Here is a 238,602-nt window from a genome sequence, read left to right on the forward strand (position 1 = left end):
TCTATTTCTTATTCTTTTATGTCCCTGTGCCCCACTGCCCCAAAGCATTCACATCTCCTCATGCAGATTCAAGCATCACTGCAAATGTATGCACAATCTTTAAAATTATTGTTGGAAGGAGCTGTAATGTTTCACTGCTAAGGCTAATAAAATGGCTTCTCTGTAATGTTCACTGTTGAGGTAATGGTTTCTCTGTAGCAGCAATGTTTGGGTTATGGCTGGAGATAACAGGACTATGGTATGCATGTTAGCCAATCAGGAGATTGTTGCTCTGTCTTGTGAATCTGGAAGGAGATTTTTCAGGGTCTTTTGCCAGGGAGAGATGAGGAGAGAAGACACCAATGGAAAGATTTGGTAGACCACCGGACAGGGTGGACTTGGAGCGAGGGTCCTAAGGGCAGCGACGGTCAGAGGAGGTTAATGCGGGACGCTCGACTTATCAGTGAGCTCCAACTTTGCGCAACAGACTAATTAATAAGAATGGGCCCTTTTTTTTCCTTTTTCTCGTTTCTTTTCTAACCATATAGTCAAAGTAAGAATTATAAAGCTTAATCATTTAATTGCATATTATGTACTATTTGTTATGAGGTTTCTTAAGTTTGGCCGGGCCGGGGGCTATCACCTCCTATATTAAGCTGCTAGCCGAAGCGAGAGTTACATTGTCATCCAGAACAGTTAGGTAGTGCAAAGTTAAAAGTACTCACCAATATTTGTAGGGAATACTACTAGTAGTCATACTCCATTGAAAACTACAGCCACTCACAACTCTTGCTCCATTTGGCTGCAGCATATGCCATCAAAATGCGCTACAATTAGGGAGCAGTTCAAGGCTGTTCTATTAAAGACAGATTGAGATTGGCAATATATCCTTGCATTCCTAACAAAATACAGGTTCAAATTATTAATTATAAAGCACCCTCTAGACCCTCTGGAAAAATAAAATATTTTTAAAATATAGTTAAAATAAATGCTACATGAATGAACATATTTTTGCAGTTGCAGTTATTCATGTTGTGATTTGCTCCTCTAATGCACAACTAAACAAGTGCCTCGTGTTCAGTGTATTTTGAATTGAGAGGTAGAAAATAGTTAGCTTGGTTAAGAAGAATTAGTGCTTGCAAAATCTCATGAGCAGTGGGGCAGTTAAGTGCGGCACCTTTAAGAGTCATCGCCACAGCCGAAAATGTGACATGGGAGGTGGGATTCAAGCCAGGCTGAAGTGCAGAGTTATGAGGCCTCCTCTACCCATCATCTTGTTGGCGAACATGCAGTCACTGGAAAATGAGACTGACGATCTCAGGACAAGGCTGTTTTATCAGAGGCAGGTGAGGCAGATCTCAATTGCTTGCTGCACTGAGACTTGGCTATCAGTGGATGTGCCAGACGCAGCAGTCAGACCAGGCTTTACGATTTTTAGAATGGATCAAACCACAAACTCTGGTAAGGAAAAGGATCTCATGGATGAATTGGAGACTCAAGACTAGACTAGAATCAACGAGTGACGCTTGACAGCAGTGGCAGGGCCTGAATGCCATAACCTTCCACAAGATTAAGTCTAGCGACATGGGGACCAGCAGAGCTTCACTTCCAGGTGAGTTCAATGCCTTCTATGCTCACTTTGACCACCAGAACAGGGAGGAACCATCACACCAACCCTCCCCCTGTCCCCCACCCCTACATCTCCTCATGATCCTTTGGTCTCAGTATCTGAAGATGACGTGAGGGCTGATTTAAGAGGGAGAATCCAAGGAAAGCATCTGGTCCGGACAGAGTACCTAGCCAAGTACTGAAGAGCTGTGCTGACAAACTGGCTAGTCTGTTCACGGATATCTATAACCTCTTGCACTGGCAGTGTGTGGTACCCACCTGCTTCAAGCGGGCTTCAATCATACCATTGCCCCAGAAGAGCCTGGTAACCTCCTCAATGACTATCACCCAGTGGCAAGTACATCCACGGGAATGAATTGCTTTGAGAGGCTGGTGTTGAAGCCTCTCAGCTCTTGTCTGAGCGGCAACGTGGATCTGCTCCAAATTGCCTACTGGAACAACAGAACAACAGCAGATACTATCTCATTGCCTCTTCACACAACCCAGAACACCTGGATAGCAAAGATGCAAATACCTACTTCAGGATGCTGTTTGTTGACTGTAGCTCAGTATTTAACACCAGTATTCCTACAGTCCTGATTGAAAAGCTACAGAAACCTGGGCCTCTGTACCTCCGTCTGCAACTGGATTCTCATCTTCCTAACCAGAAGATCACAATCTGAGGGGATTGGAAATAACATCTCCACCTCGCTGCCAATTAACATTAGCACTCCACAGGGATGTATGCTTAGCCCACTGTTCTACTCTCTCTACACGCATGACAGTGTGGCTAAGCACAACTCAAACAGCATCTATAAATTTGCTGATGATACAACTATTGTTGGCAGAATTTCAGCTGTTGACAAAAGGTCGTGCAGGGGTGAGCTATACCAATTAGTTGAATCGTATCGCAGCAACAACCTTGCACTCAACATCAGCAAGACCGAAGAGCTGATTGTGGACTTCAGAAAGGGTAAGATGAGGGAACATGAACCAATCCTCATAGAGGGATCAGAACTGGAGAGAGTGAGCAATTTCAAGCTCCTGGGTGTCAAGATTTCTGCAGGCCTAACCTGGATGTAACATATTGATGCAGCAATAAAGAAGGCAAGACAGTGGACATATTTAATTTGGAGTTTGAGGAGATTTAGTTTGTCAACTAAAACACTCAAAAACATCTATAAAAGTACAGTAGAGAACATTCTGACTGGCTGCATCACTGCCTGGTGGGGATGGCGGGGGGGGGTGGAAGTTGGGGTGGTGGCTACTGCACAAGATCGAAGTAAGTTGCAGAAACTTTTAAAGTTATTCAGCGTCATCATGGGCACTAACCTCTGTAGTATCCAAGACTTCTTCAAGCAGCGGTGCCTCTAGAAGGTGATGTCTACCATCAAGGATCCCCACCCAGGACATGCTCTCTTCACACTGCTGCCATTGGGAAGGAGGTACAGAAGCTGAAGGCACACAATCAGCAATTCAGGAACAGATTCTTTCCCTCTGTCATTCGATTCCTAAACGGACATTGAACCCATGGACACTACCTCACTACTTCTTTATTTCCGTAATTTTGAATTTAACTTAACTATTTAATAGACATATACTGTATATATTTAATATAACTCAGTTTTTTCTCTATATTTATTTATCATGTATTTCATTGTGTTGTTGCCGTAAAGTTAACAAATTTTGCAACAAGTACCAGTGACATTCAAACTGATTCTGATTCTGCATACATCAGGATGCTCTTTATTGACTACAGCTCAGCATTTAATACCATTATCCCCTCAAAACTAATCGGTAAACACCAAGACCTCAATACCCCCTTGTGCAATTGGATCCTGGATTTCTTCATTTGCAGACCTCAGTCAGTTCAGATTGGCAAAAACATCTCCTTCACAATTTCCATCAGCAGAGGTGCACCACGGGGCTGTGTGCTTAGCTCCCTGCTCTACTCACTTGATCTTATGACTATGTAATTACATACAGCTCCAATGCCCATATTCAAGTTTGCCGATGACACCACTGTTGTGGGCTGTATCGAAGGTGCTCATGAATCAGCATACAGGAGGGAGATTGAATATTTGGCTGAGTGGTGTCATGACAACGACATCTCACTCAATGTCAGGAAGACCGAGGAACTGATTGTTGACTTCAGGAGGGGAAAGCCAGAGGTCCCTGAACCAGTACTCATCAGAGGATCAGAGGTGGAGATGGTCAGTAACTTCAGATTCCTGGGTATCACTATCTCAGAAGATCTGTTCTGGACACATCATATAAATATAATTGCAAAAAAAACACAACAGCACCTTTACTTCCTTAGAAGTCTGCAATGATTCAGGGCTTGACATCTAAAACTTCAACAAACTTCTATAGATGTGCAGTGTAAAGTGCATTGACTGGCTGCATTGTGGCCTGGTATGGGAACACTAATGCCTTTAATGCCTTTGAGCAGAAAATCCTACAAAAAGTAGTGGATTTAGCCCAGGTAACACCCTCCCAATCACTGAGCATGTCTACATGAAATGCTACCATCGGAAGGTAGAATCCATCATCAAAGATCCTCACCGCCAAGGCTATGCTCTTTTCTCACTGCTGTTATCAGGTAGAAGGTACAAAGTGCCTCAGGACACACAGCACCTGTCACAACCACCGATTCGGCAGCACAGCAGATTCGGCACTTGTGCTTGTGATTATGTACATGTCTGCTAATTATTATTTCATTGTGATGGTATTTAACTCCATTCATTCCGTCGTAGTATTTGTCGAGACTTGGGCACAGCTACACTTGGCTGCCTGCTTGCATTCCGCCTTGCCTGAGAAATTGGACTGTTGAGTCAACTGACTCTGAAGACTAACGATATTTGTTTTATTCTTAGTTGTTCTTTTCAGCTGCAGTGTCGGCTTTGTTTTCCATTTGAGGGTTTTAGTTAACGGCCCTGTTTGGCCTAGCATTTATTGTTTTCTTTTCCCTTTAACACTGTTTGCATTAAAGTCTGTGAACTATCGACCTGCTTCAATGATCTCTCACTCCAAACTTGGGCCAAAACCGCACCGGGTGACAGCACCAGGTTCAAGAGTAGATACTACCCCTCAATCATTAGGCTCTTGAACAAAAGAGGATAGTTACACTCATTTATTGAGATGCTCCTACAACCAATGATCCCACTTTAAGGACTCTTTATCTTGTTATTTCATGTTGTCATTATTTATTGCTATTTATTTATTTTGCATTTGCACAGCTTGTTGTCATCTTTGCTCTACTTTCTCTTTCATAGATCCTGTTACTATTCTATAGATTATATAGTTACTATTCTTTAGATTTGCTGAGTATGCCTGCAGGAAAAAGAATCTCAGGGTTGTATGTGGTGACATGTATGTAGTCTGATAATAAATTTTACTTTACTTTGAACAATTGGAAAAATATGAATAGTTGATCCAAATAAAGCTCTCATTAGAAATAAATACCTTAATTGTTATTGGGCTTTTATAACACTGCAGAAGTAGTATCAGAGTAAATATCTAAAAAAAAGAGTATTTTAGATATGTGAAGTGTAAGAGGAAGACAAGGGTAGGCATTAGACACAAGAAACTGATGCTGGAGAAGTAGTAATGGGGAACAAAGAAGTAGTGGAGGAACTGAATCGCATTTTGTGTCAGTCTTTATGGTGTAAAAATAACTTGCCAGAAATCCAAGTAAGTCAGGGGCAGAGGTGAGAGTAGTGGCCATTATTATGGATTAGATGATGTGAAAGTTGAAAAGCCTGAAGATGGAAAAGTCATCTGGACAAGAAAGACTATACTTCAGAGTTCTAAAAGAGGTAGCTGAAGAGATTGCAGACATATTTGTAATCTTTCGAGAATCACTAGAGTCAGGGAGGGTCCCGGAGGACAGGAAGATAATAAATATAACATTCCTGTTTAACAAAGGATGAAGAGTAAGCCTGGCCTCAGTGGTTGGTAAGATATTAGTGCCCATTAGTGAGGGTGAAATTGCAGAATACTTCAAAGTGAATGATTAAATAGGACAAAGTCAGCACAGTTTTGTTAAGTGGCGATTTTGCCTAACAAATCTATTAGTATTCTTTGAGGAATTAACAAGTAGATTAGACAAAAGAGAATCAGTGGATATTATTTGATTAGATTTTCAGAAGGCCTTTAAAAATCATACCACACATGAGGCTGCTAAACAAAATCGGAGACCATGGTATTACGGGAAAGGTGCTAGCATGGATAGAAGATTGACTGACTGGTAGAATGCAGCAAGTGGAGATAAAGGGGTAATTTTCAGAATGTCTGCTGGTAACCAGTGGAGTTCTACGTGAGCCAGTATTAGGACCACAACTTTTCACTATGAAGGAACTGATGGCAGTCTGACCAAGCTGTAGACAATACAAATATAGGTGGAAGGACGGGTAGAGTCACAAAGGCAGGGAGTCTGCAGCAGGAATTGGGTAGGTTACAAGAATGGGTAAAAAAGTGGTAGATACAAATTAGTGAAATAAAATGTGGTGTTATGCACTTTGGTAGACAGAATAAAAGTGTAGACTATCTTTTAAATGAGGAGAGAATTCAGGAATTGAAGGCGGAGAGAGCTTGGGAATCCTATTCAGGATTCTCTTAAAGTTAACTTGCAGGCTAATTTGGTAGTAAGGAAGGCAAATGGAATGCAACAATTTATTTTGAGAGTACTAGATACACTGCGCAGAGTTTTATAAGGCAATGGTCAGATCAGATTTGAAATATTGTGAGCAGATTTGGGTGGCGTATCTAAGAAAAGATTTTTGGCTTTAGAGAAGTTCCAGAGGAAGTTGACAAAAATGATCCCGGGAATGGAAGGCTTTACATATGGGGAATGTTTGATGTCTCTGGAACTGTAAAGAAATGGAATTCAGAAGGATGAGGGGTGATTTCATTGGAACCATAGACCGCTGACAGCAGCTTGCTGAAGTCCATTGTCCTGGTCCAGTCTTTCAAGTTATCTCAACCGTAGCCCATCTTCTCCTTCCTCTCCTAGGGATAAGGTCTTTAGTGCTTCTGTTGGCATTTCTGTACTTAGTGTGCATTATGCAGCTGTTGTTTAGGACAGCAATGAAGGTCCTCCATCTCCATCAGTAGCTTCCTCAATTTTCACTACTGTCAATCATGCAGGTCCCAGGTGGAGATTCAGGAACACCGTCATACTCAGATGTTGAAGGATTCTTCTTTGCTGTTTCCATAACAATTTTGTTTTACCAGTCAGGGTTGCTAAACCCCTGAACCTGGAGGACCGGTGGACCACTTAGTCTCTCCTCTATCCTTTGACCTGTTCAGCATGGGTAACTCTACCAAGAGGTAAAGCATAAAGCCCCGACTCCAACCAACCCATAGCTCACTGGATTATTGAGGCATGTAAGCCTCCAAACCATGACAAGGTTGTGGTCTTCTTCGAGGAGCATGTCTGTAGCACTAGGTTTTATGGGATGGGGTTGCTATCCCCATGCCTAGGCACCCTTCTTTTGAAGCCAAGCTTGGGATCATCCATAGCAGAGTGGCAATAGAAATGATTGGTGGATGTTTTTACTGATTAAGCCCCAATAAATTGCTGGTGGTCACCATTCTGACCAAAACACATGGTTCAGTGGTAGATGGCTGACAGACTGTTAATTTCAGATGGCAGTAAGTCATTGCCTGGACCTAGGGGAATACTCCCTGGCACCAAGCTCCATGAGTAAATAGCAACATAAAAATTATATATCTTGATGAAAGGTTGTCATCCCAAAAGAACTTGTTCACTCTTTCCAGAGATACTTCAACATTTTTGGTTTTATTTCAGGATTTCTGCATTTGCAGGATTTTCCTTTGAGAAATTATGATGTCATTGAGCATATACAATGCACACACAGGCAGCCGATTGACACAGATCAGACACTATTCCCTCAGCAGGGAAGGGAGGTTTTAGGTTTTGTAACTTCAAAACGTTAAACTAGTTCAAAGGAAAAGACAGGGAGTCAGGGAATACAGGTGTAACTTTGTCTTTACTTTAAGTGATGCACGCACATATCACTGGTAGCATGAAGACATATTCAATTCCCATATGTATACCTATAACCCATAATTAATGTTTTAACTAAATAGGAAAGCTTAATCCTATATATACAAGATTACTCAAATATAACTGAAATATAAAATACACAACACTCCCTGCTTAGCTATAAACTCCAACTCAATGGAGAATGCATCTCAACAATATACACAGTGTATGATATGATACAACAGTTATATACAAGCATTCACAGTATACTAAATTTTAAATTGTCCCATTCAGACGTAAACATTTAATCGCTGTGGAGGATTTCTTACCCTTACAGGATAACATCTTTCCTGACAAGGGGGATCACTCTGATTGGCAGGTGAGACTTGTGGCTGTGAAACAATTTCAGGTTCCAGAGCCTCCTCCGTGGCAGTTGTAGGAGTTGCCTCTGAGACAGCAGGGATCAGTTCTGATAGCGGCAGCCAACCTTCCTCTCTATCTATTGACTCTGCTCTCCTCAACTGATTGAAGTGCCGTCTCCAGATGAGATCAGAAGCAATCTCCACTGTGTAGGAGAGTTGTCCAGTTCTGTCCTTAATCTCTCTGAGTATCCACTCTGTAATCCCCCACCAGGACTGCTTGTCCAGGAATGAACCATCAAACCTCCCTGTTTGAGGAGCCTTCAATTTGTCTCAGCTGTTTGTCCTGCATATTCCTTCTGAGATCGGATTTGAGAAGATCCAAGCGTGTATGCAAGGGATGAACCAGAAACAGTACAGCAGGTGAGTTGTTGGTTGTGGAGTGTGTTGCGTTATAATATGCAAGAGGAAGTTTGCAAGCATCTGCTTCAGTGTTAGTGTAATATGTTCTGCCGACACTGCTCACAGAGCATTCTTTAGACTCTGGACAAACGTTTCCACCAAGCCATTTGTAGCTGAGTGGTACACTGCAGATGTAACATGTCTTATTCATTCATTCATTATTAGGAATGATAGAAACCTATTCCCTCACAAATTGTGCCCATGATAGGTTTGGCAAAATCCACAGGAATCCTCTGCCAGGATGATGCAGGCCATTTCCAGGGATAGAGAGGCCCTGTTCTTGGCATCTTCTGGACATCTTGGCATTTCATATAGTGCATGGTAAGCTGCTTGTCCTGTTGATCTATCCCAGGCCACCAGACAAAGATTTGAGCCAATGCTTTTATTTTAATCATGCCTAGACGACCACCATTTAGCTCCTCCAACACTTTAGCCCTCAGCTTGGATGGTACCTCAGCTCTCAATCCCCACATAAGGCAACATTCAACAAGGGCAAATTCATTTCAGTGCTGGTGAAAATGGGGAAACTGGAGTTTCTGTTGTACATTCCTGTTATTTGGGTGCCCATGTAGACCTGAGACAGTGAGAGATCTTTTTTGGTTTCTCTTTGGATCATCTCTGTCGCTACAGGGAGACTTTCAACTTGTGTTAGATAGAATATGTCAAGAGGTGTGTCTTTTTAACTAAATTTTTCTGGCACTTCCTTTTCCAAGGGTAAACAGGACAATTCATCAGCATTTCCATGATTGGTTGTTCTCTTAAATTCCATCTTGTAATTGTGTCCTCCAAGAAACAGAGCCCATCTCTGCATTCTTGCTGCTGCTCTGAGCGGAGCAGCCTTCTGTGGATTGAAAATGGGCACTAATGGTTTATAATCAGTAATGAGGATAATCTCTCTGCCATGCAAATACTGGTTGAAATGTTTTACACCCCAAACCAGACTCCAGGCCTCTCTGTCAATCTGTGCATGATGTATGGTATATGTGAGCCCATGCCACAACAGTAACACAATTTGTTTCACCAGGCTGGGCTTTGTTCAGATGCTGCAACTTTGTTCATGCTCACTTCATTCCTGGCTGTTGTAAATCTAGTTAAGAAGAAAAGAAAAGCTTACAAAAGATTCAGAGAGCTAGGTAATGTTAGAGATCGAGAAGATTATAAGGCTAACAGGAAGAAGCTTAAGAAGGAAATAAGGACAATAGACAATAGACAATAGGTGCAGGAGTAGGCCATTTGGCCCTTTGAGCCAGCACCACCATACACTGTGATCATGGCTGATCATCCACAATCAGACCCCATTCCTGCCTTCTCCCCATATCCCTTGACTCCACTATCTTTAAGAGCTCTATCTAACTCTTTCTTGAAAGAATCCAGCGAATTGGCCTCCACTGCCTTCTGAGGCAGAGCATTCCACAGATCCACAGCTCTCTGGGTGAAAAAGTTTTTCCTCAACTCCGTTCTAAATGACCTACCCCTTATTCTTATTCTCTGGTTTTGGACTCGCCCAACATTGGGAACATGTTTCCTGCCTCTAGCGTGTCCAATCCCTTAATAATCTTATAAGTTTCAATCAGATCCCCTCTCAGCCTTCTAAATTCCAGTGTCTACAAGCCCAGTTGCTCCAATCTTTCAACATATGACAGTCCCGCCATCCTGGGAATTAACCTTGTGAACCTGCGCTGCACTCCCTCAATAGCAAGAATGTCCTTCCTCAAATTTGAAGACCAAAACTGCACGCAATACTCCAGGTGTGGTCTCACCAGGGCCCTGTACAGCTGCAGAAGGACCTCTTTGCTCCTATACTCAACTCCCCTTGTTATGAAGGCCAACATGCCATTAGCTTGCTTCACTGCCTGCTGTACCTGCAGTGACTGATGAACAAGGACACCTAGATCTCGTTGTACTTCCCCTTTTCCTAACTTGACACCATTCAGATAGTAATCTGCCTTCCTGGTCTTGCCACCAAAGTGGATAACCTCACATTTATCCACATTAAACTGCATCTGCCATGCATCTGCCCACTCACCCAACCTGTCCAAGTCACCCTGCATTCTCATAACATCCTCCTCACATTTCACACTGTCACCCAGCTTGGTGTCATCTGCAAAGTTGCTAATGTTACTTTTAATCCTTTCATCTAAATCATTAATGTATATTGTAAATAGCTGCGGTCCCAGCACCGAGCCTTGCGGTACCCCACTAGTCACTGCCTGCCATTCTGAAAAAGAACCCGTTAATCCCTCCTCTTTGTTTCCTGTCTGCCAACCAATTTTCTATCCATGTCAGTACCCTGCCCCCAATACCAGGAGAGCCAGAAGGGGCCATGAGAAGGCCTTGGCGGGCAGGATTAAGGAAAACCCCAAGGCATTCTACAAGTATGTGAAGAGCAAGAGGATTAGACATGAAAGGATAGGACCTATCAAGTGTGACAGTGGGAAAGTGTGTATGGAACTGGAGGAAATAGCAGAGGTACTTAATGAATACTTTACTTCCGTATTCACTATGGAAAAGGATCTTGGTGATTGTAGTGATGACTTGCAGCAGACTGAAAAGCTTGAGCATGTAGATATTAAGAAAGAGGATGTGCTGCAGCTTTTGGAAAGCATTAAATTGGATAAGTCGCCGGGACCAGATGAGATGTACCCCAGGCTATTATGGGAGGCGAGGGAGGAGATTGCTGAGCCTCTGGCGATGATCTTTGCATCATCAAAGGGGACGGGAGAGGTTCCAGAGGATTGGAGGGTTGAGGGTGTTGTTCCCTTATTCAAGAAAGGGAGTAGAGATAGCCCAGGAAATTATAGAGCAGTGAATCTTACTTCAGTGGTTGGTAAGTTGATGGAGAAGATCCTGAGAAGCAGGATCTATGAACATTTGGAGAGGTATAATATGATTAGTAATAGTCAGCATAGCTTTGTCAAGAGCAGATCGTGCCTTACGAGCCTGATTGAATTTTTTAAGGATGTGGCAAAACACATTGATGAAGGAAGAGCAGTAGATGTGGTGTATATGGATTTCAGCAAGGCATTTGATAAGGTACCCCATGTAAGGCTTATTGAGAAAGTAAGGAGGCATGTGATCCAAGGGGACATTGCTTTGTGGATCCAGACTTGCTTGCCCACAGAAGGCAAAGAGTGTTTGTAGATGCAACACACATCAAAGTTGCTGGTGAACGCAGCAGGCCAGGCAGCATCTCTACAGTTGATGTTTCAGGCCGAGACCCTTCGTCAGGACTGTACCTCTTCCTAGAGATGCTGCCTGGCCTGCTGCGTTCACCAGCAACTTTGATGTGTGTTGCTTGAATTTCCAGCATCTGCAGAATTCCTGTTGTTAGTGTTTGTAGATGGGTCATTTTCTGCATGGAGGCCTGTGACCAGTAGTGTTCCTCAGGGATCTGTACTGGGAACCTTACCCTTCGTGATTTTTATAAATGACCTGGATGAGGAAGTGGAGGGATGAGTTAGTAAGTTTGCTGATCACACAAAGGTTGGAGGTGTTGTGGACAGAGTGGAGTAGTCAGAGGTTACAGCAGGATATAGATAGGATGCAAAACTGGGCTGAGAAGTGGCAGATGGAGTTCAACCCAGGTAAGTGTGAAGTGGTTCATTTTGGTAGGTCAAATATGATGGCAGAACATAGTATTAATGGTAAGACTCTTGGCAGTGTGGAGGATCAGAGGGATCTTGGGGTCTGAGTCCATAGGACGCTCAAAGCAACTGCACAGGTTGGCTCTGTGGTTAAGAAGGCATACGGTGTATTGGCCTTCATCAATCGTGGAATTGAATTTAGGAGCTGAGAGGTAATGTTGCAGCTATGTAGGACCCTGATCAGACCCCACTTGAGGTATTGTGCTCAGTTCTGGTCGCCTCACTACAGGAAGGATGTGGAAACCATAGAAAGGGTGCAGAGGAGATTTACAAGGATGTTGCCTGGATTGGGGAGCATGGCTTATGAAAACAGGTTAAGTGAACTCGGCCTTTTTTCCTTGGAGTAATGGAGGATGAGAAGTGACCTGATAGAGGTGTAGAAGATGATGAGAGGCATTGATCGTGTGGATAGTCAGAGGCTTTTTCCCAGGGCTGAAATGGCTGCCGCAAGAGGGAACAGGTTTAAGGTGCTGGGGAGTAGGTACAGAGGAGATGTCAGGGATAAATTTTTTTTACGCCGAGGGTGGTGAGTGCATGGAATGGGCTGCCAGCAACAGTGGTGGAGGCGGATACAATAGGGTCTTTTAAGAGACTTTTGGATAGGTGCATGGAGCTTAGAAAAATTACTGGGTAACCCTAGTAATTTCTATGGTAAGGACATGTTTGGCGCAACTTTGTGAGCCGAAGGACCTGTATTGTGCTGTAGGTTTTCTATGTTTCTATGTAAGTATCTTGGGGCCCAGGTACCTACTGTCAGAAAGTGACAGGGTGATAATGAGAGCCTGAGGCATACTAGTTTCAATGGTCAAGGCACTGGGTATAAAATTCAGCAAGTCATATTGCAGCTGTACAAATATTTGGTTTGGAATATAGTGTGTGTTTCTGTTTGTCCCATTTTGAGAAGGATGTGGACGCTATAGAGAGAGTGCAGAAGAAGTTCACCATCGATTGGAGGGTATTTGTTGTAAGGAGAGGTTGGATACACTTGGATTGCTTTCTCTGAAGTGTCTGAGACTGAGGAGATACTTGATAGAGGTGTATGAAAGCATGAGAAGCATAATTAGGGTAGATAGTCAGAGGCTTTTCCTCAGGGCAGAAATGTCAGATATCAAATGCTGGTGGACATAGCTCGAAGGTGAAAGACACAAAGTTCAAAGGAGATATGTAGGGTATGGTTTTACATAAAGATCGCTAGATGCCTGGAACACACGACCAAGGATGGTGGTGATAGCTGACGTGACAGTGGTATGTAATAAACATTTAGACAGGCACATGTACATACAGGAAATGGACGGATATGAATCACATGCTGGCTGATAGGTTTAGTTTCATTCATCACCTTGTACAGCATAGTTACATGTGGTGAAGGCCTGTTCCTTTGTTGTAATGTTCTATGTTCTTTCATGATTTAAGTATGCTTTCACTGGCAAATAAAGTAGGACATAAGACTTAATTTATGTAAATAGATCTTGAAAGCAAATTGATTCTTTGTACACTTAGCAGTCCATGATTCCTGTCCAAAATCAGAAGACTTAAGTTGGGAAACTCTTGAGGACTGCTTATACTCCACTTAGACAACTTGAGTGGTTATTTTGAAAGTTTAAAAAGTATGTTAAAAACTCCCACCTCATGCATGAACCGGTGTAAAATAGGTGAAAATGATCTCAACAAATAATTTTCATTGGAAGTAAAATTTCCTAGAGTATGAAATATGTTGCAATTTGTTATCACCAGTTTTATACCATCAGGCTGAGACAAAATTCCCTCCTATTTATGACTACTGAATCACAGATATGATGTGTAAGTGTATATCAGAAATCTGAATGAACAATCTTACACATTTATTTAAAGAAGGCAACAATAAGTGATTTGAAATTAGCATATGTATGTTTTGTTCTTCAGCTATAAACTTAGTGAAATATTAAGTTCATTGGTAAACATGATGGAACATTAAATGTTAAATACATTGAATTAACACATTGTATTCTTTATAATTGTTGATCATGGGAATATTTTAAAATTGGTTTTCCTAGAAATCTGCAGGTATTACTTGATGATGTTTACAGAAAAAATAGACAAGAAGCAAGATGGTAGTTATTGCATGTTGTGTAGCTTTAGGCAGCCTGCCTAGAAATATGTTTTGACTTACTCATTTTTGTGATGTAGACCTCACTATTTATTTTACATCCCTACCCTGTTGGGAAGATGATAGTGAATCACCTCTTGAACAATGACACCCTGTGAGTAGAAGGAACATCCACAATCCTATTAGGTAAAGAAATGAAGAATTTTGTTCTCCCAGTAATGAAGGAGGGGAAATAAGGTTCTGAGTCAGGACAACATAATTCTTTCTGTGGGGTGGTTGCAGATGTTGCTACATGCCTGATGCTTACATTTTTCCAAGCAGTGGAAATTTCAGGCTCAGTAGATCCAACAAGGGACAGTTGCTCCAGTGTATTTTGTAAATAGTATACAAAACAGTCATAATTCATTTCTGGCAGTGACTGGATGGTTAAGGTGTTAAATGGAATCCCAGTCAAGCAGGGTCCATCCTGTATTTTGCCGGCCAGCTAATGGTCAATCATATTACTAGTGTCTCAATTAACATATTGTCTGGCCTACACAGGCAGGCACCTCCCAGTATCCACCTATTCATGCTAACAGGCGTCACCTGCCACTGGGTTCCTATTCATCACTTGCGGTCTATTTAAAGCCAGCTGACTGGAGATCTGATAGGGGTGTATAAGATTATGAGAGGCATATATAGAGTAGACAGACATCTATTTTTTCCAGGGTTGAAATGGCTAATACCAAAGGACATGCATTTAAGGTGAGAAGGGGTAAGTTCAAAGGAGATGTAAGGGGTAAGTTTTTACACAGAGAGTGGTAGGTGCCTGGAATGTATTGCCTGGGCTGGTGGTAGAGGCAAATACATTAGAGACTTTTAAGAGATGTTTAAATAGGAACATGAATGTGAGAGAAATTGAAGAATGTGGACATTATGTTGGCGGAAAGGATTAGTTTAGTTGTGCATTTGATTACTAATTTAATTGGTTTAGCACAACATTGTGTGTTGAAGGGACTGTTCCTGTGTTGTTTTGTTCTTTGTTCTAATAGAAACACATACGTAGCTTGTTTAATTTTCAGTCTTATTTTTAAAAAGTGTATGACATAATGAAATTGATAATGACCTAATGACACAACTTCTTAAATATTTAACACAATAATCTTTTCATATTTTTAGATAGGTGTTCCTAGAAACTACAGTTCCTCCTCTAGGTGCTTGTCATTGGAATCCCCCAATTGTCTAAGACTCTCAAACATTATTTCCATTAATTGATTCCATCCTCTTTGAGTGACAAAGTGTCAGCTTTTCTTCATAATTATTAAATCACAAAGTAACCATGGGAATAAGTGGTTTTGAAACTTGTGATTACTGAGATACAATTTTCTTTTAAGTACAGTAGTTATCATGAAGAGACATGGCCATTTTTTTCATTAAAATTAGAGTTTCATATCAATTAAGTGATAATCAATTATCTTCCAGTGCAATGTCAGGAAGTGGAATGACTCACAATGTAATCACTAGTTTTTGTCACTGGACAAACTCTTCACGGAATAATTAAGATTCATGACAAAGTTCAATAAAAATACAATGTGTTGGGATACCCTGCTCCACAGTAACACCCATCTAAAAAATCTTGCTTTGTTTGTAGGAATTATTTTATTTTTCTTCTCCCCAGTCAGATCTTTGCAAACCAAATTAGAAAATTGTGAATTTGGTAACTAATATGAGAAGATCCTTTGACATTTTATGTATTTTAATACAAATTGATTAATCCTGTAGAGCTCCTTGATCACTGGGAATTGATTTCTTGATATTGAATCATGATTTTCAAAAAAAAACAAACTTTGAAATTCTACAGCTTGTTAAGCAATTGAATTTTATGAAAAGACATTTGCGAGAGCACTTCTAAAAATTATAGCTGGTCTTTTATGTGCATGTCTCTCATACACACTAAAGTCATTGTCAAGCACAGCAATGTCAAATGGATGTTTTGACACAAAATACTTCAACACATAGGAGGCACACTTCTGCTGATCAACTGGCTGTGAGGTGAGATCTTTAATGTGGTATCCACCTGCTTCAAGCAGGCTTCAATTATACTGGTGCCTAAGAAGAGCCTGGTGACCTGCCACAATGATTATTGCCTAATAGGACTTAGATCCACAGTAACGAAGTGTTTTGGGATGTTGCTGATGAAACATATCATTTCCTGTCCGAGAAGTGACTTGGATCCACTGCAATTTGCCTACCAGAGCAACAGACCCACAGCAGTTACCATCTCATTGGCTCTTCCCTCAACCCTGGAACATCTGGACAGCAAAGATGCACACATCAGAATGCTCCTTACTGACTACAGCTCTGCATTCAATACCATCATCCCCTCAAAAGTAATCAATAAGCTCCAAGATCTTGGCCTTAATACCTCCTTATGCAATTGGATACTCAATTTCCTCACACAGACCCCAGTCAGTTCAGATTGGCAATAACATCTCTTCCACGAACTCCCTCAGCACAGGTGCACCACAGGGTGTCTGCTTAACCCCTGCTCTACTCTTTACGACTGTGTCACAGCTCCAATGCCATTTTTATGGTTACTAATGACACCACTGTTGTAGATTTAATCAAAGGTGGTGACAAATCAGCATATAGAACATAGAATAGTACAGCACAGTACAGGCCCTTCGGCCCACAATGTTGTGCCGCCCCTCAAACCCTGCCTCCCATATAAGCCCCCACCTTAAATTCCTCCATATACCTGACAATATAGTAGTCTCTTAAACTTCACTAGTGTATCTGCCTCCACCACTGACTCAGGCAGTGTTTTCCATGCACCAACCACTTTCTGAGTGAAAAACCCTCCTCTCCCACCCTTGAACTTCCCACCCCTTACCTTAAAGCCATGTCCTCTTGTATTGAGCAGTGGTGCCCTGGGGAAGAGGCGCTGGCTATCCACTCTATCTATTCCTCTTATTATCTTGTACACCTCTATCATGTCTCCTCTCACCCTCCTTCTCTCCAAAGAGTAAAGCCCTAGCTCCCTTAATCTCCGATCATAATGCATACTTTCTAAGCCAGGCAGCATCCTGATAAATCTCCTCTGTACCCTTTCCAATGCTTCCACATCCTTCCTATAGTGAGGTGATCAGAACTGAACACAGTACTCCAAGTGTGGCTGAACCAGAGATTTATAGAGCTGCATCATTACATCGCGACTCTTAAACTATATCCCTCGACTTATGAAAGCTAACACCCCATAAGCTTTCTTAACTGCCCTATCCACCTGTGAGGCAACTTTCATATACCCCAAGATCCCTCTGCTCCTCCACACCACCAAGTATCCTGCCATTTACTTTGTACTCTGCCTTGGAGTTTGACCTTCCAAAGTGCACCACCTCACACTTCTCCGGGTTGAACTCTATCTGCCACTTCTCAGCCCACTTCTGCATCCTATCAATGTTTCTCTGCAATCTTTGACAATCCTCTACACTATCTACAACACCACCAACCTTTGTGTCGTCTGCAAACTTGCCAACCCACCCTTCTACCCCCACATCCAGGTCGTTAATAAAAATCACGAAAAGTAGAGGTCCCAGAACAGATCCTTGTGGGACACCACTAGTCACAATCCTCCAATCTGAATGTATTCCCTCCACCACCACCCTCTGCCTTCTGCAGGCAAGCCAATTCTGAATCCACCTGGCCAAACTTCCCTGGATCCTATGCCTTCTAACTTTCTGAATAAGCCCACCGTGTGGAACCTTGTCAAATGCCTTACTAAAATCCATATAGATCACATCCACTGCATTACCCTCATCTATATGCCTGGTCACCTCCTCAAAGAACTCTATCAGGCTTGTTAGACATGATCTGCCCTTCACAAATCCCTGATCAGACCATGATTCTCTAAATGCCTATAGATCCTATCTCTAAGAATCTTTTCCAACAGCTTTCCCACCACAGACATAAGGCTCACTGGTCTATAATTACCCAGACTATCCCTGCTACCTTTTTTGAACAAGGGGACAACATTTGCCTCCCTCCAATCCTCTGGTACCATTCCTGTGGACAACGAGGACATAAAGATCCTAGCCAGAGGCTCAGCAATCGCTTCTCTTGCCTCGTGGAGCAGCCTGGGGGATATTCCATCAGGCTCCGGGGACTTATCTGTCCTAATGTATTTTAACAACTCCAACACCTTCTCTCCCTTAATATCAACATGCTCCAGAACATCAACCTCACTCATATATAGGAGGGAGATTGAAAATCTGGCTGAGTGGTGCCATAACAACAACTTTTTACTGAATGTCAGCAAGACAAAGGGGCTGATTATTGAACTCAGGAGGAGGAAACCAGTGGTCCATCAGCCAGTCCTTCTTGGGATAATCAAAGGCTGAGAGGGTCAGCAAATTCCTCAGTGTTACTAGTTCGGAGGACCTGTTCTGGGCCCGGCACATAAGTGCAATTATAAAGAAAGCACGCCAATCCCTCTACTTCCTTAGGAGTTTGGGAAGATTTGGCATAACATCTAAAACTTTGACAAACTTCTATAGCTGTGTAGAGGAGAGTATATTGACTGGCTGCACCACAGACTGGTATGATAAATCAATGCCCTTGAGCAGAAGATCACACAGAAAGTAGTGGATACAGCCCAGTCCATCACAGGTAAAGACCTTTCAACCATTGAGTACATCTACACAAAGTGCTGGCACAGGAAAGCAGCATCCATTACCCAGGACCTCGCCACCCAGGACATGCTCTCTTCTCACTGCTGTCATCAGGAAGAAGGTACAGGACTTTCAGGAGTCACACTACCAAGTTCAGAAACAGTTATCAACCTTCAAACAACAGACTCTTGAACCAACAGGGATAATTCACTGCCCCATCACTGAAATGTTCGCACAACAAATGGACTCACTTTCAAGGACTCTGGTGTTCTTGATATTTATTGCTTACTTATTTGTTATTATAGTTTCTTTCTTTTTGTATTTGCACAGTTTGTTGTCTTCTGCAATCAGGTTGAAGGCCCAAGTTGGGTGGTCTTTCATTGATTCTGGTATGGTTATTATTCTATCAATTTATTGAGTATGGCTGCAAAAAGTGAATCTCAGGGATGTATATGGTGACATACATGTACATCACTAACAAACTTACTTTGAACTTTAAACATTAATGAGCCCTCACACACCGAATAAAATTTTGAGAGAAAGTCTGAGAGATCCTTAAGAATTATTTAAAGGCAGCAGATCTGACCTGATAACACAGATAAAAAAAATGCTGGTGAACGCAGCAGGCCAGGCAGCATCTATAGGAAGAGGTACAGTCGACATTTCGGGCTGAGACCCTTCGTCAGGACTAACTGAAAGAAGAGATAGTAAGAGATTTGAAAGTGGGAGGGGGAGGGGAAGATCCAAAATGATAGGAGAAGACAGGAGGGGGAGGGATGGAGCCAAGAGCTGGACAGGTGATTGACAAAAGGGATATGAGAGGATCATAGGACAGGAGGCCTAGGAAGAAAGAAAAGTGGGGCGGGGGGGACCCCAGAGGATGGGCAAGGGGTATAGTGAGAGGGACAGAGGGAGAAAAAGGAGAGAGAGGAAAAAAAATATTAATAATAAAAGATAAATAAATAACAGATGGGGTACAAAGGGGAGGTGGGGCATTAACAGAAGTTAGAGAAGTCAATATTCATGCCATCAGGTTGGAGGCTACCCAGACGGAATATAAGGTGTTGTTCCTCCAACCTGAGTGTAGCTTCAAAAAATTCATCTTGACAGTAGAGGAGGCCATGGATAGACATATCAAAATGGGAATGGGACGTGGAATTAAAATGTGTGGCCACTGGGAGATCCTGTTTTCTCTGGCAGACAGAGCGTAGATGTTCAGCAAAGCGGTCTCCCAGTCTGCGTCGGGTCTCGCCAATATATAGAAGGCCACATCGGGAGCATCGGACGCAGTATATCACCCCAGCCGACTCACAGGTGAAGTGTTGCCTCACCTGGAAGGACTGTCTGGGGCCCTGAATGGTGGTGAGGGAGGAAGTGTAAGGGCATGTGTAGCACTTGTTCCGCTAACAAGGATAAGTGCCGGGAGGAGACCGGTGAGAAGGAATGGGGGGGAAGAATGGACAAGGGAGTCGCATAGGGAGCGATCCCTGTGGAAAGCAAAAGCGGGGGGGAGGGAAAGGTGTGCTTAGTGATGGGATCCTGTTGGAGGTGGCGGAAGTTACGGAGAATAATATGTTGGATCTGGAGGCTGGTGTTGTGGTAGGTGAGGACAAGTTGAACCCTATTCCTAGTGGGGTGGCAGGAGGAGGGGGTGAGAGCAGATGTGCGTGAAATGGGAGAGATGCGTTTGAGAGCAGAGTTGATAGTGGAGGAAGGGAAGCCCCTTTCTTTGAAAAAGGAGGACATCTCCTTCGCCCCGGAATGAAAAGCCTCATCCTGAGAGCAGATGCGGCGGAGACGGAGGAATTGCGAGAAGGGGATGGCATTTTTGCAAGAGACAGGGTGAGAAAAGGAATAGTCCAGATAGCTGTGAGAGTCAGTAGGCTTATAGTAGACATCAGTAGATAAGCTGTCTCCAGAGATAGAGACAGAAAGGTCAAGAAGGGGGAGGGAGTTATCAGAAACGGACCAGGTAAACTTGAGGGTAGGGTGAAAGTTGGAGGCAAAGTTAATGAAGTCAACGAGCTCAGCATGTGTGCAGGAAGCAGCACCAATGCAGTCATCGATGTAGCGAAGGAAAAGTGGGGGTATAGGCTTGGAACATGGATTGTTCCACAAAGCCAACAAAAAGGCTGGCATAGCTGGGACCCATATGGGTGCCCATGGCTACACCTTTAGTTTGGAGGAAGTGGGAGGAACCAAAGGAGAAATTATTAAGGTCTTCTGCTAGACAGTGCCAGGTATTTGATATCTTCCAGGTGATTTCCTTGGAGTTTGCTTCTTCTGTACCTCATTGTTAATGACCTCAGCGACCCCAAGTAGTTCACCACTCTTGGTCCAATCATCTTTGTGTTTTAGAACAGCACAACTTGAGAGAATTCAACATCTGAACTATTTGAGTTCTCATCAAGGGTCTTAAATATACAATGTTAATTCTGTTTATCTTTCACAGATCTTACCTGATGTTGAATATATGCTATACTTTCTTATTTCATGTCACCTTTTTAACTGACTTCTGATCACCTCTCTCCCTATCTGATGATCATCTCATCATTTGACTTCAATCCAATGGCCCAATCTCTGTCGATATCTGAGTTGAATACGTCTGATGGCTTGAAAACACGGTCCTCTGACTTTAGCCCAAAAGAGCCTCTATCCTTTGCCATCTCATTGCAGAAACAGTGGATATAAGGACTATTGCATCTCAATACCTTAGTACTCATGTACCTGACTGGTGCCTACATATCAGCACCTGAATTTTTGGATTTTTTTTTCTAATTCCAACCCTTGAACCTTCCATCTCAAGTGAGTTCCACTTGATAGGACTACGCAAACGTGCAGTTGTGGTTTTTGAACCTATCTTTATTGAGTCTCTCTTCATCTGCCTGATTTAATGAGTTCAGGCTGCCAAACAGTGCTAGGTCACTTCTTTGTAATCAATGAAACAAACACAAGGTTTATGGATACAGGCCTTGTCTAGAAACTTAAAAGCAAGACATTAGTTACATTTTTAGGTCTTTTTCCGGTCTTGTTTTTTTGGGCACAATATGATGGAATTTTTTTCCCATTGTAAAACATAGAATTAGACAGAACAATACAGTACAGGCCCTTCAGACTTACCTTTTAGACAACTCCAAGATCAATTTAACCCTTCATTCTCCCATAGCCATCTCTTTCATCCATTTGCCTTATCTATTTGTCTATTAAATATCCCTAATGTACCTGCCTCTGCCACCACCCTGCCAGTGAGTTCCACAAACTTACCACTCTGTGCAAAAACCTTCCTCTGACTTCCCCTCCACCCCCAAACTTACCTCCAAATTAAAATTTTAATCTTAAAATTCTGCCCTCTCATATTAGCCATTGCCGGGCTGAGTAAAAGGCGACAGCTGTCCACTTGATCAATCCCTCTTATCATCATAGACACTTCTATTAAATTACTTGTCATTCTCCTTCACTCCAAAGAGAAAAGCTCTAGCTCAGTCAAACTCGTCTCATTAGACATGCTCTCTAACTCAGACAGGTTCCTGGTAAAGCTCCTCTGCATTCTCTCTAAATCTTCCACATTCTTCCTACTATGAGGCAACCAGAAATGAACACAATACTCCAAGTGCAGTCTAACCAGAGTTTTATAGAACTGCATCATTAACTTGTGGTCTTGAACTCAATCCCTTTTCTAAAGAAGACCACACAAACAAACACCTTCATAATCACCCCATCAACTTGTGCTGCAATTTTGAGGGATCAATGACCTTCGACTGCAAGATCCCTCTGTTTCTGCACACTACTAAGAATCTATTCATAGAAACATAGAAAACCTACAGCACAATACAGGCCCTTCGGCCCACGAAGCTGTGCCAAACATGTCCCTACCTTAGAAATACCTAGGCTTTACCCACAACTCTCTATTTTTCTAAGCTCCATGTACCCATCCAGGAGTCTCTTAAAAGACCCTGTCGTATCCGCCTCCACCACCGCCACCGGCAGCCCATTCCACACACTCACCACTCTCAATGTAAAAAACTTACCCCTGACATCTCCTCTGTACCTACTTCCAATCCCCTTAAAACTATGCCCTCTCATGCTAGCCATTTCAGCCCTGGGGAAAAGCCTCTGACTATCCACACAATCAATGCCTCTTATTATCTTGTACCCCTCTATCAGGTCATCTCTCATCCTTTGTTGCTCCAAGGAGAAAAGGCTGAGTTCGCTCAACCTATTCTCATAAGGCATGCTCCTCAATCCAGGCAACATCCTTGTAAGTCTCCTCTGTACCTTTTCTATGGTTTCCACGTCCTTCCTGTAGTGAAGTGACCAGAATTGATCACAGTACTCCAAGTGGGGTCTGACCAGGGTCCTATATAGCTGCAACATTACCTCTTGGCTCTTAAGATCAATCCCACGACTGATGAAGGCCAATGCACCGTATGCCTTCTTAACCACAGAGTCAACCTATGTAGCAGCTTTGAGTGTCCTATGGACTCAGACCCCAAGATCCCTCTGATCCTCCACACTGCCAAGTGTCTTACCATTAATGCTATATTCTGCCATCATACTTGACTACCAAAATGAACCACCTCAAACTTATCTGGGTTGAACTTCATCTGCCATTAACTTTATACTCAGCCTTCAAGTTCAACCTTCCAAAGTGTATCACTTCATATTTCTCTGTCCACCTCTACATCCTATCAATGTTCCATTGTAACCTATGACAACCTTCCAATCTATGCACAACACCACCAAACAACAGGAATTCTGCAGATGCTGGAAATTCAAGCAACACACATCAAAGTTGCTGGTGAACGCAGCGGGCCAAGCAGCATCTATAGGAAGAGGCGCAGTCGACGTTTCAGGCCGAGACCCTTCGTCAGGACTAACTGAAGGAAGAGTGAGTAAGGGATTTGAAAGCTGGAGGGGGAGGGGGAGATGCAAAATGATAGGAGAAGACAGGAGGGGGAGGGATAGAGCCGAGAGCTGGACAGGTGATAGGCAAAAGGGGATACGAGAGGATCATGGGACAGGCGGTCCTGGAAGAAAGGGGGGGGGTGACCCAGAGGATGGGCAAGAGGTATATTCAGAGGGACAGAGGGAGAAAAAGGAGAGTGAGAGAAAGAATGTGTGCATAAAAATGAGTTACGAGGGGGAGGTGGGGCCTAGCGGAAGTTAGAGAAGTCAATGTTCATGCCATCAGGTTGGAGGCTACCCAGACGGAATATAAGGTGTTGTTCCTCCAACCTGAGTGTGGCTTCATCTTTACAGTAGAGGAGGCCGTGGATAGACATGTCAGAATGGGAATGGGATGTGGAATTAAAATGTGTGGCCACTGGGAGATCCTGGGACAACACCACCAATCTTCTTGTCACCTGCAAGCTTAATAACCCACCCTTCCACTTCTTCATCTAAGTCATTTATGAAAATCATAAAGATCAGGGGTCCTAGAACAGTTTCTTGCAGAACACCACTAGTCACAAAGCAGAATACACTCCATCTATTATCCCATTCTGCCTTCTGTGGACAACCCAATTCTAAATCCATAGCAAAGTCTCCTTGCCTCCTGACTTTCTAAATGAGCCTACCAGGGGAAATCTTGTCGAATCTCTTACTAAAATCCATATACATACTGTACACCACATCTCTACCTTCATTAATCTGCTTTGTCATTTCTTCGAAGAATTCAGTCAGGCTTGCACAACCTGCCCCTCACAAAGCCATGCTGATTATCCCTTATCAGATTATCCTCATAAATTCTGTCCCTAAGATCCTCTCTAATAGTTTGTCCAGCACTGATGTAAGATTCAGTGGTCCATAATTTGATATTGTGAAATTAGTACCTTTTTATTAAACAAGCAATAGAAATTATAGGGTTTTAAAATAGAAAAGCTTAAAATTATAGAGTCATTGAGTCATAAAAAAGTACAGCACAGAATCCGGGCCTTCAGCCCATCTAGTCTGTGCTGAGCTATTTAAACTGCCTACTCTCATCAACCTGCACCAGGGCCATAGCTCTCCATATCCCTAACATCTATGTACCTATCCAAGCTTTGCTTAAACATTGAAATTGAGCTCGCATGCACCACTTGCGCTAGCAGCTTGTTCCACACTCTCGTGACCCTCTGAGTGAAGAAGATACCCCCATATTCCCCTTAAACTTTTCACCTTTTGCCCTTAACCCATGATCTTTAGTTGTAGTCCCACCCAACCTCAGTGGAAAAAGCCTGCTTGCTTTTACCTTATCTATACCCCTCATAATTTTGTATACTTCTCTCATATCTCCTCTCAATCTTCTACGTTCCGGTGGAATAAAGTTCTAACCTATTCAGTCTTTCCATATAACTCAGTCCTCCAGACCCTGCAACATCCTTGTAAATTTTCTCTGTACTCTTTCAACCTTATTTGCATCTTTCCTGTAGGTAGGTGACAAAACTGCACACAAAGCTACAATTTTGGCCTCGCCAATATTTTATACAACTTCAACATAACAACTCACCTCCTGTACTTTGATTTATGAAAGCCAATATGCCAAAAGCTTTCTTTATGACCCTATCAACCTGTGACACCACTTTCAATGGATTATAGACCTGCATTCACAGATATCTTTGTTCTACCACACTCCTCCTAGAAGATGGGATACTGCAGACAAGCAAACTTTATAGCAGTTGAGACATCAAGAACAAGGGGCCATTGATGCAATATTAATGTCTGCATTGTTTAGAAATGAGAGGAAAACAATGAGTGTTCAGTTTGAGAAATTCACTTCAAAGGTTTGAAGGGAATCAAACACAAATGCTTTGAGTTTCCAAAAGCTGTAATACTCTAAAACTGCAATTTTGCATGTTATGTGAAATCCCCTCCACTTATGCAAAAGTTTCACACAAATCTGGACAGCAAAATGGGAGCATCTCAAATGATATTCTTAACTGTTGTAAATACTCGGGATTAGATGAGATAGGCGGGAAAAGGATAAGGGACAATTTCGACAATCCATTTGACCTTAAGTGGAACTTCTGACCACAACATATTGCATCACTAAGTCTCATCTATTACCACCTCTGTTACAGCTGTTGCATGCCCTCACCTCTTATCCACGTGCTTGCTCTCTAGACTTTGAACACTTATAATCTGTCAGTAAACCACCCCAATACTTCTATCCCTTTCTTTAAGATACTTAGCTGATCAATTTCTTTGACCACCAATCCTAATTTTGAATACATAATATGTGTGAGGAAACTGCAATCCTAATCTGTCTACTCACGAATTGTGGTGAATAATTAAACCATTAATGGTCAAAGGATGCACCATCCGCAGTTCCACCCTCTATGGCAGGTGAACCCGGCACATAACAGGTGTGGTTCGCTGCCTGAGCACTCCAGCAGTCCAGGTTCAATATTCTGGCTGGAAGTTTATTGCTCTATTAATTCCTCATGAAATTAAAATGCAGTTGTGCTCGGTAAGTGTAAATAAATGCAATGGGAATGGTGAAGACTTGTGCTCCAGAAATAGCCTTTAGCTTTTAATCACAAGCCAAGATGTTTCACCATAACTGCAGCACTGATATTTATCTGAATAAATGGAAAATAGCCCATTTAGAATCAGTTCGTATAAAGGCAAACAAACCCAAAATTGCCAGCTTGTACCTCTTCCACTCCCCCCACCTTCTTATTCTGGCCTTTGACCCCTTCCCTTCCAGTCCTGTTGAAGGGTCTTGGCCCAAAATGTTGACTGTTTATTCCTCTCCATAGGCACTGCCATACTTGTTGAGTTCCTCCAGCATTTTGTGTGTGTTGCTCAAGATTACCGGCAATTGCCGAATCTCTTGTGTTTATACTCAATTCTGACAATTATCGGTTCATTTAAGTCATCAAAGAAGTTACGCATGCTATGACAAACAATACTAACAAGTAACACCTATCTGTCCATAACCTGTTCCCTGATGTTCCATTTGAGCTTTGTTTTGATCACTGGACTCCATTCCTCAGTATGGGTTAAAACATACACAAATTCCAGAGCTGAGTTGTGAGTAACAGTAGTAGAGTTAGCCCAACAAAGCATCATTTGATTGAGCATGGCAACAAGGAACCCTCAGAAGGTTTAGTTCAATAAAATTTATTGAAATCTGAATAAATGGAATCCCATACTTAGCACAAATATTGCCATTGTTGAAGATAATTATCACAATCCCAGGTTCATTGCTGTAGGACATTGGCCAAGGACCAACTATCTTTAAACACTTCCTTCACAAATTCTCCCCAACATTAGCTCAGATGGTAATCTTGGTCAGCATGGACCAGTTGGTCTGAAGGGGTTGCTTCTGTGCTGTGTTACTCTATGACTCTCTTAGATCCAATGTGGAAAATTCCCTGATGATTGAATAGTGTTCATTTCCACGTAGGCTAGGATTAAATTGGGGGATTGCTGGGTGCTGTGGCTTGAAGGGCCAGCAGTACCTACTCCACACTGCACATCAATAAATAAATAAACGTCTTAACCCTCTTATCCCCAGGATCATACTTACAACCCTCTGGACCTTCTCCAATGCCAACACATCCTTCTTTAGATAAGGGGCCCAAAACTGCTCCTCGTAGTCTAAATGTGGTCTGACCATTCTAGTCTTCTCAAGATGAGTGCCAACATTGCATCTGGCCTCCTTACTCCACCTGCAGTTAACCCTTAGGGAATTATGCACTAGGGAACAGCGATTACACTCACTTCTGCCTCTGATTCTCTCAAATTTCTGGCATGTAGCTGGTGACCACAGTGAAGATTAACACAGAACACTTAATCAGTTCATCTGCTATTCATTTGTTCCCTACTACAATCTCTCCAGCATCATTTTCCAATTGTTCAATGTCCAGTCTTGTCCCTCTTTTACTCTTTATGTATCTGAAAGATCTTTTGGTATCTCCTGTTATATTATTGGCTGGCTTACCTTCATTTTCTCTCTCCTTATTCCGTTCTTAGCTGCCTTCTATTAGTTTTTAAAAGCTTCCTGGTCCTCTAACTTCCTACTAAACTTTGCTAGATTAAATGCCCTTTCTTTTGCTTTTACCGGCTGTCATTGACTTCCCTAGTCTGCCATGGTTGCCTCATCCTCCATTTAGAATACTTCTTATTTGGGATGTATCTATCCGGCACCTTCCAAGTTGCTCCCAGATACTCCAGCCATTGGTGTTCTGCCATACTCCCCGCTAGGATACCCTTCCAATCAACCTTTGATCAGCTTCTCTCTTGTACCTCTGTAGTTTCCTTTACTCAACTGTAACATTGATACCTCTGTTTTTAGCTTCTCTGTCTCAAAATGCAGGGTGAATTTTATCACAATTTATGATCACTGCCTCCTAAGGGTTCCTTTACATTAAGCTTCTTCATCAAATCTGGCTTATTACGCAACATAAATCCATATTTGTCTTTTCCCTAGTGTACTTGACCAGAAGCTGCTCAAAAAGGTTATCTCATGGGAATTCTACAATTTTCTTCCCTTGAAATCCCAGCCTTATCTTCCCAGTCTGTATGCAGTTTGAAGTCCCCCATGATTACTGTAACAGAGAAATAGCAATTAAAATTGTTGTCACTTAAAATTATCTGTGCAACTGAAGAAACATCCAACAGCACTTCAGGAAACTAAGAACACTCTTTTGAGCCCACCTTTTAACTTGCTGGCTGTAAGCAAATAATGATGGGCAATCTTATAATGAGTGCATAGCGACTGTTGTAGAGAAATCTAGCATGGCAGGAGTCCATTTGGCTCATTGTGCCTGTACCAGCTCTACATGAGACCAGGCTAGCAGATCTCCTTCCTCTGCTATCTCCCCTTAGGCCTGAAAGGTCTTTCCTTTCAGATACATACTTAAAGTGCTACAATTACATCTGCTTTCATTTCCACTTAGCCATGCATCCCAGATAGCGACACATTGCTCTTGGCAGTTTTTGTTCTCTGGCTCATCATTTTCATTCTCCCTTGACCCCTTTGGCATTAGGAGTAGCTTCTCTCTATTTTTCAATACCTTTCCGGATTTTAAATAGCTCTATCATTCCCCCTTACAATATTCCATTCCAAGAAAGCCAGTCTAAGCTTCTCCAATCTATTGACATGACTAGAATATTCTCAGTAAACCTCGTCTGCACCTTCTCCCTAATCTTCACATCTTTCCTAAAGAATGACACTCAGAAATTGATGCAATATTCTAGTTGTAATGATAAACTATTCATTTTACAGAGGTTCAACGGGGTTTTATTGCTTCTGTGCCGTGTACCATTATACTTAAAAGTCCAGCATCTTATTTAAGTTGCTTTCACAAGCTGCTCTGCCATCTTCAACAAATTATGTGCATTTATCCACAGATCTTTTCTTTTGCATCTCTTAAAGAATTATGCTTATTACTTTATGTTAGACTGAACTTCCTGTAAAAAGAAATAATTTTCTACAGAAGTGGTTCTATATTTTGCCTGATATTCCACTCATTTAGAATGTAAAATGCACTACAGTGCTTGCATCTAGCATGGTATTTTAAACTAAACAGAGCTGATCTGCTGACTCACTTTCCTCATTGGAGGGAGAGTAAAAGAACAGATTCTACCAATTGAACCCAGGGCTCAGATTAGAGAGGGAATATTGCGTTATTAATCTTTGCTTTCAATTTCTTGTTCCACTCCTGTGAACCTCTTGGGTATGGAAAGCTGCAGTCTCACAGAGAATATGGACGTCAGCCAGTTAGAATAGCCAGAAGAGTTTAAAAGGAGACAGCTTTATAGAGCTGGCGTCAGAGGAGTGGGTGACGGAGTAGAGGGAGTCGGTGTAGAAGGGCTTTGGCTCAACGTGGCTTAGGCAATAGCAGGTCGGGGCGAGGTAGTTTGCCTGTGTAGAGTACAGACAGGAAGTATGTGAGTGAGGCCGGTGTTCTGTGCTCGGCGTCAGATGTGGGAAGTCATGGAGTCTCCCAGCCTCCCGGATGGCCATATCTGCACCCGGTGTGTCGAGCTGCAGCTCCTAAGGGACCGTGTTAGAGAAATGGAGATACAGCTCAATGACCTTCATCTGGTCAGGGAGAGTGAGGAGGTGATAGAGAGGAGCTATAGGCAGGTAGTCACACCGGGGCCTCGAGAGACAGATAAGTGAGTAAAATTCAGGAGAAGGAAGGGCGAAAGTCAGATGCTAGAGTGTGTCCCTGTGGCTGTCCCCCTTAACAATAAGTACTCCTGTTTGAGTACTGTTGCGGGGGGGTGGTGACCTACCTGGGGGAAGCAACAGTGGCCACGCCTCTGGCACAGAGTCTGGCCCTGTGGCTCAGAAAGGTAGGGAAAGGAAGAGGATGGCAGCAGTGATAGGGACCTCTATAGTTAGGGGTCAGACAGGCGATTCTGTGGACGCAGGAAAGAAACACGGATGGTAGTTTGCCTCCCTGGTGCCAGGGTCTGGGATGTTTCTGATTGCATTCACGATATCCTGAAGTGGGAAGGACAGCAACCAGAGGTCATGGTACATATTGGTACCAATGACGTAGGTGGGAAAAGGGAGGAGGTCCTAAAAACAGACAAGGAGGTTGGAAGGAAGTTCAGAAGCAGGACCTCAAAGGTAGTAATCTCGGAATTACTGCCTGTGCCATGTGACAGTGAGTATAAGAATAGAATGAGGTGGAGAATAAATGCTTGGCAGAGGGATTGGAGCAGGGGGCAGGGATTCAGCTTTCTGGATCATTGGGACCTCTTTTCGGGCAGGTGTACAAAAAGGACAGGTAGTACTTGAATCTCTGGGGGACCAATATCCTGGCGGGGAGGTTTGCTAAGGTTATTGGGGAGAGTTTAAACTAGAATTGCTGGGGGGTGGGAACAGAACTGAAGAGATGGAGGAAGAGGCGGTTGGCTCACAACTAGAGAAATCTTGTAAACAGTGTGAGAGGGAGGATAGGTAGGTGATAGAGAAGGGACGCGATCAGACCAATGGTTTGAAATATGTCTATTTTAATGCAAGGAGTATTATGAACAAAGCGGATGAGCTTAGAGCGCTGATCAGTACTTGGAGCTATGATGTTGTGGCTGTTATAGAGACTTGGATGGCTCAGGGGCAGGAATGGTTACTTCGAGTACTAGGCTTTAGTTGTTTCAGAAAGGACAGGAAGGGAGGCAAAAGAGGTGGGGGCATGGCACTGCTGATCAGAGATAGTGTCACGGCTGCAAAAAAGGAGGAAGTCATGGAAGGATTGTCTACGGAGTCTCTGTGAGTGGAAGTTAGGAACAGGAAGGGGTCAATAACTCTACTGGGTGTTTATTATAGACTTCCCAATAGTAACAGGGACATCAAAGAGCAGATCGGGAGACAGATTCTGGAAAGGCGTAATAATAACTGGGTTGTCGTGGTGGGAGATTTTAATTTCCCAAATATTGATTGGCATCTCCCTAGAGCAAGGGGTTTAGATGGGGTGGAGTTTGTTAGGTGTGTTCAGGAAGGTTTCTTGACACAATATGTGGATATGCCTACAAGAGGAGAGGCTGTACTTGATCTGGTATTGGGAAATGAACCTGCAGGTGTCAGGTCTCTCAGTGGGAGAGCATTTTGGAGATAGTGATCACAATGCTATCTCCTTTACCATAACATTGGAGAGGGATAGGAACAGACAAGTTAGGAAAGAATTTAATTGGAGTAAGGGGAAATATGAGGCTATCAGGCAGGAACTTGGAAGCATGAATTGGGAACAGATGTTCTCAGGGAAATGTACAGAAGAAATGTGGCAAATGTTCAGGGGATATTTGCATGGAGTTCTGCATAGGTACGTTCCAATGAGTCAGAGAAAGAATAGTAGGGTACAGGAACCATGGTGTACAAAGGCTGTTGTAAATCTAGTCAAGAAGAAAAGAAAAGCTTTCAAAAGGTTCAAAACATTAGGTAATGATAGAGATCTAGAAGATTATAAGGCTAGCAGGAAGGAGCTTAAGGATGAAATTAGGAGAGCCAGTAGGGGCCATGAGAAGGCCTCAGCAGACAGGATTAAGGAAAACCCTAAGGCATTCTACAAGTACTCAAAGCTGCTGTGTAGGTTGATTCTGTGGTTAAGAAGGCATACAGTGCATTGGCCTTCATAATCATGGGATTGTGTTTAGGAGTTGAGAGGTAATGTTGCAGCTATATAGGACCCTGGTCAGACCCCACTTGGAGTACTGTGCTCATTTCTGGTCAGCTTACTACAGAAAGGATGTGGAAAACATAGAAATGGTGCAGAGGAGATTTACAAGGATGTTTCCTGGATTGGGGAGCATGCCTTGTGAGGATAAGTTGAGTGAACTCGGCCTTTTCTCCTTGGAGTGACGGAGGATGAGAGGTGACCAGATAGAGGTGTATAATATGATGAGAGGCATGGATCGTGTGGATAGTTAGGGGCTTTTTCCCAGGGCTGAAATGGCTAACACAAGAGGGCACGGTTTTAAGGTGCTTGGAAGCAGGTACAGAGGAGATGTCAGGGGTAAGGTTTTTACGCAGAATGATGAGTGTGTGGAATGGGTTGCCAGCAATGGTGGTGGAGGCGGATACGATAGGGTCCTTTAAGAGACTCCTGGACAGCTACATGGAGCTTAGAAAAATAGAGGGCTATGGGTAACCCCAGATAATTTCTAAGGTAGGGACACGTTTGCACGGCTTTTTGGGCCGAAGGGCCTGTATTGTGCTGCAGGTTTTCTATGTTTCTATGTATAGCACAAGAACAGGCCCTTCAGCTGAAAATGCTGTGCCAAAGTAATTAAATTAGTAATCAAATACCCAAATAAACTAATCCCGACACAATGTCCGTATCGTTCCATTTCCTACACATTTATGTGCCTATCTAATAGCCTGTTGAACATCTCTGTTGTATTTCCCTCCACCACTACCTCAGGCAACCCTGGCACCCACACACTTCATGTAAAATAACAACTTCTTCTTTGAACTTACACCTTATATGCATGCCCTCTGATATTAGACATCCTGACCCTAGGAAAAAGATTCTGTCTGTCTACTCCATCTCTGTCTCCCATAATCTTACAAACCTCTGTCAGGTCTCTGTTCAGTCTCTGCTGTTCCAGAGGAAACAATCCAGGTTTATCCAACCGCTCCTTACAGTACATGCCCTCCAATCCAGACAGCACCCTGATAAACCTCTTCTGTAACCTCTTGAAAGCCTCCACATCCTTCCTGTAATGGGGCAAACAGAAATACATACAATACTCCAATTCTTGCGCTCAGTTCCTCAACTAATAAAGGCAAACATACCATCTGCTTTTAACCACCCCATCAACCTTGGTAGCACCCTCAGAGAGTTGTGGACATTCCCTCTGGGCATCAAAATACTAAGGGTCTTGCAATTAACAGTGTACTGTTCATTTACATTTGATCTCCCAAAGTGCAACAGTTCATAGTTATCTGGGTTACACTCCATCTACCATTCTCTGCCCATACCTACAACTGATCTGTATCCCACTATCTACTTGGGTAGTCTTCTACAGTGTCCACAGAACAACCAATCTTCATAACATCTGAAAACCTACTAACCTGCCCCTCAATGCTTTCAGCCGGGTCATTTATATATTTATATCAAAGTTCAAAATGCAGGTCGATGGTAGTAGACGGTTTTAAATGTTTGGCGCAGACTAGATGGGCTGAAGGGCTTGTTTCTTTGCTGTACTCATCTATTCCTCTATGACTTTAAATTCATGATCAAACTATATGTATATACTACCCCGAGATTCATTTTTGTGCAGGCAGTCGCCAGAGAAGTACAATAGAATCAATGAAAAAATACACACAACGACTGACAAATGTGCAAAAAGAAGACAAGTCTGGACAAATAATAAAAATATGAGTATGCAAATAAATAATATTGAGAACATGAGTCGCAGAATCCTGGAAGGTGAGTCCATAGGATGTGGAGTGAGTTCAGAGTTGAGGTGAGTGAAGTTATATGCGCTGGTTCAGGAGCCTGATGGTTGAAGGGTAATAATAGTTCCTGAACCTTACAAATCATATATGTATTTATATATTATACAGCATTGTATTATATATTATGTACAGTATTTATAAATATATATATTTCGAACACCAAAGGTCCTAGTTCAGATTACTGTAGAAGACCACTACTAATGGACTTCCAGCCAGAAGTCCCATCAACTACTACCTCTTCCTTCTATGAGCAAGCCAATTCTGAATCCAAATGGCCAATTCACCATGGATCCCATGCATCTTAACCCTTTGAATCAATTCCCATGAGGGACCTTGTCAAACATCTTACTAAAATCCATGTAGACAATACCTTCTTCGGTCACCTTTGTCATCTCCTCAAAAATCTCAGTCAAGTTAGTAAGCCACTTGCCCAACACAAGGCCCAGCATCCGCATCACTCAATAACCTGGGGTATATCCCATTAGGACCTGGTGATATCCACCTTAATATTCTTTAAGGGAACAAACATTACCCCTTTCTTTATTTTGTAATGCCCTAACAAATTAGTATGATCCAGATGGATCTGTCTATTGGTCACATCCTTCTCTTTGGTAAATACGGATGCAAAGTATTTATTTAGGAACAACAGGAATTCTGCAGATGCTGGAAATTCAAGCAACACACATCAAAATTGCTGGTAAACGCAGCAGGCCAGGCAGCATCTCTAGGAGGAGGTACAGTCGACGTTTCAGTGACAAAGGGTCTCGGCCTGAAACGTCGACTGTACCTCCTCCTAGAGATGCTGCCTGGCCTGCTGCGTTTACCAGCAATTTTGATATGTGTTGCTATTCATTTAGGACCTTGTCTATATTCTCCTTCCTTTATTCTTGGTTTAAACACATGCTCCCTCCTTTATCCTTAGGTGGACCTACCCACTCCCTAGTTATCCTCATGCTCTTGATGTATGTATGGAATGCATTCTCACTGTCGGATGGTCTGGATTCAATCCTGATCTCCAGTGCTACCCCTGTGGAGTTTGACTGTGTGAGTTGCCTACAGGTGTTCAGGGTTTTTTTTTCCCACTTTCCAAGCAATTATGGATCAATAGTTTATTGGCTGTTAAATTGCCCTTAGGGTAAGTAGGAGGGTAGTAGAATCTGAGGGAATTGAGGTAAATGTGAAGAGAATAAAGTTAGTATTTGATGCTCACAAAGCATGCTGGAAATCTAGAGTAACACACACAAAATGCTGGAGGAAGCAGCAGGTCAGGCAGTACCTAAGGAGACCCTTCATCAGGACTGGAAAGGCTGGTTTCTTCTCCCTTTCTTTCCAGTCCTGATGAAGAGTTTTAACCTAAAAGGTCAACTCTATTATTTTCCATTGATGCTGCCTAACCTGCCTGCTGAGGTTCTCTACTAGTATTTTATGCGTGGACTTGATGCTCATCGCTGTGGTTAAGTGAAGCCTGTTTCTGTTCTGTAAAACTCCATTATTTTACGTGTGACCGTGACCTAAAGTATACCAGCTAGTGACAGACAGCCTCCGGTGCAGAGCCTCACAATCCCAGAATGCAGATTTTTTAAAAAACATAATTAGGTGCATTTTCCAGAATTTTAGTGAATTTATTTGTCTGCTTGCTCTTCAGCGACGCTAGCTTTCTATCATGCCTTGATTTCACAACTCTTACCGTTTCAAAATGCACGGCTGGAAGGATAGGGAGATGAAGGCAGGTACGTCGATAAGAAAACAAGACAAGGCAGAAACAAGATAAGCAGAAAGAGAGAACGTATATTAAAGATAATCTTAATTCTAGATAAGATCCTAAACATATCCAATAAATTAATGAGCAATTCGGATTTGCCTATTGATGCGTTGAGACTCGGAAGAATTGGTGGCATTAATATGTAGTGATCCCACAGTTCACTTTGATTGGTACTGTTGACAAGAAATGAAATCTAATAGGTCAGGCACCATCTGTGCAGGGAAAATCAGATCCCTGTAACTCTGCTTCTCTTTCCATGGATGCTAACTGATCTACTGAGTACAGAATTTTGTGTTTTCTTTTAGATTCCCAACTTCCTTGTTTTTGTTTTGGATAAGAAAAGTCTTACCTGGTCATGGTGAGAGAGGGAAAATGGAAGGCGTATATAATAAACCTGTTGGGCTTTATTGCATGTTTGTGTACATTACAATGTTAACGCCTGGTAGAAGAGCCCTGCGCACAGTGCACGTTTCTGATCAAATAATAAACCATGAAAATCTGCTGTAATACGCTGATGATTAGAATGGTTTTGGTGTTTTGCGGAGAACAGCCGGTGATTTAGGTGAGGCAGCTATTTTGCTTCCCAATACTCCAGTTCCATTCAGCATTAATAACGACCAATGATCAAAAGGCGCTGCCAGGCAACCGGTCGGCAGCACCTTGTCCCTGTATTTTTTGATATGAGATTTCTAAATCCAAACAAATAGCAATTCCTCTGTTGGAGACGCTGGCCATTGGTCACTGAGAACTTCAATCTGATTAACCCCTAATTAACTGATTTAAAAGAAAATTAAAATGCATCCTTCCCGGCCTCCTGTACAATGCCGCGTTCATTTCCACACTGCCGTTTTACGCCAGAATGTGTTTAGAAATAAAATGTTGATAAATCATTATTGATTGATCGCCCAGCTGTTGCAATATTGACATATAGCTGAGGCTCGAATAGGTAATGTGTTCACTGGGCAGATACGGAAAGGCTCCTTGGGTATGTACCGTGATGTTGTTCGCTTCTGCTGAAGACTAAGGGGAGGTGGGAGGAACAGCTTTCTCTGGATATGGCGAATTCGCAGGCAATAACGCTCTCTCTTGTCCGATTTCTCCATCGACGCATTATTGCCGGACGATCTAGCTTTCCCGTGGTGCCGTCGCCACTCTAAAATATTTTCTTTAAAAAGGAAAGATACCTTTCGGGAGTGGTACCCCGTGTTCATTGACACAGACGGGTAAACGTAAAGAAAAATCCATAAGCTTAAGCCAATTCATGTAGTGAGCGCTTTCGCCGAGTAATACAGTGTCGACCAAACCAGAGGTGAGTGCAGAATTAGACTCCTTTTTCCTGAACTATTTTTGGCATCGTTTATTGTATGAACTTATATTAATTTTTAATATTTAAGAAACTGCTACCAATAATATAGGATCTGCCAGTGATTTTGTATTTCATGGTTTATACAATGATTAGGTCTGACTCGTTATTTGATTTGATATTTGTTTGCTGTTCTATATGGGATTGCAACTCCTATGATGTTAACTTTATAGCATGAATTGTGCGTATATTTTCTTATTAATGGGGAAAAAAAGAGTCATACACAGACTGACACAATAGACAGCAGGTTAGTATATTGGCTAGAGGGTCCCAGGCTAGGTTTTGCGGTATCTTGCAACAGCGGACAGCGGTGGGGATGGGGGGGGGGTGAGGGTTCCATCTCGGCCAACTCAAGAAAGAGAAGTGTGTTATTTGTGTTTCTAGTTATTTTTATTCCGCCAAGGGAACATCCGGTTATTTTAGGTTCATTATTTTTGTCATGGCAATCGCCTTCGGAGTCCCCCTCATCGTCCATTTTAAGACTGCCAAGTGCTCACCTTCTCTCTAATGCCGTGGACCACTTGCCTCTAATTTCAATTACAAGTCCTCTGATATCTGGTAGTGCTGTCATGATTTCTCAGTTTCGATTTGACAAATGAGTGAAAGGTTGTCATCAAATTAAAAATCCTGCAGTAAAAGGCAGACACCAGGCGCCTGCTCTGTTTTGTGTAATGCTGCGGAGCTCTCCGTAGAAAATGGCAGGGAGGATCCAGTGAAGCAGTTATTTTGATTTTGGGGAGGAAGCAACATAAAACAAAACGTGACAATAGAACGGGATCTCGCCGCACAAACCAAACTGTGCGATAGGTTTCGGCTGTTACCAGGTTCTAAATATAAATAATCACAATTTATTCGATTCTGTCCACAGTTAAGCATCTCCCCTTAGACAGCTGTTTAAATATGAACAGATCGTTTAATAATAAACTAGGCTCTTCGTTTTCAAATACAGTTGGTCTTTGAGATTCAATGCATGTTTGTTTATGCTTGTGTGAAAGCTGATTTCATCTGGCAATAGATCGGGAAGAACTTGATGAAAATTGCTGCTTCAAGTTTCCACATAGCGCCTGACTTCAAAATATCTGCACTGACATCTCAAAGATGCATTGTACACTGTTGGGAATCTAAGGAGAATTGGGCATAACTTAAGAGAGATGCAATGTGCGGCTTCCAGGAGCATGTCACGGGGAGCCCACTACTGCGAGGATCCCCGAGTGCAGTTGGAGCAATGTGTATTGGGCGCTATGGCATTCACGGTTCATTTGTCATTTTATTCCCTGACTCGATAGCCGGTTTTACAGAGAGCCAGTTAGGTTTGCGGAAACATTCCGCGTTTTAGTTTACAAGCTGTGGCTTGCATTGCCACAACAAGCAAAAAATGCGTGAAGAAGGAAGAAATAAAATCTCGAAAACGGATTTTGGACCATAAGGGGATTTTTACTGTAAAATCCCAGCGTTTTTATCAGTAACCAGCCGCACGCATGCGCAGGCGTTGCCAGTGAGCGGCCCTGGGTGAGGATCCCACTGGAATCGGCTGGGAGGGTGGTGGAGATCGTCTGCGGCTCACCAGATTGATGCTCGGACCGTAAGTACCTCCTGCACTGCCCGCACACACCACACAAACCGGGGATACCACTAAAAGCCGCGCCTTGTATATCTGAAGATTGAGTGTGAGGGGAGGAGAGGGTGGGGACCGCGCGGAATCCTTTTCGACTCTGGGCTCCCCTGGACGCTGCCCAGCCTGGGAAGAGGAGGAGGCAACGGGGCAGCATCTCTCTCTCCATATTACAACGGAGGGGGGCACGGAGACAAAGTCTGTGCCGTTCCCTTGTCCTTGGGGACCCCCTGAGTTCAGGCATCAGTGGGGTGCAGTCTACAGCGTGGGGCTCCCACACTGCATGTGGCACCGCTGAACTTGGTGAAAGATGATCCCCAGTTTTATTGATGCTGATCCTGATGCTTGTTAACGAATGTGTGCTCAACTGGGAATATTGGAGTCACTCAGGCGGGGTTTTTCCTTGTTGCATTGGAGGGAAAGCCCCTTTTTAGAGCATCTGTCCACCAAGTAATATCAATGGCCTCTCCAGCCTTGGGTGGCGAGCAGCAATTTCCCGTTTTAGGGAGAAAAAAACGAGGCGCAGTTTCCTCGGATCTGTGAATTCAAGTGGTTACATCATCTCAACCCTGTCCCCCTCCTCTCCTGCTGCAATATTACAAGTATTCTAAACGCTCTCTTGCATTAGGTACTTTACACTTGCGGAGGGGAAGCGTATCTGTGGGAAACGAGGGAACACTGATATCCCCTGTTCTTCGGTTAGCGCACCTTGTCGAATAGAACAATTTTATCATTTCGGACGTAGCTTAACTTCTCATTTAATTGTAGTTGCGGCCAATTCGTACAGGGAATCTGCACCCACCGAAAATGTAACTTCAATTGCGGTAAAAATCCCAGCAGTTTATACCGGGGAGGAGTATTTTGTGATTGCTCATGCGAGCCTTCATATCGCCCATTCATTATAACATTGTTATGTGTCCAGTGTGCGCATTTAAAGCATTTGATTCGAGTGCTGAAATGGCATAATGTAACGCAGAACAAAACGTTACATGTGGCTCTTGCATTTGGTCCCTCGAAGTAATCTGGAGATTGTGTACAATGCTAAAGTCACACGCCGTGAAACCGGGGCTGAGACTTGACGGGCAACTTTCCGAGGATTGGGAGGCCGTTGTCAGGTAGAATTGTAGCCTGTAGTTTAGAAAGGTTATGGTATCTTTTCGGCGACACTAGAATATTGGAAAAGACGAAACAATCCTATTATCATTTCTTCTTTGACATAATTAAAACTAGAACATTGGTAAATTAGCACAACAGACAAAATTAAACAATGAACAAGAGAAAATCCAAGCAACAGACTGAATCCATGTATGTAGGAATGTATAAATGTGCCTTTTCTCCCAAAATTGAAGTTTTCTTTGTACTTTAGCGCCTATACATAAATCGGTTTCCAAATGTGTTGCCACAGTAATCAGTAAGCTAAAACAGTTAAGTAGAATCGGTTGAAACATAGGATTGCTTTGACCATCAGAAAGGGTTATGGATTTCGTGGAAGAGATTATTGCACAAGGTAATACCGTGCAGCCTATAATTCCCTCACTCAGGGGTTGGAAAATATTTTCTTTTAATTAACTCTATCAAACGATAAAATAAAATTCATAAGAATTGTAATTTTTAAATTATAATTGAATAACAATTTTACTAATGAACTCATTTTAATCTGGCCCATTTAGTACCTCATTCTAAAGCAGTCAACTATCGCTAAAGTATCAAGGGAAATGGGGATTATGTAATTAATATGCTGTGAATTTTACAATATATTCATGCCCTGTAGGCTACAAGAGCATTCATATAATCATAACCTAATAAATAATGAATTGTACTTCACCCATTTGACATTATATTTATAAATGTAGGTGAAATATATTATTAATTTTAAAGGTGTGACTGATGAAGAAGAACAGCCATCTTCACACCATTTTTTGTTTGCCTGTTTCATTTTCAGAGATCTCTGGCCCATTGATCTTTGTCAGCAGAATACTAAGAGAGTGCATTTTTAGCTAACCAGTTTAATGTGTTGGGTTGGGATAATTTTTTTTAAATAAAGAAAATAAGGTAAGATAAAGTTGCTGTTACAGATGGATGTAACAGAAAGGCAGAAAATGCTGGCAAGATGCAACTGGTCAGGCAGCTCCTGTGGAAAAAGGAGCAGAGTTAACATTTCAGGTTGATGAAGTGTCTTTGAACTGAAATACTAACTACTTTTCCTTTTCTACAGGAGTTGCCATCAAAAGTGTTTCCATCATTTTCTGCTTTTATTTCACATTTTCATCACTTGCGGCTATTTGATTTTCTAGAAAGGCAATTAGTTTGGTAGGTGAAAAATATATATATTATTAGCTACCATGTTACCATGTTTTGAACCACTGTTGACTTTGCCACATATTTAATATCAAATTGGCATTTACAGACTAATCTACCTGCTGCACAGTTAAAAGGATAGTGAAATTACAGTGCAATTGCAATTAAAAAGTCTCGGAGATAAATTATTGACATTCTGCAATATTGATTATAGGCTATAGCAATCTTTAGCCTAATCGGCTAAGTGAGGTGCCTATACAGCTATGCGCATCTTACACTGTGAGTAAAATTAGGCGATCACTTTCAGCGGTGGTGAGAATAAAAGGACTGACTTGCTGCCGCAGGGAGGAGAAGGTGTCAGCTTTATTGAATATGATAGTGGAAAGCTCTCAACAAATGAAATGTACTGACAGGGTGGTGAAAGAATGTATTAAATGGGAGGGAAATTGGGGAGAAACTGCAGGGAAAAAAACATGAAGGGACTAGTCAAAAGTGGATGGAGGGTTCAAAGTTCTGTGAATGTGAGATAAGATGAGAGAAATTAAACGATGGCTGGAGGATAGAAAAAGGCAAGAAAGTCCGGGGTTTGAAATCAGAGCTGCTGCCAGCAGAAAGACTGGATGTGCCACCTTCACAGTTGTTTTGGGTAGACTGTTAATTACATTGGTAACTGTACTTGGGGAAATCGTATCAATGTAGAAAGATAGAAAATAACTGAAGGATTCAGGCTCTTACATAACAGCTTAAACCACCTCCAGGAAAATGGTTTATTTATTTTCCTCACTTCATACTTAATAGATAGAATGTCAGTGCTGGCAGTGTGTTTTGAATTTTCATTATTTCATTGTCTAATGGAAGTAATGATGCTCAGTTAAGCTGCAAAGCTCCTGGACACGGACCTCTTTAAGATTTGGAATTGCTTTGCTTCATTCTGTTGTTAGACGGTTACTTTGAACATTGCACCTTATTTGAATGGATTCTTCTGGCAGTCTCAATTAGATCTATCAGCAAATTGATGAATCTGGTCATTTCCACACAAACAACTATAACACTAATAATTAGTGAGGGAAAAGGTCCCAATGGGTGTACGAGGTTTCGTCGACTTGGAAGAAATGGTGATGGTGAAGCTCTGCGTGGAAAGGTCAGCGATCTGAGAGAACAGTCGCTTTTCACAGATGCTGAGAGCACAGGCAATGGTGCAGGAAAGAGTGTGGAAGAATTTTAACACACAAATTAGTTAGCAATTTTCAAAAGTACTCACGCAGGCATCAGAAAGCAAATCTTGATGACTGAAAACAGCAGGCTCGTCAGAAAATCTTGAAGGCACGCAAAATAGGCAGAATAAATTCTCAAAACATGGATCAGGTAGAAAGAGTTCAGAAGATTGGAAACAAAGTTATTTTTCAAGATAATTATGGCGGCATGTTCTACTCCAATTATTTGAATATTGAAATATAATTAGTTATCTGAAAAAATTTGAATTTCTCGGTAGATCATTATTCAGATTGTTTTCTAGTAATGTGCTATTCGTGATTTAAGTAAATCTGGTTCATCATTGTTCCAGTATCTTTGTAATAAATTCAGACAGAAAATACATTGCCGTTTCCTTTTATCTGAGTGATGTAAATTGCATGGTGCAGAAATGGATTCTTGTGCCGTAGCTCTTGCTAATGGATCGTGATAAATCCATTTCTTCCATTGAACTATACAGTCATATACACTACAGTACAGAAACAGGATCTGCAACCCATCTAGTCCATGCTGGACTAATAATCTGCTGAGACCCATCGACCTGCAGCCTGACCATAGCCCTCCACAGCTCTCCCATCCATGTACCTATCTAAATTTCTCTTAACTGTTGAAATCCAACCAACGTCCATCCCTTCCACACTCTCATCACCCTCTGAGTGAAGAAGTTTCCCCATCATGTTTCCCTTAAGCATTTCACCTTTTACCCTTAACCTATGATCTCTAGTTCTCGTCTCAGCCAACCTCACTGGAGAATGCCTGCTTGCATTTACCCTATCTATACCAAGCTACCTTCAGATGAAATACAGTAAACAGCAAACATAAATGACTGCTGAAAAGAAAATGGGCAGTTCAGTCTTTTAGGTTTTTTCCTGTTACCCAGAAGGGGCAATCTTTATGTAAAAAATTTATGAAGATTGTTATTCAAGTGTAAATTATTATCTAAGCTGTATATTCTTAATTGCTTGACCTTCTATAACGTAAATCCATGTGCCCACTGCATTTACAAAAGTGTTATATTCTGCGTAGCATTTTGAAAACCTGGAACCTCATTCATTTTCCCAACAGATTGTTTCAATACATTTGCTTTATCCCCCCACTATTTCAGAATCAGAATCAGGTTTAATATCACTGGCATATGTCATGAATTTTGTTAACTTTGTGGCAGCAGTGCAGTGCAGTACATCTTCACAGAGAGAAAAACTGGTGAATTACAGTAAGTATACAGTATATATAAAATATTAAATAGTTAAATAAGTAGTGCGAAGATAGGAATAAAAAAGTAGTGAGGTGGTGTTCATGGGTTCAATGTCCATTCAGAAATCAGATGCAGAGAAGAAAAAACTATTCCTGAATTGCTGAGTGTGTGCCTTCAGGATTATGAACGTCCCTCCTGAGGGCAGCAATGAGAAGAGGGCATGTCCCGGGTGGTGGGCAGTCCTTAATGATGAATGCCGCCTTTCTGAGAAACCGCACCTTAAAGATGCAAACAAGAGAAAATCTGCAGATGCTGGAAATCTGAGCAACACACACAAAAAGCTGGAGGAACTCAACAGGCCAGGCAGCATCTATGGAAAAAAGTACAGTCAAAGTTTCAGGCCAAGACCTTTCGGCAGGTCAGGAGAAAAAAAGATGAGTACATTTTAAAAGTAGGGGAGGGGAGAGGGAAACGCAAGGTGATAGGTGAAACCGGGTTGAAGTGAAGAGATGGGAAGTTGATTGGTGAAAGAGATACAAGGCTGGAGAAGGGAGAGTCTGATTGATGGGAGAGGACAGAAGGCTATGGAAGAAAGAAAAGTGGGGGGAAGAGCACAACAGGGAGGCAGGAGATCAGGGTTTCGGCCTGAAACATCGGAAGTACTTTTTTCCATAGATGCTTGAATTTCCAGCATCTGCAGAACTTCTCGTGTTTACATTTTTATCCCTTTTGCCAATCACCTGTCCAGCTCTTGGCTCCATCCTTCCCCCTCCTGCCTTCTCCTATCATTTTGGATCTCCCCCTCCCCCTTCCACTTTCAAATCTCTTACTAGCTCTTTCTTCAGTTAGTCCTGATGAAGAGTCTCGGCCCGAAACGTGGACCGTACCTCTTCCTAGAGATGCTGCCTGGCCTGCTGTGTTCACCAGCAACTTTGTTGTGTGTTGCTTGAATTTCCAGCATCTGCAGAATTGCTCGTGTTTATGTTTTTCCATGGATGCTGCCTGGCCTGCTGAGTTCCTCCAGCATTTTGTGTGTGTTGCTGCTTGAAGATGTCCTGGATTCTATGGCGGCCAGTGCCCATGACGGAGCTGACCAAGTTTACAACTCTTTGCAGCTTCCTTCAATCCTGTGCAGTATCCCCCACCCTCATGCCAGACAGTGTGCAGCCTGTTAGAAGGCTCTCCAAGGTACATATGTAGAAATTTGTGGGTGTTTTTGGTAAATACTAAATCTCCTCAAACTCCAGATAAAATATAGCAGTTTTCGTGCTTTCTTTATAGCTGCATCGATATGCAGCATCTGGTTCAACTATTTTTTTTAAAAATACACAGCCATAATTTTGTTATGGATGTCGTAACTTAGTAACTTTCATCTTATGTATCACATTTCTGGCATTCAGCAACTTTTATCCCTCTTCACTACTACTTCTGATTTTCTCTCTCATTCCATTTACCATCTCCTCCGTTACCGCTTTCTTTCAGGGGGCACCTCCACCACTCTTATCCCAGTCATCCCTGTCTTCCACATGATCACAAACCTTCACATATAGGGGGAAAAGACCTGTTGAGTGTTTCCAACTTCTACTGTTTTTAAATGTTCAGCCCTATCCAACATCCAACAGCATATTGCCAGGTGAGAAGTTGTAAATAAGCTCAGCAGGTTGACAGGAAAGCATATTTATAAAACAGTGTCCATCATTTGAGAAATTTTGTGAGGCGGTAAATGGAAAAATCCTGTTGCTCAAGGAGGAATCATCTCATAGAAATGCCTAGACTTCAATCATTAGGAAATGAAAGAAATCAATAATCTGGAGCAAATAGCTGTAGGAAACACCCTAATTGACAGTCATAAATAAAGGATGAAATACTTGGTAGCTTTGACAGCATCTGTGGAGATAGAAACAGAGTTAATGTTCAGATTGATGAGCAGAAAACCAGGCAGCTGACTTGGATTCTGACTAATTTTACCGGCCATTGTTCAAGAAAGAACGTAGAAATAGGAGCAAGAGTAGTCCATCCGGCCCATCAAGCCTGCCCTGCCATTCAATAAGATCATGGCTGATCTGTCCATAAACTCAGCTCCGTCTACCTGTCTTTACCCATAACCCAAAGGGTCTCGGCCTGAAACGTTGACTGTACCTCTTCCTAGAGATGCTGCCTGGCCTGCTACGTTCACCAGCAACGTTGATGTGTGTTGCTTGAATTTCCAGCGTCTGCAGTATTCCTGTTGTTTGTGTAACTGTTTCTTAAATATATTTAGTGAAGAAGCCTCAACTGCTTCTCTGGGCAGGGAATTCCACAGATTCACCACTCTCTGGGAAAAACTTTTTTCTCATCTCTGTCTTAAATCTTCTCCCCTGAATCTTGAGGCAATGTCCCCTAGTTCTAGTCTCACCTACCAATGGAATCAACTTTCCTACTTCTATCTTATCTATCCCTTTCAAAATTTTGTATGTTTCTATAAGATCCCCTCTCATTCTTCTGAACTCCAGAGAGTGTAGTCCCAGGCAACTCAATCTCTCCTCATAGGTTAACCGCTTCATCCCTGGAATCAACCTGGTGAACCTCCTCTGCTCTGCTTCCAAAGCCAGTATATCCTTCCTCGAGTACGGAGACCAGAACTGCACACAGTACTCCAGGTGTGGCCGCACCAGTACCCTGTATAGTTGCAGCATGACCTCGCTGGTCTTGAATTCAATCCCTCTAGCAATGAAGGTCAACATTCTGTTTGCCTCCTTAATAACCTGTTGTACCTGCAAGCTAACTTTTCGCAATTCATGAACAAGCACTCCCAAGTCCCTCTGCACGAAAGCATGCTGCAACCTTTCACCATTTAAATAATAATCTGCTCTTCTATTATTCCTTCCAAAAGTGGATGATCTCGCATTTATCAAAGTTGTATTCCATCTGCCGGACCTTGGCCCACTCACTTAACCTATATATATCCCTCTGCAGACTCTCCACATCCTCTGTACAATTTGCTTTTCCACTCAGTTTAGTGTCATCAGCAAATTTTGCTATGCTACATTTAGTCCCCTCTTCCAAATCATCAATGTAAATGGTAAACAGCTGCGGGCCCAACACCGACCCCTGCGGCACTCCACTCACCACCGACTGCCAACCGGAGAAACACCCATTTATACCAACCCTGCCTTCTATTGGTTAACCAATACACTATCCATGCCAATACACTTCCTCCGACTCTCTGCATCCGTATCTTGTAAGTCTATTGTGTGGCACCTTATTGAATGGCTTCTGGAAATCCAGGTATACGACCCACCTGTTCCCATCTATCCACTGCAACATTTAAATTGATTCCTAGAAGACATGCGACAAAATATTCTTAGGAATTTCAAAAAGTTTTCATTGAAATCCACACAATCCTGTTGAAGGGCCTGAAAAATTAAGTTTATTCCTCTCCATGGATGCTGCCTGATCTGCTGAGGTCCTCCAGCATTTTATGTGTGTTACCAACAAAGGTGAGCCATTGAATGACTGGTAGAAAGAAATGAGTCGGAAAACAGTTGCTAGTGGATTCAGATTGAACTGAATCAAGTGAATGAATGGTGTGGCTCCTCATCATTTTTTTCTTAATTCACTTATTTATTTGGGATTTGCTTGATATATTTGCAGATGGTGCAAATCCATAATGAACTGTAATCTCAGAGGTATCTCAGTAATGAATCAAATCATTCATATTTCATCCTTGTAACAATAAGAGTGTGTGGACTCTAAGTTTTCCCATGTCAATGTACACTAAGTATGATTAGTATAATTCTGGATCAAGTCCTCATATGATCATAACATCTTGATAAGGATTTGTAAATAGTGGGTGAGATCCAGTGAATCTGATTAAATTATTTTTTTAAATGAATAAATGAATTTAATTAGGTGCCAAGCAAATGAATTTCTGAAAGGTATTCACTAACATCCCCAAGAACAGATTTTTAACAATGCAGTTAAAGTTAAAGAAACCACAGGTTAATTATTTGCCTCTCTGAAAATTTTTATCAGTTGTAGGATTGAGAAGATACAGATATTAGTTGTGAGTTCTCTAAATAACAGGAGGTGATTCATTAAGACATCCCACAGAGATCTGTTTGGGGATTTCAATCATTCACTGGAGTTATTAACAACTTGGATATCAAAATGAAGAGCTATTGCTTATAAATTTGCTGATAGGTGTCATTGTTAAGATGTGATTAGATCACTGTTTTCAAGATTTTAAGGGGAACTGATAAGTCAGTCTTCTTATTAGTTGACAAATCTGGAATAAAAGTTTATAACCTACAAATTAGAACCAAGCTTCTCAGGGAAAGAAATTGAAAAAGACATCCACATGAAGGTTGGCAGTTGGATCATTTTAATTTTATAATTGGTAGTTTTCTTTTTATGAAAGATATAATGGGAAGGAAAGGAAGGGATGGTGTACAGATCAGTCATAATCCTATTGAAGGACAAGAATGAGGAGCACTGTATCTAAATTCCTATTGTCCTGGTTAGAAATAATTATGAGGAAAATGGAAAATGAGCTGGCCAGAGTTTACTTATGTATCCAAATAATATGATCCAGTTATAAATAAAACAAACACAGTGGACTGCATTTCCAGATGATATAATCCAAGTTTTCACAGTGCTCTGCTAAGATCCCAACTCGATTGTAGTCAGGTTCTGGATACAGCGGCATGCATAAGGGAACAATAAGCTCTTCATGTTGATATAGGAGAGAGTAATATGTCTGACCTGTGAAAAATATGCAGTAAATAGTCTCTCCAGTGTTAAAAGTAGATATTTTGGGAAGAATTTAATAGGGTATGTATTACAGAGCTATGAAATTTTTAAAGAAATTGCTTTTTTAAAAATTGTTTCTGGTTTGGTTAATTGTTGCCTACTTTAAACCAAGAGATTAGTCTATTTTTATACTTTTATACTTTACACTTTATTGTTGCCAAACAATTGATACCAGAGCGTACAATCATCACAGCGATATTTGATTCTGCTCTTCATGTTCCCTGGAGTACAAATCGATAGTAAATATTAAAAATTTAAATTATAAATCATAAATAGAAAATAGAAAAGGGAAAGTAAGGTAGTGCAAAAAAACTGAGAGGCAGGATACTTGGAGGGTACGGCCCAGATCCGTGTCAGGATTTGTTCAGCAGTCTTATCACAGTTGGAAAGAAACTGTTCCCAAATCTGTCCGTACGCGTCTTGAAGCTCCTGAGCCTTCTCCTGAAGGGAAGAGGGATGAAAAGTGTGTTGGCTGGGCGGGTCATGTCCTTGAAATAATTTTGGTGGATAATGTAATCATGCTTTTTTAATTAATTCTTTATTTGGCATGAGTAGCAGCCATCTAATTGTACAACTTTACATCTTGTACAGTATATCTTTTAATGTACATCTCTGATCTCTGATTATGTTTGTGAAGTGCTCATGAGCTACCTCTTGGAGTTCTTGTATCACTACTGGTAAATGTGTTCCCTCATGACCAATGGACAAGGAGTTCCAGAAGTTAGGTTCCGTGGTGATGAACAGCAATACATAGTTATTTTGGATTTGTGTGACTTGTTGAGATCTGATGACAGTCTAAAGCATGTCGCTGTCATCCTGATTAATTCGGGAGTTGCTGTCGGGGTAGCATAGATATGTGACTGCTGTATATTTTGTAGAATGGTGCACTGTAGCCATGGCATGTTACAAATGGAGTAAATAAATGTTGAGTGGTATAAATGGAGTATCAATTAATCAGGCTGCTTTGTCCTGGCTAATGTTCAGTGTCTTGAGTGTTGTTGGGGCGGGTGAGTGGAGAGAATTCTCGCAGAATCATGACGTTGGATGGATATCGAGCCTTTTAATTTATCTTTTGAAAAGCAATTTAATTTCCTAGCAGAAACAGGAATGCAGTTTTTTATAGTTGCAGGAAGAAGGAAACTTTTCAGTTAGTAATCAGCAGGTTATGGTGGAAGCACAATGACTATATGGTCTAATTCCGTTCCTATGTCTTATGGTCTTATTGACTAAGTTTATAATGTGATCCTTAATAAATTATATCAGGGAATGTTATATTTATTTTTGATTAATTCTAAATGGGTAGTATTCCTAGTAAACTCCATATTAAAACAAAAGATTGCTCACTGGACCATCATTATCTGTGAATAGGTTTTAGAATTTTGGGCTCTTTTATGTAAATATCTTGAAGGAAAATAAGTGAATTATTGCAACCAAAATATCTTAGAGCAAATTCTCAGCCTCTGGCTTATCTCAGCATGATCATGCATTTTTAATAGGTGATGATCCATTCTGATCATTTATAATAGCATTATTCTCAATATTTGCCAATTCTGTTGAGATCAGAATAGAGTTCAGTAATATTAACTGCCTTCATGAGAAGGGCTTCAGTGTCTATTTTATGTGACACGAACACTTTCTTTTCTTTGTTATTGCTTTTAGCAGATCATTATCATCTGTCAATGTTAAGTTGTATGAGCTAACACGACTTAAAATTCTGAATGATCATAGTTATCTTCCATAAATAGTTAAAGCTAGAATCTTGTTTTGCCATAACGAATGTATCAGGCATATGACTTAGAAGTCAGTGCAAGTGAAATAGGCAAACAACAGGAATCCTGCAGACGCTGGAAATTCAAGCAACACACATCAAAGTTGCTGGTGAACGCAGCAGGCCTGAAGGGTCTCGGCCTGAAACGTCGACTGTACCTCTTCCTAGAGATGCTGCCTGGCCTGCTGCGTTCACCAGCAACTTTGATGTGTGTTGCAAGTGAAATAGGAATAGTCTTGCCCATCCCTTGATCATTCTGCTGACAGAATCACTCTTAGCTGTCCCCATCGTCATCGCTGTTCCAATCCCAGTTTCCAAATCTGATGTCCTATAATTTACCGGTGCTTTCGGCCTTCGAGCCTTTTGGTCTGCTGATGCCACTCTTCTGCAGTCTCCAAATCCATGCTTGCTTGTAACCCTCTCCACTACAACCCCTAATATGTGCCTCCATCCCACCTTCCCTCCTGATTTCAGTGACAATGTCCTTCTCCCCATCCTTATCCCTTTATATTTTCCAACTGATCTCACTGTGACCTCCTGTTCACCTTCCACCATCTCCTCTTGCCAAGCAATAGCATATCAACAATAAAGTCCTGCCAGAGATTCTAGTTCATTCAGATCTCTTCATCCTCAAGATTTCCTGGTGCCTGTTGTACCAAATGCCACCAATCACATCGTCCCATTCTCTCTCCCCTGAATTTCACTAGGTTACAGAAACATGAAGTAGTGAAGGTGTCAATGGAACAGGTCTCGTCCTGACGAAGGGTCTCGGCCCGAAACGTTGACTGTACCTCTTCCTAAAGATGCTGCCTGGCCTGCTGCGTTCACCAGCAACTTTGATGTGTTTCAATGGAACTGGTGCTGACTTTCAACAGGGTCCTTGGCTTTTACACTTTGGTTCTCTTGATGAAATGTGTTGTGTATGATTATTTCAGTGAGAAGTGCAATCTTTATTGTAATTTGTACTACTCTGATGACACATATTGACAATTATTCAGTCAATTGCATGCTGCAGAATAAGTCCAATATAATTCAGTTTCAGAAAGCAATTTCCTGTGCTGATGCTTTGGTAAAAGTGAATATCAAATACAAACTTAATGGGAAACAAGCAACAAATTATATTGTTGTTTAATAAAGTGGTACAAATATGGAATGCATCAATCCCTCGGCACACCAGAGACTCTTTTTTACTCATTGCCATATCATATTTAGACTTGTTGTTCTGCCAAACTTCATGGCGAAGGCTTTTTATTTGGTATTACTTAATTGTCCTGTGGGAATACTACAGCCCATTATTATCTATATGGAAAAATTCAATAATAATTTACCTGAATGAAGTTACATTCAGCAGCATATGAAATTTTTCCTTCATGTAAAATTACCCTTGGGAGTCAAAAAAATATGTCGCAGTGAGATGATAGTTATACATGAAATCAATTTATCAAGTACAGTTCTATTGCACCTCAAATTCACCTGTGTTCCTGGGAGATCAATTTATTGAAATACAAAACAGAACTTCATGTATGTATATTTATATTCAATTTTGGCTAACATAATTAATCTTTATCAAGTATTATTTACTGATAATAAATAATTTTCTGACACTATAAAACATACATGCTTGATTAGTATTCTATTTAATTTGTTAAATTTTTAAAATGAAATTAAAATCAACTACTGCCAGACTGAAGAAGTGGATATTTGAAACCTGAAAAATCACAATTTTCGTGCTTTTTAAGAGATAAAAGTAGTTTGAAAAAATACAGGTATTTTGGGTAGTAAATCTGAGGCATAATTCCATGAGTAAATGTCATGACTAGGAAAATTAAGGACTTAATTAAAGACAAATGATCTTTGAAAAATATTCTTAGAAAAGTTGTTAATTTGAATTATAAGCAAGAGGTTTCAACAGGTACATTTAATATCAGAGAAATGTATACAATATACATACTGAAATTCTTTTTCTTCGCAAACATCCATGAAAACAGAGGAATGCCCAAAGAATGAATGACAGTTAAATGTTAGAACCCCAAATGCACCCCCCAGCTCTCCCCTCCCTCGTACAAGCAGCAGCAAGGCAATAATCCCCCCTCCCCCACCAGCAAAAAAGTATCAGCGCCCCCCACCGAGCACTCAAGCGTGCAGCAAAACATCAATAAAGACGCAGACTTGCAGTACCCCAAAAACTATTCGTTCACCCGGTAATTTGATATACCACAGGCTCTCTCTCTCTCTCCCTAATAAGGTGTTCCCGTTTAGACCATAAGACAAAGGAGCAGAAGTCGACCATTTGGCCCATCGAGTCTGCTCCGCCATTTTATTATGAGCTGATCCATTCTCCCATTTAGTCCCACTCCCCTGCCTTCTCACCGTAACCTTTGATAGCGATAGGGGAGACATAAAAAACTCACTGACTTTTGATGTTAAAAGTCTGTTGCGTCGCTCTTTCTGAGCTCTGTGCCCAGAGAGTAGGCCCCAAGGCTCAGGTCTCTGGACACACAGCCCACGGCAGCTAACTCGCTGCCCCCGATATTCCATGTTCTCCCGAGACGCCTCAGTCAGGGGCACCGGCCTTGAATCAGCCCGTCTCCAGAGCCATGAAAATCTAGCACCCTGAAGGCGTGTTAGTCTTCCAGGCTGTATCCTTGGAATATCAAAAAGCTGCTGGTTCTGAGGCCCTGCGAGCAGGTCCCATTCCCATAAAGAGCTGAAGTCAGAGTGTAACTCCAGGTCAGGGTCTTCAAAAGAACCTTGAAAAGGGAAAAAAGAGATATCAAAGATAGAAACTGAGCCGTTTCCGGAGATGCAAACAAAGAAGTCACTGTTTAGCGCTATCATCACTTCGCTCTACCCCTCTGATATAAAATAATAAAAGAGGTCTGTTTCCAAATAAGAAGTTTAGATTTAAAAAAAACACTGAAAATCTCTGGTTCAAAACAAAGCCACTGCTATGCACCCATTGGAGAGCAAGGAAATCAACAAGACAATACATTTAGCACACTTCAGTGTTGATTGATCTCTGTCTATTTGTGGTCCCACTGGATTTCCAATCATATTTGGGATTGATGATGAGAGATGCCATCAAAAGAAAAGGTTTCACTGGGACAGACAAAGGTGGTGGGACATACTACTCTCCAAATGCAAACGCTCTTAAGGACAGCTGGTACCCGGTATCCTGTGGTTTGACGAGTTCCATTGTAGTTGCTGCATAGTTGATTGAATGGGACAATTGGTAATAATTATGTCAGTTCTTCAGGTTGGAGGAAGAAAACTCCAGGAGAGAAATGCCAGGCATGCTAGGCTGTCTATTAGCTGTTCTGTACCTTCCTAATGGGATCCACAAATCCACATTTGTAAACTGAAATAATATAACCTTGATTGAAAAACAAGTGGAGGCTTTATATATCAAGAAAATTGCAGATGCTTGAAATCCAAAATAACACAGAAAATATTGAAAATTCTTAGCAGGCCCCACCTTAACTACATTTTACAGGAGCACCATTGAGATCTACCTGACAAATTAAATCTCTGTCTCGTATGGGAACAGCTAAGCATTGGACCGGAAGTCTGTGCAAAGGACTTTGAGAATGGCTGAGAGGATCATAGGGGTCTCCCTTACCATCCATCGGGGAAATTTATCAGGAGCGTTGCGTACGCAGGGCCCTTGGGACTATTAAGGATCCTACCCATCCATCCAGCAACCTCTTTGACTTTTTAACATCAGGCAGGAGACTCCGATGCAGGAACAGTCAGGATGGAAAACAATTTCTTTGCTCAGGCCATTAGGCTTCTGAACTCCCTGTCGCATCACATTCAAAATGTCACTGATTAATCTGTACTGTACTTTACCGTATTTAATTTATGCACTTTAGGTTGTTTACTTACGTGTAATCCATCTGTAGATTTCATCCTTACTTTCATAAGTTATTATGTGTTATGTATAATATAGTGCTTTACACCCTGGTTCAGAGAAGCATCTCGTTTGATGGTATACATGTATATAATTAAATGACAATAAACTTCACTTGACTTGTGCTATGTGGGAAGAAAAACGGACTTAATGTTCCAGATTGAAGACCCTTCATCAGCGGAGGTTGTTCTAATCAAAGGTGCTATGACAAAAACTCCTGAATGTGTTTTAGATTTAGTGAAAATCTCAGTACCTATCACATATATTATCATACTGTATACTGTATATGATATCAGAGTACCTATCATATTTAGAACATTTCAGAAGCACCCTGGCCCTTTTATATCATGGGTTAGGTGGTGGTGCATGTGAACGACATGTTTAGAGGTCAGTTTTGTCAGATTAACCATATACAGCAGGATTTCACTTTTGGTTACTTCAGACAATGCTTATTACCATTTGTCTTCTTGAGATTTGAATGAACAGGGAAGCAGGTGAACAGTTGTGCCATTGTCAGAAAGCTTATCTGCAGCTCCATGCAGTAAAAGTCAGCAGAAGGTTGAAAGTCTCCTTTCAATTGTCTACATTCTAAAGAATATAGTTCTAATATATTCCATTTTTCCATATAACTCAGGTCATCCAGACCCGGCAACATCCTTGTGAATTTTCTCTGTACTCATTCAACCTTAATGGCATCTTTCCTGGAAGGAGGTGACAACAGCTGCACACAATCCAAAGCAGGCCCCATCAACGTCATATACAACTTCAACATAACATCCCATCTCCTGTACTCAGTACATTGATTTATGAAGGCCAAAGTGCTAAAAGCTTTCTTTATGACCCTATCTAGCTGTGACGCCACGGTCAACAAGTATGGATCTGTGTTCCCAGATCTCTTTGTTCTACCACACTCCTCAGTGCCCTGCTGTACCCTGGTTGGTCCTAATGAAGTGTAAAACCAATACACTTACCCGCATTAAATTTCATCTGCCATTTTTCAGCCCATTTTCCAACTGATGCAGATCCCTCTGCAAGCCATGATAACATACCTCACTTTCCACTACACCCGCAATCTTGGTGTCATCTGCATATTTCCTGATCCAGTTTACCACATTATCATCCAGATTATTAATATAGATGACAAACAAGAAAGGACCCAGCACTGATCCCTGCAGCACTCCACTAGTCACAGTCCTCCAGTCAGAGAGGCAACCCTCTATCACAAAACCAATGTCTAATCTAATTTACTACATCATCCTGAGTGCCGAGTGACTGAACCTCCTTGACCAGCCTCCTGTGCAGGATCTTGTCAAAGAGCATACTTAGCATCCATGTCGACAGCAGATATTGCCTTGCCTTCATCAAATTTCCTGGTAACTTCCTTGAAAAACTCTATAAGTGGTTAGATATGACCTATCACGCATGAAGCTATGCTGACTGTCCTTAATCAGTCACGTCTATCCAAATACTTACATATTCGGTCCTTTTACCTTCCCATAACTTTCCCACAACTGACATCAGACTCACTGGCCCATAATTTACTGGTTTATGTTTAGAGCCTTTTTTAAACAGTGGAACAACAATGACTGTCCTCCAATCCTCTGGTACCTCCCCTGATGACTGCAATTTTGCCCTATCAACAGCCTCTCCTCACTGCACATTGCCTCTGTTTGTAAACCAGCTACCTCTTCTTCTGCTGTATTATCTGTCTTTTCTACACTACTTCTTTCATTGAAATATACGCAGCTCAGGACACAAGTTGCACCATGCTCAACCTTTTGATTTCTAAATTTGTCTGAGGCCTTATGAACATCTGCCTCCACAACCTCTCCACTGACTATTCTGGCACTCTGGTTCCCACCTCACTGAAACTCTAGTTTAAACCCCACCGTGCAGCATTGACAAACCTTCTTGCTAGGATATTAGTCCCCCTCCAGTTCAGGTACAAACTGTCCTTTCTGTACAGGTCCTATCTTCCCTCAGAGAGAGCCCAATGATACAAAAACCTTACGCCCTTCCTCGTACACCAACTCCTTAGCCATGCATTGAACTTTATCATCTTCCTAGTTCTAGCCTCACCAGTACTTGACATGTGTAGCAATCCTGAGATCACAACCCTGGAGGTCTTTCCCTTTAACTTAGCATCTAAGGAAGCTAGGACTTTACTCTTTGGAGAGAAGGAGGATGAGAGGGGACATGATAGAGGTGTACAAGATAATAAGAGGAATAGATAGAGTGGATAGCCAGCGCCTCTTCCCCAGGGCACCACTGCTCAGAGCAAGAGGACATGGCTTTAAGGTAAGGGGTGGGAGGTTCAAGGGGGATATTAGAGGAAGGTTTTTTACTCAGAGAGTGGTTGGAGCATGGAATGCACTGCCTGAGTCAGTGGTGGAGGCAGATACACTAGTGAAGTTTAAGAGACTACTAGACAGGTATACGGAGGAATTTAAGGTGGGGGCTTATATGGGAGACAGGGTTTGAGGGTCAGCAGAACATTGTGGGCCGAAGGGCCTGTACTGTGCTGTACTATTCTATGTTCTATGTTCTAATTCCCTGAACTCCCTGTGCAGAACTTCCTCACTCATCGTACCCGTGTCACTGTTACATATATGGACCATGACTTCTGACTACTCCCCCTCCCACTTAAAAATGCTGAGGACTCAAACTGAGATACCCTGGACCCTGGCACCATACCATCTAGGAATCTCGTACTCGCCCACAGAGCCTTCTGTCCATCCCCCTAACTAATGAATCCCCTATCATCACAGCGTGTCTCTTCTCCTCTCTTCCCTTCTGAGTCTCAGAGGCAGACTGAGTGCCAGACAGCCGACCACTGTGACTCTCCTCTGTTAGGTCATCCCCCTTGACAGTACACTTTCGTTGAGGGGGATGGACACGGGGGTACTCTGCACTAGCTAGTCCACCCTCTATGAATTCAAATCTCAGTCAATTCAAAACAAATTGTTGGAGAAACACAGGTCAACATGATTTATCAATTATTTTCCCTTTTCAGATGCCACTTAACTTGTTGAGTTAATTCAGCATTGTTTTTTTCTGTAGACTCTAGCATCTGCAAACTTGTTTCTCAGTCTATTAAAATTAACTTCGTCCCAATTTAGAACAATTATACCTTGTCTATTTCAATGTTTTTCATAACCATGTTAGATCAAACTAAATTATGATTAGAACCAGAGGCACCAACACACTTGACCACTGTTATACTGTCATCAAGAACGCTTAATATGACATCCCGCACCCACACTTTGGGAAGTCCAGTCACCTGGCTGTGCTTCCACTCCCGGTGTACAGGCAGAGACTGAAGATTGCAGCAGCAGTGGTGAGGACCCAGAAGATATGGTCAAGGGAGGCAGAGGAGCACCCCCCCCCGCCCTAAGATTGCTTTAAGTCGATGGACTGGACAATATTCAGGGATTCATCTTAAAATCTGAATGAATTAACCATAGTTGTCATTGACTTCAAGATCTGTGTGGATGAGTATGTGCCTTCAAGAACATACCAGACATAACCAAACCAGAAGCAGGAGAGTTAAAGTCTGCTGAGGGCTAGATCTGTTGCATTCCAGACTGGTGATCCAGACCTATTCAACAAGTTCAGGTATGACCTACGTAAGGGTATTTTAAGATTGAAAAGATAATTCCGATTGAAGCAAGAGACAGAATCAGGTGCATATTTGCTCTGGCAGGGTTTGCAAGCCATTACTTCCTACAAGGTGAAACCTAACATCATGAATGGCTGTGATGATTCACTCCCAGATGAGCTCAATGCCTTTCATGCAGTTTGAAAGGCAGAACTGTATATAATAGAACTAATATACAGACATCCGTGGCGTACTAAATTTTAAATCATCCCATTCAGATCTAAAGATTTAGTTGCTGTGGAGGCTTTCTTACTCTTGTGCAATAATGTATTTCCTGACAAGGAGAATCACTTGGCTTGGCAGGTGGGACTTGTGGCTGTGGAACACTCACCGTATCTGGAGCCGCCTCCATGGTGGTAGGAGTTGACTCTGGGACTGCAGGAAGTGATTCTGACACCTCTGGACACCTTTCTTCTCTAACAATTGACTCTTGCATCCTCAACTGAACCATGTGTCATCTGCAGATGATATCAGACGCAACCTCGACTGTGTAGGGACCGAGACTGATACTGAATACTCACCGGGGCTCCTTGAGTCCTCAATATGTCTCAGCTGTTTGTTTTCCTTCTGAGAATGGGTTTGAGAAGATGCAAGCATGAACACAAAGGATGACCCAGGAACATCATGGCTGGAAAGTTGTTGGTTGTGGAGTGTGCTGCATTGCAATATGCAAGGAGGAAATTGGTGAGATTCTGATTCAGTGTCAGTGCCGCGTGTTCTGTTGACATTACTCGCAGTGCAGTCTTTAGATTCTGAGCAAACCTTTCCACCAAGCCACCTGTAACTGGGTGGTACGGTGCAGACGTAATATATCTTATTCCATTCATTTTCAGGAGTGACTGAAACTATTTCACAACAAACCGTGATCCATTGTCACTGACTAAGGCTGCGTCCACACTAGACCGGATAATTTTGAAAACGCCAGTTTTGCATAAAAACGATAGGCGTCCACACCAGGCGTTTTTAAAAATATCTCTGTCCACATTAGAATGGATATTTGGGCAAATCTCCTCCTATTGGGCATGCACAGGACACACAGAAAACAAGTGAAGAGGAAACGGTATACTTGGTGCGCGTTTGTCCAGTTACAGACTAGAAAAACTTAAAAGGAATTGCTGTTGGCTCTCACACAGGAGGACTTAAAACTTAAAAAAAACAAATACTGGAGCATATGGAGGCAACTGACAGGGAGTTCATGGACAGTATGACCCGGCTGACGACGAACATTGAAAAACTGACTAACTCTGTTGCATTAATAAAGCACCTTGTTAAATGTATAAAACATGTCTGCGTCAGTGTTGTCTTGTATTTCTATACAATGTTATGTTAGGCTGTTACACATCTATTGTCAGAGAAGTACTTGCATAAATAGGTAAACCATCTTCATACAAGCAAGGACAGAAAAAAGGGCAAAGTGAGTATACTTATTTATTCAGTAAGCTATGGGTCAAAGTATTTAGTGAGTACATTTCTAACTTCTGGCTTCAGTCTCGTTGCTGTCTGTTCTGAAATTGTTAGGTTGTGTGGGGGTTGCGTTCAAGAAAACAATGAAATGCCGCGCTGCGGCCATCTGTTCCGGTACGTCATGACAGCATTTAAAAAAATATCCATTTACCCCATCCACACTGCTCTGCACAATCGGCGTTTTCAAATTTACACACTCTGGAGGGCGTTTTAGAAAATCTCAGTTTTCGAGGGAGGAAAGTGCTGTTTCCGTGTGGACAGAGGGTCAAAATAAAGAGAAAAAACTTCGGTTACGGATTTATCCGGTCTAGTGTGAACGTAGCCTAAGTGTTCTTGAACACCAGTGCTTGCAAAGAAGCTTCTTCACACAGCAACCATGTGTGAGGCTGTTGTGGGGGCTATTAGGAACACTTCTGGCCACTTTGTAGCTGCATCCACTACTAACAAGAAATATGTACACATGAATGGTCGGGCAAAATCACATGAATCCTCTGCCAGGGCAATGTAGGCCATTCCCAGGGATGGAGAGGCACTGCTCTTGGCATCTTCTGGATATGTTGGCATCCTAAACAGTGCTTTGCAAACTCTTCGATCTGCTGATCTATCCCACCACCAGACAAACCTTCAGGCCAGCTCTTTCAATTTGGCCATGCTTAGATGACAGGCATGTAGCTCCTTTAACACTTTAGCTCTCAGCTTGGATGGTGTAACATCTCTCAATCCCCATATAAAGCAATTCAAGGGCAAGTTCATCGCGACAGTGGTAAGAATGGGGGAACCGGAATTTCTGCTGCACATTCCAGTCATTTTGAGCTGCCATGTAGACCTACGACAGTATGGGATCTTTTCTGATTTCCCTTTGGTTCATCTCTGCCACAATAAGGAAACTTTCAATTTGCATTAGGGAGAATACATCCAGAGGGATGTCCTCTTTTGTAAATTCTTTCGGTATTTTCTATTCCAAGGAAAAATGGAACAATCCATCAGCATTTCCATGATTAACCGTCCTTGTGAATTCAATCTTGTTATTGTGTCCTTCAAGAAAAAGAGCCCATCTCTTCATTCTGCTGCTGCTGTTAGTGGGGTACCCTTCTATGGATTGAAAATGGACACTAGTGGTTGATAAGGGTAAACTGTCTTCCGTACAAGTACTGGTTGAAATATTTTACACCTCAAACCTGCAACTGTAACGAAAACCAATTTCCCCCGGGATCAATAAAGTATGACTATGACTATAAACCAGACTCGAGGCCCCTCTATCAATATGTGCATGATTTTTCTCAGCAGCGGCAAGGGAACTTGATGCTAAGGCATTCAATTCCATCACTCATAACGTGACATGAGTGTACCTATACCATAAAGTGAGGCATCACGGTGAAGCCTCGCTGGACAATGTGAATCATAATGTGTGAATACAGTGTCTGCCATCACCATTTCCTTTAGCTTTTTCAAAGCCACCTCACACTGTTCTATCCATTGCCATTTCTTCCCAATCTGTAGTAATGAGTACAAGGGATGGAGCACAGTAGCCAGGTTTGGCAGGGCCATGTTATAGTAATTGACAAATCTTAAGAATTACCACAACTGTGATGTGTCCTTTGGTCCTGGGGCATCTACCAGTGTTTAAATTTTCTCCGCACACTTGTGTCATGCTTGTGCATCAATGGTGTGATACTTGGTTTAAATAATCCATACTCCTTTCATACTCTAAACCCATGATCTTCTAATCTTTTTAAGACTGTTTTGAGATTTTGGAGATGTTCCTTGTCATCCTCACCAGTAACAATGATGTCATTCAGGTAACACTGAGTGCCTGGACAGTCTTTTAGCACCTGGTCCATAACTTTCTGCCAGAGTGCATGTGCAGATGCTACACCAAAAAATGAGCCTATTATCGTGTAAGACCCTTTGTGAGTATTTATGGTGAGAAACACTTTGAACTCTTCTTCCATCTCCATCTGTATGTATGCCTCAGCCAAGTCCGCTTTGCTGAAGTGCTTTCCTGCAGAAAGGTTCGCAAAGATATCCTCTATCTTGGGCAGGAGGTATTGATCTGTTCAGTATTGGGTTGATGGTTACGTCGAAATCACCACAGATCCTGACAAACCCATTCTTCTTGGCTACTGGAACCATGGGGTGGACTCAAACTTGGACAGAATTCCTTCAGCCTCCATGCGATCCAGCTCACTAGCTAATTTATCACAGATGATATAAGGAAACAAATGGGCTTTGTAAAACTTAATTGTAGCATTTTCATTAAACACTATTTTACCCATGATATGTTTGACTTTTCCAGTGCCATCCTTGAACACTACTGTGGCATCAACCAGTACCTTTCTTAATTTGCTTTCAGTTAACTCTGTTGCAGGGGATGTGGCATGGAAATGGTCTCCAATCAAGTTGTATTTGTCTCAGTCAATCATGACTGCACAATACTAGCCCTCCTGTTTTTACCACATACAAGCCTAATCTGGCTTGTTGGTTGTTGTATTTCATTGTTACAAATGTTATTCCCACAGGAGTTATCTTTTCTTCAATGTAAGTTCTTAGTTGTGTGACCCTCAGGCTCGCCCAGCTTGTGTTCATCAAGGGGAAAACAGCCTCTGGCCCTGCCAGACTGAGAGATCACTTTTGTGTGGATGCTGTATAATGTACTGCCCAGTTACAAACCCACAACACAAAATATCAGACAGAACACCAGATGCAATTAAATGATTGAACTTTATGAATCTTAATCTGAAACTAGGGTTAGTAATGAAATTAAAAAAAGGGCCCAGTTCAAGGAAAAGTCAAAAGTGCACATTGGAGCTCACTCAGTAGTCATTCTTCCATCATCGGTCTCCTCCAAGCATTGCCGACCTTCGGCCCCTCAGATCCCAGTCCACTCCGTCCGGTGGTCTACCAGCTGTCTCCACACGTGTCTTCCCTCTTCATCTCTCCTTGACCAAAGAGCATGAGAAATATCCTTCCAGATTCACAAGACAGAGCAACAATCTCTGACTGGCTAACATGCGTACCACAGTCCTGTTATCTCCAGCCATAACCCAGACACTGCTGCTACAGAGAAACCCTTACCTCAGCAGTGAACTTTACAGAAAAGTCATTACATTAGCCTTAGCAGTGAAACATTAATGAAACATTACAAAGAAGCCATTACATTAGCAGTAAATCCTTACAGCGCATTACAATTGGATACCTCTAGGCTTCAGTTAAGTAAAATTGAAATACTGTTCAAACTCATTTTGTGGAATAACTGAAACTGCCGAGCCAGTGTCCAATTCCGTTTTAATTAATTTGCTGTTCACTTGTGGTGTAAGCCTAATTGCTTGCCTCTTGTTAGTTTTTAAATTGTAAATCTCAAGGCAAAAGTGTCCTGTGTCACTCTCATCACTACATGATTGTTCATCAACAGCATGTTGATTACTGCTCATCTGTTTTCTGCCATTTTTTGTTAACTCGCCCGTCTCTGTCCCTTACTGAAGCAGTACATGCTGTGCTGTTTATTAGTTGCCTGTGCTCAGTGTGCTTTTTTTTAACTTGAACATCTCACTACATTTCAACAGTCAGGTAGTCATATTTGTTAGTTTAAAACTTCCTCTTTGCTACCGTTACGTTTTGTAACTCCAAAACACAAAACTAATTGAAAGCAAAAACACAGGACTGGGAATGCACGTCAGCATCGGACTCAACATGTGCTGCTTAGCAGTATGCTAATCGTGAAATAAGCAAAGATCTATCACGACAAACTGAAATTTGAAGATAATTGTGAATATTCAGCAGGTTGATTGCAGAAGTTTAAGAAAAGGCATGGCATTCCATTTTTAAGCATCTTCGATAACCATAAGATATATGAGTAGAATTAGGCCATTTGGCCCATTGAGTCTGCTCCGCCATTTCATTATGGCTGATCCAATTTTCCTCTCAGCCCCAATCTCCTTCCTTCTCCTCTTATGTCTTCATGCCCTGACCAATCAAGAATCCATCAGCCTCTGCAGACGTGGCCTCCACAGCTGCCTGTAGCAAAGAATTCCACAGATTCCCCACCCTCTGGCTAAAGAAATTCCTCCTCATCTCTGTTCTAAAAGGATACCCCTCTATTCTGAGCCTGTATCCTCTGGTCTTAGACTCTCCCACCGTAGGAAACATCCTCTCCACATCCACTCTATCAAGTCCTTTCACCATTCAATAGGTTTCAATAAGGTCACCCCTCATTCTTCTGAATTCTAGTTAAGGCAGGTCCAGAGCCATTAGACGCTCTTCAGATGACAAGCCATTCAATCCTGGAATCATTTACATGAACATCCTTTGAACCCTTTCCAGATTCAGCATATCTTTTCCAAGATAAGCGGCCCAAACTGCTCAGAAAACTCCAAGTGAGGTCTCACCAGTGCTTTATAAAGTTTCAACATTACATTGTTGCTTTTATATTCTAGTCCTCGTGAAATAAATGCTAACGTTGCATTTGCCTTTCTCAACACAGACTCAACCTGCAAATTTACCTTTAAGGAATCCTGCACAAGGACTCCCAAGTCCCTTTGTGTCTCAGTTTTTTGTATTTTCTCTCCATTTAGAAAATAGTCATCCTTTCATTTCTTAGAACGTAGAACATAGCAAACCTACAGCACAATACAGGCCCTTCGGCCCACAAAGTTGTGCCAAACATGTCCCTGCCTTAGAAATTACCAAGTTTACCTATAGCCCTCTATTTTACTAAGCTCCATGTACCTATCTAAATGTCTCTTAAAAGACCCTATCATATCCACCTCCACCATCATTGCCGGCAGCCCATTTCACGCACTCACCATTCTCTGAGTAAAAAACTTACCCCTGACATCTCTGTACCTACTCCCCAGCACCTTAAACCTGTGTCCTCTTGTGGCAACCATCTCAGCCCTGGGAAAAAGCTTCTGACTATCCACACGATCAATCCCTCTCATCATCTTATCTCTTATACGGAAGTGCATGACCATATGCTTCCCAACACTGTATTTCTTTGCCCATTCTTAGTCTGTCTAAATCCAAATCATTGACATTTAAGGTAAAAAGAATCGGTCCCAATACAGACCCCTGTGGAACACCATTAGTCACAGGCAGCCAGTCAGAAAAGGCTCCCTTTATTCCCACTCTTTGTCTCCTGCCAATCAGCCAAAGAAAGTAAAGCTAGAATCTTTCCTGTACAAATATCTAGCACCAGAACAAAGCCACTGCACCCTCTCTACCCAGCTTTCTGTACTTTCGATACAATGTGTGCACTTCGATTTTAAGCTCCCTGTTGTGATTTCTTTCACTATGAAGAAATTTACCTGCATCCAAATGTTCCTTGTTATGGGACTGTGACTCAGTTTGTGAACTCCCCAGCTAAAGGAAACGTTCTTCCTGCATCATACTTGTCAGGCATATCCAAGTTTTGTAACTTTCATAAAGATTTCCTCTTACTTTTTTCCTAAATTTTAGCTAATCCTGGCTTGGTTTTCTCAATCACTCTGCATTTGTAAAACCCACTGTCTTGGAATCTTTGTCACATTTCCTCATGGGCAAATGCATTGTTTTTAAGGTAAAGAGACCAAAACTCTACACAATACTGCAAAAGAAGTCTCATTAGGACATTAATTAAATTGCTGTAAAATATCCTTATTCCTCTTTTCAAATCCTCTTGCACAAAAGACAAGCATACCATTTGCTTGGCGAACTCTAGTTATTTGTGTAGATGTACATCTAGGTAACCTTGAACTTCAGCACTGCCCAAATTGATGTCAGTCTCAGGGTTTACTCTACCATGTTCTTACCCACTTACTTAGTCTGTCTACACTTGATATCTTTCTCTCCTTATAATTCTTCCTAAAATGCAAAATAAAGAAACCTGCACTGAAACCCCTTAGTTCTGGCCAAAAGAGCAGATTAAAAGGCAGGAGTGGGTCGCAGCAGCGTAATAGAGGTTTGACCAGCTTTCGGGATTGATTAGTAAGAGCAAATTAAAGGAAGGCAGAGGCAAGTGCAGCAGCCGTTGTCTGGGAGGTCATAGTCAGAATGGTGATCTTAAGGCTTCAGTGAAGAGAGGCTTCAATCAGAGAAAGCAAAGAAAGCAAAGTTTTCAAATTTTTATTCCTTCTCTTCTTTATACCTGCTCAGCTAGGATGGTAGCTATGTCAGACAGGATAGTGAAATGCTCCTCTTGCAGGATGTGAGAGAGACCTCCAGGGTCCCTGACAACTACAATTGCGAGAATGCATCCAGCTGCAGCTTCTAACAATCCACGTTAAGGAGTTGGAGCTGGAACTGGATGAACTTTGGATCATTTGGGAGGCTGAAGGGGTGATAGATAGGCCATATAGAGAGGTAGTTACACCCAAGGTGCAGAACACAGGAAACTGTGACAGTCAGGAAGGGGAAAGGGATTGAGGAGCCAGTACAGAGTACCCCTGTGGCCATCCCCCTCAACAACAGGTGTATCACTTTGGATACTGTCAGTGGGGATGTCCTTACAGAGGAAAGTCTCAGTGGCTGGGTCTCTGGCACTTGAGTTTGGCTCTGTGACGAAGAAGGAAAGAGGGAGAAGAGGCGAGCTGAGGTGATAGGGATTTGTCAGTTCGGAGAAATGGACAGGAAGTTCTGCGGGCAATAATGAGATTCCCAGATGGAATGTTGCCTCCCAGGTGCCAGGTTCCAGGATATCTCAGATCGAGTCTTCATCACTCTTAAGTGAACAGCCAGAAGACATGGTCCATGTAGGTACTAATGACATGGGTAGGATGACTGACAAGGTTCTGCATAGGGAGTTCAGGGAATTAGGTGCTAAATTAAAGGGCAGGACCGTCAGGGTTGTGATCTCAGGGCTGGTACCCATACAATGTGCTAGTGAGGCCAGAAATAGGAAGATTATACAGTTTAATACATGGTTTAGGAGTTGATGTAGGAAGAAGTGCGTAAGATTTCTGTATCATTGGGCTTTCTTCCAGGGAAGGTTGAACCTGTACAAAAGGGATAGTTTGTACCTGAACTGGAATGGGACTAATATCCCAGCAGGAAGATTTGTTGATGCTGCTCAGTGGGTTCAAACTAGATTTGCAGGGGAATGGGAACCAGAGTGCCCAAACAGTTAGTGGAGAGGCTGTGGAGGCAGATGTTGGTAAGGCCTCAGACAAAGTTAAGAATCAAAAGGTTGAGCATGCCTGCAGTTAGGAAAGAATCACTCTCTTGAATTTTAAAGGTAAATATTCTTGGCTTTGCAATATTTTGGGTGTTGGACCATCTGCTTATTACAACAAATAAAACTTAATCCAAGTTCCAGGCACAAATCTAGAAATCATTGGCTGAGTGACATTGGAAAGATTGAGGCTTAGAAAATGCAGAATCCCCTTTGTTCAGCATTAAGTCAGCGCTGTGGGTCATCCTAGTAAAGTTTTCCTGTCCGATAGTGGCTGAAGATAACATTGTTACTTTTAGAATAATGTTTTCTAATGAAATGTGGCATTGTATAAGATGGCATATATGATCTTTGCAACCAGTCTTAAAGGAAAATACCATACTCAAAGGCCATTTTATTAGATACCCCCTTTTTGAAATAAGGTGGCCACAGAGTGTCACTTAGATCACATTTCTTCCCCATTCTAATGTTTTGTCTGAACAACAACTGAACATCTTGACCATGTCTGCATGCTTTTATGCGATGAGTTGTTGCCACATGCTATAATTGACTGAAGAGGAGGTGTATAGGTATACCTAATAAAGTGGTCACAGAGTGTACAAACAATACCGTCCAGCTATTGAAGACTATTGCCACTGATGAATTAACTCAGTGGTAAGTAATTGGGGGTTGGGTCATTGAGAGAGTTTATTCCAGTGGTTCAGGAGGATCTGGACAAGATAATGAAGAACAGCCCTCACAAGAGACACATTTTTTGCTCAGGGACTCATTGAGATATATACACAAAAATTTGCTTCTGTCATGGGTGTTTAATGAAATTCTCTGCAACACGAGTGCAATTCAGAAAGCATGTTATGTGGGCCTTCTCGCATTCAGTATCGAGTTTAGTGACCTCCCTAATGCAGCAGAAATCAGCACACTGAGATGTGGCAGAGATTAGCAAGAGTGGCCCGAAGTAATTTTGAGGCTAAGAAGTTGAGAGTCAAGGTGCACATGAGATTATGCTTGAGTTTAAGGGTGATCACAGATCTCAGTGAGAGTAAACAACGAGAAGCTAAAGACAAAATTTAAGCTAAATATTGGGAACATGGAGTCTCGTAATTCATACACATGCCAAATAACTTATAATTTTGGAATTTGCTTTAAACTTTGAACTTTAGTATGAAGAGAATAATTTAGAGATGGTAACTACAGGAAAGAGAATGGAGATTGCTGGGTTTGCTTTGTGAGTTTCAACAGGTTTAAATGTGCATATTAATGAACAAAACAAAGACAGAGTCTTAAGCAGAGAGATCTTAAACCTCTGCATTATGAAATTATTACTGTATTACTTAAGCAAATAAAGGTTGATTTTTAAAATTTCATGTAGAAATATTGCAAAATTCAGTTGGAGGCACTTGTAAGAGGAAGTATTCCATTAAAGATACACCACAATTCTCCGGTTTATTTTTCCAGTGATGTATATTGGCCATTTTCATTTTCAACAAGTAACACTAAATGAACCACAGCCATAAATCCAGACTAAATGTTTATTTGGAGTCTTCCCCATAAGCGGCAATTACGAAGAAAGCACGGCAACACCTCTACTTCCTGAGGAACTTGTGAAGATATGGCATGACATCTAAAAGTTTGACAAACTTCTATAGATGCGTAGCGGAAAGTATATTGACTGGCTGCATCACAGCCTGGTATGGAAACATCAACACCCTTGAATGGAAAATCCTACAAAAAGTAGAGGAAACAACCTAGCCCATCACAGGTAAAGCCCTCCTCCCCATTGAGCACATCTACATGAAGTGTTGTTGCAGGAGAGCAGCATCCATCACCAGAGCACCACCACCACCCAGAACACGCTCTCTTCTCGCTGCTGCCATCAAGAAGAAGGTCCAGAAGCCTCAGGACACCCACCATCAAGCTCTTGAACCAAACAGGATAACTTCATAACTTCACTTGCCTCATCATTGAAATTCTCCCACAACTTATGGACTCACTTTCAAGAATTCTTCATCTTTGATTCTCTATATTTATTGCTTATTCGTTTATTACTATTATTTCTTCTTTTTATATTTGCATAGTTTGTTATGTTCTGCACACTGATTGAATATCCTAGTTGGTTGCTCTTTCATTGATTCTGATATGGTTACTATTCCATAGATTTATTGAGTATGTCCGCAGGAAAATGAACCCCAGGGTTGTATATGGTGACATATATGTACTTTGATAATATATTTACTTTAGAAACATAGAAAACCTACAGCACAATACAGGCCCTTCGGCCCACAAAGCTGTGCTGAACATGCCCTTACCTTAGAAATTACCTAGGGTTACCCATAGCCCTTTATTTCTCTAAGCTCCATGTACCTGTCCAGGATCGTCACCAGCAGCCCATTCCACACACTCGCCACTCTCTGCATAAAAAAATCAACTTACCCCTGACATCTCCTCTGTACCTACTTCAAATCACCTTAAAACTGTGCCCTCTCATGCTAGCCATTCCAGCCCTGGGATAAAGCCTTTGACTATCCGCATGATCAATGCCTCTCATCATCTTATAGACCCCTATCAGGTCACCTCTCATCCTCCATCGCTCCAAGGAGAAAAGGCCGAGTTCACTCAACCTATTTTCATAAGGCTTGCTCCCCAATCCAGGCAACTTCCTTGTAAATCTCCTCTGCACCCTTTCTATGGTTTCCACATCCTTCCTGTAGTGAGGCAACCAGAACTGAGCACAGTACTCCAAGTGGGGTCTGACCAGGGTCCCATATATCTGCAACATTACCTCTTGGCTCTTAAACTCAATCACACGATTGATGAAGGCCAATGCACCTTATGCTTTCTTAACCACAGAGTCAACCTGCACAGCACTTTGAGTGTCCTGTGGACTTGGACCCCAAGATCCCTCTGATCCTCCACACTGCCAAGTCTTAACATTAATGCTATACTCTGCCATCATATTTGACCTACCAAAATGAACCACCTGATACTTATCTGGGCTGAAATCCATTTGCCACTTCTCAGCCCAGTTTTGCATCCTATCAATGTCCCGCTATAACCTCTGACTGCCCTCCACACTATCCACAACAGCCCCAACCTTTGTGTCATCAGCAAATTTACTAACCCTTCATTCCACTTCTTCATCCAGATCATTTATAAAAATCACGAGGAGCAGGGGTCCCAGAACAGATCCCTGAGGCACACCACTGGTGACCAACCTCCATGTCGAATATGACCCATCTACAACCACTCTTTGCCTTTTGTGGGCAAGCCAGTTCTGGATCCAGAAAGCAATATCCCCTTGGATCACATGCCTCCTTACCTTCTCAATAAAGCTTGCATGGGGTACCTTGTCAAATGCCTTGCTAAAATCCATATACACTACACTACTTTACTTCGAACTTTCCTGATATCCTTATAGCTCTGCTTCTTTACCAAACCAACTTAAATTTGATACTTAACTTCCCAAATCTGCACTGGAACCAGCTTGGAAACAATTACGTAATTGATTGGTTCACCCACCAGAGTTCATTCATCTTTTGATCCACCTCAGGTTTTGTCACCAGCTTCAACAAATTATCTCTTGATCCACAAAACTTTAATATAGTTCCTCTCTCCTACTCCCATCTCCTCGTAAGTGAGTTAAGAACATAATGCACTGATTTCAATTGAAAGTGCATTAATTCTGATTAATATTACATCGATATTTTTTACCCAACTGCTTTTGCTCAATTCTAGAAGCCAAATATAATTTAATTAGGCACAAGAATATTTTAAATCTGTTGCTCTGTACATCAGTAAGAAGTTATCCAAACAATATATTCTCAGGAGTTCAGTGCAACATCATGTGCTGTACTTTTCCATATTCTATATACTCGATAAACAATGTCTCATGTCAGGCATTGTATTCCTGTAAGGCTTGTTTCTTGAAAGTGCCTTTAACTATTTTGACTGACTTCTCAGCTGCTACATTTGAAGGATATGATGGATAGAATATGTTTGTTACCATTCCATTTCATAAAGTTGGCAAACAGAGTAGATCAAAGTTGAAAGTCATTGTAAAAAACAAATTCTTCAAGTCGCTCATGACAAGCACAAAAAGACCTCAACTTATCTATGCATAGTTGTGGTCCACGTATTTCTCTTCAATCCACTGTCAATGACTATTGATCAGTAACAGGAAGTTGTAATTCCCTTTATTACAGAGGTCTATATGTACTTGCTAGTAGGCCGTAACCATGAATGCAAGGGAGTTTTTGATGGCTTGTTCCTGTACTGTTAGCAAATATTATATTTGTTACTGATGATTCAAGGTCACTGAACAGACAAGACCAGTAAACAAAAAGCTTCTTATAATTGGTTTCAGGGTCATGTGTTTTTATAGCAAGGAAGAGCAGTAACTACTTTGACCCCATTTGACACATTTGCTCACATGACACCTCACTCTAAGAATTATACTCTGGTCAAATTCTGTCAGTTTTTTGAACATCTGTAAATAGGCCATTTTCTGCATGAGTCTCTTCGTGTCTTTGATTTCTGACTCAATCACTGGACTGCTATCATCCTGTATTTAATGTGAAATGCATTTTACCTCCCAATATCATATTTCTTGTGCAGAAGCCAAGACAGGATGTTCTCAGTGACCTCCTGTGTGGAAGCTTGCACTCAGTTTTGCAAAATTTGCAATGTTGATGTCACCAGGGAAGATATTGGATGGCACGATAGCGTAGTGGTTAGCACAACATTGAACAGTATGGGTTTATTTCCTGTCACTGCCTGTAAGGAATTTGTACCTTCTCCTCATGACCATGTGGGTTTCCTCCAGTGTCCGGTTTCCTTCCACATTCCAAAGACATAACAGTTGGTAGGATAATTGGTCAATGTAAATTGTCACATGATTAGGATAGAGTTAAATTGGGGGTTGCTGGATAGTACAGCTTGAAGGACTGGAAGGGCCAATTCTGTGCTGTACACCAATAAATAAATAAATATCACAGACTTGAGACCACTAGTACTTAGAACTCTAAACCTACCACTAGCAGGTTTACACTCCTAGAGCATTACAGCATGGATACATGTCCTTCCGCCCAATGAGTTCATGCCAACCATGGTGCCCACCCAGCTAGTCCCAATTTCCTGTATTTGGCTCATATCTCCAGGCACCACCCCTGCATGAACCTATTCCAAGTGCTTCTTAAATTATATTATTGTACCTGCCTCAACTACTTGGTCTGAGAGCTCATAATATACAGTATACTCTACTCAGGTTCCTTTTAAACCTTTCCCCTCTCACTCTAAATCTATGCCTCCTAGTTTTGGTGTCTACTACTAAAGATTTATCTAATTAAAAACTGATTCAAAACAGTATTTTAACTTTTTCCTTCTCAATTTGTGCACAGCTGCACTTACACAATGCAAGTGACTGCCTCTTCCTCTTTGCCTATCATCTGGCCTAGTACTGCACCAGCACCAGCACCAGCACATGCTAATTTTTGAGAGTGATTTTTGGTTTTATCACATTTATAGTAAACAAACGACTTTGGCCACCAGTCTTCAGGTCTGAGTGGATTTAATTTGGAGTGCAGCTCCGAGCAATGAGTTCCTAAAAGCTGTGAATCCCAGACCAGACAATGATGGTTAAAATTCACTTGGGTGTCTGTGGCATGGGTGCAAATCAGGAGGTGTGAGGTTTGTGTGTAGTTTCAAAGAAAACATTGTTGATGCATTGTAAATATGGAATAATCCTTTGATGTTTAGCACATAAATATCGAGCCCCATGTTGGGCCAGCCAGATTTTTTGACTGAAAACATCTCCATATGATGCCTGCTATACCATGTTTTGTTGAATAAAGAAGCTGCTTTGTATCTACCAGTACTTTCCTCCAGTGACTTCATTCATGCAACAACACTGATGTCCGCTCGTGTGTGTTATTGCAATGCTAAAGGAGATCTTCACTTACAAATATTTTTGTGTATTTATCATATCCATTTTGTTAATTGGTTAAGTGACTGGTTTATTAGAAGCCTTGGGTTCTTCAGGCAACTGTCATATTTGACTGTGCTAAACTAAATGGGTTGTTGAGTGTGATGGCATTCACAACAAAGTCAATGGATTGAACTGTTTAAAAATGCAAGAGCTTCTGCAGATGCTGAAAATCTGGAGCAAGACACACAAATTTCTGGAGGAACTCATCTGGTCAGGCAACCTCCATGGAGAGGAATAAGCAGACAACGTTACAGGCTAAGAAGTCCTGAGGAAAGGTCTCTGCCTGAAACATCCACTGTTTATTTTTCTTCATAGACTCTGCCTGATCTGCTAAGTTCCTACAGCATTTCGTGCTGATTGATCTGTTTTTAGCAGTATGATCAGCATTGGTTTTGCAGCCTGGTTCTTTGCTATGGCTCCCTGACTATGGATCCAGTTGTACTGGTGGCTGGTCATGAAGGATGCTCTCTAGCTTTCTTGAATTCCATTTTGTTCAATGCATCGTCCAACAATATTATTGAAATTGCAAGTGTCATAAAACACAGAGAATAGAAGGACTATACTTAAAGATACACTACATCTTCAGTTTAAGGTGTATGTGTGTCTGTTCATGTCTGATAGATGTAAGAGTTGCAATGAAGGCATTGTGTGTGACGTGCAGTTCCCTTCATCCTCAACATGGGTGCTTCCCAGGGCTGTGAGCTGAGTCCTTTACTGTACACTGCTCACACATGATTGCACGTCCAAATACCTGAACAATCACATCGTCAAGTTCACTGATGATTTGGTTAGTGCTGCGGCTCATCACCAACAACGATGAGATGGTCTACAGAGAGGAGGAGGAAGAGCTCTAGGTCTGGTGCCAGGCAGATAACCTCTTCCTAAAGCCAACAAGACAAAGGAGATGGTGATTGATTTCAGGAGAACTCACATCACTCACACCATCCTTTACATCAGTGGGAACTGCGAGAAGTTTTAAACTCCTCGCATGGTGGCATGGTGCGAAGACAATAACCTATCCCTTAACGTCAGCAAGACGAAGGAATTGGTTGTTGACTTTAGAAGGAGTAGTGCACCGCACGACCCAATTTATATCGGTGGTGCGCAAGTGGAACAGGTCAAAAGCTTTAAGTTCCTCTGGGATCAATATCACAAATGACCTGACTTGGTCCAACCAAGCAGAGTTCACTGCCAAGAAGGCCCACCAGCGCCTTTACTTCCTGAGAAAACTAAAGAAATTTGGCTTCTCCCCTAAAACCCTCACTAATTTTTGTAGATGAACCGTAGAAAGCATTCTTCTAGGGTGCATCACAACCTGGTATGGAAGTTGTCCTGTCCAAGACCGAAAGAAGCTTCAGAAGATCGTGAACACGGCGCAGCACATCACACGAACCAATCTTACGTCCGTGGACTCACTTTACACCACACGCTGTCAGAGCAGTGCTGCCAGGATAATCAAGGACACGACCCACCCAGCCAACAGACTTTTCGTCCCTCTTCCCTCCGGGAGAAGGTTCAGAAGCTTGAAGACTTGTATGGCCAGATTTGGGAACAGCTTCTTTCCAACTGTGATAAGACTGCTGAACGGATCCTGACCCAGATCTGGGCCGTACCCTCCAAATATACGGACCTGCCTCTCGGTTTTTTTGCACTACCTTACTTCCCATTTTTCTATTTTATGATTTATAATTTAGATTTTTAATATTTACTAATTTTAACTATTTTTATTATCTTTAATATTTAATATTTGTAATCCAGGGAGTGTGAAGCACAGAATCAAATATCGCTGTGATGATTGTACGTTCTAGTACCAATTGTTTGGCGACAATAAATAAAGTAAAGTATAACTCCTGGGTGTGCACATCACACACTTATCTCTCATGGTCCCAGAACACTTCCTTTATAGTCAAGGAAGCCACCCATGCCTCTACTTTCTGAGGAGGCTGAGAGAGTTGGGCTTTGCACATCAATACTCACGTCATTCTACAGAACGTGCAGTACAGAGCATCCTAACAAGCTACATCAGTGCTTGTTTTTGAGACTGCACTGCAACAGACAGGAAAGCTCTGTACCGGGTGGTCAAATTGGGCAACGTATCACTGGCACCTGCTTACCCACCATTAAGGACATATATACAGAAATGTGCTAGAAAAGAGCCAGTAACATCATGAAGGATCCCCCACACCCTGCTCGGGGACTGTTTGTCCCACTCCCATCAGGGAGGAGGCTACGTAGCATTCACACCAGGACCACAAGACTCAAAATCAGTTACCTTTTCCAAGCAGTAAGGCTGATCAAAACCTCCACCCATTAATTCAACCTCTATCATTTCCTGTCAGTCACCTTATGTACAGACAACCTAGCATCATTTTATGGACAGACATCAAATTTATATATAAACTATCTTATGTATTTATATCTATTGTAACACACACAAAATACTGGAGGAATTCAGCAGGGCAGGCAGCATCTATGGTAATAAATAGTTTAATTTTCAGGCCAAGACCCTTAATCAGGGATGGATTTTCAGCATCTGCAGAATCTTATGTTTTTATATTTATTATTTTTTTCATGCTTGCAATCTTTATCTTTTGTGTTTTTTGTGTTGTATCAAATCCAGAGTTACAATTATTTCATTCTCCTTTATGCTTGTGCGTAGGAAATGTCATTAAACAATCTTGAATCTTGAGAACTTACACCTTGATATATCTTGTCAGGTCATGAATTTATTAAGCATTACTTTCAGCTTTAGGGGAATTCATTCCAGAAGGGAACTCCAGTTACTTGCTCTGACCACCTAATGAGTGATCTGGATAGTTTCCTGACATTCCTGATGTGAAAATCATACTGCTTCACAAGGATATTGTGGTTATGATCTTTGAAAGTGGGGAACATCCAGAGTCTCTCTTGTAGCCACTAGTATTGGAAAAAATAACTGGAAAACAACATTTTCAGCAGTGTTTATTTTAGTGGTGTATACCTTTTATGAGCTTGGGTACTTGTGCCAATTAATGCAAATAATCTGACTAATGCAATGATCTGGAATGGTTATTGGCAGAACCTAGAGACTCCAAATGAACCTGTTTATTTTCATGTTATATATCAATGATCTACATGGTGGATTTGGTGGTTTTGTGGTCAAATTTGCAGACGGTACAAAGATAAGTGGAGGGGGAGACTGTTGAGTAAGCAGGAAGTCTGCAAAGAAATGAGACAGATTTGGAGAATGAACAAAGAAGTAGCAGATGGAATACAATGTAGAAAATTGCAAGATAGGTGGAGGGGCAGGTCGTGCTGTGGAAGGAGGGAGTCTGCTGAATTGTGGAGATGTGTATCATTATGCTCTTTGGTAGAAGGAACAAAGGTTTAGACTTTTTCTGAATTGGGAGCAAATTCAGAAATCAGAGGTGCAACAGTACTTGTGAGTTGCGGTGCAGGATTCCCTTAAAGGTTTACTTGCAGGCTGAGTCATTAGTAAGGAAAGCGATCACAATGTTAGCATTCATTTCACAAGAACTCTAAATAACCTGTTTATTTTCATGGGTATTATATTCCAAGATGCAGCAGTATAAATAGATTCACAATAACTATGCCGTCCAAGATTAGTAATGAAAATCAGGAACTATCTGATGTCTTGGCAAAGGTTTCCAATTTAGTCTCAATTAGGAAATTAGACTAAAATTGCTTGTGAAGTTATATTGGTTAGATTAGAGATCAAGTTTCAGTAAAATATAATTTGATATCTACAGATGCAACATTATTCACATTCAAGAATGTTTTAGAGACAGAATTGTTTGTTTTCCCATTAAAGAATATTCCTTTTCATATCTGAGAATGACAACCTGATATAGTTTTATTAGTGCATCCGGAAGTGAGTCAATCTCATAAAATAAACACCTTAATGAATATTTTTCCTCTTCTTCTCAGTCACCTAATTTTAAATCACTGAAAATCCTATTTAAAATATCAGTTCTGAATTTATATCTGCAGTCTAGTAAGCATTTAGTAAAAGGTGTATAAAATGCTTTGTAAAAGTGTTCAGCCACCAATACTTTGTTCACATTATTGAGTATTACAAGCAGGGATTTTGATCAATTTAACTGAGAATTTTTATTTCTGAATCACATGCTCCTTTTTTTTCACAGTAGAGCCTAAAAAACAGGGAAAATTGTAAAGCATGAAAACTAAAAATTCAAAAACTGAAAAGTCAGCAGTTCAAAAGTATTCACCCCCTCTCCGCGCCCCCCCCCCTTGCTCAGTATTTAGTTGAACCACCTCTTACAGCTATTCTAGCCAGCTGTCTTTTTGGATACGTCTCCTTGAACTTCGCACAAGGCGACTGAGCAAGATTTGCCCATTCCTCCTTGCAAAGTTGCTCAAGCTAATGCCAGGTTAGTTGGGGAGCGGCAGTGGACAGCAATCTTGAGGTCTTGCCAGAGATGTTTGATCAGGTTAAGGCCAGGAATCTGACTGGGCCACTCAAGGGTATCAATTTTCTTCATTTGAAACCATTCCATGATTGCTCTGGCAGTGTGTGTTGGGTCATTGTTCTGCTGAAAGATGACATTCCTCCCAGTTTAAGCTTTCTGGCAGAGGCTAGCAGGTTTTTATCCAGGATCTCTCTGTAGTTAAAAACATTCATCTTCCCATCAATCCTGACCAGGTTTCCAGTCCTTGCTGTGGAGAATCATCCCCATAGCATGATGCTACCTCCACCATACTTTACAGTAGGGATGGTGTTACTTGGCTGATGTGCACTATTAGATATATGCCACATGCACCACTTAGTGTTGAGGCCAGAAATTTCCACTTCAGTCTCATCTGACCGCAAGACCTTCTTCCACATCTTTACAGTATCTTCTAAGTGATGTTTTGCGAAGTCTTTACTGGCAGGGTATTTTTTTTAAGCCGGAGCTTCTTCCTTGCCACTCTTTCATATATACCCTTTTTGTGCAAGGCCTTAGAGATTGTGGAGCCATGAACTTCATCGCTAGTTGTAGCCACTGATTTCTGCAGCTCATTCAGAGTGACTGTTGGTGTCACAGTAGCCTGTCTTTGTAGTACCAATCTTGTTCAGCAACTAAGTTTGGAGGGGCGGCTGGACCTAGGCAGTATGGCTGTTTCCTATTTCACTGGACAGCCAATTTTTTCAGAAGTGTTTCTTCCTCAGATTTTTTGTGGTTTTGATGTACTGCTTGAAGCTGAAAACAAATATAATTTCAGACTACTTGTATCTCAAAGGAATTTAGAGAAACAGTAAATTAACTTTTATTGTATATAATGCATTTAATTACATAACAGTGCTGATGCTTTGCAATAGCTTAATAAGCTAAGAAAGTTTTGTTGATGATTTTCATTTGTACGCAGTGTCTGAGGCTTCTTGCTTAAGTGTCCAACAATAATCAACCAGCATTTATGGATTCCTGTTGCCCTGAGACCGTTTCTCCATGACTGCAATGTCCTGGTGAAACCTTTCACCATGCTTGTCAGTGACAGCACTAAGATTTGCAGGGAAGAAGTTTAAATGGAATGTAGAAAATGAATCTTTAGTGACATGTTGCACTTCATGGTTTTGTATGCTTGAAGCATGTTGTCAACCAGCTGCATGTAGGTTGGTGCTCTGTAGTTGACAAAAAAGTTTTCAGCAACATCCTTGAATGCCTTCCATGTGATTTTCTCCGGTCCCACTAGAAGTTCTATGAATTGCCTGTCATTGATGACTTGTTTGATTTGTGGACCAACAAAAGTGCCTTCCTTAATCTTGGCATCAGTTAATTTGGGAAATGTAGCTCAAATATTGCAAAGTTTCTTGGAATTTTTTTTGCGTGGTAACAGCAGATTCCATCTTGAACCCAGTAATTCTGCTCATAGGCTTACTTAATAAGAGGAGACATGCTCTGTCTTTGAGGTTTAAGTGTATACTTGCCACAAATATAACAGAAAGTATTGTGGCTGTTGCAACATTGGCCAGACATTTTGTAATCACAAATTCTCCTGAAAATACAATTACTTTATGAGTGCACACAATATACGATGCACGTAGAGCACGTGCATCAACATGATCACAAACCAATATACATGTAAATGCAATGCATAGAACAGTGTGTGTGTGTGTGATGTTTTTATACAACCTGTCCTGCCATGCAGTATCCGCTGTGCCTAAGCATGGCCAGGCATATCTGGACGAGATAGAAAACTGTTCAGCTTACATTGTGGGGAACATTGTAATTGATTTGAATTATGAATTGAAATAACAAATACAGACAATTTCAAATAAATGGTGTGTGATATGGAAATTTTGTGGTGATTTTCATGATCAGCAGTCCAAAATCCATAAGATACAACCAAAGGTATTCAGGAAGCAAAATTTTTGTTGGTCAGTGCTTTTTATTATGGTCTGCTTTGAGTTCTGAGGTACTGTTTGTTCAGTGGCTTTGAGGTGATATTGTACCCTTCTCCAGATTTGTACACCTCTATGATCATTGCCCGGCCTTGCCATAAATGCTCTTTTGTCTTCATTTTGATTTAGTCTGTCAAAAATCTACCATACTGTTGGACCTTACAGAGAGAGGGGGTACATATTTCAGATGATCCTCCAATTTTCTACATCAATAAATTGGGTGAGTTGGTAAAGTAATTTACAGGATTGTACCTGAGGGAAGTTAGCGTAGTAATTACAAAGGGGACGAATACTTTTTCAGCCTCACAATTTTGATTTTTAATTTTTAGTAAATTGTTGACAGGTTTAGGAAAGTTTCTTCTGATCTGACACGATGCATTATGTTTTGAAGATTGCTCAAAAAAACCTACTTCAATATATTTTAAATTGAGAAAATAAGACCATAAAATGTGAAAGTAGTTGTGGGAACTGAATACTTTTTCAAAGCACTGTACCATTTGTACCATTTTGCTTTGCAGGATATAAAATGTTTCTAATATTTTTTGTGGTGTTGTCAAAGAAAAAGTTGCTTTTAGAGATTTGGATCCCTAAATTCTTCATTATTCTCATTCTTCTATACATGTGGTGTATATTTATATTTATTGTTTTTCATCCAAAATATACTGCCTCACATCTATAGCTTTAAATTGTATAGGCTACTTATTTATTATCTTCCTTATTTTTTTTAGTATCTTCTGTGATTTTTGTCAAGGTTGTATTTCTATTACAAACAAGATCAATCAAAATACAAGCCAGCACTGACATCAAGATGCACCTCTTTATGTATCAGAGCTAATAGACTTATCCATAAAGACTACTGGCTGTAATAACTGTGAGAGGTGGTTCAACTAAGTACTGAGAAAAGGGGGATGAATACTTTTGAATTGCTGACTTTTCAGTTTTTTCCATTTTTAGTTTCTCATGCTTTACAATTTTCCATGTTTTTTTTTGGCTCTGCTGTGGAAAAAAGAGCATGTGATTCACAAATAAAAGGTCTTAGTTAAATTAATCAAAATCCCTGGTTGTAAAACTCACTTATGTGAACAAAGTGTTTGGGGCTGAATACTTTTACAACACACTGAATGCTGTATTAAACACACAATTTTAGCATAAAAAATATCAGAAGCTAATGAAACCAAGAAAAAAAACTAAAGCAGCAACTAAAAGCTTGGTGAAGGTGGATTTTAAACTGCTGCTTGAAATAGGTGCAGGAAATAGATTGATGTCTGTAGGAGATGATACTGTAACTCAGTGGACCTCGGAGATCCTGTATTCAGACTTTCTTCAAGGAAAGAGATATATCCGATTGCAATTGGATATGCTAGTTCCAGATGTAAACTCCAAAATGAGTACAGGAAGCAGAATTGATCATTATACTGTACATGGTCTTTTTTCGCCACAGACTAATTCTACCAATCAGGATTGTCTATGGAGCACCTTTCTCAAATTTTGCCTCCTCAAAGAATTTGTCTACAGTTTACATCTGCATCATCTTGGCAGCCAAACCATGATTTTAACTAATCCGTAACAGACTCAATCTCAATGCAGGTTAGTGTCAGCTAATCAGGGACGTCATTATGCTTACAATTTTCCTCAATTTTTTCTTCCCCGAGTGCTATACCTCACCTAATGAAACTCCCTGCCGGAGCAGAGGAAACTGCAGGAGCTGAAAAGGGAAACATTTCAACCTGTATCACTCCTCTCTATTTAAATTGTGGAAGAGACTTCAATTACATACTGTCATGGTTCTTTCCAGAAATGCTTCAAAACATAAGTAGTCACTAGTTATCTCCAATGGAATTCACTTACCTTCTACTAAATCTCTCTTTGCCCTATCCTGCTAAATTCCACCCTCTGCTCTTTCACACTCTCCATGTCTTATTTTAATAAATCCCTCTCTACCTGAGGCCACTGTCGGTCAGAGTTGACCATGGATATTGTGTCCTAGCTGTCTAGATACACGAGCCTGGGCAGTACGATATGGAGAGTAAGCTGTCGCCCATGTAGCAAGCTCCCCCTCTCCATGCATCTGATGAACCCAAAGGAATGGCAGAGACTAATACAGTTCGGTACTAACAGCATCGCAGGAGTTACCAGGCAACATTGAACTCATTGTAGGACTGCTGTAGGGACTTCAACTTGGGATTGTTCCCTCGGGGTTTACTCCTGAAGCTTTCCCCATGAGTGGGTATAGCTGCAAGGCAGCGGAGGTTTGAGATCAGAGTTTTCCTTCTCCTAGATGAGCTGCCAAACACGGCTGACAAGCCCCATCTGTCTGAAGTGACTGGTTTTAAGGTGCCAGTAACCCACCTTTGCCCCTCCTCCAGTCAATAAAAACTGTTATGCTGGGCTTAGTAGCTAAGCCACACGTGAAGACTAGGATCTGGACTTGGTTGTCAGGTGCACACCGTTGGGAGCATTTAATAGGTAGTGGGAGCTTGTCCCCATTACCACCCCGCACTATAACAACCTTAAGGAAATCCCTCTCTAAGATCATCCATTATCCCCAAAGGATGGCGCCGAGAACTGAATACATTACTCCAGCTGAAAGGGAACCAGTGATTTGTAAAGATTTGACTCAAGACATTCTGGAGATGCTGGAAATCTTGAGCAGCACACAATGATTGCTGAAGGAACTCAACAGGTCAGACAGCATCTATAGATGGGAATTAACGTTTTAGGCCGAGACCCTCCATCAGGATAAAGAGACCTGACGAAGGCTGTCAGCTTGAAACATCTGTTTATTTCTCTCTATAGATGGTGCCTGAGCTGTCGAGTTCCTCCAGCATTTTATGTGTGTTTATAAATGTTTACCATACTTCCTTTGCCCTTTCTGTTTCTACTTAGAAATCTAAGGCCATTGCATACATTTTAGTTAGTCTGTCAGCTTATCCTTTTACCTTCAAAAAATCGTATACAAGAAATCCAGGTGTCCTTGTCGCGTACCCTATTTGAAATGGTAATTCCTTAGTTTTACTTTCTGAAATTCATTCCTTCACTCTTTTCTATGTGAAGTTACTTCAGGTGTTTAGCTGATGCACTGGTCTAAGACTGCAGTAGTCTAAAACACTGCTTATTTTATTCCCATGTTTTACATCAGCTGTAAATCTTGAATTTAAGTCCTTGGACTTACTTTAGGTGATGACTATCCTGTATTTCAAATAAACAATGGTCCCAATACTGTGTGTTGGAGGGCACAATTATATACTGCTGTCTAGAATGAAAAGTCAAATTCTCTGTCCCCGTTGAAACTGTTCCTTTGCTCCTGCTGGGCTCAGTTCTATCAGTTTGTCATTTGTGTAGCACTTTATAAAATTTTGAGGAAGTAGCAATCCAACTTAATGAAGATAGAGTATAGGATATGGTGTAGCTAGATTTTAGTGAGTTGTCTGATAAGGCTCCCCATTCAGAAAGTCAGGAGACGCAGGATCCAGGGAAACTTGGCTACATGAATTCAGAATTGGCTTGCTTACAGAAGGCAGAGTGATAGTGGACGGGAGCATATTCCATCTGGAGATCTGTGATTAGTGGTGTTCCACAAGGATCTGTTCTAAAACCCCTGCTCTGTGTGACTTAGATGAGGAAATGGGAGGGAAAGTCTGCAGATGACATAGAGGTTACTGCTGGTGTAGGTAGTGTAGAAAATTCTCATAGGTTACAACAGGACTTTTGCAGAGAAGGGATGAGAAGTGACAGCTGGAATTCAACCCAGAGAAGGGTATACTTTGTAACGTAGAACTTGATGGTAGAGTACAAAGTTAATGGCAGGATTCTCAGCAGTATGGAGGAACACAGGGATCTTGAGTCAAGGTCCATAGATCCCTCAAAGTTGTCACATGTTGATAGGATGGTTGAGAAGGCATATAGTGAGTAGGACTTTATTAGTCGAGGGATTGAGTTCAAGAGCCATGAGGTAATGTTGCAGCTCTATAAAACATTTAGAGTATTGTGTTCCGTTATGGTTGTCTCTTTATAGGAAGGATGTGGAAGCTTTAGTGAGAATTTAGAGGAGGTTTAACAAGCTATTAGCTGTAATAGAGACCATGTCTTGTGGAGATTGGTGAGCAAACTAGGGCTTTTCTATTTGGAGTGAAGGAAGATGAAGGGAGACTTAATAGAGCTGTATATTGTGATAAGAGGCTTTTTTCTTAGGTGGCAATGGCTAATATGAAAGGACATACTTTAAGGTAGTTGGAGGAAAGTATAGAGGAGATGTCTGAGGTAGACATTTTACCCAGTGAGTGGTGGGTGGATGGAATGTCCTTCTAGGGTGGTAGAGGCTGATACTTTGGGACATTTAAGAGACTCTTAGATAGACACATGAGTGGAAGAAAAATAGAGGACTAAGCAGGAGCGAAGGGTTAAATTCATCTTGGAGTAGGTTAAAAGGTCACACAACATCGTGGGCCAAAGAGCCCGTACTATGTTGTACTTTTCTATGTTCTATGTCTTTTGAAAGTCTGTGTAGCTAATGGAAGGTTTTCAACCAGCAAGGTCCAAGCTGGCCTCCTACAACAGTATCAAGCATTTGCAATGTTTTTCTTCTCTTTTGGTGTTCAGTATTTTACCTCCATTCAGTTAAATCACCTTGAATCATGATGCCTTTGGCAGTCATAGATCACACAAATACAGCCTAAGCCTGTGTACAGAAATGCAGCTCGTAACTAAGTGCTTTGCAAAATCAAATTGTCATCAGTAGGTCAAAAGATGCTGCTTGTCTTTATCCCATGGCACTTTATGATTGTTGGAAAAAGCAATCAGCTTATCTCATGGATAAGCTTTGCAGAATCATATTCTGATAATGCTTAATGGTTCTCCATCATATCAAACAATAACAGGAGGCCTGTGTGGGGAGATTTTTATAGTGGAAAAACTGTTGCACTGAGGCCTTAACACCCTCTCAACCTCAGAGCTCCGTGCCCAGTGGTATGAGTAGTAGTCACAGATTGTGACTTCTTTGGTTGCATTGCATGTCTGTGTGCTTTCTGTACCTTGTCATGCTCTTCGCTCTGCACAAAGCATTGCAGAGCCGTCTTCCTCGTCATTGGATCTCACTGTTGATCTCATCCACCCAGTCCGCCAGAGCTAACTTCACATGCTACAGCAGGCATGACCTAGCTCTCTGGGGTATGAGACCCGCCAGCTACCCTCACTTGGTTTAGCCCACCTGTTGAAGTGGTGTAGTTAGGTGTGGCTGCTGTTGCGTGCTGCTTGGAGCGACAGATGAGAACTGAGAGTACGTTTGGACCCAAAGATGAGTGCGCTGCCCCAGAATGGACACAAGAAGCCCTCCTCACTGGAGGTGCTACCCATCCCTGGAAACCTCATACACCTCTGATAAACCTTATGATAGAAGCAAATATAGTAATTTTTTTCAGATTCTGTGCATGCATATGTACTTCATATTAGAAGCAGTACTTCACCATCCCTTAGCAGCTCTCACACTGTCTATCATTTTCTTGGCTTGTTTCAACGAGATTCTGCAGATGACGCCAATTTTCTCAGCAATCTTGTCTGAGATGCTTGAATAAGACTTCTTCAGGGAGGTGACTCAAAGTGAATTGTTCTCGTTTCCCACATGGTTTATCAGACCAACCCTTGGCAGCTCTTACTTAGCCTGTTATTTTATTTCTATTCGATCGCACATTGAAGTGACACACTTGGCTGCTTTTACCTGTGCGGATTTAAATGCCTGTTTAAGTACTTGAAGATGTTTAATGTTCGATAATCCTAACAATGAGTTGGTTAGTCCCAGTAAAAAGATGGCAAAATTCCAAATATTACCCACATTTTACTGTAGCCAGTGATTAACTGGCACCATAGTTTCTTAGATTTCCCTGAGCTTAATATATGTATGAATGTATTTCCTCAAAATACTAATTATTGCAAAAGAAAAACATGATTGTGGCATGAAGATAAGAAAATACAGAAAAATACTTCTCTCTGTCCTGGTCTTTCCTGCAGGTTATGTAAACTTTTACTCTATTGACTTCGCAGAATGTTTCCATAAAACTTGTAGATTTTTTAAATAATAGCTTACAAATCTAACATAGCAATCTATAATATTCTACTTAGACAATTCCCTAGTTTTAACTGCAGCAAAAATTCTTCTGTCAAGCAGATTATTTTATTAACTAATCCTTTCAACCTTCGGTGCCCACTAATCGCATTCTCAAATAGTTCAATGTTTAACAAGCAACACACACAAAATGCTGGTGGAACGCAGCAGGCCAGGCAGCATCTATAGGAAGAGGTACAGTCGACGTTTCAGGCCTGACGAAGGGTCTCAGCCCGAAACGTCGACTGTACCTCTTCCTATAGATGCTGCCTGGCCTGCAGCGTTCCACCAGCATTTTGTGTGTGTTGCTTGGATTTCCAGAATCTGCAGATTTCCTCGTGTCAATGTTTAACAAGTCACTTTACTGGCAAGCAATGCCTCCTGCTGATTACTGTATTCTGTGACTTTAAGCATTAGAATAAAATAATTTTCATTAAATAAACATGCCTCATATATAAGAGCCTGAGGCAAAGGTATCCTTCATTAAAAGCTATGGTCTGTAATTATTCTTTACAAAAAATATTTGATCGGAAAACATCCGTAAAACAGCCTTTAAATATTTTGTTTTGAATCTCTTCTGTTTCATAATTGGAATAATGAATAATAATTAGACCTGATCAGGAAAGGTTTTCAAAGACTGAATTGAGTGTACTTCCCTTCTGCATGTATATTAGGGATAATAAATAGGTATATGGTCCCTAATGAACTGTCATTCTCTTGCTGCTCATGATGTACACAGAGAACCACTGATGTTTTAATCTTGGTTGTTTTATATTGGATACAAATATCAACAATGTTTGACATCAATATTATTCTTATTCCCCTCCCAAAAAAAATTAAAGAAGAACATCTCTTGCTGAATCACTGTTAGTTGGTGTGTTTGGTGATATTTTATATTAACTTTGCCCGTTGGTCATTGATCATTTTACAATGGGATCTTTGACTGTAATATTGGATTAATAATATATTGTATAGATTTATGTGAATCATGTGTGGCATTTAGCCTTACGAAAAACAAAAATAATGTTTTATTTCCCCTAAACGTTCTAATTAGTGAAGCATTTGCCTTTTAACCTTTTTGATAAATGTGTGCAGTTTTTGCTTTGCAATTTAGAAAGAAAATGGGTATATTTTATCCATGAGAGAAAACTGAGAATATCAGCATTTCAGCATTTGAATCTTTGCAAAAGAAATAAGAGCTTATCAAATCAATTCAATCAAATGAAAATGATAGCTGTAAATAATAGATACAAATCAAAATTTCGATGTTGCCATAAGGCAGTCCTGTAGCTTGGTACCAATGGGTGGATACCATCAAAAGTATGATTTGTTTCCTTGTCTTTCGTAGCAGGCTGAAATATTCAAATTAAACAAAATCTCACTTTCAATGTAACCTAATATAACCTGAATTCTGGCAGCTAGTGTTAACTCAAGCTGGAGTCTTTTATTCTTGGAGTATCCAAAACACCTTGACATTATTACCAAAACTAAAAGTTAATATTAAATAATTATTGTCTTTCTCCTCCTCAACTAACAGAGTTTTTTTTCCGTTAAGGATTTAAGAAATTCTACTTTTAAGAGTCATTTGATTTTAAAGATTAGCTTTATTTGTCACATATACGTTGAAGCATACAGTGAACCGCATCGTTTGCATTTATTTACTTGTTTGATTTTTATCACAGAGTGAACTTGATTTAGGTGTACAGTCCTGAAGGAAGATCCCAGGCTGAAATGCTGATTTTTTTTCCATAGCTGCTGCCTGACCTGCTGAGTTCCTCCAGCATTTTGTGTGTGTTGCTTTGTACCTTTTAAGTTCACACAGGTTTATTTATTTTGTCTCAAGGCTTTGCTAATTAACTACAGGACAGGAAAACACGGAAAGGCAAAGTTCAAAGTAATTTTATTGTCAAAGTACATACATGTCACCTTCTACAAACCTGAGATTCATTTCTTTGAAGGCATACTCAGTAAATTCAATAACCATAATAGAATGAATAAGAGGCCGCATCAACGGGGCGGACAGCCGGTGTGCAAAAGACAACAAACTGCAAATACAAAAAGGGAGAAAAAAAATAAACAATAATAAATAAATAAGCAATAAATATTGAGAATATGAACTGAAGAGTCCTTGAAAGTGAGTCCATAGGTTGAGGGAACAGTTCAGTGATGGGGCAAGTGAAGTTGAGTGAAGTAATCCAATCTGGTTCAACAGCTTGATGATTGACTGATATTAAATGTTGCTGAACCCACTGGTGTGACTCCTGAGGTTCCTGTACCTTCTTCCTGATGGCAGCAGTGAGAAGAGCTTCACAGTTTAAGAATTAAAAGATGGAGAGCGGCAGAATGCCTGTTTGAACCTGTTCTGCCTCTCTGTCAGATCATTGCTAAAACCTGACCTATATGGCCCCAGTTCCCTTCATCATCATCATCAGGTGCCATGCCTAGTTTGAGCTTTGACTGCCACGGCCCACACACTCCTGTTTCGGGTCAAGTGGATCAGTTCATTGGTATTCATTTCCAGTTCTCTGGCTGCTGTCCCCATCATCATTTGTCTTTGTCTTCCTCTTGCTTTCTTCCCTTCAATCTTTCCCATAATTACCATGCATTCTAACTCCTTTCCTAATCTCATGTCCAATGAAGTTACGTTGCCTTTTCATGATCTCATATATTATTTCTCTTTTTGTGTTTGCTCTGTTCATGACGTCCCCGTTAGATATTTGTTTCGTCCATGATCTTCTTTGCATCTTCCTCAAAAACCACATCTCTGCTGCTTCAATTTGTTTCCTCATGTTACTAGATATTGTCCAACATTCTGAGCCATATAACATAACTGGATAAACGTAGCATTTCAGTGCTCTGAGGCAGGTTGTCATGCCTAGTTTAGTGTTGGTCAATATACTCTTCATTCTCGTAAAGGTGTCTTTTGCCATTCCCATTCTTCTTTTGATGTCCATGTTGCACCCGCCATCTGATGTCACCCAGCTTCCTAAGTACAAAAGTCTGTACTTGTTTTATGTCTTCCCCATTTATTCTCAGCCTGCATATAGGATTCTCCTTCTTTTTGGATATCACCATACATTCTGTCTTTTTGCAATTGATAGATAGACCCATTTTTGCACTTTCTTCAACAACTATATCAATTAAGTTTTGTAGTTCTTCCTCCGTACTTGCAATTAACACAGTGTCATCTGCATATCTGAAATTATTAATGTTTTCACCGCCAACGTTGTTACCCAAGATGTCTCTTATTTTTTGTAATATTGTTTCACTGTACACATTAAACAAATTTAGGGGAGAAAACACACCCTTGTCTAACGCCTCTCTTGATTTTCATAAACTGACTCACTTCTCCATCTATTCTTACAGCGGCAGTTTGTTCCCAGTGCAGATTTCTGATTAGGCGGAGGTCTTTCGCATCTAGATCTAGAGTTTCCTGTAATATTTCGAATAACTTATTGTGTTTCACTTTAGCAAGTTCTTTTGTGTAGTCGATAAAACAAACAAACAAATCTTTTTGCACTTGACTAGCTCGTTCTGATAGTATCCTTAACATCAATATCACGTTTCTTGTACCTTTGTCTTTCACAAACCCACATTGTTCTTTGCCTATTTCAGCTTGTATCTTACTTTTAGCTCTTGTCATCAAAATTCTTAGAAGTATCTTAGTGATATGACTCATTAAACTTATGGTCCTATGTAATTCACATTCTATTGCTCCAGGTTTCTTAGGAAGAGTGATAAATACTGTATTGTTCATCTCTTCTGGTATTATTCCAGGCTCATAAATGTCATTGAGTTTTTCAATTATGTCAGTAAGTTTTTCAATTCCATAATCTTCAAGGGCGATAATTTGTTCTGTTACTAATTCATCAGGACCTGCTGCCTTTCCTTTCTTCATCTTATTTATTGCATTATGAACATTAGATTTTAAAATACTTGGACCTTCAATGTTCTTCTTAATTTCTGGTTTTTTGCCTTGATCGTCTTCAAACGATTCCTGAATATACTGAATCCATCTGTTCATAATCTCATCATTTTCCATGATAATGGTACCGTCCTTTGCTTTCAAACATCCGCCTGAAGAACAGGGGAGCTTTTTACTAGTGACATTCTTGAACTGTTGGTGTAACCTTTTTGGATCAGTAATAGGGATTCTTTCTAGTTACTCACATTCCTGGTTTAACCATTCTTCTTTGGCTTTTTGAAATAAGCTTTTAACTTTTTTTATCTAAGGACTTGTTTTCTATAGCATTTGCTTTCTTCCGTCTCCTTTCTTCCATTAGATTTTTGATTTCATCTGTCATCCATTTATTCTTTGTGCTTTTTTCTTTCTTAGGAATCACTGACAAGGAACACTCTTTCTGATATTGCCCAATGTCCTAAAACACATTTTGCCATGTTTTCATCCATAAGAATTCCTACTCCATTAGTATGGGATGCTCCACAAGAATAAACTAGTGTTTTATTTCTAATCTGACATGTTCCAGCACCTATCCAACGAACTTCGCCAATTACCATGATGTTAATCTGTAGTCTTTCCATTTCATTTATCACATTGTCCAATCTTCCTGCTTGATATAGGGTTCTTACATTCCAAGTGGCAATAATTTTCTTTTGTGTTACTTGAATTTTATGAGCAGTAGCTTGATGATGGTCGGGGATCCCCTGCTGACCAGAATCAACCCTACCGAGCGAAGCATCTTCAGAATTGTCTTGAAGATCCTCTTGACGTTGTTGTTGTGCAATACATTTTGTGAGTTTGACCATGGTTTTCTTAGCAAATAGATTCTAGGAAACCTAGTATCTAGCAACGGTGGTTTGCTAATGCCTTCCGTTGGGCGAACTAAAGAAGTTGCCATTTCTCTTCCCAAATGTTCATCCGCCTGTACTATAGCCATTGACATTTGAGGTCCTAGCTCATCCACCTTCTCCGTCATAAGTTCAGTTACTGAACCTGCCGGATCTGCCGTTGGCCTTCGCTCGTATCCTGAGCAGGAACCCTTGCAGGTGCTAGCATTCTGGGTCAGAGCGTCCCTGGGAGCAATGAATGACTAAGGGGTAGCTCTACTTTCCTCAAAGTTTTGAAACTCCCCAATCAGAGCCTCATCACCGGTTTCAGTTCAGAGTCATACCCAGGACTTCCAGTTCCCTTACCACCCAAAAATATAAAAAGCTCATTCTTAGACCTTGATGGTTGCAAGGCCACTACCCATTGGAGGTGGAGAAGTGCAGTTTCTTAACCTTTACTGAAAAACCTTTCTAGCTAACTTTCTTTCTTAGAACGTGGGTTTCCCCATTTCTGGTGCACTAAACCTGTGTTGCATTTGGTGTTTTGCTCACTTGTTTGGAAGTTGAGGAACAATGTAAGAATGGCCTCTATAGAGACAACAGCCCAGGGCAGGTGTCTTTCCAGACTATCTTGCCCATCACTATGGCTTTCCAGAGGCCTGAGACCATGAAACTATTACTCATCCAATGTAAAGTATGGTATGTCTGAAAAGGCTGCAGGGTTAATTTGCCACTGTAAATAACCCACATTTTATCGGTGGGAGGGAGAATCTGAGGCAAATTGATGGAGATATTAAGATAAGCATAGGATTGGTGTAAATATGTTCTTGATTAGTTAACGTAGACTCAATGGGCTGTAGAGACTGTTTCTATGCTCTATGATTCCATGACAATGACTTTTTGAGACTAGGCTAGTTATACCTGGGCAGCCCTCTGCCTTTTATAGCATGGACCCCAGTCTACCTTGCCTGGTCATCGGCTGCAGAAGTGATGGAGTGTTGCCAGCAAATGGAGGTCCAGGTTCCTAATTACTGGAGAAAACATCCATTATTAATTATAGCTGAATAGGTGGCCTTTGGAAGTTCCTTGAGCATTCTGAAATCAGTTCTAAGTTACGAGGAGAAAGTACTTGTATCTGCAAATGTCCCTTTAATTATCAATAAATGTAACAAACTAGTTTGGTGTACAGTTGTACCAGATTGACAGTTGCATTTTTTCAGCCTCAATTTATGTCAGTAAGGGAGGCGTTACACAGTCGGTGATGTTCAATCTCCCTCCTGTATGCTGATATGTCACCACCTTTGATTTGACCAACAACAATGGTGTCATCAGGAATCTTAAGTAAGGCAGAGCTGGTCTTTGCCTCACAGTCACAGGCATAAACTGAGTAAAGCAGGAGGCTTGTGGTGCAACTGTGCTGATGGAGACTGTGGAGGAGATGGTTTTGCCAATCTGAACTGGTTGAGGTCTCCTACTGAGGTAATCAAGAACCTAATTGCACAAGGGGATATTAAGGCGAAGATCTTGATGCTTATTGATGAGTTTTAAGGATTAGTTATTCCTATTGTTCCAATAAAAGTGAATCACCTAAATTTCCCTGCCTTATGCTCTTTGCCTGTTTACGTATAGTTATTTTGTAAAATTCTATATTTCTTTTTTCCTGTAAGTGCCTGCAAGAAAGTGAATCTCAAGGTAGATAGTACCAGTTAGTTTAGAACTAAATAACAAGAGCCAAAGAGATTACAATGCAGAGGAACTCTGTACTGGTGTGCTGCAGATAACTTTGATATGCTGTTTGTCTAAAGCGTGCTCTGTTCACATTTTGCCTCCCCTGCAGCCCATGGGATCGGAGCGGATGGAGATGCGTAAGCGGCAGACGTCGGTGCAGCAGGAGATGCCGGGTTCTGCACAGCCACAGCAGGGTGCTGGGAACCGGGGCTCCAATGCCTGCTGTTTCTGCTGGTGTTGCTGCTGTAGCTGCTCATGGTACGTTTTTCTGTCTAATTTCCCCCAGCTCCGGAGAGTGATGGAAAGTAAATAACACTATATTCCCATTACTATAGGCAGCAGCTGATAGACTCCCACGAAACATCTGCATAAACAAAATAGGCATAATCAGTCCTTTAATCAAAATGCATTTTGCATTTCTTTAGTCTAAGTGGAAAAGAAAAGCAGAATAGAGTTCAGCACAGTCCTGATGGATAACCGCGACAGACAACATTAGAACTGCTCAGGACTCAAAATTCAATAGGCATCATATTTATTTGTTTCCAAAAGCCATGACTCTAATTTTCTGAGCTAATTTTTCCCATTCCACCCAAAGACAGAATTATGGCACTGTCTGTTCTTTTCACGGTGCTGACCACATGTCCAAGTGAACACAAATATTAGAAGGACTGAGGAAGGGCAGGATGCAAACTAGCTCTTCATGATGAAGGCACAGCATTACATACCCAACCCAACACTTCAGTCCCAGCTTTAAATTAATCAACAAAGAAGTAAGGTAAGTCTCCAAGTACAAACTAAAAAATTGTTCAGTCAATACTGTGTTCCTCATGCAGACATCTGACTCAGGAACCTTACTACTTTGTAGGGTGGGTCTGATTATAGGTAACCTGATGTGCATGTTGCACTGAAACTTACACCCACCCTGTACAAAAGAAACTTTGAACTTTGCAGAAATGTCAAACTGAATGAGAAAAAAATCACTGTTTACTGTCAGTAAATCACATTTAATAATTAATGATACCATTAGTAAACCTACCACAAAGGGACAGATTTCCTCTAAGTACTCTAGGCCAGAGACTGTCAATCAGCCAGGGCCCTCCTTTCCAAAACAAGAAAGATTTTGCTCACCCCAAAGGCTGACTCTGTCTCTGGGCTTCACCAATGAGAATGAAAACTGGACTTCCCCAATGAGAATGAACATTGGACTTCCCCAATGAGAATAGACAGTGGGTTTCCCCAAAGAGAATGGGCATTGGGCTTCCCAGTCAGAACCACAACAAAATAAATGGCTGCCCTCTCCCACTAAATCTACTATCTCAGACAAGATTAATAGAAAGCCAATACATTACATCATAACTGTAATCCCCTCAGCCTCGAGAAAGCTACACACTTTTATGATTTGAATAGATCCTGAGCTTCCCTCCAAACTAGTATGGTAAGTTATTCTTAAGTGTCCCTACCTCAGGCAAGTCTGTTGATTCCTCATTGACCCTCTCTCCCTTTCTTGGGGAGCAGCTTCCCCACAATAAGTGTAATATTGGTGAAGACACTCAGAATGAGAAAGGCTTAGCTTTTAAAGGAATGCAAAGGATCTTAAACACAAGCTCATTCATCACAAATCCACCACAGTTTCTTAACTCCTATCCCACCAAATACACCAATTTATCTGTTGGCCAATGATGACAACAACCATGAAGCAGAACATAGATCAAGAACCAACCTAATGTACTATTGTCAGGACGAAGGGTCTTGGCCTGAAACGTCGACTGTACCTCTTCCTAGAGATGCTGCCTGGCCTGCTGCTTTCACCAGCAACTTTGATGTGTGTTGCTTGAATTTCCAGCATCTGCAGAATTCCTGTTGTCTGATGCACTATTTAATTAGATTATGGCTGATTTGATTGACCCTGCGTCTTTATCTAATCCCCATTACTGCTGATTTCCCTAACAGCCAAAAATACATCTGAGTTTTGAATATTATTAATAACTCTACATAAGACCATAAGATATAGGAGCAGAAGTAGGCCATTTGGCCCATTGAGTCTGCTCCACCATTCAATCATAGGCTGATCCAATTCTTCCAGTTATCCCCACTCCCCTGCTTTCACCTCATACCCTTTGATGCCCTGGCTAATCAAGAACCTATCTATCTCTGCCTTAAATACACACAATGACTTGACCTCAACAGCTGCTTGTGGCAACAAATTCCACAGATTTACCGCCCTCTGACTAAAGTAATTTCTCCGCACCTCTGTTCTAAATGGACGTCCATCAATCCTGAAGTCGTGTCCTCTTGTCCTAGACTCCAGTACCATGGGAAACTTAATCATATTTAATCTGTTCAGGCCTTTTAACATTCAGAATGTTTCTGTGAGATCACCGCTCATTCTCCTGAACTCCAGGGAATACAGCCCAAGAGCTGTCAGACGTTCTTCGTACCCGCTCATTCCTGGAATCATTCTCATGAATCTTCTCTGAACCCTCTTCAATGTCAGAATATCCTTTCTAAAATAAGGAGCCCAAAACTGCACACAATACTCCAAGTGTGATCTCACGAGTGCCTTATAAAGCCTCAACATCACATCTCTGCTCTTATATTCTATACCTCTGGAAATGAATGCCAACATTGCATTCGCCTTCTTCACCACGGACTCAACCTGGAGGTTCACCTTTAGGGTATCTTGCACAAGAACTCCCAAGTCCCTTTGCATCTCTACATTTTGAATTTTTTTCCCCATCTAAATAATAGTCTGCCCATTTATTTCTTCCACCAAAGTGCATTACCATACACTTTCTAACATTGCATTTCACCTCTTTGCCCATTCCCCTAAACTAACTAAGTCTCTCTACAGGCTCCCTGTTTCCTCAGCACTACCCACTCCTCCACCTATCTTTGTATCGTCAGCAAATTTAGCCACAGATCCATTAATCCCATAGTCCAACTCATTGACATACATCGTAAAAAGCAGCAGTCCCAACACCGACCCCTGTGGAACTCCACTGGTAACCGGCAGTCAGCCAGAATAGGATCCCTTTATTCCCACTCTCTGTTTTCTGCCGATCAGCCAATGCTCCACCCATGCTAGTAACTTCCCTGTAATTCCATGGGCTCTTATCTTGCTAAGCAACCTCACATGCAGCACCCTGTCAAAGGTCTTCTGAAAGTACACCACATGCACCGCATCTGCTTTGTCTAACCTGCTTGTAATTTCCTCAAAAAATTGCAGTAGGTTAGTCAGGCAGGATTTTCCTTTCAGTAAACTATGCTGGCTTTGGCCATTTTGTCACGTGCCTCCAGGTGCTCTGTAATCTCATCCCTAACAATTGATTCCAAAAATTTCCCAACCACTGATAGTTTCCTTTCTGCTGCCTCTCACCCTTCTTAAATAGCGGAGTAACATTTGCAATTTTCCAGTCATCCGGTAGAATGCCAGAATCTACTGATCCTTGAAAGGTCATTGTTAATGCCTCTGCAATCTCTCCAAGCTTTCTGGACAGAGGATTTCAAAGATCAATGATTTTTAGATTTAATGTTCTTCCTTATCTCAGTTTTAAATTTCTTATCTATAACCTGAAACCATACCTCCTATACTAATGCAAAAAAAAATTGCTGGAGGATCTCAGTGGGTCTTCCCCTAAAATGTCAACTGTCCATTTCTAGTAGACAATTGATACAGAGTATGTAAGTATGTGGCAAGAGCATCAGCAGAAACAATAGTGGAAATGAAGGGTCGTGACCCAGAAAGTCAGATGTCCGTTGGCTGCTGGGATTATGCATGTGAACGTTGCGTGCTGTCCTCCTTCTCTGCTCCCGCATATTGAAAAAGAGCTACAGAAACTGAAGCTAGGCAATTATTGCCATTAATAAGAATGATATAGAAACGAGCATAGGGATTAAGAGTCAGACTCTGTGGATTAGCTTCAGTTTTAGCATTACACTTCCTTGTTCTGGATTCAACCAATGGAGACAACATTTTCCTGTGTCAAGTCCCCTAAATAATTTTTAAAACTTTGATTAGATCACCATGAAGAAACTATTCTGATTTGTCATTCTCAGATCAAAAGGGGTTAACCTCATAATTCCTTGTATTAATCACCATATGCCTTACTGTTGCTGATTCACTCAGTAGAAATCTGTCCATTTGAAACTTCCTGCTCCCATCTACTTGCCATATCTCTACATTTATTTGATTAGGATTTCAAACTAGGAGTAGTCTCTTTTCCCCTTCAAACGTATTCTGCCGTTTAGTAAGATCATGGCTAATCTCATAGTCATAGTCATAGTCATACTTTATTGATCTCGAGGGAAATTGGTTTTCATTACAGTTGCACCATAAATAATTAAACAGTAATAAAACCATAAATAATTAAATAGTAATATGTAAATTATGCCAGGAAATAAATCCAGAACCAGCCTGTCGGCTCAGGGTGTCTGACCCTCCAAAGGAGGAGTTGTAAAGTTTGATGGCCACAGGCAGGAATGACTTCCTATGACGCTCTGTGTTGCATCTCGGTGGAATGAATCTCTGGCTGAATGTACTCCTGTGCCCAACCAGTACATTATGTAGTGGATGGGAGACACCTGAGTGTAACCTTAACTCTGAATTCTCATTTATCCATGGTTTCCTTTCTTCCATTTGCTTATCAAGCATCTATCTGTCCTTGCTTTACAAATTTCAAATGCTTTTTTGAGGAAGAGAGTTGACTCTCCGAAACAAAACATCCACTCTTACAGTAAATATATTTGCATTGAAAGGATTTCAGTGGTGATGCCTGGTTTTAAACTCTTTAGGAAGCATCCTTACAAACATCCACTCTTAGGATTCAATCAAGTCTCCTCTAATTCATGTAAACTTCACCTGGTATAAGCCTTATCTATTCTGCATTTCTCAGTAAGATAACGTACCCATGCAAGATATTAGTCTTGTAAGCATTCTCTGAAATAAATTGAACATTTTAATACCCTTCCTTAAATAAAGACATATTGTTGGACACATTAGTCTAGATGTGGTCTCATCTGGGTCATTGAAATATATCTTATAAACAGGTTAGGCTGCAGTTCAGCTACTTAGGGGACACCAGTTTTCATTTCCTCCATATCAGAGATGTAATTATTCTTGTGCATCTTTAATTGCTCAATTATTGACTCTTTCACAAGGTTACTTGCTCTGCACTCTCACCTTTCTTACTAATCCTTAACGTAGAGCCAATATTTATTGGCACAGATTTATATGCAATTTTTGTAATCTGTTGCACTAATTTAGATTAGATTAGATTATCTAATTCCATTATTGGAATAGAATCATAGAGCAATAGTGTACTACAGCACATAAATGGGCACTTCAGCCCATCTAATCTGTGTCAAACTGTTTTCTGCCTAATCTCATTGACCCATAACTGCACTATAGCCCTCCATACTCTTCCCGTCCATGTGTGTATCCAGTTTTCTCTTAAATGTTGGAATCAAACCCACATCCAACACTTCCTGTAGCAACTCGTTCCACAATCTTTGAGGTAGCACCGTTAGCATTTACCATGCCACCAATCGGGTCCAATTCCTGCCACTGCCTGTAAAGTGTTTCTAAGTTTGCCCCATGACTGCATCTGGTTTGCTCCTCTGTTCCAAAGATGTATGGATTAGTCATTTAATTGGTCACAAGGGTGTAATTGTGCTTGTTGGGCATGTTACAGGGACTGTAACAGGGCCAATAAATAAAATAAACACTCGCACCACCCCTCTAAGTGAAGAAGTTCCCCCTCAGGTTTCCATTAAATATCTCCCCTTTCACCCTTAACCTACAAACCCTAGTTCTAGTTTCAACCAACCTCAGTGGAAAAAATCTGCTTGAATTAACTCTATCTATACTCCGCAAAATTTTGTATACATCTGTCAAACCTCCCCTCATTCTTCTATGCTCCAGGGAATAAAATCCATCCCTATAATTCAGGTCCTTAAGTCCTGGCAACATGTGTGAAAATTTTCTCTGCGCTCTTTCAATCTTATTGTTTCTTTCCTGTAGGTAGATGTCCAGAATCTCAAAATCTCCTGTACTTAAATTCATGAAGGCCAACGTGCCGAAAGCTCTCTTTACGACAGTATCTACTTGTGATGCCACTTAAATGAATTATTGATCTGAGCTCCAAGATGCCTCTGTTCTGCCATTCCTTCAGTGCCCGACCATTCACTATGCAAGTCCTATCTTGGTTGGTCCTCCCACAGTGCAACACCTCACACTTGTCTGCATTAAATTCCATCTACCATTTTTCAGCCCGTTTCCCCTGCTGGTCCAAAAAATGCTGCAAGCTTTGATAGCCTTTATCGCTGTCCGCTGTACCCCTAGTCTTGGTGTCAGCTGCAAATTTGCTGACCCAGTTTACCACATTGTAATCCAGATCATTAATATTAATAACAAACAACAACAGAACCAACACTGATCCCTACGTCCTAGGCCTCCATCTACTACCACCTTGACTTCTCCTGTGAAGCCAACTATCAAATGCAATTTACTATCCCATCCTGAATGCCAAATGACTAAACCTCTTGACCAGCCTACCACGTGGCTCTTTGGCAAAAGCCTTGCAAAAGTCCATTTAGACAACATCCGTTGACTTTTCTTCATCAACTTTCCTGGTAACCTTCTTGAAAAAACTTTATAAGATTATTTCAGAATCAGGTTGAATATCACTGACATGTGTCATGAAATTTGTTGTTTTAAAGCAGCAATACATTGCAATGCATAATAATAAAAAAACTATAAATTATAGTAAGTATATATAAAATTTTAAATTAAGTAAGGAGTGCAAAAAGAGAGCAAAAAAAAGAGGAAAAAATAGTGAGGTAGTGTGCATGGGTTCATTATCTATTCAGAAATCTGATGGCGGAGGGGAAGAAACTGTTCCTGAAACTTTGAGTTTGTGTCTTCAGAGTCCTGTACCTCCTCTTTGATGGTAGCAGTGAGAAGAGAAGATGTCCTGGATGATAGTTAGCTATAACATGCTTTTCAAAAATTCATGCACTTTCTTTGATCAATTGTTTTAGTCCAAATCATTTGGTGCTACCCCCAGGATTGAAGTGAAACCAACTGATCAGTTTCTACCTGATTTTCTTCTCACATCCTTCTTAAATGATAGTGATAGTTCTAACTTCCTAACCAAAAAAAGAAATCCTGCATCTTAGGGGCTTTGAAAAATTAGGATAATTAATGTATTTGTAATATCCCTGCCATCCTGGGATCATGTTTCAGATTTTGAAGTGTTAAATCTCATTATTTTCATCATTTTTCTTACTGCTGTCATTGCATTTTCCCATAAGCACTGTGTAATTAAAATGTATATCAGCTTTGTAAGTTAATTTTGTGAACTTTTCAATAAAAAGCACTCCTGGCAAATGAAAGTAAATTGGCATTTTATCTACTTCACAAAATTATCTCCTTGATTGCAAAATTGGTTGATCAAGGTATCTGAAATGGATACTCACATACTAAGATATGCAGGTGAAATTAGACAATAACGTTTGTATATTTGGCTCCAAAATCACAAAGCAATTCAACATCAACGGTTACACTCGGATTCTATCTACTCACGATCTCTATTGGTCATCATATGAGGTTTATCTGAACTACCCATCAGTCCAACACATGCTGTGTGCTCTGCTATGGTGACTAGATTGTCCCTTTTGATACTATTTGTAATAAACTGATAATTCTAGTTTAGGTAGATGATCTCCCTTCTGCAGGCAATACAATCTCACTGCAATTGTATTTCCACCAGATAAAGGAATATACCTAATGTATGAGCCAACATTGTTCTTCCAGGCTTCTGAAAGTCCCATGCTGAAGGAAGTCCTGATGTGGAGATTTTGCCCTATCATAATTTCTTCCTCCATGGCTTGGGGTCAAAGTCCCTGTCCAAGGCAAAGCCATTTGGAAACTGCTAGGGAGGACCTCAGCTTGGTTTGCAACACTGTGAAGAAACTGAGTTGGGTTCATACTAGAATTTTAGGCCCAGTAGATACTTTTCATTATTAGCTTTATGAAGTTGGCTGAAAAACAGATAAATCTTGAAAAGACGGAAAAGAGAATTCATGTGCTTGGGTCCAGAGTTCACTTGGAAGGTAAATAACATGGACTAGTTGTGCCATTTTCACATTGTAAGTTCTATCTAATACTGTGCAATTAAAGTTTATAAAATAACATCTATCTCCTGTTAATTTCATTCAGCCTAACTCATTCTGTTGCAAACTAGGAAGGCACACTATTGCTTCATAACAACAACAGCTGCTATCCGCTCATTGCTGTGGTGTAGAGAACTCCCTACATTTTTAATGACAGTGCTTCCCATGAATCTTCTTCACAACCCATGTAACAGGAAATACTGCTGTTCACAAGCTCCTTTTCATGTTTCTGCCTTGGGGTTTACATTGCATTGTGCTTTGCATACATTTATTTTTATTATACAAAACTTATAAGAACTTTTGCACCAACTTAAAATTAGTTTTCTTCACATTGCTTGAATGAATGAATGATTCTTAATTTGAACTTAGAAACTGAATGCGTTCGCCATCCTTGAGTCAATGTGCTTAAGGAGAATGCTAATGAGTGGTAGAGATAAGGTATACTGCAGGGAAAACTCTCGCAGTAAACAAGTCAGGAGGATTACACATATTAGAAGTCAACAAGTCAGTAGGATGACACCTGTTTGAGAAATGGTGGAAGAAATTCAAGAGGAATACGGGAGGCATCGTTTTCACCCAAAGGGTAGTAAGGTGGTAAAAACATCACTAAAAATACCTTTTCTGAGAAAAATTGTGTTAAATTATTGCCACAAACAGTGAAGAAGCAAGCGATGATGAGGCTAGCTCGGGGGATAAGTTGATGCAGATGGAGGTTTGATGCTGGTACAGCTGTCCTGGAGATGAGGTTGGATTGGTCTGGGTGCCGAAAGAATTCGGGGCCCAGGCAGACAAGTTCTGATGCTTGTTCAACTGGCCTGGGTGCGAGGTTGGATCACTCTGGGCGCTGAGCTGATTTGAAGAGCTTGAGCACGGCTTCAGGCTGGGCGACGAAATCTGGGCCCGGAGCGAGTCGCTGGGCAGTGTGATCTGGGCCTAGGATCTTTCACAGCAGCGGTGCCTAGACCTAGTGCAAGGTGCCTTTCGCAGAAGTGGTGCCCAGGTCCTCGTGGAGGTACAATGCACTGTTTAGACAAATTAAACGCTGTCCCAGATTGAAGACAAAAGTTGATTTGGCCCACTCTCTGCGATCTTCACTCCTCTCTCTAGGGCACCGAAGCCTTTTGTTGTTCTGTTGTTGGGTCAATTTAAACACCAGCCCAGCTAGACTGAAAGGATGTGTGTCGGTCGGGATGAATGCTGATTTCACTCATTCTCCTCAATGGCACTGAGGCAATAAAGACTGCCCCGGCTGCTGTACTCCGTGCCTGCTAATATGGTGAATTGATAAGCGAAGCTTTGGGCCTACTCTGGGCTGCTCCGAGGTTCAGATCTGAGGACTCACTTTTAGTTCAGAATGCTGTTGTTTGCTTCAATTGTTTGCATGATTTGTTTTCTTTTTCTTTCTCTTGCACATCGAGTGTTGGTCTTTTATTTTTTTTAATTGGGTTCTTTTGGGTTTCTTGCTTTATGGCTACCGGTGAGCAAGCAAATCTCAAGGTTGTATAATACATATATTCTTTGATAATAAAGGCACTTGAACTTGAACTTGAAGTACTTGGAGTTCACTGCCCAGAAGAGGGTTTAAAGAAGGGTACAACGTCTCTAGATAAGCACTTTAAGTGCTTAGGCACATGAGCCGAGTTCTGGGGAATGTGACTGGTGCAGACTGTTGCCCAGTGGTTGGTGTGAATGTGGTGGGCCATATGGTCAATGGCTATGCTTTACGTCTCTATGACTCCATAACTTTAATCGCCTGAACTTCCAGACTCAGAGATTTGCAGATCTTCTTATGACCATTACAGTTTTCAATGTAAAAGCATAGAAAAGGCTTGGAACACTAGAATGCTTCCTAAAGAAACCTTCCTCCCACATTCCAAAGGTGTACTGGTTAGTAGGTTAATTGTTCATTGTAAATTGTCCTGTGATTAAGCTAGGGGTAAACAGCTGGGTTGCTGGATGATGTGGCTCATTAGGGCCGGAACGGCATGCTCTGTGCTGTATCTCTAAATAAATAACTGCTACTTGTCTTGTGTAGTATGAATGAAAAATCCTACTGCTTGCTTTGCCAATTTGTAATATTAAATAGAGCGAAAAATCAAACTTGCTCAAAGTCACACGGTTGTAAATGTGCAAGCTATGCTAACTATATTAATAGAAATATATCTTTATGCTTATCTATTTTTAGTGACTGCAGTCTAAATGTTTTTTGAAAAATCTAAAAATTTTTAATACACCTACTAGTCTGAAAAATCAAGGTTTACCGTTTTGGACTGCAAGGAATAGATAAATGCAGTTCCATCACAGTAGTGAGAAGGCCTTATTTCTTGTTTTCTACTAGTTCCATTATATTTGTCAGTATTTTGTTGGACATTGTTTTCAGTTAAATACTTTGATTTATATTTTGTTATTACTATTTGAAAATTGATTGTAGAGGGAGATTGCTGCACATAAAGTGAACAGGACATGTCAGGCCTGAAATAAATTTGATGAAGTCTGGAGTAAAAGAAGCAAAACTGAGAGTAAAAGGAAGAAAGGTACTGCACAACATTATAACAAAAAAAACGAAGCTTTGCCATAATCTCTAAAGAAACTGAGGATTGATAGCTCACTCCCATGTGGGTGTTAAATAACGAGAATCATCAATAGTTCTGTCTTCTATTTTCTAAAAGATACCTAAAAGCCACCCAAGGATAAAATACATACCTAAACAAATTCTGTTAAGTTCCGTGCGCTGTACTCCAATGAATGGATGCCATATGCAGTTGGAAATTCCAAATATCATATCTTAACAATATTTCAACCAACAAACTATTCTGTGGTAGTAAATTTAGAAGGAATTGTTAAGTTTTTCTATCCAGTTTTTCCATTTCAGCTTGCTCCCTGTATATTGGAATCAAGTCACCATAGTGGGTCGAAGGTTAGTATTACTTAGGAGAAATGTATCTAAGTATAATATCCATAAATTTCATTACTAAATGCTAAACCGAAGAAAATAACTGCAATAAAAAGTGAATATACTCTTGTACACCTTGTGCCTTTAAAGTAATGTGTATAAATAGAATAGAATTGTAAATATATTATTATTAAATTTCTGCTAATAATAGCAATGCTAGATATATATAGAAATATATTAAAATATATATAGAACTAACAAGATTGGGAAAAGGAACTCAATTTGACTTTTATGACGGAGGATTGGATGTGGATTCTGAAGCTGGTTAACTCTTCTTCGATCTGTGCTAGTCATTCACCAATTCAATTTTGCTTACTTCGATGTACTCGTGTTATTTTTTGAATAATAATAATAATAAAAAGATTTGAAAAGATATATATATATAGAAATATAGAAACATAGAAAACCTACAGCACAATATAGGCCCTTTGGCCCACAAAGTTGTGCCGAACATGTCCCTACCTTAGAAATTACTAGGCTTACCCATAGCCCTCTATTTTTCTAAGCTCCACGTACCTATCCAAAAGTCTCTTAAAAGACCCTGTCGTATCCACCTCCACCACCATTGCCGGCAGCCCATTCCACGCACTCACCACTCTCTGTGTAAAAAACTTACCCCTGACATCTCCTCTGTACCTACTCTCCAGCACCTTAAACCTGTGTCCTCTTGTGGCAATCATTTCAGCCCTGGGAAAAAGCCTCTGACTATCCACACGATCAATGCCTCTCATCATCTTATACACCTCTATCAGGTCACCTCTCATCCTCCTCCGCTCCAAGGAGAAAAGGCCGAGTTCAGTCAACCTGTTTTCATAAGGCATGCTTCCCAAACCAGGCAACATCCTTGTAAATCTCCTCTGCATCCTTTCTATGGCTTCCATATCCTTCCTGTAGTGAGGCGACCAGAACTGAACACAGTACTCCAAGTGGGGTCTGACCAGGGTCCTATATAGCTGCAACATTACCCCTCAGCTTTTAAACTCAGTCCACGATTGATGAAGGCCAATGCACCGTATGCCTTCTTAACCACAGAGTCAACCTGCGCAGCTGCTTTCAGTGTCCTGTGGTCTCGGATCCCAAGATCCGTCTGATCTTCCACACTGCCAAGAGTCTTACCATTAATTCTACAGTGGCATGCAAATGTTTGGGCACCCCTGGTCAAAATTTCTGTTACTGTGAATAGCTAAGCAAGTAAAAGATGAACTGATTTCCAAAAGGCATAAAATTAAAGATGACACATTTCTTTAATATTTTAAGCAAAAAACTTTTTTTTTATTTCCATCTTTTACAGTTTCAAAATAAAAAAGGAAAAGAGCCCGATGCAAAAGTTTGGGCACTCTGCATGGCAGTACTTAGTAACACCCCCTTTGGCAAGTATCACAGCTTGTAAACGCTTTTTGTAGCTAGCTAAAAGTCTTTCAATTCTTGCTTGGGGGATTTTTACCCATTCGTCCTTGCAAAAGGCTTCACGTTCTGTGAGGTTCTTGGCCGTCTTGCATGCACTGCTCTTTTGAGGTCTATCCACAGATTCTCAATGATGTTTAGGTCGGTGGACTGTGAGGACCGTGGCAAAACCTTCAGCTTGCACCTCTTGAGGTAGTCCATTGTGGATTTTGAGGTGTGCTTCGGATCATTATCCTGTTGTAGAAGCCATCCTTTTTTCATCTTCGGCTTTTTTACAGACAGTGTAATGTTTGCTTCCAGGATTTGCTGGTATTTAATTGAATTCATTCTTCCCTCTACCAGTAAATGTTCCCCATGTTCATACCTTTGCCCAAAGCATGATTGATCCACCCCTGTGCTTAACAGTTGGAGAGGTGTTCGTTTCATGAAATTCTGCACCTTTTTTTCTCCAAACATACCTTTGCTCATTGCGGCCAAAAAGTTCTATTCAAAAAGTTCAAAGGAACATATCAACAAGCCTGATGCATTTTGGAAACAAGTCCTGTGGACTGATGAAGTTAAAATAGAACTTTTTGGCCACAATGAGCAAAGGTATGTTTGGAGAAAAAAGCGTAAGTAGATGATTGGAAGGGAGGTTTCCACCAGAAATAGCGAAATGTTAATTGGCTGAAGCATCATTTGTGTTCAGTCCACCAACAAAACTTCTCTATCTGCCCAGTGGAAGTTTCTGCCGACAAAGATTTTGAAAGATGGAGAGCATCCCAGACTAATGCTTGCTGTGTGTTAGCATTCTTCAAGGAAACAGTGACCCACCTTTATTGCCTTCAACAACATTGGAAAGGGTGGGATATGGAACTTAACTGTTCACAACATTTTGGGTCCCTTGCTCTCCCTTCTGTCTGTTAATTGAGCTCCAGCAATAACATTACACACTTATTTATCTTTAACGTTCTGAAGTGTTAATTCACTATCACCTAGTTATACAATTGCAAAGCATATCACTTAGTTTTGAACATTTGTCCTAATCATCATGCTAGGAGGTAATCATTATCTGCAACCGTGGCACTACTTGCAGTTCAGCAGGTCTCCTTTCTTCCTGCTACAATAAGTTTTAGCTTCACTTTCACTAGTAAGCACTTACCATACCCTTTTCCCTGTTGATTAGATATGCATTTGGAATATTCATTCCCAAATTACCGCATATTTCTTCTGGAGATATTAACTGTAAAATGTGATGACAGTAGTATCTGGGGGTAATTCAGAAGGCATAGGATCATTTCATCCCAAAAAAGGAGAAGCATTCTAAGGGAGGATTAGACGTGGCTGACAAGGAAGGCAGGTTAAAAGCAGAAGAGAAGGCATACAATATTGCAAAAATTATCAGGCAGTTAGAGGATTGGGAAGCTTGTAAAATCCAATTGAAGACAATTAGTAAGGTGATAAAAGAGGAAACATTAAAGTAAGAAAGCCAATAGGACAAAAAGGGATACTAAAAGTGTTTTCAGTTATGGAAGATATAAAGAGAGGCAAGGGTGCTGGAAGCATAATAGTAAGGAACCAAAAACATTGGCTGATAAACTACATGAATATGCTGCATCAGTTTTCACTATTCAAGAGGGACAGGGCAGAAATGAGTGTAATTGTTTTTCTAAGGAGAAGGGGGTTGGAAAACTAAAAGGTCTTCAGGTGGGTAAGTCACCTTGACTGGATGGTCTACACCCCAGGGTTCTGATAGTTGAGGCATTGTTTGAAGAATCATTAGAACCTGGAATAGTTCCGGGAGACTGGAAAATGACAAATGTCACTCCGCTCTTTAGGAACAGAGGGAGGCAAAAGACAGGAAATAATAGGCCAGCTCACTTGACTTCAATGGTTGGTAAGATGTTCGGGTCAACTATTGATGATGGGGTTTCAGTGTACTTGAAGCCATATGATAAAATAGGCCAAATGTATTCCTTAAGAAAAAATTTTTCCTGACAAATCTGTTGGAATTCATTGAGGAATTAATAGGTAGAATAGACCGAGAGTCAGTGGGTGTTTTTTTACATGGATTTTCAGAAGGCCTTTGACAAGATGCCTCACATGAGGCTGTTAAGCAATATAAGAGTCCATGGTTTTACAGGAAAGATACTGGCATGTAGAGAAGATTGGCTGACTGGCAGGAGCAAAGAGTGAGAATAAAGGGAGCCTTTTCAGATTGACTGCTGGTGACTAGTGGTGTTCCACAGGGGTTGGTGTTGGAACCACTTCTTTTCATGTTATACGTCAATCGTTTGGATTACAGAATTGATGGCTTTGGGACCAAGTTTGCAGATGATACAAAAATAGATGGAGAGTTGGGTAGTGTTGAGGAAGCAAAGAGTCTGCAGAAGAAGTTAGACAGATTAGAAGAATGAGCAAAGAGTGGCAGATCAAATATAATGTAGGGAAGTATATGGCCATGCACTTTGGTAGATGCAATAACAGTGTAGACTATTTTCTAAATGGGAAGAAAATTCAGAAGTTAGAGGTGCAAGGGGACTTGAGAGATTTTGTACAGAATTCCCTAAAGTTTAACTTGCAGGTTGAATTGGTGGTAAGAAAGGCAATTACAATGTTAGCATTCATTTCAAGAGGATTAGAATATAAAAGCAAGGATGTAATGCTGAGCCTTTACATTCACAAGAATGATCCCAGGAATGCATGAATTAATATGTGAGAAGTGTTTGGTGGCTCAGGGCCTATACTTATTGGAGTTTAGAAGAATCTCATTGAAACCTATCAAATAGTGAAAGGCCTAAATGTGAAGAGCATGTTTCCTATGGTCTAGGACCAGAGGGCACAACCTCAAAATACAAGGACATCCCTTTAGAGCAGATATGAGGAAGAACTTCTTTAGCCGAGGGTGGTGAATCTGTGCCACAGACAGCTGTGTGGGTATATGTATAGTGGAGATTGATAGGTTCTTGATTAGTAAGGGCATCAAAGGTTAACAAAAGAAGGCAGGAGAATGGGGTTAAGAGGAATAATATATCAGCCATGATGAAATGGTGGAGCAGACCCAGTAGGCATGGCCTAATGGTTTTCTGGTCTTTAACAGAGTTCCAGAGAAAACAATCGGATTGCAAAATGTAAACAATACAGTGATGGAATATAGAAGTAATGAGTGAGAAAGTGTCATGTATTGAAAGAATGGAGCAAGCAAATGGATACTCAAACCAAGGGAATTCCTTCGTAATCTTGTGCAGAGGAGAGCAGGAAGGAGGTATGAGAGTTGTCATCCCAATGGTTTATGATTACCTGGGTTGAATATTTACCAAACATCCATGTGACACGCACACCCATATGTCTTCGACATTTTCCTCATAGCAGTTACACATTTAAAGACATAACCAGCTGTGTACTCCACAATTCCTCCTTTGTCAGCATAAATTGAGCTTTTGGATGCAACCACTCACAATTCATCCAGAAGTACAAGGTGCAACGTTACTGCATTTCATAGAAGACGTACCTATCCTCAAGTGAATTGACTGGACACCCGCAGAAGGGTCTGCAACTATTCAATCCTTTCTAAAGTCCATACAGTGCATTCAGACTTCAAGGCTGGGTTTCATTTTCAGTATTTACCTGCTAGTGCACTTGTTCAGTGGGTGCCTCAGTGATGACACTGCTGGTGAAGCTTATTACAGGAGGTACCACTATTTCAATGACTGAGAATGCCTGGTGGTTTGGAAATCACAGGAAGGAGGCCAACACAGGATCTTCAGAGGCACTGTGGCCGTAAGGGCCAATGCCCTTCCCAGAAAAATGTGCAGCTTCAATAAATTGAGTCTGATCCCACTGGAAGCCATACAGATTCTATTCTAGCTCTTGGTTCGAAGAGTAAACCATCATACTACTGTTTCTATCAAAACTAAGATTATTTCTAAACTGATGGAGATCAATATTTGACCGTCACATTATATGCAATACCACTAGCACACCAAAACAAAAGATGAATTTCTACATCTGGGGCTTGGGCCTTGAGATGATGAAAACATGATCACAGTTAAAAAAAACACGAGAAACAGGTTGAAGCCAGTCAAATCTGTGAAAGTGGAAGGAATCGTCTGTTATAGAAGTAGATAGTGTGGAAGGAGCCAAAGGCAGTTAATGCACTTCTTAGCGGTTAATTATATCAAGACCATAAGGGCAAAGAAGCTGACAATCTAATGAAGATAGCTTCAGCTTTGTGGATATTTAGTTTCTCACTGGTTTTGTGTATTGCCAACTACATATTTCATCTCCAAAAAGTTTAATCAAATTAATTAAAAATCAGAGCTTATTTGTCTTTTAGGTATCTTCCATAGTTATTGAGGTACATCAGTATAAAAAATAATTTGGGTATCCATCGTTGCTAAAGGTAAGCAGTAAAATCAAATAACACTAAAATGGGTAAACATACAAGCTATTGCAATGTGGGCTTTAATCATGTTCTCAGATAATCCACTGAATTTGAACATCATGAGTAAATTAGGACCATTTTATTCTCATTATCTACTGTCGGTGATCTCTTTCTGGAATTCTCGGGATTCACTCAGGTACAACCTGTCAACAAACTGTGTTGAAACTGTAGGAGCAACTACTGCCATAGCATAAGGCAAGATCCAAAGATTGGGGTTATTACATAATACAGTGGTCTCTGTACAATATGAAAACTGAAAACTCACATACACTCCACAGGGGGAGCCAAAGATTGGATCAGCATTTCCTTAACAGAGTATTATTTAGTTAAGATACCAAGGTTAGTTTAAATGGACGAACGGTCTCGGCCCGAAACGTTGACTGTACCTCTTCCTAGAGATGCTGCCTGGCCTGCTGCATTCACCAGCAACTTTGATGTGTGTTGCTTAGTTTAAATGGGTTTGTTTTAGATTCTCCCATTGATAATTAACATAGCACTGTGGTGGCATCTGTTCCATTGTGTAACACTGATGAATTTGAATGATGAATCTGTCTCCGTTTCAAATTAATATTGACAATATACTAATTATCTAACCACAATGAATAGCTTGAAATTTAGTGTATTATAAAAATGAATTTAATGATGCTTCATAAATTATAAATTTAATGCAGGATAAAAATTCATATTGATGAAATCCAATATACCTGAGATCTATTTCCCATTATAATTGATTGATTATTTAATTTCAAAGTTCAAAGTACACTTATTATCAAAGTACGTATACTTTATTCAACCTTGAGATTTGTTTTCGTACAGGCGGCTACAAAACAAAGAAACCCAATAGAACTTATTTAAAAAAGACTGTCAAACACCCAATGTGCAGGAAAAAAAGCACGCAAACAGCAGAAGTAAGCAAGTAGCATTCAGAACTGAAGTTCACAAAAGTGAATCCACGCTGTGATGGTGACAGGCCACAGCCCCAGTTTGGTGCAGACATGAGTAAACCTCACGGAGCAATGAGTTGAAGTCCAGTGCAGAGTCGAGTAAAACTAGCGGAGCAGCGATTGAACCAGCCCATCCCTCACCTCTGGCCCGGAAACCTTGACCTTTTTCAATCTGGGCTGGCACTTAAATCCTTCAAACGTCAGGTCATTCCTTGCACTCAGACCCAGGCCTTGCTGCTTTGATGTGCTCTCAGTCTGGTACCCTGCCACCTCAGTTCGGCCGAATTCTGGATGAAGTTTGTACTTTGTAAAGAGAACATAACAAAGCAGGCAGTGAATAATGTGAGGAAAGAAAGAACTAACTTACGTAGTGTTTTCTCAAGTTGTCAGATGTTTTAATGGTAATAATCAGAGTGTTTTTGCTTTACTGAATTTTTGTCAGTTTTGAACAAGCAAACAAGGTAGCAAACTTATACACTGCAGGTTTCCAAAAATGGTACTTTAAAGTATGTGACAAGTTTATCTGTTCATAGAAATCTGATCGAAGATTGAATGTTGGCCACAACACTGGGCAAATTCCCTGCTCTTCGTGAAATAATCTTGTAGAATCAAATCACTTCCTGGTTTTATATTAATAGCAGTAGTGTTGTGGAATCTCTTTCAAGCTGGCCATCTGAGGGCTTGGTCTTCTGTTTCATCTGAAAATCAATGCGTTAAGAAATTCATTGTACATTGAAATATGCAAAAAATGGCATCGTAAAGGAAACTTACGCCAGTTTCTAACTGTGCCAGTGGCATAGGATTTTCCTGTAAGGATGTGTCTGATTTAATGACATCAGTCATAGTCATTTCCACATTAATGCAGTATACCAGCTGACACTAACCTGTGCCAGTGGACCTAGGGGATCACTTAATGCAACTCTGCTAGAAGTAATTGTGTAGTTTAGAGTGTATTATTTAGAAGAATGGCAAGACTAACATGGAAATGAATATCCTGCTCCAGTCTCTCGCCCCAATGATCTTGCTGGTAAACATGGACTCCCATATATGGGCCCAGGGAGTCTTCAGGTTGGAGGATATTCCTTGTGGCCAGTACAATGGCTTTAGATGGTAGTCCCAGTGTTGCAAGGAATTGAATCACCTTATACATCAATTTAAGCAACAACAAAGCCATCACCAGCAAATGCAGAACTGCCCTTATACTTTACACCTTGCATTACACCCACTTCATAAACCTAACAATCACTAAGTATTCATATGCCCCCTACGTACATGAGAATGGTTTGAGGGAGCTAGACCTTTCTCTTTGGAGCAAAGGAGGATGAGAGCTGACTTGATAAAGTTGTACCAGATGATAAGAGGATAGTCAGAGTGGATAGTCAGAGACGTTTTTTTCCCAGGGCAAAAATATGATGGGGCATAACTTTAAGAGGATTGGAGGAAAGTATGGGGGGCGGGGGGAGGTTACAGTTAAGTTTTTTTTACATAGAGTGGTGGGTGCATGGAACTCTGCCAGGGTTTATGGTAGAGGCAGATGCATTAAGGACATTTATTAAACTCTTCGACAGGCAAATGGATGATAGAAACATGGAGAGCTATGTAGAAAGGAAGGGTTGATTGTAGAGTGGGTCCTAAGTTTGGCACAATATCGTAGCCTGTACAGTTTTATGTTCTATATACTCATACACTACTTCAACATTCAAGCACCCATCTGACACTTTACATATATCTTCAACTATTCAACTAACAGATACATCGCAAAAACAGATTGTAATACACTCTCACTCTTTCCTTTCCCTTGCTAAAGGCGGCACGCAATCTGCTTAAGGAACAAACTGGAGAGGGTCCTTACTGATTAATTTGCTTTGAAGAGAAGATAGTCACCATCATGGGCTAGTGGTCACAGAGCTTATGACTAAAATCAGTGAGGATGTCGACATGCTCAGTTCTAATCCTCTTTGTTTACACCACCACTTCCTTCTCATCCTGCACACTCTTCAGCTTCATAAGATTCAGATGGTTTATTGGTGCTCTCTTACCTGCCCCTGAATCATACCACCATGGCATTGTGCCACTCTCAATTTAGAGACTGCCAAGAAGTACAATTCAATCCACCCTTACCTGACAAGTTGCCAGGGACTCAGAAAGATGATGCTATGCTTCTGCATCTGACACTCCCACCCATCCGCTCAGAACTTGGCTTTGTATGGATGAGGGAGTCATTTAGACTCAGGACATGGTAGCACTGAGTCACTATACATGAGTAGCCAATGACAAAACTAGGGGGAGGGATTACCTTACACACCTGTTAGCTGCAAGGCCAAGTCACACACCAATTCTGCTCCACAGTACTGAAATGATGATATCCATTCGGCCACCTGTTGACAGGATACCTGATGCTTATCCAGGTAGAGTTGCTTGGGGTTCTATCCTTCTTCCTGGAAAGCCTGCATGAAATGGTTAGGAGATTGGAGAGCCCAGTTCCAGGTATACACCAGGATGGCTGTGGACTTTGAAGCCCAATCTTTTCAATATGAAAAGGTTGGGCTTAGCTCCATGGAAAAACTTACAACGTTAGTGGTCTGAAGAAGGAAATCTCAGTTTCTATTGTAGCTGTTATTCAGAGTATAATGCTACACTGGAATTTCTGACTTCACCACCAAAGTTCAGTCGGTTGTGACTATGCCTCTGGATTTCATTGATGGAAGAGGCTTTGAGGGAGCTGTGGTACTCTTGAGTCTCCACATCCTGAGGAGATTGAGGTGAGCAAGACTTCCCTGCTCCCACTGTGTTCTAACCAGTTTTTACAGGATCTCCAATGAGAGTGTCCTGATCAGCTACATCACCATCTGATATGGGAATTGCAAGACGTCTGCCCTCAAGACCCTACAAAGGATTACGAGGGACTTCTGAGAGGATCACTGGGGCCTCTTTTCCACCCATCTGAGATTTTATCAGGAGCGGTGCACATGCAAGCCCCTTAGCATTATCAAGAAACCCTTCCATCTGTCCCTCAATCTCTTTGAAGCTCTACCATCAGGCTAGGGGTACGATAGCATTAAAACAAGGATTGTGAGGGTGGGAAATAGCTTCTTCCCCCATGCTGTGAGACTACCGAACTCCCTTCCACCACCCAAGTCTCATCACATATGAAATGCCAATAGCATTATACTGTTTATTTTTCAACTTGTGCTAAATGTCAATCTTTATTTACTTCTTATTTTATTTGGAGATACAGCACAGAAAAGGCCCTTCTAGCCCTTCGGACCATGCCACCAGCAACTCCTGATTAACCCTGTCCCAATTACGGGACAATTTACAATGAGCAGTTGACCTACTAACTGTGGGAGGAAAGTGGAGCACCTGGAGAAATTCCACATATTCCACAGGGAGGGCATACAAACTCCTCACAGAAGATGTCAGAACTGAACTCTGAACTCTGACACCCCAAGCTGTAATGGCATCACACAAACTGTGGCACTTCTGAAATATATTTTATTGTATGTTCATTTATTTGTGGTAATATTACTTTATGTGTTGTATGTGAGTTATATGTACTGTGTTGTGTACCTTGGTCCAGAGGAACATTGTTTCATTTAAGACCGTACAGTGTTTCCAAACTTCCCTCTCTCAATACAAGGGCACTGGTGCTGCTACAATGCCTTTCCTTTCATACCCTTGGCTTTGCCCATCAGCTTGAAAGCCCAGACTACTGGCACCAATCATGAGATGGTGCAATCTGCAGACTGGCCATTCGGCTTTAAAATTGCTTCTGGTTAAACTTTCATTGATGTCTGCCACCATTTACACTTACTGCTTCACCACCAGGAGATCAGGAGGTGTTCCAGGGCTAAGGGAGCAAAACATCAATGAATGGTGGTCCCTCACTGATGACCCTGCAGCTGACCAAACTGTTGAAGGTGTTTTCAGGCAGCAATGCCAAGCAGGGAACATCTTCCTGTAAGTCTCATCAAAAGTGAGCAATCATTCACCAGTTTGTCTGGACCTCCTGAGCAAACAATTCTTATAAATAAAAGAAAATAGTGTGCAGAAGACACACACAAAGGAAAGGTGCTAGATGGATTTTGGAGAGATAATGTGTATAAAGTTGATTTGTTTGATCTAACTCATGAAGTTATTGAATCTTTGTGATTGAGAGGACACTCAGCCTCACAGGTACAGGCAGCTCTCTGCAAAGCCATCTAGTCAGTCCCATGCTCCTGCTGTTTCCCAAGAATCCCTCAAAATATTTTTACTCAGTCTTAAAATTCAGTTTCTCTCACTTCTGCTGATTTTAGGTCAGTGCTCTGCTTTCAGATCGGGCTGGTATTCACAAATAGTTCCAACACCCCTCCCTGCAGCCTGGTTTAGCTTGGGTTAAGCACTTTCTACATGTATACCCAACACATATGTGCAGACAAAGAAACATGAGTGGCCACATTTTTAAACAATATCCTATTCTAGAGAAAAATTATTTCCCTCTTATATGATGAAGGGGCTCAGCCCAAAACGTCAACTGTTCGTAGATGCTTCCTGAACTGCAGAGTTCCTCCAGCATTTTACTTCTGTTTTTCTGGACTTTCAGCATCTGCAGAACCTCTTGAGTTCGTAATTTGCCTGTTATGGTTTTTTTTTCCAGATTGAATCCTACCTACAAGCCACCTGGTAACTGATATTAATGAATAGCTGATTCAGTGCACACAGGCAACTTAGTTTAATTTACAGACAAAAAGGCAAAATATCGAATTTGGTGATTTTTTAAAATGTTTCTACACATTTCTAATGTCAGTGCCCATGTCTATGTTGAGGTCATGCTAAGTGACGAGGTTTCGATCCTGACTTTCAGTACTGTCAGTGTGGAGTTTGCATGTTGTCCCAATGGCCATGAAGGTTATCCTGGGTACTGCAGCATTCCAGTGTGCTGGCTGGTAGGTTAGGTGGGTACTTTAGATTACTCCAGCTGTACAATCAGGAGGAGATAATGAACATCTGAAGGCAATAGGTCAGAGAAAATAAATGACTCTAAGAACTGGCATATACTTGATAGACCAAATGGCTCTTTCCATGTAATAAGAAAATTTGAAAATAGCTACATCCACTTGATTTGCTGTAGTGATCATTAAAACCTGGAAATTGGAATACATTGTTCATTTTGTATGAGTAGCACATAGAAGCAATTTTGAGCATATTTTAAGTGTTTACACCCATATCCAGTTAAAGTGCCAACTTTTTGGAAATTACATTGGTGGACTTCCTCTCACAATTCACTGTAACCACCGTCATTTCCTCTTTGCCTTTCCTGTACATGATAACACTGCCAATATGTAAATGCTTATTAATTATTTAATGTCAGAAATTGCATCATAAGGAAGTAAGTTTGCCCTTCATAATTAATTTCAAGATCTCTCAGTCCTGAACCATCCGTTTCCTCAGATGCTGTCTGACTAGCTAAGTTTCTCCAGCAGTATGATTTTTTTTTTTGCTCCAGATTACAGAATCTACAATCTCTTAACACACAATATCTCCTGTAGTGCTGTACGGTTTTGTATTGCAACAAAGTGTAACTCCCATTTAGCAGCACCAAAGATTGGGTGTGAACCAGTATCCCTGCGTGCATTGAACAGCCTGTGGTTAATGAAGAGCTGTAATGCAAGATTATATTGGATTTGGAGTTGTGTATGTAGAATTAATTTATTTTATAAATTTTATCTTCATAAAGTTCCATGGTCCTTTTACCCCACTGGATCTAATTACTTATTATGGTCTTATAGTCTTATGCTCTCCTTGCTTCACACTCTTTCTGCAGTGTCTTCTGAAATGTCACATTTTGTCTACCCTCCTGTTCTGCAACTCTTAAAGAGCTTGTCCCTGATCGTCTGCTTTTTTTACTTTTCATTCTCTTAATGAGATCTTTGTTTATTGTTCATTACGCCATGAAGCACTCTGCCCGAGTTTCTTTACATGAGCATTTCCAAGGACATGCTGTCTATCCCTACGCAATGTCGGTGAAGTAGCAAGTGTGTAAAAGTTATTTAACTGGGTTAGCAGTGAGGTACTGAACAAAACCGCAGAATAGGTCACAGTGGTTATCTTACTTATGGTTTTCTTCAGTCTTGGGTGACAATTGCCTTGAAAAGTCTTAGGAGCAGAAATGCAGATGTATTTGATAGGATGTTGGAAAATTTAACAAATCAGTAAGTAATGGAAAATATAATTTAAATTTGGAATTGAAATATTGTGGAAGTTCAGGATGGAGCAGAAAATATCAGTTCACCAAAATTCAGCTGTAAATTCACCAGAAATGTAAATTAAGCTACAAACACTTGGTGAAACAAACGTAAACTTTGTTAAACTGCCATAGTTATACATATCCAGTACGAATGCCCGTTGTGCAGGACCATGCATGACCAGTGGTTGGGTGAGATATCATACACTCACCCCTCCCTTCAATGATCAAACACATTAAGAATGCCTGTACATGTGTACATTACACATAAATGTAAAGTTCACCTCTATATGCAGTCAGTTTTGATTTCCTGTGCACACCCTGGTCATGTGAATAGTCCAGTTTGTTTCTGTGAGTGAACTGCAGAGTTAAATCAGCAGCTTTAGAAAAGGTTTCTTGAAAACATAAAAGAAGTTAAAAAATGAAGAAAATAAAAAGTAAAACGTTCACGTGTCAAATTCCAATTCCTGTCATTGGTTCGCTAAAGCAAACTGCTTTTAGTTCTAAACTGGACAATTAGCAAGATGCTAAAAATGCTGCTGACCTGTGACCTTGAAAAGGACCCCAGGACAAATCAACCAGCTTTCTGGTTATACACATCTTCAATCTGCCAAGAAAATTTGCAGGTTTATCACTCCACACTGCTATTACTCTATATAACTTGAAATATCACTTGGCTACCATTTATAATAACCAGTGGTTGGTATGCACCTGGAATACTATGTACGTATATTTTTGGATACATCCACATTCCCACTTCTGGCTTCATAGGAAAAATAATTACATACTTACTTTGGTAAAGAGATTATTAATGGAAATCCCACAGCTTAAGAATGCTGTATATATCAAGTCTGGCTTCCAATAAGATGGCCAATGAGCCAGTAATTGAAGGACACAAACTTAAACCTTGCAACAACAACAATAAAAAAGGAGAGTTTAATTTATAAGGAGGTTGTTGGGAAATGAAATATTTTGCAATTCTATATAATTACACCAATTCTTTACAATTCTCTTTAAACAGACAGATAAAGACAGGCTTAACAATAAGATAGAAATGACAAGAGTAGGGTATAATGTAAATATATACATTATATGAAGACGAGACAACAATAGAGAGTAAATCAGTCACAAAGAATTAAGAAGGTGGGACATAAGAAAAGATATAATTTGACAAGTAGGGAAGATATATTAATCTACTTCTAATTGTTTTTGCCATGAAAGATAAGCATACATTACAAATTACAAAAAATTGGCTAGTTTAGTACTCTTATGCCTGGTGATAAATGTAACTTAAGGTTTTTTTTGTATTATCATCTAAGCTGGATAATATTGACAATAACTGTTAATGATTTTAGTGACCACTATTCAAGACTGGAGAAAATATTTTGGAGGTTCCTCTCTATCCTTATTTTCAGTAATCAAAAAGATTACTGCTCATCAGTCTAAATTTCTTTTGTGAATAACACACCATTGCCATTTACTTTTGTACCCAGATAAAATGATTTTATTTACTACCTTGCAGTCTTACTGTTAGGAATGAAGATGACGAACGAGCAAGAAGAATGTCTCAGGAAGCTAGAGGAGAAAGCCTGCCAAACTGTGAAGAAAGGTATGTTATTCCTTAACCGATATACAGTATACCTGCCATTGAAATGATTGCTATTGTTAACATGTTAGCAGTGATTTTGTTGCTGAAGTGGGGAGTTGTAATTGAAAGCAGTGGGTAGGGTTTAACTTAGCTCCTGGTAGAAATCAGGTGGTTGAGACCTGATCAATATACACACTTCTCATCTGAAATTCCTCTCCATTAGTTTTGAGAGATGGTAAACAGAAATACTACCCCATCCTTCTTGTAATGTGAACAAAATGTATAGAAAAATACAGCATCATGAAAAAGTAAAGAGATGATTAGTTCGTTAACATATTTTCATCAAAAAATTATTTTCGGTCTTTTTTCCCAGCTGGAGTTCTCTGTTATGGTGCAACCCTCCTCCCTTAGTAACACCAAAGTTAATTGAATGTTCCACGGCAACTCTTTTGTTAAACAACTAAGCTCAGAGCAACAGGGATGTCCACTGGATTTGTTTTTGTACTAGCAATTTGCAATTGATCATGCATTTTATTACTTTGCTAATCTTTCTAACCACAGTGAGGCTATTTGTTGCGGACTTTAGAGGAGAGACCATTATAAGAATATCTTTATTGTCATTGTTGTGGAGCAATGAAACACAGTTTAGCAGCTCAACGTTTTGCAGCATGACAAAGAATATATACATAAAATAAACCCTAAAAACTCAGGAGTGCAGTCCAAAATTAATAATATATGGATGGCGGGGTAGGACTATTGCACACCTGCCATTCCTGGAAGTGTGATGCATTTAGCTGCCGCCGTCTTAGGAGGGGGGCAGGAGAAGGGAAGGGGGTGTTATACATTTCACTGCTTGTGGGTAGAAGCTGTTAAGGAGTCTCTTTGTTTTCGTCCTTAATGCTCTGTATCTCTTCCCAGAAGGTAGAGGGGAAAACAGGTGATGTCCAGGATGAGTGGGATTGCATGAGTGGGATTTAAGATTGCATCTTAAACTAGGTGAGGCAGTGGTGTGAACAATGGTCAGTTTTAACTTACAGTGTTGGAGAATAAAAAGGCTCTTCCAACCATCCTTTATTAGCCATTTTCTGTTAACAGCAATCGTTAAAATTGGTCTTAAAGGTAAAGAAAATTTTACACAATGAGGAGTGGGGGTTAGAGGGGATGAGGAAAGTTAAGTAGGAGAGGAAGATTAAATAATAGGCAGTTGTTACATAACTTCCAATGTCTACGCTTGCTGAAGCTGAACTGTGATTGGTATCGTAATAAATGATTATTGTTATAAACAGCAAAAAATAATAAGGCATTCATATCAACACACACAGTAAGCCATTCATATTCCATTTTTCTGAATGCATTTGAGTACTGAGGTAAAAAGTCACCTTGCCTTGTTTTCCTTATCATTATGAAAGACCAATCAAAAATGCTTACTGAGCAGAACAGTTACCATCTAATGTCAGACACAAATTAAGTTCATATTCAGTCTGAAATTATGTTGATTTGAAAAATCCCTGATTTTTAATTAGTGAAAGTTTCCAATAAAAGGAGGGAATAAAAATCTTAACTTAAATCATTGGTAAAATATTATCTCAGTAAAATCTCATGTAAACATCTTCTGTTAAAAAATTTCATCTCAGTCAAACCTACTGATTTATTTATATGGATGAACTTATTTACTTTGATAAAATGTATTTACTTTTCACCAACTTCCTCAATAAACCTTGTATTCAGATACACAAGTGTATTTTATTGATGCTGTGGGGAAGCTGCTGTTTCCAGGACATCACTAAATAACCAATACAAATAAGGCATTAGATAAATGGGTTACTGTATTCAGGATATTGAAATTTTGAAATATTTTGATGAGGTAAGTAATCTACATTCCATGTACTGAATAGAAGAGAGAACGATTCAATTATATTTTTTGCATTCTGTGTTTCAAGAATATTTTTTGGCTTAAATAGCATTCTGCTCATAATGGTCCAGGATAATTAGTGGTTCCTGAACAAAGGTTAATAAAGAGGCGTGTGTGGAAAGTCAACTGTACTGTATGGAATGACAAATAGAGAGATAATTTTCTTTTCCTTTCTAACTTCACTGTCAAATGTACTCTGTGGAACCTAGAAAAAAATCTGTGGAATCCATATCAGGGTATGATTATATTCTGGCCAGTTGGCTTTAATGATGAATGATTGCCTGGAACTTCAATCATGCGGCACTGTTTCTTTTTCAGCACTTGTATATGAAAATAAGTTCATTTTAAAGTGGCACATTGTTGTGATCGTTTCCGAGTCAGTATGGGCCTCTCCCAAGACCTTGCCCGGGCATTTTCTATCATGAGTCATCCTTACATTGATGACGTGTTTAATGATATTCATGCTCACTGAGAGCCTTGCTGGGAGAAATTAACTTGTGGGATTCCAAAACATACCCACAGAAGAACACTGTCAGCTGAATAATGGTAGCACTGCCTCAGTATAATTTAGTGAGGAATTCCTGAGGAAATTCCAGCCCATGAAAGGGACACTGATTCAGGTGCTTCCTTTAAATTACTTAAGTACCTGCCTCCTCCATAGTACTAACCACCCCCGCCACCCGCCCCCCACTCCCCAACAAGCTCAGAAACCTGCTGATCTTTCACAACCATGAATTCTCATTCCTCAAGCCCTAATCATTAAAACTTCTAGAACCGAGTTTCTTAACCCGACCTCCAAATGTCAACTGAAAACCCCTACTAAGATCATAATTCCATACCCAGTAAAGTGAATTTCTTGCTCTTCTCCACACTGATACTCCGATTAAGTGGTACGAAAGCATCTGCAAAGCAGTTATATCCATGCCCAAATATACTTCCACACTCTTCTTTCTGCCATTTAGTAACAGCCCAACTATGCAATCTCTGTGTAGGTCCAAACTTCTTCCTCCTTTACCAGGGAGAGTAATTTCCTTGCATGCTCTTGCTGCAACCATCATGACACCCCAAAATTATCAGTAAATCTGGGATTATCCTCGGCAGATCTACTCTCCACTTCCTTCATGCTGCACGGTAGGCAATGTCAAAGAGCGTAAAGTCTTATACTTTCAAAGTCAATTTACATAAGCGTTGTGAAATTACTTTCTGCAGTGCTTTTTCATTGCTCTGCTGAATTGAATGAAAAAAACATAACTAATGATCTGGATGTGCTGTAAGAAAACCCAAGTCTTCCACCCACCATTGTCTGTCCCACCTTCAATCTCTTCTGCACCTGCAAACAGTCTATCTCTTCCTAATGTCACCGGTTTCCTATTTGCGCTATCTCCCATTCCTCACCAAGTTTCCTGTGCATTTCTAGAGTTTCTAATAAATCAGAAATCTTAGGAAATCTAGTTAGAACATTTCTCACTGGAAACGTAAATTTAGAAAAAAATAAGTTCGGGTCTTTTCAATGTAGCTGTTAACCAATTTGCTAGCACATAGGTAACATTTTAGTTATTTCTCATAATCAATCTACCAAAATATTGGTTTCAATTTTTTTTTATGGTTTCTGTTTTATGTTGCTTCAATTGTTCATGTTTTATCTGTTGAGCACAAAAATAAAATCTCATCCTACACAATCTTTTAAATGTTTTGTCTGAATACTCTAGAATAATGACTGTGAAATTTATTTTTTTTAATGTTCATTAACCTGTCTAGGAGCTTTATTTCATTGATATTGAAGGCATTAACTATTGTTGATTTTTTAATAATTGATCTGAGCACATTGGTTTAGTATTCACCACTGAATACTTGGAGAAAATGAGCTTCCAAGGGATCATTTGCATATCTCTATTTTAATCCTCTGGGGAATCCAAGCAGAAAAATCCTCAGTTGTGTGCATTGGAATGTTTTGCTCCATTAAAGGGATGGTATAAACAAAAGTGATATTCCGAGTGTTAAGAACATGTGCAATATGCTTACTTTGTACCTTCATTAGTGGTTAATTTTAAATTCTCATATAAACACCTGAACTTATGAGTTAGACTAAAACGAACAACTAAACTAATTAGCGATATCTCTCTTAGAAATTGGATAGGAGTGAAGATTTCAAGGGAGTTGGGTAGGTAGAAACTACTTTCATTAGTTGAGCAGTCTATGTTTGGAGGACAGTCTAAAAATTAGAGCCAGTCCTTTAAAGGAATAAATTAGGAAATACAGCTAGCTGTTAAGGTTTGTAGAAGTTTGAAACTTACTACTCCAAATGAGAATCAATTCCTGGTGAGTCGTTAATATGTTTGATGGATTTTTATTAACCAGTGGTTTTAAAGAAAATGGAGCAAAGACAGATATATGAAGTTAGATCACAAATCATCCACAAATTTATCTAATCGTAAAACCTCAGAACAGAATTTTGCAGGAGAGGCTGACTTCAAAGAAGGAATGACTCCTACCTCAGCTAGATTGCTGCTGTATTCTTCTTTCACTACATCCTTTGTAAACTGAACTGTACCAATACATTCCAGCCTTTGTCCCTTTGTACTACTGCCCATAATCATCCAAATCTCTGATGTTCATGCCCTGACTCACTCAGTCCCACCACCATTAAGATAGTGGCACTATGTTGATTTGTGATTCGACAATGCCTAGATTTTAAATTTTTCACTTTTTAAAAAATCCTTCCATGACCACATGCTCACCCCTGTGACCTTCTCCAGCTCTACAGTGCCTTAGTATGTTTGCTTTCCTCCATTTCTGCTCATCCCTGAATTTAATTGCTCTGCTATCAGCTGTCAATATTTCAGTTGCCCTGATGTCTGGAATTCCCTCCTTAAATCTTTCCACAACTCTTTCCCAATTTGACTCTCCTTAAAATCCATCTCCTTGAACAATTTTTTTCAGGTGTCTGACAAATCTTCAGTTTTCATTCTTTCCTCATTGATCGTTATTCCTTCAAAACTCAAAAGTCCTAAACTCTGGAATTAGACTGAGCCTTAATAGCACCTTAGTCAACTCAGTGAGAAATTTTGTTTAATAATGCACCAGGAGCAAATTTAAACCTTTTACTATATTACAAGTACTGGAGAAATTGATGTTCTTGGATGATACTATCCACTGAAGTTTGTAATTACATATGTTGTGATAAATTTCACAACCAATTATAAGGATAGCAAGGCACTGCATACAGGGAATGCCAGTGCAACATTTGTGGACATCGGTTTGATGAATTAAGCAAAGTTCATCTTCTAATACTGAATGAAAACTACTTTGTTAAACAGTAGTGCGTTGAGTCTTTATCATGACCCATTTCTTTCCTGGCATAATTATCATCTAGTTGTATTTATTTTTCAAACATATCAGCTATTATTTTTGTACCTAATCTGACTTAGAGTATTTATACTCTGTGTTCACTCAAGATATTTCTGTTGAATGCATTTTCTTTCATTTCAATCTATTACATTGATTAAACATCCCTTGATATTTATACGGTGTCTTTAATACAGTAAAAGATCCCAGGGTGCTTCACAGACCATTATCAATCAAACCTAACACCGAGCCACATAGTTATTAGGGCAGATTGTTGGGATCTTCTTATAGGATGAAAGAGAAGCAGAGAGGTTTAGGAATAGAATTCCAGAGTTTAGGACTTGGGTTCTGAAGGCACATCCACCAATGAGAATAGAATTAAACCTGAGACCTGCCAGACCAGCAAAACAGGAAGAATTCTGACATTTCAGCAGGTTCTAAGATAGGAAGAAATTAGTGAATTGGACCCAATTCAGAATATTCCTTCTGTGTGAATTTAATAAACTGCAATTTGGTAAGCTACTTATGAAATCAACTGTGTAGATCTAAAACACAAACACGAGGAGATCTGCAGATGCTGGAAATTCAAGCAACACACACAAAATGCTGGTGGAACGCAGAAGGGTCTTGGCCCGAATCGTTGACTGTGCTTCTTCCTATGGATGCTGTCTGGCCTGCTGCATTCCACCAGCATTTTGTGTGTGTTGTGCGTAGATCTAAAAGGTGTTTTTCCATGTTTTCATTTAAAATGCTGTCTTTGAATTTCAGGTTGTTTCCTGGAATGTTCATACAAAGGTTTCCTTGAATTAACAATTGCTTCCTTCTTTATGACTTTGCTAATACAGTCCAAAGCCAACACTTGAAGAAGTGCAATCCTGGGGACAGTCTTTTGACAAGTTAATGAAAAGTCCTGCAGGAAGAAATGCATTCCGAGAATTTTTACGAACAGAGTACAGTGAGGAGAATATGTTATTTTGGCTGGCCTGTGAGGACCTTAAGAAAGAAGTCAACAAAAATATTGTGGAAGAGAAAGCAAGGTTAATATATGAGGATTATATATCCATCCTTTCACTTAAAGAGGTGAGTTCATGTTACATTAATCATTTTGGGAGTTTTTAAGTAAAATATACTATCGTGGAAACCAAGTGCTCATCAGAATACTTTATAAATGCACATAATTACACTAGTGAAATTTAAGAGACTACTAGACGGGTATATGGAGGAATTTAAGGTGGGCGGTTATACGGGAGGCAGGGTTTAAGGGTCAGCTCAACATTGTGGGCCGAAGGGCCTGTACTGTGCTGTACTGTTCTATGTTGTATGTTCTAAATAATCCAAAAATGTACTTTTGTGATTTGGCAGATTAATGATATAATCTAAATGCTGAGAAGAGGTGTAGAAATAATGATGTAATGGTTTAGAAGGGGTAAATATAATTTTCTCCAATTAGTGAATGGCCCCAGGATCATAGAACGTTGATTCAAAATGATGAAGAAGTACACAGGAGAGATGATGAAAGTATCTGTTTTAGACAGAAAATGTTTAACCCCAAGGAGCTCACTGCCTGCCATGCCTTAATAAGTAGCATTAATAAGTCTTTTGAAAGGAATTAGGAAAACATTTGGAAGAATAATAATCTGGAAAACATTGGGGGAAAAGTACAGGCAGATGCAAATGAATGCAAAAGATGGGCTGCATGTCCTCTTCTTATGTCACAACAATTCAATAGGAAGGAGAAGTAATTCAGTCCATTTGCATTTACTTTAACGTGCAGATCTGCTTAAAATGTGCACACATTAGTTTATGCTGATGATCATCTCTGAGTCAGTCAGAACACTGGCCTACACATTTTGGGCACAATCAATGGGAGGGCCTACTGTCAGATGGGAATCTGTCACAAACTCTGTAATTTTGTATTTGTACATAAGGGTGAAAGCTGTTCTAATGATTTTTTGGGCATGTGGTTCTTTTTCTTTTATCCAATTTCCTATTTATTTAAAATCACAGTATTTGTTAGCGCCAAAAAGATGACCTCCAGTTTTTGGGCAGATTTTACTTCTTGGAGGGAGTAGGTGCATCAGAACTACAAATGCCTGGAAAAATAAATGGTCAATAAATAGGTTTTAACCGTAGCTGAGAAAATAACTGAACCAAATTCAAACCGGTCAAGCTATATACCTCAACTGAAAAAATATGTGGGTGCGAGGGAGTAAAGATGAGGATTCTTATAATCACCACTTACTATTCCTTTGAAAGCTGTTTCTATATAAAATGTTGCCACAGATTATCTACGCAGATTACCCCCTGTCATTGTTTAAAACACATTGCTCCAGAAAACCATCTATCTGAAAAATATTATTTTTAATTCACATGGTTCTAATATATTCAAAAATGTCTATCTATTCTAACAGTCTGAGGAGAAGTAGGTAAATTCCAGTTTTTCAGATAGAATTTGTGTGGTATTGACATATTCAGATATGGTTAAAATAGCTTGGTTACTGTTTTTGACCTAGAGACAAGACGTGAAAGTACGTCATAGGCTGATTTCCTTCTGTACTTGCACAGCTGTTAAGAAAATACTGAATTGAATTGACTTTATTAGTTACATCCTTTAAATACATGAGGCGTAAAAATCTTTACGTTACGTCTCCTTTCAAATGTGCAATGTGCTATTTTAGGAATTCATAATTAATATTATGTACAACAAGATAGTCAGTGTAACATAGAAATATAGTAGCATCAGCATGAACTAATCAGTCTGATGGCCTGGTGGAAAAAGCTGTCCCGGAGCCTGTTGGTCCTGTTATACATACAGTAAAGGAGGGGGCTAAGTACACAGCCCTGAGGGGCACCTGTGTTGAGAGTCAGAGGGGCAGAGGTGAGGAACCCACTCTTACCACCTGCCGGCAATTTGATAGGAACTCCAGGATCTAGCTACACTCGGCAGGGTGAAGGCCGAGGTCTCTGAGCTTCTTGTCGAGTCTGGAGGAAATTATGGTGTTGAATGCTGAGCTGCAGTCCAAGAACAGCATTCTCACATAAGCATCCCTCCTCTCCAGATGTGTAAGGATGGCGTGTAGAACTGTGGCTATTGCATTGTCTGGCGATTGATTGTGTCAGCAGGCAAATTATAGGGGTCCAGTGTGGGTGGGAGCAAGCTGCAGATGTAATCCTTGACCAGCCACTCAAAGCATTTGCTTGTTATTGAGGTGAGTGCGACAGGACGCCAGTCGTTCAGACCTGTTACCTTGGTCTTTTTAGGTACAGGGACTAAACCTATTGATCTTTTAAAATAATATTACCAGAAGCAATGACACTACACAAACTGATGCTAAATTATAAAATTAAAAATGCTTCTTTTTATCTATAGATCATGAAGATGTGATCCATAATAAATCCTGGCAAATATGGCTAGCATATGCACAGCTGTACCCACTTAATTAGAAGATTATAAGACATTATTCCTATTTCCCATTATATGCAATGTAAGCATATAATAAAACTAGAATTCCTTAAGTTATGCAACACACATCAAAGTTGCTGGTGAACGCAGCAGGCCAAGCAGCATCTATAGGAAGAGGCGCAGTCGACGTTTCAGGCCGAGACCCTTCGTCAGGACTAACTGAAGGAAGAGTGAGTAAGGGAGTAAATCCCTTACTCACTCTTCCTTCAGTTAGTCCTGACGAAGGGTCTCGGCCTGAAACATCGACTGCGCCTCTTCCTATAGATGCTGCTTGGCCTGCTGCGGTCACCAGCAACTTTGATGTGTGTTGCTTGAATTTCCAGCATCTGCAGAATTCCTGTTGTTTGCGTTTAAATTCCTTAAGTTATATTCAGATGCTTCACAAATCTCCTCTAGAGGGCTCTGGAGGAGATCTAATATATAAAGACTCTCAGCGACAGTAAACATGGACTTACAGTATGAATATTCTATGGGTATCTATAAGCATTTGTTCATTATTGACTGCAAAATTTGGATCATAACATTTAATATGTAGTAGTGTTATTTGTTATATTCCTAATGGTTTCAATTGCAAAAGAACCACAAGATAGTTTGCAAGCTTAAGGTTTCAGGTTGTTTATTCTTAGTAGCTTAGTAGGAGTGAATGCAAGCACCGTATAAAATATAACCAACCTATCTCTATATGGTGTGAAAGCTTTAATCACAATATATTTAATTCTTCAGTTACTGCTGCAAAAAAAAGTCTGTGGTAATATGGTGTAGATGATTAGCCTTCAAAATCTAATTTTCAAGCTTTATCAAAATACTTAATGTGTCTTCTGCTACATTTACATCAATGATCTATATTGAATTCTTGTGCATTTCCCTGTCCCATGTGTATAATACTTCTCACCTTCTTATGCCTACAGTCACCATGACTCCTAATTCTACTCCCAGTCACAATGTTACTACTACAGTAATTTTCTGTGCATCACTGCTGCCTATCAGAATTCTCGTTTTGACTCCCATTATTGTGGTGGAGTTTTCAACATCATTAAATATGTCCATACACTTTCTGCTCACCTACTTCTCCAATTTAATTTCTATCACAATCCTATTCCTGAAAAATAATCCTATTTTTTCATTCAATTTTTCTTTCTTTCTTGTTGCAGGTTTAGAGCAGAGGTATGCCAGGCAGGATAGTGGAATGCTCCTCTTGCGGAATGTGGGAAGGCAGGGAGACCTCCATTGTCCCTGACGTCTACCCCTGCAAGAAGTGCATCCAGCCACAGCTTCTTTCAGACCATGTTAAGGAACTGGAGCTGGACCTGGATGAACTCGAATCATTCAGGAGGCTGAAGGTTAATTAACAGGACATACAGGGAGGTAGCTACTGTACATGTAAGGTGCAGGGCACATGTTAACTAGGTGACTGTCAGGAGGAGGAAAGGGGATGGGCAGCCAGTGCAGAGTATCCCTGTGGCCATGGCCGTTCACCTCAACATCAGGTATACCATTTTGGATACTATTTTGGGGGGGTGGGTGAGGTGATGAGCTAGAAGAAGAAAGCTCTATTTGATCAGTTCTCTGGCCATGCACGATAGTGAAATGCTCCTCTTGCACAATGTGAGAAGGGACCGAGTCTGTGACTCAAATGGGGACAAGGGAGAAGAGGAGTGCAATATTGATAGGGGATTCCATGGTTAGAGAAGCAGACAGGAGATTCTGTGGATGTGAAAGAGTCTCCTAGGTGCCAGGGTCAGGAGTGTCTCAGATCAGGCCCACGGCATTCTAAATGGGGAGAGTGAGCGGCTGGAAGTTGCAGTACATATTGGTAAACAAAACAAGGAGGTGAAAAGGGAGGAGGTCCTAAAGAGAGAATATAGGGAGTTAGGTAGAAAGCTAAAAAGCAAGACATCTACGGTAATAATCTCTGGATTACTACCTGTGCCATATGCCAGTGAGAGTATGAATAGGATGATTTGGCAGATGAATACTGTATGTGTTTGAAGATTTAGTACAGGGGCATTGTTTCAGATTTCTGGGATCGCTTATGGGGAAGGTATGACCTGTACTAAAAGACGGGTTACTCATTGAATCTGATAGGAACCAATATCCTTGCAGGGTGGTTTGCTAGAGTTGTTGGGGAGAGTTTAAACTAATTTGGAGAGAAGGATGGAGCAGTTGCCATACAAGTAGGTGCAGCGTGTAGTGGGACTGTGAGGAAGAACAGGCAGATGATAAGGCAAAGTAGCAGTCAGTGGGTTGAGTTGAAGTATAACACAGGGACAGAATCAAAAAGGGTGCTGAATACAGGATGGAAGGTGTTATATTTGAATGCACATAGTATACGGAATAAGGTAGATTATCTTGTAGTGCAGTTAGAGACTGGCAGGTATGCAGCTGTGTGCATCACTGAATTGTGGCTGAAAAAAGATCATTGTTGGGAGCTTAACATCCAAGGATACACACAAGGACAGACAAGTAGGCAGAGAGGGTGAGGTAGGTCTGTTGGTGAAAACAAAACAAAATCATATCCTCAGAAAGAGGTGACATAGAATTGGAAGAAGGAGAATTCTTGTGGGTAGATTTAAGAAACTGCAAGGGTAAAAAGACATGATGGTAGTTATATACAGGCTGCCAAACAACGGCCAGGATGTGGGGTACAAATTAAAATGGGTGATAGGAAAGGTATTGCATGTAAAAAGGGCAATGTTGCAATAATGATAGGGGATTTCAATATGCAGGTACACTGGGAAAATCCTAAGGAAAAGGCCAGTGGAAAGCGGCCAGTGCGTGAGTGGGCCATTGAAGGAGTAGAGCTTTGAGGCTTTGACTCGAGAGATTCTGGCAGTTTTGGCAGTTGGTCTGTGCAATCTAGTCAATCAAGATTTGAATAGATCAGCAGGAAGCCGTTGATTAGACAATCAAGATTTGAATTGCTCAGACTCAGCAGAAAGCAGCTGATTGGGCAGTCGAGGTCAGGTGACCAAACATTTTGAAATGCTCAAACAGATAAATAGAGGGATAGCTCAAGCGAAGCGGCCAGTGCGTGAGTGGGCCAGTGAAGGAGTGGAGCTTTGAGGCTTTGACTCGAGAGGCTTCGATGAGAAGAGGCGGAGGACAAGCTAGCTCGCAGTTAGTTTTTACAATGTCTCCTGAGACAGTGATGTGCCTTTCATAGAAACATAGAAACATAGAAAATAGGTGCAGGAGTAGGCCATTCGGCCCTTCGAGCCTGCACCGCCATTTATTATGATCATGGCTGATCATCCAACTCAGAACCCAGCCTTCCCTCCATACCCCCTGACCCCTGTAGCCACAAGGGCCATATCTAACTTCCTTTTAAACATAGCTAATGAACTGGCCTCAACAGTTTGCTGTGGCAGAGAATTCCACAGATTCACCACTCTCTGTGTGAAGAAGTTTTTCCTAACCTCGGTCCTAAAAGGCTTCCCCTCTATCCTCAAACTGTGACCCCTCGTTCTAGACCTCCCCAACATCGGGAACAATCTTCCTGCATCTAGCCTGTCCAATCCCTTTAGGATCTTATACGTTTCAATCAGATCCCCCCTCAATCTTCTAAATTCCAACGAGTACAAGCCCAGTTCATCCAGTCTTTCTTCATATGAAAGACCTGCCATCCCAGGAATCAATCTGGTGAACCTTCTTTGTACTCCCTCTATGGCAAAGATGTCTTTCCTCAGATTAGGGGACCAAAACTGCACACAATACTCCAGGTGTGGTCTCACCAAGGCCTTGTACAACTGCAGTAGTACCTCCCTGCTCCTGTACTCGAATCCTCTCGCTATAAATGCCAGCATACCATTCGCCTTTTTCACCGCCTGCTGTACCTGCATGCCCACTTTCAATGACTGGTGTATAATGACACCCAGGTCTCGTTGCACCTCCCCTTCTCCTAATCGGCCACCATTCAGATAATAATCTGTTTTCCTATTTTTGCCACCAAAGTGGATAACTTCACATTTATCCACATTAAATTGCATCTGCCATGAGTTTGCCCACTCACCCAACCTATCCAAGTCACCCTGCATCCTCTTAGCATCCTCCTCACTGCTAACACTGCCACCCAGCTTTGTGTCATCCGCAAACTTGGAGATGCTGCATTTAATTCCCTCATCCAAGTCATTAATATATATTGTAAACAACTGGGGTCCCAGCACTGAGCCTTGCGGTACCCCACTAGTCACCGCCTGCCATTCTGAAAAGGTCCCGTTTATTCCCACTCTTTGCTTCCTGTCTGCTAACCAATTCTCCACCCACACCAATACCTTACCCCCAATACCGTGTGCTTTAAGTTTGCACACTAATCTCCTATGTGGGACCTTGTCAAAAGCCTTTTGAAAATCCAAATATACCACATCCACTGGTTCTCCCCTATCCACTCTACTAGTTACATCCTCAAAAAATTCTATGAGATTCGTCAGACATGATTTTCCTTTCACAAATCCATGCTGACTTTGTCCGATCATTTCACCGCTTTCCAAATGTGCTGTTATCACATCCTTGATAACTGACTCCAGCAGTTTCCCCACCACCGACGTTAGGCTAACCGGCCTATAATTCCCCGGTTTCTCTCTCCCTCCTTTTTTAAAAAGTGGGGTTACATTAGCCACCCTCCAATCCTCAGGAACTAGTCCAGAATCTAACGAGTTTTGAAAAATTATCACTAATGCATCCACTATTTCTTGGGCCACTTCCTTAAGCACTCTGGGATGCAGACCATCTGGCCCTGGGGATTTATCTGCCTTCAATCCCTTCAATTTACCTAACACCACTTCCCTACTAACATGTATTTCGCTCAGTTCCTCCATCTCACTGGACCCTCTGTCCCTTACTATTTCTGGAAGATTATTTATGTCCTCCTTAGTGAAGACAGAACCAAAGTAATTATTCAATTGGTCTGCCATGTCCTTGCTCCCCATAATCAATTCACCTGTTTCTGTTTGCAGGGGACCTACATTTGTCTTTATCAGTCTTTTCCTTTTTACATATCTATAAAAGCTTTTACAGTCCGTTTTTATGTTCTCTGCCAGTTTTCTCTCATAATCTTTTTTCCCCTTCCTAATTAAGCCCTTTGTCCTCCTCTGCTGAACTCTGAATTTCTCCCAGTCCTCAGGTGAGCCACTTTCTCTGGCTAATTTGTATGCTACTTCTTTGGAATTGATACTATCCCTAATTTCTCTTGTCAGCCACGGGTGCACTACCTTCCTTGATTTATTCTTTTGCCAAACTGGGATGAACAATTGTTGTAGTTCATCCATGCAACCTTTAAATGCCTGCCATTGCATATCCACCGTCAATCCTTGAAGTGTCATTTGCCAGTCTATCTTAGCTAATTCATGTCTCATACCTTCAAAGTTACCCCTCTTTAAGTTCAGAACCTTTGTTTCTGAATTAACTACGTCACTCTCCATGTTAATGAAGAATTCCACCATATTATGGTCACTCTTACCCAAGGGGCCTCTCACGACAAGATCGCTAATTAACCCTTCCTCATTGCTCAAAACCCAGTCCAGAATAGCCTGCTCTCTAGTCGGTTCCTCGACATGTTGGTTCAAAAAACCATCCCGCATACATTCCAAGAAATCCTCTTCCTCAGCACCTTTACCAATTTGGTTCACCCAGTCTACATGTAGATTGAAGTCACCCATTATAACTGCTGTTCCTTTATTGCACACATTTCTAATTTCCTGTTTAATACCATCTCCGACCTCACTACTACTGTTAGGTGGCCTGTACACAACTCCCACCAGCGTCTTCTGCCCCTTAGTGTTACGCAGCTCTACCCATATCGATTCCACATCTTCCCGGCTTATGTCCTTCCTTTCTATTGCGTTAATCTCTTTTTTAACCAGCAACGCCACCCCACCTCCCCTTCCTTCGTGTCTATCCCTCCTGAATATTGAATATCCCTGAACGTTGAGCTCCCATCCCTGGTCACCCTGGAGCCATGTCTCTGTGATCCCAACTATATCATAATCATTAATAACAACCTGCACTTTCAATTCATCCACCTTATTACGAATGCTCCTTGCATTGACACATAAAGCCTTCAGGCGCTCTTTTACAACTCTCTTAGCCCTTTTTAATGCTTGCCCTGGATTTGTCGGCCTGCCACTTTTACTTTTCCCCTTTGTACTTTTTGCTTCTACGCTCACTTTACACCCCTCTGTCTCTCTGCACTGGTTCCCATCCCTCTGTTGTGAACTAACCTCCTCACACCTAGCCGCTTTAATTTGATTCCCACCCCCCAACCATTCTAGTTTAAAGTCACCTCAGTAGCCCTCGCTAATCTCCCTGCCAGGATATTGGTCCCCCTAGGATTTAAGTGTAACCCGTCCTTTTTGTACAGGTCACACCTGCGCCAAAAGAGGTCCCAATGATCCAAAAACTTGAATCCCTGCCCCCTGCTCCAATCCCTCAGCCACGCATTTATCCTCCACCTCGTCGCATTCCTACTCTCACTGTCGCGTGGCACAGGCAGTAATCCCGAGATTTCATGTGAGATGTGGCAGCCTTGGGGGAACTCCCCTCTCCTGCAGAGTCACATCTGCCAGAAGTGCATACGGCTGGGCGATCTGGAAGACCGTGTAAGGAATCTGGAGCAGCAGCTGGATGATCTTCCACTCATAAGGGAGAATGAGGCAGTCATAGATGAGGGCTACAGGGAGGTAGTCACACCTAGGCTGTCGGAAGCAGGTCATTGGGTGACAGTCAGAAGGGGGAAAGCGAAGGTGAGCAGCAGGTAGTGCAGAGCACCCCTGTAGCCATTCCCCCGAATAATAAGTTTACCGTTCTGGATACTGCTGGCGGGGACGGCCGACCAGGTGTGAGCCACGGTGGCAGGGCCTCCGGCACTGAGTCTGACCCTGTGGTGCAGAAGGGTGGGACGGAGAAGAGGAGAGCTGTCGTCATTGGAGACTCTATAGTCAGGGGAGCAGACAGGAGATTTTGTGGATGTGAGAAGGACACCCGCATGGTTTGTTAACTCCCGGGTGCACGACATCCTGGTACAAGAGGGAAAGCAACCAGAAGTCGTGATACATGTTGGGACCAACGACATAGGCAGGAAGAGGGATGAGGTCCTGAAGTGTGAGTTTCCGGAACTAGGCAGAAGGCTGAAGAACAGGACCTCAAGGGTGGCGTTCTCAGGATTACTGCCAGTGCTACGTGACAGTGATGGTAAGAATTGGAGGAGATGGCAGTTGAATGCGTGGCTGAGGAGTTGGTGCAGAGGGCAGAGTTTCAGATTTTTGGATCATTGGGATCTCTTCTGGGGAAGGTGAGATCTGTACAGATTGGATGGGTTGCACCTGAACTCGAGGGGGAGCAATATCCTTGCAGGTAGGTTTGCTAGCATGGTTCGGCAGGGTTTAAACTAATTTGCGAGGGGGATGGGACCCGGAGCGATAGAGCAGTGAAAGAAGTGCATGGAGTAAAGCCAGATCTAACATGCAGAGAGGCTTTGAGGAAAGAGAAGCAGAATAAATTGTGTAAAGACAGTAAGGTAGAAGGGCTGAAATGTGTGTACCTCAATGCAGGAAGCATCAGGAACAAAGGTGATGAACTGAGAGCTTGGATACATAAATGGAATTATGATGTAGTGGCCATCACAGAGACTTGGCTGGCACCAGGGCAGGAATGGATTCTCAATATTCTTGGATTTCAGTGCTTTAAAAGGGATAGAGAGGGCGGAAAAAGGGGAGGAGGGGTAGCATTACTGGTCAGGGATACTATTACAGATACAGAAAGGGTGGGTAATGTAGCAGGATCCTCTTTTGAGTCAGTATGGGTGGAGGTCAGGAACAGGAGAGGAGCAGTTACTCTATTGGGGGTATTCTATAGGCCCCCTGGTAGCCGCAGAGATACAGAGGAGCAGATTGGGAGGCAGATTTTGGAAAGGTGCAAAAATAACAGGGTTGTCATCATGGGTGACTTTAACTTCCCTAATATTGATTGACACCTGATTAGTTCCAAGGGTTTGATGGGGCAGAGTTTGTTAAGTGTGTCCAGGACGGATTCCTGTCACAGTATGTGGACAGGCCGACCAGGGGGAATGCCATACTAGATATAGTACTAGGTAATGAACCAGGTCAGGTCACAGATCTCTCAGTGGGTGAGCATCTGGGGGACAGTGACCACCGCTCCCTGGCCTTTAGCATTATCACTGAAAAGGATAGAATCAGAGAGGACAGGAAAATTTTTAATTGGGGAAAGGCAAATTATGAGGCTATAAGGCTAGAACTTGCGGGTGTGAATTGGGATGATGTTTTTGCAGGGAAATGTACTATGGACATGTGGTCGATGTTTAGAGATTTCTTGCAGGATGTTAGGGATAAATTTGTCCCGGTGAGGAAGATAAAGAATGGTAGGGTGAAGGAACCATGAGTGACAAGTGAGGTGGAAAATCTAGTCAGGTGGAAGAAGGCAGCATACATGAGGTTTAGGAAGCAAGGATCAGATGGGTCTATTGAGGAATATAGGGAAGCAAGAAAGGAGCTTAAGAAGGGGCTGAGAAGAGCAAAAGGGGGCAAGAGAAGGCCTTGGCGAATAGGGTAAAGGAAAACCCCAGGCATTCTTCAATTATGTGAAGAAAAAAAGGATGAAAGGAGTGAAGGTAGGACCGATTGGAGATAAAGGTGGGAAGATGTGCCTGGAGGCTGTGGAAGTGAGCGAGGTCCTCAACGAATACTTCTCTTCGGTATTCACCAATGAGAAGGAACTTGTTAATGGTGAGGACAATATGAATGAGGTTGATGTTCTGGAGCATGTTGATATTAAGGGAGAGGAGATGTTGGAGTTGTTAAAATACATTAGGACTGATAAGTCCCCGGGGCCTGATGGAATATTCCCCAGGCTGCTCCACGAGGCGAGAGATGAGATTGCTGAGCCTCTGGCTAGGACCTTTATGTCTTCGTTGTCCACGGGAATGGTACCGGAGGATTGAAGGGAGGCGAATGTTGTCCCCTTGTTCAAAAAAGGTAGTAGGGATAGTCCGGGTAATTATAGACCAGTGAGCCTTGCGTCTGTGGTGGGAAAGCTGTTGGAAAAGATTCTTAGAGATAGGATCTATAGGCATTTAGAGAATCATGGTCTGATCAGGGACAGTCAGCATGGCTTTGTGAAGGGCAGATCATGTCTAACAAGCCTGATAGAGTTTTTTGAGGAGGTGACCCGGCATATAGATGAGGGTAGTGCAGTGGATGTGATCTATATGGATTTTAGTAAGGCATTTGACAAGGTTCCACATGGTAGGCTTATTCAGAAAGTTAGAAGGCATGGGATCCAGGGAAGTTTGGCCGGGTGGATTCAGAATTGGCTTGCCTGCAGAAGGCAGAGGGTGGTGGTGGAGGGAGTACATTCAGATTGGAAGATTGTGACTAGTGGTGTCCCACAAGGATCTGTTCTGGGACCTCTGCTTTTCGTGATTTTTATTAATGACCTGGATGTGGGGGTAGGAGGGTGGGTTGGCAAGTTTGCAGATGACACAAAGGTTGGGGGTGTTGTAGATAGTGTAGAGGATTGTGAAAGATTGCAGAGAGACATTGATAGGATGCAGAAGTGAGCTGAGAAGCGGCAGATGGAGTTCAACCCGGAGAAGTGTGAGGTGGTACACTTTGGAAGGACAAACTCCAAGGCAGAGTACAAAGGAGTACAAGGCACTACCAGGATACTTGGTAGTGTGGAGGAGCAGAGGGATCTCGGGGTACATGTCCACAGATCCCTGGAAGTTGCCTCACAGGTGGATAAGGTAGTTAAGAAAGCTTATGGGGTGTTAGCTTTCATAAGTGGAGGGATAGAGTTTAAGAGTTGCGATGTAATGATGCAGCTCTATAAAACTCTGGTTAGGCCACACCTGGAGTACTGTGTCCAGTTCTGGTCACCTCACTATAGGAAGGATGTGGAAGCATTGGAAAGGGTACAGAGGAGATTTACCAGGATGCTGCCTGGTTTAGAAAGTATGCATTATGATCAGAGATTAAGGGAGCTAGGGCTTTACTCTCTGGGGAGAAGGAGGATGAGAGGAGACATGATAGAGGTGTACAAGATAATAAGAGGAATAGATAGAGTGGATAGCCAGCGCCTCTTCCCCAGGGCACCACTGCTCAATACAAGAGGACATGGCTTTAAGGTAAGGGGTGGGAAGTTCAAGAGGGATATTAGAGGAAGGTTTTTTACTCAGAGAGTGGTTGGTGCGTGGAATGCACTGCCTGAGTCAGTGGTGGAGGCAGATACACTAGTGAAGTTTAAGAGACTACTAGACAGGTATATGGAGGAATTTAAGGTGGGGGCTTATATGGGATGTAGGGTTTGAGGGTCGGCACAACATTGTGGGCTGAAGGGCCTGTACTGTGCTGTACTATTCTATGTTCTATGTTTAAATCAGCTTGGTGCCGCATTCCAAGAGATGGAATTTGTAGAATGTTTATGAGATGCCTTTTTAGAGCACCTTGTTATTGAGCCCACTAGGGGTAAAGCAATTCTGGATTGGGTGTTGTGTAATGAACCAGATTTGATTTGGGTGCTTAAGATAACGCCTCCTTAGGAGGCAGTGATCATAATATGATAGAATTCACCCTGCTGTTTGAGAGCGAGAAGATAAAGTCAGATCAGTATTGCACTGGAGTAAAGGGCATTACATAGGCATGAGAGAGGAGCTGGGCCAGGTTTATTGGAAGGGTACACAAGCAATGATGAGGGCAGAACAGCGATGGCCTGAGTTTATGGGGGCAACTTGGAATGCGCAGGATAGATACAATACATCCCAAAGATGAAGAAGTATGCTGAAGAGAGGATAATGCAACGGTGGCTGACAAGGGAAGTCAAAGACACCATAAAAGCAAAAAAGAAAGGGCATATAATAGAGCAAAATTTAGAGGGAAATTAGACAATTGCGAAGGTTTCAAGAACCCGTAGAAGGCAGCTAAAAAAGCCATAGGGAGTGAAAGGATGAAACAAGAAGGTAAGCTAACCAATAATGTAAGAGAATACCAAAAGACTTTTTCAGATATATTAGAGATAGAAGAGTTGGGAGTGGATATTGGACCACTGGAAAATGACACAGGAGAGGTAGTAATGTGGGTCAAAGAAATGGCAGACAAACTTAAAAGCATTCTGCATCATTCTTCACTGTGAAAGACATTAGCAATACGCCAGATACTAGAGAGTGTCAGCAGGCAGAAATGAGTGCAATTGAAATTACTAAGAAGGTGTTTGGGAAGCTGAAAGGTCTGAAGATAGGTAAGTCACTTAGGTCAGATGGACTGTACCCCAGGATTCTGAAAGAGGTAGCTGAAAAGATTATGGAGGCATTAAAGTGATCTTTCAAGAATCACTGGTTTCTGGAATGCTTCCAGAGGACTGGAAAACTGCAAATGTCACTCCACTGTTTAAGAAGACAGAGGACTGGAAAACTGCAAATGTCACTCCACAGTTTAAGAAGAGAGGGAGGCAGAACAAAGGAAACTACACTGACTTTAGTGGTTGTGAAGATGTTGGAATCCATTGTTAAGGATAAAGTTTTGTGGTACGTGGAGGTACATAATAAAATAGGTAAAGTCAGCATGGTCTCCTTAAGGGGTAATCTTGACTGACAAAACTGTTGGGAGTTCTTTGAGGAAATAACAAGCAAGATAGACAAAGGAGAGTCAGTGGATGATGTATGCTTGGATTTTCAGAAGGCTTTTGACAAGGTTCTTGGCTGCTTAACAAGATAAGAGCCAACTGTATTACAAGAAAGATACTAGCATGGATAGAAGATTGGTTGACTGACAGGAGGCAAATGGGGGGGGTGTAAAGGGGGCCTTTCCTGGTTGGCTGCTGGTGACTAGTGGTGTTCCGCTGGCGTCAGTGTTGTGATCACTTCTTTTCACATATGTTAATGATTTAGAATATGGAATTGATGGCTTTTTGGGCAAGTTTGCAGATGATACAAAAAGTGGCAGATGGAATAGAGTATAAGGAAGTGTATGGTCATGCACTTTGGTAGAAGGAATAAAGGAGTAGACTATTTTCTAAATGGGGAGAAAATTCAAAAATCAGAGGTTCAAAGGGCGTTGGGAGTCCTAGTACAGGATTCCCTAAATGTTATCTTGCAGGTTAAGTTGATGGCATGGAAGGGAAATGCAGCAGGTCGGGCAGCATCTGTGGAAATGATCAGTCAATGTTTCAGGCCGGAACCCTTCATCAGGACTGATCGTTTCCACGGCTGCTGCCTGACCTACTGAGTTCCTCCAGCGTGTTGTGAGTGTTGCTCTGCTCCTATGTCTTCTGGTCTTACACTATCCTTCCTTGTTCATTGTCCAATTGAAACATGTCTATTTTTATATTAATAATATATAACTACTAACTTGTGTTCTTATTGAGATTATACATGTGATTTTTAATTACCTGGAAGAATGCCACCAAGGCTGAATAGGTCTTGCCTACTGTTATAAAAGGTAAACAACATAAGAAATAACAGCAGGATTAACCATTTGGCCCTACCATTTGTTTTCATTTTCAGTAAGATCATGGCTGATCCTTTAACTAAGTGCTAGTTTTGAACCCAACCCCATATTTCTTAATATGAAACAATTAACAATTTTTGTCTCGAACATATTCAGCAACATATTCACCACCTTCTTGGTAAAGAATTCCAAAAATTCATATATACTTGATAAATAATGTTTTCCCCATCTCAGTCCTAAATAGTCAGCCCCTCGTTTAGAGACTGTGAACCTGGATCCAAGACACACCAGGAAACAAAATCCCTGCATAATCAGCAATTTTAAGTACTTCACTTTTTACAATATTGTTACATAAAAACACCAGAAATGGTTCTGAGAATAGATAAACTAATGCATGTCTTCTCAGAGAATCTAAAACTTAGCAATACAGTCCGCCTTCCGTATCTGCAAGTTCCGCATCCGCAGATTCAACCAACCACGGATCGGGATCGGAAAAAAACGGAAGTTCTCTCTCCAGCACTCGTTGTTTGAGCATTGTACACCTCGCATCTCGTTCGGTCGCTACTTGTGTTGTGTCCATCCTTTGTTTCTGTGAAAAAATGGCTCCTAAAAAGCAATTAAGTGGTCAAAGCAATTCCTCAAAGGCTAAGAGGGAGCGTAAAGTACTGTACTCTAGAGATAATTAAAAGTATTACTCGTTGTTTGAGCATTGTTTGCCTCACGTCTTGTTCATTTGCTACTTACGTTGTGAGCGAGAGGAGGGAGTTTAAGGCTAGTAAGGGATGGCTGGCTGGCTATGTAAAGCGCGACAGCCTCGAGAACTTAAAGATCGTGGGAGAATCGGCATTGGCTGATACCGAGGCAGCGTCAACGTTCCCAGAAGAGCTACGATGGTTGCGTCTGTACTGAACATATACAGACTTTTTTTTTCTTGTCATTATTTCCTAAGCAACACAGTATAACAACTATTTACATGGCATTTACATTGCATTAGGTATTATAAGTAATCTAGAGATGATTTAAAGTATACAGGAGGATGTGTGTAGGTTATATGCAAACACTACGCCATTTTATATACGGGACGAGCATCCGCGGAATTTGATATCCGCGAGGGGTCCCGGAACCAAACCCCCGTGGATACAGAGGGCTGACTGTATATATGTGTGAATCCGTCCCAAAACAAACTTTTAAATAATTCTACTCTTAGTAGATTGTTCTATATGAAACAAACAGATGCATAGTTATACATTTTCTACTCAGATATTCCATTCTACCAGTAAATTTTCAGTAAATATGGTTTTACGGAAATGTGTTCTAAAAATTAGTTTTTCATTTGCTAATGTAAAACGCAGATTATACTTGAAAGAGCTGGTCCTTATTTTGTATTATTCTAAATTTAGGTCAGCCTTGATTCCAGAGTCCGCGAGGTCATCAACAGAAACATGCTTGAACCTACCCCTCATACATTTGATGATGCACAGCTTCAGATTTACACATTAATGCACAGAGACTCTTATCCAAGATTTATGAACTCCGCTGTCTACAAAACCCTGCTTCAATCCTTAACTGATACATCGTCAGAACCTTAAGCCTTCCCAACGTTGTTTCTGAAAATAAAAGTTTGAAATGTCTGTGGGCAATTATTACTCACAGGGACACTGGAGCTATTTGATCTTCACCAGAAAGTAATACTCAGGCAAATTTTACTAAGGATTTTAATGTCTATCTGCAGAGGGCTCTGAACACAGGCCAAAACACAGCTTCAGATCAACACAGCAAGATTCTCCAAAGGATGACTGATGAAATGTTAGCCATTTTAAAAGCCTGTAGTTGTATTTTGTACATGAAATACTAATAAGATGTACTCAAAGACAAGAGTTTGTTTGCGGAAGTGCCTTGATGTTCCTCTAATGACATCCTCACCTGAGGTACATGTACTACAGTATGGTTCAAAAGTCTCCTACCATTGCACATTATGATAATGATGCCACAGCCACATTGGGCGGTACTTCCACTTGTCTTGGAGTATATATACTTGATAAATGTAAACATAGTGCTGATGGATCAACTTAAAGTATCTAAGCCAATGGTTTGGAAAAATACTGAAATACTGCCTATAAAACATGGTTTGTTGTAAGACGTCTATTATTTTACTATCAGAGTTTTGCTTAAAATGCAATTTTTTTTAGTTATGATTTGTGAATATTTATAAAACTTGATTTCAAAGAATTTATCACTTGTTTTATTTTGCAAATGGAAAACGGACAAAGTGTGGGCATTTCAATTGTTTAAAAAAAAATAAAGCACAATAATTTTAATTTACAGTTGTTTCGTGATCTGTCACAACTAAATTAATGTACACAATGTGATGAAATCTTTTATGAAGTAATATTCTGGATATGTATTGTACCTGGTGTAATGCCCTTGTTCAATTGTACATCTAAACTATATCTTTCTTGGAAAGATAATCATATTTTTCTAATTTTGCAAGACACACTCAATTTGGAATCTGAATGCCTTACTGTATTAAAGTAAATATTAGTGAAATGCATAACCAGGAACACTTTTCCTTCCCAGTTTCAGTGAGCTAAATAGAATCAAATAACCACATTATAACACAATGGTGGAAAATGTATGATCTACTCATTTACTTTACTCCTTCAAACTATGGTCTATTGGTGATTTTAAAGTTCCAATATGTATTATTAAAACCACATGATTACAAATATAGCACTTTAGTCATACAGACAAGAAAAATGCCAAAAATTAATTATTTTATTCCCAGTTGTTAAGTAATTACAAACAATGTGTAGCAAAATAAGATATACACAGAGTTAACAGATTTGCATACTGACAACATAAACAAAAAAAAACAAAGATAAATGCGCAACTAAATGGGTGGTGTTAAGGGATGCTTAGAGAAGAAAATCACTAAATAGATTATAAGGCCGAATAATAAGGAATAAGCTGTTCTGCACAAAAATGTTTTACATATGATTTACTACTAATGCTTAGCAACTATTTGCTATATGCATAATTAACACTAATATGATTTCAAGCAGCGTCCTAATTAATTACTCCAGTTCTAAACAAAGTGTCCAATCTTCTTTTGCCCATTCTTGAGGTTTCCTGTAAGGGACTAGTAAAACTTAGGTATGTTTTCAAACTTGTAACCTGTAAATATTATAAACACAAAAAATCTCATTTGCAATTAAAAATGTACGTGTTTGTTTTGTTCTTTATAAAAAGTTTACATTAACATTTGGGGGAAATTATCATTGGTAATCTCATAATTCAGATTATTTTGGAATGCCAACTGACTTTACATGTTTAATTCTTCATGATGACTGCTGTTGGACTGGATAGAGTATTGTCTCTCAAATGATCATTGTCTTTTATCTTTTCCCTGTAAGTGCAGAAGTCTGTCTCCAGATTGCACCACAATGCAGTACCTTCATTTGGATCAGGATTTGCAGTATTAACCCACAATCATAAAAGTAAAGAGATATGTATCAATGATACAGCATAAGACCAAAAATGTGTAGCATCTTCAAATACTTAAATTATAATTTAAAGTATGTTCTTAATTTATGTTTCTTTTTGGCATGTATGGTATTGGTGCATGACTCACAAAATACTGATGAAGATTTTTAAAATACTGGTTGCATGCAACAATAATTTAAAAATTAATTTGCAACAAATATTTTTCTTTATGTTGATTTTTTTTCCTTCATAGACTTATTAACAATTCCATTTATCCGTTTCAGGAGTATATCACAAGAATTGCCTTCTCATTAAGAGGTTAACTTTCTGGCCAGCAATCCACTTCTCATGCCATTTATACAGTATTTGCACCATTTGGTAACTGCTCAGCTATTTTCACATGAAGGGGTTCAGTCAACTGCTCAATAACTTATACCTAAATATTTTCTTCATTTGTATTTATAAAGAATAAACATGTAAAGATTAAAGCTCCTTCAAAACTGAGATTAAGTAATTATTTTTCTTATATTGGGAAATATTAACATCACAATACAATACTCCTAGAGAAAATTATATGTATTCTTCAGTTGAAACAAAGGCTTGGAACCATTATGTCTGCTAACAAAATGAATTATTGTCCATTTGGATAAATGCAAATAATATTGCTCTGCTGGAAAGTAACCAAGTACCAGAAGCTGTATAAAGCCATGAAGTTGCCACATCAATTAAAGCATCCAATATTCCCTACTACTGTCTAATATTGTTGAAGACACTAATGTTGTCATCTGTTCACCAGGTGGTATACCATAGAAAGTTGATTTCAGCCATATTTGCCCTTTTGAACTGTTGCTGGATATGGCAATAGCAAATAATTTGGGGGACTCCACCAAAAAAAAGAATCAGAAAATTCACCTTTAAAAACTCAGGTGTTTTGTTTTACCTGATTACTGTGATAGAAAGTAATCCACTTGCAGATTATACCTGTTGTGCCCATTGCACTGTGACCCGTAGTCTCATTATTCGGGCAGGAATTTCAGCAATTCACTACAGTTGTGAAATTTAAGGTTTGCAATGAGCACTGCAAGGCCAAATAATTATTAAAAAGTTTGGAATTTCAGTTCCTACAGATACCACATCATTTCTGTCTCAGGACTAATTCACATTTCCTAGCCAACTCCTGGAGAGGTTTTCTCCTTGGTTTATTAGGAGTTAAAGGTTGTAGGTTGTGTATTATTGTTCCATTTCTATTAGTAAGGCAGAGATGAGTGGAAAGAGCATTGATGGTGTTATCATATGCATAAGTAGCAGCAAGGAAAAAAACACTGTGTGAATCATGCTTAGACATGTCTGGCTCTGAGGCCAGTAATTTCACTGGATGTAAGAATCACCATATTAAAAAATAAAACAAAAATGATCTCAAATGCAAATTTCCGGCAAAACACAGGCAATAAATGCTCCGCTTTCTAAGTTCATATATCCTTACAAGAAATAAAAACATGCCTCAATTTTGTTCAAGACATTCATTGCAGAGGTGTTTTTACTTCAGAAATGTAACTAAGTAAAACATACTCTGCAATTATGTCACTCCAGATGATATCTTGACAATGAAATCAAAATGATGGGTATTTTACAAATTACAAACTTTATTTGTCATAAATGTTTTGGCTAAAAATGAGTATTATAATATGATCCAACATGATCCCTTAAAAAGCTTCTTTTGTAAAGCCTGCAATAGTTTCTTAATGGTCCATTAGAAAATAGAAATAACCACAACTGTAAAACTAAATACTATACTTCCATCTATTTGATGTTATGGTAACTCCCCCCTATTAAAACATTATAAACAGTGGGATATATCCTAAGCTCTGTACAACATCATAAAGATTAGTATTATTTTATATTCTCTACTCTGCAGCAAATTGTGAAGCCAATGGTATTTCAGCTTTGTAATAGTTCTTGCAGCATGATCAGTATTAATGCCTGGATAAACGAGAGGAGATTTTAAGTAGAACATTTCATAGCCTCCTGATATTGAAGCATTTTAGTCATTGTGGTGTTGAGATGTAGGCACTGTGTGGGAAAAACAGCAACCAATTTTGGGCAGAAAAATATCACAGAAACAAGCAAGGGAAAATGTCTAGATAGGTTGCATTTCAATAATGTTAAATTAAAGTTTAATGTAGAGTTAAGAAACTGTAGAGGTAAAAAGACCCTGATGGGAGTTATGTACATGCCCCTGAACAGTACAACAGGAGATAGAAAGGCATGTAAAAGGGTAATGTTATGATGGTGATAGGGGATTTAAATATGCAGGTACATTGTGAAAATCAGGTTGATGCTGGATCCCAAGGGATAGGATTTGTAGTATGCCTATGAGAAGGCTTTTTAGAGCACCTTGTTGTTGAGCCCACCAGGAGAAAGGCAATTTTGGATTGGATGTTCAGTAATGAATCAGATTTGATAAGGCAGCTTAAGGTAAAGGAACCCTGTGAAGGCAGTGATTTTAATATAGAAAACATAGAAACATAGAAAACCTACAGCACAATACAGGCCTTTTGACCCACAAAGCTGTGCCGAACATGACCTTACCTGAGAAATTACCCAGGGTAACCCATAGCTGGTGGTATACCTGAGGAGAGCTAAGGTACCGGTGACCCCTGTTTCCATCCAGGCGGTCAGTGTGGACATGGTGGAGGATTACAAATACCTGGGAATATGAATTGACAATAAACTGGACTGGTCAAAGAACACTGAGGCTGTCTACAAGAAGGGTCAGAGCTGTCTCTATTTCCTGGGGAGACTGAGGTCCTTTAACATCTGTCGGACGATGCTAAGGATGTTCTACGAGTCTGTGGTGGCCAGTGCAATCATGTTTGCTGATGTGTGCTGGGGCAGCAGGTTGAGGGTAGCAGACACCAACAGAATCAACAAACTTATTTGTAAGGCCTGTGATGTTGTGGGGATGGAACTGGACTCTCTGACGGTGGTGTCTGAAAAGAGGATGCTGTCCAAGTTGCATGCCATCTTGGACAATGTCTCCCATCCACTACATAATGTACTGGTTGGGCACAGGAGTACATTCAGCCAGAGGCTCATTCTTCCGAGATGCAACACAAAGCGTCACAGGGAGTCATTCCTGCCTGTGGCCATCAAACTTTACAACTCCTCCCTTGGAGGGTCAGACACCCTGAGCCAATAGGCTGGTCCTGGACTTATTGCCTGGCATAATTTACATATTACTATTTAACTATTTATGGTTTTATTACTATTTAATTATTTATGGTGTAACTGTAACGAAAACCAATTTCCCCCGGGATCAATAAAGTATGACTATGACTATCCTTCTGAGCTCCATATACCCATCCAGGAGTCTCTTAAAAGAACCTATCATATCCGCCTCCACCATTGTTGCCAGCAGCCCATTCCACACACTCACCACTCTCTGCATAAAAAAACTTAACCCTGGTACCTCCTCTGTACCTACTTCCAAGCACTTTAAAACTGTGCCCTCTCGTGCTAGCCATTTCAGCCCTGGGAAAAAGCCTCTGACTATCCACACGATCAATGCTCTCATCATCTTATACACTTCTATCACGTCACCTCTCATCCTCCATCACTCCACGGAGAAAAGGCCAAGTTCACTCAACCTATTCTCGTAAGGCATGCTCCCCAATACAGGCAACATTCTTCCTGTAGTGAGGTGACCAGAACTGAGCACAGTACTCTAAGTGGGGTCTGACCAGGGTCCTATAAAGCTGTAACATTACCTCTCAGCTCTTAAACTCAATCCCACAGTTGATGAAGGCCAATGCAGCATATGCCTTCTTATCCACAGAGTCAACCCGTGCAGCAGCTTTGAGTGTCCTATGGACTCGGACCCCAAGATCTCTCTGATTCTCCACACCGCCAAGAATCTTACCATTAATACTATATTCTGCCATCATATTTGACCTACCAAAATGAACCACCTCACACTTATCTGGGTTGAACTCCATCTGCCACTTCTCAGCCCAGTTTTGCATCCTATCAATGTCCTGCTGTAACCTCTGACGGCCCTCCACACTAGTAAAAGGATATACATGGTATATCAGTGTTGACATACTGAAGCCTGTAAGGCGATGTTGGAAATAAAAATTTGATCCCAATCCCCTGAGGCTTTACAGGAAGCTTACTTTGTTGTATAGCTGACAATGTTCTAAGCACCGCAATCAATGCTGTTGTTTCAATATTCAGCAATGGAAACTGAACCATTTCTTGATTTCATAAGCCAAGCAGATAACTCCCCTCCTTATTTCTGGTGTCATTGAATTCAACTTTAATACAGAACTTTAGGTACAAATTTTCTTATCACAATTCTGTACTGTCAATTTCAAAAATAGTGAAAATATGTGGGGACATGTGGAGGAAGGCTTGTAACTGAACTTTAGCAGCAATGAAACGACATACTTGATCTTTAAACCAAATTATCGCCTCGAGCAGAACACAATTTTTTTACTCGAAGTTTATTAATATGTTCTCACCTGCAAGTATTTGAAAATTGTAAAATCAGTTTCTTCTTCAATGCTGTCACAAGGTGACACACAGCTTTACGAACCACCAACAAAGAGACGTAAATAAATATGAAAATAAAGGGAGTGTATCTCCATTTCACTGGACCTCCTTGTAACTGGCAAAAGATGAACGTAAAATCTTCACTTATACTGAATTTCTGTTGAAATTGTAGTAATTCCAAGAACCCTGGCCTCGTCATTCCCAATTTGTGTGCTGCAATCATGGGAAATTCTAAGACTTATAAGAATTTTGATGACAAGAGCTAAGAGTAAGATACAAGCTGAAATAGGCAAAGTACAATGTGGTTTTGTGAAAGACAAAGGTACAGGAAATGCAATATTGATGTTAAGGATACCATCAGAACGAGCTATTCTAGTACAAAAAAATTTTGTTTATTTTATCGACTACACAAAAGCATTTGATAAAGTGAAGCACAATAAGTTATTTGAAATATTACAGAAAACTCTAGATGTAGATTCGAAAGACCTCCGCCTAATCAGAAATCTGTACTGGGAACAAACAGCCGCTGTAAGGATAGATGGAGAAGTGAGTCAGTTTACGAAAATCAAGAGAGAAGTTAGACAAGGGTGTGTTTTCTCCCGATTTATTTAATGTATACAGTGAAACAATATTACAAAAAAATAAGAGACATCTTAGGAATCAAAGTTGGTGGTGAAAATATCAATAATTTCAGATATGCAGATGACACTGTGTTAATTGCAAGTACAGAGGAAGAACTACAAAACTTAATTGATATAATTGTTGAAGAAAGTGCAAAAATGGGTCCCTCAATCAATTGCAAAAAGACAGAATATAACCATATAACAATTACAGCACAGAAACAGGCCATCTCGTCCCTTCTAGTCCGTGCCCAACTCATACTTTCACCTAGTCCCACCGACCTGTACTCAGCCCATAACCCTCCATTCCATTCCTTTCCTGTCCATATAGCTATCCAATTTAGCTTTAAATGACAACGTCAAACCTGCCCCAACCACTTCTGCTGGAAGCTCGTTCTACACAGCTACCACTCTCTGAGTAAAGAAGTTCCCCCTCATGTTACCCCTAAACTTTTGCCTTTTAACTCTCAACTCATGTCCTCTTGTTTGAATCTCCCCCACTCTCAATGGAAAAAGCCTATCCATGTCAACTCTATCTATCCCCCTCATAATTTTAAATACCTCTATCAAGTCTCCCCTCAACCTTCTACGCTCCAAAGAATAAAGGTCCAACTTGTTCAACCTTTATCTGTAACTTAGGTGCTGAAACCCAGGTAACATTCTAGTAAATCTTCTCTGTACTCTCTCTATTTTGTTGACATCTTTCCCATAATTCGGTGACCAGAACTGTATACAATACTCCAAATTTGGCCTTACCAATGCCTTGTACAATTTCAACATTACATCCTAACTCCTACACTCAATGTTCTGATTTATAAAGGCCAGCATACCAAAAGCTTTCTTCACCACCCTATCCACATGAGATTCCACCTTCAGGGAACTATGCACCATTATTCCTAGATCCCTCTGTTCTACTGCATTCTTCAATGCCCTACCATTTACCATGTATGTCATATTTTGATTAGTCCTACCAAAATGTAGCACTTCACATTTATCAGCATTAAACTCCATCTTCCGTCTTTCAGCTCACTCCTCTAACTGGCCTAAATCTCTCTGCAAGCTTTGAAAACCTACTTCATTATCCACAACTCCACCTATCTTAGTATTATCTGCATACTTACTCATCCAATTTACCACCCCATCATCCAGATCATTATTATATATGACAAACAGCACTGGACCCAGTACTGATCCCTGAGGCACACCACTAGTCACTGGTCTTCAATCTGACCAACAGTTATCCACCACCACTCTCTGGCATCTCCCATCCAGCTACTGCTGAATCCATTTTACTACTTCAATATTAATACCTAATGATTGAACCTTCCTAACCAACCTTTCGTGTGGAACCTTGTCAAAGGCCTTACTGAAGTCCATATAGACAACATCTACCACTTTACCTTCGTCAACTTTCCGAGTAACCGCTTCAAAAAATTCAGTAAGATTTGTCAAACATGACCTTCCATGCACAAATCCATGTTGACTGTTCCTAATCAGACCCTGTCTATCCAGATAATTATATATACCATCTCAAAGAATACTTTCCATCAATTTACCCACCACTGATGTCAAACTCACAGGCCGATAATTGCCACGTTTACTCTTAGAAACCTTTTTAAACAATGGAACAACATGAGCAATACGCCAATCCTCCAGCACCATCCCCGTTTCTAATGACATTTGTAATATTTCTGTCAGAACCCCTGCTATTTCTACAGGTTATGGAAACTATGATGATTAAATAAGAGGAAGTACTGGCATTTTTAAAGAATATAAAAGTGGATAAGTCTCCGGGTCCTGACAGGATATTCCGTAGGACCTTGAGGGAAGTTAGTGTGGAAATAGCAGGGGTTCTGCTATGTGTGTGCAAGGCTCCACACATAGCTGTCCACTCTGATTCTCCAAGGAACCAATTTTATCCCTCACTATCTTTTTGCTATTAATATAACTGTAGAAACCCTTTGGATTTATTTTCACCTCACTTGCCAAAGCAACCTCATATCTTCTTTTAGCTTTTCTAATTTCTTTCTTAAGATTCAGAATGGCAGGCGGTGACTAGTGGGGTACCGCAAGGCTCAGTGCTGGGACCCCAGTTGTTTACAATATATATTAATGACTTGGATGAGGGAATTAAATGCAGCATCTCCAAGTTTGCGGATGACACGAAGCTGGGTGGCAGTGTTAGCAGTGAGGAGGATGCTAAGAGGATGCAGGGTGACTTGGATAGGTTGGGTGAGTGGGCAAACTCATGGCAGATGCAATTTAATGTGGATAAATGTGAAGACCTGGGTGTAAGACTGGATGAACTGGGCTTGTACTCGTTGGAATTTAGAAGATTGAGGGGGGATCTGATTGAAACGTATAAGATCCTAAAGGGATTGGACAGGCTAGATGCAGGAAGATTGTTCCCGATGTTGGGGAGGTCTAGAACGAGGGGTCACAGTTTGAGGATAGAGGGGAAGCCTTTTAGGACCGAGGTTAGGAAAAACTTCTTCACACAGAGAGTGGTGAATCTGTGGAATTCTCTGCCACAGCAAACTGTTGAGGCCAGTTCATTAGCTATGTTTAAAAGGAAGTTAGATATGGCCCTTGTGGCTACAGGGGTCAGGGGGTATGGAGGGAAGGCTGGGTTCTGAGTTGGATGATCAGCCATGATCATAATAAATGGCGGTGCAGGCTCGAAGGGCCGAATGGCCTACTCCTGCACCTATTTTCTATGTTTCTATGTTTCTATTCTTTTTACATTCTTTATAATCCTCAAGCACCTCATTTACTCCATGCTGCTGATACTTATTGCAGATATCTCTCTTCTTCCAAACCAAGTTTCCAATATCCCTTGAAAACCATGGCTCTCTCAAACTTTTAACCTTTCCTTTCAACCTAACAGGAACATAAAGATTCTGGACCCTCAAAATTTCACGTTTAAATGACCTCCATTTCTCTATTACATCCTTCCCATAAAACAAATTGTCCCAATCCACTCCTTCTAAATCCTTTTAGATCTCCTCAAAGTTAGTCTTTCTCCAAACTAAAATCTCAACCCTGGGTCCATACCTATCCTTCTCCATAATTATATTGAATCTAATAGCATTGTGATCACTGGACCCAAAGTGCTCGCCAACACAAACCTCCGTCACCTGCCCTATCTCATTCCCTAACAGGAGATCCAACACTGCCTCTTCTCTAGTTGGTACCTCTATGTATTGCTGCAGAAAACTATCCTGCACACATTTTACAAACTCCAAACCATCCAGTCCTTTTACAGTATGGGCTTCCCAGTCTATGTGTGGAAAATTAAAATCTCCCACAATCACAACTTTGTGCTGACTACAAACATCTGCTATCTCCTTACAAATTTGCTCCTCCAATTCTCGCTCCCCATTTGCTGGTCTATAATACACTCCCATTAAGTGTTAGTACGCCTTTCCCATTCCTCAATTCCACCCAAATCGCCTCCCTAGACGAGCCCTCTAATCTATCCTGCCAGAGCACTGCTGTAATATTTTCTCTGACAAGCAGTGCAACACCTCCCCCTCTTGTCCCTCCGATTCTATCACACCTGAAGCAATTAAATCCAGGAATATTTAGTTGCCAATCACACCCCTCCTGTAACCATGTTTCACTAATAGCTACCACATCATACTTCCAGGTATCAATCCATGTTTAAGCTCATCCACCTTTCTTATAATGCTCTTAGCATTAAAATAAATGCATTTAAGAAATTTTCCACCTGTTACTCTCTGTTTATCACTAACGGTGCAAACAACTTTACTATTTTCTTTTTCTTCCTTCTTCCCTACATCTGTTCATACACTCTGGTTCCCCTCCCCCCTTGTATCTAGTTTAAATCCACTGGAGCCTCTTTAGCAAACCTACCTGCAAGAATATTTGTTCTCCACCAGTTCAGATGTAAACCGTCCCGCCGGAACAGGTCCCACCTTCCCTGGAAAACTACCCAATTATCTATAAATCTGAAGCCCTCCCTCCTGCACTATGTCTTCAGCCACGTGTTGATCTGCGCTATCTTACTATTTCTAAACCCGCCTGCATGTAGCACTGGTAGCAATCCTGAGATTGCTATCCTGGAGGTCCTGTCCTTTAACATGGTGCCTACCTCCATAAACTCACCTTTCAGGACCTCCTCACTCTTCCTACCCATGTCATTGGTCCGTCCCTACATGGACCATGACATCCAGCTGCTCACCCTCCCTCTTGAGAATACTGAGAACTCGATCTGAAATATCACGGACCTTGGCACCAGGAAGGCAACAGACCATCCGGGATTCTCGATCTCTTCCACAGAACCTCTTATCTGTCTCCCTATCACTACTGTTCTCCTCTTTTCCCTCCTTCCCTTCTGAGCTGAGGGTCCCGTCTCAGTGCCAGAGACTCAACCACTGCAACTTGTCCCTGGTAGGTCGTCCCCATCAACGGTATTCAAAACAATGTACTTATTATTGGTGGGAACGGCCATACAGAATGTATGGCGATATCCAAAAAGGAGAATTCTACATGCAAGCTGAGAATAAATGAGGAAGACATAAAACAAGTACAGAACTTTTGCTACTTGGGAAGCTGGGTGACATCAGATGGCAGGTGCAACTTTGACATCAAAAGAAGAATAGGGATGGAAAAAGGCACCTTTACGAGAAGGAAGAGTATACTGACCAACACTAAACTAGGCATGACAACCCACCTCAGAGTACTGAAATGTTACATTTATCCAGTTATGTTATATGGCTCAGAATGTTGGACAATATCTAGTAACGTGAGGCAACGAATTGCAGCAGCAGAGATGTGGTTTTTGAGGAGGATGCAAAGATCATGGACAAAACAAATATCTAATGAGGATGTCATGAACAGAGCAAACACAAAAACAGAATTAATGTATCAGATCATGAAAAGGCAACGTAACTTCATTGGACATGTGATTAGGAAAGGAGTTAGAATGCACGGTAATTATGGGAAAGATTGAAGGGAAGAAAGCAAGAGGAAGACAAAGACAAATGATGATGGGGACAGCAGCCAAAGAACTGGAAATGAATACCAATAAATTGATCCACTTGACCTGAAATAGGAGTGTGTGGGCCATGGCAGTCAAAGCTCAAACTGGGCATGGCACCTGATGATGATGATGAAGAATCATGGGAAAATATCTGATCTAATACAAATCTTCCCCGTAGACCAGAGATGTTGTATAATTCCTTCAATAGTCTCCACTTTAGTAATAAATTCAATTTCAATTTTGTTTCAATACAATAGAAATTGTACCAGTAATTCTACTATTACAGAATATAATTCTGGTGTAAATCCCATTTTATTGTGCCTGACTGCCACGAGACCCACTGGTTTAAAATGCATATTGAAACAAAAAAAATTTTCAAGGGATTATGCAATTAAATACGTTGCTGTAGTCTTGTTTTAAATTGTGTAATAAACTTCAAGAGGAGTTGTAGGAACACATGTTTGTAAACAAATGCATGTTTCCCCAATAGGCCAGACAATAAAAAGACCTGTAAATAATTCTCTTTCCTTTCATTAATATGGAGGCCAAATCATGGAACTTCCTGGCATAAAGAGTCCACTATTTCCTCAAAGTACCACTTATGACAGCACCACTCAGTTCCTATGTCTAAATAAAAACAAAACTTCAAATGTCAGACAACTGTAACATAATTTTTTCATTTGTTGGTATTCCATCTTCCCACCAACCCAGCAGACATTAATAGAAGTAATATTACGAGCAGATGGTTTACTTGTAAGAAGGCTTATGTTTTATTTGCAATCATTTCACAGAATGCTTATTAAGCAAGGTAATGAGCAACTGCCATAAAAAATGTTTCAAAAGAAAAGAAACAACACTGAAAGACTTTTAAAACTTTAATGTCAAACTACATATAAAAAGAAATCTTACATACACTTAGATGCTGCCTGGTTGTATAATTGAAAAGTTTTTGTTTCAGTGAACTATTCTGCAAGGAAAATACAATAGAATGGTGTTAAGGAAACTAGATTTATACAAAAATGACATGGGGATGTATTGTTCTACAAATATTCTTGAAGTTCTACCTTCTCATTTGTACAACTAATTAGAAACCAAAAAATCATTAACTGTTGGTCCAAGGAATTCTCTTCTGCTGCTTCTTCAGGATCTCAACAGAACTGTGAAAAGCAAAGTAAAAATTAATCTGCTATAGCATATCATAAACAAGAATCAAGTTAGCCAACCATAGCCACAATACTGCGGACACTAAAAATCAGAAATAACAACAGAAAATGCTGGTAATACTAATAGGTCCACTACCTCTCATCAGAACAAGGAAGTGTCAGAAATGAGCAAGTTAGGAAAAGCGACCAATGATTAATAATTTGGTGCTTGATCTGCTAAGTACTTCCAGCATTTTGTGTTTTAACCAATCATATTAACTATATCAATATTTGAATGCTGAGATAACAATGTCTGAATAATAAAACGAACTAAAATACCAAACCTTGCAAGGAATATCTAGCCAAACTCGAAATTCAGATTTATATAATGTTATGTACATTTATCCCTGATTCTGCAGAATACTCCTCCCAGACTAATACTTCACATTAATACAGCACAGAAAAAGGGTCCTTGGACAATCAAGTCCATGCCAACAGTCAACCACTCGCTTACACTAATCCTACATTAATCCCATTCTTTGTCTCTCTACGCATCCATCAACTAACCTAGATACTGCCGCTCACTTATATACTAGAGACAATCTACAACAGCCAATTAACCCTTTATTCCACATATTTTAAGGATATATAAGCAAACTGGAGCACCCAAATAAAATTGTAGACTGAGGGAGAGAATGTAAACTCCACACAGATTTCCAGCACTGAATCAGTGGTTCTACTTGCTGCACCACTGTCCTATCTGGTATATGAAGATCACAGGGTGTGAGAATTGTTGGGGGGGGGGGTGGTTGGAGTCAATTGGTTCACTCTTGGAGAACCCAAAAAAAAAGTTAAATTTCTGTCTCGGCCCAAAACATTGACAGTACTCTTTTCCGTAGATGCTGCCTGGCCTGCTGAGTTCCTCTAGCATTGTGAGTGTGTGTTGCTTGGATTTCCAGCATCCGCAGATTTTCTCGTTTCTTTAGATATATCTAATTCAGTGGCAGACGCAGATTTTTATTTTTGTTTTACAGTTCTCAAATATAGTAGGTCACATGGAAGCTCACAAACTGTTTGGTCGCTCAAAGGGAGACGGGGAGGAATATGGAAAAACTGATTGTGGGTCAGGTATCTGAAAAGCAGAAAAAACTGAAAAATATGGGGAGGCAGCGGAGGGAGCTATTGGGTGAGTGGAGGAGCATGATAACAATTTGGAAAGAAAGGTGAAGGGGAGATGAGAAAGAACAGTCGGGAAGCATCTTTGCCTTTAAATCTTTATGTCTCAAAGATCCTTAACACAAAAGATTCAAATTGGCTGAAGGTACCCTATTGAGGAAGAACTGCTATCTCTTGGATGTCATAAACCCATTTGCCATTTCAAGTTGTCATAAGATCAGCAGTCAAGGGTATAATGAAAATGAAGAACATGGAAATACTTAATGTTCATAAAGAATCCTTGGGTTGACAGGGAAAATAAATTGGCAATGATTGAATGACAGCAAATATGTGATGGGCCAAATGGCCTACATCTGCTCCTATGTCTGCACCTTAAAGTCTAAGCCCTGGAAAAATTAATGGGGTTAAAAGCTGATAATTTGCCTGTATTTTGAAAGTCCATGCTCTAGCTTCTAAATGAGGTGGATGCAGTGATCGCATATGTTCTGGTAGTAAACTTTCAGGTATTATTGGAAAGCAGCAAATATATTTCTGGTATTCAGGAAAGAAGAAAATAGAAAAATAGAGACAAATAGTTTCACATTGGTTAACAAGAAAAGAACAAGCATCTGCCATCAGATTTCTGAATTAACATTGAACCCATGTACAATACCTCACCATTTTTCCTCTTCTTTGCACTATTTATATATATATTTATAATTTATAGCTTTTAAAATTATTACACTGTACGGCTGCCACAAAACAACATTTCATCACATATCCCAGTGATATTAAACCTGATTCTGAATCTGAAAGTGATAGAAAGAAAATCTTGTAAAAAGATATAAACAAAGTGTGCCAACATACATCTCCATCAACATTTCTGAAATGAATTGTCATACTGCTGTTTACAAGAACTTTTTTAACTGCATTTTGAAGTACTTCTGTAAGGTTGGTGAAAGACACTACACAAACAGAACTAGTTCATTATCTTCCTGGATTAGAGACGGAGCTTTGGAAAGGCCAGGATGACACAATGGAATTCCATGTGGGAAATTGGTTGCCTGCATATTTGTTATAATTGAAATGGGTTTATTCAGGATGAAGAGAGTTTGGGTTGAAGATTTTTAACACTTTAAACTTCCTAGCTAAACATACTGGTTTAACATCCTAATTTCTGTTTCATCAACTCTGTAATTACAAACTTAATGCAGCTATACTTGTTGCCAAATTACAAAAGCACTTTTCATGATGTATCTAATAGCCTGTAGAATACACTCAATGGCCAGTTTATTAGGCACAGGCTGTACCCATCCACTTCAAGGTTCCATGTGCTATGTGTTTTGAGATGCTCCTGCACTCAACTGTTATGTGTTTTTCTTGAGCTGCTGTCACTTTCCTATCAGCTTGAACTAGTCCAGCCATTCTCCTCTGACCTCTCTCATTAACAAGGCATTTTTGTCTACTGAATTGCCGCTCACTAGATTTTTTTTTTCGGTTTTTCACACCATTCTCTGTAAAGTCCAGAGACAGTTGTGTGTGAAAATCCTAGAAGACTGGCAGTTTCTCAGATACTCTGGCACCAACAGAGATGCCACAGTCAAAGTCACTTAAGATCACATTTTTCCCCACTTTGTTGTATGGTCTGAACAATTACAGAACCTTTTGAACATGCCTGCATATTTTTACATATTGAGTTGCTACCACATGATTGGCTGAATAGATTTTTGCATTAATGCACATGTGCACAGGTGTGCGTTAATAAAGTGGCCACTGAGTGTATATACAAGTTATTTTTTACATTCAAGGTACTCAGCTATTGTTCAAATTTACATACTTCAAACTCAATCTTGAAAACTCCTTACCTTCCATCTATTTCCACAATTATTGCATACGACAAATGTAGTCATTGGTTCATCAGCACTGCGAGTCTGAACCTAAGAGAACATGTTAAAGTTGCATTAGCTATTTCCTCTATAGAACATTAGCCAGGAAATTGATAGGTGACAAGAAATTCATAAAATATATAAAAACTAATTTTAAAAGCTACTACATGGAAATTGAGAGCAATGAAAGCAGAAATAGAGACTAGAGATAATAGTTGTTTGCTGATGACAAATGCATAGTCACTGCTAACTAGCACTGGATTACAGTTTAAATTGTTATTTTTCTTGTCATTTATACTTCATTAAGATTGCTTATATTTTTGTAATAATCACATGTTTGTAAGTATTCAGTAGATTATTTTAATAATCTGCAGTAGAGTTGGTTTGGTACTTCTGTAGTTTCTTTAAGCCTGTAAGCCTGGGATGTCATAACAGCATAAATCAAAGGTGTCCTTGTTACCTCATAGGCTGTCCCTTATTTACCCAGCTTGAAAAGTTTTCAGTATAAAGACTGCCCATGAGGCAAGTTTTTTTTTCCTTTTTCTTTTCTCCCCAATTACAGTACTGCGAGTTGGTTACAGCTATTCACCTGTGTTACTGTTATTTTTTTGTTATGAACATCAAATAAAATAGTTGTAACCACCAAGATTTGCGTCTCATTCTTGGCTTCCGAAGAACATTCTGGAAAATATTATCTCCAGATCCAACACTGCTAACCAGACAATTACAGTCAGTGGGGACAGAGCCATGCCTTCGAAATTCTTATCAGTAGAAATACATAATGTACTGGGTGGGCAAAGGAGTACATTCAGCCAGAGACTCATCCCACCGAGATGCAACACAGAGCGTCATAGGAAGTCATTCCTGCCTGTGGCCATCAAACTTTACAACTCCTCCCTTGGAGGGTCAGACACCCTGAGCTAATAGGCTGGTCCTGGACTTACTGCATAATTTACATATTACTATTTAACTATTTATGGCTCTATTATTATTTATTATTTATGGTGCAACTGTAATGAAAACAAATTTCCCCCGGGATCAATAAAGTATGACTATGACTAAATACATAAGCATGTTTCTAACATGTATGGAGCAAGCGACGTGGAATTCAGTTTCACCAGAGGATTTTGATGAGTGGGGAAATTCAGTGCAGTGAAGGGAGAAGTGCTGTTTTGCTACTTTATTTCTGCTTTAAGGGTTATCCAATAAACACAGGCAGGGCAGAACATCTCAAACCTGTGAAATGTACTTCTGGTGACATTTTGTCCTATGTCCTGGGTAACTACAGCCAAAGGTACATATGATGCTGTCACCTGGAAGAGGGTCGACAAGCCTTCAAATTATTTTCCATTAATCACCTATCCATATTTGGAGAGCTATGGGATTGGACAGGATTGCTTTATCACGAGCAGATATAACCTTCTATGTGTCATAGTGACTATTATTTTATAAATGAGCCTTCAAGAAAACACAGTCAACATCTGAACTTTCTAAGATTCAAATTGCAAATTGGGTATTTAAATATCACATAAGATAATTATATCATGTAAGATAATGATATAATTCTGCAAGTTAACTTCAATTGAAAACCTTGTAGGGTATCTGGAAAGTTGTGGGATATAGAAAACAGTTCACAAATATGTGAGGCTAACTCTTTTTAAAAAAAAATTTAAAATTTTCCTTTCCATTAGCAATTCTTATCCACAACCCCTTACCTGGGTATAGGTGCAATTCTTCATCTTGCACTTGCCACACGTGAATAAGTCCGTTTCAGTACCACCAGTCTTAGCCATTTGATGTTCTCGAATGGCTTCTTTGGTTAAAGCCTTGCGCATTTCTTTAAGTTCATCACTTGCCATTTCCTGGAATGATTTATATCAAAGCAATGAGTTATTAAGAAGGTAAAAGGAATGTTGGCCTTCATTGCTACAGGGATTGAATTCAAGAGAAGGGAGGTCATGCTGCAACTATACAGGGTACTGGTGAGGTTGCACCTGGAGTACTGTGTGCAGTTCTGGTCTCCATACTTGAGGAAGTATATACAGGCAGTGCAGAGGAGGTTCACCAGGTCGATTCCAGGGATGAAGGGGTTAACCTATGAGGAGAGATTGAATCGCCTGGGACTATACTCTCTGGAGTTCAGAAGAATGAGAGGGGATCTTATAGAAACATACAAAATTTTGAAAGGGATAGATAAGATAGAAGTTGGAAAGTTGTTTCCATTGGTAGGTGAGACCGGAACTAGGGTACATTGCCTCAAGATTCAGGGGAGAAGATTTAGGTCAGAGATGAGGAGAAACTGTTTTTCCCAGAGAGTTGGTGAATCTGTGAATTATGAGGAAAAGGCAGGTAGATGGAGCTGAGTTTATGGACAGATCAGCTATGATCTTATCGAATGGCTGGGCAGGCTAGATGGGCCGGATGGCCTACTCCTGCTCCTATTTCTTACGTTCTTATGTAAAGCAATCAAATCAGAAAAGGATCTCCAAAAGAGATGGCAATTCAGCAGATGAACTACTCAAAAGATCACTATTGGTCAAAAAATTATCTACAAATTAAATACAAATCAGACTGAAAGCAGACAAATTAGGATTTGGATAGCACTTGCCACTTCAGGACATCTTCAAATGCTTACTGCCAATGAAAATACCTCAACTGGAATTACTGTTGCAAACTACAGCCAAATACAGCAGCTAAATTAAATAGAATGAGAATCAGACTCATTATCACTGACTTATATTATGTGAAATGTGTTATTTTGTTGCAATAGTACAGTGCAAAGACATCAGATTACAAATAAACAATGCAAGATGGCGCTGATAAAAGAACACCCTGCTTGAGGCTCTGATGGGAATCATCAAATATTCATACTTGGGACTACTGCAGCTGAAATCCACAGACACAGTGATTGATACTTTAGTGTGCAACATTGTTTTAAGATGAATAAAAAATCTCGATATTCAAATCTAGCGATATTGGCAGATGCCAGTCTGTAGTCTCAGACTGCGAGTACAGTTCCCCTTTAAGAAAACACAGGCAGGGAAGGTGTGCTGCACTACAGGTACAACTGACACAAAGAGGCTTTAGACCCCCCCCCCCCCGCCCCCACTCCTGACTATCCTGCTGCCACATGTACTGTCTTGGAAAAAGATTGTTGTATAAAAGGGGACATCAGAGACTGCTGTGTACTCTGTTTCATGGAAATATTGCTCAGCCCTGCCATTTTGGATGCAGCTCTGCAGCCTGATGGCTTCACCATTCTCCACAAACACAGGAGAGCTCAGTCTTTTAAAGGTAGAGGAGGTGTAGTATGCTTTATGATTAACTCATCATGGTGCTCAGACATGGCAGTTCTGTCTCAGTAATGCTTACCCAACCTGGAACATCAAGCAATCAAACGTTGTCCTTTTTATCTGTCAAAGCAGTTTTCCCCAACATCCTGGTAGTGGAGCACATTCCACATCAGGCAGGCACTGGAGGAGCTGCACATTGTAATCAGCAGGCACAAAATAGCCTTCATTATCACTGCCAAAATCAACTCCTGCCTAAGCAAGGACTTGGACCTGGTGTAATTTGCCTATCGCCACAATAGGTCTTCAGCAGATGCAATCTCACCTGCTCTCCACTCGGCCTTGGACAGCAATACTTCTATCAGGTTACTGTTTCTTTCTTACAGCTTAGCATTCAACACAATTAACAAACTTCAAAATCTGGGCCTCTACCTGCCTCTGCAACTAGATCCTTGACTTCCTTACCAGGAGACCACAGTCACTGCAGTTTGGAAATAAAAACAGCTCCTTCTCACTGACAATCAACACCGGTGCCCCTGAAGGCTGCGTGGTTAGCTACTGCTCTACGCTCTCAACACCCACAACTGTATTGCTAGGCACAGCTCAAACACCATCTATAAGTTTGCCAATGATACAACTATTGTTGGCAGAATTTCAGATGGAATGACAAGGTGTACAGCAGCAAGATAGATCAAAAAGGCTGGTTGAGTGATGTCACAACAGCCTTACACTCAAGTCAGTAAGACCAACATTCAAAGTACATTTTATTAACAAGTATGTATATTTCATACAACTTTGAGACCCATCTCCTTACAGGAAGCCGCGAAATAACGAACCCCAACAGAACCCATTAAAAACAAAAGAAGACCACCCAAACACCCAGTGTGCAGAGAGAAAAAAAAACAAATTGTGCAAACAATAAAAGCAAGTAAACAGCATTCAGAACTGAAGTTCACAATGCCAGGCATCGCAGCAGCTCATCTATGCTGAACCCAATATACTGATGAATTACAAAGAAGGCATGACAGCAGCTATACTTCATAAAAGAGTTTGAGGAGACTTGGTATTTCATCAAAGACTCTTACCAATATCTGTACCATGGAGAGCATTCTAACTGGTTGCATCACTCTCTAATTTTTGCTCAGCCATTAGAGAGAAGAATCTCTCTGTAACCTAACTGCAATCTTAAGTCTTTATTAGATCATTTCTTACCTTCTGTTCCAAGAAGAACTGTGCTAACTCTTCCAAATTTTGCTCATGATGGAAGTCACTTTCTCACTGCAATAACATACCAGTAAACTCTCCTATGCACTATACAGTATATATATTTTTGATTATAAACCCAGTAAGTTTTATATCATTTTTAAAGGAAACTATCACATCAGTTTGCTGAGATACCTTTAAAGTTTTGTGATATAAACATCATAATCTCTCTGCTTTCAAAGTTAGATTATTCTGAATTAGATCCTTTCAAAATTACGCCATTTTGTATTAGATCACCAAAAGTGGATTCGTTTTACTTTTCTGTATTGACTTCCATTTGTCATGCTTTTGTCCATTTCACCATTCTAAGTCATCACGTTTTCACCATCATTATTCTAGCAGCTGACCTCAGGCAGTTTAGCTTGATGCTTAGGCTTATTGAGAAAGTAAGGAGGCATTGCTTTGTGGATCCAGAACTGGCTTGCCCATAGAAGGCAAAGAGTGGTTGTAGATGGGTCATATTCTGCATGGAGGTCGGTCACCAGTGGTGTGCCTCAGGGATCTGTTCTGGGACCCCTTCTCTCCGTGATTTTTATAAATGACCTGGATGAGGAAGTGGAGGGATGGGTTAATAAATTTACTGATGACACAAAGGTTGGGGGTGTTGTGGATAGTGTGGAGGGCTATCAGAGGTTACAGTGGGACAGTGATAGGATGCATAGCTGGGCTGAAAAGTGGCAGATGGAGTTCAACCTAGATAAGTGTGAGGTGGTTCATTTTGGTAGGTCAAATATGATGGCAGAATATAGTATTAATGGGAAGACTCTTGGCAGTGTGGAGGATCAGAGGGATCTTGGGGTCCAAGTCCATACGACACTCAAAGCTGCTGCACAGGTTGACTCTGTGATTAAGAAACCATACGGTGCATTGGCCTTCATCAATCGTGGGTTTGAGTTCAGCAGCCAAGAGGTAATGTTGCAGTTATATAGTACCCTGGTCAGACCCCACTTGGAGTACTATGCTCAGTTCTGGTCACCTCACTACAGGAAGGATGTGGAAACCAGAGGATGTGGTGCAGAGGAGATTTACAAGGATGTTGCCTGGACTGGGGAGTATGCCTTATGAGAATAGATTGAGTGAACTTGGCCTTTTCTCCTTGGAGTGACGGAGGATGAGAGGTGACCTGATAGAAGTGTATAAGATGATGAGAGGCACTGATCATACTGATAGTCAGAGGCTTTTTACCAGGGCTGAAATGGCTATCATGAGAGGGCACAGTTTTAAGGTGCTTGGAAGTAGGTACAGAGGAGATGTCAGGGATAAGTTTTTTTTATGCAGAGATTGGTGAGTGCATGGAATGGGCTGCCAGCGACGGTGGTGGAGGCGGATACAATAGGGTCTTTTTAAGAGACTCCTGGACAGGTACATGGACCTCGGAAAAATAGAGGGCTATGGGTAACCCTAGGTAATTTCTAAGGACATGTTCGGCACAGCTTTGTGGGCCGAAGGGCCTGTATTGTGCTGTAGGTTTTTCTATGTTTCAATCTACCAAACCACAAAATTCCATTTGCCACCATCTTTTGCATGTGTCATGAGTCAAGTTTATATCTACCCAATTATATTCCCTGAATTCATGGATTTCTATCTTCTTAACAAGCTGGATATGTTGCATCTTGGTAACTGTTTTTGCGAGCCCTACAAAAAATATATATACTGGTAAAATACGACCATAAGATATAGGAGCAGAATTAGGCCCTTCAGCCCAAAGAATACCACATCTCCTATTAGGGAATGAAACAAGGCAGGTAACAGAAGTTTGGGGAGAGGAGCACTTTTCATCTAGTGATCTAGTTTCAAGGTAATTATGGAAAAGAAGAGGTCTGGTCCTCAGGTTAAGACTTTAAACAGGGAACGGCCAATTTTTGATGGTATCAGAAAGGATCTGGCAAGTGTGGATGGGAACAGGTTGTGTTCTGGCAAAGGTGCACTTGTTAAGCGGGACTCCAGTATAGTCTTGGAACATAGGCTGTTCCATGTAGCCAACAAAAAGGCGGGCATAGCTGGAACCCATGCAAGTACCCAGGGCTTCACCTTTCGTTTGAAGGAAGTCAGAGGGGCCAAAGGAGAAATTAAGAGTGAGGACAAGTTCCGCTAGACGGAGGAGAATGGTGGTGGAGGGGAACTGGTTGGTTCTGGTGTCCAGAAATAAATGGAGAGCTTTGAGGCCAACCTGGTGGGAGATGGAGGTGTATAGGGACTGGACATCCACAGTGAAAATAAGATGATGGGGGCCAGGGAACTGAAATTATTGAAAAGATACAGACAGTGTGAAGTGTCACGGATGTAGGTAGGAAGGGACTGAACTGGGGGGGGGGGATAAATAAATTACGCCTCACCAACATCTTATACAATTTCAACATAGCATCCCAACTCTTGTACTCAATACATTGATTTATGAAGGCCATTATGTCAAAAGCTTTCTCCGTTCTACCGTACTCCTCAGTGTTCTACTGCACACTGTGTAAAGCTTACCCTGGTTAGTCCTCCTGAAGTGTAGCTGTACCTCACACTTGTCTGCGTTAAGTACCATCTCCCATCTTTACTACCATTTTTTCAGGTTGACCACATCCCACTGCAAGCTTAGTAGTCTTTCTCACTGTCCACTACATCCCTAATCTTGGTATCATCCTCAAATTTGCTGGTCCATTTTACCACATTATTATGCAGATCATTGTATGCATGACAAAAAGCAATGGACCCAGCACTGATCCTTGTAACACACCACAAGTCACAGGTCTCCAGTTAGAGGCAGCCATCTACTACTACCTCTCTGGCTTCTCCCATAAAGCCAATGTCTAATCCAATTTACTATCCCAATCTTAAATGTCAAGCGACTGAACCTTCATGACCAACCTCTCATGTCAGACCTTGTCAAAGGCCTTGTTGAAGTCCATGAGAAAACATCCACTGCCTTCTTTCACCAACTTCCCTGGTAACTTCCTTGAAAAAAAGATTAATTAGTCATGACCTACCATGCACAAAGCCAAGTTGACTAATCAGTCACTGTCTATCCAAATACTTATATATTCGGTCCCTTAGAATACCATTCAATAACTTTCCCATTACTGATGTCAGGCTCACTGGCCTGTAATTTTCTGGCTTATTCTTACAGGCTTTCTTAAGCAACAGAACAACATTAGCTATCCCCCAATCCTCAGGGTCCTTACCCATGGCTAAAGATGTTTTAAATATCTCTGCTAAAACCTTTGCAATTTCTCAACTAGCCTCCCACAGGGTCCAAGGGAACACCTTGTTAGGCCCTGGGGATTTATGCAACATATTTTTCTCAAAGCAGCAAACACTTCCTCCTCTGTAATTTGTATAGAGTCCATAACCTTGCTGCTACTTTGCTTCATTTTTATAGATTCCGTGTCCTCGAACAGGAACCTGGACTATACCTCTTCCCACCCTGTTACTTGTAAAATCCTACCACCCCACCAACCTCCGCATGCAGCAGCACATTATCCTCTGGAACATTTCCCTTCTCCAACGGGATCCCACCACCAAGCACCTCTTTCCCTCACCTCAATTTACTACTTTCCGCAGATATTGTCCATTCATCCCTCCCCACTGATCTCCCTTCTGGCACTTAGCCTTGCAAGCAGAACAAGTACAAATCTTCCTTCACTACCATTCAGAGTTCCAAAAAGCCCTTCCAGGTGAGCCAACACTTCAGCTGTGAGTCTGTTGGGGTCCGGTGCTCCCAGTGTGGCTTCCTGTATACCGGTGACACCTGATGTAGACTGGGAGACTGCTTTGCTGAGCACCTACACTCCATCCACCAGAAGAAATGGGATCTCCCAGTGGCCACCCATTTTATCTCCACTTCTCATTCCCATTCCGATATGTCAATCCATGGCCGCCTCTACTGTCACGATAAGGCCACACTTAGGTTGGAGGAACAACACCTTTTATTCCGTCTGGGTAGCCTCCAACCTGATGACATGAACATAGATTTCTCAAACTTCCGGTAATGGCCCACCCCCCCCCCCACCTCCCCTTCACCATTCCCATCCCCTTTTCCCTCTCTCACCTATCTCCTTGTCTGCACTTCGCCTGCCTCTGGTGCTCCTCCCCACTTTTCTTCCTTCCATGGCCTTCTGTCCTCTCCTATCAGACTCCCCCTTCTCCAGCCCTGTATCTCTTTCACCGATCAACTTCTCAGCTCTTCATCCCTCCCTCTTCAGGTTTCACCTATCACCTTGTGTTTCTCTCCGCTCCCCCACCTTTTAAATCTACACCTCATCTTTTCTTCTTTCGTCCTGATGAAGGGTCTCAGCTCGAAACATCAACTGTACTTTTTTCCATAGATGCTGCCTGGTCTACTGAGTTCCTCCAGCATTCTGTGTGTGTTGCTTGGAGTATTGTGTGCAGTTTTGGTCACTACGTACAGGAAAGATGTAAATAAGGTTGAAAGAGTACAGAGAAAACTTACAAGGGTATTGCCGGGACTTGAGGGAAAGGTTAAATAGGTTAGAACTTTATTTCCTAGAATGTAGAAGACTGAGGGGAGATTTGGTAGAGGTATACAAAATTATGAGGAATACAGATAGGGTAAATGCAAGCAGGCATTTTCTATTGAGGTTGGGTGTGGCTACAACTAGAGCTAATCGTTCAAGGGTGAAAGATGAATTGTTTAAGCGGAACATGAGGTCACGTAGAAGGTGTTGAGAGTGTGGAACGAGTGGCCAGCGCAAGTGCTGCATGCGGGTTCAATTTTAACATTTCAAAAATTGGATAAGTACATGGATGGGAGGGGAATGGTCTGGGTGTAGTTCAATGGGACTGGGCAAATTAATGGTTCGGCACAAACCATATGGTCCAACAGGTCTATTTCTGTGCTGTAGAGTTCTACGATTCTATGATACTATGAATCTGCTCTGCCTTTCCCCCTAACTTTTGACACTCTTGCTAATCAAGAAGCTACCAACCTCCAGTACCCAATGACTGAGCCTCCAGAGCTGTCTGTGGCAATGAATTCCAAAGACTCACTATCTTCTAATTAAATAAACTCTTTCTCATCTGTTTTAAATGTCCTTCTATTCTGAGGATATTCCCTCTGATGCTAGACTCTCCCACTATTAGAAACATCCTCTCCATGTCCACTCTATCTAGGCTTTTCAATATTCAATAGGTTTCAATGAGATCCTTCCTCGTTCTTTTAAATTCCAGCATGTATAGGCTCAGAGCCATCTAATGCTCCTCCCACATTAACTCTTTCATTCCTGGGATCATTTTTGTAAAACTTCTCTGGACCCTCTCCATTCCTTTCTTAAATATGGGGCCCAAAACTGGTCACAATATTCCAAATGTGGTCAGAGCAATGCCTTAAAATGCCTCAGCATTACATCTTTGTTTCTATATTCTAGTCCTCTTGAAATGAATACCAACCTTGTATTTGCCTTCCTTACTACCAACACAAGTAAAAATTCAAACCATGGCAGTGGCCATAAAGGGACACACGAACAGTACACTGTGCCAAGTTAAATTCGAAGCTAAATTAGAAATACCGGAACAACAAGGGAAGAATCATGATTATATAGTATTCTCCACTGTAACAGATGAGGAAATGTTTACACAGTCAAAAGGCAGAACTGCAAGTTCTTGTACTCGTGAGAATGTATTTATTGGAGAATGTATCAGGACAAACTGATTGTTCTGAAGTGAAAAGCATTTATTATTTAGCTACTTTTGTGAAATGTTCGTGTAGGCATAAAAATATAACAAAGCTTTTAGAAAAAAAAAGCAGCTGAGGAACGAACAGCAGTTTGGTATCACAGTGAGGGAGTGATGCAACTTAGAACAATGAAAATTAAATCTTGCTTTGGCTGAGGTACTTTGGGGACCTTGCTACTGATAATCCATCATAAATGGCAATCTTCCTTCTTGCCAGCACTAGAACAGGTAGATTGAATTTTTATTCATTTCTGTATTGATAATTGTAACTTTAAAATTGTGTATTAACTCTGGTTGAATCTAATCAATTCTTTTTAAACATATTGGTCCACGGTTGAATTACTGCCACCGGAATAACTTTTGATTTTCACAGTACATTAAATCTCACCTGTATCTTGAATAATTCATCTTTAGTTAAATCTCCAATCCTCCAGCAATCCCTCTGATCTAATAATGATTAACCCATGCTTCTTTCCAAAATGCAATCAATCTGAATTAGGTGATTTATCAACTCCAATCCCTTTAATAAAGTACAGGGAAAAATATGCAGCTTTTCAAGGTTCTAAAAATGAAAGGAAAAGTGTGGATAATCTCCTTGTAGTAGAGTTCTAGACAAGTGAAAGCTAATCTCAAGCCCTTGTCCACTTTGAGTCTACAAACCTCTCTGTCTTTCTTCCAATGGCGATTTGAGTGCTTTTTTTAAAAAGGTAACAGAATTTGTCTGAACTGTGAAATTTAAAGAAATTTAACTCAATAGAATCAATTTCTGTAGGTTTAAAGATAGAATCCTTCTCTTGTAAATAGTTGCCACTTCTGTCATTACACATTCTTGGAGGTCTGATCATTTAAAATTTGACCAAGTGCCATTTAGTCATATATTGCCTGACGAAGGGTCTCGGCCTGAAACATTGACTGTACCTCTTCCTAGAGATGCTGCCTGGCCTGCTGCGTTCACCAGCAACTTTGATGTGTGTTGCTTGAATTTCCAGCATCTGCAGAATTCCTGTTGATTGCTCACATGATGTTTAATAACATGATCATGCCTGCTTGCAGACTGCAGCATGCTGTTCAGTTAAGATTAAAAGATTGTTACTATTCCTACATATACAGAGGATTCTGATTAATTGGGACACATTGACACCAGTATATTTTGGCCCAATTAAGCAGGTGTCCCAACTGGTTTCATGAAAATAGTTAAAAAGGTACAAAGAAAGACAAACCACCATTTACCTGAGTAACAAATTATGTATTTAAAAGAAATACAGAACGAATTAGAACACTGCTAATACCACTACAGCACTAGAAAACTGTAATAGTTCTTAGCAGCTATCAATTGAGGAATTCATCCAGTGTATCCTGCCCTGCCCTTTTGATTGACTGTAAATGAACAAAATCAGCAAAGACACCTAGTGCAGATAATGAACTGCCTTCGTACAATTCTTTTAATGATTGCATCCTCCAAATCTTCATTTTCATTGTAACATTCACGATGATTGTTCATACCTGCAAATTCTTTGTAGTTCCTAACTTGTGAAATCATTTCATTTTCACCCCTGCCGTTCTGGCACCTCCAAACCTGAATACTTGAAACCACAGTGCACAAAACAGTTCTGAATTATCTCACTGCTTTCTTGCCACCTAGCAGTGACAAAAATCACTGCTTTTTGAACACAAAGACTTGCATCTGATGCTATTTAAAAGCAGTTTGCTTGAAGCATGGTGCAGTGTCTAACAACCACATAAGTACACACAACTGACGCTAGACAGAAACTGTACGGCAATAATCTCCTGTCCCAATTAACCAGCATAGTATCCCAAATAAACAAAGGGAATCCTAGCTATTTTCTCGATTAGTTTTGGTTCTTTAAAAGTTGTCCCAAATAAGCCACTGCCCTGATTAACCAATGACCCAATCAACCAGAATCCATTTTGTTTATAGGATAAACAAAAAAACTATGACTATTACAGGTAGTGGGGAAGTTAATGGAAACCATCTCTGGGTAAGGTATGGGCTAATCAAGAAAGGGCAGCAGTCTGACTAACTTCAGAGAATTATTCAACATAACAAAAAGGCTAATTAAGGTGAAGGACTAGACATTGGGTGAAGAAATTTCAGAAAGAAGACAACAAAACATCATATAAAATGGACATTCATAAATTAAGGATACCTAATTCACTGTATTAGCTTACATTTACTTTAGCTGTATCACAGTATTAAAGCTCCAGTAAAACTTTTGACTATCTGCTTTACTGTGAAGTGGAATTATTTATAAAGCAAAAGATAGAAAATATATTTTTGTTAAAAAATATGCTTGTCATATTTCTACATTGGTCACAATGAGAAAGAGCAATACCACTGACTCAACTAAATCTTTAAATAGTTTTTGTATAACTATTACCTTTTAAAACAATACACAGCAAGTAATAAAATAAAAATCAGTACCAAACTTAGCTTCAGTGACAAAGAGCTACCAACAGTATCCATCTCCCAGAGAAAAATTATACAACAGTTGTCAAAGGCTAAAATGGACAACCTGCCAAGATTTCTCCCTTTTCCTCCCTCCTTTCACCATCCCACCAGCTATCATCCATATTCCTCAACTATTTGCCACTCTCTCCCTCCTCAAGTAACTCTTTCAAGATTCAATTAGTTCCAATTTGATTTCTACTAGCTCTGATACTATCAACCTCACAGGGAATAAATATGTATCCAAGTAAATGAATTACCCCAACAACAACAAATAAAACACTGGTACAAATGGAGTAGTTTGTATGCATCAACTATACACACAGTGCCTTTAAGTCATCAAGTCATCTACAAGACACCAATAACCTTTTGGTTGTGAACCCATTGACTGATGTGAAAAGTTCAATAGTTGAAGTTGAAATTAAATGAATGATGTTAGCTTACCTCTGCAGTCATTTTTGCCAGTCTATCTGGTGCAATATTCCCACATAGGACATTCCTCCTCAGATTGGGGTTCTTTGAATCTTTTAAATTTGCAATTCTGCTCCTCACTCTGTTTTTATATTTCATATCTGTGTTTTTAAATTCTTGATACACGCGTTAGAAACTGTTAAGGAAACTCAAAGAAGTTATAAGTTTTGTTAAAAATAGTATTAGATTACTACTAATTGAATACCAGGAAGTTTAAGCAAAAAATCATTCTACAGCTAACCCAGATTATTGCTATTTCAATAATAAAAAACAAATATTGTAAAAATTTAATGGGAGTCATAGAACACAGATACAGGTCCCATCAATCTCATTGCCCACTTAGCCAGGCCCAATTTCCTACTGTTTGTCCCCCTCCTCTATGTATTTATACAAGCGCTTCTTAAATGATATTATTGTACCTGCCTCAACTAATTCCTCAGGCAGCTCCTTCCATTTACTCACAGAATCAGAATCAGGTTTAATATCATTGGCATTTGTCATGAAATTTGTTGTTTTGCAGCAGCAGTACATTGAAAAAACATAAGTTACAATAGGAAATACATACAAAACATCAAATAACAGAGCAAAAAAAAACAAGGTAGTGTTCATGGGTTCATTGTTCATTAAGAAATCTGACGGCAGAGGGGAAGAAGCTGTTCCTGAAACATTGAGTGTGTGTCATCAGACTCCAGTACCTCTTCCTTGATGGTAGCAACAAGAGGGTATGTCCTCGGTGATGGCTGTCCTTAACGATAAATGCGGCCCTTTTGAGACATTGCCTTTCGAAGGTGTCCTGGATGCTGGAGGGGCTAGTACTCATGATGGAGCTGGCTGAATTTACAACTTGCTGCAGCTATTTCCAATCCTGTGCAATGGGCCTCTCCGTACCAGACGGTGATGCAACCCGTTAAGAGTGCTCTCCATGGTACAGAAATTTGTGAGAGTCTTTGGTGACATACCAAGTCTTCTCAAACTTCTAATGAAATGTAGCCGCTTTCGTGCCTTCTTTGTCATTGCATCAATATGTTGAGATGTTGACACCCAGGAACTTGAAATCGATCACACTTTCCGCTGCAGATCCCTCGATGAGGACTGGTGTGTGTGCCCTTGACTTCTTACTGAAGTCCACAATTTCTTGGCCCTATTGACAATGAATGCAAGGTTATTGTTGCGACAGCACTTAAAACAGATAATCTATCTCACTCCTGTACCCCTCTTCATCACTATCTGAAATTCTGCCAACAATAGTTCTGTCATCAGCAAATTTATAGATGACATTTGAGCTGTGCCTGGCCACACAGTTGTGCATGGAGAGTGAGTAGAGCAGTGGGCTAAGCACACATCCTCGAGATGCACTAGTGTTGTCAGCAAAGAGATGTTATTTCAGATGATCTCCACTGAACGTGGTCTCCTAGTGAGGAAGTCAAGGATCCAGTTGCAGAGGCGTGTATAGAGGCCCAGGTTTTGGAGCTTGTTGATTAGAACTGAGGATATGATTGTATTGAATGCTGAGTTGTAGTCAATAAACAGCAGCCTCACATAGGTATTACTATTGTCCATGTAATTCAAGGCTGAGTGGAGAGCCAGTGAGATTTCATTTGTTGTAGACCTATTGTGGTAATGGGCAAATGGCAGCAGGTCCAGGTCCTTGCATAGTCAGGTAGTGATTCCAGCCATGACCAGCCTCTCAAAGCCCTTCATCACAGTAGATGTGAGTACCACTGGATGATAGTCATTAAGGCAGCTCACCCTGCTCCTCCTGAGCTCTGGTATGATTGTCGCCCTTTTAAAGCAGCACCCCCTGCATGAAAAAGTTGTCCCTCAAATCTCTTTTGAAACTTTCCCGTCTCACTATAAATCTATGTCTCCTAGTTTTGGACTCCACTACCTTGGGAAAAACTGTTACTGTCCATCTTACCTAGGCCTCTTATAATTTTAAACATGCCTATAAGCCTTCCCTTCATTTTCCTACATTCCAATGAATAAAGACCTATCCTGGTCAACATCTCCCTGTGACCCAGGCCCTTTAATCCTGGCAACAGCCTCACAAATCTTATCTGCAGTTTTTCATATAATGAACTTCAAAACTACCTTGCAACAAATCCAAGTGATTTTTCATATCTATATACTTCTGATACTTTTTTTTTTAAATAAGGGGCAATATATATTTAATAGCATAAGGAGAAACTTGAGTTTGAGAAAGAAATGAGCATGTCCCACTTTCTAACCCAAGGTGTAACCACGGGCACCGGCATGGGCTCCAGCTATGCCTGCCTTTCCACCTCTAGTGATCCCAAACATACAAATTTTATGACCCCTAGGATAAGGACAACAGGTGCAGGGCATCAGAGCCTGCAGTTAACAACTCTACCCCTAGTTGGAAATATGACCATTAGTTCATCATAAAATCCTGAAATCCCATTTAATTGAAATTGCAAATCAAGTGGCTGGTTTAAGTGATGCTGAGTTTCCTGAATGTTATGTGAGTTCACAAAATAATACAGATTCTGAAAATCTGAAATAAAAACAAAATGTTGTTTGTCCCCTAGGCGATGCCCCAAATTCCAAATTGTCCAATTATTTTCTGGACAGCAGAATCCAGGTGAGGGGAAATAAAAAACTGAATAGTAGGCCAATAGATATTAACAAGGAGGCTCAATTTAATTTGGTCCTTTTAACAACCATGGTACTGCCTCAATAGCTCCATACCCCAACTTTCAATACATGTACTTTTTGATAACTGCTTTCAAGGTTAGTTACTTAGAAATTTAATATGGTTTTTCAGCCAAATTCTGACCACTGCAATAGTCAGGATCTCAAGTTATTTAAAGAAGGATATATTCCTCAATTTGAGCTCCAAGCTCTTCACAGTCTGAGCCAATAGCTATGTAATCACCTAAATAGAAGAAACAGAACAGAAATGAGTTACAACACCTATGCTAAATTTCTCCTAAACATACAGCCCCTTCCATACACACACAAACACACTAAGCACCCCTCAAAATAAAGCAGAAACCCTCTCCCACACCCTCCAACCTCTCCCTGACCACCCCCCCCCACACAAACACAGCAATAATCAGCCCAGCCAACCTCCCTCCTCCCCCCCCCCAACACGTGTGCACACTCATATGCAAAGTGAAGACACTTTTTTTTTTAGGTAAATTGCTGTGACAGTAGTTGATCCTTCTGTCTGCAATAACATGTTGGCATCAATTTCAACATTTGGTATCAGTGCAGAGATTACATCAGATAAATACCATAATCTAATTTCAGAGGATTGTAATAAACAAAATAGATTTAATTTTACAGCAAACTGTCTGAATCCTTTAATTATCCTTACTGCATGGTAATCATCACCAAATACAATGTCCTCTCTTGTATATAACAGTATAGTCATTGAATACCAAATATAGCCTGCTAGAGCACTTTCATCTAAACTGCACAACCAGAACACAAAAATTCAACCACCATTCCAATTATGGCTAATCAAAAAGCCAATGGATACAATTCACATCGGAAGATCCTCTCAAAGTCTCCAGGCTAACCAATTAAATGGACTGGACCTATACTCACCAGACTTTAGAAGAATGAGAAGTAATTTTATTGAATTTTTGCAGGCTGTTACATGGCAGATGCAAGGATGATACTATGCCTGGCTAAAAACATCTCATAGCAGAGTGAAGGCTCAGTCATTGCGTATACCAAAATAAACACCAATAGATTTTTGGATATTAAAGCAATCAAAGAACATGGGAGCTAGTACAAGAAAGATGCCAGGGTGTGGCCCTTCTACACGGCCCTAGTACATGGAAGACACTGGGATGCAACCCTGCACGGCTAGTGGATGACTCATCCCAGGCCTGATGTGTCAAAGGAGAAGGAACATCAGGATTTTGCAGTGGTCGATGCTGTGGACGGGGGTCTCTGTAGTCAAACGACTGCTATCTCTCTCTACGGTAGGGAGGCTTGCCGCTGATTCTTGAGTCGGAGAATCTCAGAATAAAAAGCGACGCAGCAGATGGTAACATCATAACAGCATCTGTTAGTCTCCCCTTTGGCTGTGAAATGGGTGACATACGTCTGAAGTGTCTATGTGTGTGTGAGTGAGAGAGAGAGAGAAAGAGAGACACTGTCAAACTGTCAGGTAAACAATAGTTTTTGTTGACTGCAGATCATAATTTCTCTTTGGGGCTTTGCTATTGCAGTGGGTGGTGGGGACTGATGCTTTTTTGCTGAAATGGGTGGAGTGGGGAGGTTGATGCTCTGCTGCTGCTTGCACGGGGGGAGAGGGGGCTTTGGCATTATAATGTTTTTCCTTCACTCGTTTGGGGTTCTTCTGTTTTCTGTGGATGTCTGCGAAGACTAAGTAGTACAGATTGTATACTGTATACATTCTGATAATAAATGAAACCATTTGAAAGTAAAAGAAATAATAAAAAAAAACTGCATAGCAGAGTAGTGGCAATGGGCAAATAGCCTATTCCTGCTACCATTTCTTTTGTTATTATGATTTGATTATGCTCATACCTGTTATGAATACAGAGCTTTATTTATAATAGATATATGCATAATCTTGGCACAATTGGGAAACATGAAATTTCTGTGTCCTCCTCCTCATATTCCAAATACAGCATGGACAGGTTGCTTTTATAGGACACACTGGTGTCCACACCATACTAGACAGTGCACATTTCAATCACAATACTTCAGTACAATTGTTAGATACCTCAGTGCAATGAACAGACAGTTCAGGAGCAGAAAATTCCTGGAACTACAACCTACTTCTCACCCCTATCTTCATCTGTTTCTCAGAAATGGATCATCTGAGAGAAATGTCCCCAAAAGTAACTTCAAATTGAATAGTTAATGTTTTTCAAAGAGCTAAGCCACACCCCAGGCTACCACTCATCAACTGGCATTCAGTATGACCTCTCCTCTAGTTGGCTTGTGCAGAGATTGCATCAGAAATCCTTCCTGGACACACACATAACAAATTCTGCCCCATCAGAACCTTTTGCTCCAAGGAGGTACTATTCAATATTAGGGAAGTTGAATGTCATCTAGGATAAAATGCTGTCATCTTTGCACCTTTTCAAGATCTTCATAGCAATCTGCTCATAAGACATAGGAACAGAATTAGGCTATTGGCCCATCAAGTCCGCCCCGCCATTCCATCATGGCTGAGTTATCTCTCTCAACCCTGTTCTCCTGCCTTCTCCCTGTAACCTTTGACACCCTTACTAATCAAGAACATATCAACCTCTGGTTTAAATATACCTAATGACTTGATCTCCACAGCCCTCAATGTCAAGGACTTTCAGATTCACTACCCTCTGGCTAAAGAAATTCCTCCTCATCTCTGTTCAAAATGGACAACCCAATATTCTGAGCCTGAGACCTCTAGTCCTAGACTCTCCACCATTGGAAACATCCTCTCCATGTCCACTCTATCTAGGCCTTTCAATATTTGAGCAGTTTCAATGAGATTCCTCCCTCATTCTTCACTGACACCTCAGGTGTCTCTGTTGCTTCAGGAATTGGTTTACATTTAGTTAACTGACATCCTGTCAATTTCAAAAAATGCTGTGAAAGAATAAAGCACTATTACATCCAAAAGACAAAACAAATTTCAAAAAACACTTACTGTCAGATCAAAATTGATAAAAGTTCTGTTTCATGGTTGGGGACATTAACTGGCATTCAAGAATTTTATTTCTTCTATTTTCCTTAAGACACAGAAGGAATCATTAACATGATGACTCCTGAAGCAAACCTATCTGTTCTATTCCTCCATTACTCCCCCACCTATAACCCTGCAATCTGTTCTCTTTCAGATGTCCATGGGAGCAATATAGTGACCCTTTAACCCTACGGCATATCTTTGGAAATTGACAGGAGAGCAGAACACCCAGGGGAAACAGAAGGTACAAGGCACACACAGAGATCTAAAGGTCAGGATCAAACCAACCCAGATCACTGCAGCTGTCTGGTAGCAGAACTAACTGTTGGTGTTTAACTTGATATGAATGAGCAGGGGTGGAGGGTGTTTGGTGATAGAAGACCAATGAGGTTCAAAATATTTTCCAACTTCTACGCTTTTGTCTACCTAACAACACACGAACACAAGAAAATAAAGGGAATAAGCCACTTGGCCCCTTAAGTTTGCCCTGCCATTTAATATGACCATAGTTGATGCATGTTGGCCTCAACTCTTCTTTTGTGCCAGTTCCTCATTCTTTCAAATATTTAACTGCCTCCACCACCCTCAGGGGCAGAAAATGACAGTGTTTCATTACCTTCTGACAGATGTTCCTACGTATCTAATTTTTAAATGATCCGAGCTTATTTCGTGGCCATGTCCCCTTCTTTGTGATTCTGCTTGTGTTGCCCTTAAGGCATTTATTTGACTTTGTTGGGTCTGTGCTTTAAATGATTTGTTTGTAACTATTTTCTAGTTAAAGTTAAAGGTTGATAATTAAGTTACAGTATAACAAAGGGAAATTCATTGTCTATGGTATATCGTGGCATGTGATGACGTCACCTCCGGTTTTGCCACGTCTTGTGTATAACCTTGGGAAGATGTAAAGGTGGGTGCCATGCGTGCAGCATGATCATTCAGAGCTCCGTTTCTACCCACAAAGAAACATTATAGAAGCAACGCTGTAAGTTTATAAGAATGTATTTGAAGTAAAAATATTAACGCGGTTTCTGTTAAGGAAGCGGCGGTTGGGGCGGCGCACGTGTCGGCTTTTCAATTTCAAACTCGGAGTCGGCTCGAGCCCGATGGCTGCTTGACAGGACCCCCCTGTTGCCTGCTACTCGGGGCGGCTGGAGACACTCGCTAAAAGAAGAGAGCACGCATGGCCTCCAGAATGAAACAGACGCTGCATATGTTTATATTTTTTTATCAACAGTTTTCACCATACGATGTTAATGTGGAAGAGTGCACAGTAAATGGTTGACCTTACTATGACTCTGTCTTTATTGGCTCCGGTTTAACTTGGTGTTTAGTCAGTTTCAACACACTGCACGAGAACACTATACTGCTGCTAGTGGAAACATCTCAATGTCTACCTTGTAGGGCCTGCTTATGATTTTTGAATAAGGTCACCCCCCCCATTTTTCTAAACTCCAAGAAATATAAACCCAAATTGCCTTGCTTCTCTTGAGAGTACAACCCTCTCATCCCAAGAATCAGCTTTGTGCATTTCCTTTGGACTGTCCCCAATCCTTTTTTTAAGACAAATCTGGATGCAGTATTTCAGATGTGGTCCCACCAGCTTCTTGCACACAAAATAACAAAGCCTCTGTATTCATAAATTCCAACCCAATTGTAATAAAGCTGTTTGTGCTCTTATTTACTTGTTAGGAAGTGCTGCTGACATGTGATTCAGTCACTGGAACATCTACTGTACATCCCTAGAAACTTCACTCATTTGTGGTGTCTTTCCATTTAGAAAATAACCAGCCTTCTGGTTCCTCTTACCAAAATGCATGACCTCATGCCACCCATTCATCTGTCAAGTGTTCACCCAATCACTTGCTCTAGCTATAACCCATGCAGAATCAACGTTCTAATCACAATATGCCTTTCCAGCCATTTATGTATCATCAGCAAAGCATTTAAATCAATGCTTCTACATTCAGCAAATCATGCTTAGGCTGGTTTCCATATCAAACACCTTTATTTAAGTGAATACAAACCTTCATTGACGTTATACACATCTCACGTACCCTTTCCAAGAGAACCAGCTTGATTTGAAGATGGCGTCTTTCTACTCCCATTAGATGAGAGCATTCAAAACCCAGAATGCTCAAGACTGCTTGCTAGGGTTTTCTGGAGTGAGATGTGAATGTAGAGATGGGAATGCAGCCATTGAGCTGAAGTTTTATTTTATATTTGCATGTTTTAAAGTTAAATGAAGTACAACTTACCATCTGTTTTCATTGCAGCAGTTAACATTTCTCTGCACTTGATCCGTACTGAGTCAGTGGTGAAAGGAGCCTGAGGGTAACTTTTAAGTTGAAAAGGTGATTGAGTATAGAGTGCTTCATGGGAGTTGCTGGAAATGCTTCCCGAACTAAAGAGAAAACAAAATTCAAGTGCTTAGTTGGAAGCATAGTTTGTTTTGCATAAACATCACTTCCTATATGCAAGCCATTTTTTCAAAATATCATTTTCACCACAGGTTAATTTTGATTCAATTTGAAGCACACAGTGAAAAGACATCCATCTCCATCCATTCTTTATTTGCCCTTGAAACAGCAATATATGTGACTCTTAAGTTTTTGTTAATATTGGTAAACATTTCAAAGATATACTTTAAAGGAAGTAGTGTGTTTATCATTATTAGATATCAAGTTTACTACTGTTTACATGACATAGTTATGGAGTATTTCATATATGTATTGCCTTATCACCGATTGTAAGAAGAATCAAAAGTATTAGTATGTTAACGTATGTGAAGATTCTGTATTGAATTTAATATGTATCTTACTTAACATTCTGCAGTTTCACAAGTAAGATCTCATTAAAAACCCTGAAGAAAGCCACTGTCATCTGATCCTTTGAGAAGGTGTTTAACTTGCTGCATAGCTTTCTACGCACACATTGCAAGGGCAGGAGAACTAGAACCTAAACAGGTTGATTTACTCTAGATCTGCAATGACTTCCACATGAAGACTCTATCCTATATGCTATACACATTTTATTCCTGCATCTGATATTGATCTACTTTTATCCACAGGAATCTCGTTTTGGTGTGCTTCATTCATTGGTTTTGTCTGTAAGGTGTAAATTATGTTTTAATTTTTCAAATCAGTGAAGACTTAATATGAAAACACAAACGAGAAAATCTGCAGATGCTGGAAATCCAAACAACACACACAAAATGCTGGAGGAACTCAGCAGGCCAGGCAGCATCTATGGAAAGGAGTGCAGTTGACATTTCAGGACTTGATATAAAAGAACTATTTTGCCAAAATAAGCACTAACTAAAATATATTAAGCACAGAGATGATCAAGTGAGGGAGGATAGGATATGAGAAAAGGAAATGAAATAGTGAAAGAGGTGTTCCATTTCTACGGCGTACCAGGTCAAACAGGAAGCTTACTTAACATACCTAAAACTTAAACAGCTGAGGATGGATGTCAAAAATCAATGAAAGCATTAATTTTCTTATTCAAATGTTAAGAAATTCATACCTTTCCTCTTTTGCTTCTGGGCTGTTTTGTGCCAAGGAAACTGAATCCTTTTTTTTATCTTCTGAGGATTTCTCAACTGTTGGTCCGTCTGCAAAATAGCACTTGAATCAAAAACTATTCTAAAATATTAAATTATTTTAAGACGCAATTTACCAAAATGAACTAGGCAGTGGCTAATATTGAGAAGGAAACTCTACCAAATTTACCCATGACAAATATGAAGATGAAGCTTGAAGGTTGCTACCTCAGCCACTTAATGAAGTGATTTGAGATTTAAAGAGACAACACTTTGGAAAGTATGATGATATCATGCAAGGTTATCAAGACCTTAATTCATTTTCAATACTTATACAATCATAAATGAAAAGACAAAGACAGCTAGTCATTCTGTGAAAGGTTGTGCATATTAGATTAGACTCATTTTACACCGCACACTGTCAGAGCAGTGCTGCCAGGATAATCAAGGACACGACCCACCCAGCCAACAGACTTTTTGTCCCTCTTCCCTCCGGGAGAAGGTTCAGGGGCTTGAAGACTTGTACAGCCAGATTTGGGAACAGCTTCTTTCCAACTGTGTTAAGACTGCTGAACGGATCCTGACCCGAACCTGGGCCATACCCTCCAAATATCCGGACCTGCCTCTCGGTTTTTTTTGCACTACCTTACTTCCCATTTTTCTATTTTCTATTTATGATCTATAATTTAAATTTTTAATATTTACTAATTTTAACTATTTTTAATATTTTTAATATTTAATATTTGTAATCCAGGGAGTGTAAAGCACAGAATCAAATATCGCTGTGATGATTGTATGTTCTAGTACCAATCGTTTGGCGACAATAAAGTATAAAGTATAAAGATTAAACTTCATTGTCATTGTGCCAAGTACAGATACAAAGCCAATGAAATGCAGTTAGCATCTGACCAGAAATGCAAAGAAGTGTTATTTACAAAATAACTGCGAATAAAAAGTAAGTGCTACAGCACACAAATACTAAAGTACTGAGACAGTACAATATGGGTGCAATACTGCTTAGCGCTGTAAGCAGTATTCTAAAAGGATTAAAAAGCAGGCCAGTGGCAACTCATTAGTGTCTTTGTTGGATCATCGTTACTCCTGCCTCATACCTTCTATTAAAGGATTTTTAAAATAAAATTTCAACAGCACCAGAAACAAAATGATTAATCATTTGTTTCTGTTGTGTGCTTGGCAAAGAGTTCCATAACTTATCCATTTGTGTGAACAGACCATTGTCATAATACAGATACCATAAGTAATCATTGCAAGACGGAAAAATAATGGGTTTTAGATTAAGTGCCTTACCCAAGAGTTTCTTCCAGGATTTAATGAGAGATTTTGCCAAAGATATGACATCTTCTTCTTTACTTTGCTTCCTGATAGCATTTACAGACATCCCAATTCTGGTAGACTGCAAAACAATAAATACATATTACTTGCCAAATTAATTAGTTCCAATGTTTTGAACATGAAGCACATACCACGATTTACAATTAATTTCATTCTCACTGAAAAAACTTTGAACAGACTATGACCTATGAACAGGCTTAGGTAGTAGTGAAGCATTACAAAGATGGAACTAATCCAACTCTGCGATAAAATTACATTGAGGTTACATGGAAACCAAAGCCACAGAAGCTTGAAAATAGACAAAAAGAAATCAGAGTTAGAGGGTATGGAGCTTCATTTACAGAACTGAAAATAATTACTTTAATCTTCTTGATGCTGAACTGGAGGAATCTGCAACTAATCCAAAACTGAATGTGAGACAACTCAGGCCCACAATACAAAGATGACAGGAAGAATGTTATCAGCTCATATGCAGAACCCAAGGCCATGCCATCAGATGGTGCTGATAAGAAATAAAAGGGCAACAGTGTGCAGATTTTAGACAATGTTGTGGCTAATAGTTGAAGACAAGGACCCAACAGGCAAGACTAGTACTGGATAGCAGCAGTCCCATTCATCTGGAAAATGGAGGATGTCATGGTTGAAAGGCTGTAGGAAGTATGAGGAAGAGTCGACCAATTCATAGTGAATTAGTACCTCATTTAAGGCTGAGTAGGACCTTATCACTGTAGAGGAAGGGATGGAAACTCAATTAAGAAGTGTGACAACCTAAGTAGATAGTAAAGATTTGAGCTACTATAACATGGTTAATTGCTTTCATGAAGCAACAAAATGGGAGATGAGCTACCAAGTTATCATGGACAGTATGAAGTTTATGAGGAAAGGACCAATGATAGTGATTCTGAATGGTCAGATTTTAGTAAATGGTGACTGGAGGACCTCAAGTTCAAGTTTAATTATCATTCAACCGTACTTGAATACAGTCAGCATAACAGCATTTCTCCAGGGCCACGTGCAAAACATATACAGCACAAGGCACATTTGGCATATACAAGCTAGCAAGTAAACAAACAAAGTTTTAAACTCGAAGTACATTTATTATCAAAGTATGTATACATTATACAACCTTGAGATACTGTCAAATTTATTTATATAGCACATTTAAAAACAACCCACTTTGACCAAAGTGCGGTACAGATCAGAACAGAATAGCTAAAATTACAAATATGAAAAACACAGACATAACCAATAAGGCAAAGACCTGATAGCCACAAAAGAAACAACACAAGGGCCTAGGCACAAGCCAAAAATCAGCCACATCAGGAGGATTCAAACGCTAGTGAATGAAAGTTAAGATTTGAGCCTGGATTTAAAAGAGTCGATGGAGGAGGCAGATCTGTCATGCAAAAGAAATATATAGCCCAAATCCCTGAGTGACATGTCCTGTAAAAATTATGGCACATGGATGCTACAGGCAGGAGAAATCAGTCCTTGGCAGTCTACAGATGAATGTACTCACGCACGGAATCCTGCTTGTCATCCCACTGGTCAAACACCAGAGGACAGCACCGATGGGGGATGCAAGCCCACAACCAAGCATGGACACCATCTCCTCTCCTTGACTGCAGCAACAGGTAAACCCACAGTTCGAGGATTAGTCCTCTCTACAACTGAGGCCACACAGCTCCCACGCCATCTATCGCCCATACACATTCTGCTTAAAAAAGCATATCCTTGCTCGTAAACACTTTACAAAGTGTCACTTAGAAGATACCGTAAAGATGTGGAAGAAGGTCTTCTGGTCAGATGAGACTAAAGTGGAACCTTCTGACCTCAACACTAGGCGGTACAAGTGGCATAAATCTAATACTGCACATCAGGCAGGTAACACCATCCCTACTGTAAAGTATGGAGTTAGCATCATACTTTGGAGCAACACACATAAAAGTTGCTGGTGAACGCAGCAGGCCAAGCAGCATCTCTAGGAAGAGGTGCAGTCGACGTTTCAGGCCGAGACCCTTCCTACTGCGTTCACCAGCAACTTCTATGTGTGTTGCTTGAATTTCCAGCATCTGCAGAATTCCTGTTGTTATCATGCTTTGGAGATGCTTTTCAGCAGAAGGGACTGAAAATCTGGTCAGGATTGATGGGAAGATGACTGCTGCTAAATTCAGAGTGCACCTGGATAAAAACCTGCTAGCCTCTGCCAGAGCTTAAACTGGGAGGAAGTTCGTCTTTCAGCAGAACAATGACCCAAAGCACTCTACCAGAGAAATCATGGAGTGGCTTCAAGGGAAGAAAATTTATATCCTCGAGTGGCCCAGTCACAGTTCTCATTGTTCTCGTTGAATTCTTGTTCTCATTGAATTCTTTTCCAGCAAATTACATCCATTTTCCCACTATCTCCTGTGCTAGGTTATATTGTAAATGTTTTCCACTCATTTATTACATTGGAAGCATGATGCGGCTTTAACCTGATCAAATATCTCTAGCAAGACCTCAAGATTGTTACCCACTGCTGCTCCCCAGCTAACCTGGCATTAGCTTGAGCAATTTTACAAAGAGCAATGGGCAAATCTTGCTCAATCACCTTGTGCGAAGCTAGTATTTACTTAAAAAGACTACAGACTGTAATAACTGTGAGAGATAGTTCAAGTACTGAGCAAAAGGGAATGAATATTTTAGAACTGTTGACGTTTCAGTTTTTGAATTTTAAGTTCTTTATGCTTTACAATTTTCTGTTTTTTGAGTTCTACTGTGAAAAAAAAGTGCATGTGATTCACAAATAAAAATTCTTCGTTCAATTGATCAAAATCTGGTTATAATACTCATTTATTTGAACAAAGTTTAGAGGACAAGGCACTGTACTTGTCTTGCAGTGCACTTCAGGTCCATAGTACTAATTCCCTGTATTAGGAACCTGATCAGTTTAAATTAATGAGAGGGAATCTCAGTGAGATGCAAAAGATTCTGGAAGCGATTTGATGGAATGAATGATGCAGAGGCAAGTTCCTCAAGTTGGAAAATCTATAATTATGAGGATAGTCTCAAGATTAAAGCATCAAGAACATAGAGGTATCTCATCACAAAGGAAGTTGTAAATCTTAGAAATTCTCTATCAAGATTAAACATACAGTATTCACGATTGAGATCAACATATTTTTGAACACAAAGGGAATTAGGAATAAAGGGGACCGTGCAGCCAACTGTTCCAAAGTACAGAATCAACCTCTGTTTATGCACAATAAAACAAAGTTAAAGCTGAATCATGCTTCCAATGTAATAAATGAGTGGAAAACATTTACAGTATCACCTAGCACAGGAGATAGTGGGAAAATGGATGTAATTTGCTGGAAAAGAATTCAATGAGAACAAGAATATTTAGGATAATAGATTTTCAATTTCGCTCATTCATTTTCAACATTAATTATTGACAAGAACAAATATATTATTGACGTGTGTTTGAAAATTTACCATCTCTTTCTCATAATCTTAATGCAACACTAAAGGGGAAAATAAAGTGAAATAATTATTTATAATGTCTAAACACTGGAAAAGCAACTTCCATTTCACCTTCTCCAGATCAGCCTCACAAACAGCATCAATTCAGTTTATGCAGATTCAGAGTTCTATCATCTGTAAATATACTAAAAACTACAGATCAAAGACTCATTTGCCAGATATACTCACATTAGGAAGTATCCAGAAATCATTTCATTTCCTTGTTATAAAAAAAGTACACCTGAAAATTCATCTCAAGTCAGTCATGCTAACGTAGTAGTGCTTGTGCATTGTACTATGCCTTTTACATACATTCCAGTGAATTTTAGAAGTAAAGGTAGAATACCCTGATACTACTATACAATGTGATTAGCACTGCTGACTGTGGGTTAGCTTATCTGGTTTTGCATGGATCTATTTCTGTCTTCCATAAGTAATATTCAATCATATCAATAAATTGCCTGGGTTCATGAGCATTTTATACTAATCCACTGTGGTACTGAATAGAACACTTTTAAATACCTGATGCAAGATTTGCATTAACCTTCAGTAAAACTTTAAAAAGAACTGACTGCCAATGAATTTCTAAGCAACAGCTCAGGTGTTTTTCTAACAACTTTGACACAGTACCACTTGCTGTAAATGTCAATAGCGTAGATATCCACTGACAGCAATACGGTCTAAAGAAAAATAATTGCTGCTTAACTTTTCCCCTCTTACAAGTGTCCTGTCAATTTTGCATACTTGCAATGATCCATCATAATCAAGAAAAAAGGTTCAAGTTAAACATTTTAGACACTTTATACAACACTTAGAGCAGTTAATTCTATTTTTGAAAATTGTGTATTTGCTCAGATTTCTAGCTTGTCTCCCAATATGCTACACCAGAGCAGTTGTCAAGGTACTAATTTCACTTTTTAGTGAGGAAAAAAAGTAGCACCTTGGGCACTGGGATTTGTCAGAATTGCATGAGTGCACAGCCATTAACTGTATTCACATCCCTGAGGGCCTCATGAATAACCTTTCATCAATAGATATATTTTATTCCACATGCAGCTTATTACGCAAAATGCAAAGAATTTCAGTGAATGCCATGCATGTAGATCATTCAGCTCCTTCATTCTGATGGTGACTGCAATGTCACACCCTTTCAGCAGTCAAGTTGGATTCTCAAGGTGGAGAATAAAGGCTGATTTATACTTGTGCGTCAAATATACGCCGTAGGTATCGCGTACCCCACGCCGTAGGGTGACATGCACCTCCCCAAAAATGTAACTCACGCGTCGCGGCGACGCAGACTGCAACAACTGTGATTGGTCCGCTTGGTAGCATCGCATTTCCTCATACGCATTTACGGTTGCTTTTCTTCGCCATGTCTGTACACTGATGCAAAATAAATGGTTGGAGACAATGAAGCAAATCGTCAAATCTACCTGCCGACATCCGAAAATATTTGAAATGCATTTCCTATTCCATGTCTGTCATGAAGGAACTCAACACAGTGGCATAGAAACCCCATCGCCAACTAGCGTTTTGGCAGTGAGTTGCAGAGCGACGCAGACACAACTACACATGCTCGCTATCGTGTAGGGCTACGCAAAAGTATAAATCAGGCCTACAGCATAGCCCGTACGCACAAGTATAAATCAGCCTTAAGAGGCAAGAAAGGGTTACCTTTTTACTTCCACAGTTATAACAGTGAACTCCCCAGTCATAGCTGCTGTGAGCAGATGCAATGACAGCCATGACATTACCAGGATGGCAGTGGTAAATGCCACCAATCTGAGAGAAAATTTTGTTGCTTACATCAGCCCAAAAGCACAATGCAGTACAAATCAAGCAGCTGCAGCCTGCTGTGTAATCTTACAACCCAAGACAGAAGCGAGGGTCAAAGAATCAGCAGCAAGGAGACCTAGAATGTGGGGATAGAGAACAATAAAATCTGCACAATTATTGAACTATATTGCCTTTCATGTTATTTTCAATACATCTCAAAGCTCTGTATAGACAGTTTAAGAATAATATTTATCATACTTTCAGAGTAATCGCATCAATAAGACAAAGAAGATGGTGATGGACTTTAGGAAGAATAAGCCTGCACTATTCCCTGTTACTACTGATGGTGAGGACCTACAAGTACCTGGGGGTGCACCTGAATGACAGACTTGAGTGGAGCATCAACACAGAGGATGTGTACAAGAAGGGTCACAGTCGCCTCTACTTCCTGGAGACTGAGGTCCTTTGGAGTATGCAGGCCTATTCTTCACATGTTCTACCAGTCTGCTGTCGTCAGTACAATCTTCTATGCGGTGGTGTGCTGGGGCAATGGCATCAACACAGGTGATGCCAACAGGCTCAATGAACTGATTAGAACGAGTGGCTCTGATATAGGAGTCAAACCGGACACTCTGGAGGCTGTGGTAGAACAAAGGACCCTACCGAAAATCCTGGCAATTCTGGACAATGTTTTGCATGGCACCTTGGCTGAACAGAGAAGCACTTGCAGTAATAGACTAAGAAAGCTGCACTGCTCCAAAGATCGCTATATGTGGTCATTCTAACTCTCAGCCATTAGGGTCTACGAGTCAGCCTAAAGCCAGGGAAGTGATGACTCACTCCTGTTAGACTGTTTGAAGTAACTTATCTTTTATTCTTTTTTACTTCTTTTCTTATATTTGTATATCTGTGCACTTGTAATGTTACTGTGACACTATATAATTTCCTTTGGGATCAATAAATTATCTAATACAAGAAACTTGGCAGCATCTTTGCACACTTCAATTTCCCCACAAACAGACATTTGGTTGTGTACAATTAGATCATAGCAATCCATGAAGATTCACATTAAGAAACATCTATGCTGATCATTATTTTCTAATTAGACACAAGTTACAGAAGCCTAATTGTTATTCATCTGAACTAGCAACGAAACTGATGAAAATGAATTTGATCATTTTGGTCAATTGCAAGCTATCATCAGGAAACATACTCAAAGTTTGTATTTTGTTATTTAACAACCAGGAGGCTTAGTATAGAGCCTGCCATACCTGGTAATGCATCACACATTTTACATAATTTCACAAAATCAAAGCACTTCCCTTTCAGAGAAAGATTTGCTTTAATTGTCACATGTACATCAAAAGATGTAGTGAAATACGTCATTTGTGTCAACAAACACAGACCTAGGATTATGCTTGGGGCAGCCCACTGTGTCACCACACTTCCAGCGCCCTAACCATAGGTCTTCGGAATGTGGGAGGAAACTCACACTGTCATGGGGAGAATGAACAAACTCCTGGCAGACAGAGGCAGGAACTCAACCCCAGTCAGCGATTGCTTGCTCTGTGAAGGGTTGTGCTAACTGTTACATTGTTATGCCACCCTGCAAAGTCCATTACAAATGTAAAGCAAAAATAATGAATAGTTAAGGAAAATACATGATACAGAAATAGGTAATTGCAGGCAAAGATGAAAAAGGATTCACCTGAAAATTATATGGTCGAAAATAAATCAAGATACAAAGACTTGAGGTGCAAGTTCAGGGCAAAACGCTAAAGCATTTACTTAGACAACACACGCAAAATGCTGGAGGAACTCAGCAGGCCAGGCAGCATCTATGGAAAAGAGTACAGTTGACATTTCGGGCCAAGACCCTTCAGCAGAAGTGGAGCAAAAAAGATGTGTCAGAGTAAGAAGTTGGGGGGGAGAGGAGGAAAAAACACAAGGTGATAGGTGAAACCAGGAGGGGAGGGATGAAGTAAAAAGCTCAGAAGTTGATAGGTGAAAGAGATACAGGGCTGGAGAAGGGGAATCTACAAACGGTGACAGGAGAGGACAGAAGGCCATGGAAGAAAGAATAGGGGGAGTAGCACCAGAGGGAGGCGATGGGCAGGCAAGGAGATAAGATGAGAGAGGGAAAAAGGGATGGGGAATGGTGAAGGGGGGGAGGGGGGCACGGACAATACTGGAAGTTCGAGGAATCGATGTTCATGCCATCAGGATGGAGACTACCCAGAGGGAATATAAGGTGTTGTTCACCGATTAACAGGAGGCTACAAGGGGAGCACCGGACACAGTACATGATCCCAACAGACTCACACATCAAGTGTGATCATCACAGATGCCCTCAACTGCATCTCTTCCATTCCACACAGGTCTATTCTCACCCATCCTCCCGCCCCTCTACAAGGGTTCCTCTTGTCCTCATCCATTTTAATTCCACTTCCCATTCCAATATGTCCATCCATGGCCTCTTCCACTGTCGTGACGAGGCCACACTTAGGTTAGAGGAACAACATCTTATATTCCATTTGGGTAGCCTCCAACCTGATGGCATGAACATCGATTTCTCAAACTTCCCGTAATGCCCCCCAACCCCCCCCTCCTTTTCCTTTTCCCATCCCCTTTTCCCTCTCACCTCATCTCATCAGCTGTTCACTTCAACCCTCAACTTCAGGTTTCACCTATCACTTAGTGGCTCTCTCTCCCCTCCTCCCACCTTTTAAATCTACTCCTCAGCATTTTTCTCCAGTCCTGCCAAAGGATTTTGGCCTGAAATGTCAACCTATAGTTTTTTTTCCATAGATGGTGCCTGGCCTGCTGAGTTCCTCCAGCATTTTGTGTGCGTTGCTCGGATTTCCAGCATCTGCAGCTTTTCTCTTGTTTGGGAAAGCGTTTATTTTTATTTATTTAATTTTTGGAGCTACGGTGCAGAGTAGGCCCTTCAGGCCCTTTGAGCCACACTGCCCCACCAGACAATCCCAAATACCTCCAACCTAATCACAGATCAATTTACAATGACAAATTAACCTACCCAGTAAAAACCAGAGCACCCGGGAAAAACCTAGGCATTCCACAGGGAGGACATACAAAATTTGCTTACAGATGACACTGCAATTAAACTCCGACGCCCCGAGCTGTACTAGCGTCGTGCTAACCGCTATGCTACCATGGCGCCCTTCTAATGTGTACGGCTCTGCAGATTTAACTAAGTCAGGCAAAATGCAATAACTGCATCCATCATTGTTCCCTTCTCACACGTTTTGTTTTTGTTGAAACTTTGCTCCCCAAGACAACATACCTGTAAAAGTTCCAAGGTCATAGGAATGCTTTTTAGCTCTTTCAGCAAGTCCAAGGCACCAACCTGTAAAACACAGTTCAACCTTTTAGACTGTAAAAATTGAGAATCAAATCGCCAATGTCAGAAAAAGATAAACTGAAAGTACAAGCAAAACTTAGGAGAACAATCTTGGTTAGTAAATCATTTCAGAAATGTTAACATCTCTATGATTGGATTTCAATCCATATTAAGACATCAGGTTATCATACTTCTGCACGATAAGTTTTGAATTATGTAGCACCAGACAGAAGCTTAAGCTGAACACAGAAGTGCTTTCTAGTCCTCATTCGTGCTAGTTGTGGTTTGCTTTATCACATTTCTCCAAAACACGATTATCAAGAAGAACTGACAAGGATCATAGCCTTGGATGACTTCAAATGGCTTCACATCACTTCTACTCACTAGACCTGATCTACAAAAATGCACAGAATTAATCAAAATTAATTTCTTAATATCTTTGGTAGGCACACCTCTTCAATTCCAAAGCAAGCGATTTGTTCACTGGAGTGTTCCCTGTAAGGTTCTTTTACTTCTTTTTTCGCATAATACTTATAGTTACTGTCAGGAGTGGGATGTGAGGAAAATATTTCCTGTGGTCAATTTAATTATATAATCTGAAATATGGATAAAGTGAGATTGCTACCATATTTTTATTAAACAAAGAGCAGGTTTATTAAATACAAACTACATTTCAAATTGTTAACCTGTGAAACTGAAAGATGTAATGATTTAATTTCATGTCAAATGTTAAAGGATCTGAATAACTACAAATGAAGTGTACATCATTTCATGAATATACAATAAATAAGAAATAAAGCTGAGACAGCAAAGATTAGACTTTTTTATTTAGAGTATGTATTTTATTTAAAAAAATTCATTTTTAATCTACCAATTTGTAATTGAATCTTTTTTTCAATCTAGAGTTAGAAGGCTTGTTGTCCTAGCAGCTTGATAATTGTTCCTCCAAGGTGAAAAGAATCTTTAAACTGTGTTATTTATTGAACTAAATATTTATTAATATTGCATATACCCACATCCAGACCATTCCTCAACATTATTACCCAAACCCTTAAAAAGGTTGCTTAGTGCAAAGCTAAACATCACAATCCTGTTGGGAGGGTGCATGATTAATGTCACTGATCAGCTAACGTATTTTGCTTTTCTTGGAAAGAGTTAAGAGCAACACACATTCCTATCAAGAAATTTGTCTGGTACTTTCATTACCAGTTAATGACCAGGTGACCAGTTAATGTAAACAAATTTCTTTCAACATGTATTTCAGCAAAGCAATGACCTTAAATACCAGCAGCTAGAAGTAAAAAGTAGCCTTGTTTACATTACAACTTTTAATGCATTTCTGAAAAAGTTAGCCACTGCCAATACACACAGATGTTTTTTTTCTAAAATTCACAAGTTGGAAAGCCAGAGAAAACTGTGGTACTTTGCTTAATTGCAAGACAATTCAAAATTGAGAAGGATAGAGAAAACAAGAAAATTAAGATCATCAAATAAAACTTCACCACACACCTAACTGTGAGTTGAAATTGAAGTGGCTGAAACTGTGTGACCATCATAACTTCAAATTGTTACATTATTGCATTATCAACAGCTCTTCAAATGCCACAGAATTGCCCAGCAATTTGAATAGCAAATATTTTGGTTGCATTCTCACCAGTCAAAGTTTCATTGTAACTAAGGCCTAAAATCAGATAGGAAGCAAGAGTATTTGCTTCGGGGGTGTGGGTTGGGTGGGGTGCTGGTGGATAAAAACTGACAAGCTACCATCATTGGTAACCTAGCATTAAATTATCCCAGTGAGAATACAGCAAGCCCACTTGAATCACAGAGTAATATAGAGCCGAGAAAAAAGGTAAGACTTTCAATGTGATTAGGTTAACATAGTTCTATTTTAACATTAGATATTAAAAATATTTCAAAACAAGATTATGATATTCATCTTAAACAGCTGGTTTGACAGTTTGAGCATGGGACACAGCCTTACTACTTGCAATATTAATCTCTTTACCCCAGCTAGCCCCGATGCAAGTGGGTCCCAAATAAAATCTGTGCCCTAAACTGCACAAAAAAGCATGGTACAGGGAGCAGGCAACTAGCAAACATGAGATAGCTATAAGATCAGCCCCAATACATTTCTACCATTTAGTATGTCTTGCACCCCCCCCCCCCATCTCTTTCACCATTTTAAGTTCATTCCACTGTTTGGCTGAGTCCTTAATAACTGCTGCGTTGAACCTGATCCAAGATCTATTGGCGACCCAAGACAAATTATACAGAGCATGGAATATTCGCAAACTTAATAATTCACTTCTACCAATTAGTCATAGAGGCAGATTAATACAGCACAGTATAATTCACAGCAATAGAGTCAGAGTAATATGGTTCATCTAGTCAATGCCAACATTCATCCCTCCCCACTGATCTCCCTCCTGGCACTTACCCTTGGAAGCAGAACAAGTGCCACACCAGCCCCTACACCTCCTCCCTCACTACCATTCAGGACTCCAAACAGTCCTTCCAGGTGAGGCAAAATTTCACCTGTGAATCTGCTGGGGTCATCTGCTGTAATCAGCACTCCTGGTGTGATCTCTTATATATCGGTGAGACCCGATGTAGATTGGGAGATGCTTCACTGTGCATCCATGCTCCGTCTGCCAGAAAAAGCAAGATCCCCTGTGGCCATCCATTTTAATTCCACTTCCCATTCCCATCCTGACATGTCAGCCCATGGCCTCCTCTACTGCCACGATGAGGCCACAGTCATGTTGCAGGAGCAACACCTTATATTCCGTCTGGGTAGCCTCCAACCTGATAGCATGAACATCGACTTCTCGAACTTTCAGTAATGCCCCCCCACCACTTTCACCATTCCCATTTCCCTCTCTCAGCTTATCTCTTTACCTGCCCATCACCTCCCTCTGGTGTTCCTCCTCCTTTTCTTTCTTCTGTGGCCTTCTGTCCTCTTCTATCAGATTCCCCCTTCTCCAGCCCTTTATTTCTTTCACCAATCAATTTCTCAGCTCTTCACTTCACCCCTACACCCCTCCTCCCAGATTCACCTATCACCCTGTGTTTCTTCCTCCCCTCCCCCACATTCTTCTTTCTGTCTCATCTTTCTTTCTCCAGACCTGAGGAAGGGTCTCAGCCCGAAACATTAGACTGTACTCTTTTCCAGAGATGCTGCCTGGCCTGCTGAGTTCCTCCAGCATTTCGTGTGTGTTGCTCGGATTTCCAGCATCTGCAGATTTTCTCTAGTTATTAAAAAATTATTTATTTTACTTGGAGATACAGCATGCTAACAGGCCCTTCTGACCCAATGAAACCACATCCCTGTTACCAACGTGGTAACGTTGGAATGTGGAAGGAAACTGAGCACCCGGAGGAAACCCAGTGATCAAAGGAAGAAAATACAATTCCTTAAAGGCAATGGTGGAACCCAGGTTGTTGGTGCTGCCATAGCGTTTTGCTAACCACTATATTACCATGCTGCGTAGATTTTTCAATTCATCCTATTAATGTGGACACTCTCACATTTCCTCTCAAACTACATCTGCCTAATTTCAACATATTTTTGCTTACTCGATTAACCTCAGCCATCTCTTGGAACTCCTAAATGTCTTTAAGAGGACCTAGTCTCTCTCTAGCCACCAGGTTACTGTTAATGCAACTGAAGAAACTCTTCGGATTATCGTTAAACCTACTTGCCAAATCTCATACCCTCTTCTTGACCTCCTGATTTCCTGCTTAACCCTGCCCTCTCATATTCATCAAGGGATTCATTTAGAGTTCAATGACATGGTATATCTATTCTTCACCCCAACAGGAACATGCTGTAGCCCCAGACTCTTGATATGACCTTTTCAAAAGTCTCCCACTTGCCAATTGTTCTAATGCTTTAAAATAGGGGCACCCCGTCGACCCCAGCAAGATGATGCCTAATACTCTCAAAGCTGGCCCTGCTCCAATTCAGAACTAATCCATGAACTTGTTCTATCCTTTTCCATAACATTTTAAAATTCATTGAATTATGGTCACTGGATCCAAAGTGTTCCCCAAATGTCACTTCAGTTACTTGGACTGTCTCATTCCGAGAGGAGGTCCAGTATTGCTCGTAGGTTCCTCTACATAATATTGCAAGAGGAACCTGTCTTGGATGCACTGCACAAATTCCACCCATCCCAGCCTTTGCACTCAAAATCCCCCAACTAGCACTAATCTGCTATTCTCAGAGCGATGTGCAATATCTCAACACATCTGCTCCGCCAGTTCCTGTTGACTATTCGTGACCATCCCCTTCTTATTTACATGATCCCTCAAGGATATTCTTTAAACAGTGTTATAATCTCCCTTACCAAAACAATAGCAACAGTCACTTCATTACTATCTGTTACTTTGTTACACCAACCTGTTTCAGTGGCAGTACTTGTGTATTCCAGTCAAGCCTTATACTTGAAGGTGCAAAACCTCAAAAGGAAATTCTGAACAATACTGAAGGAATCTCATTGTCATTAATGTATGGTTTTCATGTGTACAGATCTCTGTGCACTTCAATCCTCTCTGAAGAGCACTGCAGGGCACCCCTGATCAGTTCAAGCAAAGGAACTTCAATTTGAAAACTCAAAAGGTTCTTAGATATGCATACAGTTTTGCCAAGCCAAAAGGAGAGAATATTTCCCCCACCCCACCCCCAAGAAAAATACTGTACAACCTAACAAACATCCAATGATATCATGTTCACAAACCACCTCAATGCTCAGGGAGTGATACTGCAGTGCAAAAGTAGCCGTGGGTTTACATGGAGAGCCCCCTCCCCACCCCCTGGTGTCACACATGGAAAACAGTACACTGTAATATCTATCACCCATTACCTAAAATTATACAGAAATAGAAACTCCAGGTGATAGTGACCTGCAAACCAGTGCTGGTACAAGCGTGTGAAAGGAGAAGGTCCTGGCCATCACTGGATCAGAAAATCTTATCCTCCAAATACATTCTGATAGCCAGGTGTAATACTGTGCCTTCTGCTATAGAATAGGGAGGATAACATCTGCTTCTCACAGCCTTTTTCAGGGAAATCATTCTTGCTGTGAGCTCCTGGATCACTGCAAAAGAACCTTTTTACCCTGTACAGAGGTAAATACTTGCTAACTACTGACCTCATCTACACAAAATACTACTAGTCTTTGGTTCCCTTGTATGAAGAATAAGGACCTGCCACTGACTTGCTGCAGACGTCTGGCGTGTCACTAGAGCAGAGAGACAGTACCCCATTTTGGCCCACACAAACACTTCTTTAAATTTTCCATTAGAACCACACTGTAGTCAACAGTGACTTTTATTATTTGTTCCCAAATCATTGAGAAAATGGTGATGAGTCACTTCCTTGAACACAACAGTTTATGTGGTGAAGGTAGACTATGCTGATGTGTAAAGTGCTACATGTAATGGGCTCCACTTTGAAATTCTGTTTATTTGATTTGTATGGGTTCTACAGTTGCATAATGCCAGTAGTTTCAAATATTCTTCAAATGTACCAAAATGAGCACTTGTAGGAATTGCAGAACAGGTAAACAAGCGGTATTGCCATTACATAGAGAGTATCAGGATTTAGACTCAGCAATGGCAATGTATTACCAAGTTGAGAGAGCTGGAACTTGGCAGTGAGGTGATGCAGGCAAGTCGACTGCTTTTGTTCTAGGTGGTTGGGACTACAAATGGGGAGATGCTTGTAAGAGGTAACCTTGGCATGTGATTGCACTGTACTTTGTACAGTGCCTCTACTTTGTCTCTACTCTAGTGACATGCCAAGAATCTGCAGCAAGTCAGTGGCAGGTCCATAGTCTTCATACAAGGGAACCAAAAACTAGTGGTATTTTGTACAGATGAGGTCAGTAGTTAGCAAGTATTTACCTCTGTGCAAGGTAAAAAGGTTATTCACAGTGCACCAGTCTGCTGGTGATGGTCTTGAATGTTTAGTGGTTAGTGGATAGTGGATAGGGTGTCAATCCAGTAGGCTGCTTTGTTCCTAACTTACGTTTTTTGGGCGGATCTGCATTCCATCTGTGCAATTGGTGAATAGTCCAGCATGATCACTTACTATATTTTGGAGATTATGGAATGCATCTGAATTGCATGCATTTAATTTCATAGAAAAGCCTTTATTTTTATGTGGACAACGCATATTCAACACACTTCATGTATGTACACTGGTCATGCACAACACAGTGAGACCTTAATGCAGATGAGTCACTGCCGGATATTTTTGTGATACCATGGTAACCCGGCACTGCAAATTCTAAACCAGGACACCAAGATCTGACAGCACTACAGTCAGTAGTGAGATCCCCAAGTGAATCTCCAGGCAACTGGGTCCTTAACAGCGTCTCCTCATCACCTCTGCCTTGCAGAAGGAACAGCTGTGTTCAACTATTGCAAATACTTTCAATGTGTGCTATTATTTACTGCTGGTAAACGATTAGTTTCCACCACAAAACAGTGACATTGCACTTAAAAGAAAAAAAAAGCTTAACCTTCCCCATGTCACTGTTTCCTAATTACCACAGCAAAACACCTGTTTAACTGTTCTGCAACTTTTACAGATGATCGGGCCTAGTCGTTTTGGTAGATTGTACATACGAAAAACACGTGGAAATCGTGGCATTTTGCAGCTGTAAAATACACGCAAATTAAAGGAGCCGCACTTCAAAATGCCGTTCGTTAGATTTAGCGCCATCCACCCGTAAGCTCAGAACTTCTACGTTGTATGACTCGGGAGCGACACAGTTGTGAGCTGAGGATCTGTCGTTGCTGCACTACACCGTTCACCAGGCTCGGAGCTCTCCGGTGACTACCGCCACGAAGATGCGTGGCACCCTGGATGCTAGACTGGAAAAAGATGAGCGCAGGGCCCCAGGCTGTTCCGCCGGGTCCAGAATGTTCGGCAGGTTGTATGAGGGGAGGGCGGGGAAGGGAGGGGAGAGGCGGGGCGGGACGGGGCGGGACGGGATGTGCGCCGGCCGGCCGGCCGGCCACTGGAGCGTTCGGCTGCTTGTGAGTGAGGCGCGCGTTAGGCCCGGCTTTTCTTGACAGTTAAATGGCCTCAAACAACTTACCGTGTTCTTTTTCGACACCATTTTGTCTATCTTTTTTGCAATTCGGACAATATCATCTTCCTCTTTTTTACTCATCACGCTCGTTCGTTTGCAACCAACAGAAATAAGTGTTTTAGCAACAAATTCTCCCCCAACTCCTCTGAGCCGCAACCACAGGCGCCAACCTCTCGCATACAGAAAGCCCAAAGTAATGGAACGGCCATCATGTAAATAAAGGAAATGATCTGAACAGCCGCGACTAATCAATACATATAAATACCCGGAGTCGTCGAATATTAAGTATTTACAGATTTTCCTATTAATTAATTGCTATTTTTATGAGTAACTTACAATTGGCGTACCTTTCGGACATTATTTTTGTTCGTAAGAGATTGGAGCCTGGAGGAAGGAAATTCACGGCTACGCTATAATGTTTCTAACGCTTCCCTATGAATGCATAGGATACTAGCCATATCATACAGGATAATTATACCAAACGAGTCTCAATAAGCTTTTTTTTATGTTATTATTTTGATAGCGCAAGTTTAACATCTCGCTAACATGAAACTTGAAGCAAATCTTAGTCCTCGACATATTTTATGCTGGCGTTTTAAAAGTTGCTACACGTACATTAATAGCGTTTAAAAACGTGTTTGTAACTTTAAATTTTGAAAAGTAGTAAACTTCTAGAATTGTATACAAGGGATAAATATGATGGTATTGGATTTGCTGACCGCGAAGGTTCTAAACTCAAAGATCTTTTGCCCTATCATATATAAATAGCCAACACTACTTCACAAAGGGGAGATAATACTAAACTACCCAATCTTCAAAGACTATTTTAAAATGCAGTTCAACACACAAAATGCTGGAGGAACTCAGTAGGCCAGGCAGCATCTATGGCAGAGTATATTTGACGATTGGGGCTGAGACCCTTCATCAGAGTCCAGCATTTTGTATGTTGCTTGGATTTCCAGCATCTGCAGATTTTCTCTTGTTTGTTTTTAAATTATAGTTCATTTATTTACAGTGATATGCATTTGAATCACACATTCTTAAAATACAAAATATTCTGAGTTTTAAATGTATCTTAAACATTTATTTCCCAACTACAAACCATTTCTAAAACAAAGGTATTTCTTAAACTCAAAATGGTTTCCAAAACACAGGTACAATTCCTATCAATTAAGAAGTCTTGCCATGATGTAGATGAGCAAGTTGTCTAGTGCAGAAACTGAAGATGGAGGAATGAATTCTATTCATTTTGTCTTCCTTTCTTCTTGATGTTATTTAGCCACTCCTAATAAGCCTGAACTGTCTCTACATTTATACCCTTTTTCTACTGGTTGGGTGACTTTAAATGCATACGATACTTCCTCAGGTGTCTCTTCAACATGAACAGTCTAAAAGCGTTTTGGAGATATAGTTCTTCAGCTACCTACAGTTGATGTTGTAAAGCTATGAAGCTAACTTCCTTGAGCACACATAACCTTCCAACAGCAAACACATAGTTATTGATAAATATGAGAAAGTCTGCAGAACCTGGAAATTCAAAGCAACATGCACAAAATGTTAGAGCAATTCAGGTCAGGCAGCATCTATGGAATTGAATAGGTAGTTGACATTTCTGGCAAAGAAGGGTTTTGGCCCAAAACATTGATTATCTAAGAATTGGAATAAGGTTTATTATCAGTGGCATGTGTTGTAAAATTTGTTAACTTAGCAGCAGCATCACAATGTAATACATGGTAATATAGGAAGAAAAATTAACTAAGTAAATCAATTACAATATTACATATGTATATTAAAATAGTGTAAAAGAGAAATGTGTATATGTATGTATATATTTTCATATTCATTCATGGCTTCAATGTCCATTTAGGAATTGGATGGCAGAGGGGAAGAAGCTGTTCCTGAATTGCTAAGTGTGTGTCTTCAGGCTCCTATATCTCCTACCTGATGCTAAGAATGAGAAGAGGGCATGTCCTGGGTGATGAGTGTTGATAATAACGGGCACCGCCTTTCTGAGGCACCACTCCTTGAAGATAACTTGGATACTACAGAGGCTAGTACCCGAGATGGAGCTGACTAATTTTACAACTTTTTGTAGTTTTCAATCCTGTGCAGTAGCCCCCACCCATACCAGACAGTGATGCAGCCTGTCAGAATTCTGTCCACAGTACATCTCTAGAATCTCTTCAAACTCCTAATGACATGTAGCTGCTGTCTTGCCTTATTTATAGCTATGTTGGGACCTGGTTAAATCCTCAGAGATCTTGACACCAAGGAACTTCAAATTGCTCATTCTCTCCACTTCTGATCCCTCTGAGGATTAGTTTGTGCTCCCTTGCCTTACCTTTTCTGGTCCACAATCAGCTCTTTCATATTACTGACATTGAGTGTGAGGTTGTTGTTGCAACATCACTCAACTAGCTGGTACATCTGGCTCCTGTACGCCCTCATCTCCATCTGAGATTCTACCAACAATGCTTGTATCATCAGCAAAGTTATAGATGGCATTTGAGCGATACCTAGCCACATGTCTTGGGTATAGAGGGGATAAAGCGATGGGCTAAGCACACACCCCCTGAGGTGTGCCAGATATTACCACCAATCCGCACAGATTGTAGTCTTCCAGTTAGAGAGTCGAGGATCCAATTGCAGGGGGAGTTATTCATTTCCATAGATGCTGCCTGACCTGTTGAGTTCCTCAAGAATTTTTGTGTGTTGATATATATTTATTGATACACTAAATAATATTATCCATCTGTCTGCAGGCTTCCTTTAACCAAGCAACTTGAGAGTTAGCTTGTCTTAAACAATCCAAGTTAGCCAACCCATTGTCTTGTACGTCATCTTGAGCAGTAATGAAGCAAATGAAGACTATTTGTTTTAACTTCAAGGTGACTCATGCTTGCCATTACATTTCAAGAACTGAAGATTGACTTTCCTTTACTACTAAAGTCAAACAACTGTTAGCTGGAAATTTACTTGCATCTGTTTGACCATAAGATATAGGAGCAGAATAAGGCCATTTGACCCATTGAATCTGCTCTACCATTTTATCATGGCTGATCCAATTTTCCTCTCAGCCCCACGCTCCTGCTTTCTCCCTGTATCCCTTTGTGCCCTGACCAATCAAGAATCTGTCAACCTCTGACTTAAATATACATAAAGACTTGGCCTCTACAGCTGCCTGTGGTAAAGAATTCCACAGATTCACCTCTCTCTGGCTAAACAAATTGCTCCTCATCTGATCTAAAAGGACACGCCTCTATTCTGAAGCTGTGTCCTCTGGTCTTAGACACTCCCACCATAGGAAACACCCTCTCTATATCCGCTCTATTAAGTCTTTGCACATTTCAATAGTGTTCTCATAATCTAAAAAAAACCTCAGTCCTCATTTATTGTCATTTAGAAATGCATGCATGCATTAAGAAATCATACTATATTCCTCCAGAGTGATATCACAGAAAAACAGGACAAACCAAAGACTAACACTGACAGAAACATATAATTATAACATGTAGTTACAGCAGTGCAAAACAATACCATAATTTGAAGAACAGACCATGGGCATGGTTAAAAAAAAAAGTCTCTCGTAGGAGAGGAGCAGAGTTAATGACACTAATGGTCTTATCTAAGGTATAATAGCCCATTTTTAAAAAAATTTTCTTTTAGTTGGTTTATATTTTTTCTTTTGGGTTATATTTTTCATTTTTCATATTTTTGTATTTTCATTTTATATTTTCCTATATTTGTACTTTGAGATTTTGGGAGGCTCATTAATTATGTGTTAATTGAGTTTATACTTGTATAAACTAATTATCAATAATGTAATTCCAATTGCTGTTATCTATTTTCTGTAATGTTTGATGCTGAAATTAATAAAAAGATGGAAAAGGAAAAAAAAAAGTCTCAAGCCCCGAGTTGATCGACTCCCGAGTCCCTGACAGCAGGTAGCAAAGGGAGAAACTCCCTGCCATAAACCTCCAGGCACCGACAACTGCCGATGCATTGGAAGCACCCGACCACAGTTGACACTGAGTCCGTCTGTCCGAAAACTTTGAGCCTCCATCCAGCCCCTCCAATACAGCCTCCTGAGCGCTATCCTCTGCCGAGCGCCTTCAACCTCGCCCGGTCGCTGAAACAAGCAAAGGTGAGGATTCAGGGCCGCCTTCTCTGGAGATTCTGGACCACACAGTAACAGCGGCAGCGAAGCAGGCATTGCAGAAGAAATAAAGGTTTCAATGAGATCATCCCTCATTCTTCTGAATTCTATTGAATACAAGTCCAGAGCCACCAAATGCTCTTCATGTGACAAGCCATTCATTTTGGTGAACCTTATTTGAACCCTCTTTGGTTTTAGCACATCCTCGCTTATATAAGGGATGCTAAACTGCTCTCAATACTCTAAGTGTGCAGATGCTGTATTTAGAAAGCAAGATTAGCAAACAAGCTAGTGGCCAAGAAGTGAATATCTACCTTCCCCACCCACCCACTCCCAGATGAATAAAGATTTTACAACCAACTTCTTCCTACTGAAATCAGCTTTAAGACAAAGACTCCTCTCGGGACAAGTGTTCCTTTATCTGTTCCAGTGTTAAAAAAGGTGATCTTTGCTCTCTCCAATCTGCTGCTCAAAAGCACTGTATGATTTTCCTCTTCCTCAGTGTTCATTTCCTCAGTCACAACTCACTTCCCACATCTCAAAGGAATGTCACCATTATAATTGCCATAATCATGTAACGACAAAGCACCAAGGTCCATATTATAAGTCAATATTAGTCTATCTTTAAAACCTTACCCACGAATTGGTCTTGCCATTTACTTGATGCAAATTCAAATCACTGTCTCTGTCACCATTAGTTCATCAGGTCAGCTCACAATGTCTTTCAATAAGCTGAAGATAGTTCATCTCTTTCACAGGGGTGATTGCATTACTTTTGATATGCTACATAACTTTACTAAGATTTCATGAAAATAAGTCTCATAAACAAGTGTATTGCTGTCTTCTTTTGCCCAAAGATTAGTAATCTCACATTTTACAGAGAAAATAATATCCATTAGTTACATTATTTCACAATATATATTCAAAAATAATAAACACTTACAAAAGTAAGGAAGAGTACAGTTCTGCTGCTGAAAATTCTGTCTGTACTTTTAATTGGAGTCTGGATTACTAGAACTAAGAAAGTTTTATTAAAGAAACAAGCAACACAGTACTCTAATCAAAAGGATAATGAATGCAACAGTTCAGCAATGATAAACATACATGTACACAGAGTTAAGATAACAGGATCAGTCAAGCTCTATCGTTGTCTAGGGGTAAATGACCAGTTTCAAAGTGACGCAAAGTTCAGTTCAATTTAGTTCAGTTCAGTTCGCAGTAATCGCTGCCGTGGCGATGGACAGTGGGGGGAAGGAGAGAGAGAGCAAAACGAATGAATATTCAAAACGACTTCCACACAGACCTTCGCAGTCAGCTTTCGGGCGAGTCCTTTGTGATATCATCTGAGGTCACCGACCGTGACCCCTCCGTTTCCAGATACGAATCGTTTCCCTGCGGTGAACCTGGCACCCAGGCAAGGGTGGACACACACCAGGTTCCCGCCGATCGTGCCTTTCAAAACTTCCCACTGACTTGTGAGAGACGCACCGCTTCCAGGGTCTCGTTACCTCGGGTGTCGTGTGTCCTGCCTTAGCGAACCTGTCCCTTTTTATCCCCCTGCTGGGGTATCGCCTGTCCATCACTTCAAACAGTTCAGGGTTCAAAGGGGGAGCCGCTCTTGACAGCTCTCCTTCCTTCATTAACATCTCCAAATGCTGCTCCATTGTTTTCCTTATCTCTCTCTCTCCTGAAGACAGATGGCAGACCAACTGCTGATTCCACTGGTGCCAGCCCAGGCCAGCTACATCTTAATCTATGTGTATTCTTGTCACACTTACCCCCTTTAAGGATTTTTACCGGGGGTAAAAATTACAAACATGAATACATTATTTGATACACACAAATATACATCTTTATCAGCTATTTGGCTAATACAGCGAGTTTGAAGTTGTCAACACCTGACAGACAGTCAGCCATCACATTTTCTGTTCCTTTTATATGAGTTATTAATAATCCCTTAGACCAGGCTCCAACTTAGCAAACTTCATAGTGGCCAAAAACACTGATGAATTGCGATCAATGTAACCTCTCATTTGGTTTTGTCCCGGACCACAATAACAAGGGTCGTCCCATTCCGACTTAGTTTTCTCTCGCAAGGGCTTAGTAGGAGGGGGAGGGGTAGTGACCGCAGAGTTATTGCAAAACTTCCTACAGTACCTCACCATCTCCAAGAGCCTTCTGAGGGCCCTCTTGTCTGTCGGGGTTGGGAGGTCAGTGATAGCCTGCACTGTAGCTTGCATTGCTGCCAGCTGCCCGTGTCACCACAATTGCCAGGTAAGTGACCTTCGTGTGGCCGAACTCATTTTTTTCAAGGTTCACGATCAAGCTGGCTTCAGACAGCTGTATTAAATTGCCAGTACACACCTCTGTGTTCGTCAGCCCTTTAGTCACTGAATTACTCATTCTATATGAATATTGCTCGCTAGGCTAACCTATTGTAACAAGCACCACCCAACGTCCCAATTCTTTGCATCGCCTCAGGACAATCAAACACACGTGTGTGAGTCGTTTAATTACTTCTCCTAAAGAGTCGCTTTGTTCGGGGATTAAGGGAGAGACTTTATCAGCAGAGCTGGCCAAAACAATAGCCTTCTCCCATCTGGTCGATACCATACTCAACTTTTCAAAATGTTTTTTTTCTCTTATCAGGGGGACCCTAGCTTCATTGATTTCCGCGCTAACACCGACTAGGTTTGTTAGCATATCAAAAGCCTGTGACCGTCTCAGTTCGCGTCGGTCATAATCAATAACATCCTTCCTCCGGTGCAGCCAGTAAACCTCTTTCATGATTCCACCAACTGTTTCCTCCAGCACCGCAAAATGTCCACCGGGGGGTACCTTGTGGGCCAGGTTAAAAACCTCATCCCCATAACTCTTTTGCACCACCCCCCATTCCTCATCTGCGGGCATGGTACTTGGTCTCCCTTTCTTCCTTAGCACTTCCTCCTCCACCAAAACCATCAGCCCCTCGTCTCGCTCCTGCACCTGCACAAATTCCTTCCTGGCTAATGCTAAGTCTGTCTCAGCTCCCTCACTACCTCTTGTTTCACTACACTCCTTCTTTTCACTTTCTACCCCCTTCTCGTACAAGGCTGGCAGAAACGTCTCAGCTAAATTTCTGTCTGTCTGTTTTACGGCGGTTGGCATCCAGCTTAATGGTGCATTACCGCCACCCTCTGGTCCAGAATGTGCACGAGACATACATTCTAAATCCTTTCACCCAATCGCGCGCGCGTGCGCGCTCACACACACACACACACACACACACACACACACACACACACACACACACACACACACGTACAATCCTACACTTCACCCTCCCATCTTTGACCATCCTAGTATCCTATTCCTGTTTATTCGTCATATTCTATAAAAAAAAACCCCTGTACCCCTTAAAAACACTAAAAATACCCGGACTTGTGCTCTCTCACCCATGTCCAGCAACCCTTTTAGTGTCAATTCGTGCATCCCCAACTCCCTTAATTTATTTCTCATCATCTCTCTCTGTATCCCATACTTCCTGCAACTCAGAACTACATGTTCTACTGACTCCTCTTCCTGACATTCCTCACACAATCCTGTCTGGTGTTTCCCTATCATTTTCAATGTTTTGTTTAACGCACAATGCCCCAGCCTTAACCTAGTCCACACAATTTCCTCTCTTCTGTTTCCATTACCTACCCTAGTAACTGCAACACTCTTTTGTATTTGATATAAATACCTCCCTTTCCCCTCCCTGTCCCATCTCTCTTGCCACATTCGGTTGACTTTTTCCCAGATTACACACTTAACCTCTGCTTTACTGATACTAATGTGCATTTCCACATTTTCTTTCTTTAACGCCCTCTTTGCCAACTCATCCACCCTCTCATTCCCTTTCACCCGTACATGTGCTGGAACCCATAGAAATTTTACCTGACCTCCCTGATTTGCAATTCTTGTAACTAACTGAAGGACTTCATAAAGTACATCTTGGCGACTGTTTGTGTGAAAAGACCTTAAACTTGCTAGAACTGAGGATGAATCTGAACATATCAATGCTTTGGCTTGTCTGGCTTTCTGCACCCATTGCAACGCAACCAACACTGCCGCATCTCCACTGTAAACACCCCTAACTTATTAGATGTTCTTCTGGTGATTCCAATTTCTTTTGCTGGTATTACCACCCCAAACCCTGTCACTCCTGTTTCAGGTTCCTTTGCACCATCCGTATAAATGTGAGTATAATCACTATACTTTTCCATCACATGACAGTTAAATGCATTTACCAAATCTGTTTTTCATCTTTCTTTCCTTTTTACCTCCAACAAATGCCAGTCTATGTCAGGCCATACAAGCTTCCATGGAGCTACAACCAGATAAACTACTGAAGGACTTATCCTCAGATCAAATACTCCACATTCTTTCGCGATATCATTCCCTACCCGACTAAAGGTATCCCTCTGAAACCTCCCATTTTCCCAGCACTCCTGCAACACTCCTTTAGTAGGGTGAGAACCATTGTGCCCCTGCAAGTTAGCCCAGTAGTTTGCCATCAGTTGCATCCTTCTTAGTTCCAAAGGCATTATTCCCATTTCTACCTGTAGTGCTGACACTGATGACGTTTTAAAAGCCCCACTGCACACTCTCAAGGCCTGAGCCTGAATCACATCCAGTTTCCTTATAAGAGACCTAGCTGCTGATCCATATACTATATTTCCATAATCCAATACAGATCTTACTAAAGCCACATACATTCTCTTCAAAGCTGAACAACTTGCTCCCCATTCCCTACCAGTCAAACATCTCATCACATTTATTACTTTTTTACATTCCTCCTCAACTTTCCTGATATGGTCTGCCCATGTTAATCGTGAATCAAATATAACTCCCAGAAATTTAAATGATGCAACCCTTTCTAATTCAACCCCATACATCCTTAACTTCTTCCCTTCCTCAACCCTTTTCCTGGTAAAAAATACAGTTTGAGTTTTATCTACTGAAAATCTACATCCCCAATCATAACCCCACTCCACCACTTCATCAATTGCTTCTTGTAGTTTCCTGATTATATGGTCCATGTTCCTGCCTCTTTTCCACAAGGCCCCATCATCCGCAAACAGTGACCTACCTATATCCACTGGTACCTTTGTGAAGACATCATTGATCATAATGATGAAAAGTAACGGGCTAATCACACTACCTTGAGGTGTGCCATTTTCCAATATGTACTGTTTTGATAATTCTGATCCAATCCGAACTTGAATTTTTCTACCAAACAAAAAATCTTTAATCCAATTAAAAACTCTCCCACCAACTCCCATCTTGTGCAGTTTAATTAATAATTCTTCCTTCCACATCATATCATAGACTTTTTCAATGTCAAAGAACACTGCCACTACTGACTCTTTATTTGCCTGGGCCTTCCTTACAGCCTGACAACATTCCTCTGTCCACCATGGTACCAGTTTTCTATTCATCCTATTTTTACTCCTAGGTATAGATCCTTCTGCTGCCATGATAATTGCTGAAGTCACCTGACTGTTTAATTCATCTACATTTCCAGAAATATCAATCTTTGTCAACCCTTCTTCACTCAATTTCTGGAACTTACCCCAATCAGCTTTTTCAAACACCCACTTTGGGGTTCCGCCACCTGGTCTTACCCACTCTTTCACCCACTGAACACAAAACTGGGTAGTGATCACTGCCTACTGTTGAAGCAGTCCAAACTCCCCAGTTACTAATGCCAGCCAAGGTATTAAACACTAACGTAATATCTAACACTGACTCAGTTCCTGTTGTTATATCTATCCTTGTGCCGCTACCATCATTCATACACACCAAATCCCTTTCTTCCATCAAATCTTCAATTACCTTTCCATTTGGGTCTGTAATCTGATCCCCCCATATTGTGCTATGAGCATTGAAATCTGCACACCACACTACTTTATGTCTGTTTTGTCCTTGTATCTTTAATAGGCTGTCCAAATCCAACCTTTTACATGGATTGTAGTAGTTAATTATAACCACTCCCTCCCCTCTCTCCCCTCTCTCCCACACTTCCACCACTATGTATTCCTGATCATCTCCTTTTTCCAGTACCCTATATGGTATACCTTGCCTGATTAACATAGCACAACCCCCTCCTCCCCCTAGATTTCTCTTTCCTTATCATTGTATACCCATATACCACAAAGTCTAAAGTTGGTTTCAACCAAGTTTCCTGAATACACACGACATCCGGTTTTACAACCATTTCTTTAATAAAGTGCTTGAATTCCTGGCTATTGACCAGTAAGCTCCTTGCATTCCATTGTAAAAGAATCACCATAATTAGTATTAACCAACACATGACACTTCCTGGCTTGACTGATTACTGAGGTTCTCCCTCACTTCCTCCCATATCAGTCCTACTAACCCTAAATGGTTTACTGCTGCTTTTACCATCAGCTGAATTTTGTCACTTTTTGACTTTACCTCAGCCATACTATTAATCACTCCTGCAATGAATGTTACTAGAGCCTTTTTGTCTACATGAATCCTGTCATTTGTTCTTTGTTGCATCTCTCATATCCCTATTGCTCCCTGTTCATTAGGAGGATTATTCTGTTCTCTTGACATTCTTACAGCTTCTGCATAAGTGATCTTTCTTTTCACTCTTATTTCTTGAATATTAGTCTCCCGTCTGACAACCTCACACCCACTATGTGCCACATTATGAGCTCCTCCACAATTGCAGTATTTTGGTTGAACTCCTGTTCCGCACTTTCCATATTCATGATCACCCCCACATCTAGCACATCTCCTCTGCCTTTTACAGTTTTTAGCCACGTGTCCAAACCTTTGACAATTATAGCACCTCAGTGGCTTTGGCACATACACCCTTACTGGGTAACTCATGAAACCCAGGAACACCTTCCTTGGCACTCTTTCTTCTTCAAATTCAATCAATACAGATTCACTTTCCTTTTTCACTCCCTCCTTTGTTGTTTTCAGTCTTTGAACATTCATTACTTTCCCTCCTTTGATATTCCTCTTTATCTCCTCCATACTTATACTCATTGGTATCCCCGTGATCACTCCTTTACAACCATTATTTTGTGCTCCCACACTCCCAGTGTATTCCACCTTGCATTTTCCTATCTCTTTTAGCTTGAGTGCTTTCTCAAGTTGTTCCTCATTCGCACATCTTACCAATAAGTTGCCATCGTTAAGGACTTTTGCAAATACTATTTCCCCTATCTTATTTGTCAGAGTTGTTGTTAGCACAAACGGATTAATTTTCTTCATATGTCCCTGAGCCTTCTCATTAAACCTAATTATGACAACACCTCCTCTCTGAGCTTGTTCATCTTCCTCACTTTCAGAGCTTTCTCCACTATCATTTCTTATTCTTTTATTCCCTTTGTCTTGGTTTTTATTCATCCGACCCCTCACTACCTCCTCATTCCCTTTATTTCTCCCTTCACAATAATCCACCTCTCCCCAGCTACCTACCTCTGGTCCCAAGTCTCTATCCCTCTCCTTCTCCACTTTCTATTCTTCAACCCCACCTCTTATCTTGTCTGCCATTACCGAACCCACACGACCCCCTCCCAGCAATTTTCGTTCCTTCCCCACTCTCTTTCCCTCAACAGGTTTCAAACCACATTCACGCATCAAGCAAAACACAGCCAGCTTCCAGTCAGCCACCTCTCCGCCACCTTCTGTTGTTCTCCCAGCAGTTCCACTCCCCGATCACTCCACCAATAGAACTCCTCAGCTAAATTTACTACCGCAGTCCCGTGATGAACCTGTGAGTCCATGGGCGGGGCCTCGATGCTGGCAGGCTGACCTGTCAATCTCACTGCTTCGAACAGGATTCCCCCAGCGAGGTCATTACCGGGCAAGACTTCCATGCTTTTCATCGGTAATTCGGACCTCACGCCGATCGTGACTAGTCCAGAGACCAGGTTGCTTTGTAAGTGTATCTGGTGCAAAGGCACGGCTTCCGTCCCTTCTCCAATGCCTTTGACCTTGACCTCCCCAGTCTGGGTCTCTGAGCTAAACTCTAATACACTCTTCAGTATTAGTGACTGACACGCTCCCGTGTCTCTCCAGATCTGCACTGGAACTGGTTTTAACCCCTCCTTCACTGACACCAATCCAGCCAAGATAAACCTCTCGCGCCCTTCCTGAACTTTCGCAGACCTGTCCTGTCCGAGCGGTTCATTTACCAGCTCGATACAGCCAGTCAAAATCGCCATTTTTCCTTTTCCCGTCTCCTTCTTTGGGACAAAGCACCTGGACGCAAAGTGTCCGACTTTCCCGCAATTATAACAGACGACCCCAGGAGACTTCCTACCAGACTGCTCCCGGTCTACCTTATCCTTCTCACTAGTCCCCGGCTTACTTACTGACTTTTCTGGCGGACTCTCCCCGTCGTCCTGACGTCCCTTCTGGTAGCCTTTACTCGGGGCAAACTTCATTTTATGCGTCAATGCATACTCATCCGCTAACTTAGCAGTTGCGGCTAACGTGGCTGCCTCTTTCTCATCTAGGTGGGGTCTCATACCCTCAGGGACACAACCTTTAAACTGCTCAATCAGGATCAGTTGTAGCAGTCTGTCATAATCCCCCTCTACCCCCTTCGAGGCGCACCAACGCTCACAATATGTCTGCATCTCACGGGCAAACTCTAAATACGTGCGGTCCCACTGCTTCCTCGCATTCCGGAACCTCTGCTGGTATGCCTCCGGGACCAACTCATAAATCCTGAGGATGGCCTTTTTCACCACCTCGTACCTCTGGGCATCTTCCGCAGACAAAGCTGAGTAAGCTTGTTGGGCTTTCCCTTTCAGTACACATTGAAGCAAAACAGCCCACTTATCCCTCGGCCAGTCCTGGCTTGTAGCAACTTTTTCGAAATGGAGAAAGTACCGATCCACATCGGTATCGTCAAATGGGGGAACCAGCCTAACCTCCTGGGTCGCCCGGAACCCTCCACCTTGGTTCGGCACAGGCCCCTGCTCTGCCCTTATCCTTAACTTCTCCAGCTCGAATTCCCTTTTCCTCTGTTTCTCCAACTGCCTCCCTTCTCGCTCCAACTGCCTCTCTCTCTCTTGCCTTTCTAACTCCCTCTCTTTCCTTTCTAACTCTCACTCCTTCTCTACTCGCTCCAACTGTCTGTCCCTCTCTTTCTCTTCTCGCTCCAAATGCCTTGCCCGGAACTCGTGCTCGAGTCTCAGTTTTTCAAGCTGCATCTGTACCGCGTCTCCAGCAGGTTTTTCAATAGACACCACCTCCAGCTCGCCTTGGGGAAACACACCTTTAGATACATAGTGCTCTACGATAGCTCTGTGTATCTCCTCTCTCCTCATTGTCGACTTCCCCTTAGCAAGATTCAACCGTTTGGCCACAGCTACCAATTCCGATTTCCTGGCATCCTCTAATGCCTCCAAGGTCAGCGCCTTTATAATTTCCTCAGCCTCCATTTCTGCTGTTTGTCTTTTCTTTCTTTCGGGAATTTTGACCCAATCAATTTACGCCGTCCCAAATTTAGCGTTCAAAATCGCAGACAAGAACCCCACTTATGTTACGTACCCCGTAACTGGGTTGCCAAACCAGCAGAAATGGATCACTCAGTTGGAGTCTGGATTACTAGAACTAAGAAAGTTTTATTAAAGAAACAAGCAACACAGTACTCTAATCAAAAGGATAATGAATGCAACAGTTCAGCAATGATAAACATACATGTACACAGAGTTAAGATAACAGGATCAGTCAAGCTCTATCGTTGTCTAGGGGTAAATGACCAGTTTCAAAGTGACGCAAAGTTCAGTTCAATTTAGTTCAGTTCAGTTCGCAGTAATCGCTGCCGTGGCGATGGACAGTGGGGGGAAGGAGAGAGAGAGCAAAACGAATGAATATTCAAAACGACTTCCACACAGACCTTCGCAGTCAGCTTTCGGGCGAGTCCTTTGTGATGTCATCTGAGGTCACTGACCGTGACCCCTCCGTTTCCAGATACGAATCGTTTCCCTGCGGTGAACCTGGCACCCAGGCAAGGGTGGACACACACCAGGTTCCCGCCGATCGTGCCTTTCAAAACTTCTCACCGACTTGTGAGAGACGCACCGCTTCCAGGGTCTCGTTACCTCGGGTGTCGTGTGTCCTGCCTTAGCGAACCTGTCCCTTTTTATCCCTCTGCTGGGGTATCGCCTGTCCATCACTTCAAACAGTTCAGGGTTCAAAGGGGGAGCCGCTCTTGACAGCTCTCCTTCCTTCATTATCATCTCCAAATGCTGCTCCATTGTTTTCCTTATCTCTCTCTCTCCTGAAGACAGGTGGCAGACCAACTGCTGATTCCACTGGTGCCAGCCCAGGCCAGCTACATCTTAATCTACGTGTATTCTTGTCACAATATGAAGATTGGTGGAGGAGCAGGTAGGGTTGAGGAAACAAGTAGGCTGCGTAGAATTTAGACAGATTAAGAGAATGGGCAAGAAAGTGGCAAATGAAATACAATGTTGGAAATGCATGGAAATAAATGGGTAGACTATTGTCTAAATGGGGAGAAATTCCAAAAATCTGAGATGCAAAGGGACTTGGGCGTTCTTGTGCCGAACACCCTAAAGGTTAACTTGCAGGTAGAGTTGGTGGTGAGGAAGCCAAATACAATGTTAGCATTCATTTCAAGAAGTCAAGAATACAAGAGCAGGGATGTGAGGCTAAGGATTTATAAGGCACTGGTGAGGCTTTGCCTTGAGGATTGAGAACAGTTTAGGGCTCCTCATCTAAGAAAAGATGTGCTGATATTGGAGAGGGTTCAGAGGAGATTCACAAGGATGATTCCAGGAATGAAGGGGTTATCATACAAGGAATGCTTGATAGCTCTGGGTCTGTACACGCTGGAATTTAGAAGATGAAGGGGGATCGCATTGAAACCTTTCAAATGTTGAAAGGTCTTGACAGAGTAGATGTGGAAAGGATATTTCCCATGGTGGGGGAGTTTAGGACAAGAGGGCACAGCCTCTGGATAGAGGGCATCCATTTAAAAGCAGAGATGCGGAGACATTTCTTTACCCAGAGGGTGGCGAATTTGTGGAATTTATTATCTCAGGCAGCTGTGGTAGCCAGGTCATTCGGTGTATTTAAGGCAGAGATTGATAGGTTCTTAATTGGACACAGCATCAGAGACTATGGGGAGACAGTCAGAGAGCGGGGCTGAGGAAAGGGAGAAATGATCAGCTATGATTGAATGGCCGAGCAGACTCAATGGGCCAAATGGGGTCCTATGTCTTATGGTCTTATATGTATACAAGTTACCCATGTTAAAATGTAAATATGCAACATCCTAAAAGGTAAGTGAAAAATAATGTTTGTCGTCTTACCTTTCCTTGGGAATATGTTATTATGTGTCTGTTGCAATGAAAGGGCGAGTGTGAGCACCAAACAATATTAGTATAAACACAAGTATTATACGTAATATACAGCAAAAGCAACATTTCTTTCTAGAGGTTGAGTCTGTCTTACTCTATAAACACCAATGCATTTTTGATGTATTATCCCAGGGCAATGTATCCATGAAGTCTTCTTAAAGTAAAACAGCCATACAAGAGTTAGTAGTGCAGATCAGGTCATAGGAGTGGAACCATCCTTGCAGGCTTCAATATTTCAGCAAAAAGAGCTCTACAAAAACAATAATTCCAATGGCTAGGGAAATTGTCCATTTGAAAACTGCAAAACAAAAGTCTTCAACTCAATTTAAGGTAGTACCAATCTGCTCAGAAACTGTATTCACTGCTGCGGAAACTAAATTTACAACAGCTGGAATTTTCTTGGCTATTGTTTCAGCTCGAGCATTACGCCAGTCAGGGGCTTCGTATGAGTCTCCAAAGGAACCTTGTGAGAGCAGATGCCTTGCTTGTCTGATTGTGTCAGTTTTGTGACTCTCATAATATACAGAAAAATACTCCTTTAATTTGAGGGAGTTTCTTCTAGCTATTGTTGACAAACATAGAGGACTTCTAGAACATTCTTTGTTCTACATCTATCATAAATCATTCCTTAAAACTGGACTTACATCTCTGTCTTGAGATGTGCAACATAGATTAAATCATCAAATTACTGTAATAGTAATTTCCTGTATAAGTGTTAAAAAGTGGGTGATCTTCTAATGGCAGTACGTGTGTACAACTTTCATCAGCAGAAGTTTCTACCTTCCAGGTGAACCAAAAAATCACATCAAAGCTATTATGAGAGTGAGCACTGTTAAAAAGTGTGGCTGTACAGGTACTTTAACACATTTTTTTTAAATCATGAAAATTCTTTACGACAATCATGTTTTTCTCTACTTGCAACTGAATATACAGCAATAATTGAAGGCTTTTCTGTGTATGTAACATTGACCATTTAGGAAGTAATGTTATTTATGTAAGCCGAAAATTTAGCATTATCAATTGGTCTCTGACAGTAAAATTTGTCATAGGCTTGTGTCTCCATTTTCCAATTTATTGTTGAGGTTTATCTGAAATATAATTTAATGTTTAAGGATACCAATGATTCTGAATAATTACTATCTTCATTTTAAGGTATTATTTGCACTACAGCACGAACCATTCATGACTACGGGAAATGAGAAACCTGGGTAGATACAATAGTTTATGGGACTAAGATCTCTAAAAAGCTTATTAGACTTATCAATTTCAGTTGACAAGGAAGATAACGTTTTTGTTTCATCCTACATTCTGCTTCAATGCATCTTTCCATCTTGCATTCCCGTACAGAAACCCTGATCACAGGTTTTGTTGAATCATTTAGAACATAACCCAGAAATGCAGAAAATTGCCTTGCTACCTTGACATGTGGCAATGGAGGGGAATAGTGGCCATAAATGAAAACATGGAAACATCTAAAATTTTCGTAGCAAGTGTTCATATAGATTTTGGCCATAAAGGGAAAGTGAAATAAGACATCTGTCTAATGTAGAAGTCTTCATTTAAAAAAAAATAGTGTTTTCCACAATATTCTAACAGTCTTAGCAGTTTTACAGTTTTAGTTCATGTTCCTATGAGTGGCATCATTCAATGACACAACTGTGTCTGTACTTTTCTTCAAATGTAGAGGGATCCATGTCAAGGAATTCCTCGATCAGTTTACCTTCATTATCTGGGTTGGAATCTTTCAGTTTTATTAGGGTGTTGTTAATCAATCCTGCAAGTGATTCTTTGCCTTTCCATGTATCTTTATTCATTTTGTCTGCAATTTGGTCAGAGTGAATGTTCAAGTGGACATGATCGATCACTTTGCCAGAGGCAAGGATTAAGAGTTCAATTATATTAGTTCATGTACGACCAAGAGGCAAGGGTCATTTAGTGATATTTAAATTAGAATCATCATTGCTCGCAGATCCACTTAATCCAATATATACTGAGTCATTGTTTTAGAGGTATCCGAGCCAGATGAGACAATTTCCATAGATAAGGCAACTTCATCTGCGAAAAAACGATGGTATTTAAGGCAACACTAAACAGTATTATTATAAACACACATTATATGTAAAATACAACAAAAGCAGCATTTCTTTCTGGAGGTTGAGTCTGTCTTACTCTAAAAACAATACACATTTTGAATGTATCATCCCCGGCCAATGTATCTATGAAGTCTTCTTAAAGTAAGCAAGATTTTTAATGTCTCTTTTTAAATCTTAACGTGAGTTTCATTTCTTCAGTATATCTCACCGCCCCCCCCCCCGCCTCCCATCAGGATGTAGGGGTTCCATGGTGGACCCATGTACTGGTCTAATATGAAGGTTTCACTCATCCTGGGGAGATAAATCCTGCTGGGGCAAGTTTGCGGCTATCTATGGAGACAATTTTACTTACAGCCTTGTTTCCCCTCCCAGTCTTGATTACCACTGTCCTATCATTGATAACCTGGGTAAGGAGACAAGGCGGTTTCCAATTAGGATAGAAACTAGGGCTGGAATTATTTTTATGGAATTTCTTTACTTGGATCCAGTCCCCTCTTTGTGGCATCCAAGTTGTCTTGTCAGGTTCCTTTGCTTTCTCCTGAATTCCCATAACTCTCTCAATTCCCTGAGGAGAGTTGTATCAGGTGTAAGTGATGGTTGGCCTAGTTTAGCAATAAGGAGTGTGATTAGGTAAACATTATACATTAATATATAAGGTGTAACATTCTTGAGTACTCCTATCAGCATATTGTTTATGGACGGATGCATGTCAGGGACAAATGTAGCCCACTTTAGCATCTAGAGTAGACCAGTTTTGCCTGTCTGCGCTTAATTTCCTGATTCCTTCACTCCACCGTGCACTTGATTGTTAGTGGAATGGAGTTCTGTACTCCACTTGTACAGTATGCCTGTTTGTTCATAAATGGCCTGACAGTCTTTACCAATAAAGAAAGAATGCTGGTGGGCAGGTATCAGAATCAGGTTTAAAATCATCAGCATACGTTGTGAAATTTGTAGTTTTGCGGCAGCAGTATATTGCAATACAAAATGATAAAAACAGTGAATTATACTATATGTGTGTGTGTGTATATATAAAATGAAATAAGTGGTAAAAAAAAACCATTGTGAGGTAGTAATCATGGGTTTAATGTCCATTCAGAAAAATGATGGCAAAGACAAAGAAGCAGTTCCTGAATGGTTAAGTGTGTGCCTTCAGGCTCCAGTATCTCCTCCTGATGGTAGTAATGAGAAGAGGGCATGTCCTGGGTGATGAGGGTCGTTAATGATGCTGCCTTTTGGGGGCATTGCTCCTTGAAGATGTTGTAGATGCTGGGGAGGGTAGTACCCATGATGGAGCTGACTGAGTTTACAACTTACTGCAACTCATTTCAATCCTGTGCAGTGAACCCCCCACCCCCCCCATACAAGACAGTGCTGCAGCCGGTTAGAACACTCTCCACGATACATCTGTAGAAAATTGCAAGTGTCTTTGGTGACATAGCAAATCTCTGTAAACTTTTTATATAAAACAAATATATAGCCACAGTCATATTTTCTTTGTAATGTGTCGATATTTCGGGCCCAGGATAGGTCCTCAGATGTTGACACCCAGGAACTTGAAATTGCTCACTTTCCACTTCTGATCCCTCTGAGGACTGGTGTGTATTCCCTCATCTTACCCTGTCTAAAGTCCGCAATCAATTCTTTGGTCTTAATGACGTTGAAAGCAAGGTTGTTGCTGTGACATCACTCAATTAGCTGATACTTCTCATTCCTGTATGCCTTCTGAAATCCTGCCAACAATAGTTGTGTCATCAGCAAATTTATAGATGGCATTTGAACTCTGCCTAGCCACACAGTCATGGGTGTAGAGAGAGTACAGCACTGGCCTAAGCACACATCCTTGAGGTATGCCAGTGCTCATTGTCAGGGAGGTAGAGATTTTATTTCTGATCTGCACAGACTGTAGTCTTCCCGTGTGGAAGTGGAGGATCCAGTTGCAGAGGGAGGTACAGAGGCCCAGATTCTGGAGCTTTTTGATCAGACCTGTAGGATTGATTGTATTAAACGCTGAGCGGTAGTCAATAAACAGCAGCCTGACATGTATTAGTATTGTCCAGGTGATCCAAGGCCGCATGAAGAGCCAATGAGATCGCATCTGCTGTAGACCTATTGTGGCAATTGGCAAATTGCAGTGGGTCCTGGTTCATGCTGAGACAGGAGTAGATTATATCCATAACCAACCACTCTAAGCACTTCATCACCGTAGATGTGAATTCTATGGCGGCTCACACCCTGCACTTCTTGGGCACTGGTATGATTGTTGCCCTTTTGAAGCAAGTGGGAACTTCTGACTGTAGCAAGGAAAGATTAAAAGTGTCTTTGAACACTCCAGCCAGTTGATTGGCCCAAGTTTTCAGAGCCCTACTAGGTACTCATTGGGGCCTGTTGCCATGTGAGGGTTCACCCTCTGGAAAGCCAGTCTGATGTCGGCCCCTGAGACAGATATCACAGGGTCACCAGGTGCTAATAGCCTGCAAATGCCGCCACAGTTGATGTGCTTCCAATTCTGCTTTTAACCTCGTTCGGAATTGTTCTTTTGCTCTTGAGAATAGCCCTCCATAAGTTATACCAGGCCTTTTTGCATAGTTCTGGATGTCACTTGAATGTCACAGATCTAGCCCTCAAGCACTCTTGATGGTGAGAGTACTAGCATGTGGGAATGTGGAATTTTGGAAAGCTGTGACGATTGCGATCCCACTACAAGAAGTTGTGGAGACTAATCACATACATTCTGCACAAAGATCAACTATCACAAGAATATAGGTTTCCGATAAAATGGGTTACATTGGGATGCCAGAAATAGGCCTATATAATTAATTTGCTACACTTGTATTGGTACAGTTGGTTTTGTTTGTCTTATAAGATGTGGTTTTGTGATTGTTCCTTTATTATAGGCCTTTATTATTGTATTCTTTACAATTTGCTTATAGTCATTCAATATGTAAGGTCACGTGTATACATGGCTAACTTTACTTGAGTGGCTCGTCCACCACAATGATTGTTTCCCAATCCTTGGAGGGATTTTTGAATCAATGTTTCCCACTTGTGGGCAGGAGATCTTTGTTCCTCATCTTTTGTAGGATGACACACCCAAATCTTACCTCCACCATCAACTTCATATTTATACCATGTTGGAAATCCTTTAGAATTGGGTTCATTAGTATCTAGGAGAATTCTTAAAATATCATCCTGGTGATTTTCTATTTGTTGCTTAGTTACCAAAACCTTGGCCTCCCTTACTTTAGTAAGGTCCATCCTGACAGCTTGTTTTGCTTGTTCATTTGCTAATCTATTGCCATCGCTGTGTCAGAGGCCTGCAGTATGTCCCAGGATGTGTAACACCTGTACTTATAGTCAAGTCAATAATAACTCATAAATATTCTTCCACCTGGACAAACATGGAAACAGTTTACCTTGGTGTGTTCTTCATCTGATAGTTGATCAGATGAGAAGATCTCTTTCTACCACATTTCTAACATAATTAGAGTCAGTACAGGTACATATCAGGACTGGTTCCATTTTATTTACTTATTTTGGAGACGATTCTAGGGCTTTCACCTCTGCAAGTTAAGCTGTATGATTCTCTAAAGGGTGCACTTGCAATTCATGTGATTCAAATCCATTTTCGAGAAAAAAATTCCTTTATAATTGGGAGCAGGAATTATAATTGAGCAGATCCAGCTTTCTGGATTTTCATTGTCGGTCCATCAAAGTATTGTATTTGAGAATAGCGCTCTCAAGGATGTCGTACTACATTAGGTTATGGAGAAGATGGTTCTGCATCTTCCTTGAAAGATAAGGATTGTAAATCTTAGCTCTTAGGAATATATTCCCACTTTAAGATGTCATCTTGTAAAAGTGTTTGCCATTTCCGTATCTAATTCTGGTAGCTCTCCGTTCATTTGTTGGTAATTTACTGTCATTTTTCAAAGCCCTAAACTCAATATAATTAGTTTATCCCCATGCAGTGGTCTTACTGGAATAAATGTATGGAATACCATAGTAAGACGTTGTTCAAGGCAGTAAATTTCAGTTCTGTTGGGGTGAAATTATGAGGAATAGTGTATGGGTTTATGTTTCTTCTCCCGCATTACAGAATACAGCTCAGCAGTTTTTGGAGAAATGTGAATTTGCAGAACAAGGAATTTTGTTAGGTCTCTTGTCTGGAGGTCTATCATTTGCTGAACTGTATTCATCAATTTCTCTAGTGCCCCATAATCTTCTGGGGTAAACACAAAAAGCTTTGCATTTTTCAATGTACACCAGTCATATAATGGTTTTGACAATTGAGCATAATTTAACAGGCCTCGGGTAGATTGTAAGGCTTTCAGTATCTTCGGATATGCTGTGCAAGCAACTTTCTGTGTAAATTCAGGGGTTAAACCACGTTTCCTGATTTGTAATTGTCATGCCTAGGAAATTTACTTCTTCTGTATGACAGAATTTAGATCTTTTAATGTTAATTACATGGCTTCTGTCTGTCAACCTCTTAATGATAGTCTCAACCTGTGTTAAATTCTTGTCCAATGTATCAGCTGCACAGTCTGCATCATAACTGTACACACAAATGTCTATTATTCTTTGTCGAGTCTAAACGACTCCTCCAGAAAATATCTGTGGACTATTCCAGAAAACTTGTGGGAGTCTGGTCCAGTGATTTTGTGATATAGTGCATTCAGGTTCTGTAAAGGCTTTGTAATGTTTATCACTTTCAAGAATTGGGAGTCATTAACCAGATCTATGCAAGATTTAAAATTTTTGTGAGCCAATCCTTGCAGCATTAGTTGTAAAGACTGTTACTGGGCTGAGTTTTCATTCAGGACGATGTAGTTATTGACCAGACACCACTGTTCATCAGGCTTTGCTATGCTGAACATGGAAGAGTTATATCGAAAAGTTTCTTTTATCAAAGCACCTTGTTCATAGGAGACTACAGTTTCCTGGTGGTTTGGATGTTGTTGTTGAAGGTAATAAAATTTGTACAAAATTTGTTTCAATTTCAGTCTAATTGTTTTATCTTGTTGACAGTTGAGCTGTTTCTAAGTATGTATGTCTCGTTCATCCAGTGCAGTTGCCTCAGCTCTTGATTTAATTGTAGTATGAATCCAACAGGAAACATCCGAATTAGAAGTGCTCGTTTAGTACAAGCTGAGGCAAACTGGTGTGTAAAGACTTTACAGCTACTTCTATTGTTTGTTTTAATCCTGTCTATGTGTACAGGAACTTTATAAGTTGAGCACCCTAGCTCGTTTCTATATATGCCTACAATTTTAGTTTTCCCTAGACAGTAGGCTCCCCTAGTTTATCACCTTGAATTATATCAGAATTTAGGACTAGTCTGCACTCATATCAAATCAGCAGGATTGAACTTTCCTTTTTCCGGTAGCCACCCACTTCAACTCTGCTTCCCATTCCCATTCGGATATGTGCATACATGGCCTCCTCTACTGCCATGATGAGGCTAACCTCAGGTTGGAGCAGCAACACCTCATATACAGTCTAGGTAGTCTCCAGCCCCTTGGTATGAACATAGAATTCTCCAGCTTCCGGTAATTCTCTCTCCCTCCCTTTCTCTATCCCTATTTCACTCTGCCCCCTCCCCCAGCTGCCTATCACCTCCTTCTGCCTCCTTCTACTCCCCACTGTGTTTTCCCCTATTCCTTCTTCACCTTTCCTGCCTATCACCTCCCTGCTTCCCCTCTCCCACCCCTTTATCTTTCCCCTTACTGGTTTTTCACCTGGAACCTACCAGCCTTCTCCTTCCCACCCTCCCCCCACCTTCTTTATAGGGCCTCTGCCCCTTCCCTCTTCAGTCCTGGTGAAGGGTTCCGGCCCGAAACGTTGAAACGTTGGCTGATCGTTTCCTCGGATGCTGCCCGACCTGCTGAGTTTCTCCAGCGTGTTGTGAGTGTTGCTTTGTGTTAAAAATACGAGCTACAGCATGTGAAAATGTAAGACTGGGTATGCCTGTATCCTATTTGTCAGATGGAGCATTTCGAGTAGAATTGTTGCTGGAATTCTTCTGTGTAATTTCTACTACGTTAACTTTGGACTTCCCCTTCTTTACATTTTGTTTCCCCTAAGTTGCAGGGGAGGGAGTGGATGTTTAGAATGGGCCCTGTTCTTTTGTATATTTGGAGGGTGAAGGGTGAAGCGGGCCTTGTGGCATGTTCTCAGTGTCATACTCTTCTCTATAATATCAATGGGGCTTCTGAATGTTCTGATTTTCCTGGATGGAGTATCTTACTTCCTTCCACAAAGAAAGGGGATGAAGCTAAAGGTCATGGCCTAGATCTACTGTCTAGCCATCCAGGCTATGGGTGAATATCTCTTCCTAAGCCTGGTGGTCTCCAGGGAACTTGTTTGGTTTGCTGATTACATCTTCCCTGCTGAGGGGCTGGTTTAGGAGAATGCTATGAATGTGATAGACCCAAGGGACGAGGTTGGTTGTGTGACTTTGTTACTGACCCTGCATTCTCTTTCGAGGGAAAGGGAGAGGACCCTGTGCAGTACCTCGTTGCCCTTGTATAGGAACAAACAGTAGTTCTGCTACCGCCATGTGGGTGCACAGGATCTCTTCAGCAACCTGAAATTATTCATGAACTGGGTGTTTAATAAGAGCTATCCCACACATGGTGTGGAGGTTTTCACTAGGATAAAGGGGTAACATTATAGAATTACTAGGTCCCAGTCTGCACTTTCCATTTGTTGTCCGAGCTTAAAAGCCCTGGCTTTTTACTATTTTACTCAATACAGTACTAAATCCTCTGTGTACATGTCTCCCATTTATTTGTTTATAAATCCACATATATATCTACTATGGATCTGCACATTCATGTTGAGGTGGTTCCAAGGTTATAGGAAATAACATTAATAAGAATTGCTGAACTGTGGCCTCTGTGCATTCTGAGGTAGTCACTTCAGATTTTTTTGACATCAGCTGAAGGCATGACACATTCAGTCTGCAAACTCTGAATAGTCAGAGGTCCAAAACCTTGATGGGAAATTTGTACTGGGGAAGCTGCAGAAATTCCCTGTACAGGAACAGTTCCTGGTATTTTTCTTTTGATGGCTTTGTCAATCTTTTTGTTAATTCTAATGTATGTTCCCAACCATCTGTTGTAGGATTTAATGGTGTTGGTGCTACCTCATCTGTGCCTTGAAGGAAGGAATACGCAGTATCTTCATGCATAGGGATTAACATATGGGTTGCTGGGTTCTATCATATAAGCATGTGGTCCCCACCTGGGTGCCTGGTTTCCATCTAAAAAGAGGCAAATCTGTTGTCTCGAGGCACAAATTATTGCTACACTGTTAGGATCTGGTACAAATTGTGATGGTCTGAGACCAACAGGTTGTACAGCGAGGTCTGGTCCCTATAGTCTGCATCGTATTTTGTGTTTTATCTCTTCGTCATTTAATAACTTAACGAATAAAATATTTATCCCATTCAATTTGAGGTGGTGTATATTGAATCAGAAATATTATTAACACATTCACAATATTGACCAGGATTTGCCTGTGCAACTACCAAATCAGAATCAGACATATTATCACTGGTATGTGTCATGAAATTTATTAACTTAGTTGCAGCAGCAGTTCAATACAATGCATAATATAGAAAAAAATTAATAAATAAGTAAATCAATTAGAGTATATGAGTAGTATGTGAATTAGAGTAAGCGGAACAAGTGCTACACATGCCCTTACACTTCCTCCCTCACTACCATTCAGGGCCCCAGACAGTCCTTCCAGGTGAGGCGACACTCACCTGTGAGTCGGCTGGGGTGATATACTGCGTCTGGTGCTCCCGATGCGGCCTTCTATATATTGGCGAGACCCGACACAGACTGGGAGATCGTTTTGCTGAACACCTACGCTCTGTCCACCAGAGAAAGCAGGATCTCCCAGTGGCCACACATTTTAATTCCAAGTCCCATTCCCATTCTGACATGTCCATCCACGGTCGCCTCTACTGTAAAGATGAAGCCACGCTCAGGTTGGAGGAACAACACCTTATATTCCATCTGTGTAGCCTCCAACCTGATGGCATGAACATTGACTTCTCAAACTTCCGCTAATGCCCCACCTCCCCCTCGTACCCCATCCGTTATTTATTTATATACACACATTCTTTTTCTCTCTCTCCTTATTCTCCCTCTGTCCCTCTCACTATACCCCTTGCCCATCCTCTGGATTTTCCCCCCTCCCCCTTTTCTTTCTCCCTAGGCCTCTTCACTCATGATCCTCTCATATCCCTTTTGCCAATCAACTGTCCAGCTCTTGGCTCCATCCCTCCCCCTCCTGTCTTCTCCTATCATTTCCGATCTCCCCCTCCCCCTTCCCCTCCCCCTTCCCCTCCCATTTCCAAATCTCTTACTAGCTCTTTTCTCAGTTAGTCCTGACGAAGGGTCTCGGCTCGATACGTTGACTGTACCTCTTCCTAGAGATGCTGCCTGGCCTGCTGCATTTACCAGCAACTTTTATGTGTGTTGCTTGAAATTCCAGCATCTGCAGATTTCCTCATGTTTGCAAGAGTACATGTATATTGACTAGATTAAAAATTGTGCAAAAACTGAAATAATATACATTTTGAAAAAAGTGAGGTAGTGTCCAAGGGTTCAATGTCCATTTAGGAATCAGATGACAGAGGGGAAGAAGCTGTTTTTGAATTGCTGAGAGTGTGGCTTCAGGCTTCTGTACCTTCTACCTGATGGTAACAATGAGAAAAGGGCCTGCTCTGTGTGCTGGGGTTCCTTAATAATGGACGCTGCCTTTCTGAGACACTGCTCCTCAAAGATGTCCTGGGTACTTTGTAGGCTAGTACCCAAGATGGACCAAACTAAATTTGTGACCCTCTGCAACTTCTTTCACACCTGTGCAGTAGCCCCTCCATACCAGAATTTGATGCAGCCTGTCAGAATGCTCTCCAGTGTACATCTATAGAAGGTTTTGAGTGTTTTTGTTGACATACCAAATCTTTTCAAACTCCTAATGAAGTCACTGTCTTGCCTTCCTTATAGCTGCATCGATATGTTGGGATCAGGTTAGGTCCTCAGCAATCTTGACACCCAGGAACTTGAAACTGCTCACTCTCTCCACTTCTGATCTCTGTATGAGCATTGGAACGTGTTCCTTCGTCTTACCCTCCTTTCATCTTTCTGACATTAAGTGCAAGGTTATGGCTGCAACACCACTCCATTAGTTACTTTATTTTATTGTCGCCAAACAATTGATACTAGAGTGTACAATCATCACAGCGGTATTTGATTTTGCACTTCGCGCTCCCTGGAGTACAAAACGATAGTAAATATTATATAATAAAAACTTAAATTATATATTATAAATAGAAAATAGAAAAAGGAAAACATATAGTGCAAAAAAACTGAGAAGCAGGTCCGGATATTTGGAGGGTACGGCCCAGATCCGGGTCAGGATCCGTTCAGCAGCAGTCTTATCACAGTTGGAAAGAAGCTGTTCCCAAATCTGGCCTTAAGAGTCTTAAAGCTCTTGAGCCTTCTCCCGGAGGGAAGAGGGGCGAAAAGTGTGATGGCTGGGTGGGTCGTGTCCTTGATTATCCTGGCAGCACTGCTCCGACAGCGTGCGGTGTAAAGTGAATCCAAGGACGGAAGCAACACATATCAAAGTTGCTGGTGAACGCAGCAGCCCAGGCAGCATCTCTAGGAAGAGGTACAGTCGACATTTCAGGCCGAGACCCTTCGTCAGGATGGAAGATTGGTTTGTGTGATGTGCTGGGCTGTGTTCACGATCTTCTGCAGCTTCTCCCGGTCTTGGACAGGACAACTTCCATACCAGATTGTGATGCACCCTGGAACAATGCTTTCTACAGTGAATCTATAAAAATTAGTCAGGGTTTTAGGGGACAGGCCAAATTTCTTTACCTTTCTCAGGAAGTAAAGGCGCTGGTGGGCCTTCTTGGCAGTGGACTCTGCTTGGTTGGACCAAGTCAGGTCATTTGTGATCTCGACCTTGAGGAACTTAAAGCTTTTGACCTATTCCACCTGCGCACCACCGATGTAGATGGGGTCGTGCAGTCCGCTACTCCTTCTGAAGTCCTTCATCTTGCTGACGTTGAGGGATAGTTTATTGTCTTCACACCATGCCACCAGGTTCTTAATTTCCTCTCTGTACTCAAACTCATCGTTACCCGAGATACGGCCTACAATTGTTGTGTCATCAGCAAACTTATATATTGAGTTCGATGAAAACTTGGCTACACAATCACGAGTGTACAGTGAGTACAGCAGGGGGCTGAGTACACAGCCTTGTGGGGCATCAGTGCTCAGTGATTGCAGAGGAGAGCTTGTCCCCTATTTTTACAGCCTGGGTCCTAGCTGTGAGGAAGTTGAAGATCCAGCTGCAGATCTGAGTGCTAAGGCCCAGGTTCCGGAGCTTAGGAATCAGTTTATTTGGAATGATGGTATTAAAGGCAGAGCTGTAGTCAATGAAAAGGAGCCTTACGTATGCGTCTTTATTCTGCAGGTGCTCTAAGGAGGAATGTAGTGTCAGAGAGATGGCATCTGCCATTGACCTGTTCCTCCGGTAGGCGAATTGTAAAGCGTCGAGGTTGACCGGTAGGATGTGGTCGATGTGTGCCATAACCAATCGCTCAAAGCACTTCATAGCAATTGATGTCAGAGCCACAGGTCGATAGTCATTCAGGCATGCCACCTTGCTCTTCTTCGGCACTGGGATTATCGTTGCCTTCTCGCTCCTGTATGCCCTCTCATCTCCATCTGAGATTCTACCAACAGACTGCGGTCTTCCAGTTGGGAAATCGAGCATCCAATTACAGAGGGAGGTACAAAGACCAAACTTCTGTAACTTCTTAATCAGGATTGTGGGAATAATGGTGTTAAATGCTGACCTATAGTCAAAGAACGGCATTCTGACATAGGTGTTTGTATTGTCCAGGTGGTCTAAGGCCATGTGAAGAGCCATTGAGATTGCAACTGCTGAGACTTATTGTGGCGATAGGCAAATTGCAGTAGGTCCAGGTCCTTGCTGAAACAGCAGTTCAGTCTAGTCATGACCAACCTCTCAAAGCATTTCATCACTGTAGATGTGAATGCTACTGGGCGATGGTCATGAAGGCAGCTCACGTTATTTTTCTTAGGTACTGGTTTAATTGTTGCCTTTTTGAAACAAGTGAACTTCCACCCGTAGCAGTGAGAGGTTGAAAATTTCCTTGAATACTCCTGCCAGTTGGTTGGCACAAGTTTTCAAAGCCTGACCAGGTGCTCCGTCAGGGCCTTCCGCCTTGAGAGGGCTCATCCTCTTTAAGGACAGCCTAACCACAGCCTCCGAGACATATCACAGGGTCACGGGGTGCAGAAGGGATCTTCACAGCTGTAGCTATATTCTCCCTTTCAAAGCAGGCATAGAAGGCATTGAGTTCATCTGGTAATGAAGCATTGCTGTCATTCATGCTATTGGGTTTCGCTTTGTAGGAAGTAACGTCTTGCAAACCCTGCCAGAGTTGTGCATCTGATGTCGCCTCCAACCTTGTTCAAAATTGTGTCTTTGCCCTTGAAATAGCCTTCCACAAGTCATAACTAGTTTTCTGGCCTTCCTTGAATGCCACAGATCTAGCCTTCAGCAGAAGACGTACCTCCTAGTTCATCCATGGCTTTTGGTTTGGGAGTGCACAAGCAGGATGACAACCATTTTATAGTATTAGGTGAGGTGCTGTAGCAACTGTCAAGCATGCTGTGAGTTGGACTACTTCTAAGTATATGTTTTTCCAAAATAATACCTTTGTTATAATATGACCATGTTGGCCACTAACTGTTATGGTATTGGTTTACTGACCATGAAGGTTCTTAACTCAAGCAAAGATCTTAAGCTCTATTGGATATAAATGGCCTCAGATACTCTTTCCAAAGGGAGATAATACTGTAACTGCCCAATCTTCAAAGACTAGTTTACTTCCCTGTTTATTTTCCATGGCGAGTTTTAGCCGCCAAAACCCACGTTTTGAGCGGTGGGTCCCTCCTCCCTACCAAGGAGGAGATGCTTCCAGCTAACAAAGTAGTTTAAAATACATTCGAAGTGATTGCGCAACCACCAACTGCGTCTCCAGCCTTGAACTCCAGGCCGGGTCTTTATGTGCTGCTGTTGTGACTCCCATCTCCCCTTCCCCCACCACCACTCCGCAGCCCCGTCTTCCTCAGATCCCACCGTCAACTCCTGGGCCCTCAGAGGCTCCATCTTCCTCTCACCCCAACCCTCCCCTCTCCACTGACACCACCAGCCTCCCCCCTCCCCCCAGATCCCAGCTCTCATCCGTGCCGGGTCTTTACCATCCCCTCCGACCTTCAACTGTCGGAGGCAGAACGCTCTGTTCTCAGTAAGGGCCTCACGTTTGTCCTCCTTTGCCCACACCTCAGCGAGTTCCGTGTTCGCCACGATGCGGAACTTTTCTTCCGCCGTCTCCATCTCCGTCTCCGAGCCTACTTCTTCGGCAAGGACTCTTCCACCCCCACCGATGACCCCTTCTCCTGTCTTCAAACCTCCTCTTCTTCATGGACACCCCACTTTGGTCTTCTGCCTGCTCTGGATCTCTTTATTGCTAACTGCCGACGGGACATCAACCGTCTCGACTTCACCGCACCTTGTCCCCATTCCAACCTCACTTCTTCGGAATGCTCTGCTCTCCACTCCCTCCGCACTAATCCTAACCTTATTATTAAACCCGCCGATAAGGGGGGCGCTGTTGTAGTCTGGCGTACTGACCTCTACCTTGCCGAGGCGCAGCGACAACTCGCGGATACCTCCTCTTATTTACCCCTCGATCGTAACCCCACTAAGGAGCACCAGGCCATTGTCTCCCACACCATCACCGACTTTATCTGCTCAGGGGATCTCCCATCCACTGCTACCAACCTTATAGTTCCCACACCCCACACTTCCCGTTTCTACCTCCTACCCAAGATCCACAAACCTGCCTGTCCTGGCCGACCTATTGTCTCAGCTTGCTCCTGCCGCACCGAACTCGTTTCTGCATACCTCGACACTGTTTTATCCCCCCTTGTTCAATCCCTTCCGACCTATGTTCGTGACACTTCTCACGCTCTGAAACTTTTCGATGATTTTAAGTTCCCTGGCCCCCACCACTTTATTTTCACCATGGATGTCCAGTCCTTATATACTTCCATCCCCCATCAGGAAGGTCTCAAAGCTCTACGCTTCTTTTTGGATTCCAGACCTAATCAGTTCCCCTCTACCACCACTCTGCTCCGTCTAGCGGAATTAGTCCTTACTCTTAATAATTTCTCCTTTTGCTCCTCCCATTTCCTCCAAACTAAAGGTGTAGCTATGGGCACCCGTATGGGTCCTAGCTATGCCTGCCTTTTTGTTGGGTTTGTGGAACAATCTATGTTCCGTGCCTATTCTGGTATCTGTCCCCCACTTTTCCTTCGCTACATCGACGGCTGCATTGGCGCTGCTTCCTGCACGCATGCAGAACTCGTTGACTTTATTAACTTTGCCTCCAACTTTCACCCTGCCCTCAAGTTTACCTGGTCCATTTCCGACACCTCCCTCCCCTTTCTAGATCTTTCTGTCTCTGTCTCTGGAGACAGCTTATCCACTGATGTCTACTATAAGCCTACTGACTCTCACAGCTATCTGGACTATTCCTCTTCTCACCCTGTCTCTTGCAAAAACGCCATCCCCTTCTCGCAATTCCTCCGTCTCCGCCGCATCTGCTCTCAGGATGAGGCTTTTCATTCTAGGACGAGGGAGATGTCTTCATTTTTTAAAGAAAGGGGCTTCCCTTCCTCCACTATCAACTCTGCTCTTAAACGCATCTCCCCCATTTCACGTACATCTGCTCTCACTCCATCCTCCCGCCACCCCACTAGGAATAGGGTTCCCCTGGTCCTCACCTACCACCCCACCAGCCTCCGGGTCCAACATATTATTCTCCGTAACTTCCGCCACCTCCAACGGGATCCCACCACTAAGCACATCTTTCCCTCCCCCCCCTGCATTCCGCAGGGATCGCTCCCTACACAACTCCCTTGTCCATTCGTCCCCCCCATCCCTCCCCACTGATTTCCCTCCTGGCACTTATCCGTGTAAGCGGAACAAGTGCTACACATGCCCTTACACTTCCTCCCTTACCACCATTCAGGGCCCCAAACAGTCCTTCCAGGTGAGGCATCACTTCACCTGTGAGTCGACTGGGGTGATATACTGCGTCCGGTGCTCCCGATGTGGCCTTTTATATATTGGCGAGACCTGACGCAGACTGGGAGACCGCTTTGCTGAACATCTACGCTCTGTCTGCCAGAGAAAGCAGGATCTCCCAGTGGCCACACATTTTAATTCCACATCCCATTCCCATTCTGACATGTCTATCCACGGCCTCCTCTACTGTAAAGATGAAGCCACACTCAGGTTGGAGGAACAACACCTTATATTCCGTCTGGGTAGCCTCCAACCTGATGGCATGAACATCGACTTCTCTAACTTCCGCTTGGCCCCACCTTCCCCTCGTACCCCATCTGTTACTTATTTTTAATGCACACATTCTTTCTCTCACTCTCCTTTTTCTCCCTCTGTCCCTCTGAATATACCTCTTGCCCATCCTCTGGGTCACCCCCCCCCTTGTCTTTCTTCCCGGACCTCCTGTCCCATGATCCTCTCGTATCCCCTTTTGCCTATCACCTGTCCAGCTCTCGGCTCTATCCCTCCCCCTCCTGTCTTCTCCTTTCATTTTGCATCTCCCCCTCCCCCTCCAGCTTTCAAATCCCTTACTCACTCTTCCTTGAGTTAGTCCTGACGAAGGGTCTTGGCCTGAAACGTCGAATGCGCCTCTTCCTGTAGATGCTGCTTGGCCTGCTGCGTTCACCAGCAACTTTGATGTATGTTGTTAGTTTAAAATACAGTTCATTTACTTACAGTGATACACATTTGAATCCACACATTCTTAAAACACCTTTAAAACTCACAGAGAATTTCTATCTCATATACAGTATGTTGACAGGCCAACTAGGGGGAATGCCATACTAGGTCTAGTATTAGGTAACGAACCGGGTCAGGGGGACGGTGACCACCACTCCCTGGCCTTTAGCATTATCATAGCAAAGGATAGAATCAAGAGAGGACAGGAAAATTTTAATTGGGGAAGGGCAAATTATGAGGCTAAGGCTAGAACTTGCGGGTGTGAATTGGGATGATGTTTTTGCAAAGAAATGTACTATGGACATGTGGTCGATGTTCAGAGATCTCTTGCAGAATGTTGGGGATAAATTTGTCCCGGTGAGGAAGATAAAGAATGGTAGGGTGAAGGAACCATGGGTGACAAGTGAGGTGGAAAATCTAGTCAGGTGGAAGAAGGCAGCATACATGAGGTTTAGGAAGCAAGGATCAGATGGGTCTATTGAGGAATATAGGGTAGCAAGAAAGGAGCTTAACAAGGGGCTGAGGAGAGCAAGAAGGGGGCATGAGAAGGCCTTGGCGAGTAGGGTAAAGGAAAACCCCAAGGCATTCTTCAATTATGTGAAGAATAAAAGGACGACAAGAGTGAAGGTAGGACTGATCAGAGATAAAGGTGGGAAGATGTGCCTGGAGGCTGTGGAAGTGAGCGAGGTCCTCAGTGAATACTCCTCTTTGGTATTCACCAATTAGAGGGAACTTGATGACGATGAGGACAAAATGAGTGAGGGTGATGTTCTGGAGCATGTTGGTATTAAGGGAGAAGAGATGTCGGAGTTGTTAAAATACATTAGGATGGATAAGTCCCCTGGGCCTGACGGAATATTCCCCGGCTGCTCCACGAGGCGAGGGAAGAGATTGCTGAGCCTCTGGCTAGGATCTTTATGTCCTCATTCTCCACGGGAATGGTACCAGAGGACTGGAGGGAGGCGAATGTTGTCCCCTTGTTCAAAAAAGGTAGTAGGGATAGTCCGGGTAATTATAGACCAGTGAGCCTTACGTCTGTGGTGGGAAAGCTGTTGGAAAAGATTCTTAGAGATAGGATCTATGGGCATTTAGAGAGTCATGGTCTGATCAGAGACAGTCAGCATGGCTTTGTGAAGGGCAGATTGTGTCTAACAAGCCTGATAGAGTTCTTTGAGGTGGTGACCAGGCATATTGATGAGGGTAATGCAGTGATGTGATCTATATGGATTTTAGTAAGGCATTTGACATGGTTCCACGCAGTAGGATTATTCAGAAAGTCAGAAGGCATGGGATCCAGGGAAGTTTGGCTAGATGGATTCAGAATTGGCTTGCCTGCAGAAAGCAGAGGGTCGTGGTGGAGGGAGTACATTTGGATTGGAGGGTTGTGACTAGTGGTGTCCCACAAGGATCCGTTCTGGGACCTCTACTTTTCATAATTTTTATTAATGACCTGGATCTGGGAGTAGAAGGGAGGGTTGGCAAGTTTGCAGACGACACAAAGGTTGGTGGTGTTGTAGATAGTGTAGAGGATTGTCAAAGATTGCAGAGAGACAGTGATAAGATGCAGAAGTGGACTGAGAAGTGGCAGATGGAGTTCAACCTGGAGAAGTGTGAGGTTGTACACTTTATAACCATATATAACCATATAACAATTACAGCATGGAAACAGGCCATCTCGGCCCTTCTAGTCCATGCCGAACATTTACTCTCACTTTGGAAGGGCAAACTCCAAGGCAGAGTACAAAGTAAATGGCAGGATACTTGTTAGTGTGGAGGAGCAGAGGGATCTGTGGTTACATGTCCACAGATCCCTGAAAGTTGCCTCACAGGTGGATAGGGTAGTTAAGAAAGCTTATGGGGTGTTAGCTTTCATAAGTCGAGGGATAGAGTTTAAGAATCGCGAGGTAATGCTGCAGCTCTGTAAGACCCTGGTTAGGCCACACTTGGAGTACTGTGTCCAGTTCTGGTCGCCTCACTATAGGAAGGATGTGGAGGCATTGGAAAGGGTACAGAGGAGATTTACCAGGATGCTGCCTGGTTTAGAGAGTATGCATTATGATCAGAGATTAAGGGAGCTAGGACTTTACTCTTTGGAGAGGAGGATGAGAGGAGACATGATAGAGGTTTACAAGATATTAAGAGGAACAGATAGGGTGGGCAGCCAGTGCCTCTTCCCCAGGGCACCACTGCTCAATGCAAGAGGACATGGCTTTAAGGTAAGGGGTGGGAAGTTCAAGGGGGATATTAGGGGAAGGTTTTTTACTCAGAGAGTGGTTGGTGTGTGGAATGCACTGCCTGAGTCAGTGGTTCAGGCAGATACAGTGGTGAAATTTCAGAGACTACTAGACAGGTATATGGAGGAATTTAAGTTGGGGTTTTATATGAGAGGCAGGGTTTAAGGGTCGGCACAACATTGTGGGCCGAAGGGCCTGTACTGTGCTGTACTATCCTATGTTCTATGTACATTTATTTCCCAATTAAAAACCATTTCTAAAACACAAAGCATTTCTTAAACTCAAAGGATTTTCAAAACATAGGTATAATTCCTATCAACTAAAAAGCATATCATGATGCAGATGAATAACTCATCTGTCATTGAAACTGAAGTTAGAGGAATGCATTCTATTCACCCCATTGTCCTATTATTATTCTTAATGTTCTTCAGTCACTCATAATAAGCCCGAACTGTATCCACATTTATACCCTTTTTCTACCAGTTGAATGACTTCACAGGCATATGATATTTCCTCAAATGTCCTTTCAACACTGTTACAAGGATCTTCTTAGAACATAGAGCATAGAACATGGAATAGTACAGCACAGTACAGGCCCCTCAGCCCACAATGTTGTGTCGACCCTCAAACCCTGCCTCCCATATAAGCCCCCACCTTAAAATTCCTCCATATATCTTAGTATATCTTCCCCTTAGTAATATTGATCATGGAGGCACAGAAAGAATCTGTAATTACTGACAAGTACCTTTACATCTCAACAGGTGAACACATGAACTTACATAATCAAATACCGGTGTGCACACCTACTTAGCTTTCCTGATCTTACATGAACTGTCAAAGAATAGAAAAGATAATGCCAGTTAAAAAGGAGTTTCTGCTCCTGGCCACGTGTTCTTCATGATCCCATTTCAAATCTCCACATCCACGGGACACCTCTCATCCACGATGCTGAATTTCCTGTAGTGTCATCACTGTCTTGTATGTGAAATCTTCTGCTTTTATACTCATTCCTTACTGATTCAAATATTACATTCCAGTGTCATTGGCTATAGGTCACCTGATTGAACTTTAGCATCTTTTTATTGGTTCTGCTCCAACCCAGCATCCATTTATTGACAATTGACAAGTGACAATTGGTAATTTATGGCTCTTTGTTTTTTCAGTGACCAGCTTGAATCTCTCAGAGCAGGCGCAGACCCTAACTGTCATAAAGCTGCAGGTTATGTTATATTAAAGAACACCTCACAAATAACACTCTTATTTGGAAATGATCCCTACTCCAGCAGATTACCTGGAGCATCATTGTGTCTACTTTAAAACACTGATCAAGCTAAGCAACTTCATCTCACAAAATGGAGGACATAAAACAGTTCCACAAAATGGCAGCCTTAATTCCTAAGCAAGAACAAAGCCAACTGGTCTGTTCTTGTTTCACTCAAATTCACTGACTTGTAGACTGTGGTTTTTTCTGGCAATCACTGCAAATGGTCTGAAAACATTTTGGAGACATAGTTCTTCAGTTACTTATCACTAATGCTGTGAAGCTGTAAAGCTAACTTCCTTGAGCACTAAACCTTCCAACTGTAAGCACATCATTGTTATTGATATGCTAAATGATATTATCTATCTGTTCTGCAAGCTTCCATGAACCAAGCAACTTAAGAAACAGCTTGTCTGTTTGAAACAACCTGAATTAAACAGCCCATTGTCATCTGTTTGAAACAATCTCAAATAAACAACTCTAGTACTGCATCTTGACCAGAAATAAAACAGGTGTAGTGAGCTAAATCTTGCCTCTCCCAGACAAAATGCCTACTGTCTACAAAGTTTATTTGCAAAGTGAGTTGCTTGAAATTCCAGCATCTGCAGATTTCCTGGTGTTTGCAAAGTGGGTCTTTAGGCAATTATTCTTTTAACCTCAAGGTGATTAATGCTTTCCATCTATATTTCAAGAACTGAAGACTGACTTCCCTTTACTACCAGAAGTCAAACAACTTCCAGCTGTAAATTGGAGGTTTACTTGCATCTGTTTGTCATCTTATAAGTGGAGGAGGCTGTGTTTAGAAAGCACAAATAGCAAACAACCAAGAAAGAGAAAGAAGCTTATTGGCCAAGAAGTGAATATCCATCCCAATCTAATCATAGAACATAGAAATCTACAGCACATTTCTGGCCCTTCGGCCCACAATGTTTTGCGGACCACGTAACCTACTCCAGAAACCGCCTAGAATTTCCTTAGCACATAGCCCTCTGTTTTTCTAAGTTCCATGTGCCTATCCAAGAGGCTTTTAAAAGACCCTATTGTATCCGCTTCCACCACTGCCGCTGGCAGTGCATTCCACACATCCCCCACTCTCTGTGTGAAAAACTTACCCCTGACATCCCCTTGGTACCTATTCCCAAACAGTTTAAAATAATAGGAATTCTGCAGATGCTGGAAATTCAAGCAATATACATCAAAGTTGCTGGTGAACGCAGCAGGCCAAGCAGCATCTATAGGAAGAGGCGCAGTCGACGTTTCAGGCCGAGACCCTTCGTCAGGACTAACTGAAGGAAGAGTGAGTAAGGGATTTGAAAGCTGGAGGGGGAGGGGGAGATGCAAAATGCACTAATCCTAACCTTATTATTAAACCCGCTGATAAAGGGGGTGCTGTTGTAGTCTGGCGTACTGACCTCTACCTTGCCGAGGCACAGCGACAACTCGCGGATACCTCCTCTTATTTACCCCTCAATCGTGACCCCACTAAGGAGCACCAGGCCATTGTCTCCCACACTATCAACGACTTTATCCGCTCAGGGGATCTCCCATCCACTGCTACCAACCTTATAGTTCCCACACCCCGCACTTCCCGTTTCTACCTCCTACCCAAGATCCACAAACCTGCCTGTCCTGGCCGACCTATTGTCTCAGCTTGCTCCTGCCCCACCGAACTCGTTTCTGCATACCTCGACACTGTTTTATCACCCCTTGTTCAATCCCTTCCGACCTATGTTCGTGACACTTCTCACGCTCTTAAACTTTTCGATGATTTTAAGTTCCCTGGCCCCCACCGCTTTATTTTCACCATGGATGTCCAGTCCTTATATACTTCCATCCCCCATCAGGAAGGTCTCAAAGCTCTACGCTTCTTTTTGGATTCCAGACCTAATCAGTTCCCCTCTACCACCACTCTGCTCCGTCTAGCGGAATTAGTCCTTACTCTTAATAATTTCTCCTTTTGCTCCTCCCATTTCCTCCAAACTAAAGGTGTAGCTATGGGCACCCGTATGGGTCCTAGCTATGCCTGCCTTTTTGTTGGGTTTGTGGAACAATCTATGTTCCGTGCCTATTCTGGTATCTGTCCCCCACTTTTCCTTCGCTATATCGACGACTGCATTGGCGCTGCTTCCTGCATGCATGCAGAACTCGTTGACTTTATTAACTTTGCCTCCAACTTTCACCCTGCCCTCAAGTTTACCTGGTCCATTTCCGACACCTCCCTCCCCTTTCTAGATCTTTCTGTCTCTGTCTCTGGAGACAGCTTATCCACTGATATCTACTATAAGCCTACTGACTCTCACAGCTATCTGGACTATTCCTCTTCTCACCCTGTCTCTTGCAAAAACGCCATCCCCTTCTCGCAATTCCTCCGTCTCCGCCGCATCTGCTCTCAGGATGAGGCTTTTCATTCTAGGACGAGGGAGATGTCTTCATTTTTTAAAGAAAGGGGCTTCCCTTCCTCCACTATCAACTCTGCTCTTAAACGCATCTCCTCCATTTCACGTACATCTGCTCTCACTCCATCCTCCCACCACCCCACTAGGAATAGGGTTCCCCTGGTCCTCACCTACCACCCCACCAGCCTCCGGGTCCAACATATTATTCTCCGTAACTTCCGCCACCTCCAACGGGATCCCACCACTAAGCACATCTTTCCCTCCCCCCCCTCTGCATTCCGCAGGGATCGCTCCCTACACAACTCCCTTGTCCATTCGTCCCCCCCATCCCTCCCCACTGATCTCCCTCCCGGCACTTATCCGTGTAAGCGGAACAAGTGCTACACATGCCCTTACACTTCCTCCCTTACCACCATTCAGGGCCCCAAACAGTCCTTCCAGGTGAGGCATCACTTCACCTGTGAGTCGACTGGGGTGATATACTGCGTCCGGTGCTCCCAATGTGGCCTTTTATATATTGGTGAGACCCGACGCAGACTGGGAGACTGCTTTGCTGAACATCTACGCTCTGTCCGCCAGAGAAAGCAGGATCTCCCAGTGGCCACACATTTTAATTCCACATCCCATTCCCATTCTGACATGTCTATCCACGGCCTCCTCTACTGTAAAGATGAAGCCACACTCAGGTTGGAGGAACAACACCTTATATTCCGTCTGGGTAGCCTCCAACCTGATGGCATGAACATTGACTTCTCTAACTTCCGCTAGGCCCCACCTCCCCCTCGTACCCCAGCTGTTACTCATTTTTATGCACACATTCTTTCTCTCACTCTCCTTTTTCTCCCTCTGTCCCTCTGAATATACCTCTTGCCCATCCTCTGGGTCACCCCCCCCCGTCTTTCTCCCTAGGCCTCCTGTCCCATGATCCTCTCGTATCCCCTTTTGCCTATCACCTGTCCAGCTCTCGGCTCTATCCCTCCCCCTCCTGTCTTCTCCTATCATTTTGCATCTCCCCCTCCCCCTCCAGCTTTCAAATCCCTTACTCACTCTTCCTTCAGTTAGTCCTGACAAAGGGTCTCGGCCTGAAACGTCGACTGCGCCTCTTCCTATAGATGCTGCTTGGCCTGCTGCGTTCACCAGCAACTTTGATGTATGTTGTTAGTTTAAAATAATGCCCCCTTGTGTTAGGCATTTCAGCCCTGGAAAAAAGCCTCTGGCTATCCACACAATCAATGCCCCTCATCATCTTATACACCTCTATTAGGTCATCTCTCATCCTTCATTGATCCAAGGAGAAAAGGCCAAGTTCACTCAACCTATTCTCATAAAGCACACCCTCCAATCAAGGGAACATCCTTGTAAATCTCATCTGCACTCTTTATATAGTGTCCACATCCTTCCTGTAATGAGGTGACCAGAACTGAACACAGTACTCCAGGTGGGGTCTGACCACGGTCTTATATAGTTGTAACAGTTCTTGAACTCAATCCCACGTTGAATGAATGCCGACACACCATACGCCTTCTTAACAACGCTGTCAACCTGTGCAGCAGCTTTGATTGTCCTATGGACACGGACCCCAAGATCTCTTAGATCCTCCACACTGCCAAGAGTCTTTCTATTAATATTAATCATGGGCTACATTTCACACGGGAATATTTTATTGAGAAAAAATAGACCTACTATTTAAAATAATAAATATGCAAATAGTTATATTCATTCTGCTGTACACCAGTTTACAGGAAAAGGCAACATTTAGGGTGAATTTGGATAATTTAGTATAAACAGACTGGGCATTGTGTAAAATTAAAATGTCATCTTAGTGCACATAATTGTTAATTGGCAACTTTTATCATTATACACTGTAAATATATAAAAGTGCAAGATAACATTCTGTTTCAGTTTTAATAGCATGTTGTATGCTATCATTAAATAATTTCAGATTTGCTACAAAGATTAAATGGAGTTGGATGAGTTCATAAATATGTGTGTTGGGTAGATACTGTACCTATCTTATTGTGTCCTTCCGGGTCTTGCCTTTTTGTAATCAAATGTACCAATGGTTACTTATCCCTTTTTATTATCCTTTTTTTATATTAAAAAAACAGTAGTACTGGTAACTGCAGTTCACTTATTATATCATCAGTTGTTAGAAAAATGCTGTAAGTTTTAATAGGACACTTAGGCATAACATAAATCAGCATTGCCTCTGCCTAATTATGAAAAGAAAATCTTTTTTCAATATATTGGACTTATTTAAGGGTGTAACTGTCAGGTAAATGAAATAGTGCCTGTAAGTGTAATGCATCTGAACAAATATCTAATATAGTGAGAGAGAGACATACAGCATGAAAAGAGGCCCTTCAGCCCATCAATACCTCACTGACCACCCAGCACCTGTTTTTACATTACTTCTACCATAACCCATTTTGTTCTCCCCACATTTCTGTCATTAAGAGCTATTTGTAATGGGCAATTAACTCACCAGCCAGCATGCTTTTGTGATATGGAAGGAAATCCAGGTAGTCACAGTGAGAATGTGCAAATTCCACACAGCAGTAGAGGTTAGGACTGAACCTGGCTTGCCAGCAATGTGAAGCAGCTGTATCACTGTGCCACCCCATATAGTGCCACAGACAAGCTTATCACACAAGATAAGTCTTAGGGTAGGGCATATTATATCATGAATGGAGAATTGTTCAATAGTGTGGATAGATAGGTCATTTTAGACTGCCTCAATAATTTATCATTACAATCACGGATACATTAATTAGTACTGTCTATAATTTGAGCACTCTAATAATATTTACCTGCAAAGATTAAATGGAGCTGGATGAGTTCACAAATGTGTGTGTGTTGGGTAGCTACAAAGAATCTACAAAGACATTTAGATTAGCAAAGAGAACAATTATACTGTATAGTGACATTTGCTGGATTGAGGTTGAGAGCAAATGTGAAGATATCCACTTTGATTTCTTAAAAAATCCTCCATTCACATAATATATTCCAAACAATTATCTGGGCCCCTATCTCATAAGTAACCCTTCTTGTGATACTATATCAAATGCCTTTTGCAAATACAAATGAACAATATCTGTAGGCTTTCCTTTATCCACACTGATAGTTACATCTTCCTGGTATTGCAATAAACTTCAAAAAATGTGATATACTTTTCATTAATTGACATTGACTGCCTAAGCTTTTATGTTTCCTAATAACAGGATTGTAGCCCAGATTATAGTAAGGAAGACCTTTGTTGTGTGGTCTTTGCTACACCCTTGGGAATCATAGTTCATGCTGCCTCTGACACTGGCAGGTTTCATCCATCCCTTCTTGCAATTAACTTTTGAATGGAAGGTGTGGAGAGATGCATTGTTCTTTGTCCCATGGGCCCCATGACACATGATTCTTCACTTTGGTCCTTTTGCCTTTGAGTGCTGATGGAAGGTAATAAAGCTATATTTTCCATCTAAAAACTGCTGTACTACCACATTGCTAAGCCCAGGGATATGAGCTAGGGGATGCACTTAAGCAGGATGCAATTTAAACAAAGAACTTGTGGGTTGCCAAACACAACAAACCTCCTTTTACATAGAGTGCAAGAGGAAAGGGCATATGTAATGCATAATTAAAAATAAATGAAATTGTTACGTATTTAAGTAGCTACAAACTAAGCACAGCTCCAATGCCATATTTAAGTCTGCTGAGGACACCACTGTTGTTGGCCGAATCAAAGGTGGTGATGACTCGGTATATAGAAGGGAGATTGGAAGTCTGGTTGAAAAGTTCCCCAACAACAGACTCTTCCTCAGTGTTTGCAAAACCAAAGAGCTGATCATCAACTACAGGAGGAAGAAGATGGAGGTCCACGAGCCATACTTTGTGGAGTTCAGAAGAATGAGAGGGGATCTTATAGAAACATACAAAATTTTGAAAGGGATAGATAAGATAGAAGTAGGAAAGTTGTTTCCATTGGTAGATGAGACTAGGGGACATTGCCTCAAGATTCAGGGGAGGAGATTTAGGACGGAGATGTGGAATTCTCTGCCACAGGACACAGTTGAGGCCAGTTCATTGGCTATATTTAAGAGGGAGTTAGATATGGCCCTTGTGGCTAAAGGGATCAGAGGGTATGGAGGGAAGGCTGGTGCAGAGTTCTGAGTTGGATGATCAGCCATGATCATACTGAATGGCGGTGCAGGCTCAAAGGGCCGAATGGCCTACTCCTGCACCTATTTTCTATGTTTCTATGTTTCTATGAAACCATTTTTCCCAGAGAATGGTGAATCTGTGGAATTCTCTGCCCAGGGAAGCAGTAGAGGCTTCCTCACTAAATATATTTAAGAAACTGTTAGATAGGTTTTTACATAGTAGGGGAATTAAGGGTTATGGGGAAAAGGCAGGTAGGTGGAGCTGGGTTTACGGACAGATCAGCCATGATGTTATTAAATGGCGGGGCAGACTCGATGGGCCAGGTGGCTTACTCCTGCTCCTATTTCTTATGTTCTTATGCTCTCATTAGGGAATTGGAGACGGAGAGATTCAAAAACATTAAACACCTTGGCATTATCATTTCAGAGGATCTGTATTGGGATCAACACGTATGTGCTATCACAGAGAAGGCACAACAGCGCCTTTGCTTTCTTAGGAGTTGGAATAGATTTGGCATGTCATTTAAAACTTTGATAAACTTCTATTGGTGCACAATGGAAAGTATCCTAAATAGCTGCATCATGGCCTGGTACGGAAACACCATGTCCACAAAAGGAAGAATCTAATTAAAGTGGTGAGTACAATCTAGTTCATCACAGGAAAAGCCCATCCCCCCATTGAGCACATTTACAAGGAGCACTCCACAAGAAAGCAGCATCCATCATAAGGACCCTCACCACCCAGACCATGCTCTCTTCTCACTACTATTATCAGGCAGGAGGTACAAGAGCTTACGTTCTACACCACCAGTTTCAGGAGCTGTAATCACCTGAGAACAATCAGATTCCTGAATTGGCATG

General features: G+C 41.1%; 2 protein-coding genes across 6 annotated transcripts; one reads left to right on the forward strand and one right to left on the reverse strand.

The window, feature by feature from the left end:
• The first annotated feature begins 36,520 nt into the window (after positions 1-36,520).
• rgs20 (regulator of G protein signaling 20) lies at positions 36,521-140,169 on the forward strand. 3 transcript variants are annotated; one of them, XM_063041810.1, is made up of 5 exons: positions 36,521-36,764; positions 91,012-91,160; positions 116,547-116,633; positions 122,715-122,949; positions 139,185-140,169. In XM_063041810.1, the coding sequence occupies exons 2-5, from the start codon at positions 91,015-91,017 to the stop codon at positions 139,371-139,373; spliced, it is 657 nt and encodes a 218-aa protein (XP_062897880.1). In that variant the 5' UTR covers positions 36,521-36,764; positions 91,012-91,014; the 3' UTR covers positions 139,374-140,169. The 3 variants fall into 3 exon arrangements, with proteins under 3 accessions (XP_062897880.1, XP_062897890.1, XP_062897900.1); XM_063041820.1 differs by having other exon boundaries at positions 116,559-116,633; XM_063041830.1 differs by lacking the exons at positions 36,521-36,764; positions 91,012-91,160 and adding an exon at positions 38,371-38,400.
• A 12,048-nt stretch (positions 140,170-152,217) lies between these two features.
• Positions 152,218-207,670, reverse strand: tcea1 (transcription elongation factor A (SII), 1). 3 transcript variants are annotated; one of them, XM_063063643.1, is made up of 11 exons: positions 195,118-195,177; positions 187,949-188,011; positions 184,149-184,251; positions 179,323-179,428; positions 177,999-178,086; positions 176,729-176,874; positions 171,633-171,689; positions 168,767-168,921; positions 157,342-157,488; positions 155,606-155,677; positions 152,218-152,600 (listed from the first exon to the last, which is right to left on the reverse strand). In XM_063063643.1, the coding sequence occupies exons 3-11, from the start codon at positions 184,203-184,205 to the stop codon at positions 152,592-152,594; spliced, it is 837 nt and encodes a 278-aa protein (XP_062919713.1). In that variant the 5' UTR covers positions 184,206-184,251; positions 187,949-188,011; positions 195,118-195,177; the 3' UTR covers positions 152,218-152,591. The 3 variants fall into 3 exon arrangements, with proteins under 3 accessions (XP_062919713.1, XP_062919697.1, XP_062919706.1); XM_063063627.1 differs by lacking the exons at positions 184,149-184,251; positions 195,118-195,177 and adding an exon at positions 207,649-207,670 and having other exon boundaries at positions 152,225-152,600; XM_063063636.1 differs by lacking the exon at positions 184,149-184,251 and having other exon boundaries at positions 152,227-152,600; positions 195,118-195,304.
• Positions 207,671-238,602: the final 30,932 nt, after the last annotated feature.

The sequence above is a fragment of the Mobula hypostoma genome, chromosome 1 (assembly GCF_963921235.1).
Source record: "Mobula hypostoma chromosome 1, sMobHyp1.1, whole genome shotgun sequence".
In the NCBI taxonomy this organism is placed as follows: Eukaryota; Metazoa; Chordata; class Chondrichthyes; order Myliobatiformes; family Myliobatidae; genus Mobula; species Mobula hypostoma.

What these genes read in the sequence shown, in the direction of transcription:
- rgs20 (XM_063041810.1), top strand. Translation starts at nt 91,015, where the DNA reads ATGGGATCGGAGCGGATGGAGATGCGTAAGCGGCAGACGTCGGTGCAG. An exon ending in TGCTGCTGTAGCTGCTCATG is followed by an intron (nt 91,161 to 116,546) that starts GTACGTTTTTCT and finishes ACTACCTTGCAG; the next exon opens with TCTTACTGTTAGGAATGAAG. An exon ending in CTGCCAAACTGTGAAGAAAG is followed by an intron (nt 116,634 to 122,714) that starts GTATGTTATTCC and finishes TTGCTAATACAG; the next exon opens with TCCAAAGCCAACACTTGAAG.
- tcea1 (XM_063063636.1), bottom strand. Translation starts at nt 195,192, where the DNA reads ATGAGTAAAAAAGAGGAAGATGATATTGTCCGAATTGCAAAAAAGATA. An exon ending in TGACCTTGGAACTTTTACAG is followed by an intron (nt 179,429 to 187,948) that starts GTATGTTGTCTT and finishes ATTGTTTTGCAG; the next exon opens with TCTACCAGAATTGGGATGTC. An exon ending in TGCTGCAATGAAAACAGATG is followed by an intron (nt 171,690 to 176,728) that starts GTAAGTTGTACT and finishes TCTTCTATTTAG; the next exon opens with GTGATTACATAGCTATTGGC.